The 288,358-nt window shown below is 42.0% G+C and overlaps 1 protein-coding gene across 1 annotated transcript; it reads right to left on the bottom strand.

Moving 5' to 3' along the window:
• Positions 1–84,477: 84,477 nt before the first annotated feature.
• On the bottom strand, positions 84,478–231,215 carry LOC124552405. Its single transcript, XM_047126669.1, has 8 exons — positions 231,097–231,215; positions 208,056–208,357; positions 195,261–195,462; positions 153,312–153,637; positions 148,397–148,588; positions 121,410–121,589; positions 95,544–95,768; positions 84,478–85,557 (listed from the first exon to the last, which is right to left on the bottom strand). Exons 2-8 carry the CDS (start codon positions 208,325–208,327, stop codon positions 85,455–85,457), a joined length of 1,500 nt encoding a protein of 499 aa, XP_046982625.1. The 5' UTR covers positions 208,328–208,357; positions 231,097–231,215; the 3' UTR covers positions 84,478–85,454.
• Between the last annotated feature and the right edge of the window lie 57,143 nt (positions 231,216–288,358).

Here is a 288,358-nt window from a genome sequence, read left to right as displayed (position 1 = left end):
TTAAGGGATCTGACATTCCACGCTCCGATACGTAGAACGCCAGTTTTCTCTCTCCTGATGTCCTCTTGAGAAGTCCCTGACCGGAGATCCAAATGGGGGACTATATTACCTCCGGAATATTTTACCCAAGAGGACGCCATCATCATTTAACCATACAGTAAATCTGCATGCCCTCGGAAAAAATTACGGCTGTAGTTTCCCCTTGCTTTCAGCTGTTCACAGTACCAGCAGAGCAAGGCCGTTTTGGATAGTATTACAAGGCCAGATCAGTCAATCACCCAGACTGTTGCCCCTGCAACTACTGAAAAGGATGCTGCCCCTCTTCAGGAACCACATGTTTGTCTGGCCTCACAACAGATACCCTTCTGTTGTGGTTGCACCTATGGTACGGCCATCTGTATCACTGAGGCATGCAAGCCTCCCCACCAACGGCAAGGTCTTTGGTTCATGGGTGTTGGGAAAAAAAATAAAAAAATAACACGACATAAAAATTCAATAATTTAAGAAAAAGAGCGTAAGGTCTTTCGGTAATTAACAGATTACGAAGCAGGTAAAGGGCCATGTGCCACTATTAAATCTTCTATAATTACACTACTAAATTTCTCAGTACCCAAGTTGCAATTAACACAATGGGAATTAAAGCATTTAAGTGATAATGTTACTTCAAAATAATAATAAAATCATTTCATACAGCAGAGGACCAAGAATGGCCCGATCAGTACTCCCCAGTGAAGCAGTTCACACAAATGGTACTCCACAGCTCCAAGCACACAGCCCCATACAAACTGCAACACAATCATACCGACCACGGGTTCTACCAGAACCACCAGGCAGTGAGCCAAAATAGTACTAAGCCCAAACAAGGACTGACTTTTAAAATAACGAGACCTAGCCTGGGCCAGACAACAGACCAAATGCCGGGAAATCCATAAGAAACCTCAGCCAACTTAATATCAAAACAACAATTTATGAACAATATGCAAAACACAAGACCTCTCAGTCCAAAGGCTTCCGTTTCGTCGCGAAGATGGCTCCGACCTGCCTGCTGAGGTACCAAGCGTCGTACGGAGTGCCGAATCGAGCTTAACCTTCGTTAACAGAAAGCGGAAGCACCACAAGACAAATAAACTCCAATCAAACTGAGCAAGGCAAACTCTAAAGATTTATCTTCAAGTGCATAGTTTCGAGTGGCAAACATAAAGTACCCAGACTAACGTGCCGCCGAATGACGCACTTCCATCACCAGCAGCTAGTAGAGTACGGACAGCAGCGCACCCCATCAATATACATCCGTGGGATGGTAAATGAGGATAGCAATCCCAGCTATGGAGAGACAGGAGGACAAAATGACATCCCGCCACACACGGAATGTATTTCAAACTCAGGCTCGACATACTACAACAGGCGAGATTTTGCTCCCCTAGCGAATCAGATTAAAATGCACACCACGCCGCTGTCCACACTATTAACCGTAAAATCACGGTCCGGTCTTCCCATCAGGCCCCACTCGGCGTCCTGGCACAAACAACCACTGCTGAGCAGAACTGTCTCCACGCCAAGGCAGCCACCTCACTCCTCCTCACACACCTCCAGCTAAGCTCCGGCCAGCGATCACACACGGAAACAACTGCCTAATGCCGAAGCGCCATCTGAGTGAAAACTCAGCACTAAGATTGATACGGACTTGGAAATAAGCAAGCACCAATCAAGTATGGTCTTGGTGGGCCATCAAAGGTGCAGACCCACTGCAGTCCTTTTAGAGATGGCCAGCAGCCGTCTGTTATAGCTGTGCAGGTGCACAATTACCATTGAAGAGTCTTGCGGACAATATAGCAATTCCATAAACCACTACTTATACACTAACAAAGTTTTTGGAATTGTCCTTAGAACCAGCAATGCTGTTAACCAGTCCCTTGCTGAATTATTAACACACGTGCAATTACTAACAGTACCAACTTCTCACATATTGTGCATATACTATGAACAACAGAAATGTGTGCACTGAAATGAATGCTTACAAGTTACTTAATTTGGTGAACTGGTGTCAATTACAATTTTATAACATCAGAATACAATTACAAAGGTACAGAAAATATCATTAAAAATATCATAATACATGTAACATCTGTAGTAATACAGGCTTTATAAAAGAATAGAAATAAACATACTTATCAGTGTTACAGGAATTATGACATAAGTAAATACATAAAAGATCAGAATAGCTTTCGAAAACAACATTCAACCATCTTTACAAAGTAAATAACGTAGAAAACTGTTATCCTCAAATATAATTTGCATAATAATACATCATAGTGAATGTAGCTTAGCATTAGAAAAATTCTACAACATAAACCTTGTTAGCTAAATACATAAAGACAGGAAAAACACAAATACCCAAGGGTACACAAACACATAGCGGAATAACACAAAAGGAAAGGACAGGGTTTGATTTCAGTGTAACATCTTGTACTGCAGTCCAAACCAAAACTTCATTCCATAGATTTTTCCTCATATTTCAACATTTGTTCACACACATAAAATATCCTATTAAAGCATTCATTCTGTATTTATATGTTCACATATTTCTTACCTCATAATTTATTTTCCATTATCTTACCTCATCATTTATTTCCAAGAAAATACTACCTAAGCCTGGCAATAGACACTCACATCTGCCATTGCTCCACCTCCTTGCGCCTTCTGCTTCCCTGGTCCAGGTGCAGCAATAGACACTAACATTGGCCACCACACTAATCTTCACTGCTGCCACCCTGGCCCAGGTCCTTGGAATAGGCGCTCACATCGGCTACTGTGCCACCTCCCCACACCGGCTGCCACCCTGGTTTAGGACCCGGCTAGAGAGACTCACATCAGCAAACCGCTACACCTCATCACACCTGCAGCTAACCTGGGCCAGGTCCTGGCAATAGACGCTCACATCACCCACCACACCACCTAATCTTCACTGCTGCCAGCCTGGCCCAGGTAATGGCAACAGACGTTCACATCGGACACAGCACCACCTCCTCTCACATACTGTCACCCTTGCCAGGTCTTGGCAGTAGACACTTCAACCAGCCACCACTCCACCTCCTATCACCTGCTGCCACCCTGGCCCATATCCTGGTAACAGATGCTCAAATTTGCCTCCACTCCAACTCTTCATGCCTGTTTCCATCCTTTTCCTGACAATAGACGATCATATCAACCACTGTGCCACCTCCTCATGTATGCTGCCACCTTGGCCCAGGTTCTGGCAATAGAGGCTTACATCGGCCTCTACATCACCTCCTCGTACCTGCTGCCACGCTGCCCCAAATACTGTTAATAGACGCTAACATTGGTCACCGCACCACCTCCTCCCGTCAGCTGCCACCCTGACCAAGGACATGGCGAGAGACTCACACATCGCCAACCACGGAACCTCCTAGCACCTCCTGCCATCCTGGCACAGGTCCTGCCGATAGACACTCACATCGGCCACCGCTCCACTGCTTCGCTCCTGCTGCCACACTGGCCCGGGTCCCGGCACTAGATGCTCATATCAGCCACTGCTACATCTCGTTGTGCCTGCTTCCTTCTTGGCACCGAGTCCTTGAAATAGATGCTCACAACAGCCACCGTGCCACCTCCTCGTGCCTTCTGCTGCCCTGGCCAAGATCCTGGCAATAGACGCTGACATTGGCCACTGCTCCACCTTCTACACTCCTGGAAATTGAAATAAGAACACCGTGAATTCATTGTCCCAGGAAGGGGAAACTTTATTGACACATTCCTGGGGTCAGATACATCACATGATCACACTGACAGAACCACAGGCACATAGACACAGGCAACAGAGCATGCACAATGTCGGCACTAGTACAGTGTATATCCACCTTTCGCAGCAATGCAGGCTGCTATTCTCCCATGGAGACGATCGTAGAGATGCTGGATGTAGTCCTGTGGAACGGCTTGCCATGCCATTTCCACCTAGCGCCTCAGTTGGACCAGCGTTCGTGCTGGACGTGCAGACCGCGTGAGACGACGCTTCATCCAGTCCCAAACATGCTCAATGGGGGACAGATCCGGAGATCTTGCTGGCCAGGGTAGTTGACTTACACCTTCAAGAGCACGTTGGGTGGCACGGGATACATGCGGACGTGCATTGTCCTGTTGGAACAGCAAGTTCCCTTGCCGGTCTAGGAATGGTAGAACGATGGGTTCGATGACGGTTTGGATGTACCGTGCACTATTCAGTGTCCCCTCGACGATCACCAGTGGTGTACGGCCAGTGTAGGAGATCGCTCCCCACACCATGATGCCGGGTGTTGGCCCTGTGTGCCTCGGTCGTATGCAGTCCTGATTGTGGCGCTCACCTGCACGGCGCCAAACACGCATACGACCATCATTGGCACCAAGGCAGAAGCGACTCTCATCGCTGAAGACGACACATCTCCATTCGTCCCTCCATTCACGCCTGTCGCGACACCACTGGAGGCGGGCTGCACGATGTTGGGGCGTGAGCGGAAGACAGCCTAACGGTGTGCGGGACAGTAGCCCAGCTTCATGGAGACGGTTGCGAATGGTCCTCGCCGATACCCCAGGAGCAACAGTGTCCCTAATTTGCTGGGAAGTGGCGGTGCGGTCCCCTACGGCACTGCGTAGGATCCTACGGTCTTGGCGTGCATCCGTGCGTCGCTGCGGTCCGGTCCCAGGTCGACGGGCACGTGCACCTTCCGCCGACCACTGGCGACAACATCGATGTACTGTGGAGACCTCACGCCCCACGTGTTGAGCAATTCGGCGGTACGTCCACCCGGCCTCCCGCATGCCCACTATACGCCCTCGCTCAAAGTCCGTCAACTGCACATACGGTTCACGTCCACGCTGTCGCGGCATGCTACCAGTGTTAAAGACTGCGATGCAGCTCCGTATGCCACGGCAAACTGGCTGACACTGACGGCGGCGGTGCACAAATGCTGCGCAGCTAGCGCCATTCGACGGCCAACACCGCGGTTCCTGGTGTGTCCGCTGTGCCGTGCGTGTGATCATTGCTTGTACAGCCCTCTCGCAGTGTCCGGAGCAAGTATGGTGGGTCTGACACACCGGTGTCAATGTGTTCTTTTTTCCATTTCCAGGAGTGTAATATGATAAAAAAATTAGGTGAAATATATTTCAATTCTTTCAATTTAAGTCTGGGAACACGACACTCTAGTATGAAACACAGTTTGCCACAGCTTCGCCACAGGAGACACGAAAGTGGTCGAAGTAGTCCATCTTCTGGTCGGCTCCTGATCGTTGTCAGAAGGAGGCTAGTTTTTGATTACGCAAAGACTTCTATTATTTGGAAAAGAAAAACCCGGATTTCTTTACATAATCAGTATGAATTTTATAATTAGTTAAGGGACCTTTAGCAATGAACAGTAAAAAAATTGCATTTGCAAATGAAATCATTAATAAATGGGGCAGCTATGAGTTGTATAGAAGACAAGGAGCGGCCATGTGTCTACGACCAGGATGCCGCAGTATTCTCTGCTGTAGTAAAGGCTATTTGACATTTATAAAAATAATATGGCATGGAGGTTAAAAAAGTATAAAGGAAAAGAACAGAATAAGAAATCTGGTAAATACTAAATATATTCAAACAATTCTCACTAGCAAATTAGGGCTTATTTATAAACAATATAACTTACGTAAGTACTTTTCTAACTGTATGGTGCGATCAGATTTCAGCCTGCCCTGTGCTGTCTCCTCGGTTTACGTTTTTGTCACAAATTACAGTCATTACTTTTCTTCTTCGTTAAAGACAATTCTTGCACTGTTCAACACCTTCATAACAATAACTTGCCGATTTACAGTTTCGAACATAAATTACTTGAATTTTATTAATTAATAATGTTGTCTGTACACAGGCAAGACCGCTCACTTTTCTAGCTTAAAGTCGACCTTCTTTAAGTTTTCACTTTACAAGCAGAAGTACATTAAAATCTGAAGAGCTATAAAAGTTTTTTACTGTCATCTTTTATTTAGATCGAAGCGGAACGTCAGTTCAGCTTCTGTTAAAATGTTTCTTTGACTGCGCAATCGATGTATTTGCGTCCGCGCTAGATGCGCATCTTTACAGTTACGTAAATTATATAAAACAAATGTCTTTCAAAGAATAGGTCTCATCTCATAAGTTGATCATTTAATATACAGATAGATGAATGCCTTTCCAAGGGTACTCACAGCTTTCATACTACGGAAATCCCAATAATATTACAACCTCACCACACCTGCTGCCACCCTGGACCAGGCCCTGGCAATTGACGCTCACATCGGCAGATCTGCCACCCTGCCCGTGTCCCCGGACACAGACGTTCACATCTGCCACCTTGCCTCCTCCCCAAACCTGCTGCTTCCATATCCCAGGTCTGGGAAACGGATGCTCACATCAGGCAATGCTCACAGAAGCCACCACTCCAGCTAATAATGACTGCTGCGACCCTGGCCAAGGTAATGGCAAAAGATCATCACATCGGACACAGCACCAGCTCCTCACAAATGCTGTTGCCCTATCCCAGGCCTTGGCAGTATACACTTAAATCAGCCACAGCTCCACCTTCTCTCACCTGCTGCCAGCCTGGCCTATGTCCTGGCATCGACGCTCAAATTGGCTTCCACTCCAACTCTTCGTGCCTGTTACCACCCTGGCCCAGGTCCTGGCTATAGACGATCATATCAACCACTGTGATACTTACTCACGCATGCTGCCACCTCGGACCAGTTTCTGTCAATAGACTACCACATCAGCCACTGCGCCAACTCCCCACAACAGCTGTCTCCAGGGCCCAGGCCTTGGCAATTGTCGCTCACATCTTCAATCGCGCAACCTCCCCACACCTGCTGTTGCCCTGCCCCAGGTTCTAGCAAGAAGCACTCACATCGGCTACTCCTTCACCGTGTCGCTCCTGCTGCCACACTGGCCCAGGTCCTGGCAATAGACGCTCACATCGGCCTCCACTCTAACTCCTCGTGCCTGATGCTACCCTGGCCCTGATCCTGGCAGTAGACACTCACATCAGCCACCCCTAGACCTCCCGACACCTGCTGCCTCCGTGGCCCACGTCCTGACAAAAGATGCTCACATCGGCCACTGCTTCAACTCTTCGAGCCTGCTGCCACCCGGGCCCAGGTTCTGGCAATAGACGATCAAATCGACCACTGTGCCACCTCATTGCACATGCTGCCACCCTGCCCAGGTCCTCGCAATAGACACCCACATCAGAAACCGCTACACATCATTTCGCTTACTGCTACCCTGGCACAGGTCCTGGCAATAGACCCTCACATTGGCCACTGTCCCACCTCCACACAACTTGAAACATACCCTTTGAAAAATTAATGAATTACTGTGCTGATAAACTTCTATGTTATTTGAGTATCAAACAGCTGAGCAAAACTGAACATACTCAGTCATTGCTATCTTTACTTAAGATGATCAACACTAAACTACACACAATATTTTTAGCGCAACGCAATCTGACTTTCAAAAATCCCTACAAAAGAATGGCCCTGACTATCAATAACCTATACCTTTCACGAATCACTTACCTCACAAAAATCTTCGTTACTCAAACTGCTGCAATACAGTGAGTGCCGCTACTGCCAGTTAAATAAAAGGTTCTAGCTACTGAAGGCACTAACTACTGATAGGCATAGTCAGCAAATGAAAGATTTTGATAGAGAACAATCAATGTATTTACCTTAATAATGTTCAAAAGTCATAATATATAGATCAGTTCATGTTATAAAGTATTACAAATTTACTCTTTCTGCCGGACACACGTCCAGATCGTCCGTTCTTAAAATTATGTCATCTCTATCCCCACATTCACCACAGCTGGCGGCTCACCTCCAACTGCGCAACACTACATACTGTTCACATTCTGCTGCCCAACACTACAACTGCAAATATTCCAACAATAGTAACCAGCCACAGGCTGCACACAGCACAGTCAGTCAGAGCGCTATGTGGTGTTACCAACATAAAAACCTAAACAGCGTACTTACATAGCCCCCATGCTCCCCACCAAAAATTTTACAATTTGTTTTGTGCAGTGGCCAATAATGGTTTGAAAACATTTTTCATAATTACAATAACAAGGATGTGGAATGCACACACTTATTGATGCACTGTTGGTCAAAAGCAAAACTTGTGCTCATAAAGACAGTCCTGATCATTCATCGCATTAGTAATTACAGTTTTCTTTTTTTTCTCAAAGTCTGAGCAGTAAAAGATAATGCACACAGAAGTAGTGGATTTCCATGTAGTCTGGAAGAAGTGGTGTTGTCCTTCCAACAGAAAGACAGTGCTGACTCTTGACATGCAGACAGGTAATGGGCCACAGCAGAGCAAACCCACAACAGACTCATTCGAATTTTTGAAAAATATTGGTAGGTAGGTCATCACAGAGCAGACCCACTGTAGTCCTGGTAGAGAGTATGGTATTGGTGGGCCATCAAAGGTGCAGATCCACTGCAGTCCTTGTAGAGACCATTTTTGATGGTGATTGAGAAACTGCACACCCGCAACAGAGTCTTGCAGACAATATAGCAATTCCATAAACCACTACTTATGCACTAACAAAGTTTTTGGAATTGTCCTTAGAACCAGCAATGCTGTTAACCAGTCCCTTGCTGAATTATTAACATATGTGCAAACCCGAACAGTACCAACTTCTCACATATTGAGCATATACTATGACCAACAGAAATGTGTGCACTGAAATGAATGCATACAGTTTACTTAATTTGATGAACTCGTGTCAATTACAGGTTTATAACATGAGAATACAATTACAAAGGTACAGAAAACATCATTAAAAGCATAATAATAAATATTACATTTGTAGTAATACAGGCTTTACAAAAGAATAGAAATAAACATACTTATCAGTGTTACAGGAATTATCACATAAGTAAGTACATAAAAGATCAGATTAGCTTTCGAAAATAATGTCTAACCATCTTTACAAAGTAAATAACATATTATTAATGCAAATTATATTTGAGGATAACAGTATTCCTCATCATTGTGAATGTAGCTTAGCATTAGAAAAATTCTACAACATAAACCTTGTTAGCTAAATACATAAAGACAGGAAAAACACAAATACCCAAGGGTACACAAACACATAGTGGAATAACACAAAAGGAAAGGACAGGGTTAGTTTTCAGTGTAAAATCTGGTACTCCAATCCAAACCAAAACTCCATTCCATAGATTTTTCCTCATATTTCAACATTTGTTCACACACAAAAAAATCCTATTAAAGCATGCTTTCTGTATTTATATTTCACATATTTCTTACCTCATAATTTATTTTCCATTATCTTACCTCATCATTTGTTTCCAAGAGAATCCTACCTAAGCCTGGCAATAGACACTCACATCTGGCACTCCTCCACCTCCTCGTGCATTCGGATACCCTGGCCCAGGTCCTGGCAATAGAGACTCACATCAGCCACTGCTCCACCTCGTTGCCCTTGCTGCCACACTGGTCCAGGTCCTGGCAGTAGACGCTCACATTGGCCACTGCTCCACCTGCTTTTTCCGGCTGTCACCCTAACCCAGGTCCTGGCAGTGGATGATCTCATCGGCCACCACAACACCTCTTCACATCTGCTGCCACCTCGGACCAGGACCTCGGCGATTGACGCTCACATCGGCCACCACGACACCTCCTCACACCTGCTGCCACCCTGGCCTAGATTCTGGCACTAGATGCTCACGTCAGCCACTGCTCCATCTCGTTGTGCCTGCTGCCGTCCTGGCCCCGAGTCCTGGCAATAGATCCTCACAACGGCCACTGTGCCACCTCCACACTACTTGAAACATATCCTTTGAAAATCAAATAACATAGTATTTTAGCAGCACAGTAATTCATTTATTTTTCAAACAGCTGAGCAAAACTGAATGTACTCTGTCATTACTCTCTTTACTTATTCTGATCATCACTAAACTGACACACAATATTTTTAGCGCAACGCAATCTGACTTTCAAAAACCCCTACAAAAGAATGGCGCTGACTAACAATAACCTATATCTCTCATGAAAGATGATGTGACTTACCAAACGAAAGCGCTGGCAGGTCGATAGACACACGAACAAACACAAACATACACACAAAATTCAAGCTTTCGCAACAAACTGTTGCGTCATCAGGAAAGAGGGAAGGAGAGGGAAAGACGAAAGGAAATGGGTTTTAAGGGAGAGGGTAAGGAGTCATTCCAATCCTGGGAGCGGAAAGACTTACCTTAGGGGGAAAAAAGGACGGGTATACACTCGCACACACACACATATCCATCCACACACATACAGACACAAGCAGACATATTTAAAGTATTTAAAGTATTTAAATATGTCTGCTTGTGTCTGTATATGTGTGGATGGATATGTGTGTGTGTGCGAGTGTATACCCGTCCTTTTTTCCCCCTAAGGTAAGTCTTTCCGCTCCCGGGATTGGAATGACTCCTTACCCTCTCCCTTAAAACCCACTTCCTTTCGTCTTTCCCTCTCCTTCCCTCTTTCCTGATGAGGCAACAGTTTGTTGCGAAAGCTTGAATTTTGTGTGTATGTATGTGTCTGTTTGTGTTTCTATCGACCTGTCAGCGCTTTCGTATGGTAAGTCACATCATCTTTGTTTTTAAATATATTTTTCTCGCGTGGAATGTTTCTGCTGTGGTTCCATCTGCTGTGGTTGTTCTGAAAATCAACATAAAATTCTACACACAACCTTGTACAGATAACCTTGTAGGTGGGGCAACCACTGCATGGGGGCTTAATTAGATGTAAGATTGAAAATATTTTTAGTTTTCGTAGCTGTATGTCCGATTACGCTGTGTCTCGTAAACGGTTGGCCCTGACTAATATTATTACGCTATCTGACTGCAAAGAACAACAACAAAGAATGAAATGAAAATTTTCATAAACACAGTTAATTAATTAAGTCCCCAGCAACTACAAAACCTACTAAACCAAAGCACAAGTATAACTGTTCTGTATGTGGGAGTGTGACTCAACGTACGTCTGGCACGGTTCTTCTTCAACAAGACAAGAATTTTTAAATACCAATTTTACTGACGTGATAAAAGAAAATTAGAAATACGATAATTGCGTAAGGAAAGCAGAATTACACTCTAATACAAGAACACACACCAGATGCTTTGTTGACTGAACCTGTAATGACGCATTATTTAGGATACTGAAATTTAAAAAAAACAAATGGAGTTAATTACCTCATTTATATTGATGAAAATCATTCTGATCCTTACATTATATCTCAACCAGAACTCTCCAATATCACATCTCAGCAAGCACTGCCTAATAGCACATCTCAACAAACACTCTGTGTTACAACATCTCAGCACAGACTACCACGAGACCTCGACAGGCACTGACTACTACAAGCTCTCTCCAAGCACTGACTTCTACGAGTTCTTAACAGGCACTGACTACTACGAGTTCTTAACAGGCACTGTGGAAACGGCTTAATAATACTCTTTGGCGCAATCTCTGGCGCAGTGGCTCAGTGTAGCCACCTTTCATATGCCCCTCCTCCACAGGCCAGAATTTGATGGTATTTTTGCCAGCATTGGTGGTGAAAATACCACCAAATTCGTCCAGAAAAATACAGACAAAAATAAAAGATAATATTAATACCTAAATATCACATAATTAGTTAAAATTTTGGCTTTGCACTGACCTTTCAATAACCTAATATATAAAATACAGTAGGCAATACAAATTCTTTTCATACATGTGGCTTTACATAATAGTTTACACAATACACAAAAATCAGTTTATACAAATGTTCACATAAAATGCTTTCAATGATTAGTTTATACAAAAAAAGACACCAACAGGTGACATCTTTTCAGTAGAAGCAGTCCATCAGTGGCACCCAGTAAAGTTTAGCAGGTACACCAAGCAACAAGTCACATTACTTCAGTAGAAGCAATCCATCAGTGGCACCCAGCAATGTTGAGTAGGTGCAGACAGCAACAAGTGACTTCATTTCAGTAGAAACAGTTCTAACAGTGGCACCTAGCAATGTTGAGTAGGTGCAGACACCGGCAAGTGACATCATTTCAGTAGAAGTAGTCCATCAGTTGCACCCAGCAATGTTGAGCAGGTGCAGACACCGACAAGTGCCATCATTTCAGTAGAAGCAGTCCATCAGTTGCACCCAGTAAAGTTGAGCAGGTGCAGACACCGGCAAGTGACATCATTTCCATACAAGTAGTCCATCAGTTGCACCTAGCAATGATGAGCAGGTCCAGAGAGCGGTCCATGATATTCACTATCACTAATCACACTGTTCATCAGCAGAAATTAATCATTCCTAAGTGTCACACATTATGTTGAAAAAGTGCAGGTAACAGTTCATAATATTTACCTTCACTAATCAGACAGTTCAGGCATGAACAATAGTTTGAATGCACATACAAATGCTTTTACACTAAACATACTAATCATAACAAACACACAAATGATGTCAGATAATTGTCATATTAACTATTACAAATACTCAATATCAGTAAACCTATAATATTTATGGGTGTCAGTGCAAGCCACTACAAACAAATAAAATAATATTTACGAGATAGGTGGGTAGGATTAGGAAAGGAAAACACACAAAACACACTCATTCATCTTTCATCCACATTAAGTACTACTGTGTAATTGAATGGTGTTACCTGTGTAAATGTAATTCTGTCAAAATCTGATGTTCATCATGTGTATCAAGTAGTAGTGGCAGCAATGTATAACAGTCAATAATAGTTAGGTCAACGTCATAGTCATCATGTCAAGACCAATGTTTGCCAAGCCAGATCAAATGTACTGTTGTTGAACAACTGTCAGTGTGCCAAGATATGCAAATACTTCCTCTCTTCAAAAAAAGTATATACCGCTTAGTCTATACACACACTTTGTTAAATCACTATCTTCGTTCTACTTTAGTGTTCTAGTCTGTTATCTTCATCCTCCTTGTTCCATAAGACCAACAAAAAAAATATGCATTTCACTTACTTTACCTCTTATCCACCAAAACTCCAATAATCATCAACTTCACACAATCTCAATAATACCTCAATAATACCTCTTCAATGCGTCGATACATATAAACCTTATTACCAATCTCATTTCACTTCCATAACAACTCTTTCCTCTAGTCAGTCTCCTCGAACAAGTACAGATAAAATCCTAATGCAAACTTCAGTTCATCATCCCATACAATCTGAAGACACATTGCCAACACACAACCTCTGTGTAATCCATCTGACCCAAATCTTCTGCTCATTATGAATTATAAACAAAGAAATGCATACATGACCTCTAACAGACTTAGTTCGAATAACTCTCAGTAATTAAGTACGATTACGGAATGTGAATGATCACAATATTTCACAGTGTGTACACCGCTTCAAGAATTATGGCAGAAGCAAACATGTGGAGTATTTCTTGTATCAAGTGTCACTTCCTATTTCAATTGCTCACGAAAAATGCAGTGTAATAACTGTCAATGGTCTAAACCTAGTAATGGTATGTCATGTCGTTAGCTTCCTTCCTATTAGAATAAAGTTATACAGCTTCCATAAAACCTCCAGCTCATGTGACTTCTATGAAGTTTCTTGTACTAATGTCGTTCGTCGAATTATAGCAGTTCATTTTCTTATCTTAAAAATATAAGGCACTTAGCGTAAGCAAAACAAGCAATAGCGAGTAAATATACCAGTAGAGAACAGAATGTTAAAAAGTGGATGCAGCACAATTCTTACAACGAGGCTCTGCCAAGCGAACAATCTATAATTAACACCATACTGTAACCTAAACTCTATGTTCGTACACTGTACAACAGCATTGCTATATACCAAATTAAAGAGTAGTTGTGACAACAAACAGAAATGTATAAATATGCAATCCATACGCATAGCAGCAAACAGGTCATTAGCATCATATCAGCATAAGCAAATAAGTGTTCATATGTCATCTTAATAAGTAAACATGAAGGCGCAAGCAGATAAATCACAAAGTATAACTTACATACATAATCACAGTCAGCACAATTAATCAGGTGACAATTATAATTTAAATAAATAAGCACAGCAGGCACATAATTAAAAAATATGACATCAGTGAAAAAGCAGTGCAGCTAAGCGATGCATAATATACACAAGTTACAACCCAGTTCATTAATAATCATTGTCAAAATCAGTTAACGTACGCAAGCACGTCGCTTCACAAGTAATTTCATAGAACATGAAATTTAGCACAAAGTATGAATCACGTAATCGCGAGCAGCAAATTACGTCTAAAGTACGTACCTAAGTGGAAATATGTTACCTGAAAAATAAACTCAATTAATAGTTACCTTTTTTAGTTTATTAGTTTCTTCTTCGAAATTACACTCTTCCTGAAAATTTCTCGATAGCAAGTCGTCTTAACATCGGACACGCACAGAATTTACCTGAAGTTCTTAAATATCTTATACAACCGTATCCTGAAAAATACTGAACGTTAATAACATAATTCATCAAGTCACTACAGCTTTATACTGAATTTAATCGGAGAAATTACACTGTGTATTTGTTTACTGCTGTCAGTGCATTCGCACTGAGCGCTCGATCAGCTGTAGGCGCGTGACGTAGGATGCTATTGTTAGCGGTCAACGACTGCCTTGTGCGGCGCGCAGACTTGACTGTTGCTTTGAGTATGTGCCGCCGCCAAAACACAGCGCGGTATCCTTGTACTCTCCGCATGTTTACATGTAGCTGTTAGTTTCTCACAAGTATGTCATTCCACAAAAATTTTTTTAAAAGTATATTATTCCACAAAAATTTTTACGTTAGATATATGATGTATTCCTTTAGAGCATCGTGATTTAAGAGTTTCTACTTCAACAGTGTTATCATGTATAATTTTGCGAATTCTATATGGACCGTTATAAAGCAGAAAAAATTTGCGACACAAGCCTTTTCCTTTGTGCGACAAACGATGAGACCTAATTAACACCTTCTGACAAGATTTTTGAACGACCAGGACGCTTAGCTGATTTCTCTCTTCTAGCAGCCGCAGATGCAATATTTTGCAGAGCCATGTTCACAACTTCAGAATGCCGCAGTTTCCGTGTAGGCGGAAAAGGAACGATTTCAGATATGCGATTTGTCGGTGCTTTATTTTTTAATGTCAATAAAGGCGGTAAAGAAGTTGAATCATTAGAGAGTTCATTCAGAATGTCTTGAAAAATATGAAGATACTGATCCCAAGTTCTGTGATTCTGGTGACAATAAAGACGACACAATTTATTGATTTCCTTCATCCATCTCTCTGAAGCGTTAGATTGAGGGTGAAAAAGTGAAATGAAAATTGGTTTACTTTTACGACGCTGTAGAGTACGAAGCCAAATTTTAGAACGAAACTGTGATCCATTATCTGATATAACCTTATCAACATGACCAACTTCTTTAAGAAAATGTTTAATGAAAGCGTTAGATACTGAACGAGCTGTTGCTTTGCGTAACGGTGTAAAACACACATATTTTGATGTCAACTCCACTGCTACGAAAATGTACGCAAAACCATTAGTAGATCGAACCACTGGACCGAACAAATCAACTGCAGCCATCTCCTTTAATTTCGCTGGAATGATAGGAAACAACGGTGCTCTGTGAGAAACTGTTGGCGGCTTAGCCTTTTGACATAATTTGCATTTGGCCAGAACAGATCGAATACGTTTTTCCATATTACTGAAATAACAATTTTCTCGTAATTTATGAAAGCATTTTCTGGGACCAAAGTGTGCATAACTGAAATGCGTATACCAAATCAATTTATTGACCCACTCATCAGGAATACAAACTAACCAAACGGAGTTGTCGACCGATTTTCGTTTAAAAAGAATGTCATTGCGGACTAAATAATGCTGTCTAATCGCTACGCTTTCCTTTCTCCTCCACTTCTCCTTAATGTCCTTCCAGATTGGATCCTTATTTTGCTCCTTAGCGATGTCCTGGAGCGAAGACGAAATAAAGTTCTCAAACGCAACACCTTGTATATACATCAAACTATAATTGTTTTCCTTGCAGTCCTCTTCAGCACTTTGTTTCAAACCCATAGGTGCACGTGATAAAGCATCAGCAACAATATTTGAAGAACCTTGTATGTAAACAATACTAAAATCAAATTCCTGTAGGTACAACGCCCATCGTGACAATCTGCCATGAGTTAATTTTGTCGACATAAGAAATTCCAGAGCTCGATGATCGGTGTAAACCTTAGTATGTCTGCCAAACAAAAATGTGCGAAATTTTGTGAAAGCCCAAACAACAGCCAAAGCTTCAAGTTCCGTAATCGAATAATTCTTTTCTGATTTAGAAAGAACACGACTTCCAAATGCAATAGTTTTCTGTACTACAACGCCGTTTTCTTCTATCTCTTGAAATAAATGTGCACCTAATTTTTGTATGATGAGTCCGTCGCCAAACAAAAATCTTTAGATAAATCCGGATGTGAAAGAAGTGGAGCAGCAACTAAAGCATCACGAAGCTGTTCAAATTCTGACTGAGCTTCCTCATCCCAACACCAATTAGATTTCTTTCCAGATAGTTCACATAAACGAGGTGTGGCCAAATCGTCCAATCTAACAAAGCGTCGAAGAAAATTACAGACACCAAGGAAACTACGAACATCACGTTTTGTAGTAGGAACAGCATAATTACGAATAGCGTCTAATTTTTCTGGATCAGGGAGAATACCTTCTGTAGAAATAATGTGACCGAGAAATTTCACCTGTGAACGACCAAATTCTGATTTTTCTAAGTTCACTGTAATGCCAACTTTTGCAAAAATACGTAATAATGAATCCAAAATTTTGTTATGCTCACTCCAAGAACGTTTAGCAATAAGAATGTCGTGAACATATGAAGTAATATTGTCACGAAGATAAACAGGTAAAATTTCGTTTAAACTAGGAATGAATGCTGCTGAAGGTACAGTAAGTCCAAACGGTAATTTCTGAAGTCACTTTTGGGTACAATTAGTCATATCAGGTTATTATTTACTTACTCACTAGATAGATTGATAGTCGAAGAGTTGGTTTGACAGATGCAAGGAATAGTGAAAGAGTAGGCAGCGGTGCAGAAAACTAAAAGAGAAATAGCACCACTACAGCTCGGGGCCCTATGCTCGCTACGTCACATATTCACTTAGAGTAGTGAATCCCCTGAGGACATTAATAGCCGCACATAATTTCAAGTTTGTGACTTAGTGGCAAATTTGGCGGAAGTGCGTACATAAATTGATCTAACCATGCACATGGATGTATGTCATTCTTAGAATTGCGGAAGATCTTAAATTTCCGGACAGTCAAAAAGTGTTTATAGTCAAAATTTTCGCCTCGTGGCGACAAAGACCTACCGCGTCTGTCCCAGTCCGAATGTCGATTATTGTCAAGTTCGCGCGCCTGGCGCTCTCTTGTTGCTTCTCGTAAATGAAATAAATTAGTTTCTTCAAACCCTTCTGCTATCTGTGATTCTAAATTTCTTCTACTGTCTTTTCCTACAATTTCGCCTTCGATTTGTTTGACTTGCTTTCGTAATGCCTCAACTTCCCTTTTAACGCGTTCATTAAATTTTCCCTGATTCTCAACATGCTTATTTATGTTATGATACTCTTCGGTTTCTGCAAATGGTAATGGAGCTGTATCATCCGAATCTCTGTCCCCATGTAAACTAAGATTTGTCAATTTATCTGAAATCTCCTCAACTCTTTCCGATAAGTCACCTATTTGTTCTTTCTGTTTATTTACGTCTTCCGTAAGTGTCGTGACTCGGGTTTCAGTATTGACACATTTGGTAGTTAACTGTTCATATTGTTGTGTTAGGTTATTTAATCTGTCATTTGGTACGGATTCCTCGATTCTCTCAAATATTTCTTTCTTATCGTGTGCACGTTGTAAATTTAACTCTGAAAATTTCAACTATCACGCGATCTCTTTCCTCCTGTTCTCTATCCTGTTCCCTTTGTCTAATCTCTACAGCAATTAATCTATTATTGTGAGAATTCAAAATCGGTTGTACTTCTTCTCTGATTTCTTTCTTTAATTCATCTTTCATATTTTTGAAACATGTCCCTATTCGTGAATCTAACCGTGTTTCCAAAGTTCCCATCTCTGTTTTAATTGTTCCTATCTCTGTTTTAAATTCAGATCGAAACTGCTCCATTGTTCCCCTATCTGTTTTTAATACAGATCTCAAAGTTCCCATTTCTGTTGTAATTGCTCCTATTTGTGAGTCTAACCGTGTTGCCAAAGTTCCCATCTCTGTTTTTAATTCAGATCGTAACTGTGATCCCAAATTTAATATTGCACTCATCAACTGCTCCATACTAACTTGTTCTAAATTCTTTTCGCCCCTAACATTTCCCGCAAAACCAGTTTCCTTCGTCATAGCTGTAAAGCTATCTGTGTTCGATACTATTCCAGAATCTTCTATCGTTAATCTCGTATTCTGTGAATTTTCTGATTGAGAAAAATTTTGAAATGGTTCCGGACTATTTTCCCGATTTATTAAATTGTTTTCAACTCCATTATTCATCATACTGTTGTCTTGTGTTGGCGAGTTCGCCATGTCAACAATTTCGTCATTCTCACTATTCATCATTTTCGCCTTTTTCATCGACCGCGTAATCATTTACAAAACATAAAAAAATTCGTCACTGTACGAAAATTACACACAATGACTCTTTATCTCCAACAATACCATTTACATAAAATGTTTCCCTCAAACACGATTAATCGAACAATTGAAATAATTGCACTAAATTGTCAAACGCGTATACAAGACAACCAATCAAATTCTGAGAAAAAATACCATTAGAAGAATGACAATTACCAAATCTACACATGCAAAATAGACTGCAATTACTAACTACAAATTACTACAACAATACTACCGTCTACTATTTTTACAATCAGAAGATTCCAAGGGACGATCCAAAGCAGCGGTCGCCACGTGCATGGGGGCTTAATTAAAAATAATGCAAATATTTTTAGTTTTTCGTAGCTGTATGTCCGATTACGCTGTGTCTCGTAAACGGTTGGCCATGACTAATATTATTACGCTATCTGACTGCAAAGAACAACAACAAAGAATGAAATGAAAATTTTCATAAACACAGTTAATTAATTAAGTCCCCAGCAACTATAAAACCTACTAAACCAAAGCACAAGTATAACTGTTCTGTATGTGGGAGTGTGACTCAACGTACATGTGGCACGGTTCTTCTTCAACAAGACAAGAATTTTTAAATACCAATTTTACTGACGTGATAAAAGAAAATTAGAAATACGATAATTGCGTAAGGAAAGCAGAATTACACTCTAATCCAAGAACACACGCCAGATGCTTTGTTGACTGAACCTGTAATGACGCATTATTTAGGATACTGAAATTAAAAAAAAACGGAGTTAATTACCTCATTTATATTGATGAAAATCATTCTAATCCTTACATTATATCTCAACCAGAACTCTCCAATATCACATCTCAGCAAGCACTGCCTAATAGCACATCTCAACAAACACTCTCTGCTACAACATCTCAGCACAGACTACCACGAGACCTCGACAGGCATTGACTACTACAAGCTCTCTCCAAGCACTGACTTCTACGAGTTCTTAACAGGCACTGACTACTACGAGTTCTTAACAGGCACTGTGGAGGCGGCTTAATAATACTCTTTGGCGCAATCTCTGGCGCAGTGGCTCAGTGTAGCCACCTTTCACCACATACATTCACCTGAAAATGTGGCTTTCAGTGCCACGAAACCGGCAGTGATCTAATAATAAAGGACTAAATACAGTTGAAGTAGTTATTAATACCCAATGTATCAAAGACAAAAAATTTTCTGTTATCTTTTTATAGCAAAATTATTTGGGTAAGATTAGTACTGTTTCATTGTTTTGGAAAGCACACTTACAAGTATTCTACTGTGCCCTACGGCCAGTGCGATTACTGCTCGCTTTTGTCTACACGTGTCTTTTCTATATTTTGGATATGAGTAAGTATGTGTTCTGTTGAATATTACCTCTCCTGAATCCAGCTCTTTCTTTGTTTCAGAATCCATGTTAAGCAAGCATGTCATTGTGCAGTTTCTTAGGATACACTAGTGCACTGATTATGAATGCTTTCATAAACAGTTTATAGTTGTGAGGTGGTTTTATCTTTGTTACATCTGCATCACTATCTTCAGAAAACAACACTCAGTTTCATTTCTTGAGTCGAATCTTCTTTCGGGTGGGACTGTTCACGATCATATTGGGGCAAAATAATCAGAGCACACTGTGCTCAAGGTAAGGGGTCACCGACTAGTTGACAGTTGGATGGCAGATGTTTTCAGAGGCACAAGCTAAGACCAGTAGATAGAATTGCATTTCTGCCTTGTGCTGGAAAAACAAGGTGGAAGTTTACCTCCACAGATTAATACAACTTTACTTCCTCCAACCACCCTTTCATACTCTGATCATACTAGTTAACGCCCATATTATATTGGCATTAGTTATGAGTAGGTCTAAAAGATTTGGGACTGGTGAGCTGTAAAGCAATATTAGGTGGTTTATGCAGGGAGGAGACTATTTCCATCACTATTGTTAGGAGCTAGACACTGAGGTGACAAAAGCTGTGGGATAGCAATATGCACATTGACAGCTGGCAGTAGTATTGTGTACATGAGGTACAAAAGAGCAGTTCGTGGTGGTTCTGGCATTTATACTCAAGTGATACGTGTAAAAAGGTTTCCTAAGTGATTATGGCTGCAGAGCGGGAATTAACAGGCACATTCAAATTTGGAAATCATTGGGACATCTACAGTGTCAAGACTGCGCAGAAAACACCAAATTTTCAGCACTACCTCTCACCACTGACAGTGCAGTGGCCGGCCTTCACTTAATGACCGAGAACAGGGACGTCAGCATCGAGTTGTCAGTGCTAATAGACACGCAACACTGCACGAAATAACTGCATATATAAATGTGGGACGTACGCCAAATGTATCTGTTAGGACAATGCGACAAAATTTGGTGTTAACGGGCTATGGCAGCAGATGACCGACACGAGTCCCTTTTTGCTAACTGTGACCGTATCGGTCGGACCCTAGATGACCAGAAAACTGTGGCCCGGTCAGACGAGTCCCAATTTCAGTCGGTAAGACCTGACGGTAGGGTTCGAGTGCGACACAGAGCCCGTGAAGCCGTGGACCCAGACTGTCAACGAGGCACCGTACGAGTAGTTGGTGCCTCCGTACCGGTGTTGGCTGTGTCTACACGGAATGGACTGGCTCCTCTGGTTCAAATGAACCAATCGTCGGTCATTTGCAGCCATTCACAGATTTCCACGTTCCCAAACAAAGATGGAATTTTTACGGATGACACTGTCCACGTCACCTGGCCACAACTGTTCGTGCCCAGTTCGAAGAACGTTCCGGACAATTCGAGCGAATGATGTAACTGCCCAGATCACCTGGAACGAATCGTGCAGAAAATTTGTGGTACATAATTGAGAGGTCAGTTTGTGCACAAAATCCTGTATTGCCAACTCTTTCACTATTATGGGCAGCTGTAGAGGCAGCACAGCTCAATATTTCTGCAGGGAACTTCCGAGAACTTGTCGAGTCCGTGCCCTGTCGAGTTGCTGCACTGTGCCGGGAAAAAGGAGGCCCGATGCGATACTGGGAGCTGTCCCGTGACTTTTGTCACCTCTGTGCGTAACTATATTCGTAAAATCAGCACTTACGTCACTGGTCTGGGAAATAAATCCCCGTACTCGTGTTGGTCTTCAAACGTGAACTTTATTCCTGCACTTGTGGGTAAGGTCTCAGATAGTTCTCTATACATCCCCTGTACATATATGAAGTGTGTGTCTGTACTTGGTAGGGTGACGGGAGGCCCAGTGGATATGTTGCTGACCAACTTTAACTATACACCACACCATTAACTCAGTGAGGCAAAACACGCCCCCCTCTGTTGACCCCGGCCGGCATTCACTCGAGGCCGGCCGCTCCTGTCTGACGAGGAGACGGTCACGTAGGCAACCCACAGTGTTGACGACAGACTGGAAGGCGGACTGCAGCGTCAGTAGACCACAGCTGTGATGTCAGTGCCTCTGCATGTCGAGCTATGACGGCATTCCTGTGGGAAATGGCCTCTCCTCACGACTCGGCCCCTCACACATTTACTGCTGTGGTACGTGGTGACTGCCGTGAGTGGGATGTGACCCACTACCTTCTGGCAGGGGTCGAACGGCAGCCGGTTCGGGCTGCAGGTCGGCAGTGCCGAGGCACGAGTCCCGCGAGGAACTCGGTGCTAGTGACAGGTGACCTGACCCGGACTCAAACCCACGGCTGCTGCTGGTAGTGCACAGCCTTCTCATCATCTGTCGTGGTCCTGGGTTTGTGGCGATGCTGTCAGAAACCCAAAGTGTCTCTGCCTCGAAATTCAGACTGTGGGACGCATTTGTTGCACCAAAAACTGGCAACCTATCGAGTAGCCCATAACGAGAGTCTCCGCACGATCGGTGGCGTCGACGCGTCCACTATTGCTATAACCAGTGCTTTTTTTCTGGAAATAAGTTTGAGGGTACTCTGACATTGGATGTAATGCAGGGAAAATTACTTACTACTGAAGCACTGCTTTTAGCCATAACGTATCGGACTCTTCAGTTGCTTCCAGCTCAAATGAAGCAGGAGATACCGAGAAACACCCAAACATACAAGAGAATGTGGTATCGAACACTTCAGTTTATATCACCTCAAATGAAGCTCGCAATTCCCAGCAACTCCTGAACAATAAAAGAAAATGGTATCGTACACTTCAATTGACCTTTAATACACCTCAGATGAAACATGTGAGTCCAATCGACCCTCCACTCAATGACACCGTATTTCCCACCAAAAACTACACTGGTACCGATCGTATTGCAATTACCGATGCGAAAAAATGAAATAAAAAATTTATGTCCGTGAAATAAATCTTTGGCACTCTTCCAAGTTGTCAACATCGTAAAAAAATTACTTTGTTGACGAAAAAGTTTTAGGGTACGCATCCCCCAGCGTTCCCCCAGAGAAACAGCACTGGCTATAACCAGTGTGCGGCACACTGCAGCTAGGCAGCCGTCTTCTGCGTGTGTGCTATTCTGACCCACACGTCACCAAGCCGCAATTACCAGCCTGTAGCTGCAACTGCAATACTCCACACTGGCTTTGATACCACATCTCATTAATTTCACTAGGAACTGGGTAGCGGGTGACACCCTCCACGGAGAAGACCCGGCCCGTAGGGCCAAGTTCAGACACGATTCTCCACTGTAACTAGTTCTACCCTTAATGTATATAATAAGCACACGTTACTCAACTGGCTACTCCTAAACACTACAAAATTACTACATTTACCTTAAAAACTAAACAAACTTACATATTCTCTCTTGCTCGGGATCTAACCTGTGGGAACTAGAACTACCCCGGATCGTGCTTGTGAATGGCTCGTCATGTCAAATAAATAAAAACTATGTGGAGCAAAATCAGAGTCACTATGGCACCAGGAATTGCGACAGTCCAGGTAATTGTTACCCGACGTCTGCCATCCTGATATTGTTCCACATGCCCCATTAACTGCTCCACAACGATATGCCCCTGCTGCGTGGCTATCGTCTGACTTTTTGCCTAATCGAATCCTTATTTTCCTGAACAATACCTCCGAGGCAACTCTATTCCTTTCACTATTTCCGGGGGCTTGTCTGGTCAGTATAGCTGCAGATGGGTTACACTTAACAGAGTTAGTCCTATCATTGTAGCTGGTAAATTCAATATTGGACCCATAATATCGTACATGCTTCTGTTTATCGACAACCAAATGCCTCTTAACTCCGAGTGGCTTGCATCCCGTGAGCTTTCTTTCCCCATAGTATATGACAACATAGTAATGGTTGCTAGCTGCTAAGTACAAACCCACTTTTGTTCCATCACCTCATTCTGGGACAGACAACCCCTGCCTCGCACCTGAACGACTGTATGATGCACAAGCTTCCACCCATCTGAATATCACGAGTCGGGCGTACGGTTACCACACCACACTGCCATTGCTGAATCTCGCCTCCAGTCGTCATCACGTGCCAGCCTCCGTCTTCTGCCACTGTAATACCCCTTCCTCTCTCACCTGCACCAACTTCCCAGCTGCCTCTAGCTTCACTGGACAGATGTGCATCGTGCAACACCTAAACAGCACGTGCTCGTCTGCCACCAGTGCGCTCGCCGACACGCACAACTGCGCACTATCTGTTACCTCCGCAGTTTCTCAAAAAATGGCTCTGAGCACTATAGCAGTATGGGACTTGACATCTGAGGTCATCAGTCCTCTAGAACTTAGAACTACTTAAACCTAACTAACCTAAGGACATTACACACATCCATCCCCGAGGCAGGATTCGAACCTGCGACTGTAGCGGTCGCGCGGTTCCAGACTGAAGCGCCTAGAACAGCTCGGCCACCACGGCCGGCTCCGCAGTTGCTCCACAGTAGTAGAAAGGCAAGTTCTGGCCGCTCAGCTCTGTCGTTAACTGCACCTTTCCCAATCCCTTCACGTATCGCTGAGGTGACAACGAGACTAGACTTAATTGCCAGTGCCCGATGAATGGCTTCCTGCAATTTCGTCAGCTACACTCTTTTGTACCAGATATTACCACTGGCGACTGTAACGGTCTTTCCAGTATTATTCTTGCATCCAGTTCTTAAGTCTGTGATTGAACTGCCTCTAAATCCCAGTTCAAAGTGTTAGCTGACGATGTGGAATAATCTATCACTTCTTTAGTAAGCTGCCGAAGCACGCGTGTACTGTTCGACGTACCACTCCCCTAACTCACAATCCGTGTGGAATGCTACTCCACAGCCACCGTCTTCCCTTGTGGCAACTGCTGTTTCGTTCAGATCGCTTATGTTGCTCGTGTCTGCTGTGCCAAATATGTTCTTCAGTTTTATATCTCCAGCGTCTGTCCATCCCCTTTTTACCCTCCTTAACTCGTTTGGCACTATTCGTGTCACTTTATGCATCTGCTCCTGCAATCGATCATATGCACTGACAAATTTTCTGTGTCCTTTTGACCAGTCCCTAAACACTCTGTTACTACTTACTAACTGCCGAAGACCCAAAAACACCTCCTCCAACCTCCTTATCTCATTCTGCAGCTCCCACACGGTGAATACTAAGCTCAATGGGCAAATGGGTGTCGCTCAACTCCACTGGCGGCTCTCTCGTGACTGAGAGCAGGCTGCCCCGTCCTGTGATCAAACAGCGGACCCCATACTGCACTCCATTGCTCTGGGTGTCACAGGTTCGTGGTGGAGGCTGTGATATGGAGACGAGAATGTTTTACTACACGAATGGCTGGGTACTTATGTGCTGTAGACTACATTCATTCAGGGCTTAAGGCACATTCTCTAAACACTTCTGTGTTGGCAGGTGAGGAAAGGCTCCTGTCCTTCTGTTAGCGTATTGCAGCGTCGCCTGTTCAAAAATGGTTCAAATGGCTCTGAGCACTATGGGACTCAACTGCTGAGGTCATTAGTCCTCTAGAACTTAGAACTACTTAAACCTAACTAACCTAAGGACATTACAAACATCCGTGCCCGAGGCAGGATTCGAACCTGCGACCGTAGCGCGCGTCGCCTGTTGCTATACTGTGCACAGCTGGCTCTGCTATACAACGCCTGTCAGATGTGTTTTGCTTCACAATGCATAACACTCTTGCCTGTTTGCGGCTGACTCTGTTGTAACTCTGTCCCACTCTGGCGTAGTTTTTGACCGAATACCGTCGATACGCTACACTAGCCCGTTCTTGAAACTTAGTAGACCTGCTCAGGATAGTTTATGTCTGACAATCTTCAACAGTTTGCCAGTTCATTTCTTTCAGCGTCTCAGACTCTCCCAAGGGTCAAATAAGCTTGCAATCATTCGTGCTGCTCTTGTCTGCGTACATTCAATATCCCCTGCCAGTCCTACTCTGTCCAGATCCCACATACTTGAGCAATATGCTAGGATGGGTCGCACTAGTTATTTACAAACAATCACCTTTGACAACCAATTGCATTTTCCTAGTATTCTACAATTAAGTGGAAGTTAAGCATCTATGTGATCAAATGGTTTAAATGGCTCTGAGCACTATGGGACTTAGGTTCTGAGGTCATCAGTCCCCTAGAACTTGTTGTTGTTGTGGTCTTCAGTCCTGAGACTGCTTTGATGCAGCTCTCCATGCTACTCTATCATGTGCAAGCTTTTTCATCTCCCAGTACCTACTGCAGCCTACATCCTTCTGAATCTGCTTAGTGTATTCATCTCTTGGTCTCCCTCTACGATTTTTAACCTCCACGCTGCCCTCCAGTACTAAACTGATGATCCCTTGATGCCTCTGAACATGTCTACCAACCGATCCCTTCTTCTAGTCAGGTTGTGCCACAAACTCCTCTTCTCCCCAATTCTATTCAATGTCTCCTCATTAGTTATGTGATCTACCCATCTAATCTACCCTATAACTTAGAACTGCTTAAACCTAACTAACCTAAGGACATCACACGCATCCATGCCTGATGCAGGATTCAAACCTGCGACCGCTATGTGATCAATCCACTTCATATACCTATGCAGTGTTACACGCAGGTATTTCTTTGAGTTCACAAATCCCAACTGTGACTCGCTGATATGTTCATAGAATATTATGTTTTTCGTTTTGTGACGTTGACAGTTTTACACTTCTGAACGCTTAAAGCAAATTTTATCAAGGTATGACTGAATATGAGTATAGCTTCTACACCTACATCTACATCTACATCGATACTCCAGAAGCCACCGTGCGGCGCCTGGTGGAGGGTGTCCTGTACCAGTGCTTGTCATTTCGTTTCCTGTTCCAGTCGCAAATAGAGCGACGGAAGAACGACTGTCTGTACCCCTCCGTATGAGCCCTAATTTCTCGATTCTTATCTTCGTGGCCCTTACGTGCAATTTTACAGGCGGCAGTAGACTCGTTCGGCTGTCAGCTTCCAATGCCGGTTTTCTAAATTTTGTCAATAGCATTTGTCGAAAAGAACGTTGCCTTCCCTCCAGGGAGCCCCATTTGAGTTCCCGAAGAATCTTCGTAGCACTTTCGTGCTGTTCGAACCTACTGGTACCAAATCTAGTACCCCGCCTCTGAATTTCTCCGACGTCTTCCTTCAATCCGACCTTGTACGGATCCCAAACACTCGAGCACTACTCGAGAACAGGTCGCACCAGCGTCCTATATGCGGTCTCTACAGGTGAACCTTTCCTAAAATTCTCACACTAAACCAGAATCGACCATTCGCCTCCCCTACGACAGCTCTCAGATGCTCGTTCCACCTCATAGCACTTTGCAGCCCCACGCCCAGACATTTAAACGACTTGACGGTTTTATTTTTATTTTTTATTTATCCAAGCAGGTCACTAGTAGTACTATATCCTAACATTACAGGTTTGATCTTCCTATTCATGTGCATTAACTTACACTTTTCCACATTGAGGGCTAGCTGGCATTCATCACACCAACTGGAAATTCTAAGTCGTCTCGTATCTTTCTACAGTCAGTCAACTTCGACACCTTACCGTACACCATGACATCATCAGCAAACAACAGTAGATTGCTGCCCACACTGTCCACCAAATTACTTATGTATACAGAAAACTTTCCCCTGGGGCACTCCTGATGATACCCTTGTCTCTGGTGAACACTCGCCGTTGAGGACAACATTCTGGTTTCTATTATTTAAGAATTCTTCGAGCCACTCACGTATCTGTGAACTTATTCCACATGCTTGTACCTCCATTAACATCATGCAATGGGGCGCCAAGCCAAACGCCTTCTAGAAATCTAGAAATATGGAATCTGTCTATTGTCCTTCAGCCATAGTTTCTAGTATATCATGTGAGAAAAGGGCAAGCTGAGTTTTTCAGCAGTGATGCTTTATAAAACCGTGCTGATTCGTGCACATAAGCTTCTCAGTATCAAGAAAGTTTATTATATTCGAGCTGAGAATGTGTTCAAGGATTCTGCAGCAAAAAGAAGTTGGGGATACTGGTCTGTAATTTTGTGGGTCCATCCATTTACCTTTCTTATATACTGGAGTCGCCTGCGCTTTTTTCCAGCAGCTTGGGACTTTGTGCTGCGCAAGAGATTCACGATAAATTCAAGGTAGATCTACATCTACATCTACATCTACATTGATACTCCGCAAGCCACCCAACGGTGTGTGGCGGAGGGCACTTTACGTGCCACTGTCATTACCTCCCTTTCCTGTTCCAGTCGCGTATGGTTCGCGGGAAGAACGACTGTCTGAAAGCCTCCGTGCGCGCTCTAATCTCTCTAATTTTACATTCGTGATCTCCTCGGGAGGTATAAGTAGGGGGAAGCAATATATTCGATACCTCATCCAGAAACGCACCCTCTCGAAACCTGGCGAGCAAGCTACACCGCGATGCAGAGCGCCTCTCTTGCAGAGTCTGCCACTTGAGTTTATTAAACATCTCCGTAACGCTATCACGGTTACCAAATAACCCTGTGACGAAACGCGCCGCTCTTCTTTGGATCTTCTCTATCTCCTCCGTCAGACCGATCTGGTACGGATCCCACACTGATGAGCAATACTCAAGTATAGGTCGAACGAGTGTTTTGTAAGCCACCTCCTTTGTTGATGGACTACGTTTTCTAAGCACTCTCCTAATGAATCTCAACCTGGTACCCGCCTTACCAACAATTAATTTTATATGATCATTCCACTTCAAATCGTTCCGCACGCATACTCCCAGATATTTTACAGAAGTAATTGCTACCAGTGTTTGTTCCGCTATAATCATACAATAAAGGATCCTTCTTTCTATGTATTCGCAATACATTACATTTGTCTATGTTAAGGGTCAGTTGCCACTCCCTGCACCAACTGCCTATCCGCTGCAGATCTTCCTGCATTTCGCTACAATTTTCTAATGCTGCAACTTCTCTGTATACTACAGCATCATCCGCGAAAAGCCGCATGGAACTTCCGACACTATCTACTAGGCCATTTATATATATTGTGAAAAGCAATGGTCCCATAACACTCCCCTGTGGCACGCCAGAGGTTACTTTAACGTCTGTAGACGTCTCTCCATTGATAACAACATGCTGTGTTCTGTTTGCTAAAAACTCTTCAATCCAGCCACACAGCTGGTCTGATATTCCGTAGGCTCTTACTTTGTTTATCAGGCGACAGTGCGGAACTGTATCGAACGCCTTCCGGAAGTCAAGAAAAATAGCATCTACCTGGGAGCCTGTATCTAATATTTTCTGGGTCTCATGAACAAATAAAGCGAGTTGGGTCTCACACGATCGCTGTTTCCGGAATCCATGTTGATTCCTACATAGTAGATTCTGGGTTTCCAGAAATGACATGATATGCGAGCAAAAAACATGTTCTAAAATTCTACAAGAGATCGACGTCAGAGATATAGGTCTATAGTTTTGCGCATCTGCTCGACGACCCTTCTTGAAGACTGGGACTATCTGTGCTCTTTTCCAATCATTTGGAAGCCTCCGTTCCTCTAGAGACTTGCGGTACACGGCTGCTAGAAGGGGGGCAAGTTCTTTCGCGTACTCTGTGTAGAATGCCGTAAAATCGAACTGGGATTCCACGTGGACCTGAGGATTTATTTACTTTCAAATCTGTCAGTTGTTTTTCTCCGCCAGGTATGCTTAGTGGGCTGGGCTAGCACCTGGATGGGTGACCATCCAGTCCACTGAGTGCTATTGGCAAGTGGGGTGCACTCAGCCCTTGTGAGTCAAACTAAGGAGCTACATGACTGAGAAGTAGCGGCTCTGGCCCATAATTGGCATACAGCTGGGAGAGCGGTGAGCTCACCACATGCCCCCCCTCCCCCCACTCATATCCGCATCCAATGACGTCTGTGGGCTGAGGATGACACAGTGGTCGGTCGGTAGCATTAGGCCTTCATGGCTTGTTCGAGCAAACTTTAGTTTTAGTTTTTTAGGTATGCTTACTACTATGTCGTCCATACAGGAGTCTGTCCCATGGCCAAATGACACTATGTTTGTATGATTCTCCTGTGTGAACGATTACTTGAAAGAGAAATTTAAAACATCAGCTTCTGTTTTGCTATTTTTAACTGCCGCACCAGACTGGTCAACAAGAGACTGAATGGAAACCTTACACCCGCTTAGCGATTTTACATAGGACCATAATTTTCTTGGGTTCTCTGCCAGATCTTTTGCTACATAAGAGTACGAGGTGGTGGACATCTCTTCCGAACAGCACGTTGTAAGCATCCCAGTTGCTCAATAATGTTCATGTCTGGGGAGTTTGGTGGCCATCAGAAGTGTTTAAACTCAGAAGAGTGTTCATGGAGCCACTCTGTAGCAATTCTGGATCTGTGATCGCATTGTCCTGTTGGAATTGCCCCGAGTCCATTGGCATGCACAATGGACGTGAATCGATGCACGTGATCAGACAAGATGCTTATGTATGTGCCATCTGTCACAGTCACATCTAGACGTACCAGGGGTCTTATATCACTCCAACTGCACATGCCCCACACTCTTACAGAGCCTCCACCAGCGTGAACAGTCCCCTGCTGACATGCACGGTCCACTGATTCATGAGGTAGTCTCCGTACCCATATATGTCCATCTGTTCGATACAATTTGAAAAGAGACTCATTGGACCAGGTGACATGTTTCCTGTCAGCAACAATCCAATGTCGATATTGACGGGCGCAGGCGAGGCATAAAGCTTTATGTCGTGCAGTCCATCAAGAGTACACAAATGGGCTTTTGACTGCGGAAGCCCATATCGATGATATTTCTTTCAATGGTTGTCACGCTGACACTTGTTGATAGCCCAGTATTGAAATCTGCAGCAATTTGCGGAAGGGTTGCAATTCTGTAGCGTTGAATGATTCTCTTCAGTCATCGTTGGTCCCATTCTTGCAGGATCTTTTTCCAACGGCAGCAATGTCGAAGTTTTGATATTTTACGCGATTCCCGATTGTGGTGTCACCGCCAGACACCACACTTGCTAGGTGGTAGCTTAAATCGGCCGCGGTCCCATTTAGTACATGTCGGACCCGCGTGTCGCCACTGTGTGATCGCAGACCGAGCGCCACCACAAGGCAGGTCTCGAGATACGGAATAGCACTCGGCCCAGTTGTACGACGACTTTGCTAGCGACTACACTGACGAAGCCTTCCTCTCATTTGCCGAGAGACAGTTAGAATAGCCTTCAGCTGAGTCAATGGCTACGACCTAGCAAGGCGCCATTAGCCTTACATAGTTTGATAGTTATCGTATGAGATGTCTCATCAAGAATGCTGTATTCACAACAAGGATAAATAAAAGTTAAGTATTCGAGGAACTGCATACTTTTCTTATTAGCATTCGATACTTATCCTGTTCCAGAATTCACGCCCGTCTGCGTTAGATAGCGTGCATTTTGGCCTCCTCTATCTACAAGGTGTTGGCACATTTACCAACACATCACCGATATTCACGGTACACTCGTGAAATGGTGATACGGGTAAATCTCCACTTCATCGCTACCTCGGACGTGCTGTGTCCCATCACTCGTGCGCCGACTATAACACCACGTTCAAACTCACTTAAATCCTGATAACCTGTCATTATAGCAGCCATAACCGACCGATCTAACAACTGCGCCAGACACTTGTTGTCTTATTTAGACGTTGCTGACCGCAGCGCCTTATTCTGCCTGCTTACGTATAATTGTGTTTGAAGACACTTGGCTATTATACTTTCTCTGGCGCTTCAGTATAGATCTTTTCACAGACTGTATTTCGTTGTAGATAACTGAATCATCTTTGGAAAATTTAAGTTTACTATTAATATTGTCTGCAAGATCAGTGGCATAAAACTTGAATGGCAAGGGACCCCGCACACTTCCCTGGGTTACACCAGATGTTACTTCTACATTTCCGTCATCTCAGGTTGTGTCCTTCCTACCGAGAAATCCTCAATCCAGTGGCAAATTTCGTCTGATAACTCGTATGACCGTACCTTTGGCAATAAACAGAGAAGTGATTTCGAGTCAAATTCTCTCTGGAAATCAAGAAATACTACATGTTCCTGAGTGCCTAGTTGGTTTCACATGATTGATGTTCTCGGAATCCATGCTGGTTGGTATGGAGGAGGTCATTCTGTTCGAGGTATCTCATTATGTTTCAGCTCAGAATATGTTCTACAACAAACAGATGTCAAGAATACTGGACGGTAGTTTCGTGGATCACTTCTACTATCCTTCTCGTAAACAAGTGTGACCTGTGCTTTCTTCCAACTACTGGGCACAGTTTTTTATTCGAGCGATCTACGAGGCATTGTACCTCGAAGAGTGGCTCCTGCGATGTTGAAACTTGCGTGCCTCAGTGGCAAATGTAAGCGAACTTTTATCTACATTTACGTCTACGTTTACATGATTACTCTGTAATTCACTATTAAGTGCCTGGCAGAGGCTTCATCGAACCACCTTCAAGCTATTCCTCTACTGTTCCACTCTCCAACATGCATGATTTATCGTGGAACTGAAATTTATCGTATTCCTTTTGGTACTGGTGTGGATGACTTTACACTTTTCATTATATGGAGTCAATAGCCACTTTTCGCAACACACAGATACCTTGTCTAAATCGTTTTGCATTTCGTTTTGATGACCTGCTGACTTTATAAGACGGTATATGACAGCTTCATCCGCAGACAATTTGAGTGCTACTCAGATTTTCTCCTAAATCCTTTTGTAGGTCAGGAACGGCAGAGGGCCTGTAATACTTCCTTAGCGAACGTCAGGTGTTATTTCTGTTTTACTCGATGGCCTTCTGTCAGTCACTACGGACTGTGAGCTTCCTGACATGAAGTAACGAGTCCAGTCACACAACTAGTCCGACAGTCCATAGGAACGCAGTTTGGTTAGAAGGTTCTTATCAAATACGGTGTCAGAAGCCTACTGGAAACAGAAAAAAAGAAAGGAATCAGTCTGACATCCCCTATTAATACATTGTGTTGCTTTTTCGTTCGCAGCACTTTAATTTTTTTCGGAAATAGTCGCGTGGGCGAGACTGCAAACTGTGGGATTGGTATCGCTGTATCAGACAGAGGAGTACCTCTGAAGTGTTGGCAGTAAGAAGTACAAGAACACTAACAACAAACAAAACTCACTGGCTAGTTTCAAAAGTAGCGTCGATTTTTTGCACAGTCTCACCCAAAAAAAAAAAAAAAAAAAAAAAAAAACGCGTTCGCTTATTGTCCACTGTTGAAGGGAGAAGCGAAAAGTGGAAACTAGCGAAAGACGGAGCATTTGAGCGGACACTATCCAAATCTACTTAGTTTGGTTCGCCACTCCTGCAGTTTCTCAATGACATTCATGAGCCAAAAGAAACTGCAGACTCCGTGGACAAAGAGACAGCTTGTTTATTTTTTATTTTATGCTGTGAAAGTAACATTCGTTTACAGATATTTTCCGACGGTCCACCTTCTTAGAAGACAAGTTAAGGAAAAACAAATCTACGTTTACAGCATTTGTAGACTTAGAGAAAACTTTTGACAGTGCTGACTCTTTGTATTTTACCCCTGCTGTCTTCAGAATTTCAGACTGCAAAAGGCTGTTTAAAACTTGTATAGAAACCAGACAGCAGTTATAAGGGAAGCAGTGTTTGATAACAGAGTGAGACAGGGCTCTAGCCTATCCAGTCGGATTTCCTATATTGCTTGCACAGTGTACAAAGAAAAATTTGGAGAAGAAATTCAAATTCAAGAAAAAAAAGTAAAAACTTTGCTGTCTCTGAGGTTTGCCAATGACACAACTGAAATGTGGCTTGTATTGTACCTGACCGAAGGAAATGAGAGGGTATCACTGAATCACTGAAATGGCTAAATAGCTTAAAGTCGTTTGGAACAGTAAGTACAGGAATGCCACAAGGTTCTGTGCTGAGCCCTTCGCTCTTTCTTATTTTTATTCCACTTTGTACAAAAGCTACTAGCAAATTTACTCTCTTTGCTGACAATACATCCCTTTTAGTTGAAAGCACACCTGACAGTGACATTACAACGTCTGCCAACTTTGTGTTCCATGATCTCCATAAGTGGTTCAGTTAAAATGGCATGGTTTTAAATTTTTAAAAAAGCTGGGTTCATTTCCATGGGTCTCAGAAAGTTCAGGAGGATATGTGTCTAAGCCATAGTGATCATTATATACTGCAAGTTCGTTCTTCAAAATTTTTAGGCCTTCACATCGACAAGAAACTAAATTGGTCTTGCCATATTCTGGACTTTTAGTTCAGCAAGTTATGCTTTACATATTGTAGCAGCAACTGCTAACACTGACACTGTTAAGGCTACTTATTTGGCTATTTTCATTCATTTTTGCCATATAGCGTAATATCTTGGGGTAACCAACCAATGGCAAATAAAGTATTTGCTTAGAATTCTGACTGCTCTTTTCTGAGTCACAGAGTTATCAGAAATCGTTCCTGCAGAAAACACTTTAAAATACATAAAATATTATCAGAGACCTTACATTACATCCCATATCTTATATGCTTTTTAATTAAAAACTTACCATGTACAAAATCAATAGTGCTTTCATGACTACAACACAAGGTCAAAACATGACTTGCATGTCGACAGAAAAAACTTGAGTCAACTAGAGAAGATGTAAACTGCTCAAACATAAAAAAATCTTAGCAATGTAATGACACAGTTTAAAAGTAAATTAAAGATTATCTTGTGGAAAACTTTTTTACTCTTTTAACGAAATCTTTAATGTAAACATATCTTCATCATAATTTAGATATGACACATTGTACTTGCAACATTTGCTGTTACCAATTGGTAATCACAACCTATGTTAGCATTGAAATTTTTTCTCAGGTTGATGATGTACTTAAATTCTCTCTACCTTTTAACTTGTAATGTATAATAATTGAAATTTATTATGTGATTGTTTTATACCTCTGTTCACTTTTGGAAATGCCTAAGCTTGTAATTATTAGCGTATTTTCTTCCTGTACAAATCACAATTTGTATCTTTTGGGATCTGAAAGTACTGTCTTCATGTTCCTTGTCCATGTAATTCTCTTGTACATTGGATCAACAGAACACGAACAAATAAATAAAATGATATAAAATTTAAACTCCTATTTTGCATATAAGAGTGGCACAGAGTGTATTTGTTCCTTATTTATGTAGAAAGCCATGTCACGAGAAGGAATTTTTGGCGTGATATCCATGGGTCTCTTAGTTTCGATAACCATATCTTAATACAACTGGCCTGCCATATCCTTGATACAGTCGGAAAATAATACGTGTAACACACTGTTAAATTACTGAAGCAGACCTTGTGAAGTTTTCTGTGGATGGTTTCTGCTGCAGGAGGAAGTCAAATGAAGTGGCGTACGTTGTCACATGAGGCATATTGTTAAGGGATCCTAGATGGGCACAAATTTTGCCGGCCGACCGATTGACCAATTTCGTGACGTTGTACACACGTCCGGAGCGATCGACGCAGTCTACACAGGTCCCAATCGATTGCACTCAAACAAATCACAACAGCGCTGCGCTGTTCACTGAGTTTTATATCCTACGAGATCCCGCTTGGTTTTGGGGTTTGCCGTTGTAATTTTAGAGGTAACAAGGTCAAAAAAAAAAAAAAAAAAAAAAAAAAGCCGAGAGAAAGCTGTGGGCAAAGAACTGCCTAATGCAAGGAAAGAAATTCACGCATGTTCTGTTACTTAAGCAGCTGGGAACCGATGGTTTTAGTAAATACCTAAGAATGAATGAATCATGCATTTCGGAGCTGCTGAACTCCGTCAAACCATTCTTAACGAAAAAGAATACAGACATGCGAGAGGCTTTCAGTGGCCAAAAATCGTAATGTAGGTAACAGCAACATACAGAGGTTAAGATGACCTCAAATTCAATAGTGTTGTATTCCCACAGTTATTACCTACAATGATGTCTGAAACTTCCACCGTGGTTTATAGTTCACTGAGGAAATGTGGTAAAGCAAATAAATAAAATAAAAGAAATTCATGTAAATGTTATCAATTTATTTATGCATGTAATTTTGAAGACAACTTGTAAAATTAAGAAACTGAATTCGAATTCCTGGAAGAAATACTACACATGATGGTGATCTAATAAATACAACAACAGATACATAATAAATGAAGCATTTAACAACTTCTATAACGAAAAAAAATTCCACACTTTGCTCCTCGTAGCAGAGGGCCTCAATATTTGCTGGGCCTTTCCAGCACTTGCAACGTCGAAGCTAAGAGTATTTTCTGAATTAACTTCCATTGAACATCTCGGTTTTTAGATTTCATTTCAGATAAGTATTGGAAATAAAACCATGAAAGAGAAATACAAACATGTAAATTAGTTAAAAAAATGAAAAAAGTCCTTCATTTCTTGCATTTGTATTGCTATAAGCCTCGCACAATATGTTCCACAAACATCTGCAGTCTTTATATTTCTACATAAACTCCATCCTTGAAGTAACGCCCTCCTCGCGCCATACCATGTATGTTAGAAGTTCGACTTTTGACACTGTGCACGAGACTAAATGCTGTTCTGTCAGGCAGTTGGCAAGCCTCTTAAGCAAATTCAGGAGGTTGTAAGTTGCAGTAGTTTCTTGGAGTTTAAGTATTCATTTCTTGGTCTCCCTCTACGATTTTTAACCTTACATCTTCCTGAATCTGGTTGGGTATTCAACTGTTAGTCTCCCTATACGATTTTTAACCACACACTCGCCTCCATTACTAAATTGGTGATCCCTTGACGTCTCAGAATGTATCCTGTCAACCAATCCCATCTTTTTGTCAGGTTGTGCCACAAATTTCTTTTCTCCCCAATTCTATTCAGTACTACTCGTTAGTTACCTGATCTGCACATCTAATCTACATCATTCTTCTGTAGCACCATGTTTCAAAAGCTTCTATTCTCTTCTTGTCTAAACTGTTTACCGTCCATCTTTCACTTCCAATCACAGCTACAATCCATACAAACACTTCCAGAAAAGCCTTCATTACAGTTAAATCTATATTCGATCTTAACAAATTTCTCTTCTTAATGAACGCTTTTCTTGCCATTGGCAGTTTACATTTTATATCCTCTCTGCTTCGGCCATCATCAGTTATTCTGTTGCCCAAATAACAAAACTTACCTTTACTCTAAGTGTCTCATTTCCCAATCCAATTCACTCTGCATCATCTGATTTAATTCCACTACATTCCATTATCCTTGTTTTGCTTTCGTTGATGTTCATCTTATATCCTCCTTTCAAGGTACTGTCCATTTCATTCAACTGCGCTTCTAAGTCCTTTGTAATTCTGTCAGAGACAGCAGTGTCACTGGCAAACCTCAAAGTTCTTATTTCTTCTCCCTGAACTTTAATTTCTCCTCCAATTTTTTCTTTCCTTTTCTTTCCTGTTTGCTCAACGCACAAACTGAATAACATTGTCTCACTCCCTTCTCAATGTTGTAGCCTGTCCTCTTGTAGCAGTAAGATACAGGGAGTGAAAAGCTAGTTACAACTTCCACTTCTTCAGAATTTGAAGGAGAGTATTCCAGTTAACATTGTCAAAAGCTTTCTCTAAATCTACACACGCTATAAACGCAGATTTGCTTTTCCGTAACCCATCTTCTAAGGTAAGTTGTAGAGTACTCAAGTGTTCCCACATTTTGCCGGAATCAAGTGTTCCCACATTTTGCCGGAATCCAAATTGTTCTTCCCCGAGGTTGGCTTCTATTAGTTTTTCCATTTTTATGTAAGGAATTCGTGTTATTATTTTGCAGTCGTGATGTATTAAAGTAATATTTCAGTAGTATTCGCACCTATCAGCAACTGCTTTCTTTGGAATTGGAATTATTATATTCTTCTGGAAGTCTGAGGGTATTTCGCCTGTCTCATACATCTTGCACACCAGATGGAAGACTTTTGTCATGGCTGGCTCTCCCAAGGCTATCAGCAGTCCTGATAGAATGTTGTAAGTGAAAACAAGGCTCCAGGGGTAGACGTCTTTCTATCAAATTCTTCTCGCAGTATCATGTCTCCTCTCTCATCTTTCTCTGTGTCGTCTTCCAATTCTATTACATTGGTTGTAAGTTCACCTCTCTTGTATAGACCCTTTATATACTCCTTCCACATTTCAACTTTCCCTTCTTTGCTTGTGACCGGTTGCCATTTGAGCTCTTGATATCATACAGGTGCTTCTCTTTCTCCATTGGCCTCTTTAATTTTCCTGTAGGCATTAGCTATCTTTCCTCTGGTTCCTTACATTTGTCCTCTAGCTGTTCTTGCTTAGTCATTTTGCTCTTCCTGTCAGTCTCATTTTTTAGACGATTGTATTCCCTCTCGCCTGCTTCATTTACTCTGCATTTTTATATTTTCTCCTTTCATCGATTAATCTCAGTATCTCCTGTGTCACCCAAGGATTTCTACTAGGCCTTGTCGTTTTATCTGTCTTATCCTCAGCTGCCTCCACTGTTTCATCTCTCAAAGCTACTCATTCATTTTCCACTGTATTCCTTTCCCCTGTCCACGTCAATCGTTCCCTAATGTTTCCAACTGACTACTCTTTTGCAATTTCTTTAGTTCAATCTACAATTCATAGCCAATAAATTATGGCCAGATTCCACATCTTCCACTCGAAAATGTTTTACAAATTAAAATCTGATTCCAAAATCTCTATCTTATGTAAAGGTTTCAGATTGATTGTGTACATCTATTAGTGATCATTAAATTATGCTCTACCAGGTGGTTTCCTTTTTCATTCCTTCCTGCCAGTCCACATTCACTTACTATTTTTCCTTATCTTCCTTTTCCTACTACTGAATTCTAGTCCTGCATCAAAATTAAATTTTCGTCTCCCTTAACTACCTGAGTAATTTCTTTCATCTGATCATACATTTCTTCAAATTCTGCATCATCTGTGGAGCTTGTTGGCATATAAACTTGTAAGACACAAAACCGATACCCACCACAGTCAATCTTGGCTACAATGATGTGTTCACTAAGCTGTTCACAGTAGCCTAACCCTATTCCTATTTTCTTATTCACTATTGAACCTATTCCTGCATTACCCCTATTCAGTCTTACATATATAACCCTGAGTTCGCCAGAGCAGAAATCCTGTTCCTCCTGTTACCGATCTTCACTAATTCCCCCTATATCTAACTTCAACCTATCCATTTTCCTTTTCAATTTTCGAACCTCCCTGCCTGATTAAGGGAACTAACATTCCTCACTCTGTTACATAGAACGCCAGTTTTGGTTTTCCTGATGACAGCATCGTCGTGAGTAGACCCGCCTAGAGATTTGAATAGAGGAATATTTTACCTCCGGAATATTTTACCCGAGAAGATGCCATCATCATTTAACCATACAATAGAGCTGCATGTCCTCGGGAAAAATTATGGCTGTAGTTTCCCCTCACTTTCAGTCGTTTGCAGTACCAGCACAGCAAGGCTGTTTTGATTCATGTTACAAGGCCAGATCAGTCAATCATGCAGACTGTTGTTCCTGCAACTGCTGAAAAGTCTGCTGCCCCTCTTCAGGAACCACACGCTTGTCTGGCCTCTCAACAGATACCCCTCCGTTGTGGTTGCACCTATGGTACGACTAACTGCATCGCTGAGGCACGCAAGTCACCCCACCAATGGCAAGGTCAATGGTTCATGGAGCGGTATGTGGAACGAAAAGCATTTAAGAAGCTCCCTCTTAGATAAATAACTGTGCCAGTCATGTGAAGTACCTTCTAACTTGTGCGAAAAATTACAATTCACTGCCTGAAATGTAAACTTCTTCCTTTGCTGTTGAAAGTAACTGAAACAACGGAAAAAAACACCGGCAAGAATATGTCTATACCAGTACCAGAATATATTTTGTCTGCATGTATATTGTTTCTTTGAAGGTGTTCTTGTTTGGAAGGGATGTCTCTTAATTTACAAGCTAGTTATTTTTTCTTTTATACGTTATAGGCGGCTGACAATGAGACTAAGTAACCTTTTGATTCTTTCTTACGTGTGCGTGTCTTTTATATATATTTTCTTCTGACGACGAGTGGTAGTTTGTTTTTACCAGATAATCAATGTGTTTTCAATATCCACTCGCATTTTCTGTGTTTCATGTTTATTTTGTAAATTTATTGATTATAACAATACCCAGAAGGTCTCAGAGACGTGAAGATGAATTTAAAAGTCTTACTATCACCAGGACTCGAACCAGAATTGTCACGTATGTTATCTTCGCCCTCTACTGGGACGAATAATATGGGATACCTTTATCTTTGTTCTGTGTCATAAGCCTCCTAAAATATTTAAACGCGCCGCTCACGCATTATGTGACATTTACCATCAATAACGTGTACGTTTTCGAGAGAATCTCATTGTACTAGTGTTTTGGAGTGACTGACGACGAGCTTTTGTCGGACGGTTGGCACGACAGTGCTGCACAAGGCATAATTTGTACGGCGAAACGAACGCCCAGGTGACGTTGGCGAAACGGAGTGGACAATCGAATCGATCGCTCAACTAACTGATGCGTATGACGGCCCTCTAAAAGCACAAAAGCTGCCAGGCAGAAACAACATCTAACATGCGAGTTTTTCAGTTCATATCAGGATTAGTGTCAACCACTTCCTTCTTTTCAAGTACATATATTGGCGATGTGACAGTTTCTTGTAGCCAATGGGAAGTAGGTTAAGATAAGGCCGGTATTACACTATCAAATTTCTTCGTCAAAGATTTGATCAAAGATGTGATCCAATATTCCGTCAAATATATTTGACAAAGATCTTTGATGACAATGTAATACCCCATCTAGCGCTACCTCAAAGTTCAAGACGTCTGACAAAAACAAATTGTTATTTACCGCAGCAGCTGCTTGTACCACAATTGCCGTGTGTGCGCATGTGATACAGAAGCGGGGGAAAAAAAGGAAACGTACGTGGGTGAAGCCATGCGTTTCACGATGAGACCAAAAAAGCATTCAACAAAACTTGTTATGTGAGCTAATAGTGGAAGACGTCAAGTCGTACATCAATTACTTGGGAATGGATGAGCATACTTTTCAGTATGTGCTCAGTGAAGTGATTCCTCATGTCTCAAAACACAATACTCACCTAAGAACTGCTATATCTGCAGAAGACAGGCTCACTGTAACACTTCGATTCCTTGCTAGTTACTCTAGCTTACAGTACAGCACTCGAATTCCACAGTGCACATTATAAATGGTTTCACACGTTTCAGGTATTATTTTACTTAAAGCACCAAAGGACCATTGTCTGAAGGTAAATAAATGTTCAATACAGTTTCTGTCCATTAAGATAAATTGTTATTTTATTTTATTCACATAGCAAATTTCAATTGATGTGTGAAACCACAAAATTAATAGAGATGTATGAGGCGGATGAGGCGCTTTACAATGTGAGGCACCCTGATTATAAAAATAGATTATAAAGATTAGAGAGATACAAAAATTATATACATATAAAATCGAGTCTTCTTCCTCTATTCCAGCCTGCTGCAAGGCAACCTGGATATACCCAGAGGCAGACGGTTGTGCTTGGGTTGTCACATGCAGCAAATCCCACCTGTCCATTGAATTCCGCTCCAGACAGTGCATTGTGGCATCGTGCAGATCTGCTGTGATGTGGGCGCCAAGGGTACTGTAGCGGTCTTCTTGGACAGGCGTGGTTCTGGCAGCATCAGCCATAGCCTGAAGTGTCCTGCTGGCCTCCACCATCACATCTGTTGCCACGTCTGGTGTGACTTCCCTCCTTTAAGTGGGAGGCCGCTCTTGACGCAGGGGCTGGGGCTGTGCCTCGCTACATGCGACAGGCTCTTGCATCTCATGCTAAAAAATAAGAGATAAAAGCTATTAGTTACGTACTTCCTTGCACATACATAAATCTTATTTATTTACAGGTACCCACAAGCAGAGGAGAGTGGGAGCAAATAGGATTTCAAGAAGAAGTGGAACTGTTATAACACTATAGGAGCAATAGACGGAAAGCACATTCATATTAAATGTCCACAAGCTAGTGGATCTCACTTTTGCAGTTACAAATCCTTCAACAGTATCATTTTATTTGGCACAGTAGATGCTTCCTACAAATTTTTGTATGTTGATGTAGGAACTAATGGGTGTGTCGGTGATGCTGGAGTGTTTTCAAAAAGCAAACTGACCGATCTATTCTCAACATTCCTGAAGGCAGGAAGCTTGGGAACACAAACATTACAACTCCAATGGTAGTACTCGCAGATGACACTTCTCCTCTGAGTTATAACATTATGGAGCCATACCCCTTAAAAGGAATCACAAAAGAAGAAAAGGTTTTCAATTACAGACTGTCACGAGGAAGAAGATTAGTGGAGAGCAGCTTTGGTATGCTTGCAAATCGTTTCAGGATTTTTCTTACTACCATTAATCTGCCTCCGGAAAAAGTTACCACAATTACACTGGCTGCCTGCACATTGCACAACTTGTTAACTGAGAGAAGAAAACACTTGTACACTCGTCAGGAAACATCTCCTACTACGGCAGACACTAAGTGCAAAGCACTGAGGACCTATAGCGAATGGAACCAATACCTTGCCAAGCTGCTTCTGGACGTCCAGTACACAGGAGAGTAGTTAGAGAATACTTTAAGACATTTTACAATGGCGCTGGAAAAGTGCCCTGGCAAGATAATCACATTTAGTTATGTAAAATCTAAACAAATGTACATACCTCAAACATTTCTTCGAACGTTGGTGTGGCACGTTCACTTTCACTTTCTGTGCTTTCTATGTTGCAAACACTCTCGTCCGCCTCTGTTGCCTGGTCCAGAAATTTTCGCATGTGGAACCAGTACCCTTGTGGAGTATACGCCGCCTGTGCATTGGCTCCACTTTTGCTTTTATGCATCTGCAATATTAGTAATAAAAAAAATGTAAACTACTTATAGGTTACGTAAACATTATTGTATGCTTCAAGTCGCTGCAGTGAACAAATGAATGCTAATCATTTGTATGACATGTAAACTTTACTTGCATAAATAAAAATAAATGAATATGTCAATACCTACTTTTGCTTTCTCATACGACTAACTTGTGCGGAGGCCATTAATCTTCATGTCCTCAGCCGTACATCCGGGCCGTATGTCACGGCTAATAATCTCCACAATACTTTTTTAACTCTCCAATCTTATTAATCTATTTTTATAATCAGGGTGCCTCACATTGTAAAGCGCCTCATCCGCTTCATAAATTTTTATTAATTTTGTGGTAGACGCCACACACCAACTGTACTTTGCTGCCATGTTCACAAACACTAAAGTGCGCGTCATATATCTTGGCGGCCGAGTTTAGGTTCGTTCTGCGTATCTGACGTCACAAAACACAGTCAGCCAATGAACAGAGAACGACGTTGCCAGATCTCGACAGCAGTGCAGAGCACGGACGAGTGTCTTGTTTTAGAAACGTTCAGTCATAAATAAAGTTGTTGTTGTGGTCTTCAGTCCTGAGACTGGTTTGATGCAGCTCTCCATGCTACTCTATCCTGTGCAAGCTTTTTCATCTCCCAGTACCTACTGCAACCTACATCCGTCTGAATCTGCTTAGTGTATTCATCCCTTGGTCTCCCTCTACGATTTTTACCCTCCACGCTGCCCTCCAATACTAAATTGGTGATCCCTTGATGCCTCAGAACATGTCCCACCAACCGATCCCTTCTTCTGGTCAAGTTGTGCCACAAACTTCTCTTCTCCCCAATCCTATTCAATACTTCCTCATTAGTTATGTGATCTACCCATCTAATCTTCAGCATTCTTCTGTAGCACCACATTTCGAAAGCTTCTATTCTCTTCTTGTCCAAACTATTTATCGTCCATGTTTCACTTCCATACATGGCTACACTCCATACGAATACTTTCAGAAATGACTTCCTGACACTTAAATCAATACTGGATGTTAACAAATTTCTCTTCTTCAGAAACGCTTTCCTTGCCATTGCCAGCCTACATTTTATATCCTCTCTACTTCGACCATCATCAGTTATTTTGCTCCCCAAATAGCAAAACTCCTTTACTACTTTAAGTGCCTCATTTCCTAATCTAATTCCCTCAGCATCACCCGACTTAATTAGACTACATTCCATTATCCTTGTTTTGCTTTTGTTGATGTTCATCTTATATCCTCCTTTCAAGACACTGTCCATTCCATTCAACTGCTCTTCCAAGTCCTTTGCTGTCTCTGACAGAATTACAATGTCATCGGCGAACCTCAAAGTTTTTATTTCTTCTCCATGAATTTTAATACCTACTCCGAATTTTTCTTTTGTTTCCTTTACTGCTTGCTCAATATACAGATTGAACAACATCGAGGAGAGGCTACAACCCTGTCTTACTCCCTTCCCAACCACTGCTTCCCTTTCATGTCCCTCAACTCTTATAACTGCCATCTGGTTTCTGTACAAATTGTAAATAGCCTTTCGCTCCCTGTATTTTGCCCCTGCCACCTTTAGAATTTGAAAGAGAGTATTCCAGTCAACATTGTCAAAAGCTTTCTCTAAGTCTACAAATGCTAGAAACGTAGGTTTGCCTTTCCTTAATCTTTCTTCTAAGATAAGTCGTAAGGTCAGTATTGCCTCACGTGTTCCAATGTTTTTACGGAATCCAAACTGATCTTCCCCGAGGTTGGCTTCTACTAGTTTTTCCATTCGTCTGTAAAGAATTCGTGTTAGTATTTTGCAGCTGTGACTTATTAAGCTGATAGTTCGGTAATTTTCACATCTGTCAACACCTGCTTTCTTTGGGATTGGAATTATTATATTCTTCCTGAAGTCTGAGGGTATTTCGCCTGTTTCATACATCTTGCTCACCAGATGGTAGAGTTTTGTCAGGACTGGCTCTCCCACGGCCGTCAGTACTTCCAATGGAATATTGTCTACTCCGGGGGCCTTGTTTCGACTCAGGTCTTTCAGTGCTCTGTCAAACTCTTCACGCAGTATCATATCTCCCATTTCATCTTCATCTACATCCTCTTCCATTTCCATAATATTGTCCTCAAGTACATCGCCCTTGTATAGACCCTCTATATACTCCTTCCACCTTTCTGCTTTCCTTTCTTTGCTTAGAACTGGGTTTCCATCTGAGCTCTTGATATTCATACAAGTCGTTCTCTTATCTCCAAAGGTCTCTTTAATTTTCCTGTAGGTGGTATCTATCTTACCCCTAGTGAGATAGGCCTCTACATCCTTACATTTGTCCTCTAGCCATCCCTGCTTAGCCATTTTGCACTTCTTGTCGATCCCATTTTTGAGACGTTTGTATTCCTTTTTGCCTGTTTCACTTACTGCATTTTTATATTTTCTCCTTTCATCAATTAAATTCAATATTTCTTCTGTTACCCAAGGATTTCTACTAGCCCTCGTCTTTTTACCTACTTGATCCTCTGCTGCCTTCACTATTTCATCCCTCAAAGCTACCCATTCTTCTTCTACTGTATTTATTTCCCCCATTCCTGTCAATTGCTCCCTTATGCTCTCCCTGAATCTCTGTACAACCTCTGGTTCTTTTAGTTTATCCAGGTCCCATCTCCTTAAATTCCCACCTTTTTGCAGTTTCTTCAGTTTTAATCTACAGGTCATAACCAATAGATTGTGGTCAGAGTCCACATCTGCCCCTGGAAATGTCTTACAATTTAAAACCTGGTTCCTAAATCTCTGTCTTACCATTATATAATCTATCTGATACCTTTTAGTATCTCCAGGGTTCTTCCATGTATACAACCTTCTTTCATGATTCTTAAACCAAGTGTTAGTTATGATTATGTTGTGCTCTGTGCAAAATTCGACCAGGCGGCTTCCTCTTTCATTTCTGTCCCCCAATCCATATTCACCTATGTTTCCTTCTCTCCCTTTTCCTACACTCGAATTCCAGTCACCCATGACTATTAAATTTTCGTCTCCCTTCACAATCTGAATAATTTCTTTTATTTCATCATACATTTCTTCAATTTCTTCGTCATCTGCAGAGCTAGTTGGCATATAAACTTGTACTACTGTAGTAGGCGTGGGCTTCGTATCTATCTTGGCCACAATAATGCGTTCACTCTGCTGTTTGTAGTAGCTTACCCGCATTCCTATTTTCCTATTCATTATTAAACCTACTACTGCATTACCCCTATTTGATTTTGTATTTATAACCCTGTAGTCACCTGACCAGAAGTCTTGTTCCTCCTGCCACCGAACTTCACTAATTCCCACTATATCTAACTTCAACCTATCCATTTCCCTTTTTAAATTTTCTAACCTACCTGCCTGATTAAGGGATCTGACATTCCACGCTCCGATCCGTAGAACGCCAGTTTTCTTTCTCCTGATAACGACATCCTCTTGAGTAGTCCCCGCCCGGAGATCCGAATGGGGGACTATTTTACCTCCGGAATATTTTACCCAAGAGGACGCCATCATCATTTAATCATACAGTAAAGCTGCATGCCCTCGGGAAAAATTACGGCTGTAGTTTCCCCTTGCTTTCAGCCGTTCGCAGTACCAGCACAGCAAGGCCGTTTTGGTTATTGTTACAAGGCCAGATCAGTCAATCATCCAGACTGTTGCCCTTGCAACTACTGAAAAGGCTGCTGCCCCTCTTCAGGAACCACACGTTTGTCTGGCCTCTCAACAGATACCCCTCCGTTGTGGTTGCACCTACGGTACGGCTATCTGTATCGCTGAGGCACGCAAGCCTCCCCACCAACGGCAAGGTCCATGGTTCATGGGGGGGATAAATAAAGTAATAGAACAAAAGCAATGTCTTGATAGCATACTTTCTTTTACAGAAAGTTTGGAAAAAGCGTTCTTTATACCAATTGCTTCATATTCTATTAATTAATTAAACCAAACAAGCAATAAGACTCCTAATTCAGGCGATACCAAGGAAAGATGTTTGTTTCAATCTCACGAACTGCTTTTTCGCAATAAAGAACAGCGGTAATTGTTTATTTCCTATAGTACTTCTACGAAGCGTGAGTAATTCATAGTCATACTAACAATGTTTATAAGTAGTTGCGTGAGATGTTAGAGTCCTTATAGAGTCACACTGTGCAATGAGCAGAGGTAGCGGAACGGGTAGTCGGCTCTCAGCCGTGGCAGCGTGCGGACGGCCCCGCGCGCCGGCCAGTGCTTCGCTGCAGGCGTTTGTTTACTTCCGCGTCGTAGCTTTGAGGCTTGTGCCCGTCCACCGTGAACAACATGTCGAGCGCTTACCGCCGTGCGACCCTTAAAGTTTCCTTCCCAGCTGAACATGCGCGACCTCGTGCACATGAAGTTGAAACGTTCATACGTGAAGAAGTTCGTTTAGATCCTAACCACGTTATCGGAATCCATTTTTCGATCACGAGTAGTGTCGTTCATATTAAAATGACAAACACCGAGGTGTGTGAAGATGTTATTCGCCGCCATGCGAATGGACTTAAGTTCAAATACTCTGATGGTCACGTCGGAGCTGTAACACTTGAACTCGCAGAGTACGGTCAATGCACGATTAGGGTGTTTGAACTACCTTTTGAAGTGCCGAAGGACGAAGTTGGCTCTGCGTTACAACCATACGGTAACGTCATCGGTTACGTAGAGGAAAAATGGCAAACCTTCACGACCTACCATGTCCTTAATGGTGTGCGTCAGGTCAAAATTGAACTGAAAAAACATATTCCATCATACCTGACCATTGGCAGGGTGCGAGCCATTGTCATGTACGACGGCCAACCCCGAACGTGTGCGGGTTGTGGACAAGAAGGCCACGTCAGATCCGCCTGCATGCGACGCCGCCTGATGCAGACGCCGGTCGGTGAGGAAGCGTCCCCAGCGGTGATGACTCAGATCCCTGTCACATACGCCAAGGTTGCCCAGGAAGGTAGCACATATACACAGAGTCTTCCTGCTCCGTTGACGTCGTCTGATCAGGTAGATGCAACCGCTCCTGAGATTCCTTCTGAGGTGCCCCAGACGCCAGATCCTAACCTGCCGAATCATCGCAGCACTGTGACTGAAAATGCTACTGAGATGGACGTTGATCCGGGAGTGGTACCTACTTCTGCTTTCCTTCAGACTGGTCCGGAGTCAGACGAAAGCCACCCGCAATCGGACTCTGAACGACTTGTTCGAAAACAAGGGTCGACACGAAAGAGAAAGAAACGTAGCCGTACACCCCCTGATGAATCCATTCTACGGATGGATACCGGGGATGCAGACCCGAAGATGGACGACAAACCGATCTTTGATGACCGAAAGGCTGATGCGAAAGACCCGCCACAGGCGACCACTGGCAACGAACACCCCTCCTTACTGACGCCGTCGCCCCCACAGGTCGACGTTGAAGAGAGCCTATCCGATGAGACGAAAACTACGTCTCCTCTCCACGTGGATGACGTGCACAGCCGATGCCCTACCGCAGTATCAGTCTCCTGGGCAGACGACGTGGAGATCAAAGGGACTGGGGTGGACGCTGCTGATGATGGGGCACCCCCATCGGTTGCGCCCGCGCCCGCAAACTCTCCACAATAGCAGCCTCTTCAGCGGACCGGCAAGATCGACGACCTCTCGCTCCTGAAGAAGAAGCCCCGCCAGTGCCTGTGGGACTCCAACACCAGCATTATCGTGTCGCAACGATTAACCTCGCGACCATTCGTGCACCCCACAAACTAGCGCTGCTCCGTGATATGATTTATGATGCGGACATAGATATTGCGCTTTTTCAGGAAGTGCATGTCGCCGATTTTTCACCACCACATGGCTTCACGGTGCATCTTTCTCCCGCTTCGGACACCGGTAGTGGTGTTGCCATCATCTTACGCGAAGGTCTTCCTGCCGAAGATGTCCTATACCTCCCCAGCGGCAGAGGTATGGCCCTTACTCTCTTTGGTGTACGCATCGTCAATATTTATGCGCCGTCGGGCTCCAGCTACCGTCGTGAACGCAATGCCTTCTTCGCGAATGAAGTCACACCCCTTTTTATGGGACCACACGATGACTGGATCATGGGTGGAGACTTCAACTGCACCCAGCGACCTCAGGATCAATTGCCGCGTCACTCACCATGCGCAGCTCTGTAAACAGTCGTCACGCGGCTACAATTTGTCGATACGTGGAGACATGTTCACGGTGATCTTTTGGGCTTTACGTACCACACTGCGCACTCCTCTAGCCGACTGGATCGCATCTACATCTCGCGATCCCTAATTCAACACACTCGACAGGCTGAAATCTGGCCTGTTGCTTTCTCAGACCATGAGGCTTACTTCTGTGATGTTGTTCTCACAAGACAGGCAGTATGGCACGGACGTGGTTTATGGAAACTGAACACGGCACTTCTTAATTCACCTGACTGTCGACTTCTAATAGAAGACACTTGGATCACATGTAATAGACGCCGACCCACGTATCCGTCTACCATATCCTGGTGGATCCAGTGTGCAAAACCTGCTCTTCGAAAAACTTTAATCCGGTATGGCAAAGATGTTGTCGCCTGGAGGAAGAGCACTATGGACTTTTACTACAGGATCCTACGAGAATGCTCCACGATGCCAGCCTCCCCTGAGCGCCATACAAGGATGAACCAAGCTAAGGCCCAAATCTCCAACCTCATGCGACGGCATTTGGAAGGGGCGATAGTACGATCTCGTACTGCTGATCGCATGCCTCATGAACATCCGTCGATGTACCATATCATCCAAGAACGACAAAATCGACGCCGAAAATTGATTCACGTCCTAACGGATCAAGAAGGTCGTCGCTACGTAACCCAATCTGCCATAGGGAATGTGCTTCACGCCCACTACCGGCAGCTCTACGCCGCAGTTCCACATTCCCCAGAGTTGATCGAGGAAGTCTCACAGCTCAACTTCGGTGGTATCCCAGGAGATGCGGCGATTGACTTGATGTCGGAGGTGACTGATGAGGAAGTCCGCGATGCGATCCGGGCAGGAACCATCAATCGCTCCCCGGGCCCCGACGGTCTTCCCCTCGAATTTTATCGCACCTTCCGTGATTTGTTGGAGTCCACCTTCACCTCCATCTGTCGGGAACTGATGTCTCCGGACGTACCTGTGCCGGACGCTTTCATGGAAGGAATTATTATTCCTGTACATAAACCGCACGGTGGCAACAATATCAGTGATTATCGGCCCCTCACCCTGCTTAACAGTGATATGAAAATCTTCACTCGCCTTTTGGCAGCACGACTTAAAAACGTAGCCCGCTATGTTGTGTCGCCAGACCAAGCATCTTTGGGAGGCGACAACAATATTCGCACGGCTTTATGCCGCTACAGGGATATGATCGCCGTTACCCAGGCACAACGCCTCTCTGGGGCACTTGCGTCTTTGGACTTTAGTCAAGCTTTTGATAGGGTTGACCATTCGTTCCTTACGGCCGTTCTCCACCATATGGGTTTCCCGGTCGCCGTTATCACGGTAGTGATGCGCCTTCTGCAGGGTGCCTCATCCAGGATTATGTACAATGGCAGACTCACTCCACCGATAATAATAGGTCGATCCGTACGTCAAGGTTGCCCTCTATCAGCAATTTTGTACGCCTTTTCCTTGGAATCCTTGCTATGTGGACTAAGACAACGTTTGGTAGGGTTGTCCATAGATCGCTACCGATTCTGTTGCATGGCCTATGCTGACGATGTCGTCATCTGTTTACGTAATGCCGACGAAGTTCGAGCTGTTTTGACGTGGGTAGCGACTTATGGTGAGGCGTCAGGTAGCTCTTTAAACGTACGTAAGTCACAAGTTACGTTCATTGACACGGGACTTCCCGTGGAGTGCGTTACACCTCTCACCACCGTTGATACCATTCGTTGTTTGGGAATAGATTTTTCATCTGATCTCCGGCGTTCAGCCACCATCAACTGCCGACGCCTCCTTTTAATGATCAGAGCAGGTCTTATGGACCATCGCCTTCGATCCCTAGATATTCTCCAACGAGCTCGATATGTCAATACATATGTCGCATCCCGAGTTCCCCATGTAGCGCAAGTTCTACCTTTCCCGCTTACTGTGGCACGTCGCATGTTGGCAGCGATGGCATCTTTCGTCAGCTCTGGGATGTTGTTCAAAGTTAAATATGCGACCCTTACTCTTCCCCGTGAACGAGGTGGGATACGTCTGTTTCACGTGCCGGATAGAGCTTGCGCCCTATTTGTCAGCTCCCAGATGACGGTATGGACACGTTGCCCAACGAGCCTCACTGGTCTCCTCCTGTCGGCATACTCGCCGGTCTCACTGTCAGCCCCAGTGATGATCTCGGATGTTCCGGCCCAGTTCCATTATATACGGTACTTCTTTCTGGAACTCAGTTACCTACGCCTCACCTTACCAAGACAGCTTTTACTCAAGACAAAGGCAGTATACAATGTCCTCCAATTAGGTCGTCCACCTAACCCGATTGAACAAAAGTTCCCTCAGGTTGACTGGCGTCATGTATGGCGCGCGGTGTTCGCCTGTTACCTTGACATGAATGTTCAATCTGTCTGGTACATAACTGTCAATGGTAAGCAAATCAACCAATTTCGCCTTCATCGTATCCACCTCGCCCAATCACCTCTATGCTCCACGTGTGGAGTGCCAGACAATGACGAACATCGGTTTGTTTGCGGACCGGCGGCGGAGGTTTGGCACTTGGTTCGACGTATTGTGGCTTTTCTAACGCGGGACATTGCGGATCGGATTACTCCCCTTTCATTATTATTTCCGGAACGTGACTATTTTCCTCGGACAAAGATCAATGCTGTGAATTGGATTCGCGGACATGCCATTCACTACTTATTTGGACAAACTGTAGACTCTGCACTCGATTTTTGGACATACCTCAATGACCATCATTATGTCGTTGTCCGTCACCCAAAATACAGACAATTTTTCTCGAACTTCCTTGGGAGTGCTTTCCACGAGCCGCCTCGCAGCTGGAATGTGTTAAGCCAAGAGAGACGAAGGTTTCCTGTTTGAACCAATGAACATTTCTGAACAATTGAACGGAACACATCAATTTCGAGAAGACGTGACTCAACATATTACCAGCGGGGCGCAGAAGGCCTCTGATCAATTACACAAAAACAAAAAAAAATAAAAAAAATTAAAAATAAATAAATAAATACAAAACAAACAAAAAATTAAAATAAAATTCAGAAAAAGGAAGATTTTGTTTTGTTTTTAAGGATAGCCCTAACCTTGATTTCCCATATTTCCCCTGGTATATAGGCAGCTCTCTGGGGTAGGTTTAGTCAGGAGCCAACGCCTGAAGTGGCCCAGATTTTTTTTTTTTTTTTTTTTTGGTTATAGGATGAAAAGTGGCGGAGGCACTTTTTTTTAGTTCCATCAAAAAAAAAAAAGAAAAAAAATAAAAAATAAAAAAAGAAGAAAAAAAACAAAAACAAAAGGGAAAAAAAGCGGTCCAAGGCGCTGGTTTAAGGCAAAAAAAAAAAAAAAAAAGTGAAAGATTGTGGGTTCAAACCTAGTCTGGTGCTTGATATTTTCTTTATTTAAAAACAATATTGGAGTGCCTTACTTCACGAATTTTATTCGTTTGAATGAAATTTCTAGTTCTTTGCCTCTTCATTAACTTTTTCGCTGCTGCAGACACGTGGTCCCCGCATTCCGCGCTGTGCGCGATTTTGTCATCACTGCACTTCTCGCCTGTGCAGACACATGGTGTTCCCACTGCTTTGACACACTTATCATTCGATTTCACAAAAACTATTTGGCCAAAAAATTTGATTTTTACACGTCTTCTTGCCTGATACCTTCCCCCCATAAATGACTTAATTTTGTTTTGATGTGCAGCATTAAATGTAGTAAACCATTGCACGAAATTTTGAAGAGTTTGCAGAGGTAAAAGTCCATAGCGTATACTTTCCGTATGGTCGATTTTAGTTGCCACAATGTTGAGAATGAAATGTGGACAAGATACCTAAATTTCATATAATATTTACTGTATAACAATATCTCATTTAATTTAAGAACCACATAGGTGTCGTATGTAATATTGAGAAATATTCCGTCTTTCGCGACTGTAATAAAAGTTTTATATACACACGGCGCGTTTGGCTTTATTTTAAAGCACTTCCATCGGTGAAAGGTATGGCACATACACAATGGTATTCATGTTCTATTTCTTGTTTTTGTTCCACAGTCGCAGTTTTACCAATGGTATTGAAATATATCCCTCTTCTGCAACTGTAATAAGCGACTTATTTAGACCAGACACGTTTCTCTCTTTTGAAGCATCATAAGAGGACTGTATTTTGTGTCCTCCATTGCCAAGTAACCTTTCGTAGTTTTGTGCTGCGGTAGCACAATATTCTACGTTTGTGTTGGCTCATCAGTGTTTTAGCAAATAAATGCTGTTTGTGTGTGCCACACACAAAATTATATTTGACATAGCTCTGAGCACTTCACTGACAGACGGTATATTCAAGTCCTAGTGTTTTTGTAAGTCCACAGTTTTGTTTAATGTATTTTGTCTACTTCCTTTTGATTGATTGAAGTGCTTTAAAATAAAGCCAAACGTGCCCAGTGTAAGTAAAACTTTTGTTACAGTCGCGAAAGGTGGAATATTTCTCAATATTACATACGACATTTATGTGGTACTTAAATTAAATGAAATATGTAGGTATCTTGTCCACATTTCATTCTCAACATTGTGGCAACTAAAATCGACCATACGGAAAGTATACTCTATGGACTTTTACCTCTGCAAACTCTTCAAAATTTCGTGCAAAGGTTTACTATATTTAGTGCTGCATTATAACTGCGTTGAACATCGAAACAAAATTAAGTCATTTATGGGGGGAAGGTATCAGTCAAGAAGATAGGTAAAAATCTAATTTTTGAGCCAAGTAGTTTTTGTGGAATCGAATGATAAAGAGTGTCAAAGCAGTCGGAACACAATGTGTGTGCACAGGAGAGCAATGCAGTGACAAAATCGCCCACAGCGCGGAATGCAGGGAGCACGTCTTCGTAGCAGCGAAAGGGTTAATGCGGCCTTGGTGGCTTTACTTTATGAACTGCGCGCTCCCCCCTACACGTAAGCTTGCGAACTATGCTATACTATGGCGCTGCTCCTATTGGCGCGTGCGTCGTGTGCAACTGGCAACGCAGCAATCTCCAGCTTCTGGGCGGGCATGCGCGAGCCGCCAAGATAAAAGAATTCAACTATAAAGATGACAGAACGCTGCAGTGATGCTAGCGCTCCGCGTGTTAACATATCGCATAGCAGTGAACAGAAGACAAGCGATTTCTTTGACAAATGTCGTCCAATATTTGATCAAATCTAGGGCCTCACCGTAGATTTGATCAAAGTTCCCTATTACACCATCAAATATCTTTGACAAAGATATTGGACAAAGAAATTTGATATTGTAATACCGGCCTAACCAATGAGAGACGAGGATCGAGGAAACTGTTCGGAGCGCTGGAACTGAAACTGATCGACAGAAGTTCGTCGTGGTTTCCTCGAATATTCAGCAACACGCATTCGACATTAATTACTACTTTGTAGTGGAGGCTGCGATGAAATATAGTGTTGTAATGTAGGTCAAGGTTCTTTTATTGAACTGCTTTTCAGCTTAGCTAAATTTGTAGCTTAGACGCAGCTGTTTAAAGTTTCGTAGTTACAGCAGTTGGATAGAGAGGAGTCCTCCATACGAGTAATTGGCTTTGGCGAGTGACGTAAAAAACATGGAACAAACGTCGTAAATATTATGTTCATTGTGACGTCACATAAATGTGGATTTCTTCAACGCGATAAAAACAGCGAGTTAAAAAAAAAAGTTACAACGTCGCAAATAAACACTTAGGACTGCGAATATTCTAGTGAAAGAAATAATTTTTAGAGCGAAAAAGGAATCGAGTAGGTCCCATCGTAAAAACACACTGTATCGCTATAACGGACGTCAGATCATAAAATTTGAAGTGGAAAGAAGTGAGATCATTTCATTATGAATTTACAAATACTGTAGATGAACTGTTAGTCACTAAATCGAATCATAACCAAGAACTGTAACTGCCGCTATCTGTTAAAAACGCCAGAAACTATCAAAATGAAAAATACACATTAATTTCCTGAAAATACAGCCCATGTAACAGAAAACAACATGCTACTAAACGAAAGAGCTATAACTATCATTCAAAAAAAGTAAACTAGAAATACACTTACAGGCTGCTTTTCCAAAGTCTGCTCTGTTGATAATCACTCCCATGACTTTCGGAAATAGTATTTGCTTCCCGAATAACCGTCGCTCATATTATACTCAGAAACTGCGAAATATTGATAATAAATAATTACTCGTGAATCGAATCATATTCAGAAATAAGCCAAACAAGCATCACAACGAACGAAGTGATAAAGTTAAATCGTTACTCTGTTATCAGCCAGTGACAATAGCAGTCATTCGTAAATAATATTAGCTGCAGTTTTCTATTAAATAATTCTTAATGAACCTCATAGTTAAAATATTTGACAAAGTCTTAAATACAAGTCGGATATTGCGAAGAGCATAATATATCACGACATACGATGCAGATAACCAAACGGCATTCGTTTCCTTCGACACCTCAACGAAATTTTCGCATTACACCTAACACACTACTCCTCCCACATATAGTTGTCTTGGCTTTAACGAGAAAACTGTTGAACTAAACTGACAGCAGAAAAGCTTTCTGTGATGACGTCTCATTCGTTGGCTTCGCCAATTCACAATTAAACTGCTGCATTCCAACCTAAACTACACCTCAGGCTCCAATGCAGATCAGTGCGTCACCACAAACTCTTTGTCCATTGACCGATTCGTTGGGTTCGCCACCTCACAACGAAACTGTTGCATTCCAACCTGATCTAGACCTCGAGTTACGCTACAGATCAGTGTGTCACCACAGAATCTTTTTTTCTCTCAGATTCGGTGGCTTCCTAAACTCACAACCAAACTGTTGCATTCCAACCTAACCTAGGCCTCGGTCTACGTTACAGATCAGTGGGTCCCCACCGAAATTTTTTCCGCTGTCAGATTCGTTGGCTTCACGAATTCCAACCTGACCTAGACCTCTGGCTAAGGTATAGATCAGATGTATCACCAAAGAAATCTTTTCCGCCGTCTGGCTTTTAGTTGGCAAAACCAACAAATCTAATTGTTGCGTTCCACGCTGCCCTCCAATACTAAATTGGTGATCCCTTGATGCCTCAGAACATGTCCCACCAACCGATCCCTTCTTCTGGTCAAGTTGTGCCACAACTAATGAGGAAGTATTGAATAGGATTGGGGAGAAGAGAAGTTTATGTGATCTACCCATCTAATCTTCAGCATTCTTCTGTAGCACCACATTTCGAAAGCTTCTATTCTCTTCTTGTCCAAACTATTTATCGTCCATGTTTCACTTCCATACATGGCTACACTCCATACGAATACTTTCAGAAATGACTTCCTGACACTTAAATCAATACTGGATGTTAACAAATTTCTCTTCTTCAGAAACGCTTTCCTTGCCATTGCCAGCCTACATTTTATATCCTCTCTACTTCGACCATCATCAGTTATTTTGCTCCCCAAATAGCAAAACTCCTTTACTACTTTAAGTGCCTCATTTCCTAATCTAATTCCCTCAGCATCACCCGACTTAATTAGACTACATTCCATTATCCTTGTTTTGCTTTTGTTGATGTTCATCTTATATCCTCCTTTCAAGACACTGTCCATTCCATTCAACTGCTCTTCCAAGTCCTTTGCTGTCTCTGACAGAATTACAATGTCATCGGCGAACCTCAAAGTTTTTATTTCTTCTCCATGAATTTTAATACCTACTCCGAATTTTTCTTTTGTTTCCTTTACTGCTTGCTCAATATACAGATTGAACAACATCGGGGAGAGGCTACAACCCTGTCTTACTCCCTTCCCAACCACTGCTTCCCTTTCACGTCCCTCAACTCTTATAACTGCCATCTGGTTTCTGTACAAATTGTAAATAGCCTTTCGCTCCCTGTATTTTACCCCTGCCACCTTTAGAATTTGAAAGAGAGTATTCCAGTCAACATTGTCAAAAGCTTTCTCTAAGTCTACAAATGCTAGAAACGTAGGTTTGCCTTTCCTTAATCTTTCTTCTAAGATAAGTCGTAAGGTCAGTATTGCCTCACGTGTTCCAATGTTTTTACGGAATCCAAACTGATCTTCCCCGAGGTTGGCTTCTACTAGTTTTTCCATTCGTCTGTAAAGAATTCGTGTTAGTATTTTGCAGCTGTGACTTATTAAGCTGATAGTTCGGTAATTTTCACATCTGTCAACACCTGCTTTCTTTGGGATTGGAATTATTATATTCTTCTTGAAGTCTGAGGGTATTTCGCCTGTTTCATACATCTTGCTCACCAGATGGTAGAGTTTTGTCAGGACTGGCTCTCCCACGGCCGTCAGTACTTCCAATGGAATATTGTCTACTCCGGGGGCCTTGTTTCGACTCAGGTCTTTCAGTGCTCTGTCAAACTCTTCACGCAGTATCATATCTCCCATTTCATCTTCATCTACATCCTCTTCCATTTCCATAATATTGTCCTCAAGTACATCGCCCTTGTATAGACCCTCTATATAGTCCTTCCACCTTTCTGCTTTCCTTTCTTTGCTTAGAACTGGGTTTCCATCTGAGCTCTTGATATTCATACAAGTCGTTCTCTTATCTCCAAAGGTCTCTTTAATTTTCCTGTAGGTGGTATCTATCTTACCCCTAGTGAGATAGGCCTCTACATCCTTACATTTGTCCTCTAGCCATCCCTGCTTAGCCATTTTGCACTTCTTGTTGATCCCATTTTTGAGACGTTTGTATTCCTTTTTGCCTGTTTCACTTACTGCATTTTTATATTTTCTCCTTTCATCAATTAAATTCAATATTTCTTCTGTTACCCAAGGATTTCTACTAGCCCTCATCTTTTTACCTACTTGATCCTCTGCTGCCTTCACTATTTCATCCCTCAAAGCTACCCATTCTTCTTCTACTGTATTTATTTCCCCCATTCCTGTCAATTGCTCCCTTATGCTCTCCCTGAATCTCTGTACAACCTCTGGTTCTTTTAGTTTATCCAGGTCCCATCTCCTTAAATTCCCACCTTTTTGCAGTTTCTTCAGTTTTAATCTACAGGTCATAACCAATAGATTGTGGTCAGAGTCCACATCTGCCCCTGGAAATGTCTTACAATTTAAAACCTGGTTCCTAAATCTCTGTCTTACCATTATATAATCTATCTGATACCTTTTAGTATCTCCAGGGTTCTTCCATGTATACAACCTTCTTTCATGATTCTTAAACCAAGTGTTAGTTATGATTATGTTGTGCTCTGTGCAAAATTCGACCAGGCGGCTTCCTCTTTCATTTCTGTCCCCCAATCCATATTCACCTATGTTTCCTTCTCTCCCTTTTCCTACACTCGAATTCCAGTCACCCATGACTATTAAATTTTCGTCTCCCTTCACAATCTGAATAATTTCTTTTATTTCATCATACATTTCTTCAATTTCTTCGTCATCTGCAGAGCTAGTTGGCATATAAACTTGTACTACTGTAGTAGGCGTGGGCTTCGTATCTATCTTGGCCACAATAATGCGTTCACTCTGCTGTTTGTAGTAGCTTACCCGCATTCCTATTTTCCTATTCATTATTAAACCTACTACTGCATTACCCCTATTTGATTTTGTATTTATAACCCTGTAGTCACCTGACCAGAAGTCTTGTTCCTCCTGCCACCGAACTTCACTAATTCCCACTATATCTAACTTCAACCTATCCATTTCCCTTTTTAAATTTTCTAACCTACCTGCCTGATTAAGGGATCTGACATTCCACGCTCCGATCCGTAGAACGCCAGTTTTCTTTCTCCTGATAACGACATCCTCTTGAGTAGTCCCCGCCCGGAGATCCGAATGGGGGACTATTTTACCTCCGGAATATTTTACCCAAGAGGACGCCATCATCATTTAATCATACAGTAAAGCTGCATGCCCTCGGGAAAAATTACGGCTGTAGTTTCCCCTTGCTTTCAGCCGTTCGCAGTACCAGCACAGCAAGGCCGTTTTGGTTATTGTTACAAGGCCAGATCAGTCAATCATCCAGACTGTTGCCCTTGCAACTACTGAAAAGGCTGCTGCCCCTCTTCAGGAACCACACGTTTGTCTGGCCTCTCAACAGATACCCCTCCGTTGTGGTTGCACCTACGGTACGGCTATCTGTATCGCTGAGGCACGCAAGCCTCCCCACCAACGGCAAGGTCCATGGTTCATGGGGGGGATAAATAAAGTAATAGAACAAAAGCAATGTCTTGATAGCATACTTTCTTTTACAGAAAGTTTGGAAAAAGCGTTCTTTATACCAATTGCTTCATATTCTATTAATTAATTAAACCAAACAAGCAATAAGACTACTAATTCAGGCGATACCAAGGAAAGATGTTTGTTTCAATCTCACGAACTGCTTTTTCGCAATAAAGAACAGCGGTAATTGTTTATTTCCTATAGTACTTCTACGAAGCGTGAGTAATTCATAGTCATACTAACAATGTTTATAAGTAGTTGCGTGAGATGTTAGAGTCCTTATAGAGTCACACTGTGCAATGAGCAGAGGTAGCGGAACGGGTAGTCGGCTCTCAGCCGTGGCAGCGTGCGGACGGCCCCGCGCGCCGGCCAGTGCTTCGCTGCAGGCGTTTGTTTACTTCCGCGTCGTAGCTTTGAGGCTTGTGCCCGTCCACCGTGAACAACATGTCGAGCGCTTACCGCCGTGCGACCCTTAAAGTTTCCTTCCCAGCTGAACATGCGCGACCTCGTGCACATGAAGTTGAAACGTTCATACGTGAAGAAGTTCGTTTAGATCCTAACCACGTTATCGGAATCCATTTTTCGATCACGAGTAGTGTCGTTCATATTAAAATGACAAACACCGAGGTGTGTGAAGATGTTATTCGCCGCCATGCGAATGGACTTAAGTTCAAATACTCTGATGGTCACGTCGGAGCTGTAACACTTGAACTCGCAGAGTACGGTCAATGCACGATTAGGGTGTTTGAACTACCTTTTGAAGTGCCGAAGGACGAAGTTGGCTCTGCGTTACAACCATACGGTAACGTCATCGGTTACGTAGAGGAAAAATGGCAAACCTTCACGACCTACCATGTCCTTAATGGTGTGCGTCAGGTCAAAATTGAACTGAAAAAACATATTCCATCATACCTGACCATTGGCAGGGTGCGAGCCATTGTCATGTACGACGGCCAACCCCGAACGTGTGCGGGTTGTGGACAAGAAGGCCACGTCAGATCCGCCTGCATGCGACGCCGCCTGATGCAGACGCCGGTCGGTGAGGAAGCGTCCCCAGCGGTGATGACTCAGATCCCTGTCACATACGCCAAGGTTGCCCAGGAAGGTAGCACATATACACAGAGTCTTCCTGCTCCGTTGACGTCGTCTGATCAGGTAGATGCAACCGCTCCTGAGATTCCTTCTGAGGTGCCCCAGACGCCAGATCCTAACCTGCCGAATCATCGCAGCACTGTGACTGAAAATGCTACTGAGATGGACGTTGATCCGGGAGTGGTACCTACTTCTGCTTTCCTTCAGACTGGTCCGGAGTCAGACGAAAGCCACCCGCAATCGGACTCTGAACGACTTGTTCGAAAACAAGGGTCGACACGAAAGAGAAAGAAACGTAGCCGTACACCCCCTGATGAATCCATTCTACGGATGGATACCGGGGATGCAGACCCGAAGATGGACGACAAACCGATCTTTGATGACCGAAAGGCTGATGCGAAAGACCCGCCACAGGCGACCACTGGCAACGAACACCCCTCCTTACTGACGCCGTCGCCCCCACAGGTCGACGTTGAAGAGAGCCTATCCGATGAGACGAAAACTACGTCTCCTCTCCACGTGGATGACGTGCACAGCCGATGCCCTACCGCAGTATCAGTCTCCTGGGCAGACGACGTGGAGATCAAAGGGACTGGGGTGGACGCTGCTGATGATGGGGCACCCCCATCGGTTGCGCCCGCGCCCGCAAACTCTCCACAATAGCAGCCTCTTCAGCGGACCGGCAAGATCGACGACCTCTCGCTCCTGAAGAAGAAGCCCCGCCAGTGCCTGTGGGACTCCAACACCAGCATTATCGTGTCGCAACGATTAACCTCGCGACCATTCGTGCACCCCACAAACTAGCGCTGCTCCGTGATATGATTTATGATGCGGACATAGATATTGCGCTTTTTCAGGAAGTGCATGTCGCCGATTTTTCACCACCACATGGCTTCACGGTGCATCTTTCTCCCGCTTCGGACACCGGTAGTGGTGTTGCCATCATCTTACGCGAAGGTCTTCCTGCCGAAGATGTCCTATACCTCCCCAGCGGCAGAGGTATGGCCCTTACTCTCTTTGGTGTACGCATCGTCAATATTTATGCGCCGTCGGGCTCCAGCTACCGTCGTGAACGCAATGCCTTCTTCGCGAATGAAGTCACACCCCTTTTTATGGGACCACACGATGACTGGATCATGGGTGGAGACTTCAACTGCACCCAGCGACCTCAGGATCAATTGCCGCGTCACTCACCATGCGCAGCTCTGTAAACAGTCGTCACGCGGCTACAATTTGTCGATACGTGGAGACATGTTCACGGTGATCTTTTGGGCTTTACGTACCACACTGCGCACTCCTCTAGCCGACTGGATCGCATCTACATCTCGCGATCCCTAATTCAACACACTCGACAGGCTGAAATCTGGCCTGTTGCTTTCTCAGACCATGAGGCTTACTTCTGTGATGTTGTTCTCACAAGACAGGCAGTATGGCACGGACGTGGTTTATGGAAACTGAACACGGCACTTCTTAATTCACCTGACTGTCGACTTCTAATAGAAGACACTTGGATCACATGTAATAGACGCCGACCCACGTATCCGTCTACCATATCCTGGTGGATCCAGTGTGCAAAACCTGCTCTTCGAAAAACTTTAATCCGGTATGGCAAAGATGTTGTCGCCTGGAGGAAGAGCACTATGGACTTTTACTACAGGATCCTACGAGAATGCTCCACGATGCCAGCCTCCCCTGAGCGCCATACAAGGATGAACCAAGCTAAGGCCCAAATCTCCAACCTCATGCGACGGCATTTGGAAGGGGCGATAGTACGATCTCGTACTGCTGATCGCATGCCTCATGAACATCCGTCGATGTACCATATCATCCAAGAACGACAAAATCGACGCCGAAAATTGATTCACGTCCTAACGGATCAAGAAGGTCGTCGCTACGTAACCCAATCTGCCATAGGGAATGTGCTTCACGCCCACTACCGGCAGCTCTACGCCGCAGTTCCACATTCCCCAGAGTTGATCGAGGAAGTCTCACAGCTCAACTTCGGTGGTATCCCAGGAGATGCGGCGATTGACTTGATGTCGGAGGTGACTGATGAGGAAGTCCGCGATGCGATCCGGGCAGGAACCATCAATCGCTCCCCGGGCCCCGACGGTCTTCCCCTCGAATTTTATCGCACCTTCCGTGATTTGTTGGAGTCCACCTTCACCTCCATCTGTCGGGAACTGATGTCTCCGGACGTACCTGTGCCGGACGCTTTCATGGAAGGAATTATTATTCCTGTACATAAACCGCACGGTGGCAACAATATCAGTGATTATCGGCCCCTCACCCTGCTTAACAGTGATATGAAAATCTTCACTCGCCTTTTGGCAGCACGACTTAAAAACGTAGCCCGCTATGTTGTGTCGCCAGACCAAGCATCTTTGGGAGGCGACAACAATATTCGCACGGCTTTATGCCGCTACAGGGATATGATCGCCGTTACCCAGGCACAACGCCTCTCTGGGGCACTTGCGTCTTTGGACTTTAGTCAAGCTTTTGATAGGGTTGACCATTCGTTCCTTACGGCCGTTCTCCACCATATGGGTTTCCCGGTCGCCGTTATCACGGTAGTGATGCGCCTTCTGCAGGGTGCCTCATCCAGGATTATGTACAATGGCAGACTCACTCCACCGATAATAATAGGTCGATCCGTACGTCAAGGTTGCCCTCTATCAGCAATTTTGTACGCCTTTTCCTTGGAATCCTTGCTATGTGGACTAAGACAACGTTTGGTAGGGTTGTCCATAGATCGCTACCGATTCTGTTGCATGGCCTATGCTGACGATGTCGTCATCTGTTTACGTAATGCCGACGAAGTTCGAGCTGTTTTGACGTGGGTAGCGACTTATGGTGAGGCGTCAGGTAGCTCTTTAAACGTACGTAAGTCACAAGTTACGTTCATTGACACGGGACTTCCCGTGGAGTGCGTTACACCTCTCACCACCGTTGATACCATTCGTTGTTTGGGAATAGATTTTTCATCTGATCTCCGGCGTTCAGCCACCATCAACTGCCGACGCCTCCTTTTAATGATCAGAGCAGGTCTTATGGACCATCGCCTTCGATCCCTAGATATTCTCCAACGAGCTCGATATGTCAATACATATGTCGCATCCCGAGTTCCCCATGTAGCGCAAGTTCTACCTTTCCCGCTTACTGTGGCACGTCGCATGTTGGCAGCGATGGCATCTTTCGTCAGCTCTGGGATGTTGTTCAAAGTTAAATATGCGACCCTTACTCTTCCCCGTGAACGAGGTGGGATACGTCTGTTTCACGTGCCGGATAGAGCTTGCGCCCTATTTGTCAGCTCCCAGATGACGGTATGGACACGTTGCCCAACGAGCCTCACTGGTCTCCTCCTGTCGGCATACTCGCCGGTCTCACTGTCAGCCCCAGTGATGATCTCGGATGTTCCGGCCCAGTTCCATTATATACGGTACTTCTTTCTGGAACTCAGTTACCTACGCCTCACCTTACCAAGACAGCTTTTGCTCAAGACAAAGGCAGTATACAATGTCCTCCAATTAGGTCGTCCACCTAACCCGATTGAACAAAAGTTCCCCCAGGTTGACTGGCGTCATGTATGGCGCGCGGTGTTCGCCTGTTACCTTGACACGAATGTTCAATCTGTCTGGTACATAACTGTCAATGGTAAGCAAATCAACCAATTTCGCCTTCATCGTATCCACCTCGCCCAATCACCTCTATGCTCCACGTGTGGAGTGCCAGACAATGACGAACATCGGTTTGTTTGCGGACCGGCGGCGGAGGTTTGGCACTTGGTTCGACGTATTGTGGCTTTTCTAACGCGGGACATTGCGGATCGGATTACTCCCCTTTCATTATTATTTCCGGAACGTGACTATTTTCCTCGGACAAAGACCAATGCTGTGAATTGGATTCGCGGACATGCCATTCACTACTTATTTGGACAAACTGTAGACTCTGCACTCGATTTTTGGACATACCTCAATGACCATCATTATGTCGTTGTCCGTCACCCAAAATACAGACAATTTTTCTCGAACTTCCTTGGGAGTGCTTTCCACGAGCCGCCTCGCAGCTGGAATGTGTTAAGCCAAGAGAGACGAAGGTTTCCTGTTTGAACCAATGAACATTTTTGAACAATTGAACGGAACACATCAATTTCGAGAAGACGTGACTCAACATATTACCAGCGGGGCGCAGAAGGCCTCTGATCAATTACACAAAAACAAAAAAAAATAAAAAAAAATTAAAAATAAATAAATAAATACAAAACAAACAAAAAATTAAAATAAAATTCAGAAAAGGAAGATTTTGTTTTGTTTTTAAGGATAGCCCTAACCTTGATTTCCCATATTTCCCCTGGTATATAGGCAGCTCTCTGGGGTAGGTTTAGTCAGGAGCCAACGCCTGAAGTGGCCCAGATTTTTTTTTTTTTTTTTTTTTGGTTATAGGATGAAAAGTGGCGGAGGCACTTTTTTTTAGTTCCATCAAAAAAAAAAAGAAAAAAATAAAAAATAAAAAAAGAAGAAAAAAAAACAAAAACAAAAGGGAAAAAAGCGGTCCAAGGCGCTGGTTTAAGGCAAAAAAAAAAAAAAAAAAAGTGAAAGATTGTGGGTTCAAACCTAGTCTGGTGCTTGATATTTTCTTTATTTAAAAACAATATTGGAGTGCCTTACTTCACGAATTTTATTCGTTTGAATGAAATTTCTAGTTCTTTGCCTCTTCATTAACTTTTTCGCTGCTGCAGACACGTGGTCCCCGCATTCCGCACTGTGCGCGATTTTGTCATCACTGCACTTCTCGCCTGTGCAGACACATGGTGTTCCCACTGCTTTGACACACTTATCATTCGATTTCACAAAAACTATTTGGCCAAAAAATTTGATTTTTACACGTCTTCTTGCCTGATACCTTCCCCCCATAAATGACTTAATTTTGTTTTGATGTGCAGCATTAAATGTAGTAAACCATTGCACGAAATTTTGAAGAGTTTGCAGAGGTAAAAGTCCATAGTGTATACTTTCCGTATGGTCGATTTTAGTTGCCACAATGTTGAGAATGAAATGTGGACAAGATACCTAAATTTCATATAATATTTACTGTATAACAATATCTCATTTAATTTAAGAACCACATAGGTGTCGTATGTAATATTGAGAAATATTCCGTCTTTCGCGACTGTAATAAAAGTTTTATATACACACGGCGCGTTTGGCTTTATTTTAAAGCACTTCCATCGGTGAAAGGTATGGCACATACACAATGGTATTCATGTTCTATTTCTTGTTTTTGTTCCACAGTCGCAGTTTTACCAATGGTATTGAAATATATCCCTCTTCTGCAACTGTAATAAGCGACTTATTTAGACCAGACACGTTTCTCTCTTTTGAAGCATCATAAGAGGACTGTATTTTGTGTCCTCCATTGCCAAGTAACCTTTCGTAGTTTTGTGCTGCGGTAGCACAATATTCTACGTTTGTGTTGGCTCATCAGTGTTTTAGCAAATAAATGCTGTTTGTGCGTGCCACACACAAAATTATATTTGACATAGCTCTGAGCACTTCACTGACAGACGGTATATTCAAGTCCTAGTGTTTTTGTAAGTCCACAGTTTTGTTTAATGTATTTTGTCTACTTCCTTTTGATTGATTGAAGTGCTTTAAAATAAAGCCAAACGTGCCCAGTGTAAGTAAAACTTTTGTTACAGTCGCGAAAGGTGGAATATTTCTCAATATTACATACGACATTTATGTGGTACTTAAATTAAATGAAATATGTAGGTATCTTGTCCACATTTCATTCTCAACATTGTGGCAACTAAAATCGACCATACGGAAAGTATACTCTATGGACTTTTACCTCTGCAAACTCTTCAAAATTTCGTGCAAAGGTTTACTATATTTAGTGCTGCATTATAACTGCGTTGAACATCGAAACAAAATTAAGTCATTTATGGGGGGAAGGTATCAGTCAAGAAGATAGGTAAAAATCTAATTTTTGAGCCAAGTAGTTTTTGTGGAATCGAATGATAAAGAGTGTCAAAGCAGTCGGAACACAATGTGTGTGCACAGGAGAGCAATGCAGTGACAAAATCGCCCACAGCGCGGAATGCAGGGAGCACGTCTTTGTAGCAGCGAAAGGGTTAATGCGGCCTTGGTGGCTTTACTTTATGAACTGCGCGCTCCCCCCTACACGTAAGCTTGCGAACTATGCTATACTATGGCGCTGCTCCTATTGGCGCGTGCGTCGTGTGCAACTGGCAACGCAGCAATCTCCAGCTTCTGGGCGGGCATGCGCGAGCCGCCAAGATAAAAGAATTCAACTATAAAGATGACAGAACGCTGCAGTGATGCTAGCGCTCCGCGTGTTAACATATCGCATAGCAGTGAACAGAAGACAAGCGATTTCTTTGACAAATGTCGTCCAATATTTGATCAAATCTAGGGCCTCACCGTAGATTTGATCAAAGTTCCCTATTACACCATCAAATATCTTTGACAAAGATATTGGACAAAGAAATTTGATATTGTAATACCGGCCTAACCAATGAGAGACGAGGATCGAGGAAACTGTTCGGAGCGCTGGAACTGAAACTGATCGACAGAAGTTCGTCGTGGTTTCCTCGAATATTCAGCAACACGCATTCGACATTAATTACTACTTTGTAGTGGAGGCTGCGATGAAATATAGTGTTGTAATGTAGGTCAAGGTTCTTTTATTGAACTGCTTTTCAGCTTAGCTAAATTTGTAGCTTAGACGCAGCTGTTTAAAGTTTCGTAGTTACAGCAGTTGGATAGAGAGGAGTCCTCCATACGAGTAATTGGCTTTGGCGAGTGACGTAAAAAACATGGAACAAACGTCGTAAATATTATGTTCATTGTGACGTCACATAAATGTGGATTTCTTCAACGCGATAAAAACAGCGAGTTAAAAAAAAAAGTTACAACGTCGCAAATAAACACTTAGGACTGCGAATATTCTAGTGAAAGAAATAATTTTTAGAGCGAAAAAGGAATCGAGTAGGTCCCATCGTAAAAACACACTGTATCGCTATAACGGACGTCAGATCATAAAATCTGAAGTGGAAAGAAGTGAGATCATTTCATTATGAATTTACAAATACTGTAGATGAACTGTTAGTCACTAAATCGAATCATAACCAAGAACTGTAACTGCCGCTATCTGTTAAAAACGCCAGAAACTATCAAAATGAAAAATACACATTAATTTCCTGAAAATACAGCCCATGTAACAGAAAACAACATGCTACTAAACGAAAGAGCTATAACTATCATTCAAAAAAAGTAAACTAGAAATACACTTACAGGCTGCTTTTCCAAAGTCTGCTCTGTTGATAATCACTCCCATGACTTTCGGAAATAGTATTTGCTTCCCGAATAACCGTCGCTCATATTATACTCAGAAACTGCGAAATATTGATAATAAATAATTACTCGTGAATCGAATCATATTCAGAAATAAGCCAAACAAGCATCACAACGAACGAAGTGATAAAGTTAAATCGTTACTCTGTTATCAGCCAGTGACAATAGCAGTCATTCGTAAATAATATTAGCTGCAGTTTTCTATTAAATAATTCTTAATGAACCTCATAGTTAAAATATTTGACAAAGTCTTAAATACAAGTCGGATATTGCGAAGAGCATAATATATCACGACATACGATGCAGATAACCAAACGGCATTCGTTTCCTTCGACACCTCAACGAAATTTTCGCATTACACCTAACACACTACTCCTCCCACATATAGTTGTCTTGGCTTTAACGAGAAAACTGTTGAACTAAACTGACAGCAGAAAAGCTTTCTGTGATGACGTCTCATTCGTTGGCTTCGCCAATTCACAATTAAACTGCTGCATTCCAACCTAAACTACACCTCAGGCTCCAATGCAGATCAGTGCGTCACCACAAACTCTTTGTCCATTGACCGATTCGTTGGGTTCGCCACCTCACAACGAAACTGTTGCATTCCAACCTGATCTAGACCTCGAGTTACGCTACAGATCAGTGTGTCACCACAGAATCTTTTTTTCTCTCAGATTCGGTGGCTTCCTAAACTCACAACCAAACTGTTGCATTCCAACCTAACCTAGGCCTCGGTCTACGTTACAGATCAGTGGGTCCCCACCGAAATTTTTTCCGCTGTCAGATTCGTTGGCTTCACGAATTCCAACCTGACCTAGACCTCTGGCTAAGGTATAGATCAGATGTATCACCAAAGAAATCTTTTCCGCTGTCTGGTTTTTAGTTGGCAAAACCAACAAATCTAATTGTTGCGTTCCAACCTAACTTAGACCTCAGGTTACGCTACAGATCAGTGTGTCACCACAGGTACCTTTTCGACTATATTATGCTTTGCCAACTCACATGCAAATCGTCACTTTCTTTGCTAACCTAGACCTCCAGCAAAAACCAGTCCATATTGTGACATTACGCTGGACTATTGACTCAGGAGGTAACTTCTCTCTCGGAAATTGCAGTTCGTCAATTTCTATAAAACCACCGGCCGACCAATTCTGTTCCTTCTCATAACAAAATGCAAATAAACTTCCAGGCAAAACGAACGCCAGTCTGTAACAGTTTTATACTCTGCTTCTGCCCCATGAGCAGCAAACCAAATAGGAGATCTGAAACAAAAATATAAGAAAGTAATAAAATACTTTTCGTAGGAAGCCTTCATACCTCAAATCTTGGTAGCGGTCTTGCGGTAGCGTTCTCGCTTCCCGCGCACGGGGTCCCAGGTTCGATTCCCGGCGGGGCCAGGGATTTTCTCTGCCTCGTGATGACTGGGTGTTGTGTGTCTTTCATCATCATTTCATCCCCATCGACACGCAAGTCGCCGAAGTGGCGTCAACTCGAAAGACTTGCACCAGGCGAACGGTCTACCTGACGGGAGGCCCTAGCCACACGGCATTTCCATTTACCTCAAATCATACCCTTCTAACAAACAGACCACCACACACCATCTTTTGGACAGTCCCATATAAACGAATAGCTCATGTGTTTCTCCGAAACCTTCGAAAATGTCACAAACACTACATTTACAATAACTAAACTAAACTCCTCCCTGACACGCCATGAAGGCCCAAAGGTACTGACCAGCCACCATGTCATCCTCAGCTCATAGGCATCATCACTGGATGCGGATATGGAGGGGCATATAGTCAGCACACGGCTCTCCCGGCCGTATGTCAGTTTCCGAGACCGGAGCCGCTACTTCTCAATAGAGTAGCTCCTTAGTTTGCCTCACAAGGGGTGAGTCCATCCCATTTGCCAACAGCACTCGGCAGACCGGATGGTCACCCATTCAAGTGCTAACCCAGCCCACACTTACAATAGCAAGCAATTAAATTGTACTGTCTGGCGAAGCTGTTTGGTGAACTGAGGCACCAATGAATGTCATCAATCTCACTATAGCGAAACAAAGTAGATGAATACGTTGCACCCCATTCTCGCTACTTTCCACATCTTCAAAATCAGCAGCAGAACTTGGCCCCACACTTGCCCCATATCTCGCAATGCTACCAATACTTGAAAAGCAATTTCAAATCCCACGCAAAGATTAACAAATTATTTTCTGAATAAACCAACGAGATTACACAGGAATTCAATTTTAAATACGCCCCAAAATGTGACGCCACAGCAGCCAGTACGTCACGGGTTAAAGTCGATCGGCTAGTATCGAACATTCCTCTAGAACTACTTTTGTTTTTCTCAAATTGTAATAACCTGATATGCCCAATGGCCTTGTAAAAGTAGTCCACAAATGAATAAAACAACATCAATTAGGCTACTACTACTAAAGTATCGTCAGGAATTGTAATTAAGTGTGATGAGAGTAAGCGTCATTTTCATGTGGGATATTGCAATGCAACCAACACGAGAAACAACAAAATTTAATAATTTCTGAAAATGCAATGATCGTCACTTTTGCTACACAGTATTTGAAAAAGACCAGCTTATCATGAAACTAGGTGCTGATTTGATAGTTGTACAAGTGGAGTTGGGAGTTTTAGGAGCTGCAGTCTGCAGTAGCAATGCGCTGAAGAGCTAAAGAAACTAGTACACCTACCTAATATTGTGTGGGGCCTCCGCAATCAAGCAGAAGTTCGGCAACACGACGTGGCATGGACCGGCTAATGTCTGAAGTAGTGCTGGAGGGAATTGACACCATGAATCCTGCAGGGCTGTCCATAAATCCGTAAGATCTCTTCTGAACAGCACTTCACAAGCCATCCCTCATATGCTCAATAACGTTCATGGCTGGGGAGTTTGGTGGCCAGTGGAAGTGTTTAAACTCAGAAGAGTGTTCCTGGAGCCACTCTGTAGCAATTCTGGACGTGTAGGGTGTCGCAGTGTCCTGCTGGAACCGCCCGAGTCTGTCGGAATGCACAATAGACATGAATGGATACAGGTGATCAGACAGGATGCTTACGTACATGTCACCTGTCAGAGTCGTATCTAGACGTATCAGGGTATCACTACAACTGCAGTCCTCTGCTGACATGCAGGGTCCAAGGAATCGTGATGTTGTATCGAGCGGATGGACGTGTATGGGAATGGAGACAATTTGAAAAGAGACTTGTCCGACCAGACATCATGTTTCCAGTCATCAACAGTCCAGTGTTGGTGTTGACGGGCCCAGGCGAGGCATAAAGTTTTGTGTCGTGCAGTTATCGAGGGTACACGACTGGGCCTTCAGCGTGGAAAGCCCATACTGATGATGTTCCATTGAATGGCTTGCATGCTGGTACTTCTTGATGGCCCAGCACTGAAATCTGCAGAAGGACACTGAACGATTCTCTTCAGTTGTTGTTGGTCCCATTCTTGCACGATCTTTTTCTGGCCACAGCAATGTCGGAGATTTGATGTTTTACCAGATTCCTGATATTTATAGGACACTCGTGAAATGGTCATATGGGAAAATCCTCGAACCATCGCTACCTCGGAGATGCAGTGTCCCATCGCTCATGCACCGAATGTAACACCACGTTCAAACTTACTTAAATCTTGACAACCTGCCATTGTAGCAGCACTAACCACTCTAACAACTGCGCCAGACACACGTTGTCTTACGAGGGGAGACCCAAAAATACCCTGAATTTCTTTCTAGAAAGCATATACTTTATTGTTTTCAAATACAACCTTAATCTCCTTCGAAGTACTCTCCATTAGCATTAATACACTTGTCCAAACGTTCATTCCTGTAGTCAAAGCACCTTTTAAATTCGTCCTCTTTGTACATGCTAGCACTTTGATGACATTGCGTTTTACGTCTTCCACATCCGCAAAACGCTTCCCTCTCAAGTCTCTTTTCATCCTCGGGAATAGGAAGAAGTCCGAGGGTCCTAAATCCGGCGAATAGGGCGCGTGGGTCAAGGTAGTCGTCTTCGTTGAGGCCAAAAACTGGCGAACGCTGAGAGCCGTGTGTGCGGGAGAGTTGTCGTGATGCAGGAACCATACGCCAGAATCCCACAAAGCTGGACATTTTCGCGACAAATGTCTGCGAAGCCACTTCATAGCTTCCAAATTGAATTTGTCCCTGAAAACCAGACAGAAAACCAACAATTCTGAGTGTACTATCCCTTTGATGTCAAGAAAACAGATCAACATAGTTTTCACATTCGATTTCACTTGTCGAGCTTTTTTTGGTCGAGGTGAGCCAGGTGACTTCCATTGTGATGACTGTTGTTTACTTTCTGGCTCGTACCATAGCACCATGATTCATCACCTGTAATGATTTTGTTGAAGGATGCGTTCAAAGATGATCCACATTTTTTCATTTCGAGACAGGCTTGATCGCGACGATGCCTTTGATCTTCGGTACGAAGGCTTCGGCACGAATTTTGCTGCCATTCTTCACATCCCCAAATCGATGGTCGAGATGCGCTGAATTGAGCTCCAGGACAACCCGGACAAGTTCTCGAGTAGATCAATTGTCCTGCTCCGATCTTCACTGACGAGATGACGGATTTTGTCAATGTTGTCTTCACTTCGAGCAGTTGAAGGTCGACCGGAACAGGGCTGATCTACAACTACCATTTCTCCCCTTCTAAAGTGAGAAAACCATTTGAATACTTGCGTTTTACTAAGAACACGGTCTTTGTAGGCCGTGTGAATCATCGCAACAGTTTCTTCTGCGTTCTTGCTGAGCAAGGAACGAAACTTCACTGCCGCTCATTGTTCGTAAGAACTAGCCATTTCCTCGTGTCATGTCTGCACTGTACGCACACTCCAAGAACTGCCAAAGAAACCACCCTTCTCACTGTTGTGTGACGCCACATGGCGGAATGACTCAGCAGAGCTCCTACTACAAACCTCTGGCGGCGCAACCTGCTACTACAAGTACACAATGTGCAGCATTACGATTCCAGTTACTTTTGGGTCCCCCCTCGTATATAAGCATTCCTGACCCCAGCTCCGTATTCTGCCTGTTTACATATCTCTGTATTTGAATGAATACGCACCTATACCAGTAGCCTTTTTTTTTTTTGCTTCAGTGTGTTAGTGCTAGACTAGTAGACAGGATTACAACCAAGCCTTCTATACAAGTGCAAAGGTCCAGGTGACACTGCAAGTCTGTTAGCTTCAGTCTAGATGTCTCAGGCAACTTCAGCACAGTGGAGACTGATAGTTGGTTCCGTGTTCCACGGGTCATTTGTACAACGGATGTCTACGATGTGGAACAAGTCATTTTACATTGTCATTACCCAATCATATTATGTAAAGAAACTTTCCCACTTTTTGCAAAATTAACTTATCTGTGCCTTGAGAATTTTATATCACAGTATAAATGACCAAACATTTTGTTGAGACCATTCTGCACCTCTTTCCGTGCTAAGGCCAAAACTTTAATGTGCAGCAATGAATGTCATTTTGGCTTCTGGTATCGTATTTGTGTGTCTCGTTGTTTCTTTTGAACTGCCATAGATTACTTACAACAAACTTCATGAGGGAATAAATAGACAGAGAGGCAGTAGTTAAAATGCCTAACTCCTTAAACAGATGTCTATAAGATGATCATGGGTGAGCACCACCCATTCTTACAGCACATTTTTTAAGCAATGAACAGTTTCTTTCTCAAAGATGAGTTATCTCAGAACATTATTGAATGGATAGATGTATAATATGTCAGATTACTGATTTCTCTCTCCCCAAGATTTGCAAACATTCAAAGTGCAAATGTGGATGGTCTAAGTTCTTGTAGGAGTTGCAGTTTTTTTTCAGTTTAAATCCTCATCAATATGGACACCTAAAAATTTTGAAGTTTCCACTGAAACTATTGTTTCCTCACCATGTGAGGACAAACGTATTCAAGAAACTCCAGAAATTTCCAAACAATCTGTGACAGTACAATCAAGCTCGTAAGGTGCAAGCTTAGTGTGGGAAGTGTGTGTGTGTTGTGTGTGTGTCCTGGCCTGCCACAAATTTCTCTCCTGTGCCAACCTCTTCATTCTTCATCTCGGAGCTGCCCTTGTAACTACATCCTAAATTATTTGCTTGATGTATTCCAGTCTCTGTCTTCCTCTTCAGACTTCAGCCCCTACAACTCCCTCTGGTAGCACAGAAGTTATTCCCCAATGGTCTTGAACAGATAGGGTGGACAGTAGGATATCTGTTTTCTTGTCACAGTTTTCCATATATTCCTTTCACTGCCGATTCTCCAGAGAATGTTCTCACTCGTACTCCTCCTAAATTTCAACATTCTTCTGTAGCATTTGTAGACTATAAAACATTGTATCAAGTGCAGCAGTATATAAATTCCTGTATACCCCCTGAACCAAAAATGTATCTGTAGAACCTGTTAAGACTGTCGCAGGAGAGTTAAGATGAAATTCCTATATGGGTAATGTCACTGATTGGGTTGAATGCCATTTAGACCCACACAAATGCTATTTTCCAAGTTTTGTGCTGCCACTGTGTGATGCAGAAGTAGCTAATGTGAATAAAGCTTAGTGTGTGTGTGTGTGTGTGTGTGTGTGTGTGTGTGTGAGAGAGAGAGAGAGAGAGAGAGAGAGAGAGAGAGAGAGAAATGTCAGAATAGTTTAAAACTCTTTCTTAAGTGACTACCAGGTTACTATATTTTCTATGTGAAGTTCAAGGTCCAGCGATATCATCTGTGATTTAAGCTCTTTAGGAACGTTCTTGGAAAAGAAGGTATAATAATAAGGGGTCACTAATTTCTCATATCCTTACAGGACAATTGACAAATGTAAATCCAGCAGGGTATAATTATTTCTTCATCAGACTGTATAGATCCCATCACGAAAGTAGTCTTCAGGGATGTGGAATGAGCCAAGCTATACAGTTCATTAACAAAAGACAAGGAAATTGGGACAACCTAATCCGTATGCTGCTTGAACTGACCTTTGGTTTATGAGTTTCAAGGGTTTAAAAATAAAAAAATAAAAACTTTTGTTTTTGATCAATCGATGATTGTTTTAAAATCCTGTAGCTCAAAAACTATACAACCTATAGAGGTCAAACTTGCACCATTGTTTTCCTCTAAAAATTACCTTCAACTTTATATGTAACATGACTATGCTACCTAAATCTGAAAATTTTAAACTATTCCAAAAAAAACATTTCTTAAAATTTCCAAAATACGTATCCTCGGATTTTTTTTATAAAAATTATATGTGTTGTCCAGTCTGACTGACTACTTGCATGCAAAATTTCAAGATTGGATCTCAATGGGTTCTTGTATAAAATAATATTTTACTACCGCAATACACACTAGTGAGTTGAAAAGCAGACTATTTCTAGGCTATGAATACTAAGGTAGGCCTATGTAATTCTAACAAACTTAAATTATTATGTTAGCCTTTTTATGCAACATTACCCTCTTTTTGTTTGTTAATTCATTAAATGATATGGTGTTGTTTTAATTTAATCTTCATGATTCTTTTAACTATGCATCAGAAGGAAGTGAACACATTTTAATTGGTAATATACATGCTACAAGTTAAAATTTTGAATAAAGCCACTCACCTTCATCCATAGTTGTAAATGGCAGAGATTATCTTTTTCTTGGTTTTCCAGTGTTATTTGTAATCATTTACAACAAGTTCCTTATATTAGAAATTGGCATATAAGTAATTTCAGTTGGGGAAAAGATTAGCTTGTTTATATTTGCATGGATAGAACTGTATTTGTAATACTAATTGGTATTTACAAAGTTAATACACATGGTATTTATACAACTTAGTGTTTAGTGAGGGTAGGTGTAACATAATTTAAACGTGCTTCTTTTATGATCTTTTAAGATATTTTTCCTAATCAAGAGAAGACAACTTCATTTCTTTAGCACTTAAAGTGTAGGTTGTTCCCGTAGCTGTTGTTGGATTTGCTGTTTGTAAAAGAGTATTTCCTAGGACATCTAATATATCTCTTGGTTGTGGATAGTAAAAAGACAGGGCTGGACCCTTTGGGTGAAAAAAATTTATTCAGTACATGCCCTGTATTTTTCTTCAATGGATCCTAGCCACCAAGAGTCATCGTAAGCTACTGTCACAAAACCAGCAGCAATATTTTCCATATGTGATGGTGTTATTTGGTTCAGTGTTGTCACATATTAAAGAGACTCGTCCAGGCTAAAATGATAGGGCTTGACGGTAATTTGACTCTCTGTGCAGGGTTTATACGAGTCAAAAGTGATTGAAACTTTTGTGTTTCCACAGTCACTAAACCGAGGAAGTAAGTATTCTTTGGTCAATTCATAGTCCTCTGTTAAGCAATATTCAAAGTCAATTTTTTTTATGTTTTCCATGGCAAAGACATAAAGTGATTTGGGTGTTAATATTTGTTGGTCATACAGTCTTTGTAAGCTGGCTTTAGCAGCTAGCCGCTTAACAGTTCCACCGAGGCCATCGCATGCACTCTTGCCGTGGGATGTTGCAAAGAACTCCCACTCTGCCTCAACTTCAAAATCAGTTTTGTGCAAACACAAATTAAAGAAGTTTTTCTTATTTTTATATTGTGCAGCACTGCCGTCAGAAAATTAAGTAATCTTTTTAAGTGCAAAAGACAAGGTTTGCTTCATGATTTCTAGCAGTTTTTTCTGGAATACGTAGAAAGCGACTGGATTATGATTCAGGCAATCTGATATGAAGACATACTGTAGATGTTTTAGTTTTCCCTCCCATTTATAATATATGATGAAAGAATGCAGTGAAGCTTGGGTGGTAGTCCAGTGGAATGATTGTATTTCATCTTGTACTACCAAAGAGTAGTTTTCTGCAAAATCACAGTTGACTACTATATGGCCTTCAGTTAAATTGTCCTTGATTTCGCTGTAGTATTCTTTCTGCTGACTAGCTATAAATGAATGAGTTTTTACCTTCATTAGAGTGTCCAGAAACTCATCCATAAAGTCATCAGTACTTTTTACTACAGTTTCCATCAAACACCTATCTACAGTTACCCACTTTTTGTAGTTAACTTCAATCATATTGTCAGTGAACTTTGCATTCAACAGATCTTTATGTCTAGAGACACCAGGACATTCTTTACAAATATCCATAAAACATTGTTACGATGGTGGATTGCACATCATCTTGGCTAGGCAGGAATGATAAAATTTCAAAGCAGTTCCATCTCCATCCAAAACAAAATTTTGCATCTTAGCACCATTCATCATTAGTTTAATGTTTTGGTGTAAGGTACACACACAAACAGTATGTGTGCCACTTCTTCCAGCCACGATACAGTTCCTTGGTCTTAATTTGCAAAACTTGGAAAACCCAATTTTGTTTGCAGGGATCTTTTCCTTAAGTAATTGGTATATTTCTTGCAAATTTGCCAACACTAGCCTCTTTTGAACCTGGATCTTTCCATCTTTATTTCTTATAGTCACACAATCTTTTTTCCCTGGCACCATTCTACTAACATAGTCAGAATTGTAGAAGTCTTTTACACAGTCAACAATATACTCATTTAGAGTTCTTCCAGGTTTAGGATTAGTAAAAGAAAAAGGAATTTTGTCAAATCCTAACAGTTTTACTGCACCAGCCATGTAGTTTGTCACTCCAAATTCTTCTTCTATTTTCTGACAGCTCCAACTCATAGGTAAGATAGACAAAATCATCATGTTTTCACTTCTTTTTGTTGTTTGAGCGAACTTTTCTTTTAACTGTTGAGTAATCTCTGATTCATCTTCGGAATGTTCGGTAATAACTTCTTCAGGGCTCGATTCTGGTAGTAAGTTCTTTTCTAAGCTAGACTTTATTTTATCAAGTGTTTTCTTTGTATAGGTAGGCACAGAAAAATTTTTCTTCTTTAGTGGTGACTCACCAATGAGTTCCAAAGACTTGTTCAAATAGTCTACGGAAGATTGAGGATCAATAAAAGAATCGTTTACATTTTCGCTACTCCAAGGTAAAACTACTTCTTCTGTTTTGTGTTTGTCACTAATCTTTTTCCTACATACATCACATATTTTCTTGCCACTAATGATTCCTAAGTCTAGAGAGCACATCCAGTCTCTTACAGTTCTTAGTGATTGTACACAGACTTTCTTATGTTGTTCTACTTTGGGCGATTATTGTTGCTAAATGTTGTAATCCTTTTAATTCTTCTGAGATGCCGTTTCTGTAACGTAACAAATTTTACTATCAAAAAGTATGTGTGTGTGTGTGTGTGTGTCTATATATATATATATATATATATATATATATATATATATATATATATATATATATATAGTTATAATAGAGGGAAACATTCCACGTAGGAAAAATATATCTAAAAACAAAGATGATGTGACTTACCAAATGAAAGTGCTGGCAGGTCGACAGACACACAAACAAACACAAACATACACACAAAATTCAAGCTTTCGCAACAAACTGTTGCCTCATCAGGAAAGAGGGAAGGAGAGGGAAAGACGAAAGGATGTGGGTTTTAAGGGAGAGGGTAAGGAGTCATTCCAATCACGGGAGCGGAAAGATTTACCTTAGGGGGAAAAAAGGACGGGTATACACTCGCACACACACACATATCCATCCACACATATACAGACACAAGCAGACATATTTAAACCAGAGGTTGTAGAGAGTTTCAGGGAGAGCATAAGGGAACAATTGACAGGAATGGGGGAAAGAAATACAGTAGAAGAAGAATGGGTAGCTCTAAGGGATGAAGTAGTGAAGGCAGCAGAGGATCAAGTAGGTAATAAGACGAGAGCTAGTAGAAATCTTTCTGTAACAGAAGAAGTATTGAATTTAATTGATAAGAGGAGGAAATATCAAAATGCAGTAAATGAAGCAGGCAAAAAGGAATACCAACGTCTCAAAAATGAGATCGACTGGAAGTGCAATATGGCTAAGCACGGATGGCTAGAGGATAAATGTAAGGATGTAGAGGCTTATCTCACTAGGGTAAGATAGATACTGCCTACATGAAAATTAAAGAGACCTTTGGAGAAAGGAGAAACACTTGTATGAATATCAAGAGCTCAGATGGCAACCCACTTCTAAGCAAAGAAATGAAGGCAGAAAGGTGGAAGGAGTATATAGAGGGTTTATACAAGGGCGATGTACTTGAGGACAATATTATGGAAATGGAAGAGGATGTAGATGAAGATGAAATGGGAGATAAGATACTGCGTGAAGAGTTTGACAGAGCACTGAAAGACCTGAGTCGAAACAAGGCCCCGGGAGTAGACAACATTCCATTAGAACTACTGATGGCCTAGGGAGAGCCAGTCATGACAAAACTCTACCATCTGGTGAGCAAGATGCATGAGACAGGCGAAATACCCACAGACTTCAAGAAGAATATAATAATTCCAATCCCAAAGAAAGCAGGTATTGACAGATGTGAAAATTACAGAACTATCAGTTTAATAAGTCACAGCTGCAAAATACTAACGCGAATTCTTTACAGACGAATGGAAAAACTGGTAGAAGCAGACCTCGGGGAGGACCAATTTGGATTCCGTAGAAATGTTGGAACACGTGAGGCAATACTAACCTTACGACTTATCTTAGAAGAAAGATTAAGAAAAGGCAAACCTACGTTTCTAGCATTTGTAGACTCAGAGAAAGCTTTTGACAACGTTGACTGGAATACTATCTTTCAAATTCGCAAGGTGGCAGGGGTAAAATACAGGGAGCGAAAGGCTATTTACAATTTGTACAGAAACCAGATGGCAGTTATAAGAGTCGAGGGGCATGAAAGGGAAGCAGTGGTTGGGAAAGGAGTGAGACAGGGTTGTAGCCTCTCTCTGATGTTATTCAATCTGTATATTGACCAAGCAGTAAAGGAAACATAAGAAAAATTCGGAGTAGGTATTAAAATTCATGGGGAAGAAGTAAAAACTTTTGAGGTTTGCCGATGACATTGTAATTCTGTCAGAGACAGCAAAGGACTTGGAAGAGCAGTTGAATGGAATGGACAGTGTCTTGAAAGGAGGATATAAGATGAACATCAACAAAAGCAAAACGAGGATAATGGAATGTAGTCAAATTAAATCGGGTGATGCTGAGGGGATTAGATTAGGAAATGAGACACTTAAAGTAGTAAAGGAGTTTTGCTATTTAGGGAGTAAAATAACTGACGATGGTCGAAGTAGAGAGGATATAAAATGTAGACTGGCAATGGCAAGGAAATCATTTCTGAAGAAGAGAAATTTGTTAACATCGAGTATAGATTTAAGTGTCAGGAGGTCGTTTCTGAAAGTATTTGTATGGAGTGTAGCCATGTATGGAAGTGAAACATGGACGATAACCAGTTTGGACAAGAAGAGAATAGAAGCTTCCGAAATGTGGTGCTACAGAAGAATGCTGAAGATAAGGTGGGTAGATCACGTAACTAATGAGGAGGTATTGAATAGGATTGGGGAGAAGAGAAGTTTGTGGCACAACTTGACAAGAAGAAGGGACCAGTTGGTAGGACATGTTTTGAGGCATCAAGGGATCACAAATTTAGCATTGGAGGGCAGCGTGGAGGGTAAAAATCGTAGAGGGAGACCAAGAGATGAATACACTAAGCAGGTTCAGAAGGATGTAGGCTGCAGTAGTTACTGGGAGATGAAGAAGCTTGAACAGGATAGAGTAGGATGGAGGGCTGCATCAAACCAGTCTCAGGACTGAAGACCACGACAACAACAACAACGTGTCTCTCAAAGACACTATCGCTTCAGATAGAAACGTAACAGTAATGTTATTGCAATTCGCAGCAAAATATATCCAGGGAACATTTTATCCATGTATATCTATAGCAACTAGCCAGCTTAACTCCGTCATGTGATATAAATACAATAACCGGGCGGCACTTAGACAAGGGGCAGACAAACTGTTTTCAATGGCGGTTAACACTGACAGTAGCAATCTACAAACAGAATGTATCAGCACTCCAGGCCCTAGTTAACGTTAATCATGACATCACATACAGCTCTCACTAGAACCTTGCGTACTAAGCAAGTTGAAATTAACACATTCAAGGACAGACTCAGTAGGAGTAGGAATGGCCGGCCAAGAAAATGAAGTCAACAGCACAGAACCAAGTAGTCTATTCCGGCCACAATTTACAGAACAAGCCCCTCCCTCCTCGATCGGCCCAGGAGGTGGCGCCACCGTGTGCTCTGCACACACCACCGGAAAGATGACCCGTACCGGCGGTGGGAATATCGCCGATCGAGCCACACGGCTCACCGTCGTCACAGATGCTGTCACGTCACTGATACCTTCCTCTATGTTAACTGATTCTGTATGTCCAGGTCTGTCTGTTGCCAGGAGGTCTAAGATGTTACCCTCATGAGTTGGTTCTCTAACTATCTGCTCGAGGTAATTTTTGGACAAGGCATCCAGAACAGTGCCATACAATTCCCTGTCTCTGGCACCAGTTTTGATGGCATAACACTCCCAAGTTGTAAAATTACCCTATTTACCCGTGCTAATATATCATCGGTAGAAGCACCTCCGTCGGATTTGGCTGAAAAGTGATTGTCAAAAATAGGCAGTGTCAAATGATACTGTCTGCGCCAGATTTACAATCCAAAACACTTTATTTGCACTTTGATATTAATTAACTTTTTGTTTATGGTCAGATCTGAGTCCCAGTCACTGTAATTTATGCACAGATAAAGGATAAGCCACATAGTACACTCTACTGATGTTACAATGACGACGGTTGTTCAAGTGTAGTAACCTAAACACTAAAGTGACAGAAGTTTATGTGTGGCTGACGTTCAATTAACACAGTCACCGATTAACATCCTTAAATTGTTATCCTTTCAAGAAACTAATCACATCAAAATGAAAATGATATGCACAGTAAATATCATTTGGAGATAACACAGGTCACAGTCCAATACTGTCGTTACAGTTTCCAGAAACCGTTGTCGAAGTTTGACAGAGTTCTCGAGATTAGTTGTTGCTTTTGAATGATTCACTGTGAATTTGCAATTAAACTACAGAATGATCTCCCAGATGTGAAATTCATATAAAACTCAGTACACAGTGCTAACTCTTCTGCCGACAGTGTGCAGCAATTTTTGGAACAGATCTCGCTCACATTATACACTTCTGGAGACTGACTCATGTGGCTCTTAGCAGCCTCTCTTTTATAAAGTACAAAAATCTGCAGTACATTCAGTTACTGTTATTTGCTGTCCTTTTACAAATTATAGCTAAAGATTTCTATTTGTGAATAATGGAAACGAGGAAGGAAGGTCGGATTTAACATCCTGTCAACATCGGGGTCATTAGATATGGAGCACGAGGTCAGATCGTGTCAAAGACAGGGAAGGAAATTGGCCGCACTCTCCGATAGGAACTGTCCCGGCATTTCCGTAGAGTGATGTAGGGAAATCGCAGAAAACCTAAATGTGTATGACACAGGATTGAACCGTCAACTTCCCAAATTCGAGTCCAGTGTGCTCACCGTGCACCACCTCGCTCGGTCAAATAGTGGAATAAGATTTGCGTGTGTTGTGTACATAGTTCCGCGTAGTTAGCGCGTACACGACTTTCCCACTAGAGTGCGCCCCGCTAAGCACAACAGCGCAGGCGCAGCGTTCGTCCGTCTCCGCACTACGAGATGACGCTGTCTTAAGAGATGGACCAAATTCTGCATCCGCCGATCCGCGTATTAATATGTAACGCAGCCAATGAGATTGCTGCTAACGTAGAACCTTTTGTCCTTGCGGATCACACTCGCGCAGTGATACCTGAACGCTCGAGGTATTATAACGAGTGTACAGACCTCCGATTAGTCAGTCTGCATTAGTCTGTACCAGTCTGCATTTGTCTGTACCAGTCAATAGTCAAGTTTCAGTTTGCGCCTAATAAGATTATTCATTTATCTTCACGGCTGTGTACAGGAATATGGCAGACACTTTGGTCTTGGTACGTTAATCTTATTGTCACATGTCTCTGATACTTGACAAAGGAACTTCAGAGCGTCAATTGTAAATAGCATCCAGAACCAAGTTAAGTAGTTTTTAGGCTTGTTATTATTTTAATAAATGTGTGTGAAAATTAATCAAGTTCTGTTTAAAGTTGTTCACCGTCAATCTGCTACTCTAAGCGTGCAAGTGGCATTTCTATCGTCTGACCAAACGGCAGAAGATAAACACGCCACGATAAGACCATGAGACATATTGTTGACACTCACCTACTTCGTTAGAGTGACAAGTCATATAATCTGATGGTGTGTGTACCGAAGGTCTTACAGTACACCCACCACAGTGTGACTGAGGAATTTTAAATAAAACAATAATTGCTATTGGATTATGCTGCTTAGTTTGCCAAAACATGATATTCTGTTTTTGGTAACAACACTTCAACTATAAATGCTAATTACTCTGGTGGTGAGTTTTGCTCACAACTAGTTTCAGTTTCCCGACATTAGCTGCATCTATAAATACTTTATCTGAAAGCCAGTAATGAGATAGATGTTTACACATGAACAATGATAACAATGTTTTATGTTACTGGTATTTGTAGTCAGCACAGTTTTTAGTAAACTAATTACACCAATGGCTTCTAGGTAACTAGACGAATGTAATGGATAATAAAATTAGCCTGAGCTAATATTTGAGACTTTTGATATTGTGCACACCTGCCATACAAATGATAAGCCAATGATGTTTACACACACACACACACCCACACACACACACAAAGGAAAGGAAAGGGGGCGGGGGGGGGCATGAGGGAGCTAGTGGCGGGGGAGAAAAATGTAACAGCGTGAAAGAATCCACCTGGTTTGTTACGAGACGTCTGTCGGCACGATATTGAGGGAGTTCTGCAAACAAAACAATCGCCAGTTTCGCCACTGATAGAAGATGCGTGAGACCAGTTCGGGCATCGAGCCTATCCGAGTGCCAGTACGCAGGGTACTGAGTGCCAGCTGGGGGCCGGCTCCCCTCAGGAGAGGATGCAGCCAGTGTACGACATCCTTCCCAGCCAAGTCAGTGCACGCATCCAGGCCAGAGTGGGGGCGACATTGTACTGGTTAAGTGGGCTCGTACTGCCAAGATTTTGTAAATTTGACTCCATTCTGTAATCATTCCTACATCACATACCCTCTCAACTTGTGAAGTTTCATTTCTTTTCCTCCTCCCCTTCTGGGTATTTCTTTCTATCCTTCCCCCCCCCCCCCTCCCCCCGCCCCCCCTCTCTCGGACATGAACTATGAACTCATTACTTTAAAGAAGATTTTCTGATGACACAGATGTACAGAGACATAAATTAAGCACAGTCGATCACATCTTATAACTCAAGGGGTACGTTGCTCTGAATGGAACGTGATATCGCCAAGTTTAAAAATGTTAATTAGTAGTAACCTGATAAATACCTGTATAATTGACACTTAAAATAATAGGGTATCTGGTGCTAATTTATTATTGTTTCACTAGTTCATAAAAACTGACAAAAGTTTCTAACTTCAGATTACCACAAAGAGAACATTTATTTTGATGAAACTTGCACATAATACAAATAAAAAGTGAATAAATAAGCAAGAAATTTTTTTTTGGATAAACAGATAACAAATATTTCATAACTATTTTAAATTAATTACTGTACACAATAATACATGCTAGTCCAGCCAGTGATATTTAAGAATGGCTACCTCATCAGTCTTGCCACTTTATCTCGTAAAGAAAAAGTCGTTTCAAATCCACTGTCATTACGACGAGAAACTGAGCGTCATTGCAGATCGTTAAAGCCAGAATTCAAACACTATTGCAGATGGTTAAACAATGGAAACTTCAGGCTGGAATATCAACAATTTTAAGAAAAGGATTGGCAGTCAGGCACAACTAAAAGACTGTTGCACATTACCGCTTTCTGTCAGAGCCTCCTTCGGCAAAGAAAATACGCGTACGTTCGCACGAGCGAACACGGCCAGAAGCTAGAATGTATAACAGTCTATTCGTTGTACATGTCTGCTAATCAGTGTAAAGATGACCCACTGAGTTGCACACTATCCTTTTCCTAATATTACTGTAAATAATTTATGTTCTTTCTACACACTTTCACAATTACTTGTAATTACCCTGTTTCAAAACAGTTTCCACCAATGTTAATGTGACGTTACACCCAAAATAAATATTTTCGACCTGACAGCCTGCAGCAGTCCACTACGACACACAGTCTAGTAACAAAAGTTGAGAAGTATTAAATTTTGGCCCAGTTACAATATTCCAGCTGAGATGCAATCAGTATTTAAAATTAGTTCCCTATAAATATCATATCAGTTTTATATATTCTCTAGAAAGAGAACAGATATACTGCTTTAATCCTAGACATTGTTATCACTCTTTAACTATCACTGCAACTCTCCAGTCATCCACTGCTTCCTCTGCACTGCGAAGCAACACATGCTCCTCCTCTCCAAGTTCTGCATCACTCTCGTTATCGGACACGTAGAAAGCCGGTTACAAAGGTCGAATGACGCCGTGGATTTTAAGACCGGGCATCCGCTTGGCCAGCCCTTCTATGGCCTTCGGGTCACCTTGACACTCTTTGACTCCCAGCTCCCTGTGATAAGAATGAAAACACTGCTTTTACTGTGACAACGTGGCCATCCAATGGAGTTACCTCTATATTGTGCATGTTTGAACAACAGAAAATTTAATTATATACATGGAGGCTCATATTTATCTCAGAGAAAACAATGAGAAAAGAATCTAAAAGGAAGTGACATACTGGGATACGAGGTAGGAAAGGGTGCAAAGGGGGGGGGGGGGGGGGGTAGGTAACAAGAGGAGAGTGGCAGTACGCACAGGGAAGGAGCAGTTCCAGAGCGAGAGGGGCTGAACGAGGCAAGGGGGTAAATGGCTGCAGGAAATACAAGTGTAACATTAGTTTGGCGAACAACTTCATAGCGTTTATGTTTTGCTTATCGGCAATCCAGTCGCTACGGGTTTATTTAGCGATTATCAGTTTTTCTTTGTAGTTTGCTGTTGCTACTTGCATTCACATATTGCCATTTTGTCATTTTGAGATAGTGAGTAGAGTAGAAAACTGAGGGCCGAGTGGAGAAATCTGAACTTTTCGGACAGCAGTGGAGGTGGCCAGAAACATCGGGATAATGCCAATGGACAGAGCGTAACAAGAAAATTGTTTTCTCATTTTAAGAAGTATTGTTTCGACATTAGTGACTGCCTGAAATTGGGAAGACCTTCGGGACTTGACGAAGATAGTTTAAATGCATTAATCCACACTCGTCCGTGTCAGTGTGCTTGAGAACTGGCAAATGTGATGAACTGTGATCGTTCCACCATTGTGCAACATTTGCACGCAATGGGAAAGGTTCAAAAATTGGGCAAATGGGTACCGCACACACTAAACCGAAATCATAAAAATGAACAGGTGGCCGTACTTGCACCTATTCTCGCTCGTCGTGAACTGACTCGTGAACACCTCCGACCGATCCTTACGGGTGACGAGAAATGGTGTCTTTATGCTAACATTAGGAAAAGAAAGGAATGGTTAAGGCCCAAACAAATTAGCAACTGTCCATACAAAGACTTGCACGTATTCACAAAAGATAACGTAATGCATCTGATGGAACAGTGATGGTGGGGCGTGCCTCGAATTGCTTCCCTTGGGTGTAACCGTCACTGCTGATATTTATTGTTACGAGCTGAGACATCTCACAGACACAGACTGAGAACAACGACCAGGAAGACTGCGTGAAGCGATGCTACTCCACGATAATGCTAGACTGCATTTTGCATCACTGACAAAAAGCACTACATAGGAGTTGGGTAGGGAAGTCAATCCACACCCACCTTATTCACCTGATCTTGTACCCTAAAATTTTCATCCTTCTGCTTTTCATCAAACAACCTTCAAGGAAATTCAATTCGACATGAAAATGTGCTCCGAAAGTGGCTAGACGAGTTCTTCGTCTCGAAAGAACGATTTCTAGTCGTAGAATCAAAAATTTACACCGGCATTGGCAGACTGTTGTAAACAGTGAAGGAGAATATATTACTGATGACTAAAGTCTCTGTTATGAGTATCTATTGTGTTTATTAAACTTATGGAAAAACACTATGAACTTATATACCAATCATTATGCACTAAAAAATAAGATTCAAGTGCTGGAAATGAGATTCCTATGAATGGTGAAAGGATACGCAAAAATAGACAAAATAAAAATGCATATTACAAAAACAGTTCAAAGTTGAATAAAAAAATGATAAGATATATGAATTTAGAATTAAATGGAAGGACCATCTGGAAAGAGTACCCGAGTGATGACGACCGTTACAAGCTGTGCAGTACGAACCACACACAAAAGTGGAAAAAGACGTAAGAAAATGGAGAGCATTGAGATTCTGCATCCAACTTGTTTTAAGCTGACAGGTATGGTGTAACAGTGTCTATTATAATAGGAGCCCAGAAGAAGGTCAATGTATCTCACGGCACTGGATTTCTAAGTGGAGCTTTCGATTTGCACAGACCGTGTTGTGGCGACAAAAATGTATGATATGTGCTTTATTGGAGGAAAACTGGGAGCCGTGCTACAGGTCCCAAGAATGGGCTCTCTGTACGACACCTTGAAGTTGACGTTCAGCTAAGGCCACGGACTCATAGCCGTACCACAAGCAAAAGTCGTCATATAAGGAGTCTATAATTTTCAGTGCAATTTTTTGAAAGATTTCTTGTAGCCTTTGGCTGTCATTCTTTTTATTTCCTGTACGATTGTACAATTTTGGCTTTAGGCCATTTTCAGGTATTATTAAAAAAGTGACGGATCAGATTGGTAAGATTTTACAGAAACATGACATCAGACCGGTCTTTACACCAACAAAGAAAATAAGTCAAGTGCTGCAATCTGCGAAGGATAAACACCCTCCTGTGTTGACATGTGGTGTATACAAAATTCTGTGTACGTGTGGTAAAGTTTATATTGGAACTACCAAGAGGAGTGTAAATACATGGCTAAAAGAGCACAAAAGTCTCTGCTATAGCTGATTTCTCTATTTTTCCTATCGGCAGAGCGTGCTCTTCAGTCAGGAAACCACGAAGTGAAGTTTTCTGAAACAGAAATTTTATTTACAACGTCAAATTATTATCCACAGTTATGTAGAGAAGCCATTGAAATTTATAAGCATCAGGATGATTTTAACAGAAAAGAGGAGGCAATGAAACTTAGTGACATATGGACAGTAGCTCTGCAGAATCGCTAGACAACTTTATCTTTGACAAGATGACAATCGATAGTTAAGTTTTATCTTTGACAAGGATTATCTCTGCTAATCACGTGTTACTTCGACCACGCCCCCTTTCCTACAGTATATATGTCGCTCTCGGACGTCCGACCAGTCAGTCGGCAAGACTCGGCAGAGGACTGCCTCTGAAGATGTCCAGCACAGTCCTGGACAAAACGTCAGGAACAGAAGAGTTTCTCAGACCACGACCTCACATCCCAAAAGGTTTACCAGCAGCCGTTTTCAAGTATTTAATGGATGATTTTTTAGTAGCAGATTATGTCATATGAGTCATTGCTTCTATGACATTACGTTATGTTCATAAAATAAATCCGAAGTGTTCACGCTATTTTAGGAGCGTGTTACTTTCAAGTAGTTGCAAAAGGAAACAAGACTATACAATAAGCTACCTACAAGCATTAAAACAATAAAAGACATTTCAAGATTTAAAACTGCTGTCCATAATATCTATTGCAAAAATGTTATTATAGTATAAATGAATATCTTGAAACATAAAAATTTATTGCCAAATACTTAAAAAGAAAAAAGAGAATTATTTGCGTTAAATATAATGTATGGAAGCTGAACCTTCAGTTGTAATAATATGAAGGCTAAAACAATTTAAATACTGCTATATGATTTAAAAACATGTATTGTAAATCACAATGATATGTCCAATATTGTACAGTATACCTTGTACAACAAATGATCAAAAGGACCAATAAAAATGTAATGTAATGTAACTGCTCAAAAGTAACATGCTCCTAAAATAGCATGAACACATTGGATTTATTTTATGAGCATAACATGATGTCACAGGAGCAACGATGTGAATGACATAATCTGCTACTAAAAAATCATGCATAAAAATACTTGAAAATGGCCTAAGGCCGAAACTGCACAATCGTACAGGAAATAAAGAGAATGGCAGCTGAAGGCCTCAAGACATCTCAAAAGAAAAAAAAAATAAGGAGTATGTGTAGCCACTGGACTCGCAGATTCCCGAAGCTTGAAATCAGAGGCATGGGATCGAGTTACAGTGACACCAGGTGGTATCATATGCTTCATGTGAGTGGAAAAAGATGCAGATAAAATGAAGGTGGTAGCAGCTGAGAAGGGAGTGAAACAGGGTTGCAGCTATCATAATATTATTCAGTGAAAATGTTGGGAAGCTGTGACAGATATGGACAAAAAATTTGGAAAGGGTTTTGAAGTTCTGCGATAAGAAATATTTTTTCTTGGAGGTACGTTTTGTCTTTGCAACTAAATGAAAGGCAGTTTGTTTTTTGCAATATGCGTTTCACTTCCTTCATTTATGAAGCATCTTTAGTGGCCTGAAATACATATTTGTTTTTATATCTATGATAAAAATGCATTAGGTAGTAGTCCAAATATGTTACTATGTTATGTTTTCTTATGTTTTTCTCTTGTTTTTCCGATTAGAAACAACATTTATAGCACTAGTTTCATGAGGTTAAATTATCATTTGGTGTTACTTATGATTTCCATTGATGCTAGTTCATATGTGTGGTCCTGGAGACGTGTTCGCTTGTTCCCCATAATCCCGATGGCGGATTTCTGTTATTTTTTCACCCACCTTTATTGCAACAACTCACTTGCACTTTCACTATGTGTTCACCATGTGGTGTTTACCACAGGTAATGTTGCCAATTGTCGCTGTGCGCTTATCTTTCGTCTTTTGTTTATGTTGTGTGTATGGCTTGATATTTTTCATTTGTTTGTGTGTGTGTGTGTGTGTGTGTGTGTGTGTGTGTGTGTGTGTGTGAGAGAGAGAGAGAGAGAGAGAGAGAGAGAGAGAGAGAGAGAGAGAGAGATGTTCCACATTTCTGTTATTGTTTTAATGACTGATCTGTGAGTAACTGCTTTTATTGATTTTCTCATTAAGTACTTCCTTATTTATTGCAAGGACTCTTTGTATATGAAAGTTTTCCTGTAATGTCTGGAGTTTTTTTGTTGTAGTTGTTCACCTTAATAATTTTCATGTCCTGTTCCATGTTGGATAGTTCATTCCCTTGTTTTATCAGGTATCCAGCAGAGGTAGAATTGCTATTCTTATATTTCCAACTTCTTACAAGTTCTTTATACCTTGTTTTGAGGGGGACTGATGACCTTAGCTGTTTAGTCCCCCTTAAACATCCCAACAACCACCACCACCACCTTGTTTTGAAATTCCCACCTGTCATCACCAGATATACTGGTTCATGTTCTTGGCATTCTAACTAGTATATTCCTGTGTTCAAAAAGATTTCGGGCTTGCAGCCAGTCGTCATAAACTTCACTGCACGATATTTCGACTGTACAACTGCCAACCATCTTCAGGTGAGCCGAACGAGGACTGACAAAGACGTTCTCCACTCCAGCTTATATAGTGCACTGATAGTAATGCTGCGCATGCGTTGCAGTCGCAGAGACAGATAGGGCCACACCTCCCAGTGGCAGCGCCCTCGCTGGTGGAATTGCAATACTCAGCTGCCGTGGGTATTGTCACTGGCCGCAGCTATCGAACTCTTCTGGGGTCTTCGTCTCGAGCAAATTTCGGAGACGATGGGATTCCATGCTTATTCAATTGGTAACCACTGTCACGGTTCATTAGATTTCCCGCAATGCGTATTTCCACTGATTCTTTGATAATGGAGTCCAAAAAGTTTTTGCAGTGGCCAAAATCGAAGTTTTGTAGTACTCCATTGAATGTCCATTAGAAATACAATGTTCCACAACTGCAGACTTAGTGGCTTGCAGTAGGTGAGTGCATCGTTGTTGTTCTGTACAACACTCTTCCACTGTACGCATTGTCTGTCCTATTTAGGCCATACCACATTAACATGGTATTATGTAAATTCCCGCCTTCCGCAGTGACAAATCATCCTTCATCCATCCCAGCAAATCCGAAATCATAGAAGGCGGACAAAAAACCACTTTCACATGAAAATGATTAAGAATCCTTGCTATCTTGAAGGAGATATTTCCGACAAAGGGAAGAAAAGCTAGGGACTTGGCTGGGACGTTCTCCTCTTTATCCACTTCCCGGTTCCTGGCTCTAGTTGAGAAGGCCCTGTTAATTTGCCGGGTCAAGCACCCATTGTCTCTGAACACCATCCTCAAATGTGCCAGTTCCATAGGCAAATTCTCTGCATCCGACACCGTGTGTGCCCTGTGTACAAGGGTTTTAAGTACACTCACAGTCTGGGATGGGTGATGGCAACTTGATGAATGCAAATACAAATCAGTGTGAGTGGGCTTCCGATAGACAGAATGTCCCACAGTGCCGTCACTCTTCTGTTTAACCAAAACATCCAGGAATGGAAGGCAGCCATCTTTCTCTAGTTCCATAGTAAATCGAATATTCTCACGGATGGAGTTAAGATGATGAAAAAACTCCATTAACTTTTCTTCTCTGTGGGGCCACACTATGAAAGTGTCATCGACATAGCTCCAAAAAACAGTTGGTTTACAGACCGCTGATTCAAGTGCTCTCTCCTCAAAATCCTCCATAAGGAGGTTAGCCATCAGAGGGGACAGAGGACTGCCCATGGTGACACCGTCAGACTGTTCATAATATTCCTGGTTAAACATAAAATAAGTTGAGGAAAGAGTACTGCTTTGTTTCAACATAATGTCTGACTCAAACTGTTGACCAATTAGAATCAAGGAATCTGCAAGAGGTACTTTTGTGAAAAGGGAAATTACATCAAAACTCACTAGAAGATCCGAACTTAAGGGGGGTAGGACAGCAGAAAATAAAATGTCCTGTGGTGCCTCTCCTGCTCCAAGTCGGCCCGTCTGACGTCCTACCCCGCCTTAAGTGGAGAGCCCCCAGTCTATTAATAAAATCAGCAGAGTTCCGTATATGGTGCGAACATTTGCCAACAAATGGTCTCAACAAAGAAGCTAGATGTTTGGCTAAATCATATGTGGGTGCGTCAATATTACTGACTATAGGCCGTAAAGGCAGACCACCTTTATGCACTTTAGGAAGAGCATACAGTCTCGGTGGTACACTCCTTGGTATATATCTGGTTTGTCTGTTGTTGTTTGTAAATGTGACAGGAATGGGTATCTCATTCCATAAGCAATGTGTAATCCCTGTTTCTCTAGCGTATTTGTTATTCTGGGTGTATATTAAATTGCGCCATTTCTTTCTGTTAGTTATGTCTGTTAGTTTGTGTTTCTGTGTGTGTTGTAGTGTCTATGGCATTTTTAGGTGTTTGTGTTCTCTGCTTGTTTTCATTTTTCTTTAGTTATATTTTGATTTTGGGGTTGAGTCTTTTGCACTATATGGATTTTATAAACATTGTTTGGCAATTAGTTGTACGGTTGTAATTCTTTTTCATGGTTTTCTTGGCTGAGTGGTATATGTCATAGGGCTGATAATTTTTTATTTTACTGATAGTTGGTTGAAGCATGTGTAATTGTATCTGTGGCTCTTCGCTTTCTGAGTATGTCAAATGTGTGCCTACTGCTGTCTCTCTTTATTGTTATGTCCACAAAATGTATTTGATTTTGTGTTTCTTTTTCCATGGTGAATGGAATTTATTTATTTATTTATTTTCATGCTGTTTATGTCTGTATGAAGTTTATCTATTTACTCTGTTGGTTCATTCACCCTACAGGTTATGACATCCACAGATTTGTTGCTGTTGTTGTGGTCTTCAGTCCAGACACTGGTTTGATGCAGCTCTCCATGCTACTCTATCCTGTGCAAGCTTCTTCATCTCCCAGTACCTACTGCAACCTACATCCTTCTGAATCTGCTAAGTGTGTTCATCTCTTGGTCTCCCTCTACGATTTTTACCCTCCACGCTGCCCTCCAATGCTAAATTTGTGATCCCTTGATGCCTCAGAACATGTCCTACTAATCGATCCCTTCTTCTGGTCAAGTTGTGCCACAAACTCCTCTTCTCCTTAATTCTGTTCAATACTTCATCATTAGTTATGTGATCTACCGATCTAATCTTCAGCATTCTTCTGTAGCACCACATTTCGAAAGCTTCTATTCTCTTCTTGTACAAACTATTTATAAACGACTTCCTGACACTTAAACCAATACTTGATGTTAACGAATTTCTCTTCTTCAGAAATGCTTTCCTTGCCATTGCCAGTCTACATTTTATATCTTCTCTACTTCGACCATCAGCAGTTATTTTGTCCCTCAAATAGCAAAACTCATTTACTACTTTAAGTGTCTCACTTCCTAATCTAATTCCTTCAACATAACCCGACTTAATTCAACTACATTCCATTATCCTCGTTTTGCTTTTGTTGATGTTCATCTTATATCCTCCTTTCAAGGCACTGTCCATTCCGTTCAACTGCTCTTCCAAGTCCTTTGCTGTCTCTGATAGAATTACAATGACATCGGCAAACCTCAAAGTTTTTATTTCTTCTCCGTGGATTTTAATACCTACTCCGAATTTTTCTTTTGTTTCCTTCACTGCTTGCTCAATATACAGATAGAACAACATCGGGGAGAGGCTACAATCCTGTCTTACTCCCTTCCCAACTACTGCTTCCCTTTCATGTCCCTCGACTCTTATAACTGCCATCTGGTTTCTGTACAAATTGTAAATAGCCTTTCGCTCCCTGTATTTTACCCCTGCCACCTGTACCAGTAAACAATTATGTGTCATTTCCTTATGATGTTTTTATCAAAGAATGTGTTTTCTATGTGGCTGATAAATATGTTTGCCAATGTTTCTGATACTGACGATCACACTGGAAGGCCATCTTTTTGTAAGTAGAATTCCTTTTCAAACTGGAAGTAATTTTTGGATGTGATTGCTTGAAGGGTTTTGGTCTTTTCATTTCTGCCGGTAGTTTGTTAAATGTCAGTAGATTTTCTTCAATTAGTTTTATTGTGTCTGCACTGGGTATCAAGTTGTACATATTCTCTTTGTTGAAAATTATGAGAGGTGCTGTTTGTGATATGTGTAAGTCTTTTATTTGTGTTATGCACTCATTTGTGTGTTTCACTGTTCTGATGCTCTTCATTTCATATTGCTGTGTTACAATTTTTTCATGTGTTTTGCCACATGGTAGGTAGTACATTCATCAAGTTGATAATGGCCCTCACTGGAATAACGGGTTTGTGAACCTCAGGTCGGCCTCTGAGTGTTGGAGATTTTGGGTTCTTCTGTGTGATGTGTTGTTTTTGTTTACCTGTGAGTATGTGTTTGATGTCTTTGAAATTGTTTGTAATGTGTGTCTGGAAATGTGCTGCTGGATTGGATTTCAGTTTTCTGATATTGTTCAAGGAGATGAAATCTTTGATTTTTTTTTCTATATATTGCTCTTCATTGATCAGTACTGTGCTGCTCCCTTTATGAGCTCTTCTGACGATGCTTTAATTTAATTTCATTTTATTATCTACCTGTCAATCATTTATACGAATATGATGTTATTAAGGTGTAGCTTTCCTGTTAATTTCTTAGTTGTGTTGTTTTCTGTTTGAAGTTTGTTGGCGACATTTTAATTCTGACAGAGAAAAGGTTTGCTGCTGACATTATAATCCTGTCAGAGGGACCATATGACTCGGAAAAGCAGTTTAATAGGATGGCTACTGTCTTGGAAAGAGATTATAAGATGAACATCAACAAAAGTAAAATGAGGGTAATGGCATGTAGTCAAATTAAATCAGGCAGTACTGAGAGAATCAGATTCAGAAATGAGATACTAAACGAGTGAATGAGTTTTGCTATTTGAGCAGCAAAATAAATGATGCTGGTTAAAGTAGAGAAGACGTGAAGCAGCAAGTGAAAATATGAAGAAAATCACTTCTGAAAAAGAGCTTAGGAAGTCTTTCCTGGCTGGAGTAAAGCCTCATATAGATGTGAAACATGTAAAATAAACAGTTCAGATAAGAAAAGAATAGAAGTTTTTGAAATAAGATGGTGCAAAAGAATGCTGTAGATTAGATGGGTAAATCGAATACCCAAGGAGAAAGTAGACAGAAACCGGGGAAGAAAAATATTTATGGCACAACTTGATTAAAAGAAAGGATTTGTCAGTAGGTCCCAACCTGGGACACAAACAAATTGTCAGTTTGTTATTGGAGGGAAGTACGGTGGGTAAAAACTGTAGAGGGATACGATGGCTCAAATATGTGGCTGGAAGACAGCCGTTTCCAACTGGAATGTGTCTTCAGGATGTCATACTGATAAGCAGTGGCATTAAAGCACTGTCCCATTCTGTACCACTTCTTGGTATGCTCTATATTTAGGAACCCATTGCCAAACACACAGTGTGAATTGCAGGGTAATCTAACAGGTGTAGATCTTTTGTTACCTGAGATTGACGAGCTTTTCTGGAAACTTTTCAAACGGCACTCCAGCGACAACGGAATAATCGAATGTCAGGCAGCGCACACCTGACAATTCGAGGATGCTGCTCACACCCGGTTGCAGCCTCGCAAAAGCCATATTTTCCATTCGAAGCGTGTGAAGTCGCGGCAGCCCGACGAGGTAGGGGAACAGGGCCCCGCCGAGTGTTCTGCAATCTGTCACGTCCAATCTGAAACAAACCACGAGTGTGCTGTCGTTTATTTGGGGACAAGCTGGTAGAGAAAATTGTAATGGATTTTACTTCCAGTTGTTGCCAGCAAAACAGAGAATCTTTGATGGAAATCAAAAAATTATGAATATCTTCAAGTAAAAGCAATTAAGCTCCAATACAATGTATCGGTTTAGTGCATAAGTTCGTAGCATTTTTCCATAAGTTTAATAAACACAAAAGACACACATAACAGTCTTTAGTCGTCAATAATATGTACTCCATCACTATTTACAACGTCTGACAACACTGGGGTAACATTTCAGTTCTGCAGCAGTAGAAATCATTTGGTTTTGAGGCAAAGAACTTGTTGAGCCATGTTTGAAGCACATTTTCATCCAGAAATGAATTTTCTTTAAGGTTGTTTGATAGAGAGTAGAAAAGGTGAAAACTGAGGGTGCAAGATCAGATGGGTGTGGTGTGACTTCCCAATCCAATTCCTGTCAGTCTAGCAGAATGCAGGCATGCATTATTGTGGAGCAGCATCACTTGACCCCATCTTCCTGGTCACTGTTCTCAGATTACATCTGCAAGATGTGTCAGTTTTTGACAGTTATCGTCAGCAGTGACTGTTACACCTCGGGGAAGTACACCCCTCCGTTGCCGTTCCACCAGATGCATAAAATTATTTTTTGTGGATGTGCACAGGTCTTTACGCAGGGAGTTGCTGCTTAATTTGGGCTCAGCCTCATTTCTTTTCCTTACGTTATCATAAAGGAACCATTTCTCACCACTAGTCACGATACAGGATAGGAATGGTCAGTGTTGTTCATGAGCCAGTGGACGATAAATAAGCAGAGACGCACATATGGCTACCCACTGATTTTTGTGATTTTGGCTTGGACCATGTGGTATCCATGCAGCCAATTTTTGAACCTTCCCCCCAGCATGCAAATATCATATGATGGTGAAATGATCATAGTTCATCACATTTGACAGTCCTCAAGAACACCAACCTGGATCATTGTGGATTCAAGCATCTGAATGATCATCATCAAACCCTGAAGGTCTTCCTGAATGTGGAGAGTACTAATAAGAAAATGATACTCTCTAAGGACAGGCATAGGGCAAAATGTCTTCTTGTACTTTAACATATGTATCTCCAACAATATGACAGCTAAAATACTAAAACTTGAGGCTATTATGTACAACATAATGCTTGATATTCTGTGCAGTTTTTGGTTGACAATGCATGATGACAAACATCTTATAAGGATTTTATTTTTCAATTACCATTGTTTAGCCGGCCGCAGTGGCCATGCGGTTCTAGGCGCTTCAGTCCGGAACCGCGTGACTGCTATGGTCGCAGGTTCGAATCCTGCCTCGGGCATGGATGTGTGTGATGTGCTTAGGTTAGTTAGGTTTAAGTAGTTCTAAGTTCTAGGGGACTGATGACCTCAGATGTTAAGTCCCATAGTGCTCAGAGCTATTTGAACCATTTTGAACCATTGTTTCTATAACCTTTTCTCGTAAACTACTCGAGCAATAAAAGTGGAATTTCACAGTTTACATCTACATAAGTGGCTAATAAAATGTATGGAACCGATTTTTGTTTAAGGTCGTAGTTGCTTTGAAATTAATTTTTCAGTTTTGCGTTACCAGGGACTGCTCTATATTTCTCAAATTTTAAAGGAGAACTTTTCTCAGAGAAAATATAATGGAAAACTGCTGAGCAGGATTATTCAGTAATCTTAAGAACTACAGCAAATATCAGAATGTTAGCTTTTACAGTTCCTGAGAAAAAGGTACATTATCGCTAAGAAAAGTCAGTTTATGGCAATTGACATTTAAACTTTTTATTTAAATTTTTGACAATATTGGTGTACATCTAGTGACTAATGATGTCCATGTCCTGAATCTTTTTTTTCTTCCTCGTCTTCCTGGAGTAGCAGGCACGTCTCATGCCCACATGACTACCGACTGCAGCATCTCGCTGTGTGTATGCGTGTGTGTGTGTGTGTGTGTGTGTGTGTGTGTGTGTGTGTGTGTGTGTGTGGGAGGGGGGGGGGAAGGGGGGGAGGGGGGGGGGGCGGCGGTTGGGTGGGCCTGTCTGCAACTTACGTGTCGTGTCTTCTTTACGGTTAATCGCAATCTGTCTTTTTCTACATTGTTGATACTTCAAATTTTGCATTTTTCTTTCTGCTGCCTGAGCTTTCTCCAGTAATGCTTCATCAATGCTTGTGTGCGTCTCGAGTGTGAATGCACCTGGATGGAAGGCCGGTCTCTGCATGCGCTTAACCTTACCTGCATTTCTACTATCGAATGCTAGACAGACGTCACATGCAGGGATGTTCACAACAATTGAGGATACAAATAGTGTTTTTGGACCACGCATCCAAACAAGGTGATTCTAGTTCTCATTTACATTCTGTGTTTTCCCATGTACACATTTTTTCAGCAGTTCAGGATTGGCTAGATACCTGAAAGTTAGTTTTATAGCATCTAAAACAGCAAGTGGCAAACGACGTTTGTTAGTGTATGGCTTTCCACTGGCTTCTGCCTGAAGATATTTGCATCACTATATGTCACAAAGGGAATGTTGAGGATCACCATCTGTGGAAAGTCTATGAAAGAATTTGCCCACACGACTTGCACATTGTTTCCACACTACGAAGTTACCCCTGATGGGTTTTTTGTAAGTGTGAACTTCCTTCTAATTTCTTGCCTTTCATTTCTTTCTTCAATTAGAGTAGTCTACCCCCCATTCACTTTTGAATATGCCACACACAGCCAGGTTTTCAAATTTAGTTTTTGTGAGCCATAACAATTGCTCTCTCAAACAGTCTTAAAAGCACTGGAAGGTCCATTACCTAGAAACTTCACATAACTAACACCATATTTTTCAACTGACCTCTGGAATATTTGTTTTGTCCCCGCTGCTTCCATTCCACCACTTAGCCCCAAGTTTCTTGCTGCATACTTTCTTGTGCTCCTGCTGCCACCTTTCTTCTTCACTGCCATCATTGTTCTTTCTTGTGTCACACTGAGAGCAATACTTGCTCATTACTTGGAAGACTAAGATTTTCCCTGTATCTACACTAATGACGTGTTACACCACGATGTAGTGCATTGCCCCTTTTCATCCAGGTTTCATCACAAGAGACTCACAATGTCTTTTTCCCCTTCATTGTTAATGTCTACAGCTTCCTCAATAGCTGCTTTCATATCCTTGCACTCAACTCCAAGAGTACTGAAAAGTGTTCTGTTGTAATCACTGATCCTAGATACTAGTGCAGGCAAGTTCAAAAATGGTTCAAATGGCTCTGAGCACTATGGGACTTAACAGCTGAGGTCATCAGTCGCCTAGAACTTAGAACTACTTAAGCCTAACTAACCTAAGGACATCACACACATCCATGCCCGAGGCAGGATTCGAACCTGCGACCGTAGCAGTTGCGCGGTTCCCGACTGAAGCGCCTAGAACTGCTCGGCCACACCGGCCGGCAGGCAAGTTCATCAAGCCACAAAACAGATTTGTGCCTTCTCTGCCTACACCTAAGCATCTCATGCCACAACTCAATCTTGTATTCACCTCATACATCTTCCCGTGGAGAGCAGAAGTCTTGAACTGAACAGCGTACTTACAAACTTTACACTTTATTATTATCAATTACTTAAAATGCTAATACGGTCACTGTCACCGTACAGTGCCCACAGTTACCATATGCACGTGAAACAATCATATAGGCAGGTATTTCTAAATCCACTGGGAAACTCATCTTTGGCACAGCATCATCATCCTCGATGAACTCGGTGACTCTGTCGAAAATTGTACTACATCCTTTGGAATAGCGTCTGCAGCACTGTTATTTAAATTTCCTGTACCTTTTACAGGTGAAATTTGACATTTCCTCACTTTATTGAATATGCATCCACTAATAGAATGTTGTCTACTCCCGGGGCCTTGTTTTGACTCAGGTCTTTCAGTGCTCTGTCAAATACTTCGTGCAGTATCGTATCTCCCATTTCATCTTCATCTACATCCTCTTCCATTTCCATAATATTGTCCTCACGAACATCGCCCCTGTATAGACCCTCTATATACTCCTTCCACCTTCCTGCTTTCCCTTCTTTGCTTAGAACTGGGTTTCCATCTGAGCTCTTGATATTCATACAAGTCGTTCTCTTTTCTCCAAAGGTATCTTTAATTTTCCTGTAGGCAGTATCTATCTTACCCCTCGTGAGCGAAGCCTCTACATCCTTACATTTGTCCTCTAGCCATCCCTGCTTAGCCATTTTGCACTTCCTGTCGATCTCATTTTTGAGACGTTTGTATTTCTTTTTGCCTGCTTCACTTACTGCATTTTTATATTTTCTCCTGTCATCAATTAAATTCAATATTTCTTCTGTTATCCAAGGATTTCTACTAGCCCTCGGCTTTTTACCTACTTGATCCCCTGCTGCCTTCTCTATGTCATCTCTCAAAGCTACCCATTCTTCTTCTACTGTATTTCTTTCCCCCATTCCTGTCAATTGTTCCCTTATGCTCTCCCTGAAACTCTGTACAACCTCTGGTTCTTTCAGTTTATCCAGGTCCCATCTCCTTAAATTCCCATCTTTTTTGCAGTTTCTTCAGTTTTAATCTACAGTTCATAACCAATAGATTGTGGTCAGAGTCCACATCTGCCCCTGGAAATGTCTTTGAGATTTAGGAACCAGGTTTTAAATTGTGTCTTACCATTATATAATCTATCTGAAACCTTTTAGTATCTCCAGGGTTCTTTCATGATTCTTGAACCAAGTGTTAGCTATGATTAAGTTATGCTCTGTGAAAAATTCTACCAGGTGGCTTCCTCTTTCATTTCTTAGCCCCAATCCATATTCACCTACTACGTGGAGGAGCACAAGGACAAATTATCGATTTTTCCTTTTTTGTAAGTGAAGTACTCACAGTGAAATGTATTCCTTGGTACTATTTGTGTATAGACATTCTGACAAACATTAATTATAAAGGGCAATCAAAAAGTTCCCATTCGAAGGTCGTACAGTCTGGGATTGCAATCGGGCAAAATGGCTGTGAGCACTGAGGCAATCCTCCCACCTACACACCAAGTCGAAGGCACCTGCTCGGAAGAACACCGTGTCCTGCTACGCAGAGAAGTCCGTAACTGCCTGCCGCACACCTTCGTCCGGCAGGAATTGTCGACCCTTCGGGGACTTTTTTAAGGGACCGCCGGCAGGATAATCGAACAGGGAGAAATTGGGACTGAAGGGCAGGTGCTCGAGTGTCTGCCACTTATCTCTAATGGGTGAAGCCAACCTCCTAGATCAGCTGGCGTCTCGTGTCAAACTGTCACAGGCACGGAAGTTGGTGTACGATTCCTGAACTGTGTTTTTCAACAGATGTGCTGCCCGAAACACATTCTCTGTTCTCTGACTGGTGTTTTTCCTTCAGCAGCTGAGAAAAGAACAGCAGCACATTGGTCCAGTTTGGACACATTTGGTACTAATATTGCCACGGCACACTTTTTCCGCACACGTGTCAGGAAGACACGAATGCCTCACTAAGCTGTCCCTACACATCAGAGCTCATATATCACCGTCGGACACGTGCTGTGTCGCATATACACTACAACAGTGCCCTCGAACAGAAACTTTTTGAGAACTTCTTCTGCAGTGACAGTGGTAGCGGAGGTACCTTCCACTGCAAACTATAAGGTGTCTTGCAGATTGCAGATGTAGAAATGACTTTACAGAGATCTGATTTGCTCGAATAGTTTGATTATCGTAAGAAATGTGAAAGTAAGACGAGCTTCTCACTTTGTATCTTCACTCGTCTGGGAAATTACACTGCTTTCCATTAAAACTGCAACATCAGGAATCTGGCCATTAAAACTGCAACATCAGGAATGAAAACAAATACCACTTTTCTTATTGTGGGTCTGCAGTATAGTAAGAACATACACTATTATATTTTAGGTGATTTGAGGGAATACATTTAGTAGGGAGGCGTCACCTCAGGTAGCATCAGCGGCTCGACTCTGACCTGGCCGTACATCGAGCTGTCTCAATGAGGAGAAAATGCCGAGTGCCGTAACTTAAACTTTGCACAGTGCACGAGGAGTCAAAATAAGCTAACACATGTCTAAGCTTATTCGGGAAAACAACAGTCAAAGTTTTTTAGCTACTTTACGTGTGTGTCTTTTAGAGCGCAGTAATCTCAGGTGAAATGGTGTCACAATGGCTAGTGATGCAGCCTCTCACTTTTGTGCCCCACGTTCAAAACCCAATTACTGCTTTTATTTATTTATTTTATTTATTTATTTATTTTACATTTATCTACCCATGTCCATAGAAGATTACTACATGAATGTTTCTTATCAAGTTAAGTATACAAGGGCATTATACTAATTGTAAAATTATGACTGTGTTTCACAATAAGTGTCATGCATTTATTATATAGTATATGTGTGTACAATATTTTCAGGCGTTACAATCCTTTTAAATGCCCACATTCTTATATTTCATTCTTATATCAGTCCTTATATTAATCCTTATATTTTATTCTTACATGTGCTCTGTGCCAGAGGTCATCAGTCACAGTGGTGGCACGATGCTCTCTCAGCAGCCTGTGGCCAAATTTATGAAACAGACAAGAGGTGCGGAGAACTCACTGGCCACGGCAACAGCTGACCGCCCTCTGGATTGAGGTGATTCGGTTTGCGCATTATGTTGTCAGAAGATGTTCCAGAGACCTCAAAAGTCATGTCACAGGTCAGAAAAGTAAGAAATTAACAGACGTGATCTTGTTACGTACTTGATGCCACCTCGTACTATTGCGCCAGGTGTCAGGCTCGAACGAGTACCACAAATGTTATCTCGCAATGCTTCTTCCTCCTCTCGACCTCCACATGTTGATGCGTGTATCTTCAAGTGTGCTCAGAATGGGGACTTTTATGGAAAAATGATGCGGTTTCACTCCTGTAACCACTGTCCTCGTCAGACACACTGCTACCGACACATCTCTCACCGCGTCCACATCGAGGGAAGCCGCGACGACAATTGCCGTGTCGTGACATTCCAGAGACCTCAAAAGTCGTGTCACAGATCAGAAAAGTAAGAAATTAACAGACGTGATCTTGTGCCCCCTACATTGTCCCACTATCCACGTCGTGTACTCGTCCTGCTGCAAATGACCCGTAAACCGACTCGGCAGACGTGATGTGGCTCTACGACCCTGCGAGGCTGAGGAAGCGACAAATCTGTCCTCTCGGACATTATCATTGCAGACATAGTGTAATGGTGCTTTGACTTCCGCGCCTCCGCCAATACAAAGATATAATTTACGATCGCGCACGCAGAAGAGCGCTGCGCCAGCGACCGATTTTTATAAATAATTTTGTTCGTCTTTTTAGTTTTGCGTAGGTTTTTGTTTTTAAGAACTAATTGAGGACTCTCTCTCTTGTCTTGATACGAAAGACGTGTATTTTTCGGCGATGTGTTGAATGTGCTTTTGGGTGGAAATTAAAATTAAAATTACATTACAAAGCGAGGTTGTTTCAATAGTGATTCGAGGGAGTTATCATCAAATTTGTAAACTGATCATGACAGTGGCAACTTGAAGAAGTTTTCAACAGACGGAGAAAAGTGAAAGACGGGTCGTCCTACAAGAGAAATTAGGAGGACAGCCATGAAGACTACATTGTAATTAATACTGCGTGTCTAACAAGATTATAAGGTAAATTTCAATTAGTTTCTGATGCTATTTCCGTACAGTCGCTTTTTGTAGTGTTGCCGACCCGGTCTGCCATGCACGGTCAAATTACAGCACGATCTCAATCAATAATACGGAGTTCGCCTTATCCGTAACTGAAACCACCAAAATTCCAAACCCAATCAGATTTTCTATTTTCTATTTTTCACGGCAGAACCCCGAGGAGAAGGGTACACTACAATTGGCGTCCTGGTGACAGGACTTGCAATCTTCGGATTTGATACAAGTGCAGTTATTATAAATTTTGGACATTTTATCTAATTTTAACCACATAATAGCATCAGAAAATGAATTTGGACTAAGTCCCGTTCATTTCAATTGTAATGTTACATGCATGAAATTTACAACAATATTGGTTTCCCTGTTATTAATTTGTGTTAATTTTCATTTTCATGCTGAGGAAATTAATTTGGTAAAAAAAAAAAAAAAAAAAAAGGATAACGTTCCATAAAATAATTTGCACGGACGCGAAAGAAAAATTTTGGATTGAAAACTGTATATTTGACGCTACATTTGCAACATAAGACTGAAGAAAAGAAAAAATTGGTGAGTACAGAAATTTACATTTTTTCCAGTTTCAAGCAGCCATCTGTACTCCCTTTATTCCGATCCATTTATTTCGAAATTATTTTTTCAAATTATAGTTAAAATTGATTTACTACTATTATTGCAAATGATAAGTGAAGAGCATATTCACAGTCATTTATTTGTGAGAGGGAAATTTCAGTACCAGTTTAATAATTTAATTTCTAATCAGAAATCACATAGAAATATCCATTTCCATAAGAGAAATTTCAGATTTCAACATATCATATTTAAAATTTTTTTTTTTTTTTTTTTTTTTTTGCCATTGGAAAATTTTATTTGCAATTAATTACGAAAATCGCAAGATGGACGCTAGACGCGTAGAAATTGTTTCCGCCGACGAGCTTAGTGAAAGTGACACATTGCAAAACATGTCCGACAGTCAAATGAAAATTGAACTTAATTGTGAGGATGTTCAAGACATAATTTTACCGGTTCGATTAAGACAACAACCCCTATATTTAAACAGATATACAGGCGAATGGAGAGTGAGTACTACACGACAAAACATGACATTCACAATGTCAACTTCAGAACCAGACATCAATCAGTCACGAAAAAATGACGAAACTAAGACACAGGACTCTGACATGCTCAACCAGATTCTGAAGTTACTTGGTGACCAAAACAGAAAATTTGACACTTTAGACAAAAGATTTGATGCTTTAGACGACAATTTAAAACGTGACATTGGGAAATTTGACACTAAATTCGATGAACTGACACGGGACATAAAACAAAATTTTGAAAAACAATCGAGACAAATTGCCGACTTGACAGAAACCAGCAGTAGTCTTGAAACGAAATTTACTGACTTATCAGACAAGGTTACGAGACAATAAAAGGTATTTGTGGAATTCAGTGACGAGACAAAAACAGACTTACAATGATGTAATGAGAAATTGTTAACAGTAGTTTTTGAACAACAGAAAACCAGTACCCAAGTTGACGAATTACGACAGTCACACAATTCCGTAAAAACAAACCAAGAACACTTAGACCTGACGATTACAGACCTTTCAGACAGATTAAATGATGTAACATTGGAGCAGAAATCCTTACAGGAAAATTTAGAAGAACTTGAAGACAGAGCAGATGTAGCATCTTTAAAGAATGACACAACTCTAGCAGAGAAACTTGTACATGAATGCAAATTATGTGATGATTATTTGGATGAGAAGTGTAAGACAATGACACAGATCATTTTAGATAAGACAAAGGAACAAGTAAAGGGAGAAACAGATAATATTCAGAAAGAGGTACATAAACTTAAAGAAAATGTAATACCAAGTTCGTCAGTGATACCAAAACCCATAACAGGCAACCAAAACATAAATGAGAATCATAATAATGCTAGACCCAGCACACAGCCGAAAATAGAATTACCAATGAGTGATACAAATCCCAATGAACCATTTTCAATGCTACCACAAGATCAAAATTACTATCAGACATCACCACATACTATGCACAGGTTGACACAAAATGCAGGACCCATAATACCATCGGGAGTAGCTGATGAAACATTAGTACGACATGGATACTTTCAGACATTTTCATGTGATGAGAAAGACAAAGTACATCCGATTGTTTTCATCCGCTCTTTTGATGGTATTTTCCCGAGACATTGGTTAGAAGCCAATAAAATTCGATATGTTACAAATTTGTTAGGTGGAAGAGCAGCTAAGTGGGGAGCAGCAATGAAAAGACGATGTTTAACATTTGAACAGTTTGAACAAGCATTTCTTGAGGAATTCTGGTCGATCACAGAACAGCAAAGTTTAAAACGAGAAGCATACAATCCAGAAATTTACAACCCGAAGAAAGAGACTTTACGTCAATACTTTGAACGCTACCTAGACAAAACATTATATTGGACAAAACCAGCAGATTTACCAGATGTAATTAGAACACTTAAAAGCCACTTACCATTTCCTTACCGTGATAAATTAATAGGAGTGTCCGAGGACAACATAAAGAATTTTTTTAGTTATGTTGATGAGATAGATGTTGTTTGCAGAGATGAGATCAGGAATTTCAATCAATTGTATCCGATCCATCCAAGCAATTCGCGTACGCACAACAGAAATGACAGAGGCTATTGGAATCCGCCTCTGACACCACAACAAAACACTCAAAGAAACAATTCGCACTACACTGGCACAAATCCATTCAATATTAGGAGAAACAACTCGCAGCATTGGCAAGGAAACAGTAATTATTATTCTAATGTTTATCCGAACAGTAATTACAATCAGAACAATAACAGTTATATTCAAAACAACAACAACAGAAGAAGGAACCAAAATCATAGAGATCAAAGAAGAGAGGATAACAGGTACCATCCAGGATATTTTCAGAGAAACAACATCCAAACATGTATTGCAGGAATAACAGTAATGACAATACCAGTTACAGTCATGGGCGAAATAATATATGGGGAAATCACAATGGACCACCGCCACGACACATGCAATACAGCAACCCTCAATTCCTACCTAACGGAACTCCCAATGCGACGCGAGGTAATGTCAACAACCAAACAGCTGATACTTGGGTGACCTGTGACAGAAATGTAAATATTATTGAGTTGGGCAATGAACCCAATCCGCAGCAACAACCGAATTTCCCGGAAAACGAATGACGACCGAGCTAAGCGCTCGAGTTACGGTCGATAGGGAGCAGAGCGCAACGGAACCGACGATTTGTTTTCTCCGATATGATGACAGTAAGAAAATAGAAAAAGAATTATATCAGGATGTAGATTTTAAAAGTACCAGTAAGACGAAGAAGATTATTCAGGCTATAACACGAGTTATGTAGTTGGTAGTTATGAAGTGGAAGTAATGTTAGATACAGGAGCAGCAGCAAGTGTTATTTCAATGTCCTTATATAATGAACTCAAACAAATAATAAACATACAAACATTGCCAGTACAGAATTGTCACATTATAAGTGCCACCGGTAACAAATCAAAGAATGTGAAATTTCAAGTGCTAATTAACTTCACATTTTCAAATATACCACTCAATTACAGTTTTCTGGAAGTAGACAAATTAGTTATGCATTGCATATTAGGAATTGACTTTTTGAATGAATATCAAGCAATCATAGATTTAGGAAAAGGGAAATGTCATTTAACCGTAAACCAACAACAACTGACAATAGAGTTAACACAGGGTAAAAACTTAAACAGTAAACAAGGTAAATTTGAACAGTTACATTTTATGTATCCAACAGCAACAAACATATGTGATTTAACTTTTAATGAAGCTGTATCTCAGGGAATTAAACCTAATGATTTATATGAGAAATGCACAGAATCTGAATATCTGACGAAGGAACAACAACTTGAATTACTTGAAGTTTTGCAGCAATTTGCTGAGGTATTTGTGGAGAAACCTGGAATTATTAGAGGCTATACTTATGAGATGGATGTTAAACCACACAAAACATACTGTAGAACATATTATAATATTCCTTGGTCAAAGAAACCCGCAGTTTTGAAAAAGATTGAAAAAATGCAAGCTTGGGGTATCATTGAAAGGTCACATTCACCATATTGCAGTCCGATACTAGCAGTTAATAAAGAGGATGGTAGTGTAAGGTTAGTGCTGGACACACGAGAAATTAACAAAGTTATAATCCCAATCAACACACGACCTATAAATTTGGAAGAACAACTTTTAAAATTTCATAATGTACAGTATTTAACCAATATCGACCTCCGCTCATCATTTTGGCAGGTGAACCTCCATAAAAGCAGTCGTAAATACACTGCATTTCTATGTGAGGGACGTAGTTATCAATTTTGTGTTCTACCCTTTGGTCTACGAGTGAGTGCTGGAGTATTTATTGAAGCCTTAGATGCTGTTCTTGGACCACAATTGTTATCGCAAATCACAGTTTATGTTGACGACATTGTCATTGCCACCACTACTTGGGAAGAACATGTAAATCTTTTGAAGCAACTTCTGACTAAATTTTCTGACGCAGGTGTCACTATCAATTTATCAAAGACGAAATTAGGGAGGAGAGAAATCAAATTCCTTGGTCACATCATATCAGCTGAAGGCATTTATCCAGACTCAAGAAAAATTGATGCAATAAAGAATTTTCCATCCCCACAGAATCGTAAACAACTCAAAGCCTTTCTTGGTCTATCTTCATTCTTCAGGAAATTTGTACCCTACCACCTTCTTAACAGTCCACATCTTCTATCTTTACTCAAAAGAAATAATATTTGGAAATGGACAGAGTTCTGTCAGACAGATTTTGAAGCGATTAAGAATGCTTTAGTTAATGCACCGTTGTTATGTCATCCTGACATGGTGTCAGACTTTTGCCTAGTAACAGATGCAAGTTCCTATGGGCTCGGAGCATTTTTATTCCAAATTCATGTAGAAGATGAACAAACAGTCATCAAACCTGTAAGTTTTGCTAGCCCCACGCTCACTGAATGCGAAAAGTCATATTCAGTGACCGAGCACGAAACACTTGCCATAGTATGGGCATTTCGCAAGTTTCGCTACTTTCTATGGGGAAAACGTACTAAGCTTTATACTGATCATCAAGCTCTTTCTTTCCTGCTATCATGCAAGTTATTACATTCACGTCTTGCACGCTGGTGCGCATCACTACAAGAATATGATTTTGATATTATATATATAAAAGGAGAATCCAACATTATAGCCGATGCTCTATCTTGTTTGCCACAAGGCCTAAAAGAATTTTCAGATGTGACAGAACAAACATCAGATTTCAAAATTTTACTCATGTATGACGGCACATTTGCACCTTACTACAAAAACATGTGCAGGAAGTTAGCCATATTGCAGGACAATGATACCAGGTGGATCCAGATAAAGAATAAATTACGTGCAGGAACAGACCCACATCTTGAAAAATATTACACATTACACAAAGAAGTATTATTTCACCGACGAAACCCTGAAACACAGCATTGGTGTGTTTGCTTACCTGAAGCTCATGTTGATGATTTTATTTTATTTACACACAGAACTTGGGGACACTATGGTGTAACGAAATGTACAGATAAGATTATACAATATTGCTATTTTCCAAATTTAAGGCGAAGAGTATTGAGTAATATTAGGAAATGCACCATATGTCAGAAAGCCAAATATTCTAATCGCACAAGCATGAATGAATTGCACCCAAATCATACCTAAGAGGCCATTACAGCTAATTTCTTTAGATATTGCAGGACCCTATCCACATGCACGTGGAGGAGTAAAATACATCCTTGCTGTGTTAGATGTTTTCACAAAGTATTTAAAATTATATGCTTTACGTTCAGTTTCTACCACTGCTATTACCAGACATCTATTAACAGATTATTTTGTAAGAATAGGAAAACCTGAAGTTATGATCACGGATAATGCAGCATATTTTACCAGTTTAAAATGGAAGACTTTTATTGAAGAACAGAATGTTAAACATATTTTAATTTCAAGATTTCACGCAGCAGGAAACCCAGTAGAAAGAACATTTCGAGAATTTGGAGAGTTTATGAGAACACGGACACCAGAGAAGCACACAAAATGGGTAGAATACCTAGCACCATTTGAACAAATAGTGAACAATTTAACTCACATTTCTACTGGATACACACCAACTGAATTAATTATGGATAAAACAGAAAGAAATTAATGGACAGACCCTCTACCTAAATTTACAGCAACAACAAATCATGTTAGTTTAGAAGAAAAGGTAAGACAAGCTTACACAACATTATGTGACAAAGCTAAGGAAAGAAAGCAGAAATATGACAGAGGTGTCAGGAAAGCACAAACATTTCAAGTTGATGAGTTAGTTTTACTAAGAACACATCCTAAACCCACAAAACTGAAACATTTAAACAGGAAATGGCAGATCTTATACTCTGGACCATACCGAATTGCAAATATTCCACACCCTGCCTGTTATTCATTAGAATATCCATTAACACATAAACCCAGAGGTCTACATCCACACAGACATTTGAAAAAATACATACAGTAAAATGTTAGCTAAAGAGGAGAAGATAATTAATATGATATACAGTTATGATGAGCCTACATTTAAGTTATACAGATACTTACAATCTAATGAATGCAGGTAAGTCTAGAAAGCAATGTGAGCCATCCAATAGCTAATAAGATATTTGGTTATAAGAGGAGTTGCTATTGAGGCATATACACATTAGAGGAGGCATATACACATTAGAGGAGGCAGAGGACTGAACAGAATTATTTTCTTTAGGAGGCATGTGATAATAGTAATGTTGATATGAGTGATGTGAGTGACTGAATGAGATGAGTGAATGTAATTTTAGTTTAGTAAGAGGATAAATAGTAATATGGAGAGAGGTAAATGGAATATAAGATGAGAAAAGGGCATTATTATTATTATTATTATTGTTGAAGTAAAAAAAGGAAATGATGATGAATAAGAGGAATATATATATATATATATAAACAAAGATGAGGTGACTTACCGAACAAAAGCGCTGGCAGGTCGATAGACACACAAACAAACACAAACACACACACAAAATTCAAGCTTTCGCAACAAACTGTTGCCTCATCAGGAAAGAGGGAAGGAGAGGGGAAGACGAAAGGAAGTGGGTTTTAAGGGAGAGGGTAAGGAGTCATTCCAATCCCGGGAGCGGAAAGACTTACCTTAGGGGGAAAAAAGGACAGGTATACACTCGCACACACGCACATATCCATCCACACATACAGACACAAGCAGACATATTTAAAGGTCTTTAAATATGTCTGCTTGTGTCTGTATGTGTGGACGGATATATGCGTGTGTGCGAGTGTATACCTGTCCTTTTTTCCCCCTAAGGTAAGTCTTTCCGCTCCTGGGATTGGAATGACTCCTTACCCTCTCCCTTAAAACCCACTTCCTTTCGTCTTCCCCTCTCCTTCCCTCTTTCCTGATGAGGCAACAGTTTGTTGCGAAAGCTTGAATTTTGTGTGTGTGTTTGTGTTTGTTTGTGTGTCTATCGACCTGCCAGCGCTTTTGTTCGGTAAGTCACCTCATCTTTGTTTTTATATATAATTTTTCCCACGTGGAATGTTTCCTTCCATTATATATATATAATGCTGAGGAATAAGTATATGTTATTTTGTGAAGAATGAATAATGGATAGGTGAGAATGTTATGAGTAATTGAGAATATGTTGAGCGGGGAGAAACTAGATTTGAACGCTATATCACATGTACTCATGGAATACAGAATGAAAGTAGTGGAAAGAATACTATTTATTGAAAGATTGGTATGCCTGAGATAATAACTTATGTGATGTCTTATATATTCTTATAACTAAAGGTGAAAGTATAGATTTATGTGGAAAGAATTATTTACAGCAGCCACTGTTGGAAATATACCAGTAGATTTAAATTTATAACACTTTAACACTAATCTAATGGGAACTTGTAATGAAATTTTTGGAGTTATGTAGGCTTGACACTTCAGATTGGAAGAATTATTTAAGAGAACATATTTAGCAGTCATCTAATGACATAATTAAAGCTCATCTACTGAACTGAACTAATGCACCATTACATAGAAAGAAGAATAAGGAGAAAACAAAACGTCAGTCCTCTGTTGCGGCTCATACTCTCATCCCTCCCTTAGAAAAATTTATACATGTTGATGAAATATTTGACATTATATAATTCGTGATTATCTGACAGTATGGAGAGACATACACACATATTTATTTATGAATAGAATTTTACAGGTACCACAAGGTAAATACAGAATGGATATACAGCATGGAACGCAGCAGCAATTATCTAAGAAGATTTATTTATTTATGAAGTAAAACATTTATTTATATTGGTTGATACTCATGAAAGGAAGGAGATGAACTACACAAACTTTATAGGAACATGAGTGAGTGACTTGAACTATATATACACACACACCACACTGATGTACATACTTTTAGGATCCTAAGATATTTAGAGGGGCACCGCTCTTAGAAATGGTAATAGAGGAATACCACTCTTAGAAACAGCAATAGTGGGGATACCACACTTAGAAACGGTATTAGGTATCGGAACTTTTACATTATATTAAGTTAACATGTATTTTATTTATCATATTTTATTTTGTGTAGTCCACTGTAGGAGATGACTTTACTAGTATTTATGAAGTAGTTAGCAATCATCCCATGAACCTATCCTCCTACAGAGGGCTGTCTTGAAGCTTGAAATATGTGAAAATTCATCTTGCCTCCTGGAATAAAATTTAAAGTTGAATATTCTAGCGAGTTGCCACAATTATCTTCAAATGTTGCAAGTGTAACGAAAGGGAAAAAAAAGGAAAGAAAAGAAAAAAAGAATGAGCTAACAAATAAAATAAATAAAATGTATATTTCAATCTGAATGTAATGTAATTCACATGTCAGCACAATGATATTGAATGTAACGTAAAAATTTACTATATTATTCATTTAATTCTGTATACGTGCTATATGACAACAATGTAACTATCTCATGTAATGATTAATTGTAAATATTTGTATATTTATGTACTTACTATATCAAGAAATGTATTTTAAGTAGATGTTAATGAGCTGCAAAGGACTTGTGCATGTAGCACATGATTCATATAAATGGAACTGAAAATGCAAAGAAGAAACCAACGTGATGGAACACTGGTCAAGCAATATTTACGTAGTGTCAATATACCTTGAAGTGTATGGTGTAGTGGAAGCCGGCAGGTCTTCAGGTTGGTGTAAAAGACAAGCTCATCACCTGTCTTAGGCAGTGAGGTGTTTCCTATGCCCTCAATGACCATTTATACCCCGGTAGACGCCACCAAAATTTGACTGCTGGAGATCACAATTTTTGTTGACACATTGAACAAACTTTGGATTTTCTTCAAGTCACACGCAAGAGATCCAGGCAGTACACACACACTCAGAATCTGATACTACGTTTAAAGACATTGGAGCAATATAATAGAAACATTTATTGTTCGAATTAATTCCATTGTAAACACGAATCATGTGAACTGAATTCAAACGCTGTGCTAAGCAACGATAATACACTGCAATTCAAAGACATTAATGTTACGACTCCTAAAGAAGATACACACCAAAAAGACTGTATACAAAGACTCATATGCAAAGAGCACTGTGCTCAGAAATATTTTTTGTAATATGTAAATTTCTTATTTTCTCATATATATGTATCTATGTAAATTTTCTATACTGCCACGCTCGCTTGCGGAGCGTGTCAGTAGAGGAGGCACTGTAATGGTACTTTGACTTCCGCGCCTCCGCTAATACAAAGATATAATTTACAATCGCACACGCAGAAGAGCGCTGCGCCAGCGACCGATTTTTATAAATAATTTTGTTCGTCTTTTTAGTTTTGCGTAGGTTTTTGTTTTTAAGAACTAATTGAGGACTCTCTCTCTTGTCTTGATACGAAAGACGTGTATTTTTCGGCGATGTGTTAAATGTGCTTTTGGGTGGAAATTAAAATTACATTACAAAGTGAGGTTGTTTCAAAAGTGATTCGAGGGGGTTATCATCAAATTTGTAGACTGATCATGACAGTGGCAACTTGAAGAAGTTTTCAACAGACGGAGAAAAGTGAAAGACAGGTCGTCCTACAAGTGAAATTAGGAGGACAGCATGATGACTACATTGTAATTAATACTGCGTGTCTAACAAGATTATAAGGTAAATTTCAATTAGTTTCTGATGCTATTTCCGTACAGTCGCTTTTTGTAGTGTTGCCGACCTGGTCTGCCATGCACGGTCAAATTACAGCACGATCTCAATCAATAATACGAAGTCCGCCTTATCCGTAACTGAAACCACCAAGATTCCAAACCCAATCAGATTTTTTATTTTATATTTTTCACGGCAGAACCCCGAGGAGAAGGGCACACTACAACAGCTTTAGCAAGTAGATTTGTCGCTTAAACGTGTGCCTGAAACATCAGTGCTAGAATTCCAAGAAATACTCTATCCTGGCAAGCGTGCCCGTATCCATTCGCTCACTGAAAACGCAGCACAAATCCCTGCACAGTTCACAGGCAGGCTCCCCGTGTTACGTCTCAGGTGCAGGCGATCAGCTGGTAGCAGTGTGTGAAGATAGACTGGACAAAAAATAATATGATTAAACTAATTGAAGAATTTCGTGAAAGACATTCGTTGTAGGATTCTACATTCTCTGATTACAAAAACCACATTGCCAAACGTGATGCAGTTCGCCAACTCGCACCTCCATTTGGTATTTTGGATAAAGAATTGGACAGCAGAATTCACAATCTGAGGTCACAATTGCTCCGTGAATTTAGCAGATGTCCCTTCTTGAAGATCAGGCAGAAAAGAGCTGAAAGTATTTAAGTGGCATGCCTATGACTCACTGCTATTCCTGCAGGATGTAAACAAACCAACACTTTCGGGTCTATTTCACTAATTTTAGATATTGAAATGCTATGCATGTACATTAAAGAGCTGTACGAATATTCAGTAGCTAAAAGTGTAATCTAACAGAAAGATATTCAGCAGGGGTTACAACTTCTCAAAAATTTGTAACCCTCAGTATGTCGTACTGAGCTTTCATATTTAGTAACATCTGGAAGTCCGTCTCAGACATACGAAAAAATTTTTTAGGTCACTCATCACTTAACTGTAACCTCCATAACTAAACCGTTTACAGAGAAGTTATGTACCAACCACCTATATTCCTTTCTCCGATTATTCTCCCTTTTTACAATTATACTCACAGTGTGGGTGCAAAGAAATAGAAGTTTTGCGTTGGATACCACGTTCTGTAAACCTGATTGGCTACATGTTGCCAGTGGAAATGGTCACACCGGTTACTGCTGCTGGATGAATGTCCCGAGAACAATCCCAAGTGTCAATAAACAACCTTGATGAAACTACGTGGGTGTGTAGAGGGGAAAAATAGTGTGATTCATATTTTTTTGTCTGTGCCCAGTTTCACTTTTAAGGGGTGATACATGCCCCGAAAGGTAATTTGGCTTATTATGTTTAGAACGAAGGAAAACTGGGAAAGCATCGCCACTCAAAAAATGTTAATAGCATGTACATGAGTTTTCAGAGCATCTTTCTATTTTAATGTAGCGTTTCCAAAAGTAGCAAAAACAGTAAAACCTTAGAATAATAAGCAACAGGTACCTAAAGGCATAAAAATTTCCAGTGAGAGAAACAGATTTCTGCACTACTGTTGTAAGAAATATAGAGTAAGCCAAGAATTCGCAGATTATTCAAAAGCCTACAAAAGAATCTATGGTATAGTAGTCAAAGAGGCAAAAATTATGTGGAATGACGATTTGATAAGAAACTCATCTAACAAAATGAGATCCCCGTGGAGAGTTACAAAGAAAGAAAGTTGTAGTTCAGCGCCAAAGAAAAAGAATGTATCACTAACACTAGAAGGCTCAAAAGTCACAGACCCATATTCAGTTGTGGAAAAATTCAATGAATACTTCACTTCACTAGCTGAAGACCTGATTCAAGTAAACTGTCAAGGACCGGTCCCAAGTTTCTCCAGCAAGTCAGTGATCTCAGCTGCTTCTACGTATGTTTATGTAATGAACCCCAATGAAATTATAAGCAAAATTAAATCATTAAGCAATAAAACGCCAAGTGGTCATGATAAAGTACCTGATTTCATATTAAAAGCATGTGCTCACAACATAGCAAACCCCTTGGCAAAAATTTTCAACCTCTCTTTAAAAACTGGTGTATTTCCAGGTATTTTTAAAATAGCAAAAGTTTCACCACTGCTAAAAAAGGTTCTTCTGATAAAATATCGAACTACCGACTCGTGTCACAGTTAAGTTCCTTCTCAAAAATTCTAGAAAAACTCTTCTATGACAGACTTTTAAGTTTTATAAATAAATATGCACCTTTTAAAATACAACAACATGGTTTTAGAAAGTCTAAATCTACACAGACAGCAATTTTCGAATTCTTAGATTGCATTTTAAAATCCCTTGATCAACATAAATTAGCTGCAGGTATTTTTCTAGATCTATCAAAAGCCTTTGACATCCTGGACCATAACATTCTGCTTGAAAAATTAGAAAGTCGAGGAGTAAGAGGTATAGCACATAGCTGGTTGTGTCCATACCTAAAAAACTACAGGTAGAAAGTATCACTTCAGTATGAATTCAACAAAATGAATAAAACAAGAAAGAACGCCTTTCTATCTAGCGAATTACCAATAAAATATGGTGTACCACAGGGCTCAATCTTAGGGCACTACTCTTCTCGATTTATGTGGATGACTTAGTCGAATATATGAGTTCCACAAAAACTATCCTGTTTGCCGATGACACCAGCATATTGCTCACTGGATCCAGTCCAGAAACTTTGCGGTCCACAGCAGAAAGTTCTATGAAAAGACTTTCTGAGTTGTTCACAAAAAAACAAACTCATTATAAATACTGAAAAAACTGTGTGTGTCGATTTTCATTTAATTCCTCGAAGTAATCAAATGTCTATTCAAGCCCAATTAAAAAATGATCCCCTAGAAAATGTAAGTGTCAAAAAATTCTTGGGTCTTAGGGTTCAGCAAGACTTAAAGTGGGACACACATATAAATAACTTGTGTAGAAATCTATCATCTGTATGCTATGGCCTAAGAATTTTAAAGGCTACAACAAGCAAAACAACAGTACTGCAGGGATACTATGCACAGTTCCGCTCACTAATCAGATATGGGACCATTTTCTGGGGATACTCAACTCACAGTGTAAAGGTTTTTAGAATGCAAAAAAGAGCTTTAAGAATAATTTGTGGTCTTAAAAAGATGGAGTCCTGTAAACCCCATTTTACAGAGCTTGGTGTTCTAAATGTTCCAAGTTTATTCATTTATGAAACTGCCTGTTTTCAGGTGGTAGTCCATAGTGAAAAAGATAAACTGCTACAGAACAAAAATGTACACAACCATAGAACCAGAGGGAAATCATATATACATCAAAAATATCACAGAACAACCACCTATCAGAGGAGCATAATTAACATTGGTGTAATACTACACAATAAGATACCAGAGGAAATAAAAAAATGCTACTCATCCAATATTTAAAGCTAAACTATAGGCATTTCTAATAAAGCACTGTTTCTATTCTGCCAGAGAATTTCTAAATATGTAACAAAATTAATTGTAATAAGTACTTATTTTTAATTTGCCTACTATTTTGCTAATACTATGTATTATTGTAACTTATCTTTGACCTGTCCAATATTAATTGCACAATTTGTGATGTAAGATAAAACTGGACCAATAATAAATCAAATCAAATCAAATTAATTTCGAGAAATGAAAATTTTTGCATAACATAAATTAAAGAAGCTTTCAAGCTTCCCTATGCAATAAAGCTGGTTTCTGAAATACAATTTTTTGAAAAGAAGCTGTACACAATGTGTGCTGTCAGAGTATTTTCAACGTAGATTAAGATATGTAAAAGTGTAGTTTCAGCTCTCTGAGACTGCAGACGTGTGTGCAAGTTGTGTTTGTGTGAGTGTTTGTTTGTGTGCGTGTGTGTATGTGTATGTGTGTCTATTGCTGACAAAGGCCTTCATGGCCAAAAGCTATGATGGTGTGAATCTTTTTACTGTGCCTATCGCGACTCTTCATCTCCGCAACTTTCCTTCTCTGGTATTGTTACATTCCATCCTGGATTTTACTTTGTAAGATATATAAACTTTCATTACAATTCAAATTATTCATTTCACTTATATTTTTTTTTATTTCTTCAGTTGTTATTTTACATTCTTGTTCCTTTTCTTTCTTCGTTTAGCATTTCACATGTGTGTATTTTGTTAATTGAAAATAATAAGTAACTACTTATTATTGTAGAAAATAATGATGATGATAATTTGTAAAGAAATTCTTGAAACATGTTTTCTCACAGCATGCACATAAAATGAATGAAATTTCTTCATGCAATATACGCAACAGAGAAGACAATATAAAACAAAATTCAGCAGGATTCCAAATTGTCACAGATGGTACTCAAAATATTCTGTTGTGGATCAGGCATATTTCAATATATCTATAAGTCTTGGCAAAGAGAATTGGTTGTGTAGTGCTAGTGACTGCAGCTCGATTTCATTATTTCACAAGTGAAGATTGACACCACTTCCAAAATAAAAAGCTGTATACGTCCCACGGCTGTACCTGTGCCATCGAGCCTATTGGGATCGCCTTACGAACAAGTTCCTTCTCCTCATGTACAATGCTCTAAATGGTTTTATCACATTTACCAGCTGCCTTTTCATAGTTGTAAGAGAAAACAATGGTGAGTTTGGTCCGAGAACTTGAGAATTTCTTTTTGAAGCCACAAATGTCCTTGTCATACCATCAAAATGTCACCAAACAAACACCCGACCAACTCAAAAGATATCTGAAAGCTGTTTTCTTTCCCAGTGAGGGAGAATATCTGTATTGTTGTTAGATTATTGCAGTGGTCAGTGTGAAAGAACCATATAGAGCATCGTACCTGAAGACAAAGAACTCGTTCACCCTCACCTAGTGATACCAAAGGGATCGACAGCACAGGTACAGCTGTGGGAAGTATACAGTTGGCGATGTTGGAAGTTTTTGTGAGAAGACTTTCTGATTTACATCTGCTGAATGATTATGATGTCAGTCTCCACCTGAGAAACAACACAATAGAACTGCAGTAGGCAGCATTTTGCAAAATTTCAAATTATTACAGAAGCTGATTACACAGTTTTCAAGAATATTAATTACACATGACCTTTCATACGAAAAACATTTTTTATATATTGTCTTGAAGATATTCCTTCTAAACCTAAACTGCCAAATTGTCTTTCAGGGTGTGTTTTATCCCTTAATAGTGAAATTAGGTACCAACAAAAAAATATATACTGTACTATTTGGCCCCTCAACACACCCGCCAAGTTTCATCGAGATCGTTTATTGACATTTGGGAATGTCGAAACTTCCTGGCAGATTAAAACTGTGTGCCAGACCGAGACTCGAACTCAGGACCTTAGCCTTTCGCGGGCAAGTGCTCTACCGACTGAGCTACCCAAGCACGACTCACACCCCGTCCTCACAGCTTTACTTCTGGTAGTACCTCGTCTTCCACCTTCCAAACTTTACAGAAGTTCTCCTGCAAACCTTACAGAGCTAGCACTCCTGAAAGAAAGGATATTGTGGAGACATGGCTTAGCCACAGCCTGGGGAATGTTTCCAGTGTGAGATTTTCACTCTTCAGTGGAGTGTGCGCTGATATGAAACTTCCTGGCAGATTAAAAATGTGTGCCAGACTGAGACCCGAACTCGGGACCTTTGCCTTTCGTGGGCAAGTGCTCTACCACCTGAGCTACCCAAGCACGACTCACGCCCCGTCCTCAAAGCTTTACTTCTGCCAGTACCTCGTCTCCTATCTTGATTTTGGAATGTTCTTTCGTAAGTCTGCCTGTTACAGCAGAGAACGCTATCGGCGCAACACTATTTCGCTACGCCTAGTCACGCTGCCTTGCAGCGCCATGCAAATACTCATCTGCTCCGACTATTTAAGCCATTACAAAACCATACAAAGTCATTTACATGCTATGGAGCGGACAGTACCAGCAGATCAGATGCAATGCCACCATTCGGCAGTACTGGCAGTTCCATCTCAGCACTCCACGCTGGCAACTCAGCCCAGTTTGTCCCGATCTTCACCGGCAGCACATCAGCTGTTGCATGCCAGCAGCAACAACAACGTCCCCACACTTCACGCCGCCTCCTACTGCAACTCTAGGATTCATCGTGTAGGAACATAAAACACGATGTCCACAGCAGAGACATTTCTGTTATACACACATCAAAGAAGAGTTTTGCAGCACTTCGGTTCCAAGACAGAAAATTGGAATAGAGGTCAACATAAAAAGGGCGGAAATGATGTTTATTGCTCGTGAAAACCACACATTGCACGTTGTACCACCATACAGCGAGACCTTCAGACGTAGTGGTCCGGACTGCTGTACATTCGGCATGTTGTTGGGCCCATCTGTACCACTCTGCATGGTGTCACGGTTGCAAAGATGGACCTCACCACGGGCATCAGGAGTGAAGTTGCACATCATGCAGACTACTGCGTGCAGTTGAGTCACAAAATGACGTCCGTGGCTGCACGAAAAGCATTATTCAACACGGTGGCAGTGCTATCAGGGTTCCTGTGAGGCTTAATCCGTAGATAGCGGTCATCCACTGGACGGCCTGAGCAAGGCGTGTCATCGACAGTTCCTGTCTCTCTGTATCTTGTCCACATCTGAACAACATCTCTTTGGTTCAATCCGTGATGCCTGGACACTTCCCTTGTTGAAAGCCCTTCCTGGCACAAAGTAACACTGGGGATGTGATCAAACTGCAACCATGACTGTCTAGGCACGATTGAAATACAGACAACACAAGCCGTGTACCTTTTACTTCCTGGTAGATGACTGGAACTGATTGGTTATCGGACCCCCTCGCATCTAATATGTGCTGCTCATGCAGGATTGTTTACACCTTTGGGCAGGTTTAGTGACATCTCTCAACAGTCAAAGGGACTGTGTCTGTGATACAATATCCACAGTCAATGTCTATCTTCAAGAGTTCTGGGAACCAGGTTGATGCAAAACTTTCTTTGACATGTGCATATAGTCGTGTGGATATTTGTCCAAGGACATTATAATTGAGTTTTGGTTTTATTAACAAACAGTACTTTTGATCATTCATGGTGCAAGTATACATCGGTTCCATATTTGCAGTAGAGTTGTCGGATCTCGACTGATGTAAGCAGTAACATCATTCATTGATAAACAACAGTCTCTACAGGCCACAACCGTGCTGCTCTCATATCCTGACATGTGCCGACAGACATTTCTCCATCTTACATGACGTATAATGCAACCTTTTCACGAACAACATCTAATGTGATTTCTGAATGTGAAATCCACTGTGTAATCTTTCCTCACATACAGAAGGTAGTGGATTTACTTCTACTTACTCTGTGGGGTTACACTGAAATGCCAGTTGTTTGCATATCCAAACATTCAGTACCCTTCAAGCAAATTTGATGTTCCTCATGTTCCAGTTGTGTACTGTTGCAATTTTAATGTCCCCCAATGTGTTTTCATTTAATGGCTGCACTTATGATTTTTAACACATTTTCAATCATCACATTTATGAATTACTCATACAGTTGTCAACTCCTTCACCAGTTACAGTTTCATCACCTAGCCAGTTATTTTGTTTGAACTACACTACAAAGTCAGTAGCAGTGCTTACATTTCAAGCTGTTCCAGGCGGTAGATCTCAGAGAAGGCAGCAACCGAGAGCATCTTTGCATCACAGACAGAGAGTTCCCGCAAAGCAGGGAGCCCACGGCTGATGGCAATTATTGTCTCATTGTCCAAGCCAGGTCCACACCATATGTCCAGCTTTCTCAATCTTTTCAGCCCTCGACCCCTTTAAAACACAATTAAATACATAGTTAAAGTTGTGTCAGATTATCTTGTCTTTATTAGAGAAAAAAATGAGAGAGACAAAATTTAAATGACCTGCTTGCAAACTGCTCACCAGTTTTGACGACTTTGATATTCTAACTGAGTGCCATGCGAAGATAAAATAGTTTTTAGGAAATATCCAAGTCACAGGTCACAATACACTAGCCAATTTGGGGCAGGTAGAATTTCAGAATACTTAAAAATAAGGGAATTGTAAGTATAATAGCTTCAAAGATATCAAAGACTGAATTTCAATTTGTTTCACATATACCTGACTCATCACCAACTGTGAACACTCAGATATTAATAGGATCAATAAACAGGGAGGCAAAAAAACTGAAGATAATGCCAGAGCAGCATAAGCAACATCAAACTGAGCAAAATTTTCGGAATAATCAGAGGTCAGAAGGGCACTTATGATAAGCTATGGCCACAAAATTAAGGAGTGTCAGCAATGAGCATACAAAACCTCCTCCAGGAGGGGAATCAGTCTGTGTGTGTCTACCAGTGTGCTTTTGTCAGAATAAGGTGCTACTCCACTTGTTACAATAACAGTTAATTCAGTGTCTTTCCACATTAGCTAGCCCTTAGATTTCACTGTTAACAACATCAAATCTTGTGGTACTACATGTCTACTATCTTAGTGTAGTTCCATTTCTCCAACATAAATTACCATCTTAATAAATTAATGACAGTATGCTATAATTAGCACAGTCGTGCATCACCCAGTAGACACCACAGAAAATTTGCAACAAACATAACTACCCACAGGCAGTAATTTAAAGTTTGCCTACATTTGACTGGTCAGCAGGAATCATAATCTTCAGGAACTTTTTTTTTAATTTTTTTATTTTAAGCAACTAGTTTTGTAGGACCAATTGAGGAACAAATCTCTAAGGTCATGGGACTGGTCAGTACATTAAATTACAGCATAAAAGTATTGACAGATAAAATAAAATGTTTATGAACCCAAAAAAGACAAGCCATAAGTTTATGTAAACAAAATCAACAATATAACACAGGAATCGGCTTATTTTTTCAAGGAACTACTTGACAGAACATGACAAGTGGCTCATGAGGAAGCTCTTCAGTTTCTATTTGAAACAGTGTGGATTACTGCTAAGACATTTGAATTCTTGTGGTAGCTTATTGAAAATGGATGCACCCCTTTCTGCACAAGAGCCAACGAAGTGCGACCCAAATGGAGATTGGACTTTTGTCTAGTATTAACTGAGTGAAAGCTGCTAATTCTTGGGAATAAGCTGATATTGTTAACAATAAATGACAGTAAAGAATACATATATTTATAGGCCAATTTCAGAATGTCCAGACTAATGAACAAGGGTCGACAGTAGATTCAGTTATTGCCCGAACTGCCTGTTTCTCAGCCACAAATACCCTTAGAGAATGGGAAGAAGTCCCCCATAATATAATACAAAATGTCATAAGAAAATAAAAATAAGCAAAGTAAATGACTTTTTGTATCAAACTATCACCTATTTCAGATACCATTTAAATAGCACAAATGGCACCATTAAGTCTTTAGACAAGATCCTGAATAGTTTACTATCTACCTAAACACCTAGAAATTTGATCTGTTCAATTTAAATAATCACATGCCCATTCAGTGAAATTAAAATGTCAGGTTTTGTTGAATTGTCTGTTAGATACTGTAAAGACCGAGCCTTACTGTAATTTAGCATTAGTTTCTTATCTACAAGCTGTGAACTTATGTCATGAACTGCATTATCTGAAACAGAGCCAATGTTGCACACATCTTTTACTACCAAGCTGGTGTCATCAGTGAACAGAAATATTTTAGAATCACCTGTAATACTTGGAGGCATATCATTTATATAAATAAGGAACAGGAGTGGCCCCAGCACTGATCGCTGGTGCACCCCCCCCCCCCCCCCCCCCTCAGACCCCACATTGTACACATTCTCAACACTGTGGATCATGATGTTTTGCTGTATTGTTAAAATGAGAGGTGAACCAATTGTGAGCTACCCCCTGTATTCCATAATGGTCAACTTCTGCAGCAATATTCTTTGAACAACACAATCAAATGCCTTAGTTAAATAAAAAAGGATGCCTACCATTTGAAACCTTTTGTTTAACCCATCCGTTCCGTAGAAATGTTGGAACACGTGAGGCAATAATGACCTTACGACTTATCTTAGAAGATAGATTAAGGAAAGGCAAACCTATGTTTCTAGCATTTGTAGACTTAGAGAAAGCTTTTGACAATGTTGACTGGAATACTCCCTTTCAAATTCTGAAGGTGGCAGGGTTAAAATACAGAGAGCGAAAGGCTATTTACAATTTGTACAGGAACCAGATGGCAGTTATAAGAGTCGAGGGACATGAAAGGGAAGCAGTGGTTGGGAAGGGAGTGAGACAGGGTTGTAGCCTCTTCCCGACTTTATTCAATCTGTATATTGAGCAAGCAGTGAAGGAAACAAAAGAAAAATTCGGAGTAGGTATTAAAATCCACGGAGAAGAAATAAAAACTTTGAGGTTCGCCGATGACATTGTAATACTGTCAGAGACAGCAAAGGACTTGGAAGAGCAGTTGAACGGAATGGATGGTGTCTTGAAAGGTGGATATAAGATGAACATCAACAAAAGCAAAACGAGGATAATGGAATGTAGTCGAATTATGTCGGGTGATGCTGAGGGTATTTGATTAGGAAATGAGACACTTAAAGTAGTAAAGGAATTTTGCTATTGGAGGAGCAAAATAACTGATGATGGTAGAAGTAGAGAGGATATAAAATGTAGACTGGCAATGGCAACGAAAGCGTTTCTGAAGAAGAAAAATTTGTTAACATCGAGTGTAGATTTAAGTGTTAGGAAGTCGTTTCTGAAAGTATTTGTATGGAGTGTAGCCATGTATAGAAGTGAAACATGGACAATAAATAGTTTGGACAAGAAGAGAATACAAGCTTTCGAAATATGGTGCTACAGAAGAATCCTGAAGATTAGATGGGTAGATCACATAACTAATGAGGAGGTATTGAACAGAATTCTGGAGAAGAGGAGCTTGTGGCACAACTTGACAAGAAGAAGGGATCGGTTGGAAGGGCATGTTCTGAGGCATCAAGGGATCACTAATTTAGTATTGGAGGGTAGCATGGAGGGTAAAAATCATAGAGGGAGACCAAGAGATGAATACACTAAGCAGATTCAGAAGGATGTAGGCTACAGTAAGTACTGGGAGATGAAGAGGCTTGCACAGGATAGTGTAGCATGGAGAGCTGCATCAAACCAGTCTCACGACTGAAGACCACAACAACAACAACACCTATCAGCTGACTTCAATCTAAAAAAGATGCAGCTCTAACACCAATTACTACAGGAATTTTTCCACGAGTGATCCCACCACCACCCACTACACTGTCACCTATAAGCTTTGGCAGCCTCCCCTCTCCATACCTATTGAGGTGCAGACCATGCCTAGTGACATCCGATCTACTGATGGATCACATTGCAGTGCTGCCAGTCGAGTCTGTGTCCTCCTCCATCAGTGCCTTCTCCAGCCCCACGTTAACACACCTAACGGCAACACTACGACGAGGCCAGTCGTGACGCTGAAACGGTTGCACGAAGTGCACGTTAGTGCCACCAGTTTGAATAGCTATCTCTACCAGGTCACCACCTGCATCACACTCCCTCACCCTATCGAGACTATTCCCAGCGCCACTCACAATCACGATGTGATCCTCTTTTGTAAAATTCCTACGTAACTCCTCTACATTAATGGTCACATGAGCCAATCCTGCACTAGGCTTCACAATGCCGGTGACCTGTTACTCTCCCCCCGACACTTCCTGCAACTGCGGGCTCATACCTCTGCCGTGTGAATTATCTAACAGGAAGAAGAAGGTTCTGCTGCTAGAATTTGCAACTGACTCAGGTTCTCTAACTGCTGAGGACTTCTGCATGTTTCCTACACCTACAGTTACAAGAGGCTGCAAGAGACACTCCACTAAACACAGACAGTTGGTATAATCTATCTGTTATACGACAACTGTCCGAATATCTACTCCTCCTAGCTGCCTTCTTACCAACTGCCATTTCCCATTCCTAGTGCCCTTTGTCCTCAACCTATCTAGTCCTTCCTTTGTGTTTTGTAACTATGCTCTTTAGCATAACAGGTAGCTATCTGGGGGCAAGTCAGTTTAAAATCACACACATTTCCGTGCACTCATACCAATCTGCTGTAGGTCCGCAATAGTCGAGTTATGGCCTACAGTTACTCTGAAAATTTTGGTCAAATGGACCCGTATCCCGCTCAGGACAGTTTTTTTATTTTTTTTCCTTTCTCTTATATTTGATCAAAGCTAGTCCTCAATCATTTATGTCATACACCTGAGACTGTGCAAATAACGAATTCTTAAAATGTATACAGCTGCGGTACCTGTCACAGTGAAATGTCATCCACTATCAGAGATACATTTCACGAGGAAAGCATCACCGACTGTGGCCGAACGGTACGAAACCCGTGTCTAAACAGTCAACTCCCGTCCGCAGGGCTTATAATTTCTGTTCTCGCAGTACTTTTTCCTCTCCAACTCGAAAATGAAAGTTACTGCAAAATTCACGTGTCCAAGAGAACAGACACCTTTTTTGATCGTGCAACCAGTACGAATCGAGACACAAAGGAATTGCTGACATTTAGCTGCTAGTGGGCATCGAGTTACATCAGTGGGGAAAATTAAAAGTTTGTGCTGGACCGGGATCCGAACCTGCACCTCCTGCTTGCTACACAGATGCTGGCTCACCTCCCTTTAAACTCAAATTCTCCATTTATCCACACACTACTGAGATAGTGTCCCTGCTCATTACACCCGTAAATTGAGAACTAGGTCTGACAGGAGGTGTGATGCGGCAGTCCGTGAAGCTGCAATGACTACCGTGTCCAGATGCCTCGGTGGTCAGAGCATTTGCCGAGTGAGCAGGAGACCCGGGTCAAATCCTGGTCTGGCACAAATTTTCAAATTTTCCCACTGATGTAAATAAAAGCCCTCTAGCAGCTAAATGTCATTAATTCATTTGTGTCCTCTTGCAGTCTTCAAGGGTTGCAGGAGGAAAAGCTTACGGGCACTTCTACAGTTGTAAAGGGGACTTAGAGTTTCGTCATCAAAACTTGAGTTACTGTCTGTGGAAATGTACCATTTTGATATAAGTTTAGTTTTAATATCAGATCACTTCCAAACCTTCCACTCCACGGCACACACACAAACCGAGGAGAGGGCAGTGCCGTCACTCTCTACTGTAATTATGATACTGCTTACCATTTCCCTCCAAACACAACAATGACTGTGAGAAACTGGTACGTTTTGCAACTGGAACGGTTGACTGCGTTTCTTCACAGATTTCTCCACACACTACTTTTCAGGAGGACATTTTTGTCACACAGAAGAGGACCCGACGGTGAGTGCCCGTATCTCCACTGTGTGCGTACCGTGAAGCGGGTTACTTCAAAGTGGTCTGAGCTTCACACTTATTTCACACTGAAACAGCAAATTTCTAGACTTAGCAGACAAAGTTTGGATGAAGAATCTAAGTCTCCTCCACAACCCTCAGAAGTCTGTAATAAGAATTAAGAAACCGTCATGTATACTTTTCCTTTTTCTTTCCTAATGAAATATGAATACAAACAGTCAAGCAAATGTGTTAACACAATTATTGCTGGAATCTCTCTCTCTCTCTCTCTCACACACACACACACACACACACACACACAACCACACACAAACTCACTATGTTCATTGAAGACTCACTAATTTCTTTCCTGCGATGTAAGCCTTCAAATTACGTTGGAAGAAATTCAGGATGGGAGTAGGGAAATCAGAGAAATCATCTGCGACAGGCACATTGGATGAAAGCTGCCAACTTATTTTTTCTTTACGAAAACGGTACTTGTGGTGATTACTTGTGGCATGTATCCTAAATACAACAATATGTTTGAAATATTGGGGCTGTCGACTGACTGTGTGCAGTGCTATAAGTGTAAAAAATATTGCAACAAGTTTGAGTCAGACAAACATAAGTGTAGAGACATTAACTGATTGGAATATTGTGTTAATTCCTGCAAATATTGTGCACTAATTTTTGGTCAAAAAATTGTTGTTTGTTTATAATTAGGAGTAAATGAGGCCACTCACCAAATACCAGGAGTGTTGAGTTTTCAACAGATCACACAAAAAGAGGAGGAAAATCTTGCTACTTCTGGGAAAACATCCTTCTGTGAGTTAGAGGACACTCTCACTCACACTGTGTGTCCAGCCTGCAGAGAGGAGAATGTGTGTGTGTGTGTGTGTGTGTGTGTGTGTGTGTGTGTGTGTACACTATAGCTCATGAAAGGATCTCTCCTCCAAACGGTTACAAAGTTTTACTATCTGTACTGACATAAAGGCTATTACTGTTTGCTGTTGTACTGACATAAAGGCTATTACTGTTTGTTCAGCCTCTCGAGCCTCCTGCAGGGCTTGATCTTTGTCACGCATAACACTATTTACGTGACTTTGTTGTGACTTCCATTGTCTTGCGCTAGCACCTAATCCGTGGATCTGACCCACTAATGTGTTAGGAAAGCCTAATGTTAAATGTCTAAAATCTGTCAGTTATTTACATTATATGAATATCTTTTCATTTACATTGACTGTAATGTTTGCATGAGTACATCCGAAAGCTTTATTATGTTTCTGTACTTTATGAGACAATATATTTAATACCAGCAAGATGACTTGAGCTGTGATTACTATTCATCCACAAACATCTATGTGGTGACCTACATTTTTAAATGCGTGCTATACTTTTCATATGATTTCGATATAATTACTTCACTTTAATGTAATGCTACTACTCATACCTGTATCTACCATCTACACCTATGTGCTATTCTACACTTTTGACTTTTTGCAATGGTTCTGATAGCTTACCAACTTTCGTCTTTCATTGACCTCTTGTACAACTGGCTTGTACTTTTACAGAAATTTTATTTATTGTTTTTATGTTTAGAGTGAATGTTTTGTTTAACACATTGCGGTAACTTTCAACACTCAAAGCATGAAGCAGCATTAGTGGTATCTTTGCCTCAATTTCACTTTGTAACAAACATCTATGGTCAGATTTTTTTTTTACAATTAGCAGATGATCGGTTATAATAGGACACACCAACTGTTGTGCAAAAATACCTGACTTTATACATTTTTGCCAGTGTTTTTTCCATGACTGTATTACTATCACAAAATAAAGAACAAAGATAGTTTGTGCATGTTCAGTAGTTCAGATGGGGCAGTATTTTCATGGATAGACACAGTGATGTGATATGTTGTTGTTGTGGTCTTCAGTCCTGAGACTGGTTTGGTGCTGCTCTCCATCCTGTGCAAGCTTCTTCATCTCCCAGTACCTACTACAACCTACATCCTTCTGAATCTGCTTAGAGTATTCATCTCTTGGTCACCCTCTACGATTTTTACCCTCCACACTTCCCTCCAATACTAAATTTGTGATCCACTGATGCCTCAGAATGTGTCCTACCAATCGATCCCTTGTTCTAGTCAAGTTGTGCCACAAATTCCTCTCCCAATTCTATTCAGTACCTCCTCATTAGTTATGTGATCTACCCATCTAATCTTCAGCATTCTTCTGTAGCACCACATTTCGAAAGCTTGTATTCTCTTCTTGTCTAAACTATTTATTGTCCATGTTTCACTTCCATACATGCCTATACTTCACACAAATACTTTCAGAAACGACTTTCTGACATTCAAATTTGTACTAGATGTTAAAAAATTTCTCTTAGTCAGAAACATTTTCCTTGTCATAGCCAATTTACATTTCACAAGTATATCTTCTTTACTCAAACCCTCCTCAGTTATTTTGCTCCCCAAATAACAAAACTCATTTACTATTTTAAATATCTCATTTCCTAATCTAATACCCTCAGCATCACCCAATTTAATTTGACTACATTCCATTAACCTCATTTTGCTTTTAGTATTGTTCATCTTATATTCTCCTTTCAAGACACTGTCCATTCCATTCAGTTGCTCTTCTAGGTCCTTTGCTGTCTCTGAGGGAATTACAATGCCATCAGCAAACCTCAAAGCTTTTATTTATTCTCCATGGATTATAATTCCTACTCCAAATTTTTCTTTTGTTTCCTTTACTGATTGCTCAAAATACAGATTGAATAACATGGGGGATGGGCCAGAACCCTGTCTCACTCCCTTCTCAACCACTCCCCTTGACTCTTATAACTGCAATCTGGTTTCTGTACAAATTGTAAATAGCCTTTTGCTCCCTGCCACCTTCAGAACCTGAAAGACAGTATTACAGTCAACATTGTCAAAAGCTTTCTGTAAGTCTCCAAATGCCAGAAATGTAGGTTTGCCTTTCCTTAATCTATATTCTAAGATAAGCCGTAGGATGAGTATTGTGTCACGTGTTCCAACATATCCACGGAATCATAATTGATCTTCCCAAAGGTTGGCTTCTACCAGTTTTTCCATTCGTCTGTAAAGAACTTGTGTTAGTATTTTGCAACCGTGACTCATTAAACTGATAGTTCAGTAATTTTCACATCTATCAACACCTCCTTTCATTAGGATTGGAATTATTATATTCTTCTTGAAGTCTGAGGGTATTTCACTTGTCTCATACATCTTGCTCACCAGGTGGTAGAGTTTTGTCAGGACTTGCTCTCCTAAGGCCGTCAGTAGTTCCAATGGAATGTTGTCTACTCCTGGGGCCTTGTTTTGACTCAGGTCTTTCAGTCCTCTGTCAAATTCTTCATGCAGTATCACATCTCCCATTTCATCTTCCTCTACATCCTGCTCCATTTCCATAATATTGCCCTGAAGTCCATTGTCCTTGTATAGACTCTCTATATATTCCTTCCACCTTTCTGCTTTCCATTCTTTGCATAGGATGGGTTTTTCACCTGAGCTCTTGATGTTCATACAGGTGGTTCACTTTTCTCCAAAGGTCTCTCTAATTTTCCTGTAGGCAGTATCTATCTTACCCCTACTCATATGTGCTTCTATGTCTTTACATCTGTCCTCTAGCCATCCTTGCTTCACCATTTTGCACTTCCTGCCATTCTCATTTTTGAGATGTTTGTATTCCTTTTTGCCTGCTTCATTTACTGCATTTCTGTATTTTTCCCTTTCATCAATTAAATTCAATCTCTCTTCTGTTACCCAAGGATTTCTACGAGCCCTCTTCTTTTTACCTACTTGATCCTCTGCTGCCTTCACTATTTCATCTCTCAGAGCTACCCATTCTTCTTCTACATTCCTTTCCCCTGTTCTTGTCAATTCTTCCCTAATGCTCCCCCTGAAACTCTCTACAACCTCTGGTTCTTTCAGTTTATCCAGGTTCCATCTCCTTAAATTTCTACCTTTTTGCAGTTTCTTCAGTTTCAATCTACAGTTCATAACCAATATATTGTGGTCACAGTTCACATCTGTCCCTGGAAATGTCTTACAATTTAAAACCTGGGTCCTAATTCTCTGTCTTACCATTATGTAATCTATATGAAACATTCAGTGTCTCCAGGCCTCTTCCATGAATACAACCTTCTTTCATGATTCTTAAACCAAGTTTTAGCTATGATTAAGTTATGACCTGTGCGAAATTCGTGTCTATCTTGGCTACAAATAGGCATTCAATATGCTGTTCATAGTACCTTACCTGTGTTCCCATTTTTTTATTCATCATGAAACCGACTCCTGCATTCGTCCTATATGATTCTGTATATATAACGCTGTATTCCCCCGACCAGAAGTCTTGTTCTTCCTGTCACCGAACTTAACTAATTCCCACTACATCTAACTTTAACCTATCCATTTCCCTTTTTAAGTTTTCTAGCCTACCTGCCCTATTAAGGGATCTGACATTCCACACTCCAATCAGCAGAACACCAGTTTTGTTTCTCCTTATGACGACATCCTCCTTAGTAGCCCCCACCCCAAGATCTGAACGGGGAACTATTTTACCTCCAGAATATTTTACCCAAGAGGATACCACCATCATTTAACCATACAGTAAAGCTGCATGCCCTCGGGAAAAATTACGGCTGTAGTTTCCCCTTGCTTTCAGCCATTCGCAGTACCAGCACAGCAAGGCCGTTTTGGTTATTGTTACAAGGCCAGATCAGTCAATCATTCAGACTGCTGCCCCTGCAACTACTGAAAAGACTGCTGCCCCTCTTCAGGAACCACACATTTGTCTGGCCTCTCAACAGATACCCCTCCGCTATGGTTGCAACTACTGTACGACACTCTATTTTGCTGAGGCACGCGAGCTTCCCCACCAATGACAAGGTCCATGGTTCTTGGGGAAGATGATATGTTATGTTATGTGAATAATATTTGGTCTTTTGTCAGTATTAGCTTATATCATCTCACATATAAGTGATTGTACTTTAAGCATTTCTGCCCGTTTCACACTTTCTTACATGTATACAAATACGGTGATGACGGTTTAAAGGACACCGATACTAATAATAGAAGATGCCTAAACACCTGTGTGTTGTATGCTTCATAAAAAGAAAAAAAGCCAGAAATTTCTCCCCATGTGAATCTATAACAAATTCCACCTGCTCACAAACAGATCTCACATTAAAATTACCATGTAAGCAACAACCAGTCGCAAAATCATGTTTTCTTTATTTACTTTTGCAAATCGACCTACATTTGTTCCTTTTTACTAATTTGTACAATCGCTTTTTGGCGTATATAACAGTACTATGTGGCTGACAAAATCTTTGTCAATATATCCCTTTTTTGTAAATATTTCAGTATTTTATCATTATATTTTACCTCACGTTGTATGTAATTTCTTCTTCTCATTTTTATTTTAACTGTATCTTTTTGCATAGAGGGTGGGTTTGCTTTGCAGCGCCCCCTTACAGTTCCTCGTTGTCACAGTCAGTTCTCGACGTACCACTTAATGTTTGGCCTCTGCTTAATACAGTGTTACTACTCAGGGAACATATTCGTTGAAAGGTAAATTTGTATGCGCATTTTAAATGGTTTAATGCATCTATATACATTTAATTGGTTTTACGTTGCTTTATGTACATTTATTCATTTGGTCACTGTTATTAATTATTTTTATTTTTATTCTCGTGTTTGTAGCTGTTAATCAGTTGAAATCGATTTGCAAAAGTAAATAAAGAAAACACGATTTTGTGACTGGTTGCTGCTTACTCCGTAAATTTTCAGTTTACAGCCGCTGCACAACTTGGGAACCACACGGAGCCCACCATTCACAAGATCTCGCACTGCAACATCACACCCAGATTATTTCTAAAAATGGAGCGACAGTCAACCACACCCTTTCATAGGAGCTACGTCAGAGTGGCTGTAAACTCCCACTTTTAAGTTCATCAGAATTACTGGGTCACAGTGTCTGTCCTTTGCTCGTGAGATTCTAAAAAGCAACGACGAATTTCGTCCATTGAAGTGCAACATTTAACTCGGATACATTATAGACAGTGACAGATACGCTCTAAAGTTCCATCCGAACGAGTTTCGTACCTTTTGAGAGCTGATTCGATAACATCAAAAAACCATTTATCATTAAACTAATAAAACTATTAAAATAAACTGTCAGATAGCACACTCGGTACTCGGACCACCTGTGTGTCAGCCACAGTCGAGCGACGGCCGTTCGTGTGGAGAAACAGCTCACCGGCAGTGATCACAGCTAAACTGGCAGACTGCACGGCTGCTTCCACAGGTGACCCTGCCTCTGATGTCTGTGACAGGACTGGAGTACGTTGCAGTGGGAGGAATTACGAGGCAGGTCTCGTGTCTAGGTCTATTAGAGGGATACCGGTGGACCTGTGTGAAACTTCCACACTTTTACAGTTCTAAATAATGACAGTATTTGGAATTAGTGTAATGGCTAGGATACGGATAGTTGTGGGAATGAAGTGAACACATCTTTAAAAATGAAGCAAATGACACGAAATAATAATCAGGAATTTATGACACATTTTTGTAAGAGGAAAAATCAGAAAGTAACACACAATAATTTTATCACCAAAATGTTTAATAGGTAACAAAACAAAACAAAAATCACAAATCCATTTGCATCTTTTACCTACTTTTTTACACAGTCACTGACATACTCGACACAATTCTTCCGTCGCGGTACCAGTTTCGATGTCCCCTGATCATAGAAGTCTGTTTGGTCGGAGTATAGCCACGTGTGTACTGCCGATTTCACTTTTGTATCTGTCCCAAAGCATTGCCTGGCCAGCAATTTCTTCACAGGACCAAACAGATGCAAGGTCCACATTATGTGGTAGTTTCTGGAGCACCTCCCACCCAAATTTGGCACAAACAGGAGCAGCAATGAGGGGGCGAGCATTGTCACGAAGAAGTCTGAACCATCAGCATTAATGTCGGGATGTCTGTCATGAAAGGGCACGGCGCAATTTAACCGAAGTTTTAATGTAGACTGAAGCATTCACCGTGATTCCGTGTTCAGTGTAGTCCACCGTACCACACTGAGCGTATCTCAGAACACTGTCACAAGCATTTTCCCAATAGACTGAGTCACTCTGAATTTTTTTCATACTAGGGAACCGGCACGTTTCAACACCGTCGAGGCGTGTTCGGTTTCGGGCACGTAGTGGTATGCCCAAGACTCGTCACCGGTGACGATTCCTTTCAGAAAGTTGTGCCGTTCTGCCGAATAATGCATTAAGTGGTTCGAGCCCATCACCATTCGCTGGCCCTCGCAGTCGTCTATCGTGTTCGTATGTGCTGAGTGAGAACTAACTTTACAAAATTTCGACGTGTCGCGAAAAATATTGTACACTGCACTATAGCAAATCTCGAATTGCTGCGATAAGGTTCGCAGTTGCGTGTGCCGGTCTTTCAAAATTGCTGCCTCAGTGGCTCGACATGTGGCGGGGTTGCAACTGTTACCGGTCACCCAGAGTTTGGCGAATCACTGAGGTCAACACGGTTCTCTCCGAAGAATGCACACCACCTGGAGACACTGCTACAGTCTGTACAGTCGTTGCACACGAGCCACGCATGTCACTGTCAGTTTCACTCAGTTTATGCCCTCTGGCCCACAAATATTGAACTACACTTCACTGCTCTTCACAGTAACACGTGTGCCGTGTTTTTGTGTAGTTTAGGCTTCTCTCACAAGAGCTGCACATGAAAACAAAATACCCTCTGTAGTGAAAACTTCAAATTATATAATCACGAAATTTCAACATTCTACCTGCAATACCGGGGGAGAAAGATTTTTTGTGCATTTCTTTCTGATCCTCTCTCGTATATATATATATATATATATATATATATATATATATATATATATATATATATATAGTGTTTGTATGTGCTGAGTGAATATATATATATATATATATATATATATATATATATATATATATATATATATATAATGGAAGGAAACATTTCACGTGGGAAAAATTATATATAAAAACAAAGATGAGGTGACTTACCGAACAAAAGCGCTGGCAGGTCGATAGACACACAAACAAACACAAACACACACACAAAATTCAAGCTTTCGCAACAAACTGTTGCCTCATCAGGAAAGAGGGAAGGAGAGGGGAAGACGAAAGGAAGTGGGTTTTAAGGGAGAGGGTAAGGAGTCATTCCAATCCCGGGAGCGGAAAGACTTACCTTAGGGGGAAAAAAGGACAGGTATACACTCGCACACACGCACATATCCATCCACACATACAGACACAAGCAAACATATTTAAAGACCATGGTCTTTAAATATGTTTGCTTGTGTCTGTATGTGTGGATGGATATGTGCGTGTGTGCGAGTGTATACCTGTCCTTTTTTCCCCCTAAGGTAAGTCTTTCCGCTCCCGGGATTGGAATGACTCCTTACCCTCTCCCTTAAAACCCACTTCCTTTCGTCTTCCCCTCTCCTTCCCTCTTTCCTGATGAGGCAACAGTTTGTTGCGAAAGCTTGAATTTTGTGTGTGTGTTTGTGTTTGTTTGTGTGTCTATCAACCTGCCAGCGCTTTTATATATATATAAAAAACAAAGATGAGGTGACTTACTGAACAAAAGCACTGGCAGGTCGATAGACACACAAACAAACACAAACATACACACAAAATTCAAGCTTTCGCAACAAACTGTACCTCCACCTGTCCAATGGCCAACTTCACACGTCCGTCCACATCAAGCCCACCAACAAGCAACAGTACCTCCATTATGACAGCTGCCACACACTCCACATCAAATGGTCCCTTCCCTACAGCCTAGGTCTTCGTGGCAAACAAATCTGCTCCAGTCCGGAATCCCTGAATCATTACACCAACAACCTGACAACAGCTTTCGCATCCCGCAACTACCCTCCCGACCTGGTACAGAAGCAAATAACCAGAGCCACTTCCTCATCCCCTCAAACCCCAAAAGTGCCCCACTTGTGACAGGATACTTTCCGGGACTGGACCAGACTCTGAATGTGGCTCTCCAGCAGGGATACAACTTCCTCAAATCCTGCCCTGAAATGAGATCCATCCTTCATGAAATCCTCCCCACTCCGCCAAGAGTGTCTTTCCGCCGTCCACCTAACCTTCGTAACCTGTTAGTTCATCCCTATGAAATCCCCAAACTACCTTCCCTACCCTCTGGTTCCTATCCTTGTAACCGCCCCCGATGCAAAACCTGTCCCATTCACCTTCCCACCACCACCTACTCCAGTCCTGTAACCCGGAAGGTGTACACGATCAAAGGCAGAGCCACGTGTGAAAGCACCCACATGATTTACCAACTGACCTGCCTACACTGTGATGCATTCTATGTGGGAATGACCAGCAACAAACTGTCCATTCGCATGAATGGACACAGGCAGACAGTGTTTGTTGGTAATGAGGATCACCCTGTGGCTAAACATGCCTTGGTGCACAGCCAGCACATCTTGGCACAGTGTTACACCGTCCGGGTTATCTGGATACTTCCCACCAACACCAACCTATCCGAACTCCGGAGATGGGAACTTACCCTTCAGTATATCCTCTCTTCTCGTTATCCGCCAGGCCTCAATCTCCGCTAATTTCAAGTTGCCGCCACTCATACCTCACCTGTCTTTCAACAACTTCTTTGCCTCTACACTTCTGCCTCGACTGACATCTCTGCCCAAACTCTTTGTCTTTAAATATGTCTGCTTGTGTCTGTATGTGTGGATGGATATGTGTGTGTGTGCGAGTGTATACCTGTCCTTTTTTCCCCCTAAGGTAAGTCTTTCCGCTCTCGGAATTGGAATGACTCCTTACCCTCTCCCTTAAAACCCACTTCCTTTCGCCTTTCCCTCTCCTTCCCTCTTTCCTGATGAGGCAACAGTTTGTTGCGAAAGCTTGAATTTTGTGTGTATGTTTGTGTTTGTTTGTGTGTCTATCGACCTGCCAGCGCTTTCGTTCGGTAAGTCACCTCATCTTTGTTTTTATATATAATTTTTCCCACGTGGAATGCTTCCCTCTATATACACACACACACACACACACACACACACACACAGATATATATATATATATATATATATATATATATATATTTCCTTGCACATAATTTCGAACAAAATTCTTTACAGAGCATTACAATGTCTCAGTGCAAATGACACTTCACATAAGAATGTAAGCTACGTGTACTTTTTGCCTATACGGGATACAAAAATAGTAGCGGATTTACCGGGTGATCAAAAAGTCAGCATAAATTTGATAACTTAATAAACCACGGAATATAGTAGATAGAGAGGTAAACATTAACACACATGCTTGGAATGACATGGGGTTTTATTAGAACAAAAAAAAAAACACCCCATATTGCTAGATGCGTGAAAGATCTGTTGCGCGCGTCATTGGGGGTGATGATCGTGTGCTCAGCCGCCACTTTCGTCATGCTTGGCCTCCCAGGTCCCCAGACCTCAGTCCGTGCGATTATTGGCTTTGGGGTTACCTGAAGTCGCAAGTGTATTGTGATCGACCGACATCTCTAGGGATGCTGAAAGACAACATCCGACGCCAATGCCTCACCATAACTCCGGACATGCTTTAAAGTGCTGTTCACAACATTATTCCTCGACTACAGCTATGTTGAGGAATGATGGTGGACATATTGAGCATTTCCTGTAAAGAGCATCATCTTTGCTTTGTCTTACTTTGTTATGCTAATTATTGCTATTCTGATCACATGAAGTGCCATCTGTCAGACATGTTTTGAACGTTTGTATTTTTTTGGTTCTAATAAAACCCTATGTCTTTTCAAATTTATACTGACTTTTTGATTACCCGGTAGCTGACCTCGAAAAGGCTACGAACAATTTTCCGCGCGTAAAGACGGCATTTAGTAAATACAGTTCTGCTCTTTGAACCATTTCTCCCTGCAACTCATTTATAATGATTCCAAATGCAATTTTAATAGGCAACTCTCTCTTGTTAATTGAAAAGGTATGCTCAGATGACATGTTATTAAGTTTATCTGTGGTATTGCAGTAGTTTTCCCAGTTTCAGTCAGCTGAGCATTAATTGCAAACAGGGGATGCATGTGAAACTTTCACCCTTTTATAATTTTAAATAATGACAGTATTTGGAATAAGTGTAGTTGTAGGCATAAGGATAGTTGTTGACAATGAAAACTAAGTTTGTCGTTTTGGAAACTATACTGGTTTAGAAAAGTCAGCTTGTACAATGGGCAGAGAGAATGGATCATTGCAGTGGTCCACGGTTATTGTCAATGACAATTCTGAATGCAAATTATCCAATTAATAAGTACTTTGAAACAAATAAAATGGTATTTGTAATAACATAATATGAAAAAGAAGTATCTTATTTGTGATAAATAAAGTAGCTTTGTAAAACAGAGGCACGAAGCTGGTCATCCACGATACCATTTTCTGTACGATAGGTAAAAGTCTCTTTTGTGTTACTTATTCACTTTACTTTACTTTACTTTACTTTAGTTTACGCGATCAGGCCCAGAGGACTGCGCGCTGCTACGAGGTTCCTCCTCCACCGGGTTCTGTTTTCTGCCTCCTGGCACCAATCATTCTCTATTCCAATCTGCAGCAAGTCCTTACGGATCCCATCCCCCCTTCTCTTCTTCGGTCTTCTTAGTGGACATCTTCCACAGGGAGTACAATCCGTAGCTTTCAACGGCCATCGGCATTTACCCGTCCGGCTGAGATGTCCCGCCCATACAAAGTGCTCGGTTCTCATCAGTCCTACAATGTTTGGTCTATTGTATATTTTGTCTAGCTCACAATTATATCTGATCCTCCATTCTCCAATGATCTCATCTCGTACCAGACCAAAGATCTACCTTAAGACTTTCCACTCAAAAACAAGAAGATTGTTCGAGACTTTTTTTCCAGACACTCCAAGTATGTGACTGGGGAGACAAGGTGTGGGAGATCTGTTTCTGGACATAATGAGGAGAGTAAATTCTATCTGTGAAGGCCTCACTGAGACCCTCAACATGTCTGGAGAGGAAGTACTCGTCTCTCCAGATAAAATGACCACAGGTGGCTCAGCTGTACAGAATGGACTCTGGCCGAGGAGCGGATGTCAGCTGTCGAGATAGGTAGGCAGGTCCGACGTGTAAGGAGGTGCCGACGGAGCCATCCGGAGGCAGTCGACCTCGAGGAAGGTGGCCTGTTCTGACGAGGAGGGGAAAAGGTGTTAAAATTCTGGAGGAATAAGGATAGTGTCCTCCCACTCACTACAGATCATGAAGATGCCACACAATGCCTCCCACCTGTGTGGTGAGAAGCAGTGCATCCAACTCCATACTGTTGTTACTTCGTACCCAGATTTCCCAGTCCTAGTGCTGTTTCCCATTGTTACCGTTCTCTATCGCATCACATTATACAGTGTGTCAATATCTTTCTCTGCTTTCCTGAATTTGCTCATCAGCTCCTAAACTACACACCATCCCACTCTCTTACCACGCACCTCGTGAACTACCGACAGCTGAGCCGCCGTGTGGCTTACAATGCACGGCAGTGTGCCCGAGTGTACCCTAGGTGCACAACCCTTACACATTCTCCCTGATGACGTAACTATTCCTGGACTGTCAAACTGATTGCACCCCTTCACTTCACTCCTGCATTTTCCACATTCCTCGTGGGCCTGCCCGCACTACACATTTTCTTACACCTCGTAGTTTACAGTTATTTGCCTCATCCGCTCAGGCACACACCGTTCTGACCTCGTCCGATCCATTTACACGTGCTGCTTTTCCTCTCTACACTCAGATATACCCACCAACCTGCACCACACATAATTACTATACTTTTTTTCTATTTTGTTTGTGACCTCATCCACCTTTCATTTTCACCTTGTTTTTTTGTTATATTTCATCTGATTTTTCGTTTCCTCACTATTCTTCATTTCGTTCTGTCTTTTTTGGGGTTTTAAGACAGTCCATCATATTTTTACTTTTTTTTTGTCCTCCACTACAGATCCTTGCTCCTTCCATATGCACCAACATGGAAAAGTTTCCCTTTTTCTAGCCAGAACACAGACCCACATACTGTTCCTGTGTTGTTGCTCAGCTTCTGACATCTCCCAAAAGGTCTGATCATCAAATTATCCATCTCCAGCTGCAACCCATTCCTCCATAATGACACCTACCTGTTCATATTCCACCAGTACATAGCTCTCACCGACAATCCTAAACTGAAACGAATGCCCTAACAAGTAAGCTTTCACGGCCGGTGTCTTCATCAATTAAAACTTCCGGGCTGAATTGCCGTGGTCCGTATATAAAACTTCTTCTCCTTCCTGACGTTTCGTTGCCTACTGCGGGCAACATCTTCTGAGGTGAGTCGGCGACCGGCTGCTAGGCGCTGGAGGTCCCGCTTATACAGAGCGCTTAGATGGTGCCACCACTCGTCACGTGCTTTCGACTTTAAAACTATCTCTGGCTAGAAGCTGTAATCGACAGAGATGGTACTAGCCAGAGATAGTTTTAAAGTCGAAAGCACGTGACGAGTTGTGGCACCATCTAAACGCTCTGTATAAGTGGGACCTCCGGCGCCTAGCAGCCGGTCGCCGACTCACCTCAGAAGATGTTGCCCGCAGTAGGCAACGAAATGTCAGGAAGGAGAAGAAGTTTTATACACGGACCATGGCAATTCAGCCCGGAAGTTTTAATTAATGAAACAAATGCCATCCAGGAATTAAAGCAGGTGGACAACACCACTTCAAAACACTCACCAATCAGTTAACCTCATAATCCCACATTTCACTACCAAATCCACAACAATCACAAGAGCCTCCATCAAACCCTCCCTTACAGACCTACTTCCACCACATGTTCGCATTTCTGGGATCCTATTCTGTAAGCTCGTACCTTCATTAAGAGACTGCAGTGGGGCACTGTGTCAAATGCTTTTCAGAAATCTGTGAATATGGAATCTGCATGTTGCCCTTCATCCACAGTCCACAGTATATCATGTAAGAAAAGGGCAAGCTGAGTCTCACGTGAGTGACGCTTCTTGAAAACCTGTCGATTTGTCGACATAAGCTTTTCAGTCTCTTGGAAACTTATTATATTTGAACCCAGAATACGTTCCAGAATTCTCCAGTTCCCCACAATGGAAACACCTCCTCAGCACCAACATTATTGATAAGACTTGACCCAAAACTAATGTTGGACTCTGCCTTGCTCAATTTCCTCTCCATTCAATCGTGATCAGCACCCCACTGCCCCCAATTATCCTCTGGTAACTTTCCTGAATTCCCTAATCTCAAACCTTTCGCCACCCTCATTCCCAAATCCCTAACACAGAAACTAACCCCACATCCACAGAAAGAACTGCAATCCAGCACCCAAATACTGATCCCAAGCTTATAAAGCTAGCTGCAACAAAGACTCCACGACTTTGATACCTGGTGTAAACCTTCAATTGGGCAATCCCATTAGTTCATAATCAGACAAGTGTGTCTCTGACAATAATATTATCTTTGAACTCTTCCACTTGGTCCGTGTTTGCATAGAAAAATAGTAACATCAGAAAATTGAGTTCGCCTTGATGCAAAACACCTTGTTACTTGTTTATTTCTTTATTATCCCAAACTAGTTTCGGCGAAAAATATCGTCGTCATCGGTGGTTTTTTTTTAATCTTATTTATTGTATGTTACAGCATGTTTTAAGCAATTATTGGCACTGTCTGTGATGTATTTTCTGTGCTCTTTTTTCTGTTGCTGTCTTTTTACTTGGCGTACATCATGTCATGTTTGTTGGATGGTATGTGGCTGCTTTTATACACAGAAAAACAAAACTTTTGCACTTTGTTTCTGAACCAGAATATTACACCATCTTCAACTGTGCGCAATTACACAATTAGTTACGATGCACCCTGAATTTGTCAGATGTTTGGCAGTCTCTGTCTTCCCCTATAGTTTTTAGCCACTAGTACTGTGGAAATCATTCTCTAATGTTTTTAAACGTCGTGTCATCCCGTCCTTTCTTCTTGTCAGTGTTTTCTGTATGTTATCTTCTTTACTTGTACTGTGGACAACTTCCTCACTCTTTATCAGCCACCTAATTTTCAACATCCTTCTATAGAGTCACATCTCAAACACTTTGGGCCTCTTCCCTTCCTGGTTTTTCCCACAGTCCACAATTCACTACCACCCAGTCCTGTATTCCAGACATATATTCCCAGAAATTTCTTTGCTAGTATCAACCATTGGCTAAAATACTACAGACTTCTTCTGATGATGAATACCCTCTATGTTAGTCTGCTCTTTATGTTTCCCAGACTTTGCCCATCACGTTTTTTTGTTCCAAGGTAGCACATTCTTTAATTTTGTCTACTTTGTGGTCACCAATTTTGATGTTCAGTTTATCACTAATATCATTTCTACTACTTCTCATCATTTTCATCTTTCTACAATTTACTCTTAAGCCGCATTTACCATTCATTAAACTGTTCATTCCTGTCAACAGCTCCTATAATTCCTCTTCACTTTCACCGAGGATAGTGATTCTGTCAGTGAATATTATCAATGGTATCCTTTCGACTTAAATTTTAACCCCACTCTGGCACCTTTTCTTTTATTTCAACTGTTGCCTCTTCAATGCTGAAGGTTGAAAAGTGGGGGCAAAGGAGTACATACCTCTCTTACACCCTTTTTAATTTGAGTGCTTCACTCTCGATCTTCCTTCTCACTGTTGCCTCTTTGTTCTTGTACATATTGTATATTATGTGTTTTGCTATTCCTTACTTCTATTGTGTTCCAAATTTAGAACATAACCATTTTGCATTGTCAAGCACTTTTTCCAGGTCAACAAATCCTACAAAAATTTGTTTATTTTTCTTATGTCTTGCTTCCATTATGTCACAACTGCCTATCTACTGCTTTTATCTTTCTGAAAGTCGAGCTGATTCTCATCCGACACATCCCCAATTTTCTTTTGCACTCTCCCGTATACTATTCTCGTCAGCCACTTTGACGTGTGAACTGTTCTACTGACTCTGCGATAGTTCTCGCAGTCGTCTGTCCTCGCTATATTTGCTACTGTGTGGGTGATATTTTTCCAGAGAGTTGGGTGGTTTGTCTCCAAACTCTTAGATTCTATGCACCAACTCGAATAATGGCTCAGTCGCCACTTCCAAAAATAATTTCAAAAACTTCAGAGAAGTATTATCTACCCCTTCTTCCTTATTTGACAGCAAGCAATCTGAAGTTCTAACTAATACTGGATCTGCTATGTCTTTCATACCAACTACCATTCTTCTTCACTCCCATCATCAGTGATACATGCTGTCACTGTACTCTTTCCACACATTCACTCTCTTCTCTACATACACTGCTGGCCACCGTAAATGCAACACCAAGAAAGACAAGAGGTAGCACAACAAGATTTATTTTTTAGATAACATGTTGACCAAGTATCAAATGATTACGTTTACAGACGTCTGTGACATGTGATTCCTGCCAGAATCAGTAGCCAGAGTAGCCGCCATTGTTGGAGATCACCGTTGCCACGCGTCTCGGCATTCAGTCAGAGAGACGTTGGATGTGTTTCTGGGGTACAGAAGCCCAAGCAGCTTCCACATGTTGCCAAACATCATCTGGTGTGGCAGCTGGGGATGTAATCTGGGTCACTCGTCGAGCAACCGTGGACCACATGTTTTCTATCGGCGAAAGATCCGGAGAGCGAGCCGGCCAGGGAAGCAATTCAATCTGGTTACTGACGAAGAACCTTTGGACAATGCGTGCCACGTGTGGTCGCGCATTATCCTGTAGAAATATGGCTGTGGCCAAGCCCTGAAGATAAGGAAGGACAACTGGCTCCAGCACCTCGGATATGTAGCGCCGGCTATTTAAAGTACCGGCAATGCGTACTAGAGGCATGTGAGAGTAATATCCAATACCGCCCCATACCATAATACCCAGTGCAAGACCAGTGTGGCGGTGCATAATGCAGCTGTCCAGCATCCTCTCTCCACGGTGTCTCCACACTCGAATCCGACCGTCGTGGTGCTGCAGACGGAAGCGTGCCTCGTCAGTAAAGACAACGTCATTCCATTCTGCCGTCCACATCCGTCTGTCATCACACCATTGGCGACGGAGACGTCTGTGGTTCTGCGTCAATGGTAGACGAAGCAATGGACGTCTTGCGGACAGACCACTCTGCTGTAAACGGCGTCGAATGGTATGCGCAGACACTGGATGATGCGTTACAGATGCAATGTGCTGTGGTACGGTTCGGGATGTCACTGAGCGATCCGTCACTGCCGTGCGCACAATTTGCCTATCAGCATGTGCAGTGGTGCACCGAGGTGAATGCGATCGACCACGTCAGTCCGTCGTACCCTCCTGCATCCAACGGTCACATATCCGCATTACAGGTGATTGGTTTCGTCCAACACAACTAGCGATTTCTCTGTTGATAATCCACAATCTCGGTAAGCCACTATCCTTCCTCTGTCGAACTCGGATACTCAATCAAAAGATGTTCGCTGTTGTCTACGAGGCACAACTGATCGTCTCGTGAAACAACCACAAGGTAAACACACGTGCCGAACGTACACTCGTCGAAATCGCCAAGCTTTAAATGGCGCTATGAGGTGGCGCCACAGGCGCGCGTGATGTGCGTCTGCGTTGAAATTCTAATCAGTTGCATATCTCATCGCTGCAAACCCGTGGTGTAAATTTCACTTGATTCGGATGCTTCCTTCAGGGTGTTGCATTTACGGTGGCCAGCAGTGTATAACAGTGGAATTCCTATTGTTGCCCTCTTAATATTGACAGCCTTGATTTTAATTTCATCAAAGATTGTTTTGACTTTTCTATCTGCAGAATCAGTCCTTCCAACATCCATTTCTTTTTTGATTTCTCCACATTTTTCCTGCAGCCATAATTCCTTGGCTTCCATGCCCTTCTTATTTATTTTGTTCTTAATGATTTTTATTGTTATATTCCTATATTCGCCTAGGTATTTTTGTATCACCTCCTTTTGTCAATTAATTTAAGTATTTCTTATGTTACACAAGGTTTCCCCAAAGTTATCTTCCTTATACCTGTCCAACTTCTGTCACTGACAGAATACTGTGGTATTCATGATCACAGTAACTAGAGCCTCGGAAAGATTTAAAGGTACATCATTCATCAGGATGTCGGTGTCCCACTTCTTTAGGCATTGATTCCGCTGTATGATCAAACTTCAGCTTGCTCTTCATTGTTACTTAACTGGGTTCTTAGTCTGTATGTGCTCCTGGGTGCACCCTACAATCTAATATCTGATTTCAGAATCTAACAATGGAAACACCAGTTTGGAATATCAACAATATATGGAAAAGGATAGATTGCTACTCACCATAAAGATGATACTTTCAGTTGCAGACAGGACTGTTACAATTTAGCTTTTGGCCAAAGCCTTCTTCAAAAAAGAAAAGAAAACACACACACAAAATTCATTCACACAAGCAAGCACACCTCACACACTCACTCACACACACACACACACACACACACACACACACACACACACACAAAACTGCCAGCTCTAGCAGCTTGGTTGGGAATGCATGTGAATGTGAATGTGAATGTGTGTGTGTGTGTGTGTGTGTGTGTGTGTGTTTCCTTTCCTTTTCTGAAGAAGATTTTGGCCTACAGCTAAACCTTAACAGTCTTTTCACTGTGCCTGTCTGCATCTTTATAGAGAGTAACAATCTATCCTTTCCATTATATTGTTAATTTCAGTAGGTGTAGTTCCATCTCAGCTACCTTCCTCAGTGACGACAAATGTCTCACGTACGGTTCCGTAAGTACCTCCGTCCACTTCAAACCTACCACCCGACGAAGAAGCTCTATTATGAAAGATGCCACCAATTCTATACTAAGAAATCCCTTACATATAGCCTAGCGTTCTGTGGCTTTACCACCTGCAGTGCCGAGCAGACTCTCTTTAAACGAGCTCAGAGTCTCACCGAAGCATTCACAGACCAAAATTGACCTGACCACCCAGTCCAGAAACAGATCCCTTGCACTCTCTCTCCCCAGTCACCTAGCAATCCCCTCGTACCCACCGACTGGCCACAAAGGAGCAGATCACTTTGCGACTAGTGCCATCCAGGATTGGAACAAGTGAATCACCACTAGGGTTAGGACTGCCTCTCGTGTCCTGAAATGAGGAATGTCCTCCTCACCACCTCCCCCGACCCCCCTACAGTAGTATCCCACCGCTCATCTGACGTACGCGATATCTCTGTCTGTTCCTACTCCACCCTCGATCCTGAACCCTACCCTCGTGCCGACATCCCAGTAATACACCTACGTGCGAGGCCTGTTCCGTACTTCCTATCACTGACGACTACTCCAGTTCTGTGACAGATGTTTCCCACCCCATCAAAATCTGGGCCACCTGTGGTAGCAGCCACGTCGGCTGTGTACTTACCTGCAACCACTGTGTGGCATTTCTGGTCGTACATAAACTCGCTAAGTGTATCTGAGGCTTTCGTCCGGTCACTCGATGTCCAGTCTGGTGTGGCAGTCGAAGACAGCAAATGAAAACGGAAGCTTTAAATTCCACGTGTACGAAATCGTTAACACGAGAGAATCGTACGAACGTACCGTCGTTTGAACACTGCACTGAGCCCGATACGGATGACGTAGTAATAAGCGTCTCTTGTGTAAAGAAACAACTGAAAGAGTTGCAAACAAATAAGTCACCAGGTTTGTATGAAATTGTAATTCAGTATTACAAAGAGTACTCTACGGCTCGGCATTTATTGCAAATCACCCAGCGCAAAGGCCTACTCAACTGTAAAACAATGCAGGTGACTCCCGTATACGAGAAGGGTAAAAGAATTGACTCACAAAATTAGACACCAATATCCTTAACACTGGTTTGCTACAGAATTCTTGATCATGTTCTGAGCTCTAATATAATAAATTTCCTAGGGACTGAAAATCTCATGTCCAGAAATCAAGTCAGTTTTAAAAAGCATCGCACGTGTGAATCTCGGCTCGTCCTTTTCTCACGTGATATACTGCAAACTATAGATGAGGGGCACCGGCACTGGGCAGATCCCATACTTCTAGATTTTCAGAAAGCATTCCACTGCAGGCTCTTAATGAAAGTACAAGTTCCCCGATACGTGAGTGGCTCAAAGACACTTTAAATTATAGAAATGGTGAGTGTTCGTCAGAGACGAGGGGATTGTCAGGAGTGCCCCAGGGAAACGCGACGGGACTTCTGTTATTATCTATATATATAATATATAATAATCTATATCTATAATATCTAAGACGGGGTGGGCAGCAACCTGCCGTCATTTGCCAGTGACGTTGAGGTGTACGGCAATGCGTCGTCACTGAGTGACTGCAGGAGAAGACGAAATGACTCGGACGGAATTTCTCGTTGGTGTGATGAATGGCAGCTAGCCCTAAATGTAGGAAAATGTAAGTTTATGTGGATGAGTAGCAAAAACTAATCCGTAATGTTCGGATGTAGCATTAGTAGTGTCCTGTGTGACACAGTCACATCATTTAAATATCTGTGTGTAACACTGCAAAGTGGTACGAAACGGAACGATCGGTTAAGAATTGTGGTAGGTAAGGTGAACGGTCGACTTTCATCTATTCGGAGAATTTTAGGAAAGTACGATTCATCTGTAAAGGAGACTGCATATAGGGCAGTAGTGCGACCTAGTCTCGAGTACTGCTCGAGCGTTTGGGATCTGCAGTAGGTCGTACATTTTTCCCTCAGACCATCTGCGAGTGGAGCAGGACAGGAAATGAGTAGTAGTGGTACAGGGTACGGTGGGTTGCGGAGTGCGAATGTAGAGGTAGCATCCCGCGTAGGCACGAAACTGACAAGTTGTCTGTCCACGCAAATGGCCACTGTCCGACTGTGGCCGAGAGACGGCGGCCACACGGCTGCCGAGAGTCACACCCGGTACAGTGTGCTCGACTTTGACGACCGCTTCGCGGCCCGTGCCGTCTGGATTTTTACGTGAACTGCATAGGTAAGAACTCAATTAGGAACGTATCTACCATTCCCGTAACTCCCCTAGCCCGACTTCTGCCAGTCCCCAGCCTCCACCGTCCCGTAACCTCTACGGTGCCCTCGCCCCGGCCTCTACGCACTTTCTATCCCTCCAGAGTACCTGCATATTCCTTTCTCCTTCTCTTTTTCTCTCCTATCCCATTTTAATAGACTCCATCCCCAATGCATTAAGCACTCACAAGAAATGTTTACGTTCACCACTTAACTTACTTAAATGCCAGAGGAGCAACTCCAGGCGGTAGTCGAATAGGGATCGATATCCTGAGTTCCTGCAAGTTCTTCAGCTTTCCCAGGGCAGTGAACGCCTCTCTCGGTATACTGTGGACCATCTCAAAGTCGTCATCCTCGCAGAGTTCCAGACGTTCCAACTCGGTGCAGGCCTCCAGCAACGGTGGGACACAGCTGTGTAACAACAGAAATGGGGTCTTTCAGAATTATTCGTCTCCCGTCACGTTTCAAAAGACCAAAGAAACAGAGTACTTTATATTATAACTCTAAATTAATAGTTCTTATACTGTATTTGCAACAACAACGTGTTCAACTGTCACTATCGCATCATTTGCTGCTGAGATCATTACTATTAGTGTCACAGAAAGTATACCCATCAGGGATGAATTATACTAATATTTGTCTGCTTGTGTCTGTATATGTGTGGATGGATATGTGTGTGTGTGTGTGCAAGTGTATACCCGTCCTTTTTTCTCCCTAAGGTAAGTCTTTCCGCTCCCGGGATTGGAATCACTCCTTACCCTCTCCCTTAAAACCCACATCCTTTCGTCTTTCCCTCTCCTTCCCTCTTTCCTGATGAGGCAACAGTTTGTTGCGAAAGCTTGAATTTTGTGTGTATGTTTGTGTTTGTTTGTGTGTCTTTTGACCTGCCAGCGCTTTCGTTTGGTAAGTCACATCATCTTTGTTTTTTGATAAATGTTAGACATAAATGTTAGACATAATGGTGAGAGTTAAGGCCCAACATATTAACACATTCAGTTGGTGATGAAATAGTGTTTCCGAAGTCAGCTTTTAATACTGCTAAGGCTTCAACATACAGTTTTTTCTCTTTTTTGTTTTTTGTCTTCAGAAACTGGGCATTTCATATTTATTTATTGTGTGTATATGATGACCAATAAGTCAGTGCTGCCAGCTGTTGCTTGCTCATGTAATTCAGTAAAATAAGTAAAACAAAAAGTTCTTTTACAACATTCTGCCTTTAAATGATTATTGACATATATAGGCACAATTGTTCATGAGAATATACTGCAGAAATGAAAATCTTTGTATGAGACATCTTCGTAAACAACACGTAGGTTCTCGAAGCTGGTGTTTAGTCCAGTTTAAACTTCTGAGCTGAGAAGCTGAGGTCAATATATAAAACTTTTCTCTGGATCTTTGTCTCCCATTTTGGGAGACATCTTCAGAAGTAAATGGTACGCTGCCGGTATTGCCCATTGATGAGTGCCCGTCAGTCGATCGGACACCCACGTGTATTTAGAGTCAGTGTGGAGCATCTCTTCTACTATTGCCCGTGAGTTGTCATCTCACGTGCAAAGACAGTCAAGTACAGGGCTTACGCAAAAGGGGGCAGCAGATATCTAGAACTAACGTTTGACAAACTACAAAAGATACAAACACAATTCCAGTGATCCTAGACAGAGAAAAGTTAAAAATTCTGAACAGTCTGTGCAGAAGTTTAGCTAAAGCCACAGTGGTACTGTTACATGTTTATAGGAATTACCATTTATGTGCTGAAATCAGGAAAATTTGAGTCCAGAGGATAACCTGAGTGTGGAAAATCTCCACATTAGTCTATTCACTGAGAGCTGGAATGAAACAGACACAGTTTCACGTGACTACGCACGACCTGTTCCAGCAAAAACAGAGTGTCGAAAATCCTTCGTGCACACTCTCCACGTGGCGGTCACACTGACATCGCAGTGAAGCATACGTCGCTTGTGAAAAACCTTATATTTCAATATTGGCTTATAGTATAATGCAAGAAGTCATAAAAACCCGACAGGTGGCATAGCAGATTCAAACACAAGTGATTTTGGTTACAATAATGTTAAAGGAAGAATAAAACTTATTCTGTTGAAGTTGAACTGCTTTGATTCAAGTTTATAACAAAACACTCTTTTCTCTCTTTTATAATGCAGTCTAATTTCCACATTTGAGGTCAAACTTTTTCCATCACATGGAAAACACATTTGTTTCACTCTTCTGCAGTCACTGCTTGTTTTAATAGTTCTTTAACTTCTGACATTTTGTGTGTTCTGTCTTTTTCTGCAACACAGTCTTCGATTTTGGCCCAAACTACCTCGATTATGTTTAATTCACCAGGTATGGAGGAATCAGAAGAAAAGTTTTCCCTGCTCCATCAGCCATTTCATCCACTGCATATTCTTTGTGCACTACTCTGTTCTTTTTTAACAATTTCCAGTAATTCTTTCTTCAATACTCCATTTTCCAATAACAATATTTTTAGATTTTAGTTATTCCGGTATATCTCGCTTATTGGCATTCAGATTAGGTACTACTTCTTTTCAACAAGAATAGCACGACACGTTATCGAGAACAGTAACTTCTTTTTGCTGAAGCCGAAGAAAAAGTCTTCAAACCACTTCTCGAATGTACTGTTGCACATCTCCTCACAGTAGCCTCCACTTTTCTTGGGCGCATCTTGGATTTGAAAGTTCACACACTGCCTCTGACAAAACCTGCTTTGCTCCCAATATGTGTGATAATCAGACATTTACCTTTACCTGTTTCCAGTGGATAATGCAGATAGAAATGCTTGTTTAGAGGATTTTATGGACTTATGCACCCAGACGTTACTTCAGGTATGTCGTGTATTTGGCCATGTCTCGTCCAAACAATAGACGGGTCTTCCTTCATCTCTCAACAATTTATCATTTGTAGGTGACACTGCCTCCCTGAAATCATCTCTGTCTATTAGCACGCTACTGCATCCACACCGAAAGTATTTAAAATTCATTTCTTTTAAAACTGTATGATAATAAAATGATATATGGAAGATGCTCAAATGTGGATTTTTAATCGTGGCCACAAGCACTTTGTCAGTTGTTAGTGACCTGTTACAAAAAATTTCCTTCGTATCGCAGTTCTATCGAAGTCACCAATACTTCCTGAAAGTTTGTCATGATTTTTCTTTCTTGGGAGACTTTGAAGAGTGTGACAACCAAGTTTTTTCAAAACAATATTGGTCACTGACTGCTCTGGATACAACAGCTCCATTTTACACAGATTAAGAGCCATGTGCTTCTCCACAGAAGTTAATGACTTCTTCTTTGATCACTTCTCAGTTAGAGTCAAATCTGACAAGTCGGCCTCGCTCACCGTCTCCGCAGAGGACAACATGACAAGTTTACTCCTATGTTATACAAATAGAAATAAAGGGGATAGCTACTAGGTGACCACAAAAATAATGAATGACGAATGTGATTACAATCACTGACACTGACACACGAATAATCAAAAACTGGGCTTTCAAACGAGACGAACTTTACAATCAGATTCTAAGATCACACACTAATGACTTACAATCGCAACAGACGTGGCCAAACTGAGTGAAGTGTGCCCCGTATTGCTCACCTCTCGGTGGCAGTGCTGCGGTCACGTGCCTCGTCGTGTCCGCAGGCTGTCTGTCATTTCAGTGAATGGAGTGTAGTACTGGAATACTTGCGAGACTAAATTGGAGGTGTCGGCAGCCGCTCCTATGGTACAGCTACGGTAACTTCCCGACCGACTGCTGTAATTCAGTCAGGGCCTGATCAGTTTATCAGTTCACCACTCAGTAGGTTCGTACACCAGTGATTGTAGTGAGCTCGAATTATGTGTTTCAGAGTGAAGCTTTTGTTACTGCTCGAAATCTGTTGTTCTGTCCTGGATGATAACAAAGATCGTGAGTTATTTTTTATAATTTTTTTTCCCAGTTGTTACATTTATTTCACTTAGATATTACCGCACTGTTTGAAAGTCAGCATCATCTACCAGCATTGCAAATACATGTGCTCACCGAGTATTTTTATGAACATTATTTTCACAATATTTACATTCTATCTGCACGTGTTGGAATGAATAATTTTTTTTTATAGTTTCTGTGTCTCTCTGTATGATGCTTACTAATGAAACAATGATAGTCCAGGTCACAATGATTCCTGATAACAGTTAATTGTCAACAGTCATTAATTTATCAGTGGAAATAAAATAAAAACTATGTCAAGGAACTGGAGTATACTGAATTTAAAGACACAACTGGCGGGACCAACTTGTGATATATTTGCTTTGTGGAATTTACCGTAGTATGTACACAGATATTTCCGGCAAACGTTTCACAACGAAGCTACGTAGTACCAGTAAATAACTAAGGTATCTGCTCCAGTACAAGCTCCCGTAATAACGTGAACAGTTCCTTCGTACACAAGTTGCTAAGTGCCTCATAATGTTGCTGCTTTCTACTTTGGGCGATAATAATGTACACCAACAAGTTGAAGAGAAAGAATTTATGGTAAAATATTATAGACATAAACAGAAGAAGTAATGGATCCAGAATGGTGCCCTGAGGGATACATGTTTCAAAAACTTCCTCATCCACAGGCTGTCTCTATGCAATGAATCATTATCAGCATTTCTTAAATCATAAGTGCTAATTTGGAAATGACACATTCTGCCTGTTAATTTCACTACGAAATGTGCAGAATAATTTTCACAACAAACTCGGAACCCAAAATGCGCGGGTGAGGCTGGCTTGCCAGGTATTGTTGTATTGCACAGAACTGAACTGGGTACAACTGTTAAATACGGAGGCATAAACAGTGGCACGGTCACTTACGAATGGAAGTAATTCCGTACCAAACTGACGAAAGCTGACCTGAAGCTTTTTTAAAGGAATCGTAGCAATATTTAGCTATCTACATAACAATCTGTATTTAATAGCCCTTTATATGTACGCGAGAAGAAATATGCCAAAAGTCCACTTACCGTAACGAGAAAGGCGCAGGTTATACCGTGTAGGGTGAAGATATCGAATACACGGGAAGCACACTCGTCAACCGAAAGTAATTTCGAGTAGAAGTTAGACAATCTTAGGAGGACAGGTAATAACACTCACCTCGTCCCACCCATCGCCCACTTTATGCGTATCGACCTGAGGGTGTTCCTCTTGGCTCTCAGAAAGTACCTCAGGTCTTCCATATTGATATACGTAAACCCAAAGTCGACCTCGGCTAGTTGCGGGCATCCGTTGACCAGAGGTCGCACCAAACAAGGTTCCTGGGTAGAGCTACGATCGAATTCCTTGTATTCCGGTTCCAGATTCAGCACACGGAGGTTGTGCAGCTGCGACAGGGCCTCCGAGCACCTTTCAGACTTCAGCAGTTTGTAGGGTGCCGACAGTGTGTGTATTCTGGTGCACTTCTCCACCAAGGTCTTCAGTACCTGCAACCGAACGATTCCCCTTCTGTACAAACACCTACAAATAAAGCAATGACAAACCTCAAGAAGAAAGAAACTTCGTTACCGGTCATTTAAACAGATGCTTTCTGTCTTTTCTGAGGCACATAATCAAATTCCAGTGACAGAAGATGCACAGCAGCAAGACAGATGGAGCAAAGGAAGTCAGTATTAGTGGTGAACAGAAGGACGAGGACGATGATGACGACGTGCGGTTTATCGGGAGCTCAATTGCACGGTCAATAGCATCCGCACAAAGTTTCAATTTTTTCACAAATCCAATGTAGTCACTGCCACGAATGATGACGACAGTAGTGAAATGACGAGGAAAGCACAAACACCCAGTCCCCGGGCAGAGAAAATCTCCAACCCAACCGGGAATCAAACCCGGGACCCCGCAATCCAGAGGCAGCGACGCTAGCCGCTAGACCACGAGCTGTGGACTGAACAGCTCCCACATCGTCCACACTGACTGGGCCAACTGGTTGTCAGCCAAGAGACGGCTGGTATTCACTGTGAACAGGTTACAATCTCATCTGGCAAATCCTCGAGGAGTCGGTTCGTACTGTCTGTGTCGCAGCTGCTTCCGACCGCCCCGGTTCTTTTCTAGTCCGACCAAATTCTCTGTTTTCATGACCTACATTGCACGACAACTGAATTTGCCTCGTTTTCTTGTTCTTAACTGACTGTGTACCCTCTCACTAATCGTAAACAAATCAGAACAAAATTTCTATTGGGAAAAAGTTCAAAGAAGGAGCAGAATCTATATGCATCCGCACTGACAGCAATAACTGGAAGAAATGCTTGTTGCGGTTGTTGTGGTCTTCAGTCCTGAGACTGGTTTGATGCAGCTCTCCATGCTACTCTATCCTGTGCAAGCTTTTTCATCTCCCAGTACCTACTGCAACCTACATCCTTCTGAATCTGCTTAGTGTATTCATCTCTTGGTCTCCCTCTACGATTTTTACCCTCCACGCTGCCCTCCAATACTAAATTGGTGATCCCTTGATGCCTCAGAACATGTCCTACCAACCGATCCCTTCTTCTGGTCAAGTTGTGCCACAAACCTCTCTTCTCCCCAATCCTATTCAATACTTCCTCATTAGTTGTGTGATCTACCCATCTAATCTTCAGTATTCTTCTGTAGCACCACATTTCGAAAGCTTCTATTCTCTTCTTGTCCAAACTATTTATCATCCATGTTTCACTTCCATACATGGTTACACTCCATACGAATACTTTCAGAAATGACATCCTGACACTTAAATCAATACTGGATGTTAACAAATTTCTCTTCTTCAGAAACGCTTTCCTTGCCATTGCCAGTCTACATTTTATATCCTCTCTACTTCGACCATCATCAGTTATTTTGCTCCCTAAATAGCAAAACTCCTTTACTAATTTAAGTGTCTCATTTCCTAATCTAATTCCCTCAGCTTCATCCGATTTAATTTGACTACATTCCATTATCCTCGTTTTGCTTTTGTTGATGTTCATCTTATATCCTCCTTTCCAGACACTGTCCATTCCATTCAACTGCTCTTCCAAGTCCTTTGCTGTCTCTGACAGAATTACAATGTCATCGGCGAACCTCAAAGTTTTTATTTCTTCTCCATGAATTTTAATACCTACTCCGAATTTTTCTTTTGTTTCCTTTACTGCTTGCTCAATATACAGATTGAACAACATCGGGGAGAGGCTACAACCCTGTCTTACTCCCTTCCCAACCACTGCTTCCCTTTCATGTCCCTCGACACTCATAACTGACATCTGGTTTCTGTACAAATTGTAAATAGCCTTTCGCTCCCTGTATTTTACCCTTGCCACCTTTAGAATTTGAAAGAGAGTATTCCAGTCAACATTGTCAAAAGCTTTCTCTAAGTCTACAAATGCTAGAAACGTAGGTTTGCCTTTCCTTAATCTTTCTTCTAAGATAAGTCGTAAGGTCAGTATTGTCTCACGTGTTCCAGTGTTTCTACGGAATCCAAACTGATCTTCCCCGAGGTTGGCTTCTACTAGTTTTTCCATTCGTCTGTAAAGAATTCGTGTTAGTATTTTGCAGCTGTGACTTATTAAACTGATAGTTCGGTAATTTTCACATCTGTCAACACCTGCTTTCTTTGGGATTGGAATTATTATATTCTTCTTGAAGTCTGAGGGTATTTCACCTGTTTCATACCTCTTGCTCACCAGATGGTAGAGTTTTGTCAGGACTGGCTCTCCCAAGGCCATCAGTAGTTCCAATGGAATGTTGTCTACTCTGAGGGCCTTGTTTCAACTCAGGTCTTTCAGTGCTCTGTCAAATTCTTCACGCAGTATCATATCTCCCATTTCATCTTCATCTACATCCTCTTCCATTTCCATAATATTGTCCTCAAGTACATCGCCCTTGTATAGACCTTCTATATACTCCTTCCACCTTTCTGCTTTCCCTTCTTTGCTTAGAACTGGGTTTCCATCTGAGCTCTTGATATTCATACAAGTGGTTCTCTTATCTCCAAAGGTCTCTTTAATTTTCCTGTAGGCATTATGTATCTTACCCCTAGTGAGATAGGCCTCTACATCCTTACATTTGTCCTCTAGCCATCCCTGCTTAGCCATTTTGCACTTCCTGTCGATCTCATTTTTTAGACGTTTGTATTCCTTTTTGCCTGCTTCATTTACTGCATTTTTATATTTTCTCCCTTCATCAATTAAATTCAATATTTCTTCTGTTACCCAAGGATTTCTACTAGCCCTCGTCTTTTTACCTACTCGATCCTCTGCTGCCTTCGCTACTTCATCCCTCAAAGCTACCCATTCTTCTTCTACTTTATTTCTTTCCCCCATTCCTGTCAATTGTTCCCTTATGCTCTCCCTGAAACTCTGTACAACCTCTGGTTCTTTCAGTTTATCCAGGTCCCATCTCCTTAAATTCCCACCTTTTTGCAGTTTCTTCAGTTTTAATCTACAGGTCATAACCAACAGATTGTGGTCAGAGTCCACATCTGCCCCTGGAAATATCTTACAATTTAAAACCTGGTTCCTAAATCTCTGTCTTACCTTTATATAATCTATCTGATACCTTTTAGTATCTCCAGGGTTCTTCCATGTATACAACCTTCTTTCATGATTCTTAAACCAAGTGTTAGTTATGATTATGTTGTGCTCTGTGCAAAATTCTACAAGTCGGCTTCCTCTTTTATTTCTTAGCCCCAATCCATATTCACCTACTATGTTTCCTTCTCTCCCTTTTCCTACACTCGAATTCCAGTCACCCATGACTATTAAATTTTCGTCTCCCTTCACAATCTGAATAATTTCTTTTATTTCATCATACATTTCTTCAATTTCTTCGTCATCTGCAGAGCCAGTTGGCACATAAACTTGTACTACTGTAGTAGGTGTGGGCTTCGTATCTATCTTAGCCACAATAATGCGTTCACTATGCTGTTTGTAGTAGCTTACCCGCATTCCTATTTTCCTATTCATTATTAAACCTACTCCTGCATTACCCCTATTTGATTTTGTGTTTATAACCCTGTAGTCACCTGACCAGAAGTCTTGTTCCTCCTGCCACCGAACTTCACTAATTCCCACTATATCTAACTTCAACCTATCCATTTCCCTTTTTAAATTTTCTAACATACCTGCCCGATTAAGGGATCTGACATTCCACGCTCCGATCCGTAGAACGCGAGTTTTCTTTCTCCTGATAACAACATCCTCTTGAGTAGTCCCCGCCCGGAGATCTGAATGGGGGACTATTTTATCTCCGGAATATTTTACCCAAGAGGATGCCATCATCATTTAATCATACAGTAAAGTTGCATGCCCTCGGGAAAAATTACGGCTGTAGTTTCCCCTTGCTTTCAGCCGTTCTCAGTACCAGCACAGCAAGGCCGTTTTGGTTATTGTTGCAAGGCCAGATCAGTCAATCATCCAGACTGTTGCCCTTGCAAATGCTTAGTGTATGAAAAGTTTATTTTGGCTCAATGACAGTTTACGTAATGGTTTTTAGCTTTAGTATCAAACCAATATAACTAGCCAAAATGAATCCGTTAAAGAAACAAACTTAAATATGTAAAACAGCTCCAGATGTCTGATTATTTTACAAAATGTGTTAATGTGTTAAATGTCAGACATTAAGGATGGAAGGAAGAAAAAGTTTTGGAAAAGTTTGAATTTATGTTTGAACTTTGTCAGAAGTTCTCGATTTCTGAAAAGCATTCGATTCAGTACCAGACTTATCCTTATTGTCAAAAGTTCAATCGTTGGGGGAATCGAGTGAAATTTGTACCTGGATTGAGGACTTTTTGGTGTGGAGGGAACAGCGAGTTATCTCGGATGGAGAATCATTGTCAGATGTAGAAGTAACTTCAGGTGTGTGCCAAGGAAGTGTGTTGGGAAACTTCCTCTTCATGTCGTGTACTAATAACCTTGTGGGCAATTTTAATAGTAACCTCATATTTTCTGTAGATAATGCAATTATCTATAATGAAGTATTACCTGCAAGTAGCTGCATAAATATTCAGTCAGATCTTGATAAGCTTTCAATGTGATGCAAAGATTGCCAGCTTGCTTTAAATGTTCAGAAATATAAAATTGTGCACACCTCAAAAAATGTAGTATCCTATGACTACAATATCAATCAGTCAAAGATGGAATCGACCAACTCATTTAAATATCTGGACATATCATTGTAGGGATGTTAAACGGAATGATCTCATAGATTTAGTACCAAATAGCACTAATACGGGATACTGAATGTATACAGAGAAGGGCAGCACAAATGGTCACAGATTTAATTTTGCACACGGAAAAGTGTTAAGGAGATGCAGAAGAAATTGAATTGTCAGACTCTTGAAGATAGATGTAAACTATCATGAGAAAGTCTACTAACAAAGTTTCAACAGCTGACTTTAAATGATTACTCTACAAATATACTACAAACGTCTACATATCTGTCACACGGAGATCACGAATTAAAATTAGAATAATTATAGCACACACAAAGGCATTCAATCAATCATTTTTCCGACGCTCCATACATAACTGCAACAGAAGAAACCCTAATAATTGGCACAACGTGACATACCCTCTGCCGCGCACTTCACGGTGGTTTGCAGAGTACGACTAGAGATTAGATGTAGATGCAGAATTAGAAGTAGAAGTTATTACGTGCTCTCATTATCAAACATAGGACGAGTACAGTCTGGGATGAGTTATTCTACCTCAACACATATACATAGTTTCTAAGTCTCGTACCGGTCTCACCCCCCCCCCCCCCAGGGTGCTTGCCACCACGGGGGCCCAGCTTTTGCAGCACCTTTTCCCTTTCGTTCCACGTGTCTGTCCTCTCGTTGAAGTGTGTTCCGAATTTTCAGTAGCCGATATCAGAAAGTCCAACATTTTTTGTTCCTTTTCGCTTTCTCCATTCCCGTTCTCCCGTCCTTCCTCCGCTCCAGTGTTTGAGGTTCCTCCTTTTCTTATTCCTCACTGTGCACTCCCGAAGGTCGACCCGTGCGTCCGACACGTAACGGGTGACGCGGTAACGCACAACTCGTAGCCCCACACCGACAGGTGAGGTTCGCACGTACCCCCCTCCGCCGGTACGGACCCGGCCAAGGAGGGGCGATTGCCCGTGCTGCTACCTTCCCAAACTGCCAATCGGTCCCTCCGTCAGGCGTTCGGGAGGTGCGAACGACCACCTGAGCCAGGAGCGCTCCCCTCCGAGGGAGGCTGACGGTCGGAAGGAGTGTGCCGTCAGAGGCGCCGACAACCGCGGGGGATTTTCTCGCCACGAACCGATCGTCTCTTCGTAGAAGACGTCTACCGAACGTAAGTGGAACGAGGCTAAGGATTCGGTGACCCTCTGCACCACAGTTCCTCACCATTTTACAGCTGAAGACGGTCTGTCCTTTAGCTACGGTAAATACATTTATTATTCGGAAAGGTGTCGACGCAATTGCCAGGCACGTGAAATCCTGTTCTCGTTTACACGACGGTACTTCAGTTTTGGAGACTACTACCGATTCTCGAGCACGAAGACAGCTCGCAGCTTCGCTCCTCCGCAACTATCCCGCCCATGTCGAGGCCCACCGAATGCCGTATGTGTCCCGCAGTGTTATTTACACTGAGTAGCTCGACGGTCCGATCGAGACAGAAATCCAAACGTACCTCTCCGAACAGGGTGCCGTTACGTGTAATCACTAGTGCTCGTGTGCACTCTTTTTCTCACTTTTGATAGAAAAATGTTTCTGTCAAAGATCAAAGCAGGCTACGTTCTTAACCCAATGCGCTGCTACTACTGTCACCGTTATAACCACACTCGAATGTCCTGTCGACACCTGGCCAAATGTGTAGCCTGCGACAGGGATGCTCGAGAGGGTGACATTCTGTTTCCTTCTCCCCGCCCTGCCGACTGCAGTGGCGACTGTGCCGTCTCCTCCCGAGACTGTCTGCGTATCTCGACGAGTGGGCCGTCCGGAAGATCTGGGCGAAGGAAAAAGTGCCTCACCCGGTCACTCGCAATTGTCGGCCAGTCGGAAACCACGTGTTCTACCGTCCGGCACTTAAAGTACCGTCATTGTTACATGTCGCTCCACGAAGTGTGCGGACATGCGACCTCAAATTCGGCACCGCGGTTGTGAAATCGCACGGTGTCCCCGTCTCCTGCTCCGGGTGTGCGACGAGCCACCGAACTTCTGCCTCGGGGCAGAGTCACCTGCTACACGACCGGCAGGCCGGAAAGGACAGGAGGAATACTCCCGTGAAGCCCTCTTACGTCTCTCCGGCCGACAAACGTCCGAGTCTTCCTCTGCCGACCAGAAAGGCTCCGAGAAATCAAACAGAGGCAAACGGTCGTCTCCTTAGCCAACTTAAGTTCGTTTTATTAGCTGTCTTTCCTTCTGTGAATTGGGCTTAATGTGTAGTCATTTTTACTCCCTTTCATCTTCGTGTCCTACAGTTCTGAAATGGGCACGTACGACTCTAGTTGTTCTTGTGCTCTAAAATAAAACAAAACAATACTGGTCTTTGTGGTGTCACCGCCAGACACCACACTTGCTAGGTGGTAGCTTTAAATCGGCCGCGGTCCATTAGTACATGTCGGACCCGCGTGTCGCCACTGTGTGATCGCAGACCGAGCGCCACCACAAGGCAGGTCTCGAGATACGGGAGAGCACTCGCCCAGTTGTACGGACGAGTTTGTTAGCGAATACACTGACGAAGCCTCGCTCCTTTGCCGAGCAGATAGTTAGAATAGCCTTTAGCTAAGTCAATGGCTACGACCTAGCAAGGCGCCATTAGTAACATTGCATGTATCTATGGAGTCTCACTTATATCGTCAATAGCGATGTATACAACAAGGATGGATTAAAGTTAAGTATTCCAGAAGCTACGTACTTTTCTTTATAGCATTCATTACTTATCCTGTTTCAGACCTCACGCCCATCTGCGTGAGCGTAGCACGTGCCTTTCGGCTTCCTCTCATTGTGTCTAGGCTGTCTTGTCTAGACACAACAGTCTTACTGTGTTAAACCTTTAACATAAGATCATACATCTCAGTGAGTATATTATGGCAGAATTTTAAATTTGATCAATAATTATATGAAAGGCCGAAAATCCAATTTTTGTTCTCCCTGAAGTTGTTAGTGTACAATCTCAGTTGCAAGTTCCAAATCTGTGTTAGCTATTTAGTGATACAGATCTCACAGCATAGGTGCCCCATTGGTATGCGTATGCAGTGTTACAGACCCCCATGGGCCATTTCACAAGACACTCAATATTTAATCAGCATAAGGGACTAACATTTTCACAATTACAGCAGGCTAAAAGCAATGCCACAGATACCTGTAGTAAGCCAACCATAAACCATGTTCCACTTACACCACCTGGCAAAACAGCAACCTATTTGTGCATATTCCATGGTCAGGTCATTATTTTGGCTACTAACATTAAGCGTGGGTATTTGTAAGCAGAGAAGAGGGAAGGAAAAGAACAGGCACAGTCCCCTGCGAACAAGACTCAGTGGCAGCAAGCTCACAGATCACTCCCCCCCCCTGTGTTACGGAGCTGGTCAGTGTCGTGTATTGTAGACTGTGTACACTCATTCAGTTCATGACACGATCCAATGAAATCGTGACTTTATATTGTACTTCTGATAACATAACAGTCTCATATTTTTCGAAAAAAGACACAACATACGTAAGCCTTATTTTAACACGAAATGTATTCGCAGCTGCAAATACGGACAACCGTCGGCTGTGTGATGGAATGATGACAATGAAAATTTGTGCCAGACACGGACTCGAACCAAGATTTCCCACTTATCGCGAGCAGTCGGTTTGCCGTTAGGCTATCTGACCGTACTTCCAGACGAGATGCAAACTTCAATATATTGTCAACCGTATGTCCACAACCTGCACTCGTACATTCGTTACATATTTTTCCATACAGGGGAGGCATTTTTAATTGAATGCTGCTTGCCTCGTGTTGATGGATAAATATGATATTTCAGTGCCTGTATTGTTCAGAAGTATGATGCAATATTCCTTCAGACATGCACGCTTTTTACTTCTGGACAACACAGGCACTACAATATCGTATTTATCCACCGACACTGGGCACGTGAATTTCGATTAGAAATGCCTCCCCTGTACATAATGAAGGCACCGGTGCAGGCTGTATACACACGGTTTTCGACACGTGGAAGTTTGGGTCTGGCCGTGAAGCGTGCAAACGGACAGGTGACCGCTCACGATAAGTGCAAAATCCGGGTTCACGTCTCAGTCCGGCACAAATTTTCGTTGTCACCATTCCATTATACAGCTGAGATTTGTCCGTATTTGCAACTGCAAATACATTTCACGTACATCATAATGGCTGCAGCTTACCACAGCCCGTGTTCCTTAGGACGTGCGTGCGTGCCCGAAGGAATATTACACTGCACTTCTGAATGACGTGCTCTGTACCTTATTGTAAGCCTTATTTTCAGAAAACTATTACTCTTTGTACTTCTAATTTAATTCAAAATTATATTTGTATCTGAAATTATCAATCTCATCGTATGAAATAATTTGACAATTTTATAAAAGAAGTATTTAACCACATACGAAGATCTCCGGATGTAAAATATCAACGTATTATAAGATAGCCGAACTGAAGCTTCTCCTATATTTGTTCTCGTCAATTTGTGTAACGAGCAGTTGTCGGTTAGTTACGGAGCAAATAGTTTCACTGTGAAGTCACGAGGTGAATGACGTGGGAGTTATCCCTTTCTTTTTGGGGTCACTGGCTGGCTGAGGTTTGTTTTGTACTGCAATGTGGAACTGCTATAAATTACTACATGAGAGATGGAAACAATAAACAGAGAGAAGGATAAAGTTTCATCGTGCAGCATTGTCCTTATCTTACAGTGAAGGTCAGTCATACTGCCTAGATCTAAAAATGCTAATTCCATAGAGCCACAAATTCAACAAGGAGCAATAAAAAGAAGGTACTGTGCGACCTTCCTTCTTGCCAATTTATTAGCTGCACACACGTAGCTAAAAAAGTGTGCTTTCTCTCAGCTTTTATTTTTCAGTTCTTTCTGGACAACAGTAGAGGAGAGAGTCAGCTCAATTTGGAAGCTCAGGTCTGGGATCTTACAGAATAAAAATTTGGATACTGTTGTGGACCTAAGTGTTTGCAGATTGAGGAGAAGGAATTTTATGTGGGTTTGTATGGAAAGCAGCAGTAATTATTTCTAAAATGCAAGAATGATGGTTGGACTAACACTCATTTAACAGAAAAAAGAGGTTTATGATAATTATGCTGAAGAATAAACACATTGTGAATGAGTCAATGGCATGTCAGTTTAGTGACTTTTATTTTGGTTTTCATTTTTTCACACTATGTACATGCAAAGGAACATTTAACAAAAGTAACTATTTTTAAGCAATGTTCAAATCAGGACAGGTGGGGGGACTAAGAAAGCATCAGACAGGCGCAATTAGACATAACAATTGAATATGAAGATGAATCATTTGAACCAGTAGAACTTCGCTTGAAGATGAGGGGTACGAAACCCTTCGAAACGTTGCGAGAAGACGACGCCTTTACTCGGCTGATCACCCGAGAAGATTTCACGAATGGAATACGCCGAGAAAGTCTCAAATCACATGGAATATCCTGAATTAAAAAGAATGATTTCAGCACTGGGTCAGTCAATGGACCATGTTTTAAAGAATATGCATGTTCAATTTAGCAATGCTTTTAAAGGTATTCAGGTTACAAATGAAGACAGGTTAAAAGCAATAGAATAATGAATTGTGATTAAAAGTGAAGAAAATTTAGAAGCTCTGAAACACCTCAACACAAAAGTTTCACATTTGAGTGAATATGTTAAATTTATGAAACTGTGAATAAAGTTGTAGCACCAAGAGTATTAATTGAAGAATACAGCAAAGCTGAAATTAGTGTTCATGGTGATGTAGTAAAGTTGCAAACTTTGAATGATAATGTTGTAGAAGATAATATTTTGAGGTAATGCTCTAAGCTCATTAGAGGATCCTGTTCTACAGACAAACTGTTTTCTGCTGTAAAAGTCTAATTGTAAGCATTACTCGAACTGGCTAGCGCAAATGAAGTTTCAGTATTAGTTGCTAAAAATCATTAGGAACCCGGCACTTGCATATATTTCATGTGGAGAAAAATATCTGTAATAGCTTTTCCAAAGTACAAAAACTTGAAAATTTCAATTTTGTAAACAGTTACAGCTCAATTGGTGGTTGGTTTAGAAACAGTGGCAGACTAGTTTGTGGTAGTGATGCAAACAACATAATATTTACTGTACGCAATTCTAATGTAAAAATGTAAAACTTAAACTCACAATCTCTAGCTCATATCAAAATTTTTTCAAAAATATGTGGCAACTGTCAATAAGGGAAATGTGTGTTTTATCTGTGAAAGACTTTCTTTGAGAAGTCTGATGCTGGGTTTTTCACATGATGTAACATTCATGTTTTCTGCTGTAATGTGTCTAGTTATTGAGTGTTTCATAAATGTATTTCCCTCAAAATGTGTGTCATTAGTAACATGCATTATCTTAACTGCATTAATAACCACAGTGGTGACTCCAACAACTGTTAGTTATGTTGAAAAACTGTGAGTGTGCATCGCCTTTTTTTTCTCGTGTTCCAGTTCCATTCACTACCGACACGGGTCATATTATTCCTTCGCATTTGGACTCCTCCGTGCCTACAGTGCCTCGTCACTCGTGGATAAGGCAGAAATATATGACTTCATTTCACGGGTTTCCGATGCCACCGAGCCAGCCTCACCCGGCACAATACGGCCAACAACGTCTGCTGCCCTGCACGCCTACCACCTCGTGGCGAGTAGCCCGCTCACCGGCCTCGTCGCCACGCCGTTCCACATCACACTGCCGGTCCGTGGCCGAGGTTGGAACTAAACGGCCCGTCCGGTGAGTCCAAAGCGTGCTGTCCCATTCTGCAGTGTTCTCACAATTTGCGACGACGACGACCGGCTCCTCTGCTGCGACGGGTTCCGGTCACACAGTTTCATTTTCGTACGCTTACTCGGTGACGCCAGTCACCTTTGCCGCACCGGTACGCCAGCACGCTCACCTCTCCGTGTCGGCTCTACCGCCCGCTTCAGCGGTGACGCGGGTCACCTCCGCCATGTCGGAGGACCGCATCTCCGCACGTCTCGCTTCCCACATGCACAGATTTTCGGTGATGCCGGTCACTTTTGCCGCACCAGTCACTTACGCTCTCGCACCTTCCACCCCAGCTCCTGCGGCACCGCCCTACGGCACCCGTACTCTGCTCGTGCCCGCTCCAAACATATCGGCCGACGGCGCCGCAGCAACCCTCCTTACGCACCTCACTCGCACCCGGTCCTGCCACTACAGACCACAGCATCCTTTTCTCGTCCACACCCGCACCGTTCGCACCTGCTGCCTCCGACTGTGGCGCCGCAGCCCCCTCCGGACCTACTCGGCTCGTCGCTGCTGCCCAGAGCCCGGCCCTCCACTACACCACCCCTGCTCTGCCTGCACCTGCTCCGGTTGTGCCGCCTTCCGATGGCCCCTTTCACCGACACACACGTTTTGACCATGCCCACTCTCAATATTAGCAGCCTCCGGCACGCGTCCGACTACGAGCCGGGCCGGGCTTCCGCTGCTTCGGGCACCGTTCCTATAACGGCCGTCCCACCACTCGGTCACGATTTGACACCGCAGGCCGGTACAGCTCCCCTGTCTCAGTGCACATCGGCTGCTTCCTCACCCACTCTTAATACTACCACTCCGAGCTTTCCTGAGGTGCGAAAGGACAACCCTAAGATGTGGTTTGCCCTAGTGGACTATATCCCCGATTTCCGTGCTATATCTGACGATATCGTGAGCAGAATTTACCAGCAAACTTCCGCCGCCTCTCTGCCGATACTGTTTCCCGAGCACGATCTCGACCCCACAGTTGCGACCCTGGCGGACGTGCCGCTCTCTCTGTCCACGGCAACAACACGGACGCCAATACACGAGGCCCGGCAACCGCATCTGCTTCCGTGTGACGTGCGTAGTGATTGCAACATCGTCCTCGCAGCTATCACTCACTGCCCACCGTCGCACCGCATCTCACCCGCGATCTCCCGATCTCAGCTGACACGTCACTCACACTGCCAGTGAACCTACTCCACCTGCCACGCGCCAACATTCCATCTCCCGCCAATGTTATATTTCATCTGCTACCGGCGACCTGCAGCTCACACGATCGAGCCTCCCCCCCCCCCCCCCCCCCCCCTGCCGTCTCACCTACTGCTTAGTTGCTATCAGCAGTGGCACCTGTCACGAGATAAATACTGCGGAGGGGACTCCGGTTCGACAAGGTTCGGCACCTTAACCCGATCGAGCTACACTGTGCTGAGGACACTGTCAAAGACGCGGATATCCTGTGGCCTCAACCGTCGACTGGCCCTCACCGATACACCTCGTGTTAAAGAAAGATGGTACATTCCGTATATACGGTGATTACTGAATGCTAAATTCTCGCTGGCCGCTGTGGCCGAGTGGTTCTAGGCACTTAAGTCTGGAACCACACGGCTGCTCCGGTCGCAGGTTCGAATCCTGCCCTGGGCACAGATGTGTGTGATGTCCTTACGTCAGTTACGTTTAAGTTCTTCTAAGTCTAGGGGACTGATGACCTCAGATGTTAAGTCCCATAGTGATTAGAGCCATTTGAGCTAAATGCTCACCGCATCCAGGACTACACACAACTGCAGCACGGTGTCCGAGTGTTTACAGTGCCCGACTGCTCTATGGCGTGTCACCGAGTTCCCGTGCACCCACCCAACATACCTCAGACTGCTATCGATACGCCATTTGTGCTCTCTGAATACCAATTCGTGCCTTACAGCCTTAAAAATACTGCACGAACGTAGCAACGTTTTATCGACTCAGTGGTGTTTGACTTTCCTTTTGCGTATGTGTGATATTCTCGTGTACTCATCATCTATCAGCGACCGTCAGGAGCACCTCGTCAAGTTTGCACGGTATCAGAATTGAACGGCATCGAGATGAATTGTGAAAAGTCGCAGCTTAGTAACACCACTGTCACTTTCCTGGGACACACTGTTTCATTTGCTGGCATGCGCCCCCCTTCAGATGGATCAACTCCAATCTTAGCTTGCCTCTCCCAGAAGATTATTCTGAACTAAGATGCCTTCTAGTCCGGGTCAGTTTTTATCGCCGACACCTCCCTCGTACAGCTTCCGTACAGATACCACTGACTGTCCGAGGGAGATGCTGTTTGCCCGATGTGTTCCTGGCCGATGGATCAAACGACACGATCGACACGTCCAACTGTCTGAGAATCACGCTTTCCGAGGCTGTTACCCTCACCCGCTCCAAGCTAGATCCACTTACGACCCTCACGGCAGATGCCAGCAACAGGGCGTGGGTGACACTACAGAACCACTCCGATCTGTCTCGAAAAAACTGACAATGTCTCTGTGTAAGTGGTCGGTGTTTGATTGAGAACTTTTACTGGTTCATAAGGTGATCAAACACTTCTGTACGATATCGAAGGGCTTCACCCACTATATTCACGGACCGTAAACCTCTTATTGACGCCATTTGCAACTCGTCTCAGGATCTCCCTCCCAGTCGGTTTCGCCACCCCAACCTCAATTCCACAGAGGCGTGATACATTCACGAGGCAGACAGTGGTGACGGACTATCTCTCACAGGTCAGCACCGTCTCTGTGCCTACCGACCTCGAAGACCTGGCACGCCGGCAGGCAGCCGACAGATCGATCCGACATCTACGTACCGACCGATCGAGTTCCCTCACTCTCAAAATGCGCCACCTTCCCGCAGTGACGACAGCGGCAGGGTCTGACGAGTCATCCGACCGAACTGTGACGTGACGTCTTCAGTGCCTTACACAACTCGTCCGACTCGGGCATAAGAGCAACCACCACACTGGTAACTGAACGTTAAATCTGGCCAGGAGTCAAGAATGACTGCTGCACGTGGGCAAGGGCGTGCACCCCGTGCCGACGTAGTGAGGTCGGCGGGCACGATTCGGCACCTTCACCGTCCTTCACCGGCAGGCCGGGGCACGTCCACGTCGATCTCGTGAGTTCTCTCCCTCTGTCTGAGGGTTTCAAATGCGTACTGTCTGTGACAGATCGGGCCACTCGGTAGGTTGAGGCGGTTCCTCTGGAGGACGTCACAGCCGACTCTATTGCCCACACATTCGTCAATGTGTGAGTCTACCGATTAGGCTGCCCCTTTTCCCTGATGACACACCAGGGCTGCCACTTCAAGTGTAACCTGTATGACCAGCTGTGTGCTCTGTGTGGCGTGTCGGAGATCCACACCGCACCCCGCCACTTGCAGAGCGACAGCCCGGTCGAGTGCCGGCACGGGACAGCCGAGGCTGCACTCGTGTGCCGTGGTAGACTCTAGTCTGAGGAACTTCCCCAGATACTTCTAGGCATACGTGTGGCACTCAAAGAGGGCCCAGACACATCATTTGCAAAAATTCTGTACGGCGAACCACTAATCCCGCCCGCCGAGCCGGCGGATGACGTCCCACCTCCCTCTCGAGGCTCACCGCTTGCCCCGGTCGAGCGCACCCGTGCGCACGTCTCTGACTTCGGACACCGCCACCTAAGTTTCACACCACTCCACACGTAAGGACTAGAAAACGTGTCACTCTGTTACGTTACGGGACAATTCTGCACCAGGCATTAAGATACTACGTCTTGCTGCTGCCAGTCTCCTACACACTGCCACAGGACTGTGGACAATCTCTCCACCGTGCTCCGCACATCTGGGATGGGGGTGGGGGGCCTCTGCGGTGACTATTAGTAAGTGAAAAAAGGTTTTATCTGTGAACGATTTTCTGTGAGGAGTCTGTTGCCAGGTTTCTTACGTGCTGTAATGCTCCTCCTTTCTGCTGTTTTGTGTCTAGTTATTCAGTGTTTAATAAATGTATTTCCTACATTACTTAACTGCATTAATATCCACAAATATGTCAAAGCAGCACTCTAATAATGCTGTCTACACAAACACTTGTCTGAGTCTAGCAACAATAATCATAATTTTTAGCAGAATACTGTTGAGTGAAGAGCTGTAATCTATGAAAGCAAAACTGTGCCAATTGATTCTCACAAGCTATGTAGCTTCTATGTGACAACAAATGTAAACAGATTAGCAGTAGGGTACAAAAATTAAGTATCACAATTTGTATTAATTAAAAAACAGAAAAAGCCCACTGACAAAATTACATTTCAGACCAACAACAGTGATCAATAAACAAATTTCTCTCTTACGGGCTTTGAAAATGGTAGGATCGGTGTTATATTGTGATTTCCTAACGCTTTTGTTCTTATTATGCTCCTTGTTTACAATTTGAACTACGTTGTGGAATGATTAGTACTGAGGATGAAACATACTGTATGAAGTAGTTAGTTATCTTGTGCTATATCATATTACTCTGCCTGGGTTGTGATAAAACTCTGACACACAAACTTTTTCATTATTTAAAACAATATTATCCTGACATTAAAGTGGAATGTGCAGTTTATTGATTTGGTTAGAAAGTTAAGAATTTGTCAGTAAATATCCTTTAAGCTTTTTCATAGTTTGTGGAACAGAAAAATATTTATAAATGAAATATAAGATTACTTGGAACATTATTACAGTATCTGTGTTGAAAATACTTTTGGGAAAGTAATGTCATTTCATGTTCTTCTAGGTTTCCTTGGTGTTCAGTTTCATGGAACTGTTTTTGCATGTTTTGCCTTACATTTAGCACAATATTTAAGAGTTGATCTTTTACTATTTACAGTCAGCATTTTAACAGAATTGTTACAACAAACTGAACAGACAAAAAAAGGGTTTAGCATTGAGTATATAATGCATTAAGCAGAGAAGTTATTTTATAACTTTTATCTTGTCCCAGTCATTAGAAGAGAAAATTGACTACGGAGAGATGATTTTTTTTTTTTTATTTATTTATTTATTTTTTTTTTTTTTTCCAGACCACATAGGTAGTATTTGAAAACTGTCATAAGATATAGGAGAGGAAAGCTATGGATAGGTATGGAATGACTATTTTGGATGATATGTATGTTATAATCATGATCAGAACTTTTTTATTTTTATTTTTGCAATGTGGAGAATATTTTTGTTGTCAGTTGACTACGTGTTTTGATAAATGAGGTGATTAAGGTGAGACTGACATGTTCTTGTATTGGAAGCTGATATGAAGCATATGATGTAGAAGATGATGAAGTTAAAGTTAAGGAACTGTATTGTGATTCACAGTATGCTATATTCAGCTGGAACATGAAGTATATGTTTGCAACAGAGAATGAGCTGAAAGTTTATAATGTACTTATTGTGGTAAAAGAAGGATACTGATTGCATTAAATAATCTTTGAGATAAAAGTACATGATGGGATTATAGATTATTGAAGTAATTAACCATGGAAAATAACTTTAGTTTAATGAAGTGTGCTGAGCAGTATATGCTCCCACGCATTTGATAAGATGAATCTGGTTATTAAAAAGGAAGGTTGTTGGGCTTAGCAACATTGTTTCTTTGAAACCGTATATTATTCCTGAAGAATTTAATATTGGAAAAAGCAGGTTTTTCATATGAAAAAGAATCGGATATTTTCTTCTATTAATCAAATATTAGATCCATTTGTGATTTCACAGATTTATGTATAGACATGTAACACTATTAATTTCAATATAAGTCTGCAATATGCCAATTTTGTACAGAGAGGTAAATGAATCCTTCAGAGAAATATACATTCATCAGTGTATTACAAGCTCAGTGGGCACACGGCTTCGAGCTGTTGTTGCACTGTTTTATTCTTAGTTCTTCTTTACCTTTAAATCTACCCATTTCATCTTTTTCTATCCATACTATCCCTCTTTCATTTTAAGGAACAATTTTGATGTTCTTTTTTGTCTCGAGTATTATTTCATTGCCTACTGGTCTTTGTTTGCAACATAACACATAGCTAATCAGTTTTCGTTACAGTCTTACGATCATTTGCTGAGCAGTTACTGTTTGCACATCTGTATCAAATTCTATATTCGTGTTACTATTGTTTGTAAATACACATATACACATACTAATGTTCTTTTTTACATTTTCTTTAACAGTCAGAAAAAAGTTTCGGACCAGTCTCTGTGATAAAGGGAACAACCACAATGGTCTGTTCAGCCAATCTGAATAGTGAATTTGTACTGGAGGGTGGTTGTTATGTGACACTACGTAGCTTCATTTTAGAGGCCACCCCTTTCATATTGTTACCCTATTGTCTTATCACTGTTACTGTTGTGACTCGCCGATCTTTCAAAGTGCCGCCGCACAGTTACGCGCGTCCTCTACATGCGGCGCTGTCTGCCAGCCGTGCAGCAGCAGCGCCATCTAAGCGGCCAGCCAGCCAGCGGCCGCTAAACTCAGACTCAGTTGTGATTTGACTGTTGAAGTGTACACGTGTCTTACTTTGTTTACTTGATCTGTGACTTACGTGTATTGCGTCATCCTTGAAATATATTTGTTCAACTTGAAGTTATAACAAGTGGCGACGAGGCAGTGAATTTTTCTTTTTCGTCGTTGACCCACATGTTTCCATGGCTACTTTAGAGCAACTATTGCAAGGTCTCATTGAACAGCAAATACTTTTCACAAATGCGATTCGTGATTTCGGCGCGGCATCAAAGGCGGGGCATCTCTCATCGTTGTCTCTACCTCCTTTTCCTCCTTACAACGAGACCGCGGAAGACTGGTCTGATTACGAAAAACGTCTTCGACAGCATTTCTTATCATTTCGTGTCGTGGATGACCAAACATGTAAGTCGCTGTTCCTTTCATGGATTTCACCTCAAATGTATCGATTGTTGTCGCAATTGGCTCCTTTGAAAGATCCTGCGTCTTTGTCCTTTGCCGAAATGTGTTCACTTCTGTCCGTCTATTTTCAAAAGCATACGCATGTGGTAGCCTCTCGTGTTGCCTTTTATTTGTCAAAAACAACCGAATCAATCCTATCGCGCTTGGGCTGCTGAACTTCATAGCCTCAGTCGAAAGTGTCAATTTGTTACTGAAGTTTACAAAGAATCCTACACCGATTCCACGGTACGGGATGCTATTATCCGGTCGGCGCCCGACAAAGAAGTTGGGCAACGTACCCTTCAGTTGGCAAATCCGACTCTAGATGAAGTCCTATCCATCGCTCAGTCTTTTGAAATTTCTCACGCCACTGGAGCGCAAATAGAGGCACGGGGTGACGTCGGGGAAATACAACCTCGGTGTGCTGTTGACGAAGCGTGTGGCGTGTCCCCGCCGGCCGATGTGGCCGCAGTACGTTCCCGAGCGCAGCCTCGGCTTAACTGTAAACAAACCTCTAAGAAACTGCAGCAAAACCCATGGCAACTTCCTTCATGTCCGCAGTGTTTTACGAAACATTCACGAGAGGATTGTCCACAACGTTGGGCCGTGTGTCACAAATGCCAAAAAGAAGGGTCATGTGTCATCCATATGCACATTCAAGCACATACATGATGTTCATGAACATGACGCTGATTCTGATTCTGTGTTGTCTGTCAATTGTACTTCTTCCCTTTCAGGGAAGTTATTCCTTACGGTCCAAATATTTGGTTGATATGTTCGCATGCAGATGGGTACTGGTTCTGCTGCCACTATCATCAATTCTCAGACGTATCTTCAGTTGGGTTCTCCAATCCTGTCACCTGTCATCACTAGGCAATTACGGACTTACAATAAACAGAAGATTTTTCTCTTGGGACAATTTGATGCTGAGGTATCTTACAGATGTGTCATTCGCACTGTTCCCATATTTGTGGTCGACCATAGTAATGCGGAGAATCTTTTTGGTTTCGATGCCTTTCGCATTTTTGGGTTCTCCATAGATGTCTCCGTCAATATCGTCTCTGATGCTATTCCTTATGCTCAATTGGATTCCTTGTCGACGACATTTTCGTCCCTTTTTTCTCCTGGGTTAAGCCGTGCAAATGATTCTGAAGCTCATATCACGCTCAAACCCACTGCTCGGCCTAAGTTTTTTCAGGCTCGGCCCATTCCTGTGGCCCTTTGTGATCAGGTCAAACGGGAGCTGGATTGTCTCACTGCTTCAGGGGTCTTGCTTCCTGTCACTTCCAGTGAGTGGTCCTCTCCTGTCGTTGTCGTTGCTAAGCCAAATGGTGATATTCGTCTCTGTGGCAATTTCAAAGCCACTGTAAATGCTCAATGCCTTATCGACACTTACCCTATGCCTCGACCTGAAGAATTGTTCACTAAACTTACTGAAGGCCAGTATTTTTCTAAACTTGACCTGTCAGAAGCTTACCATCAACTTCCTCTCGACACTGCTTCCCGGCAGTTTCTGGTCCTTCACACGCCTTTCGGCCTCTATCAATAACAATGATTGCCATTCGGGGTTGCCAGTGCCCCTGCTCTCTTTCAGCAATTCTTGGAACAATTATTGCTCCCTGTCCCTGGGTGTATAAATTACATGGACGACATTGTTGTCACCGGCTCCACCACTGACGAACATCTTCAAAACCTCCGCACACTTTTTCATGTCTTACAGACTGCCGGTCTTAAGTGTAATCTTCAGAAATAAAAATTTTTCTCAGGCATCTATCAATTACTTGGGGTTTCAACTCTCTCGGGATGGTATTTGTCCGCTTCAGCAAACTGCCGCTGCAATCGATGCCCTTCCTCGCCCTACATCTGTTAAGGAACTGCAGGCCTTCTTGGGGAAAATTGCATACTATCACAGGTTTTTACCGTCTGTTGCTTCGGTGGCTCAGCCGTTGCATCGCCTGTTGCACAAAAACGTGCCGTTTCACTGGTCTGCGTCATGTGATGCGGCTTTCCAGAAATTGAAGACTGGCTACTTATCGACCTGGCCAACATCTTGTTCTTGCCACGGACGCCTCTCAATACGGGGTTGGTGCAGTCCTTGCGCACCATTTTTCTGACAGTTCTGAACAACCCATTGCTTATGCATCTAAAACGCTCACGGATGCCCAACAGTAGTATTCTCAAATTGAAAAAGAAGCTTTGGGCATTATTTATGCTCTTCATAAGTTTGGTGTTTTTCTCTACGGATCCAAATTTCATCTTGTTACGGATCACAAACCACTTGTTTCCTTGTTCCATCCATCCACGTCACTTCCCGACAAGACTGCACACAGCCTCCAGCGTTGGGCTCTTTACTTGTCCCGTTTCAATTATGAGATTCATTTCCGGCCGACGGCTCAACACGCAAATGGCTGATGCACTGCCTCGCCTTCCCATGGGTCCCGATCTGGCATTCGATAGGGACGAACTTTTGTGTTTCCACCTGGATGTTGCCGAGCAGCGGGTTGTGGACGGGTTCCCCATCACCATCCGCTAAGACTTCTGATCCGTTGCGGAACTACTACGCTTTGCGTTACCACCTCACGGCTAGGGATGGTGTTATCCTCCTTTCCACCGACAATGCTTCGCCGCGTGTTGTGGTACCTGCGTCTTTGCGTGCTTCGGTCTTGCACCTGCTTCACCAACGGCACTGGGGTGTGTCTCGCACAAAATCTCTGGCGCACCGTCATGTGTACTGGCCCAGCATCGACTCGGAAATCGCACACACGGCCACTGCCTGCGGCCCTCGTGCGTCACAGGCCGCCGCCCCGACGTCATATTTGTCACCGTGGCCTTCACCTGAGAAGCCCTGGGATCATATTCGTGCTGACTTCGTGGGACCTTTTGTAGGTACTTATTGGCTTCTCGTTACTGACGCCTACTCTAACTTTCCTTTCATTGCCCGTTGCACGTCACCTGCCACCGCGGCAACCACCAATGCTCTAGCTCGCATTTTCTCTTTGGAAGGCCTTCCCTCTACTCTTGTTACTGATAATGGTCCGCATTTTGCCTCTTTCAATTTTGCGGCATTTTGTGCCCATCACGGATTCATGCATGTCACGGCCCCTCCGTTCCGTGCACAGTCAAAAGGTGAGGCTGAACGACTGGTCCGCACATTTAAGGCTCAGATGACGAACTCCTGACTTCTTCTGCTGCTGCTGATGCGCTTCTCCAGTTCTTGGCGTCTTACCGTTTCACCCCCACGGGCGACCACAGCCCGGCTGAGCTCTTACACGGCCGACAGTCCCGCACGCTACTTCATCTTCTGCGGCCTTCCACCTCTTGGCCACGGGTGCCTTCACTTGGCCGGTTCACCACCGGCGACCTCGTACGGGTACGAGGATACGGCAGCTGGCCAAAATGGAGTCCTGGCCGCATCTTACGACACCGTGGCCGACACCTGTACGAAATCCAGACTAACACGGGTGTTGCAGTGCGTCACTCGGACAAGCTTCAGCCTCGTGTGCCGGCAACGCCTGTTCCGGATGCCGCTACACCACTTTCAGCTCTACCTGACGCTCGGGATCCTGGAATCTGTCATTACTCACAACGCAGTCCTCTCACCATCATATCGGTGTCAGCACAAGAACTGATGCCAACAGGAGACGTGCCCATGCAGGAACCAGATGACCATCATCTGTCAGAGCAACTCTACTCGCCTCCTTCTCCTACGGACACGGACACATCAGCCATGTCTCCTGTTATAACAACCGGACTTGCCGCAACGGGCAGATTGGTGCACGGGTTCAAATGGCTCCGAGCACTATGGGACTTAACTTCTGAGGTCATCAGTCCCCTAGAACTTAGAACTACTTAAACCTAACTAACCTAAGGACATCACACACATCCGTGCCCGAGGCAGGATTCGAACCTACGACCGTAGTGGTCGCGCGGTTCCAGACTGTAGCGCCTAGAACCGCTCGGCCACCCCGGCCGGCTCGGTGCACGGGGCCCCAACAGATTTTACCCCCACGTCTCCTGTCATCTCGACCAGTTATCATTGGGGACACTTCCGTCTGTACGGGAAGCCTCCTCCTCGAGACTTTATGGCCAGTCAAACAACACCTATGGACGTTAGCAATCTACAGGCCACCTCCATCGAGATCTGTGCAAAAAATTCAAAGGGTGGAAAAGTGTTGTGACTCGCCGATCTTTCAAAGTGCCGCCGCACAGTTACGCGCGTCCTCTACATGCGGCGCTGTCTGCCAGCCGTGCAGCAGCAGCGCCATCTAAGCGGACAGCCAGCCAGCGGCCGCTGGACTCGGAGTAAGACGAGTACACACGTTAACAGTCAAATCACAACTGAGTCTGTTTACTTGATCTGTGACTTACATGTATTGCGTCGTCCTTGAAATATATTTGTTAAACTTGAAGTTATAACAAGTGGCGAAGAGGTAGTGAATTTTTCTTTTTCATCGTTGACCCACATGTTTCCACGGCTACTTTAGAGCAACTATTGCAAGGTCTCATTGAACAGCAAATACTTCTCACAAATTCAATTCGTGATTTCGTCTCTACCTCGACGAGACGGCGGAAGACTGGTCTGATTACGAAAAACATCTTCGACAGCACTTCTTGGCATTTCGTGTCGTGGACGACCAAACGTGTGTCTCTGTTCCTTTCATGGATTTCACCTCAATTGTATCGGTTGTTGTCGCAATTGGCTCCTTTGAAAGATCCTGCGTCTTTGTCCTTTGCTGAAATGTGCTCACTTTTGTCCGTCTATTTTCCAACGTGTACGCATCGTCCTTGAAATATATTTGTTCAACTTGAAGTTATAACAGTTACTATCCTTTCTTTATTCTTCTGATGAGCGGTAGTTTTAGTTAAACTTCTCCAGTAGTACCAGATTTCCATCTTTGTTTCCGTGCACTTATTTTTAAGCATCGCTCTTCCCTTGTTGCATTGTTCAGACTATACTTTTCTCTTCTTTCTTTTGCTAATGAGTACGATGTTCAGCAGCTGAATAAGCAGCCAGTCAATTGCAATAAATGGCAGTTTTCAATTAAGCTTAATCACATTTTCAACAGCTTTAAACCCGTCTTCTTCAGAAGGACACGAAACAAACTTTACTTTAGCAAACAGTTAGTGAAGCGATCTAACATCTCCATGTGAAATGTGTCGGCAATGATCTGTACATCCATTTGTATAAGTTAAGGCCCCTAAAATCGAGGGCTTTCCACATCAGTAAAATCAGTCACATAAAATGCCAGACCTTTCGAAGGCACAGTTCAACACACTCACATTTATTTGTGAAAACCTTTACCAATGTTTCACATGTAATCGAGTGCAGGTAATCGGTTATTATCGCTGTCTTCAGTTCATCTATTGCCTTGGGTGGTTTTGATACACAAACGTTTTAGCTGCATCCGAAAGGAAACGGTCAGGCAGAGAGAAGTCCAGTAAGTGTAGGAGCCAGAGACCTTTCGTAATTACTCTGTCTCCCAAGATTTCAGGTAAAAGTCACAGGGACGGGTGTGCCATATGATCAGTAGCACTGTCTTGTTGGAAATTTTTATCCGACAGGTCAATAAAGGGAAAAATTATCTGGGAACAATAGACATCAGAAGTGAACGTAGTACCAAAAAAAGCGGCCCTACAATTTGTGCACACATTCTGGCAACCCACACTGCAATTTTCTCTGGGTGCAATGGCTTTTCTCTAAAGACACGTGGATGTTCCGATGAACAAAGTCGTGAATTTTGGGAAGTAATGTAGCCAAATAGGTGAAACCGAGCCTCATCAGGGGAAAAGGTTCTATCTAAAACACCAACTCCATGGTGGTTCACAAATTTCTGTAACCATTCACAATAATGTATTCGTTTCGCACAGTCCGTAGAATGTCATTGTTGCACGGCAGTAATTTTATACAGTTACATCCCCAATCCTTTTGTTACAGCCATACAAGCTGTCGTACAAAAGAATTTAGCCACTCGCGATAATCTCCTCGCTCATTTTGTCGGATTCTGCCACAAGATTCCTGAAATGTCACCGAGTTCCCTTTCTGTTAAAATTGTGGGCTACCAGATCGCGGTGCATTACAAACTGAACCTGCCGACTGGAATTTGCGAACTAAATCACGTATCGTGTCAACGGTATGGACACCTCGAAGCAGGAAAAACCCAATCTAAATTACTGTCTCACATGTGCCGTAAAGTTTCCTCCCGCACAGAAAACCTCTTCCACTAAAAATGCTCTCTGTGCAGTAGTAAGCATTCTCACCACACAGCTTACATAAGAATTGGGCAACCACACAACTAACAGCTGCAATGCAAATGCAACACTACTACTCCCAGCCTACCACTGCAGGTCCACAGCACACTTAGTGTTCCACTGATCAATCTCACAGTGCAACATGTCAAGTGCGTAAAAAGGAACATGTCAAGTGCATAAAAAATGCATACATGAATGTAGGGATTCTTTTTAAAAAAACCTTACAATTTTTATTACCTATCCCATTCCCTTAAATGGTACAAAATGCATATATTGCATATGTTATACCTACAGACTTATTTATTCCTATTCAAGAATTCATATAGGGCATAGAAGGAGTTGTCAAGGAGATGTGACTTCAATTTATTTTTAAAACTGTTACTGCTTTCTGTCAGACATTTTATTTCATCTGGTAATTTATAGAAAAGTTTTATAGCAGCATATTTTACCTCTTTCTGTGCCAAAGATAGGTTAAGTAGAGGATAGCGTAAGTCCTTCTTTCTTCTGGTATTATAATCATGAATGTCACCGTTGTTTCCAAAGTGGTCCATGTTGTTGAGAACAAATTTCATTACTGAGTAAATGTACCGTGAGGCTTTTGTAAGAATTCCTAACCTTTTAAGAGATGCCTACAAGATGTGTGACTATGAGCCCCACACATTATTCTAACCACTTTCTTTTCAGCAGTGAATTACTTTTTGCCTAAGTGTTTAGTTACCCAAAAATGTTATTCCATATGATGTCAGAGAGCGGAAGTATGAAAAATATTTTAGCTAGCTATTTCTATATCCTCAAAATTAGAAATTATTCTGATTGCAAAAGTTGTTACTGAACTTAGTTGCTTTAGGAGATCCAAAATATGAACTGTCCAATTAAGATTCTCATCTACGAGGTCACTCCAAAAGAAGTGCACACTTTTTTTTTAATCCATCTGTTATTCTGCATGTTTGAAAGTTTTACAGTGTGTAGATACATCCTTTAGGAACAATATTTTCATTTCTCTACATAATTTCCATCCCTCTCAACTGCCTTACGCCATCTTGGAAACAGCGCCTGTATACCCGCACGGTAAAATTCTGGACCAACCTGTTGGAGCCACTGTTTGGCAGTGTTCACAAGGGAGTCATCATCTTCAAACCTTGTTCCACGAAGAGAGTCTTTCAGTTTCGCAAAGAGATGATAATCACATGGGGCCAGGTCAGGACTGTAAGGCGGGTGTTTCAGTATTGTCCATCTGAGTTTTGTGATCGCTTCCATGGTTTTTTGACTGACATGTGGCCGTGCATTGTCGTACAACAGCAAAACATCGGGCTGCTGCCGATGTGGTCGAATACGACTCAGTCGAGTGATAAGTTTCTTCAGTGTCATCACATATGCATCAGAATTTATGATGGTTACACTCGGCATGATGTCCACAAACAAGAGTCCTTGCCATGCCCACTTTCATCACGTAACCTGCTTGCCCACCGACTAACTGTACTGCAATCGACAGCAACATCTCCGTACACCTTTTTCAACCTCTTGTGGATGTTTCCCACTGTCTTGTTTTCACAGCACAGGAATTCTATGACAGCATGTTGCTCCTGATGAACGTCAAGTGTAGCAGCCATCTTGAAGACATGCAGAATGAAAACTTTATTTTTACAAAAAAAGTGTGCATTTCTTTTGGAGTGACCCTTGTATATGGACACCCAAGAACTTAGTATGTTTTACCCTGGCTACTGACTTCAGTTGATTTGTTATATTTATTGAAGAACTGTACTCCTTCCAGTAGAAAATTGGATGTACTGTATTTTTTCAAAGTTCAGAGCAAGCCCATTTGCAGAAAACCAATCAATAACTTTTCCACAAAGACATTATTTGTATCATTTTCTACTGGACTTTCTTTTACTGTATTAATAGTGATGCTTGTATCATCAGCAAACAGAGTTAGTTTAGCTTCCTGTTTCAAATAAGAAGGGACGTCATTCACATATATCAAGAAATAAATAATGGAAATGCAATCCGAAAACAAATTAAGTAGTAGGTTACAGTATGCTTGTTCGCCCACTGCTCGAATACTGCTCAGCAGTGTGGGATCCGTACCAGATAGGGTCGATAGAAGAGATAGAGAAGATCCAACGGAGAGCAGCGTGCTTCATTACAGGATCATTTAGTAATCGCGAAAGCGTTACGGAGATGACAGATAAACTCCAATGGAAGACTCTGCAGGAGAGACGCTCAGTAGCTCGGTACAGGCTTTTGTTAAAGTTTCGAGAACATACCTTCACCGAAGAGTCAAGCAGTATATTGCTCCCTCCTACGTATATCTCGCGAAGAGACCGTGAGGATAAAATCAGAGAGATTAGAGCCCGCACAGAGGCATACCGACAATCCTTTCCACGAACAATACGAGACTGGAATAGAAGGGAGAACCGATAGAGGTACCCTCCGTCACACACTTGTCAGGTGGCTTGCGGAGTATGGATGTAGATGTAGATGCAGATGAACAGAAGGGTACCCACAATCAGACCCCATAGAACGCCTAATCTAATTTCACCCCAGTTCAATAAGATGGAAAACTTCCTTAAATCACTTAAACCATACAAAGAGACTTTTTGCTTCCTGTTCTGTAGGTATGACTTAAACCACTCATATACTGTTCCATTTATCCCATAGAATTGTAATTTCTGTAACATAATGTCATGATCAAACACTTTGGATAAGTCACAGAAAATTCCTATGGGTGACATTTTACTATTTAAAGACACAATTATGTGTTCAGTGAAATTGTGTATTGCTGTCTCAGTGGACGAGCATTTTTGAAATCCAAACTGTGATTTACTAAATATCCCATTACTGCTGAGATGGCTAACCAGTCTCGAGTACATTACTTTCTCGACAATTTTTTAAAATGCTGTGAGCAAGGATCCTGGCCAGTAGTTATTGACATCTGTGCTGTCCCCTTTTCTGTAGAGAGGCTTGATGATGGCGTATTTTAACCTGTCTGGGAAAATACCTTGAGTTAGTGATGCATTACATATGTGACTCAGAACATCACCCGTAGCCATTCCACATTGTTTTAATATCTTTTTAGAGATGTCATCTACTCCAACAGAACATTTATTTTTCAAAGATTTAATGATTTTCCTTATTTCAGAAGATGTTGTTAGATTTAAAATTAGTCTGACTAGGATTTCTCAAAACTGACTCTTCCATGTACAGCTTGGCTTTTTCGTTTGAACTATTCTCACCAATTTTTTCACCTACACTTAAGAAATGATTGTTAAATACTGTATATTATATACTTGTGTACTGTTGGTTAGGATGGTCTCATTCTCTTTAATAGTAATACTACCTACCCCAGTGGTTATTTTTCCTGTCTCTCTTCTAACAACATTCCATACTGATTTGATTTTATTGCCCGAGTTGTTAATTTCATCTGTAATATACATATTTTTTTATTTTCTGAGAACTTTTCTCTGGAAGTTAGAATAATTTTTATAGTGTAAAATTAATTCTGGGTCTTTACTAATTCTTGCTGCCTCATACAATTTTATTATCCTCTCTGAAGACAATTTAATACCTGTAGTCATCCAAGGTTTCTTGGAAAACTGGTGTTACAGTTAGTAATTTTTTTGGGACAACAGTGTTCAAAATGGGATACACATTTATCAAGAAATATGTTGTTTGTAATGAGCCATATGCATCTCCTCAATTACCATTTCTTCAACTTTCTCTAAATAACAAATTGACCAGCATTACACCTTAATGGTTTCTGAAATATAACAAGCTGCTAAGTTTTTTTAAGTAAATCAGTTGTGCATCACGGTCTGATAATCCATTTATCACAGGGAACGTATGTGTTAGTTTTACATCCTCTTGCTGCACAAATACATTATATATTAGAGTGCTACTGTCTCGAGCTATACGTGTAGGGAAATTGATCACTGAATCTAAGTTATATGGCATTAATAACACTTCTAGTTCATTTTTATTTATCACCGATTCTAAGTTATATGGAATTAATAACACTTCTAGTTCATTTTTCCTATCAGAATTGCTTAAAAAGTTTACATTGAAATCACCCACAGATTAATAACTTCTTCTTTTTGCCTGTCAGACAGCATAGTAGGGAGTCAAAGTTTTTATGAATAGCTCCTAATCACCTAATGGGGACCTGTACACTGTTGCTAAAATTAACACTACGTTATCAAGCTGTAGTTCACATGCACAAACGTCGAAGTGCTGACCGACACAAAATTTGCTTACTTCTGCAGATTTGTACATACACCCTTGTTTTGTGTAAATGGCAACTCCTCCTTTATCCATGCCAGATCTGCAAGTGTAAGATGTTAAATTGTACACATTGATACTGACACTTTCCATCCCCACAGTTACATGGTGTTCAGACAGATAAAGTATATCAATCTCATTCTTATTTTTGAGATCATCTAAACACAGTAGTAGCTCACCTACTTTATTTTTTTATTCCATTGATATTTTGATAAAGTAAATTGATACCATCCTTATATAAGGGGGTAGTTTGTGTTGTTACCCCAGATGATAACTAGACGAAATATCTGTCAGTATCTGTAAGCGGTGGGTCCTTGAGGTACGGCAATACGCGAGCACGAGAAGTAAGTTTAAACAGTTTTATTAACAAAGGCGGATCATAAAACACGCACACCATGCGCACCCATCATCACTGTGTCTGACATCCTAGCACTGGCTAATTACGGTTGTATCGGAAGGCTCCGTGGTGAGCTAAGAAAAGAGACATATTTGCACCAGAGGCTGCGCTAGTTAATCGGCGTGCTGTGGACGGCAGCCGTGGCGTACTCTCGTTGCAGTACGGCCGGACACATGTCTACTGACCGAGCAAATTGTCAGCATTCCAGACAGGTCGGCTGGCGAGCGTGTATTACGTACCGTATGGCTGCGCGCAATCCGTAGACCCTTACATCACTCTCCCCAAAGAAAAAGAGCAACCGTAGGTGGCTCAGAACGACCTCCTGGGTGTTATGAATCTATTTTGCCATTTGTGGCATCAGAGGGCATTGCAACATGTATTTCATTTGCAGACACAGTAACATTCGGTACAGAGAAGCGTGCCGTCAGGATGACAATTTCGTACATGACAAATGCTGTTCACAAAAGACAAATTAATAAAAGCAGTAAAAACACAATACTGACAATCAAGTATGCATTAACATCACTGGATGAATCAAAGGACTTAATTCTATTTGCTGCTTCAGTGAAGTTTAACTCATTATTGGAAGAGATTACATTTTCATGGATGTGCTTAATTACTGTCTTCAGAAAAACTAGATAAGGAACGCTTTCCTTATGTTAATATGTATGAATCATTGTAATAAACAGATAACATTCTCATTAATGGCAACTGTCCAGTTGCATGAAATGTAGTTGGCAATATACTAGGCATATCAAATAGTTCACATGATAAACCACAATGTGTGGTATTCAAGATTAATCCACTATTACTCAATTTGAATGTAGCTCATGTGTATCATAATTTCTACATGTAAATGTGACATCAAGGGTGGAGTTAAATGAGAAAATTATACCTTCACAACATCGTTTAACAAATGGATGATAAAGATGCGTTAAAATTCTAGGGCAATCATCTCTTGGGGGATGATTCATACACAATTCTTTCTCACAGCTGTACACTCTACTATCTAAGAACACTGCCGATTCAGGGCAAATTAACTTATGACTACATTCACACATATGCAAATCATTTTCGTTTAGGGACACAAAATATCCTTGATCCTTGCTGATCAGTAGATATCATTCAGTATGTACTTTATATGAATACCTGCCTGTCTCCATTTCACAGGGTAAGTATAAATCTTATTGTTCTATACCCATTGCTAGATGAAAGTATAATTTTGAAATGTATAACAGTTAATTCATCTTCAATCATTAAAGAGTGTGTGGTGGTTAACTTACAGTAATCATATAAATTGTAAGAGTTAACAGGGTAAATTATAGTATAGGTCGCATCTAGCTTTCGCTCAATTGATGGTAGGATCTGTAAAACGAAACACCTGTACTCTGTGGTACTATTACTACAGCATTAGTAGAATAAGCTATCATAGCAAACATTAGAATAAAAATGAGCACGGTTAATTAGTTATAAATACTAGAGTTAACAATAACCATAAAATAAATGAGTTTCTCGTGGTAACCTGTGGAATAAAAGGTTTAGTTTCACTTGTGCACTTGTGTAATAGCTTCAATATTAAATTTTCACAACACATTCACAGAAGCACATGGCTGAAATAAACACACACATTGTACTCTCACCCACTACACATGTTAATGCAGATTGTAGGGGTGTCTGGAACAGGATCGCTCAGAAGGTGGCGATGCCACGGCCTCAAAGTTCGGACTGCGACCTCGCAGTTCTCACTTCCTGGGTTTGAGAACAGCAGGTCTGCCTCTTGGTCAGCCCTCGTCGTCTTGCGATACTACAGGAAATCTACCTACAAGTGGCTTTTACACGATTGACACGAACGACAATCGAACGAAAGGGCAGTTGGAGCTTATGAGAGACTGGTGACAACACCTCCAAGATTGGATATGGTCCTTTCGAAAACTTCTTAAACTTTTTGCCTTGACTCTTCTTTAACACCACGTTGCTCAGGTACACAAGATCTCCAACTTGACACTGTGGCACTGCTGCCTGGCGGTCGTGTTGTCCTGTTTTTGAAGAAAGGATTGACGATTTCGCTGTTTCACTCCCCACCGTGCTTCCTTTAGCTTGCGTGCTAGTCCCCTTACGTGTTCGTTGCCGATTCCGGCAGTCGATCGTGCAACGTCCGAGGGTGAACGCATTCTTCTTCCGTAAACGATCTCGTATGGACTTAGGCCAGTTGAGCTGTGCATTTTGACATTCTAACCACTTACCAAGTACGGTAAACAGACATCTCGACTGTCGTGTTTGCTGCTCACATAATGGCAAACCCTTTTAATAATTGTCTTGTGGATTCGCTCGACTCTTCCGTTTCCTGCAGAGTGTGCTGGTGTAGTCCTTAACAGAGTTATTTGCATGAGCTTACAAGTCTGTTTAAGTAATTCACTCATAAAATTCGTTCCTTGATCACTAACTATACTTAATGGTGATCCAAACTTAAAAATCCATTCTTTTACAAAAACTTTAGCTATAGTCTCAGTGCACTGATCAGGTATTAAAAAAATGTAAATGTTGTGTGACTAGGGCCTCCCGTTGTAGTGCCCCCAGAATTTTATGAAAGTCTGGAGACACTTGTGCTCCAGCCGTTTCGAAGACGCGTTATTTTAAAGCAGGGCGTAAGGATGAGCACGGGATACTGCACCCACTTATTGTTTGTGCAGGCGAAACTGGAAGGGAGATAATTCGTCGGCGCTGGCAAGTGTTCGGCGCGACCTGACAAGAATAAACAAATACGGCCCGGAAGCTCCGTGGCTGGCTGCAAAGAGTAATGTAGCATTATATTGTTAAAAAAACAAATGGAGAGACTCGAGATAGTGACTGTTTATTAGACGTGTAACTGCTGTCGAGAGTACGTGGACTGGACGTGGATAGTCAGCCACGATAAAAGCTTATGTATTAATTGTGTTCAAAAATGTGTAATTAACCGATTCTGGGTGTCCGGTAATGTGTGGGCTTACGTCATAAAGTTGTTGTTTTTTTGTACAAACTGGAAATAAATATGTTCTGGTACATTGAATTTTTTAAATAAGAAGAGAGAGAGCGAGAGAATGAAAATTTCCCCTTCCTAGCAGTGAAATCTTTGGAGAAGTGTCCGGTGCTAGCAGAAGACATCGGCGCTGCAAGAAAGCAGGACCAGCATTCTTCAACAAGTAAGTCCACGAAAACGCTTAAGCTGTACAGAGAGAGCTTAACATTACACCGGGCCACTGCACCGTCGGGTAGACCATTCGACGGGTGCAAATCTTTCGATTTGACTCCACTTGAGTGACTTGCGCGTCGATGGGGATGAAATGATGACGATTAGGACAACACAACACCCAGTCCTTGAGCAAAGAAAATCTCCGATCCAGCCAGTAATCGAACCCGGGCCCTTACGATTGACAGTCTGTCGCGTTAACCACTCAGCTACTGGGGGCGGACGTCAGGTATCGGTATCATGAGAAGGTATCTTGAGAAATGCTCTAACATTGGCAATATGTATTTGTTTCCATCTTTAGTCTTAGGCAACGGTCCTACGACATCTAGTCCTACTCGTTCAAATGGTTCGCTTGTCTCTGGCAGTTCTTGCAATGGTGTTCTACTTTTCCCTACGTTATTCTGTCTGTTACAGGAATCACATTGTGAAAGAAACTCGAAAATGTCAACTTTGTGGATCGGCAATTCTAATGTTTGTTGCTTTTTTACCGCAATGTCCTGATGATAAAGAACCATGTTGTTCTCTCATGATTTGCTCTTTCATGCTTTCTGGAATAACTAGGCAGTTTCTTTTACTAGTGATTTTGTACAATAATCCATCTATTTCGACAAAACGTTGATCATTTTTCGATTATTTTCATTGTGGATCTTCTTCTTGAGCTGCCTTTAACTCTTCTGCTTGACTTATTGTAAAACAAACATTGACTTTTCGACTCATTGCATCAGTAGTCACATGTTGTTTACCAGGTCGATGAATAACCTTAAATTGGTACTCACTCAGTCTTAATGCCCATCTTGTTAATCTGGAACTAGGATCCTTTAAGCTCAATAACCATTTAAGTGTGGCATGATCTGTAATAACTGTAAATTCTCTTCCTGTTAAGAAACATCTGTTATGTGTTATACTACTACTGAGAAGGAGCTTTGTGCTTTGGTTTTTGGTATAATTACATTCTGCTTTGTTTAATTGTCTGGAAAAGCAAATGAGATTGGATGTTCATGACCATCAACTTCTTGAGGCAAGATTGCACCTATGGCAAAATTGGATGCATCTGTTGAAAGAATAAAAGTTTACTGAAATCCAGATAGGCTAACACTGGGGCTGTGGTTAGAGCAGTTTTAAGTCCTTCCATTGCCTTTTTACATTCTGTTGACCAATTAATGTGGCTCCTTTCTTCAGTAGCTGTGTCCTTGGACGTGCTATATTCGCATAACTGGAAATAAATCATCTGTAGAAATTTGACAATCCCAAGAATGATTGTAGTTCTTTCAAATTCTGTGGTTCAGGAAAATTCTTTACATCTTCAATTAATTTTGGATCAGGTCGAACACCTTCACTGGTTATAACATGACCAAGATAGTTAACTTTACTTTGTGCAAAATGTCATTTATCTATTGATGAAGACAGGTTTGAGCTTCTTATATGCTCAAAACAGCTTGTAGTCTCTCAGTATGCTGCTTCATGTTTTCACCAAAAATTATTACATCATCAAGGTAAACAAGTGCTTGCGTTGGGGTGAGCCCTCGTAAAACTGAATCCATCAGGCATTGAAATAAAGCTGGAGCATTATGAAGTCCAAATGGCATACAAAGATACTTGTAGACTCCTGTTGCTGTTACAAATGAAGTTTTTGCTTGATCATCTGGATGCACTGTTAACTGGTGATAACCACTTGTTAAATCACATACTGGAAAAATTCGACATCTGCCCAAGTAATCCAAGTTTTCCACTAAATTTGGTAAGGGGTAAATGTCTTGTGTGGTCACAGCATTCAAAGATCGGTAATCAACACAAAAACAGAACTGTTGTTGTTGTTGTGGTCTTCAGTCCTAAGACTGGTTTAAAGCAGCTCTCCATGCTACTCTATCCTGTGCAAGCTTCTTCATCTCCCAGTACTGTCATTCTCCAAAATTTGGTTTCTTCTTTACAATTACAACAGGCGAACTCCACAGTGGGTCTGAAGGATCTCTTGGTTTTATAATTCTCGCTTCTAATTGTTCTTTAACCATGTCTTCTACCAACTCTCTTTGACTGAATGGTACACAGGAAGGTTTCTGTGCAATTCGGGCTGCATTCCCTGTATGAATACGATGCTGAACTAAATGAGTGACAGGTAAATTTGCACGTTCTCCGAATAAATCTGCATACTCCAACAAAACAGGAGCTAAAATCTTTTGTTCATCAGCTGTCAAATGTTCTATCTTCTTCCAAATCTTTCGCTTCAGTTCATTCTTAACTTCGTCTCCTCATTGTAATTTTGCGGTACTGTTACAAAAATCTGTGTTTATAACTGCAGCATTTGTTACCTCATCTGGAATCTGTATTACGTCACTGTTACTTACGCTCAACACTTCAGCAACTTTTGTTCCTCGGGGAAAAACAACATCCTCATTGCTCATATTTGTTATTGTAACCAGGACTTTTGCGACATTCTGTCTCACCATTGTAATGGCACCTACACTTCTAGAAACATAACAATTCATTGTATCCAGTAACTCACTTTTCTCAGATCACTCAATTAATAACAAAGTTCCTTCCTTGCATCGGGGTGACTTAACTTCACCGTAGATTGTCTTTCCTGCACCCTTGGGAATTTGCTGAGGCTGATCAATTTGAACATCGACTCAACGATTTGAACTGATGCATCATTTGGGCAGTCCATTCCCACAACGTCAGTATTGCTGCTCCTTCGAGTATGATCTGGAGAACGATTTCCTAGGTTGTAGTTGCTACGGCCTAGTCTGATCTTTCTTTCTGCGACAAATATGTCTGCTTCATTAGCAAACAAGAAATCAAATCCAAGTACAACGTCGTAATGTGTTTCGTTATTTGAAACTACTCGCAACCTTGCTGTGTATTTATCTTTATCTATATTTTCCCCTTCATCTTGGCCTTGGCCAAGAATTAATTTTACGTCGACTTCTCCATAGTTCCATAGCTTCCCTCCACTTAACCCTCACACTTTTAATAGCGGTTGTTTCAATTTATCCCATTTATGCATGCCACACCACATTAATGAGGTCTGTGCTCCTGTGTCAATAAGTAGTTTGATGTTTCTCCCACGATATAGAGCACCTATCAAGAAGTCATTTTCAGTCTGATTTTCACTGGAACTAACAAGAATCACTGCCTCTGGCAACGGGCAGAGGGAGGGGTAGCCCATACATCCCCGTACTTGTTTAAAGATCTGGCAGATTGTCTGTTATTTGCATTACCTTTCTTCTTGTTGCGACAATCTCTCAAAACGTGATCCTGCAACCTGCAATTGATAGCAGATTTGATTCGCTTTACAATTCTTATGCTTGTGACCCAGCTTACTGCATCTGTAGCATTGTACTGTGGTGTTGAAAACTCTGCGTTCTTGTTTCTGCATCTCATTCGGTCTTCTTAGTGCTTCAATAAAATCAACAGCTGATTCTACTGCTTCCTGAAACGTTTTATATCATGCCAATAGAACAGCTTTGCTTACTTCCTCTCTGTGCAACTCACGAATGAATGTGTCCAAGGCTCTCTGGTCGGCTTCGAACAACTGAATGTGATTTTCATTTTCATCTTCTACTAACTCGCATGTTTGAGCATTGATGTTTCGAATTCTGTCAGCAAACTGCTCGATAGATTCGTCTCGTCGCATTCGCAAACTGAGAAGCTGCTCTCTGTAAAATCTGATTTTTGTTCAGAGATTTAAACGTAAAAACACAATCACTCTAAACTTATTGTAATCTTCTGTTTGCACGCAAGTAGGCTCCACGCTAGTGAAATGTTGTGCTGCTCCCTGAATTCTTAATTTGGCGGCCACTAGCTTATTGGAATCTGTCCAGGATCCTAACTGTGTGGCACCTTCAAGTTTACGAAAAAACACCTTCACACATCATCTTTGGGTTTCCAGCTAAACACTGGTACTGATGGCAATAATGAAAAATTGTTTATTGTAGTTGTACCTGTACTGCACGAACTATCATTTGACAAGTCTTTCGGAATGTTACGCTCACGTCTTTCTGTTTTTAACTGCCGAATCTCTTCTCGCAATTCATTAATAACAGTTTGTAGGTTGACAATGTTACCCAGATCGGACTGCGACATTTCGTCTAATTTAACGCCAATGAGTGACTCGAATGTAAAATAAACATCCATCACTGCCTTTCGTATTCTAGCCAAACTGGAGTAGACCGACCTGAATTCCAGCACTGGATGTCCCCGTCTAGTCAGAAGATGTTCACGCTGCTGCCGATCGAAGTTCACGTTGTGCTGCACCTCTTCAGGACTGTAGATTTTCCATAATTATCCCCATGCTGACACCACTTCTATAAGGGGGTAGTTTGTATTGTTGCCACGAATGATAATTAGACAAAATATTTGTGAGGACTAGTAAGCGGCGGGTCCTCGAGGTACGGCAATACGCGAACACGAGAAGTAAGTTTAAACAGTTTTATTAACAAAGACAGATCATAAAAAATACGCACACGCACACCCACGACCACTGTGTCCGACGTCCTAACACTGGCTAATTACGGTCATATCAAAAGGTTCCGTGGTGAGCAAAGAAAGACATATTGGCGCCCGAGGCCTCACTAGTTAATTGGCGCGCTGCAGACGGCGGACAGGTGGTGGACCCTCATCGCAGTGCCGCCGGGCGGCATCTACTGACCGAGCAAATTGTCAGCATTTCAGACAGGTCGACTGGCAAGCGCGTGTTACGTACCGTACGTCTGCGCACAAACCGTAGACCCTCGCACTTAGCATTATCCCTATTTACTGTACATGAAACTTCTTTTATTCTATTTTTCTTGATTATTGTCTGTCTGGACTTTGACTTTAACTATAAAACCTGTCTGTCTGGTCCCATTAACCACAGGGGTCATCCCCTGTGTGACTGTGGCCCCCCTTACAGCTCTGCTAATAGAAACACTAACTTACCTTTTCCCTTCCTGTTGCAGGAGACACTCAAATGTGGTGCCCACGTTGTGTGCACCACAAGGCGAGACACGCGAGGCTCACCACTGTGGAGAGACTTTGCAGATACACGGTATTTAGTTAGGTGAAATAGTGTGTGTCGTTATTCGAAACTTGTATCATTTTGAAGATGGTTCAGACTTGTTACACTGCAGATTCACAGTCAGCATCTGATTTATTATGGTAAAAATCTAGAATTTCTACAAACTTTGTGAGTAAAAGCATTTGATACGAACCTTCATCTACGAGCACATTTGAGTATTGACTATGTAATGTACATAGATACATGTATTATACATTGATTATGTAATATGCAGGGTGACAATTATTGAACTACATGAAATACAATTGTCATAACTTCTGAACGGTTTGTGTTAGGACATTCAAACTGCACGGTTGGCCACAGAGCACGATGGGAATTATTACGCACACGTGCACGTGCATTGTTGTTGTCGGCCATTTGCATGTGAAAATGTCACAGTACAGTGTGGCCGAGCACTTTTGGAGGACTGAGAATCCACATTTCGCAATCGAGAAGTCTCTTCACCGTCGAAGGGTGACTGTGTGGTGTGCAATGTCCAGTCACGGATTAATCGGTGTGCTATTCCTCGGCGGCACGATGACTACCGAATGGTGTGTGAAGCTTCTAGAAGATGATTTCAGCCCCATTATCTGAAGTTACCCTGATTTCGACAAGAAGTGTTTCGTGCAAGATGGGGCTTGACCCCACTGAAGAAGGAGAGTGTTTGATGTCCTGGAGGAGCACTCTGGGGACTGCATTCCACTGACACGGGCCTCAATTGTCCGCCATATTCTCCAGATATGAACACGTGACTCCTTTTTGTGGGACTAAATTAAATACAAAGTGTACAACAATAACCCCAAAACCATTGCTGAGCTGAAAACGATCATTCAGGTGGTCATCGGCAGCATCAATGAACCGACACTTGAGCGGGTCGTGCAGAATTTCACTATTTGTCTGCAACATATCGTCGCCAATGACGGCAGGCAAATCGGACACGTTATAACCTAAATCCGAATGTCTGTAGTGATGTTAACATGTTAAATAAAGTGTGTGCATGCCATAGTTTGTAACTAATTTGCATTTTTTTTCATATAGTTCAATAATTGTCATGCTGTATAAATGCAATAAATGCTAATTAAGTAAGGAAACTGTTTTTCAGATCACATAGATGAAAACTGTTGATAATGATAGTAATATTCTTTAATGAAATAGTTGAGTGATACATGTGTACTGGAATTGATTGTAGTTTGACTATAAATGCGTAATATATAGGTTGATTTTAGAATATTAAATTGGTTGGTTGAGAATTATCAGGTGATGATACTATGATGAAATAGGGTCCTCGTGAAATGTTGAAAAGAGTGGAGAGTGGAGAGATGAGATGATGATGATGATGATGATGATGATGATGATGATGGTGATTATATTTTGGCACGAATGGAGAGAATGATATTAGGACTATGGAACTTTATATTATACTGTTATGTTTAACAATGGCAAAGAGTATGTAAGGTCATTATATGATACATATGCATCGTATGTTCCATGACTCAGTTTCCACAGTTTATATCACAGAACAACAAGCACAAATACACGTCTCAACAATTATGGTGTTATTGTAAACAATATTGTGTACTAAGCTTTCAACTGCAATCCATAAAGAGCATGAATCACTGTGATGAACACGCTGGCACAAAGTACCTCTCTGCAGTAATTTAAAAAAAGTATTGAGTAGTTGCAAGAAAATTCTCTGATACTTTATGAAATCCCCTGATATTTTGCAGTTGCATGAAATTCCCTAATAATTCCTTATATTCCCTGTTTACAGGCATCCTAAAATAGTTATTTCATGTGCGAGTTCCAAGTATTTCTACATGATCGTGAAATAAATGTACGAGCGGACTAATCTTACTGATTCAGTGACATAAACTACAACTTGTTCATGAAAAAATACTTTCACTTTCGGTTCACTCCACTGAAAGCAAGAGAATTTAAACATATATGTCATACACGAGAAGCATATATTTCTATTGTCAGTTCTATGAGAGGTTATCTGTTATTATGATACACACTTCCCTTAACATTACAGCTTTGTACGGAGTCTAACGATTCGCACAATCTTACATTTCAATCAACTTCCGAATACACAAATATTTTTGTAAATGTAATCACTTTTGCCTGAAAATCAAATGTGTTTAAGATTCTTTCTGTCTGTAGTTCTGGTATAACAACACTTACAGAATTTGTATCTTCTGTGTGGGTAAACAGTTTTATTGCTTTTGATGCCTGTGTGGTTCCCTCTTCAGCTAGGAGGCTTATTTCACTCATTCATGTGACTGGAAGGTTAGTAAAGCAGACGTCACAATGTTGAGTAGATGTACAACATCTTTCTACAAAAGGTCACGTCTTCTGCTGTTTACTAACAATTTTTTCTTCTTAAAAAAAAAGTTATTCTTCAAAAGATATCTGTAGCTTACAAGAAAATTGAAAATAAATTTTCCCATACTTAGAGGAAGCTTTTGACAAAGTTGATTGGAATACTCTCTTTCAAATTCGGAATGTGGCAGGGGTAAAAAACAGGGAGCGAAAGGCTATTTACAATTTGTATAGAAAAGATGGCAGTTATAAGAGTCGAGGGGCATCAAAGGGAAGCAGTGGTTGGGAAAGGAGTGAGACAGGGTTGTAGCCTCTCGCCAATGTTATTCAATCTGTATATTGAGCAAGCAGTGAAGGAAACAAAAGAAAAATTCGGAGTAGGAATTAAAATGCATGGAGAAGAAATAAAAACTTTGACGTTCGCCGATGACATTGTAATTCTCTCAGAGGCAGCAAAGGACCTGGAAGAGCAGCTGAACGGAATGGACAGTGTCTTGAAAGGAGGATATAAAATTGAACATCAACAAAAGCAAAACGAGGATAATGGAATGTAGTCTAATTAAATCGGGTGGTGCTGTGGGAATTAGATTAGGAAATGAGATGCTTAAAGTAGTAAATGAGTTTTGCTATTTGGGGAGCAAAATAACTGATGATGGTCGAAGTAGAGAGGATATAAAATGTAGACTGGCAATGGCAAGGAAAGAGTTTCTGAAGAAGAGAAATTTGTTAACATCGAGTATAGATTTAAGCGTGAGGAAGTCGTTTCTGAAAGTATTTGTATGGAAGTGAAACATGGACAATAAATAGTTTGGACAAGAAGAGAATAGAAGCTTTCGAAATGTGGTGCTACAGAAGAATGTTGAAGATTAGGTGGGTAGATCACGTAACTAATGAGGAGGTATTGAATAGAATTGGGGGGAAGAGAAGTTTGTGGCACAACTTGACTAGAAGAAGGGATCGGTTGGTAGGACATGTTCTGAGGCATCAAGGGATCACCAATTTAGCATTGGAGGGCAGCGTGGAGGGTAAAAATCGTAGAGGGAGACCAAGAGATGAATACACTAAGCAGATTTAGAAGGATGTAGGCTGCAGTAGGTACTGGGAGATGAAGAAGCTTGCACAGGATAGAGTAGCATGGAGAGCTGGATCAAACCAGTCTCACGACTGAAGACCACAACAACAACAACTGTTCCGTTTCGTACATTTCAGGCCCTTATGAAAGTAAGGCATTTAGTGACTGCCGATATTTATGGCACCACACACACTTCCTATTGCAAAAATTATAGTACAAGTCAGTACAAACTATTCTCATTCATCCGATACTGTATCCAGAGGCTCAGCTTTATGTCTGCTCGGAGTGCTGCTGGTGGCAGTGTATAACAGAAATGAGAAAGTGTGCTGTGACTGTAGTTTTGTTTCCAGCTGTGGCATTTACAGAGGCTACGGATACAGATACTGAAATTCTCTGACAGTTACCAATTTCAGAAATAAATATGCTGATACTTTACTAGTACAAACTGTAAAGTGGTCGATTTTGAACCGTAAACATCAGAAAATTTACACACCGTGTCCACTGCCTTTCCACGATGCCACTAATGATCTAATGAAGGCCCAGGGAAAATTTGTGTATCTCCTGAGATGTGAACAGCTGCCCTGCGTAACCACTGGCAGGTTTACTTACCTTACACTTTAAAAGACGTGGCACTTACCGAGTAGGTGAGCTGCTGACTGGGATGGAGGTGCAACTCCGCGAGCCTCGGGCAGTGATCGCAGAGCTCCTGGATGACGAGGGGGTTGACATTGAACCACATGCGCACTATACACAGGTTCGGGATGTTTCGGAAGATCTCTATTGCTTCCTGCTCGTTCCCACCACCTTTACGGTCATCCAGGTAGCACTGCCACAGGGCCCTGTGACATAGTAATGTGTCGATAGTTCATTTGCAAATAGTATCTCTGACAATTTGCAAACAGTGTGTAGTAACCTATTTTAGCACCTATAATTGAAGCTATGCTCTCATAAAACCAGAAGTAAACAGATAAAAAAATTAAATGGCAACAAACACAGACACAAAAATGGAAGAACAAGAACAACACTACCTTTCAGAGCTACCGGTTCCTTCACGTGGCAATAGAACGAAAAGATCATTTGAAGTACCTTTATCTTTACAGTTCTGTACCTCAATTGCTAAAAGCGGGAGCCCTTACTGTTTCACTCTATTGTCCAACTGTCTGTCTGTGTCAGACTGTTAAAAACCCTTTTTTTTTGCAATGCGTAGACATATCCACTTCAAATTTATCTCACATATTACCATCTACCGTCCCTCGGTGAAGAACAAAATTTAACCCTCGAAATGGCGTGCCTGCGCATAAAGTGCACCGACCGCAAATGATATTGTTTTGTTCTGTTCCCTAGTTTTACAATTTGAAGTCCATATTTATTCCTTCACTGTTTCTTCAGCTAACACAGTAACAAGTTGTGTTGTTGTACAGCCGAAAGAGCAGCACTAATATAAAATAAACAGCAACCTAGATGAAAAAAAAATTACGATTCAAGCAAGAAAATGCCCAGATTCTGAGCCAGCAGCACGATCCCACAATCGGGCAGTTACCTACGAGATAATCAGTAATCAAGTGTGGGGCGCTGGGACCTGACCCGACTGTGCCGTGTAGTGCTTCGAGTGGGCCATCACTTGTACGTGGCAACAGCATGACACGGAGAAAGGTTTTCTTTTATTATTGTTTAATTAAACAATGATTTAGCTCATATAATGTAAGTTTCCCCCCCATGAACCATGGACCTTGCCGTTGGTGGGGAGGCTTGCATGCCTCAGCGATACAGATAGCCGTACCGTAGGTGCAACCACAACGGAGGGGTATCTGTTGAGAGGCCAGACAAACGTGTGGTTCCTGAAGAGGGGCAGCAGCCTTTTCAGTAGTTGCAAGGGCAACAGTCTGGATGATTGACTGATCTGGCCTTGTAACAATAACCAAAACGGCCATGCTGTGCTGGTACTGCGAACGGCTGAAAGCAAGGGGAAACTACAGCCGTAATTTTTCCCGAGGGCATGCAGCTTTACTGTATGATTACATGATGATGGCGTCCTCTTGGGTAAAATATTCCGGAGGTAAAATAGTCCCCCATTCGGATCTCCGGGCGGGGACTACTCAAGAGGATGTCGTTATCAGGAGAAAGAAAACTGGCGTTCTACGGATCGGAGCGTGGAATGTCAGATCCCTTAATCGGGCAGGTAGGTTAGAAAATTTAAAAAGGGAAATGGATAGGTTGAAGTTAGATATAGTGGGAATTAGTGAAGTTCGGTGGCAGGAGGAACAAGACTTCTGGTCAGGTGACTACAGGGTTATAAACACAAAATCAAATAGGGGTAATGCAGGAGTAGGTTTAATAATGAATAGGAAAATAGGAATGCGGGTAAGCTACTACAAACAGCATAGTGAACGCATTATTGTGGCCAAGATAGATACGAAGCCCACACCTACTACAGTAGTACAAGTTTATATGCCAACTAGCTCTGCAGATGACGAAGAAATTGAAGAAATGTATGATGAAATAAAAGAAATTATTCAGATTGTGAAGGGAGACGAAAATTTAGTAGTCATGGGTGACTGGAATTCCAGTGTAGGAAAAGGGAGAGAAGGAAACATAGTAGGTGAATATGGATTGGGGGACAGAAATGAAAGAGGAAGCCGCCTGGTAGAATTTTGCACAGAGCACAACATAATCATAACTAACACTTGGTTTAAGAATCATGAAAGAAGGTTGTATACATGGAAGAACCCTGGAGATACTAAAAGGTATCAGATAGATTATATAATGGTAAGACAGAGATTTAGGAACCAGGTTTTAAATTGTAAGACATTTCCAGGGGCAGATGTGGACTCTGACCACAATCTATTGGTTATGACCTGTAGATTAAAACTGAAAAAACTGCAAAAAGGTGGGAATTTAAGGAGATGGGACCTGGATAAACTAAAAGAACCAGAGGTTGTACAGAGATTCAGGGAGAGCATAAGGGAGCAATTGACAGGAATGGGGGAAATAAATACAGTAGAAGAAGAATGGGTAGCTTTGAGGGATGAAGTAGTGACAGCAGCAGAGGATCAAGTAGGTAAAAAGACGAGGGCTAGTAGAAATCCTTGGGTAACAGAAGAAATATTGAATTTAATTGATGAAAGGAGAAAATATAAAAATGCAGTAAGTGAAACAGGCAAAAAGGAATACAAACGTCTCAAAAATGAGATCGACAGGAAGTGCAAAATGGCTAAGCAGGGATGGCTAGAGGACAAATGTAAGGATGTAGAGGCCTATCTCACTAGGGGTAAGATAGATACCGCGTACAGGAAAATTAAAGAGACCTTTGGAGATAAGAGAACGACTTGTATGAATATCAAGAGCTCAGATGGAAACCCAGTTCTGAGCAAAGAAGGGAAAGCAGAAAGGTGGAAGGAGTATATAGAGGGTCTATACAAGGGCGATGTACTTGAGGACAATATTATGGAAATGGAAGAGGATGTAGATGAAGATGAAATGGGAGATATGATACTGCGTGAAGAGTTTGACAGAGCAATGAAAGACCTGAGTCGAAACAAGGCCCCCGGAGTAGACAATATTCCATTGGAACTACTGACGGCCGTGGGAGAGCCAGTCCTGACAAAACTCTACCATCTGGTGAGCAAGATGTATGAAACAGGCGAAATACCCTCAGACTTCAAGAAGAATATAATAATTCCAATCCCAAAGAAAGCAGGTGTTGACAGATGTGAAAATTACCGAACTATCAGCTTAATAAGTCACAGCTGCAAAGTACTAACACGAATTCTTTACAGACGAATGGAAAAACTAGTAGAAGCCAACCTCGGGGAAGATCAGTTTGGATTCCGTAGAAACACTGGAACACGTGAGGCAATACTGACCTTACGACTTATCTTAGAAGAAAGATTAAGGAAAGGCAAACCTACGTTTCTAGCATTTGTAGACTTAGAGAAAGCTTTTGACAATCAAACTAGAATACTCTCTTTCAAATTCTAAAGGTGGCAGGGGTAAAATACAGGGAGCGAAAGGCTATTTACAATTTGTACAGAAACCAGATGGCAGTTATAAGAGTCGAGGGGCATGAAAGGGAAGCAGTGGTTGGGAAGGGAGTAAGACAGGGTTGTAGCCTCTCCCCTATGTTGTTCAATCTGTATATTGAGCAAGCAGTAAAGGAAACAAAAGAAAAATTCGGAGTAGGTATTAAAATTCATGGAGAAGAAATAAAAACTTTGAGGTTCGCTGATGATATTGTAATTCTGTCAGAGACAGCAAAGGACTTGGAAGTGCAGTTGAATGGAATGGACAGTGTCTTGAAAGGAGGATATAAGATGAACATCAACAAAAGCAAAACAAGGATAATGGAATGTAGTCTAATTAAGTCGGGTGATGCTGAGGGAATTAGATTAGGAAATGAGGCACTTAAAGTAGTAAAGGAGTTTTGCTATTTGGGGAGCAAAATAACTGATGATGGTCGAAGTAGAGAGGATATAAAATGTAGGCTGGCAATGGCAAGGAAAGCGTTTCTGAAGAAGAGAAATTTGTTAACATCGAGTATAGATTTAAGTGTCAGGAAGTCGTTTCTGAAAGTATTCGTATGGAGTGTAGCCATGTATGGAAGTGAAACATGGACGATAAATAGTTTGGATAAGAAGAGAATAGAAGCTTTCGAAATGTGGTGCTACAGAAGAATGCTGAAGATTAGATGGGTAGATCACATAACTAATGAGGAAGTATTGAATAGGATTGGGGAGAAGAGAAGTTTGTGGCACAACTTGACCAGTAGAAGGGATCGGTTGGTAGGACATGTTCTGAGGCATCAAGGGATCACCAATTTAGTATTGGAGGGCAGCGTGGAGGGTAAAAATCGTAGAGGGAGACCAAGAGATGAATACACTAAGCAGATTCAGAAGGATGTAGGTTGCAGTAGGTACTGGGAGATGAAAAAGCTTGCACAGGATAGAGTAGCATGGAGAGCTGCATCAAACCAGTCTCAGGACTGAAGACCACAACAACAACAACAATGTAAGTTTATTTTATCACTGTTTAAAAACACTAAGATTAAACTCTGATTTTGCACATACACGTTTACCTCAGTAACGTAAAGACAACTATTCGTCACATGTGTACATAGTGTGCTACACACCCACTGGAGCAATAAACTTCTATGTCAGTGCAATAAAAAGATATGGACATTTACATTGCAAGTTTGATACTCACAATCTTACTCATCGAAACCTATAGGATGCAGAATCATGGAATTTTGCATGAAGCAAGTTTTTACAGCACAACCAAAGGAAAAAATCCAAAAATTGTTAATTTGCAATTATATCACATGAAAAACATTTTATTTGTCTCTTGTTATCAGACTGACTGACTGTCCACAATCTGTTAAAATCCCTTTTTCTTAGATATGTGTACACATATCAAGTTGAAATTTGTCACACCTTAACGTCTACAGTCCCTCGGCAGTGTGAAGAATGTAAGCTTCTAAGTAAATGTAATCCAAAGATTTATAATTTATTACATATTATTACAGATTATTTACATCACAAATTTTGATACTCGCAAACTCGCTCATTAAAATTTAGGGTACTCCTCATTGACGTAGAGTTATGAAAGTTGGCAAAAAGCATGTTTTCACAGCATAAATAAAGGGAAAAAAAAGAAAATTATGAATTTGTAATTTTGTTATATGAAAAATATATTTCTTTTGCCATTTCAAACATGAAATTAAAACATTCCTGGAAGTCTTGGAATCTCTGGGACTCATACCTTGCAAGTATCAATGTCAATACCAGGCACAAGTCACTAATATTCTAGATTGATAAATGAATAAACTGCTTCATATACATAAATAAGTCTGTATGGAACCCTCAGTGTCCAAGTCCTACTCTCATCTGGTCAATTTATTCTTTCATTTCACCTTGCTGTGCCAATGCAATTTGTGATTTCATTTCACCTCGCTATGCCAATGCAATTTGTGCTTTCATTCCACCTCGCTATGCCAATGCAACGAGTCCCCCGTTTCGACTGTGGTAATATACACCACTCCAGAGGAGTTGTGTGCCCCTACGTTTTCCAACAAACAAATCATACTTGCAACCGAAAATTATAAAATAAGATGTCATAGGCAAGAGTACAGTTATCGTTTGGGGTTGTTAAGTTTTATTTGCACGTGACGAATTCTATCAAAGAGAGACATCTTCCGAGATGGGGTGGCAGTTGTAGCAGCTTTTTGAGAGAAAATATCTGCTCAGACACAGAAACATAAGATACACATACTGCCATCCTTACAGGCGCACCGAGTTCCAAAGCATAGGTAGAAACATTTTAAGGTTTTTAAGGAAAGAGATCCCCATTATCCTGTCTGAATCTCAGTTTGGGCATAATATATTGAATCCAGGAGGTTTAATTGTATATGAGTTGGCATGATTTGTGAAGGAAGTACATGTGTTATTAATGCCCAACATAGGTCTTACTTGTGAGCTTTCAAACCACAAAATTGCAATTTTGGGTGATGTATGACTAATTATAGATGGGCATAAGAAGAAACTTATTTTGGAAACTACATAATCCTTCAAGAAATGGCTAGGATTCTGTCTAGTTCGAGGATTGGGCTAACTATATTATCTCAACATTGTGAATGGAAAATACTTTCTAGGAACAGTAGAAAAGTGCATTGGATAATCAGATGTCGAATTGAATCAGGATCTGGGGTCACATCACGTGACGAGTGAAGAGCCCGAAGAGTTCTCAATCGGCGAAAGCGTCATCGTATAATTTGTCGTGATGTAATGTCATCAGAGACATTGCAGTACACTTTCACAGCTGAGTAGCCACTGCAGTGTCTTTGGTCCACTTTAGAAGCAGCCAGAGGTAGGGGGGACTCGTGGAGAGGGGAATAACAGCTCCAATAATGTGGCCGATAAATGCGCAATCGGTACGGCACTGATGGAGGGGCAATAGTGATGGGGGTTGCAGGCACGTACTGTACGGGGAATGCCGAGCAGTGGAGGGAAGCGCTGTTCTAAACTAAATTCTACACTCACATTTTTTGTAAGTATTAAGTGGAGCCTCTCGGTGCCCACACTTGTATAGTGAGCATTCAAAAAGATCTACTGTCACCTCTGCTTTGGTTAGTGTCTAGAAAGAATTCCGCTGAAAATGCAACAAAAGCAGTGATTTGGTTTTCAACAGTCTAAAAGCCATTTGTAACTTTTAGAGAAGCATCACATCTTGCAAGTTTTGAGTAAAACCTACACATTTATTCACCTCAGTTACATGCTGTGCACATGCAGCTGCAAGAGAATTCTGAAACTGTAGTTTTATTAATCGAGGAATTGAAGAAAAGTAAAGTCAAGTCAATAGCTTATGAAAAAGCACATTCTCACTACAAAAATAAATGTGTAATGTCTTCACTGATGCTGTTTCAAAACCCAACGGCATATCTCGTTTCAACCAGCTATCGGTGGCCCTTAAGAATTACACTCTTTCGTCAAAAAAGTCTGTAGTTAGTGGAAATAACAAGGTAGATAATGAAGTTTTGCACAATAACCATTTGGAAAAATATTCTCCTCTTTGTTCGCTATCATTTGCCAACAACATTTCAACAACTGAAACTGTTTGAAAAATATGAGGAATGTTGTGGGTTGCAAATGAGTGTGCTACACCAGATCAATTTTTTTCAGACTGGTTACAAGTAAAGACCTCCACCAAAGTCTAAAGAAAAATTCAATAAGTCAGCTAAATTTCATACACGGCTACATATTATGCAGTACGGACCATACGCAAAATCATAGCGACCCCCAGTTTTCATTACAAACTTTTTCGAAGTTTGTGCAATATCACAATAACAATGACCAATAATGAAATGATGGGCACATCATCACGAATCTGACATAAAAGATATATTTAACACAAAAATGCAAGTTTTTTACCAAACAGTCTCTGTAAAATCATTTGAGGAAGACTGCAGGATGTGCACCTCAGTTCTGTCATCAAAGCGTGTTGCCGACCGGACAAAATGGAGCAAACAACATTGGCCTTCCTTTGCAAACAGATGAATGAACTCACCCTACATATTGCATGAAAACTGATCATTAAGCATCAGCCACCATTCGACGATGACCAGGAAGTGGCAAATCACTAGAAAATGGTCACTGTCAGAAAGACTGTCACGTAGCAATCACTGTAGCAAGTCCATCAGTTTGGGGAAGAGAGCGCAAGGTCGACAGCTGAAAAAGTGCCACAGGCAACACTGATATGGTTAGGACAACTCTCTTTGGCAAGAGACAGATCAAGACTGGAGAGAACCTGGTCAATCAGAAGGCTCCTACCAGATGATTTAGTACGAGGGCTATCCACAAAGTACATTACGTTTTGGAATTAAAAATAAATAAAGTATTGGAAACCTTTTTTATTATATACAGATGAAAGCCACACTTAAATACTACTTTTCTACATAGTTGCCATTTAAATTAAGGCACTTATCGTAGCGATGGACGAGCTCGGAAATTCCTTCGTCGTAAAATTCGGCCGCCTGCGCCTTCAACCACGTGGTTACCTCTTCTTGAAGCCGTGCGTCGTCATCAAAATGCTGCATAGCCAACCACTTCTTCATTGCTGGGAATAAGTGGAAGTCGCTCGGTGCCAGGTCGGGACCGTACGGCGGATGAGGAAACAACTCCCACTTAAAAGATTCGAGAACTTCACGAGTGGCATTTGCCGTGTGGGCCCGGGCGTTGTCGTGAATCGGCAAGAGCTTTGAGCCCAACTTTCCCCTGCGCTCGTTTCGTATTGCTCTTCTGAGGTTGTGCAGAGTTTGGCAATACCTTTGAGAGTTTACTGTAGTGCCTCTTTCCAGGAAATCCACAAAAATCACACCTTTTCTGTCCCAAAAGACAGTCGCCATCACCTTCCTTGCCGACATTGTCTGCATGCATTTCTTGGGTTTTTGGGGGGAATTTGTGTGCCCCCACTGCATTGACCGCAATTTTGTCTCACAGTTCACACGCTTAACCCACGTTTCGTCACCAGTATCGATGCGATCGAGCAATGAGTCGCCATCTTTCTCGTAAGCGTCAAAAAACGTTAACGCTGCAGCCATTCGCTGATTTTTGTGAATCTCTGTCAAGATTTTTGGTATCCATCTTGCGAAAAACTTGTGGTAACCGAGCTTTTCGGTAATGATTTCGTGCAACAAACTTCGTGAAATTTGTGGAAAACTCATAGAGAGTTCCGTTACTGTGAAATTACGGTTTTCACGGACCGCGGCATCGACTTTTCCGACAAGTTCGGCAGTCACTATGCTGGGTCTTCCTCTTCGCTCTTCGTCGTGAACGTTAGTTCGGCCATTTTTAAATATTATGACCCATTGACGCACTTCACCTTCAGTGATTATGTTGTCCCCATACACTTCACAAAGCTGCCGATAGATTTCTATCGGTGTACAGTTTTTTGCAGTCAGAAACTTCACACTTCGCGGCATTTTTAATTAACGCTGAAATTTCAAACTGTCACAGTAACTCAACGGAGTACAGCACGAACCTCTAACTAGCACGGCAGGATGCCGACTGAGCGGCTGAATGCCATGACACCAAGATGGCCGCGCTAGCTCTGCCCCTAACGGACACAAACAAAAACGTAATGTTCTTTGTGGACAGCCCTCGTACTTTCCCACAGTGGGAGGTACACAGTGAAATCTCTATGAAGGAGGGAAAGGGCCAGGTGTGGGGAGTGGTTTCTGAAGATGTGTACAGGAGCAGAATGGGGAAGAAAATTAGCTATGCACATTCAAAGGAACTGTCTCATCGTTTGCCTCAGTAGATTTAATGAAATCGTGCAAAGCCTGAATATGGATGACTGGAAACAGTTTTGAATTGTCATTGTCCCAAGCATGAGTCCCGTGTATTGCCACTGGATCCTTTCATCCGTTGGTAGTGGTTCTGGTGATAGTGATGGTGGTAATAACAATTATCATCATCACCACCATCATCATTACTAACAATACAATATTAATAATAACAATATATGAAGCAACAGTATCATGAATATACATCGACAGCAATACTGAAGCAATTGGATTCTAAATAATACACGAAAAAATCTGTTCGTTCATGTTCTTCTACTTTGTATAGTTTAATATCAGCTGTTAGTCACATTTGGTTTGGGTCCCACACACTCGAGTAATGCTCTAAGATGGATCGAATGATGTATGTAAGCAATATTATTTGGAATTTGATTGCAATTTCCCAGTGAAATTGAATATACCATCTGCTTTACTTCCAATTGCCTATGTGGTCACCCAATTTCAGATTCCCACAAATGGTTAAAGAAGTGTTTGTACGAGTTGAACGATTCCAATAATAACTCAGGGATGTCGTACTCGTAGAATACCACATTCGTGTGTTTTGTTAAGTACATAATTTTACTTTTCTGTACATTTAAAGAAAGTTTCCAATATTATGAAATCTTGAATACAAATGAACGAACAGTACGGGTTGCAAAACTGGATTTTTTATTTTATTTCTCCTCCAATGATGCATTTAACCTTATACAAGGCATCTTCAGATTGATCTATGAGAAAAAATACAACCTTGCATACAAGTGGCATGACCGTGATTTAGCAAAAAAGCCAGTAACAGTCAATGCATTAAAAGCCCAAAAAATTTAAAAATATATAAAAAATAACTTACTGATACAGAAGATATTAAATACACGGGCAACTGGGCCTAAAACATACGAAAGACCCAGCAGGTAGCTGCCCACATTTTTTTGACAAGGCCTTGCGTGGTGTCCTATAAAACACATTACCGTAAGAATAGCTGAGATGTATTCAAAAACAAATGACCAGCTCAGTCTGACAAGAAGTTCGTACATCTTCATAAATATGCAGCAGATTGCCTTTTCAGATAAGCGGCACCGTCCACGTCTACTAGAATGGGCTCGAGCCTACACAGATGCATCACGCAGTAAATACGTAGCAGCCACAGTTGCTCACACTTCATGTACTACGAGAAAAGAAACGTACAAATAGAAACGGCTAGCACACACAGCCCACAGCAGGTGGATGGGATTATGATAGGTTTCCAGATTTATTCACAAAGAGAAACATGACAAACACTAAAGCCATACAAAAGATCTTGCTTACAATTGCAGGTAAAATGTTTATACAAATTGGTCATAGTAAACAAGGCTAAATATCTTTTTAAAAATCAGAAATTATAAAAGCCTATACTGCTGTAATGTAAACGAATAAAATCTGCACGAGGGTACCGAGAGAATTTATTTCTCAGTGCACCAGGCAGTATTATGGCTAAAAATTACTTCGTGCACTTTCTTCTCCCTCAGTCAAAACTAGGCCACAGGCATGCTAAATAGTGTCATATTACAGTGAGTAACCTCAGAAAGTAAGACAGAATCAAATACAGCCTATCTGGATGCTAATAACCGAGTCATAATACACTGACGGATAAAAAAATCTCGACGCCCGGTGGGAGTTGTCCTACATAAATAAAAGTTGGAAGGCGTGTTTGTATACCTGAAAGATGTCATCTGTCCAGACTTCACACCAGTCGCGTAGCAGTGGCACCAGTAATGCCACTGTGAGGATGTGAATCAGATTTGCTTCAGATACGCACTGTAACTGTTGTGAGCTCTAGGTACCTTCCAGATCGGACACGGCGAGTTGACGTCAGTCACGAAAGGCTTAAAGACGACAAGGATGTATCGACACCTCGGTGAATTTGAGTGAGGTCGTGTAATACGGCTACAAGGTACTGGACGTTCCTTCTGTGGTATTGCAGAAATACTCGGCAGGAATGTAGCCACTGTACACTGATCACTGGCAGTGGTGGTCGAGAGAATGTACGATTGGGAGAAGACCGCGCTTCAGACGACTGTCAGGCACTGCCGAGGGGAAGGCCGTCGTGTTCGGTACTACGTGCGTCTGCAGCACAATGCCGCGACCAACTGTTACAAATTGGTTAGTAGGAGGACAGCTGAGAGTCAGACACCGTGTCACGTGCACTTCACTTACCTCAAACCACCACCACCACCTGCGGCTTCAGTGTTGCCGAGTGAGAGCTCCGGTCCGTCGTGTTTTCTGATCGAGCTGATTCTGCCTCAGTGCTCGACCTGTTGTGCTGCCATTCGTGAACACCATTCCAGAAGGTGTTTTCCAAAAGGATAACACACACCCGTATACCGCTGTCGTAATCCTACAGGCTCCACACAGTGTCGACGTGTCGTCTCGGCCTGCTCGATCGCCACATCTTTCTCCGATCGAGCACGTACGGGACGTCACGAGATGACGACTCCAGCATCGGCCACAAACTAAATTAACCACCCCCGTGTTGGGCAGGCGAGTGCAACAGGCGAGGAACTCCATCTAACAAATTGGCATCTGGCACCTCTACAACACCACGCACGCACGTTTGCGTGATATAAATTATTCTGGTGGTTACACCGGTTATTAATGTGCCGGCATTTCACATTTGCAAAGGCTTCTCTCTTGCTAGGATTAATCTGTGATCTCGAAATGTTAATCAGTTAAATATGTTACCTAGACAGATGTATGGCCAAAATTTCATTACTCTACAGTAATTAACTTTCGGTGCTGCGATTTTTTTCCATCAGTGTATTTGTGACCCCAATGACAATCCTATTTTTCTCCACAACGGTCAAATATTTTCGAGTTTTCGATATATCTGAAGGTGTTAGGAATTAGAGTATCCCAGACGATGACACCGTATTCGTCCAAGGCACCTACACTGTGACAATCAGAAAGTACTTTTCGTACGTCACAGCCCTCAAACAGGTGGCCTCTGTCACTGGGCGCAATGGGTGGGTTCAGTTTTATTAAGTATTCCCAGATTTTTTACACATACCATATGCTTGTGGCAGAACTCACCTCAGTTGCTGTAAAACACGATTCCGATTGTAATTTTTTTTTTTTTGCGAGAAGTGGCATGTTTTGTTCCAGCTGAACTGGAGCTGAATTTAAACTGTCCCTCCAGACCAGATCGTTCACACTTTTCTAAAACTCCATCGGGATAAAAATGAGGGCGGGGATAAATGAACAGGTACACGCTCACATACAAACCTAAAGGAGCAAAATAGAAAAGTAAAGAGATTGCTATACACACTGGTTCATAGGTGGCAGAGGGAAAAAGATTAACGGGGAATTAATAGCACACACACATACCAAGTGCCTCTATCACATCTACCCAACACTCTCTCAATCTAACAAATACAAAAAAAGGAAAACAATATTCTAAAACTGGAATACATTTTCGGTTAAAACCAGATTACTCCAATGAGTTGACCTGACAGTATGTTTAAATGCAAAGTTTTCAACGTCAATGTTACAATATAATAAATAAAGGTATCACCCTAAAATATTTTTTAAAAGCAGAACAATTCGCATTTTATGTATTGGTAGGTTTCTTACCCAATATTGAATTCCCTGTCAGCCCACAACTTGGAATCTTGAGACAGCTTTTTCCAACGACGGCACACGTTCGGTACCACATCCAGTAGATCGGTGAAAGCCACGTGGGACAAGATCATTAGCAGCAGTTCGTCTGGTAAGTCATTGATGCCCGTATGCCACATCACGCTGCCTTCAGCGGGCACGTGGCGCCTGCCTCTGTAATTGCAGCCTGAAGCCATTCTGCTGTCGGGTGGGCCTTCAGCCCGCGGCGAGGTGGAAGGAGTTGTCATGTGGATGTCTGACAGGTATGCTCGCAAGCGCTGAAAGAAAAAAAAATGCGTTATAAACCTAGATTCATACGAATCTGTGGATTTCAGCTGCTGGCAACAATGTTAGTGAGCTGATGCTGTTATTCATTGCACTATCACTTGACAGTTTTTGTGAAAACATTTCTTACAAGTGAAAATCGTAAGGGGCGAGTTAACAGTGCGATACCATGCCGACAGAGCGTTGACGTCATTTATGTGACAGATACAAGGCTTAAAAACCAAGCGGGTGACGTTACTAGGGAAAAAAGGATAGCAAAATAAAATATCACGAATTAACACGTTCTCCACTAGATCATAGATAGTTTTGGGTAGAGAATGTTGTTCTTACTAATGCCTTAAACACAGTAAAAACTTACACGAAGAAATGCCACTGCCAATAGACCCACATGGATCCAGTAAACAGAAAACCTACGCCACCACCAACAAAAACGGAACAGCACACAGCATGCAGGAGAACGGATGTGGAGTATGGAAGATAGGAGACGAGTTACTAACGGACTTGAAGCTGCAATACGTACAGCACTTGCTCGTGAAACACAATTTAAGAGTCCCGATCCAGCAAACAGTTTTAGTCGGCCAGGAAGTTTCAGTTAACAACATTATGACATTATAGGCAAAACTTACGACCAAAGTCTAAAACAAATACCGCATTTATCCGGTTATAAAACGAGGTTTTTCCTAGATCGGTTGTCCGAGGAATACAGGGTCGCTTATATTCGCATATCGAGCAACTGCTGCTCAGGTCAACGTTTTTACATTGTTTAATAGATGAATGTAGGGTCGTCTTATATTTACAGATGAAGCTTTGTCCACTGAGGTCTCATATTCATAAAAATGTATTTTGAACGATCCCGAACGGTAGTGTGTAGAAAACAATGCTTGCGTTCAAACAGAAAGGGATTTATCGATATGCCGAAGCACTCGATACAATACTGACTTTCTCGATCAATCACGTGACATTAGACTCGTCGTGCGAGCGCTAGGGATACGCGAGAAGCTATGTACTAGAAACTACGACAATCAAATGATCTGCTTAAAACCTGACAATTCTGTGAAACGCCCGAGGAAATAACATTCAATTCTATCAACTTAAAAACTTCTATTGTATTTGAACAGGTTCGTAATAAAAGTTCTCATACATATCGATACTGTATACACTCATCTATGTTGCTTTTAAAGTAAAGGTAACATTCAAACGGGAAGATGTTCTCCTTCGAAAACCATTACTTGATTCTGAACCCAAGTCAATATTTTGTTTATGAGAAACTATAACGATTTGCCGCTTGGGTTGCAAATGAGAAATTCGCTCGATGTTCACGATGTGGCCACGTCATTTATCCACTGCGCCAAAAACAGCGGGTGAAAGCTGTAGCTGATAGATATTTATCTTTGCCGTAGTCGGCTTGGTTACGAGTTGTTTATTCTTGTAGTTTTTGATGTGTGCTTGAAAAAAAAATGTTATCTCATGAAAAAGCTGTTACTTCATAAAATATAAAGGCTCCCATAGTGGTGACCCCGAAAAATCGTAGCAGAAGCACAAAGAAAATATATGTACCGACGAGAATAATGAATTCAGAGACAAAAGCATGGGGCAGTGGAATCAAGATTGAAGACTACAGTCTGTTCGACCAAGGATCGCGGTCCACGCCCTTTGATTCGCCACAAAACGGAACGACAGATGTTAACGCAAAAGATGGGAGTACCTACGCGCGACACGGAAATGTTAAGCTTTCCGCGTTCTGGCCGACGCGCCCCCAGCTTTGGTTTACGCAGGCTGAATGCATATTTCGGCAGCGTGGGGTGTTTAACAACATTGACAAATTTAATATAGTGGTTTCACATCTAAATTTAGAAGTGATAGAGCAAGTAGAAGAAACCTTGTTGCAACAAAATTACTTTGTGCTAAAGGAAGCTCTCATACAGCATTATACGTTGTCACCAGATTTGCGACTACAAAAAATTTTCGCACACGAAGATTTGGGCGACAAGACTCCGTCACAAGTACTCAAAGCCTTACGTACATTAGCCGGCCAGGAACTCCTACCTGAAGAGTCTTTACGTCTAATATGGCTTCGTAAACTTCCTGCCAACATCCGTGCCGTCATTGCAGCAGAAACAGACTTACCATTGCAAGTCTTAGCAAAAAAGGCAGACACCATCGCAAACACCTTAACCGAAGTTTCTGCGTGTTCCGAATTCAACTACAGCCAGGATAGAGGCCCAAGAACGTGTAGTGTGATGGAATCTGACGTCAGTGAGCCAGGAACAAGCAATAATACTCCCCAACAGCAGTGCTCATCGACCGAACCCACCATACAGCAACTGGCAGCACAAGTGGCAAAACTCAACGTGCAAGTAACTTCACTCCACCAGCAGCTACGAAGTCGCAGTTGGAAAAGACGAAGAAATGCTATCCAACAGGATTTGATAGATCACACAGACGCTTCGGTAACACTGCCCGTCAATGTATTCAACCCTGCAGCTACCCAAACTTAAAAGGCGGGCGTTAAAGGGCGCTAACGTTCGTCAACAACAACATAGGCGCCCGAGTCATAGCGTGATTCAAAGAGGTGAAAACGCCACGGTATCTGCAGTCAACCAATCACACCGATTGTTCGTGTTGGACCTCTCTTCAGGTGAGAAGTTTCTGATTGACACAGGTTCAGAAGTCAGTGTTTATCCAAGAAAGAGAGGTGATATACTCACGACAACAACGCAACATGTGCTGACTGCGGCAAACAATTCCAGAATATCTACCTATGGTGAGAAACAGTTGGCATTACATCTAAATTCCAACTTCCATCCAAAATGGACTTTTGTGGTTGCTGATGTGCCGAGTCCTATAATTGGGGCGGACTTTTTACGGAACTACCGACTTATGCCCGACCTGCTTAACCGTCGTTTGGTGACAGTTCTCACAGAAGGGATATTGCCTACTGCGTCTTCCGCGTCGGTTCAAGTACAGTGCGATGTGCCCGTGTCTTTCCGCACGAAGATTTCCGGCTCCTCTACCGCGTCATCCGCATCGGGATATTGTGATACGATGTCGTATCCGCAACTAAGCGGGGCGCACACGTGTGAAGACACCCGACAGTCTTAACGATTCGTATACTGTAGGCAATATCAGAGCACTGTCGGAGGAATCACTTTTTCGTAAACTGCTTCAAGACTTTCCAGCACTTACCGAACCCGTCAACGCAACCAGGAAATGCAGACACAGTACTCAACACCACATCAGCACGACACGAGGTCAACCCGTTGCCTTCCGCCCGCGGCGTCTGCCTCCAGAGAAGCTGCTCGCGGCGCGAGCTGAGTTCAACAGACTTCTAAAAACAGGTATTGTAAGTAGGTCTGATAGTTCGTGGGCATCTCCAATTCACATGGTCCGTAAAAAAGACAATTCATGGAGAGTATGTGGAGACTACAGGGCGCTCAATGCCCGCACAATTCCCGACCGCTACCCACTACCCAATGTGACTGATTTTAACAGTACGATTAGCAATGCCAAAATATTTTGTGTGATTGATTGCGCCAAAGCATTTTCCCACATTCCCATGGCTCCATCTGACATTAAAAAAACAGCAGTTATCATACCATTCGGTTTGTTTGAGTACAATTTTATGCCATTTGGCCTCAGAAACGCTGCCCAAACATGGCAAAGATTCATGCATGAGGTGCTTCGAGAATTACCAGTCGTATTTTGTTATATGGACGACATTTTAGTATTCTCTGGTTCTGTATATCAGCATGTCGAACATCTGCGGCAGCTTTTCCGCCGTCTGACAGAGTATGGCATAATTATTAACGAAACAAAGTGCAGGTTTGGAAAACGCGAGGTTAAGTTCCTGGGATATTTGGTTTCAGCAGCAGGCCTGTCACCTTTGCCTGAGCGGGTTGAAGCAGTACAACAGATGCCCCTTCCCACAACTTACAAAGGACTTCGCAGATTTTTAGGCATGCTCAACTATTACAGACGTCACTTACCTAAATTAGCTGCCGCCCAAGAGCCACTCACAACGTTACTTGCAGGTAAAAATACAACAGGAAATCGTAAAATTCGATGGAGTCCAGATGCTGAAGCAGCTTTCCATGACTTAAAGAAATGTCTTTCTCGGGCAACACTACTGGGACATCCAAGATTGAGCGCTCCTTTAGCGCTCATGGTTGATGCGAGCCAAACAGCAGTGGGTGCAGCGCTACAGCAAGAAGTTGATGGCAGATGGCAGCCGCTCGCATTTTTCTCTAAAAGCCTGACTCGACAGCAGCAAAAATGGAGTGCTATTGACCGTGAGTTGCTTGATATTTACTTAGCCATAAAGCATTTTCACACATCTGTCGATGGGAGGCACTTTGCAATTTTTACCGATCACAAGCAGTTAGTAGCTATATTTGGACGAGACACAGAGCTCAAGTCACCACGTCAGTGCAGGCAAGTCGAGTACATTGCACAGTTCACAACTGACGTGCGTCACAACCTGGTCGCAGATTGCCTGTCTAGGAATTGTGCCAGTTTAAATTCAATTCGTTGGACCGAGTTAGCGTCTAAACAAGAAGAAGATCCTTTCTTGCGCCGTCTAATAGAGGAACAGAGAACTGCGCTGCAGCTCAGACGTGTGTCTGTCCCAAATGTTCCAGACGGAATTTGGTGTGATGTAGCAACAGGAAAGGAGCGACCTTACATACCAGAACAATATCGTCGCGAGATTTATAGTGCACTACATAACATATCACATCCAGGAGTACGAGCTACAGCCAAGTTAGTTTCCTGCAAAGTAGTGTGGCTGGAATACAAAAAGATTGTCGTGCATGGGCGCGTGCATGCCTAACATGCCAGCGTAATAAAATCAGCAGACATGTCTTTGCACCTATTGCTGACTTCCCGACGACATCTGCAAGATTTTCACATATACATGTGGACAATGTGGGCCCGCTATCATGCTCTTCAGAACAACGCTATTTGCTCACAATCATTGATCGTTTTACCAGGTGGCCAGAAGTAGTTGTAATACATTTCTGCGGAGTCGGTTGCAAAAGCACTGTTGCATTCATGGTTCTCCAGGTTTGGCGTTCCGCAAAACATAACAACAGATCGCGGAAGGCAGTTTGAAAGCCAACTTTTCCATGAACTTTTACTACTGTGCGGGTGCAACCACCACAAGCTATCATCCATCTAGTAATGGAATGGTGGAACGACTACACCGCACGCTCAAAGCTGCATTAATGTGTAGTTCCACTTCATCGGCTGAAGCACTACCGCTGGTCATACTCGGATTGAGAACGGCCGTGAAGGAGGACTTACAATGCTCTTCCGCAGAACTGGTTTATGGCGAGCAATTGAGGGTTCCTGGAGAATTTATCGTTACAGCATCTACACAGCCGTTCGCCCCTGAGCTATGCACGCAATTCGCGAGACAACTCAGCGTTAGAATGAGAAACATCAAACCCACTAACCCTGTCAGACATGGAGACCAGAGAGTGTTTGTACATAAAGACCTGCAAGCAACGTCCCACGTGTGGCTTAGGGATGATACGGTGCGCCCGCCGCTTGTTTCGCCTTACTCTGGACCATACAGGGTAATCACAAGAGGAAGCCACAGCTTCAAAGTCGATAAGGATGGTAAAGAAGAGACAGTCTCAATTGAGCGGCTTAAACCTGCTTACACCGAAGAGGGTACACTCCTTCCTCGGTCTGCAAAATCATCCTCAAACGTGGAGGCCAAGGAAACAGCAGAGAGTCGCGCCGGGCCCTCGGTTTCAGAAGAGGACAACGAAGCAGCAAGTGCAGAACAGGAGCAGCCATTGCCTGCACCAGATGTTTTCACGAGAGCTGGTAGAAAAGTCAAGTGCAAGTTTCCCCACATACCTGGTGCACCCGGCTTCAAAAGGAGGGGGGCTGATGTGGCAACGTCATTTATCCACTGCGCCGAAAACAGCGGGTGAAAGCTGCAGCTGATAGATATTTATCTTTGCCGTAGTCGGCTTGGTTACGAGTTGTTAGTTTTTGATCTGTGCTTGGAAAATAAAATGTTTTCTCATCTCATGAAAAAGCTGTTACTTCATAAAATATAAAGGCTCTCATAACGCATTACAATACCGCGGAAAAACGTTACCAGCATTTAATCAGTTTTGGAGCAAGCTGACGAAATTCAGGCGAAACGAGAAAGAAAATTAATCCGGAATTAAAAGTCTAAAGAACGAAATAAATCACATTAGACTGATTGCAGTTGTTATCGCAAGAATAAATTACAGAGGAAAGACGCGTTTTGGAGATAGTATCGAGAGAAATAAATACGTCGCGGGTCGAGAATTGGATTGAATCGTGATTGTGATCTTTTATTATGTACTGGTTGTTGTTTTGCACATGACCTGCACCGTGGAAGATTTTATCGTCCACGTTGCTCAAGAACAGCACTACGGAACGTTGGATGCGGCATAGTCAAACAAGTTTGGCTGTGAGCGAGCAGAAAGTACTTCGTGTTGCCAACCATGGTAATGTATACTGCATAGTTTGGTTTTTTATGAACATCTACCACATTTAAACTGCAGTTTGCCTAAATTCATTTGCATTCGAAATCGAATTGACTTTAAAATTGGACAAATACTCAACAATAGCATGTATTTCTGCAGGATATGCTAAAAACCTAGATTGGGGGCCAGTGGTGTACTTATGTGTTTCGTGCAACGATGTTGTCGACATGACGGGAATAATCGGGAGTGTATCAGCTGCTGGTTCTACACAACCAGCGAGAGAGCGGCGGGCACACGATATGTTTGGAAGCAAGAGTCATTGCAACATTCACACATCAGTATCATTTACGAAACACTGATGTTTATCATTTTTTTTAAAATTACGTTCTTTAGATGGCGTCCTCCTGTACGAATACATTCGTGAAATCTGCTGTTGAGATTCCTCATTGACCGCTGCAACATCTCTGCTGCGATACTGTGAATTGCATCCAGATTTCTCTGTTTTAACTTATCCAGGTTCTTGGTCGAATCGTGTAGACATTGCCCTTAAGGTAGCCCCACAAGAAAAAGTCACAAACGGATAAATCTGGCGATCTAGGGGGCCAGGGAATGTTACCGAATCGTGAGATCACTCACACGGTTGCCGAACAATTCCCGAACATACGCATGCCATCGATTGCCGTGCAGTGTGTGATGTCGCTCCGTCCTGTTGAAACCAGGCCTCTTGAACGTTTGAAAAGTCGTTCAATCCAGGTGTAACGAAAGTTCGTAACATCCTCACGTAACGATCGACATTGACAGTTATTGTGTTTCCCCGTTCATCTGCGGAAAAAAACGGTCGGATAATCCCATGTGATGAAACACCAAAACATACTGTCACTTTACTAGCGTGTGAGGGGCGCACGTGAACGTCATTAAAATTTGTGTTTTTTTGACCAGCAACGGTAGTTCTGTTTATTCACATAACCTGGGACATCAAAATGTGCCTCATCTGATACCCACAACTTTTTTAGAAACTGTAATGCCCCTACGTAATATAATATTATTGTAATATTCCCGCTGCGAGTACCAGCGATGATGCGCTGCCGTAATTGAGACGGCAACGCTCTTTGCTGTGGCGACAACGCTCTTTTCTGTGAAAAAAAAGCATTATGTTTTTTTTGTAATTGTTGGAGGTAAGGAATGCGGATTGGACGTTGTGATTTTTTGAGGTCAGGCAAGTATGCATATACAAGTAATTTTGAAGTGCAAGGGAGATACAACTTGTAATCGCAATTATAAAGAATAAAAAAATGTAATTTGTGAAAAAAAAGGTAAATATCGTCTACGAACTTTTATTCGGTGTTGGATCCCTGGGCCTTCATACAACTATTAGTGTGTTAAGTAATACAGTGCATAGTGATTTCTTCGCGAATTAATAATACTGGGAGAATCTGCTACTATCACGGTCCGAACGACGCGCAATATTTCGCCGTCTGCCTGTGTGTTCAAGACGCTCCCTAAGCGACCAGTTTGTTACTCAGAAGATATCATCATACCGCCACTGTTGTTATACCTTCCCATTCTGCAAGTGTTTCCAGAAAATCTTACGGCGACTGTGAGTATTGTAGCAGCCACGAGAGACGGAGTCTTCATCGCGAGTTGTAGCAGTTTTCTCCGACTCTCCCTGGTGTTCTCTGACAAGGCAACCTCCCCATCGCACCCCCCTCAGATTTAGTTATAAGCTGGCACAGTGGATAGGCCTTGAAAAACTGAACACAGATCAATCGAGAAAACAGGAAGAAGTTGTGTGGAACTACGAAAAAAATAAGCAAAATATACAAACTGAGTAGTCCATGGGAAGACAGGCAACATCAACGGAGCCAAGGAGCGCCGTGGTCCTGTGGTTAGCGTGAGCAGCTGTGGAATGACAGGTCCTTGGTTCAAGTCTTCCCTCGAGTGAAAAGTTTAATTTTTTATTTTCAGACAATTATTATCTGTCCGTCCGTCCGTCCGATGCGAAGTAACTGCGCCGTAGTATGGGGACGCTACACCTAAACAAACATCGAAACACACGACGTCAGTCGACTACAGTGCACGAAAGAGAGAGTATTCCTGCTAACGAGGCTCCTGGCTGGCAGTTGACTGTTCGCTACTTTTATTGGAGTTATTATCACATCCACAAGAAAACTTAAATCGGGCAAGGTAGAAGAATCTTTTTACCCATTCGCCAAGTGTACAAGTTGGGTGGGTCGACAACATATTCCTGTCATGTGACGCACATGCCGTCACCAGTGTCGTATAGAACATAACAGACGTGTTTTCCTGTGGAGGAATCGGTTGACCTATGACCTTGCGATCAAATGTTTTCGGTTCCCATGGGAGAGGCACGTCCTTTCGTCTACTAATCGCACGATTTTGCGGTGCGGTCGCAAAACACAGACACTAAACTTACTACAATGAACAGAGACGTCTATGAACGAACGGACAGATCTTAACTTTACGAAAATAAATAAAGTAACCTTTTCACTCGAACGAAGACTTGAACCAAGGACCTCTCATTCCGCAGCTGCTCACGCTAACCACGGGACCACACCGCTCCTGAGCTCTTGCTATCCTTGATGTTGCCTATCTTGCGTATGGACAACTCAGTTTGTATATTTTGCTTATTTTTTTCATAGTTCCACACAACTTGCTGTTTTCTCGATCGAGCTGAGTTCAGTTTTTCAAGGCCTATCCACTGTGCCAACTTATAACTAAATATGTGTGTGTGTGTGGGGGGGGGTTCGATGGGGAGGTTCCCTTGTGTGAGAAACGGAAACCTCCGACCGCCAACTCATCCTGTACCTAACCTCTCTCTCCTTACAGCAGCCACGAAGAAAACATATTCATCTATAGTCAAATGTTTTCACAGACTATTTGTATTAGACTGGTAAAAAATTTTAATATGTACGCATCTAGGCAAAAAAATCAAAAGAGAGTTTTAAATGCAGTACCTGCCTTATCTGTGTCAAAGTCAAAGGTCAAGTTAAGTATTTATTTTCTCTTTACGACGTAGCAGCTCATTTTAAAATTCATCGTCATTGTTTATTTTTGTTATTTGTTGACAGAATCCTAATCGTTGTCCTTCAGTTGTGGTTTGTACGGATGAAGTTTTAAATCAAGATGAATAATTCTGCGAAACACTCTGTCGGGACATTCAAACCACTGCTGCTCGCTTACGAATTGAAACCCGTGGGCTGCGTAAGACACACCTGCGTAGAACATCAGCGTTCGCTGGAGAAAGCACACTTCTCGGTCGTCCTGTTGGTTTCTTCTTTTGGCAGATCCAGTCTCTTCAAAGTTATTTATTTTATCGTGCGTTTTGACGGAACGGCATCATGACGGCCTAAATTATAAAAACGTCCAAATTCCCTCTGCGCCGCTACCAAACCATCACTGTTTTCATAAAACATTTTTATGGATAACGCACGCTGCTGTCCTTTCCACTGACCCCCGAGTACTGAAATGGCGGACTGTTTACTTGCTGTCACGCACACGCAGTGCTGCCACCTGCCCATGGCTGCCACTACTCATTTCAAACATACCCCGTTATTGTGTCACCCTGTATTTGTAACAATGAAGATATACAGGGTGGCAATTATTGAACTATATGAAAAAAATGTAAATTAGGTACAAACTACGGCGTTCACATACTTTATTCAACATCTCTACAGATATTCGGATTTAGATTATGACATGTTCGATATGCCTGCCATCGTTGGCGGTGATATGGCTGGAGCAGACAAACTGCGAAATTCTGCATGACCAACTGAAGCGTCGGAACATAAATGCTGTCGATGATCTCCTGAATGGCTGTTTTCGGCTGAGCAATCGTTTTAGGGCTATTTCTGTACTCCTTGTCTTTAATATATCCCCACAAAAACGAGTCGCATGTGTTCAGATCCGGAGAATATGCCGGCCATGGAGGCAGGAATTCGGTCTCCAAAGTGCGCCTCCAGAACATTAAACACTCTCCTGCTTCGATGGGGTCGAGATCCGTCTTGCATGAACCAGATCTTGTCGAAATCAGGGTCACTTTGGATAATGGGGATGAAATCGTCTTCCAAAACCATGTTCCATTCAATAATCTCTGTGCAATCAAGGAATATCTCACGGATTATTCCGTGACAGGACATTGCACAGAACACAGCCATCCGTTGAGGGTGAAAGACTTCTCGATTGCGAAATGCGGATTCTCAGTCCCACAAACGCACCAATTTTGCTTCTTGACGAACCCATCTAAGTGAAAGTGAACTCTGTCGATAAACCAAACCACTAATTCCCATCATGCCCCACTGCCAAAAGTGCAGCCTGAACGTCCTAACGCAAACCGTTCAGAAGTTTTGATGTTTTTATTTCGTGTAGTTCAATAATCATCACCCTGTAGGATCATGACGGCATGATGATGAAAAATATTGATACAACAGAAGAGCAGTCTAAGTAAACAAAAAAGGTAGTGAAGTAAAAATTAATGTAAACAGTTTCTTTTTTTTATTTCTCCTTATAAAACAATAAATGGCACGAGTGTAGCTTAGGTGTATGTTAGCTGTTTAGGCAGAAAAAGTTTGAAATTTTGATTAGTGAGAATATTTAAAAAAATAATTTTTCCTCAAGAAACTTCTCAAGAAAAAGGGGTGTCTTTTTAAGTTCAAGGTCATTGTATAATCGGGTACATACAATATAAACGAAAACATCCAAGTCACCATTTACGTAACAGATTTATAAGACATCATACTTTAAAGCATATAAGAAATACTAGGACTCTTCACAAGACCCAACATTTACTAATTAGGGCCAAGTCTCCAGTTCTGGCCACTATACCACTTATGGCCAATTTGATGTGATTACTGAACTGTAAAGCTTCTTTTGAACACCAACAGGTATGATCAATATGAACTGTTCGATTCCATTAGATATCGAAACATTTCTTTGTTCAAATGGTTCAAATGGCTCTGAGCACTATGGGACTCAACTGCTGAGGTCATTAGTCCCCTAGAACTTAGAACTAGTTAAACCTAACTAACCAAAGGACATCACAAACATCCATGCCCGAGGCAGGATTCGAACCTGCGACCGTAGCGGTCTTGCGGTTCCAGACTGCAGCGCCTTTAACCGCACGGCCACTTCGGCCGGCGCATTTCTTTGTCTGTTCATGTTTGGAGTCATAATTTTTTGAAAAAGTCTGTGTTGTAGAAGATGAGTTTTGTAGCGTTTCCTTTACGCAAAGCATAATCTGATTTTAGTTTTCTACACATTTAAATAAAACTGTGTCTTTTGGGAGGTAGGGCTAAGAATTATAGTTTCATTTCTTACACGTTAAATATGATACAACTCAAAAACCGTTTTCCATGTTTCTTTATTATTGACCTTGGGGCTTTTCTTCCCCCGGAGTTTTTCTTTTAGTGGTTAGAATGACTAATGTATGGTTTCACTGTGCTCTGTGTGTTTCTGAAACAAGGGACCGATGACCACTGCAGTTTGGTCCCTTTAATCTTTAAACCAACCAAACCACTGAATTTCTATGGCCATTACAAGATCTTGGTTCACTGTTACGGCACAAGTAGAGACATGTAACCTATTTTGGCCACTTCTAAAAATACGTACAATGCATCTATAATACAGTTTTGGTCTGCATTCTACGTAGACCAATTTTATTTAATTAGGCATATTTGAAATATTTCTGCTGTTTTTTATATCAAGATATACCTAATTAATTGTCTTGCCTGAACATCTCATATTAATTTATCTAACCTCATAATAGTGAAATATGCTACCCGTATTATGAAAAGTTTTGAAGTCAACGAATGAATAAGCAAAGTTAAAACGCACAAGAGACTATTGTTGATGGTATTATGGCTACTACTGCAAACAAGTTGTACAATGCTCCAAGAATATTAGTAAATAAAATTTCTGGTCGATCTCCACAAGAATGTACAGTGCACTGTGGCCTACATTCTGTTGAAAGATGGAAAATACGAAAATAAAATTAATTATATTGGTGGGTTTGGTTCTGGACTGTTTCAACATGCGATTTCCAGGTAAATCTCCACATATCTGCCTTTTCAATAGTTTTTGAGCAGATACATGAAGTTTGAAGGCTGCATTAGAAACAATCAACCTTGAGAAAAGTGATATCGTGGCTTTCTTAAGAGAGGTAAATTTTTGTCACAGAAACATGGTAAAGGTTAATGGGACTCTAAATTCTTCTACAGAGGACAGAAATAAGAAATTGATCCCAGAAAGCATCTGAAACGCTGAAACATAAGGATATGTTAAATGACCCTAACAGAGTTGTTTATGTGGATAAAACCTTTTTTCTGGCTCCTAAAAGGGAATTAAACATAGATTGTTTCTAGGCCCATCATTACAGTACTTTTTGTTTAATTGTTTTTCTATTTCACTCAATTGCTGTAACTTTTATCTCCTATTTTTCAAGTAATTTTAAACTTTTTGCTATAGTTAACATATAGCCTATATCGATCTGTTCTTCAGATGGTCATAAGTGGTTTCCCAGCACTACTCTATATGGAACAGATAATTTATCAACCCACAGCCCATCTTGTATTCATATGCCAGTTTACAGAACATCATTTAACTATTTATTATTGATGAGCATCCTACTTCCTGTAAGTAATTTTCCACGAGTAACCCACTGCTGTAACTCTTGTACTCGGCTTGCTTAATGTTCCTTGAGACACATAGGAGAGTTGAGCATTTTTAATCTTCACTTTATCTTAGTCACAGCACAAGCTCAACTGACAAAAATGTGCAATACTTCTTCAAGTTATCTCCCCTTTTCCCTGTAATCATAGATACCCCCACGATCATTTTTGAATCACATTAATTTAGATATATCATTTAAAGCATGGGTTCTAAAGGGTGGGACCTTGTGTTATGTACTTCCAAGTGTGGGAATATGTCTTTTTTTGTAACTGTGTACTCACACTATTTATTCAAATATTGTGCCACTTCAGTGTTACCTTGCATCACAGGCTTTCAATACTAATACCAATTTAGTAAAACAAGGCACCATGGCTGTTGAAAGATGTGCATACACGAAGTGAAAACACACACATGTAAACAAAAAAAAGACATATGTTTTGCAGAAGGAGTTTTTCTGTAGAAACTCCATACTTCACTCATAAACATGTAAAAATGTGTACAATATTATGTAATTTGTACAATGTTATGAAAAGTATGGACTGCTACCCACCATATAGCGGAGATGTTATGTTACAGACAGGCACAACAAGAAGACTGCTTCGTTTTGTTGTGCCTGTCTGGGACTCAGCATCTTCACTATGTCCTTTTCATAATGTTATGAATATTCTGTCCTGGATTTCCCACTGTTTAAAAATTTCTACAGTAGTTTCCAACTGAAGTCTCTACAGCTGGATTCTCTTTGATGGACCACTCATCAGCAATACAGATGTGTCCGATTCCGCCCATCTACTTTGATCTGTGTTGGTGTCAAGATGGAGGACACTCCTATTTCCAGTAGATACAATATGTCGTCCATAACGTCACTAAAATAAATTTTGTTGTAAAATCCATACCAACTAACATACTACCAAATAGCATCGAACTATTAACCATATGACGAACTAACAATTTCAAAACGGAAAAGAAATCAGTTGCCAATAACTAGCAACAACAACAAAAAAATAACTCACTGTCAAGTTAACACAAACTCCCAAAAGATCGAGTGACACACAGATTTAAGTCAATGCTGCACTAACAACACTCACAAACAATTCAGAAACACTAGAGTACAGATTAAGTACCATCACTTGTATAATTCCTGTAGATCATCCATTTTCCTGATTCTTAATTCTGGGACCAGTTCACCAATAACGATGTTAATAAAATTGAGATCAAAGATAAGTGTCTGAAATAGTAGTATGCACACAGACAACAGAGGGGCACCAGGTGTTAATGCAGATTTTCAAGTTTTTTTTTTTTCTCCAGAGCAAGTGAAAATGTTTCTCCACAAAACTTCTGACAACAATAACACAGCAGTGTATCCAGTATGTATAAAATTCTATTGGCTACCTTGGATACTCGCAAGAAGCAACAATTTGCATTAGACCTAGAACTAAGTTTGTTTTTTGAACAAATTTGTTTCTCTTAAGATTACAGAAAGAGGGAGAAGAAAACTTACTGCGGACCCACTGCTAGACATACACAACACACTTCATAGTTCCGCAATTTTTGCCTTGATCACAAGATTTATATGAGATGTCAAATGTTAAACTGAAATGTTCATCGAGGAACAGTTCCATTGCACCACGGGGCAGAAACTAAAATTATTTTCCTTCTTAATTTAAGTTCTTCCTTAGCTAAACTTCTTGCCTGCAGCATTCCTTCAACAGATGAATAAGATGTAAATTGGGGTGACTAGGAACTTAACAACAAAAATGGCAGCAGGGGAAGATGAAATATCAGTGGCTAGGATAGTGAAGACTGCAGTGCAGACTACAAAACCTTCAGCACTCATTGAAAATTTATCCTTTAGTGTTTCCTTTGCAGTTAAGGTACCAAAAGTGAGGCAGACGTAAAATATAAAACTGCCATCCCATATCACTTCTTTCTGCTTTCTCAAAAATATCACAGGAGCTGATGAAATTGAAAGTCACTATTTACCCAGCCAACAATGAACTTCAGAATTGCAGCCATCACGGTCTCTGTCCAAGACGCAGTACGGAAATTGCGCTCATAGACTACACACAAGACACAATTGAAAGTTCGGAGAAAAATAAAAAGTTTCGTAGGAATCAATTTAAATCGGTTGAAGTCATGATCCGGGTCAGCGGTAGTCACGGCGATGCTTTATCTAGTGCTCATAGGTTGCCAATGTGTCAGTTTCGCGTAGCCAATACCACGATTCTCTAACATAACCAATCACACGCAAGAGGAATGTCAATGTGTTTCTAGAGCCAAAACTGAAACCAGTGTCTCGTTTGCTGCTTTTCGGTGTATTAGCGAGTTCCGAGAGAAATATTATGCGATTATGGCAGCGAGTGCTATGAAGGGAACTGATTTAAATAATTTAGTTGTGCACGGCGACATCGTCCGTGGGTGCATGACGCTTGGATTAATTGCAGAGGCACGAAAATGCATCAAATGCGGTGGTGAAATGACTTTTAAAGAATCACAAACTTGTGTGGATGGAATCATCCGAAAGTGCAGCAAAAGCTGCTACTCTGAGCAAATGGAGTGGATCGATGTTTTTTAATTCAATCACGGGAGAAGGTAGAGGATCAATGTTTATTAATAATAGAATCGCATGTTCGATGTATTAATAAAGATTGATCCACCTACCTTCTCCCGTTATTTAATTAAAAAACATTGGTCCACTTACAAGCAGAGGTCCATCAACTTTTTGAACCTATCTATACGGTGACGCAGGCACCACACTGCAGCCATTCACTCTCGTGGGCCCTAGTTTGCGAGTAACTGACGGATAAATCATTCCGAAATTAGTATGATAACAGTGCTAAAAAAAGCTTGCATTACATCGTCCTTTTGTGTGGTATAATGGATAGGATAACAACTTCTCATCGGGTAGATTATTGATTTGATGCTTATCCCAAGCAAAAAATTTGTTTATTTTTAGATCTTTATCGAAATTGCTTCGACCATTATTTTTATTCCATTAACTGGTTTAAATGCAATTTATTTCTATTCCTTTGTCAAATTATTTTAATCACAGTATGAAAGTTTTTATTTATTTCAGCCGGCCGGAGTGGCCGTGCGGTTTTGGGCGCTACAGTCTTGAACCGCGCGACCTCTACGGTCGCAGGTTCGAATCCCACCTCGGGCATGGGTGTGTGTGATGTCCTTAGGTTAGTTAGGTTTAATTAGTTCTAAGTTCGAGTGGACCGATAACCTAAGAAGTTAAGTCCCGTAGTGCTCAGAGCCATTTGAACCATTTATTTCATTTTTTCTTTATATCATTCTTTTTCCAATTGAAATTTTTGTACATCTGAATTTAATTATATTTACCTACCGTAATATTCAATTATTTGAAAATTTCGATCAGCTAAAAAAAGATGGAATAATCTATTTATGTTTGTGCAGTAGTGTGAAAAATGTATTTCTGTTACCAGACGAGCAACTTTTTAGCACAATAATAGCCATACATTACCATGTAGATACTTCAAAAAGGCGATCACACCTCTCCTTGTTAGCATGCTCACGCAGGTCGATTGGGGACTACCGAAGAACGGGATACAACTCGTCGGCTTTGGCCAATGACGTCGTAATTTGCCAGAGATCATTTGTTACACAGATTTAACAGCTGAGACGAGTGTTCATAAACGCAGGAAAAAAACGGATTGCAGCCAGTAATATTTCGACCATAATGTTAAGGGTATCGCTTGTTTGAGTCCTAATACTTCTGTAAAAAATAAGGGATAGAAGTAGCTGTAGCATAGAATACCTCACCTGACATATTTATGAATTGTATCTCGAACTGCAGTCAAGCTGTGTACGGGACACAAATGTAATGTACGTGGATTTCTTCGGTTTAGTTTGTATTTGTATCCTATTGTTCAGATGAACTGCATAAGTCAACTGAAATACGATATACAAATTTTACAGGCGTTGTTTCTTTCACCTTCGCTACCACTAATACACTTCAACTACGCAAAGGCGGAAGAAGACGACACACACGGGATACAAATTTTACGTCTGTCGGTCTTTCCGCCTTTAGTAGTGCAGATTTTCTGGCTGACCAATAACCTTCTGAACTATTGGTACAAGCCCCAGTCGATGAAGATCTCAATTCAATATTATGATTGACAACAAGATGCTGAAAACCCCTGTTCCTCCTGTATGTAGAAAAACCAACAGAAATGACTACGGAATCCTCTGCAACTTGATCTTCAATTAATTTCACCAAAACTTTCTTCGTTCGATTAGGAACTACTTTAAAAACTACATCGTCATATTCTGGACCTGAAATTACAGCCCCCCAAATCCATAATCCTACCGCAGGTTCCCTCCTGTTGTACTTCGTTTATATATTATACAAAACGAGCACCAGTCTACAACGGTATGCTCAGATACACGACATTCACGCACACGCAGCCACACAGGATACCTCAAACACCACCACTACGTATTTTTTTTTTATATCCTTCAAGGCCAGGTTAGATTGCTCAAACCATGTTCCTCGTCTCATTGAGTGCCATAGCCGATCCTTGCTACACCTCCATACGAGTAAATCGTGAGTACGACGAGCAGACACACTTATCAGGCGCATATGGTCGCCGCACTCGCGACATCGAACGTAATCAGCAAGAAGACCAGACATTTGCAAAAATCGAATGGTTTCCATCATGTCTACGCCCACAGGCTCCTTTAAATCATCTATATTCATGGGAATAAATAAATCCATACCTACAAACGAAAATGAAAAACTAAAAATTTTTCTAAATTAAAAAACTATTCGTCCACATTATCTCAAACTTACTAAGAATGAAATTAAGTACCGACTGAATTGGAAAGAACCAATTATTTAAATCAACGCACACGAAAAAAATCTTATGCAAGTCTAGCGCTGTCTTTTAAAGCCACCTTTTTTTTTCAATGTACAATGATGGCGCTTATCCACAGCAGACAACCTATTTATTATCTATGGCTCGAAAGTAAACACATAATATCTATGAGTAATCTATGACATCATTGGTCAAAGTGGAAAGGTTGTATCCCGTTCTTCAGTAGACATTACCATGTAGATACACTACTGGCCATTAAAATTGCTACACCACGAAGATGTGCTAAGGACGCGAAATTTAACCGAAAGGAAGAAGATGCTGTGATATGCGAATGATTAGCTTTTCAGAGCATTCACACAAGGTTGGCACCGGTGGCGACACCTACAACGTACTGACATGAGCAAAGTTTCCAGCCGATTTCTCATACAGAAACAGCAGTTGATCGGCGTTGCCTGGTGAAACGTTGTTATGATGCCTCGTGTAAGAAGAAGAAATGCGTACCATCACGTTTCCGACTTTGATAAAGGTCGGATTGTAGCCTGTCGCGATTGCGGTTTATCGTATCGCGACGTTGCAGCTCACGTTGGTCGAGATCCAATGACTGTTAGCAGAATATGGAATCGGTGGGTTCAGAAGGGTAATACGGAACGCCGTGCTGGATCCCAACGGCCTCGTTTCACTAGCAGTCGAGATGACAGGCCATGGGCGTACCCAGCGAGGGGAAAGGGGGGGGGGGCAGCTGCCCCCCTCCCCTAGAAGATATTCGCAGTTTTTCACTAGTTTACTGTTTTATTTAATAAGAAATGCTGCATGTTTTCTCGGATTGCACAAGTGCATTTTTGTATTTAAAATGTTTATTAAAGCAGTTTTTCACTGGCTTACTGTTTTATTTAATAAGAAGTACTGTATGTTGTCTCGAGTCCTTGTTTCCTGAGACTAGTATGACCTGCCCCCCCCCCCCCCCCCCAGTTCAGATCCTGGGTATGCCCTTGTGACAGGCATCTTATCCGCATGGCTGTAACGGATCGTGCAGCCACGTCTCCATCCCTGAGTCAACAGATGGCGCCGTTTGCATGACAACAACCATCTGCACGAACAGTTCGACGATGTTTGTAGCAGCATGGACTAGGAAACCTCTACACACAATACTCACTCAATAGTCAACTATAAATTAACGTTTTACAAGATTTATAAAAGTTAATGTTTTGGGTATCTTATACTATACCCTGGGACTCAATGTCGATTTTGTACACGTCAGTGGAAGTGAGGTTATATTTGTTTTCCGCTTGATTCTCAGGTGTGACTGATGAAGAGATCACTGAGTTGGTCAACAGAATTGATCCAGATGAGTCTGACGTAGAGTCTGATTTCTTTGTATCAAAGCGTCATCTTCATCATCAAAGTGACGAAAGTTCATCAGATGAAGAATCTGTACCTCTTGCTAAAATCCGAGAAAGAAGCGAGTTTTGGAGGTATACAGATGTGTAAGGATGATTGTGTTATTAAAGAAATTACGGTCTCTTACTGGATGGTTTACTTAAAAAAAACTAATTTGCCTTTTTTTTAGTTTTCAGGTGCTTAGCACTTCCAAAAACCTCCGATGCAACATTGCTGCCAGCACATCAGTAGCCACAGATGAACTCAAGAAACCATTTGAATACTTTTGCAAATACTTCCATGGTTCATTTTTTACGGATATGTCTCAATTCACAAATTATAGGCATGTCAATAAAACAGGAAAATCACTAAAATGTACTGTAGAAGAAATGGACAAGTTTTGGGGAGTGAGCATTGTTGCAGCATCTAAGAATGTGCTGGGAGAGGAAAAGTAGGTACCCACTAGTTGCAGACAATGTTTCTAGAGACAGATTTTACCTACTGAGGAACAATATAAAATTAGTTGAGGACAATGCTGTTAGTGAACAGGAAAACATTACCACTTTTGGAAAATAAAACCAATATTGGTGACTGTTAGAAAGGGATGTTTAGAAAACCATCGGTCAACGGAAATATCTATCGATGAGCAGATGATTGTTTCATGGACAAGTGAAAATGAAGCAGTATGTAAAGCGAAAACCTAACCCAGAAGGTTTGAAGAATTTTGTCATGGCACACCCTCATGGCATACCCCTTTATTTCTGTATGTATGAAGGAAAAGGGAAAGAAATTCAGTCTGAAAAAGTGCCCCCTCCAGAGAAATTAGATGTAGGAGGCAGAGTAGTGGTGAAACTTAGTGGTACATTGACAGAGAAGTCATTAATTTATGTTGACATATTTTACTTCTGTTCCCCTCCTCGACAAGTTACTAAGAGACAGGAACATTACTGCCACTGGCACAATAATGCTGAGTCGCATCCCCAGACGTATACGGTTTGAGGAAGATACAAAAATGAGAAAAACAAGAGGCAGCCATGATCAGGTGGTAAGGAATGACGGGAACCTAGCAATTATCAAATGGTTTGACAACTGAGTGATTTATTTGGCTTCAACAGAACCAAGTGTTGAGCCAACTGAAAAATGCACTTGGTGGTCTAAAAAAGAGAAAAAGTACATTGAAGTTCCTCGCCCATGTGTAGTAAAGGCATACAATACTTACATGGGAGGTGTTGACCTGTTAGATAGGATGGTGGGAAAGTATGGCATGAGAGCCCGGACCCACAAATGGACCATCAGAGTGATTCATCACTTTATTGATTTTGCAATTGCTGCTGCATGGTTGGAATACAGAGAGACTGCAATGCAGAATGGTATTGCAAAGAACCATACAGTGCCATACTATCAGTTCAAGCTTGATATTGCAGAAAATTTGGTGGATTTTCACCAACAGTCAAGTTTACTGATCGAACCTGTGGAGCAAGAACTAGACTCCGAAGATGAAGGAAAAGACCATGACGTCCCATCCCACTACCACCAATGGAAAAAAGAAAAGCAAGCAAGCTTCATTTGCCTGAAAAGATGAATCATGTTCAGAAGAACAGGTCAAAATGCTGGGCAGAAGGCTGTGGAGGTCTTACTTTTGTACAATGTGAGCAGTGCAAAATGTTCCCTTGCTTCATTGCTGAGAGGAACTGTTTTAACAAATTCCACAAAAACTAAAATATATTTAGTGTAAGTGTTGTTAATTTATTGATACTTGTGATAATACCAAAAGAGGGACAATAATTTGACACATTTTGCTATGGTAATTTCGTTTATATATTTTTAATTGTTTACATAATATGGTTAAAAATTTTGATACCAAATTTCTTTTTTCACCTATCATGGTATCTACAGAAAATATGAACAGTGTGTGTAATATTTCTGACTGGAATTTTTTTGGAATAAATCAAAATGAAACTGCATAGTTGTGTGTATAAATGCGCTGCTCGAGTCCCAAGGTATCATACGTGATACCATCTATAAAAAATTGTGAATGGTTAAAAACTTTTTTGAGGTCATTCATAGTTAACTAGCATTAACAGATTGCAGTTAACACAAATTTAGCTCACTTGAAATTTTAATATATGCTCGGGACTGAAGAGGATATACGTAAATGACTTACAGCTACAATATGATACAGCCAAAATTGTATTACATGCAGATGACGAGTTTTTGAAGTCACTCAATTTTAGACTCATCACATTCCACTACTGATGAAGCAGCAAAAAAGTATTTAGACTCGGTTTAGTGCAAATAAACTTACAATGAATGCAATGCAAACAAATTGCACTCAGGATGAAGACATTAATCTATTACTGGATGACAGACTAACAGAGAGAGTGCAGTTTGTAGAACTTGTAGGGATTCTTATAGATGAGGCTATAAATTGGAAACATAATGTAAGATTTCTTCTACACAGACTTAACTGATTTCCACTGAGTGTTGTCGCAAGTGTTTCCACTTTAGAAGGCATCAGAATGGCAGACTTGGAATATTTTCATTCCGTTGCCTCATATGGAATAGCATTCTCGGCAAACTCAGAATCTGATTAAAAAGAAATTTTATCTTACAAAAATGAGTTGTTCGAATAATTACCCATAGCCGTACAAACCTATCTACAGGTCTCTTTTCAAGACATTAGGAATACTTACTCTGTCATCACTCTATATATTTAAAAGTGTACTCTTAACCAAAGCAAATCTAAGCACTCTCCACACAAATGCCGACTATAACAACTCTAACATATGGAATAGGAATAATCTGCACACCGAACAAATAAAAACAGCAGCAACTCAGAATCGTATAAGCTCTACAATGCATTAACGACTTAACGGATGATATAAATTTTAAGTTGGAACTTTGAAAATTTTGTAACTCATAAACGTTGCAATTCAGTATATGAATACCTCTCATATCAAGGAAATGATTTTATAAACTTATCTCCAATATAATGCAGTTCTTTGATAAGTCCTGTGAGTTTATACTATAGTATTTTGCTACCTTTATTACTCTTTATTCTATATGTAGTTATTACTGGGAAACAAACTATTATATACCATTCACATGCAAAGAAACTATAAATTTACTGGTAAAAGTTGTAAGCAGTTACATTTCGTACATTCCATATTTTTAATTTTTATGTCCAATACCATTTGTACGGTGGCTTTGATGCTAAATAAATAAATAAAACTCGTCGTCTAGCTGTATATACTGCACGGACACATTGCCGTAGTAAGGTCCGATAGTTCGCGAATTCGAAGCAAAAACTAAACAATACGAAGATTGAGTTAAACGTGTAAAGGAAATAAGCACAGAACTTACCGCGCTCCGCTTGCTTACGATGCGCGCAACATGTACACACCTACACACACTGTCTCGCAATCGATTCTGTGAGACGCTCTCCCGAATAGCGCCGAAGAGAGCCGAAGGGTAGCGGTCTAGCATCGATCGCGTAGCAGACGGAACGACGTCATCCTGGGTTTCCACGCTACATTCTAGATAATACGAAACTAAAATAGAAAGCACTTGATCATACTGTTTATGGCTGGCTTTATATTGTTCCAGCCTGCTTTATCACAACTTTATTATGCCCACTGTCCATTTTCTCACAAACTTGAGTCATTGTTGCAGTGTTTTGACACGACGAAACATCAGCTTCTTCATCCCGATCTTTCAGCAAAGACATCGCTATTTTATGGCTCTCCGCTGGGTCAGCCCTTCCAAACAGAATGCGCTGTACAGCTCTTTTCTTTTTCGTTGTAGATCGATTTTTCTCTTCTGCCATGAAGTGCTTATCATTGTGACTGCGAATTGCAGTTAACGTTGCCTTTTGTGGAAACGGTCTGTTTTTCGATAACACGTAATACACTAAAGTCTATTCACCGAGAGCTGGGACGAAACATAAACAGTGTCACGTGAGCGACTATGCTCGTTTCCAGAGAAAGCATTCGGTGTTCACGTGATACGTAGGGGTGTGGAAAATCCTTGGTGCACGCTTTGCAGCTGGTGGCGTTCGGCTGGCTGGCGAGCTGTCTCAGAGAACCGTGAGAAACCTGGGCAACAATGCGCGACACAAATTTAACAATAATGTTAAACTGAGTTCATTCTGTCGAAGCAGATATATTTTCATTCAGGTTGCTAACAAAACGCTCCATTCAAACACAATTAATTGTTAATTTTAATAACAATACCAGTAATAATAATGATAAAGGACGAAACAAGGTTCACTCTGTCGAACTTGAACTGTTTTCATTGAGGTTTATAACAAACCGCTCCTCTCTCTCCCCTAAAATGCAGTCTAATTTCCACATTTGAGTTTCCATTTTTTCTACGACATGGAGGACGCACTCGTTCCAGTCCTCTGCAGTCACTGTTCTTACTGCTTCTTCTAGCAGTACTTTAACTTCCGGCATTTTGTATGTTTTGTTTTTCGCTGCAACATAGTCTTTGATTCTGGCTCACACTAACTCGATGGCGTTTAATTCACAGTGGTACGGAGGAATTCTGAGAACAGTTTTCCCTGCATTCTTCGCCATTTCATCTATTGCGTATTCGTTGTGCGCTGTTCTGTGATTTTTAACTATATCTAAAAGTTCTTTCTTCAACATACCGTCTTCGAAATCGATGTTTTTAGATTTTAGCCACTTTGATATTTCGTGCTTATTGGAATTCGCATTGGGAACTTTTTCTTTTCTCCGAGAATGGTACAGCGCGTCATCAAGAACAATAACTGCATTTTCCTGAAGCCGATGAAGAACATCTTGAAACCACTTCTCGAAGGTTTCGGCGCACATCTCCTCATCATAATCTCCACTTTTCTTGGATTCGAAAGTCCACAAACATCCTTCAACGAACGCTGCTTTGCAGCCAAAGTGTGCGATAATCAGACGTTTCCCTTTCCTGGTGGGCCCTTGCTTCCGGTGGATAATCCGGGCAGAAACGCTTGTTTTGAGGAATTTATCATGTCATCTACCCAGACGTAACTTCGGGTATATCTTGCTTTCACCCACGTCTCGTCCAAATAGTAAATGGGTCTGCCTTCATCTCTCAACCGTTTAATGGTGCAAGATAACGCCCCCCCCCCCCCCCCATAAAATGATGTCATCCCTGTCTATTAGCATGCTATCGCGCCCACGCCGGACATATTTGAAATTCAATTCTCTCAATAACTTATAAAATGTAGTTCTCCGAAAATGGCCCAGATCTGCATCTTCGTTCACAACTGTAAGCACTTTGTCAATTGTTGGATATTCGTTACGAAAAAAAAATCCGTGTACTTCGTATCGCATTTATATCGAAGTCATCAACACTTTCAGAAAGTTTCTGTCGTAATTTTCCTTTCTTGGGAGACTTCAAAGAGTGTGTGGCCTTGGACGTTCTTCAGTGTATCGTGTGATAAGTGAGTACATCACCTGTAGCTGCAACTGATTTCGAAACAATGTCACTCATCGACTGCTCTGGATGTAACAGTTCCGTTTTATACACATTAAGCACCATGTGCTTCTCAGAAGAACTGAATGATTTCTTCTTTGCTCGCTTCTTTAGTGGACTCAGAACTGACACGTCGACCTCGCTCGCTGAATCCGTGGATGACATTATGTGACAGGACAGCCGTATGTGATGCTAATGAAATAAGTGAATATATAAAATAAGAAACCACGCGATGCTATTGGATGCGCACATAAACAGTGAATGCTCAGCGTGACTACAAACACATATACTTACTCTAATAATCAACGACTAGTCTTTCAAGCGTCTTTACAGACGAACTTGAGATATCCTGAAATCGCCGCTGTACAACACCCACCCCACTGACGAGCTCACACCTGCAACTGAGGCGGCCGCACTGACTCAGCGCCGCGCCTGCCAACCGCACAATGCATCGCCCGTAAAGGACAAACGGCTGCACCCATCGCATTCGAACAAACTACAAAACTAAATTCAAACCTTTCTGAAACTTTTCTCGCTTACACCCCCACAAAAGAATTTAAAGGGAAAAAGTTTGTCGCTTACTATATTTCGGATGATGATTTGGTAAAAGTTCTATATCAGACGTGAGATTTTAATTCATTGCTTCACTATTACTGACTCTATTGGGCAGAAAATTTGCAGATGTCATCAACATATAGCACTGAAGGCAATTATAAAATTATTTTGCTGTGCGACACACAGTTTAGGAGATATGGCGTGGTAAATATAGAGTAACGCGAAAAAACAAGTTTTCCTGAAAGCTTAAATATTTCTCTTTTTCAGTGACAATAAATTTTAATGTAATGTAAAGAAAGGTTTCGGAAGGTAGTTGTCGGATCACTTTATCATGTTCAGGTGCCAAATTATAAGAAACACGACTTTCATTTTTTAATTCTGACGCCCCTGCCTTGTACGCCCCTCGACGATGTTTACAGTGCGTCTCTTGTTTCGGTGAATGGAGTATAGCTGTAGAGATCTCGTTGATTAATCGTTCAGATCCGAATCTGTCCTTCTGCTGCTTCAGGACTACAGGCGCCTGACATGTGCTATATTTACTGACTTGCTGCGGTATTTTTTCTCGTTCGTTCAGAACGGAAAGACCGTCGCCATTTTTCGTGGCGGCCGGATGCTGAGAACAACTGGCAGTCATTTGGCATACGCAGCGTACGTGCTTGCACACTCGAATCGACACATCTGCAAGAATACCTATGGATGCAAGTTCTAGTGTCCGATTCCACCCGTCAGCCTTGAGCAAAGACGTCATACCTAACGCAAAGTTGCTGCTTAAGCTACCTTCACACCGAAAACCAACTCCAACAAACAAAATCATACTAGTTTGCCAAACTTACAACAGTTGTAACTGATGTGAGTTTGGCAACCTTACAACTGTTGACAACAATTTGAAACCCTTGGTTCAAATGTCTCTGAGCACTATGCGACTTTAACTTCTAAGGTCATCAGTCGCCTAGAACTTAGAACTAATTAAACCTAACTAACCTAAGGATATCACACACATCCATGCCCGAGGCAGGTTTCGAACCCGCGACCGTAGCGGTCGCTCGGTTCCAGTCTGTAGCGCCTAGAGCCGCGCGGCCACTACGGCCGGCTTGAAACCCTTGTAAACACACAGTCGGCGTTTTTACTTTTTGTTAAAGAAAAGCATTGGAAATTGATTCTGACTGAAGATTATCCATTTGTTACGGTGCGATATGATGCGTTTGCTCTTTCAGAGTACATGATGAAACCATATGCAGGATTGTAAGAGAAAGGCAGCCAGGAAAGACTGTTTAATTACCGAATATCTCGCGCTAGAAGAATTATGGATAATTTTTTTGGGATATTGTCTTAGGACAACTATGCACTTAAGTTCTGAAAAAGCAACATTAGTGACTCCTGCAACTGCGCCTTGCACAGTTTTCTTAGAAGAAATAAAGAAAGTTTACTCACCACCCGGCAGTTTTGATCTGAAAGATCCAGAAACAGGCAGGGCTCCGGATGGCAGATGGAGGATGTCTCCGCAAAATAAATGTCTTCAGAGAAATGGAGGCAACGTAGGAACAACCGCAATGAACATATGGGATGAATTTGCAAACTACTTTGCACCAGGTGTTGTTAAAGTGAAATGGCAAGAAATATGAATAAATAAATATCGAGTGAAAAGACAAATGTAATTAAAGACTTAGAGAGGTACTCAAAGTACCCTCCGCCACACACCTTCAGGTGGCTTGCGGAGTATGGATGTAGATGTAGACTTCTGAACAAAATCCTTATAGCTTTAGTTATTAACAATGTAAGCCATTAATTTGCAAACTTCTTTGTACCACATGATGACAAAAGATATGACAAGAGAAATAAATAAATTTCCACTGAAATTATTTTTATTTATTTATTTAACCTGATCAGATTAGGGCCATCAGGCCCTCTCTTACATCGGACCAGTGTTCCACACATGCAGCATTTCACACATCAGAGTTACATCATGAACATAGTTTAAATGAGGGAATTACATTACTCTAGTGACAATATGAATAAAGAGTAGTGACTAAGACCTAATAAAGTAAATGCGGAAGTATTTTTACAACAGTTGCTATACATACAGATTATGATAAAAGCAATAATAATAACAGTAAAAAAATTAAATAATAATGATAAACATGACTAAGACCTAATAAAGTAAATGCTGGCAGTATTTTTACATCAGGTGCTATACATACAGATTATGGTGAAAGCAATAATAATAATAATAACAGTAAAAAAAATCAAATAATAATGACAAACATGAGAAAGATTGGCAATAGTAATGAAGGTTTATGCAGATGTACATTAATATCTTGGTGTGTAAAGTAGATGTTTACTAGTATAGCGAGTTTTGGGTAAGGGAGGTTTAAGGAGGGGGAAAGAGGGAACTAATGAGGTGAAGTGCACTCATATACAGAGGAAGGCATTACTGTTGCTTAAGTAGATACGTCATTAACTGGTTTTTGTAGCCGGTCATGTTTTTGAGTTCTCTAATATAACGAGGGAGGTTATTCCAGAGTCGGGTTCCCGCTACTGTAAAGGACTTGGAGAAGGTGACTAAGCGATGCGGTGGAACAGAGAGGACTTTATTGTGATGGGAACGTGTGTTTCTGTCATGTAGTTCCGACATGAGTGTTAGGGACGAGGAGCGATATGAGGGACAGTGTACATTTATAAGGCAGTAGATGAGACAGATTGTACGGAAATCTCTGCGTTTGTCTGCACGCAGCCAGGACAATTTTGCATATGCTGGTGAAATGTGATCAAAAAGTCGAACGTCACAGATATATCGGGCGCAGGCATTCGTGACCAGTTCTAGACGTCGGAAATTTTCCTGAGAGAGGTCTTGTAGGATAATATCGCTGTAGTGAATGATTGGGAGTATAAGCGTCTGTACTAATTTCTTTCTCAGATCGAAAGGGAAGAGTTTTTTATATTTTTGTAGGACATGAAGGGATGCTGATGCTTTTTTGCACACTGCAGTTACGTGCTCTGTCCAATTTAGATTTTCATCTATTATTACTCCCAAACTCTTTGCTGAGGGCGAGAAGTTAATAATTGTTCCATTTAGGATAAGAGGTGGTACGGATTCCCGATGTTTTGGGCTAATGAGCTCAGAGTGACCAACAAGTACCGCTTGGGTTTTAGATGGGTTTAGTTTTAGACCTATGTCCTGTGCCCATTTTGACAGTGCGTCGAGGTCAGTATTGAAATTTTCAATAGCTTTCTTGAGATGGCTTGGTTTCGCACTTAGATACAACTGAATGTCATCAGCATACATATGGTATTTGCAACAGGTCAGGACCGATGACACATCATTGACATAAAGAGAGAAGAGTATAGGACCTAATACTGAGCCTAGGGGAACGCTTGACACTACCTGCCGCCATTGTGATTTTATATTCCCAGGCAGGACGCGTTGCTGACGAGACGTTATGTATGAGCGAAACCATTGCACTGCGCTTGGTGAGAAATTTAGACCGCTAAGTTTGGCTAGTAAGATGTCGAAGTCGACAGTATCAAATGCTTTGCTGAAATCTAAGAAGCAAATGATAGTCGCTTCTTGTCTGTCCATGGCAAGTTTCAGGTCATCTGTCACCTTTATCAGAGCGGATGTTGTGCTTCGATGTTTACGGAAACCTGATTGGTATTCGTCTAGTAGGTTGTTAGTAGTTAGGTAGTTGGTGAGCTGGTCATGAACTATATATTCTAAGGCCTTTGATAGTGCAGGAAGAAGGCAGATGGGGCGGTAGTCAGAGGGTGCTGTGGCGATGTCCTTTTTAGGCAGTGGCTTAATTTGTCCCAGTTTCCAAACCTCAGGGAAAACACTTGTGATTAATGAATCGTTGAAAATGTCTGTTATAGAGGGCAGTAGTTGGTCAATAATAAGTTTTACCATCTGGATAGTGATACCATCATGTCCAGTAGATGCTGATCTAATCCGCATTATGGCTTTCTTGACAGTACTGCAAGTGACGTGCTGTAGATAGAATTTTTCTTTGCTACAGTCGTTCATCCCCATGAAGTAATCAATGATCCTCTGTTTTTTTTTTTGCGGATCAATTTTGGTTGCAGGTAGTGTGAAGAATCGGTTTAGTTCTTCAGCTGGGACCATGGGATTTTCTGCATTGTAATTACAAAATTTCCGACCAAAAGTCTTACAAGCGTAAGTAAAATGTCTTCACTTGCGTAACTGAAGCTGTAAGTATTTTTCGCTCTGGCTTGTTCACACCTTCCAAAGACTTTATTATGCTAGTAAAATATCCATTTCGGAAAGTAGATCTCAGTTTTCCCAGACCCACTTTTAGTTTTGATCATTTGACAATGCTCAGGATTGTACTGTGTTTTCATATTTGTCCATTTCCTTTCACATTCCACAAGCGGTACACCAATTTTATCAGAGACTTCATTCAACAAATCTTTCGTTTTATATGTCTTTATATGCAGAATGGAAAAAAAGTGGTAGAAGCCGACCTCGGGGAAGATCAGTTTGGATTCCGTATAAATATTGGAACACGTGACGCAATACTGACCTTACGACTTATCTTAGAAGAAAGATTAAGGAAAGGCAAACCTACGTTTCTAGCATTTGTAGACCTAGAGAAAGCTTTTGACAATGTTGACTGGAATACTCTTTCAAATTCTAAAGGTGGCGGGAGTAAAATACAGGGAGCGAAAGGCTATTTACAATTTGTACAGGAACCAGATGGCAGTTATAAGAGTCGAGGGGCTTGAAAGGGAAGCAGTGGTTGGGAAGGGAGTGAGACAGGGTTGTAGCCTCTCCCCGATGTTATTGAATCTGTATATTGAGCAAGCAGTAAAGGAAACAAAAGAAAAATTCGAAGTAGGTATTAAAATCCATGGAAAAGAAATAAAAACTTTGAGGTTTGCCAATGACATTGTAATTATGTCAGAAACAGCAAAGGACTTGGAAGAGCAGTTGAACGGAATGGACAGTGTCTTGAAAGGAGGATATAAGATGAACATCAACAAAAGCAAAACGAGGATAATGGTATGTAGTCGAATTAAGTCGAGTGATGCTGAGGGAACTAGATTAGGAAATGAGACACTCAAAGTAGTAAAGGAGTTTTGCTATTTGGGGAGCAAAATAACTGATGACGGTCGAAGTTGAGAAGATATAAAATGTAGACTGGCAATGGCAAGGAAAGCGTTTCTGAAGAAGAGAAATTTCTTACCATCGAGTATAGATTTAAGTGTCAGGAAGTCGTTTCTGAAAGTATTTGTATGGAGTGTAGCCATGTATGGAAGTGAAACATGCACAATAAATAGTTTGGACAAGAAGAGAATAGAAGCTTTTGAAATGTGGTGCTACAGAAGAATGCTGAAGATTAGATGGGTAGATCACATAACTAATGACGAGGTGTTGAATAGAATTGGGGAGGAGTTTGTGGCACAACTTGACAAGAAGAAGGGACCGGTTGGTAGGACATGTTCTGAGGCATCAAGGGATCACAAATTTAGCATTGGAGGGGATCGTGGAGGGTAAAAATCGTAGAGGGAGACCAAGAGATGAATACACTAAGCAGATTCAGAACGATGTACGTTGCAGTAGGTACTGGGAGATGAAGAAACTTGCACAGGATAGGGTAGCATGGAGAGCTTCATCAAACCAGTCTCAGGACTGAAGACAACAACAACATATGCAGAATCAGAAGGATCCTACAGAGGTTTCCTCATTTAAATTTCTAACAAAAACAGAATTGGTGGATCTGTTGACGGCTCGCGCGTTGCCACTGTCGAAAGAAACACAGCAGACGAAGAAAGAAACACAGCAGACGACACGACAAATGCACATGCGCAACTCAGACAACTCTGCCGTGTTTTTGAAAACCGACCATAAACTACAAACTTGAGACAAAACTTCCCTGAACTAGTTGTTCAGATTCGAGACTTCAAACAACTGTTGACAACAGTTGAAAACTAAGTCAAACTTCGAGTTGAGAACAGTTGACAATCGAGTTTGTTGGAGTTGGTTTTCAGTGCGGAGGTTAGACTTGTTCTGTGCACCTACGTCACGCATACTCCTACAACCAATGAACATTCAGAAGTGTTCTGAGCACTCTGCTGTGAATGCCGTAGCTAATGCGAGCATTAAACATGATCATAACGAGATGTTTATTGAATTTCTATTCCATTGTTTTTGTCTTTATTAACCCTGTATTCACCTGACCAGAAGTCTTGTTCCTCCTGCCACCGAACTTCACTAATTCCCACTATATCTAACTTTAACCTGTCCATTTCCCTTTTTACATTTTCTAACCTACCTGCCCGATGAAGGGATCTGACATTCCACGCTCCGACCCGTAGAACGCCAGTTTTCTTTCTCCTGATAACGACGTCCTCTTGAGTAGTCCCCAACCGGAGATCCGAATGGGGGACTATTTTACCTCCGGAATATTTTACCCAAGAGGACGCCATCATCATTTAACGATACAGTAAAGCTGCATGCTCTCGGGAAAAATTGCGGCTGTAGTTTCCCCTTGCTTTCAGCCGTTCGCAGTACCAGCGCAGCAAGGCCGTTCTAGGAGAATTGAGAGAAGACCGAGACATCGTCACCTTACCTGCTGACAAAGGAAATGCTACTGTGCTTCTCTCACGCACAGAATATAACAGCAAGATACACAAACTGTTCGACGATCCTGCATATAGTAAATTAAAAAGTGTTCCGACTGGTAGGGTCCAGAGAAAGACTGTGGAACTCGTCAGGAAGAGCTCAATTACAGCGGAAGTCTCGAAGAGTTTGCGTCAACAGGCTGCACTTCCCCCTAGACTCTACGGCCTACCCGAGACCCACAAGAGTGGGGTGCCTCTCCGTCCCATTGCAAGTAACACAGGAGCACCTACTTATTTTGTTGCCAAATACCTGACATCACTATTGGGACTTCCCGTAGGCGAGTGCGACCACCACATTCGAAACTCTGAAGATTTCGTTAGGGCTCCTGAAAACTTTTAGATTGCAATCATTGGACCTCTTAGAAAGTTTCGATGTTGTGTCTTTATTTACAAACGCGTCTTTGCAGGACTCTTTGGAGCTCATTAGCAACAAGTCTGAGGAGGCCATAGTAGCATTATTTAAACACGTGCTTACTTCAACATACTTCTTATTTCATGACCAATATTTTGAAGAATTGGATGGTGTCGCCATGGGAAGCCCTCTGTCTCCTGTGGGGCCAATTATTTTACGGAGGACTTTGAAGAAAAAGCACCAAGCCACTCTGAAGCCCTCTTGTTTTCTGCGATATGTGAATGCTGCTACATTTGTGGTGTGGCCACATCGACTTGATACTCTACCTACGTTTCTTCAGCATCTGAATTCGCTGCATCCGAATATAAGCTTCACAATGGAGGTGGAAAAAGACGGTACTTTACCTTTTCTTGGTGTTTTGGTACGAAGGAAAGCAGATGGAACCTTGCGACACAGCATCTACCGCAAGCCAACGCATACGGATCTGTATCTGCAGGCCACAAGCTGCCATCATCCTGCACAATGCGGTAGTGCATTACGTACGTTAGTTCATAGAGCACATGTGACATCTGATCCTCAAAGCCTGTCGAGTGAAATACAACATTTGCCGTATTTTGGTGCCATGACGTCAAGAATTGGAAGAGCCCTCGGAAGATACGGAATTAAGTGTGTTTTTCAACCGGCTGCAAAACTGAGAAACCTGTTGGGTTCGGTTGAGGATGACCTTGGCCTGAGGAAACGTGGTGTGTACAAGACTCCTTGTCAATGTGGGGCAGCTTATATAGGCCGTACATGCCGCACAGTACAAGAACGTTGCGGTGAATACACGCCTTCGTCAACCGGAAAAGTCGGCAATGGCGGAACACTGCCTGAATACAGGACATCGGATGACTTATGAAAAGACGGAAGTTTCATCCCCGGCATCATCTTTCTGGGATCGCTTCATTAACGAAGCAGTACATATCCGTACAGCCGATAATCTCATCAACAAGGATGCGGGATTTCAACTGAGCACAGCCTGGAACCTTGCACTGGCTGCTATTAAGAGGACCACACCCTGCCTATCTAACCCGTGTTAATTTAGGCAAGTATTTGACCCATTTCTGAAAAAAACTATTTGATGCAGGACCTTAACATTTTTACTTTATGTTACATGATGCTAATAGAGTCAACTTTACTAAAATCTACTGTATCCATTGTATAGTCTTTAAGAAATACTTTTTTAACTTTATCAACAAAAAATATTAAGTTTTTACTGCAGAAAATATTTTTTTGTGAACTTCCTAATGGGGGAATATTAATGAATGTAGTACCAGAGGTGGCTTTTTATGTCATGCAGCGTATCTGAAAATTTCATTCATTTACTTATGATAGTTTCTGATATAATGGGGCATATCTACTGAAAATTTTAGTTTGTGGGAAATTAAAGAAAAAAACTTTTTAAATTTGTTAAAGTCACTTACAGTTAATTAAAACTGCCCTGCTGCATATGATGGCCATTCTTTGGCCGCTAGCAGGTGTTCCAGCTTCTTTTTCACCTTCCTGGATGTTTGTCTTGCTTTCTTGGCCATATTAGACGCAGACCTGTCTGCATCGGCTATCCTCATTTTATCGCAGTGTTGCAGCCCAGTGACCATATTTTCACCAGGATTAATTCCCAGCTTTTTCAGTACCCAACACTTTCCATTATTACCACAACTGAATGTAATAACAGCATCATGCACTCCTAGTTTCATTGTATGCATGCCCACAAATACAGTTTTAGGAAGGCGGTTCCAAATTATGCTGTTGAAACAGACATTTGGGTTCTGTGTCTGCCCATGAAGACATTTCCTTAGAAGGTCAGGATGAGCCAAGTGTCAGAAAATAGATTTAATTGCTGTAATAACAGCACCAGGAAGAGAATGCTGGTGAGAATAATATTCTCCAGTTGCCTGAGCCCTATTGTATTTACGCCACGAATTTTCTCCTGATGGACACAATCCATGACTTTATTTCTCCTAATTGCCCGTCCAAGTTTTCTAGTTCAGTTTTAGTTAACCGACCCTATCCGGTCAACAATTTTCCTTCTAATTTTTTTCTTTCATATCAACAGTTAGTTTTCTCAGCCTTGTTCCCAAACGTTTTTGAACATGGCCTACACATTCTGTTTTGCTAATAATGGCATCGCCATATGGCTGAGAGTTCACCACATTGTTGTATGCCTGTCACTATCGCCTAAATATTTGGTATAACGTACGCCTCTTGTTTCTACGGAGTGATGAAATATTTCTTGTAATCCATGAACTTCCATACCACCACTTGTTCCTCTAAAATTAGCCACACAGGTGTGTTCTTTATGTTCATTGACTTCACAACATTTGCAATATTTAGACATTATCTCCACATCTAACACTTTACCGGTGCCTACACTCGTGGCAGTCACTACTCCATTCAGAGAAGTATGTCCTCTTTTCTGCCAACTTCCATCAAGTGCAACTGGAATATGCGAACACCCATCATTTTCTTCCACTGCTTCTCTAGCAGCCAGTTTCATGCTTTTCTCACTGACCTCACATACAGCTTTCTCTAATATTGCAGTCAGTTTTTCAGATTTATTTGGTGGTTGATAAGGCCATCACTGAACAAAATGTCCTCCCTGCAGCCATGCCCTTGCCAATGGACCGTAAGGCATAGACTATCCAATGGATCGTAAGGCATAAACTAATCTAGAACTGATTTCATAAGGGCCAGTTGCATCTGGTTTTGAAGAACTCATAATTGAAATCACAGCTGAGCATTTAGTGCAAATTAAATCCAAAGCAATTGCTAGGCCTTTTCTCCCACTGGCATTCTCACAAATTTTCACAGACTGTGACTCATCACACCGTGTATATTGTACAAATTTAGAAATTACATCTGATAATATTCTCAAATTTATAATAATTTTACTGCACACCTTGTCACTTACAGTAAATTCGTTGTAACTCTCTTGAAACGGTGAGAGCTTCTTTGATGATGCGCTTGTTGAAGAATTACAATTAGAAACATCGTTGCCAGGCGACGTAAACTCTTGTACAGAAAGCTTTCTAAACTTGTTTCCTCTAAATTGTCGTTTCTTGAAAACGCCTTTACGTTTCGTCATCTTCAATAAACACAACAATACACAGTCGGCCGAGGTGGCCGAGCGGTTCTAGGCGCTACAGTCTGGAACCGCGCGACCGCTACAGTCGCAGGCAGGCCTCGGGCATGGATGTGTGTGATGTCCTTAGGTTGGTTAGGTTTAAGTAGTTCTCAGTTCTAGGGGACTGATGACCACAGATGTTAAGTCCCATAGTGCTCAGAGCCATTTGAACCATTTTGAACAACAAAACACAAGTCATCAATCACCGCAAACGTAAGTATAACAACTACTCGCAATCACACTTGAACAAAACTAACTGCGTGTTTCAAAGCGTGTTGTTTACAAACAGCAGATACAAAAGAATACCGACCGTTGCATTCCAAGGATAGCCAAAACACAACCCGGGAGTAAAAAAAAAAACTAAATCCTACAAAGATCTAAAATATATGCAGAAAAGTGGGTGACAGAAAAGTGAGCGTGGCACATAAACACACCTGGTAGGCAAATCCTCTTTAAATGCTTGAAAAAGATTTTGCTGAAAATTTTTTTTCGGAGTACTTACATAAAACTTTAATCTATCGAAATATGATGAAAACCACGGTGTGGTCCCCTTAAATCCAGATTCTTCGATAACAGGCCCGTCATAACACTGGTCTAGTGCGGCCGTTGGTGAGTAACGTCTGGCCTGACTGCTGGCAAACGCAGCGTACAGCGCACGCGCAGGGAGAGCCGGTCTGCGATTTTCGGCAGAGGGAGTTTGAATATGGCACCATCCATCTATCTGCAAATCATAGCGCATGCGCGATTTCCGGCAGTCGTACCTAGCCACCAGCAGTTGCTCCGAGGAAATTGTGGAATTTGCACAACGTGATCCGGCGGCAAACCCGTGGAAACTGTTTACAACGCATCCGCCGGGAAAGCTTGAACAGTCACAAAATCAAAAGATTCTCGAAAATCTTCTAACCCGTGGCCCGAATATGTTGCCAGTGTCAATGTCAATAACAGGCAAAAATGGTCGTGATTCTCGATTCCTGGAATGGAGTAACTCTCTACGTACGTAACTGCGTTCGGACCCGCAGTGCGCGATTGCTTCTCGCGCCTGGCCGGCCAACACTACCATTAACGTGAGGCAGACTGTGGTGGAGGTTACAGCCTGTAAAACGAACCTATCCATTACCTTCCTCACATAGCCCACTCGCTACACACACACACACACACACACACACACACACACACACACGATCTACTTTGTGCCGATCACCCGGTAATTGGCACACTGGAGGACGACGGTTTAAATCCGCGTCCGGTCACCTTGATTTAGCTTTCCCGTGATTTCCCTAAGTCGTTTCAGGCAAATTCTGGGATGGTTCCTTTGAAAGGGCACGGCCGACTTCCTTCCCCATCCTTCCCTAATCTTGAGAGACCGTTGACCCCGCAGTCTGGTCTCCTCCCCACAAATCCGCCCAGCCCAGCCAGCCAAAGAAACTAGTATAGGCATGCGTATTCAAATACAGAGAGATGTAAACAGGCACAATACGGTGCTGCGATTGGCAACGCTTATGTAAGACGACAAGTGGCTGTCGCAGTTGTTAAATCTCGATAATCTGCCACTGTAGCAGTAGTAACCGACCTAAGTGAGTTTGAACATGGGTGTTATAGTCGGCGCACGAACAACGGGACAGTAGCTCGAGGTAGCGATGACGTGCGGATTTTCCCGTACGAACATTTTGCGAGTGTACTGTTGCGGCCACATGCAGTAAGCGTTGCTTCACACAGTGGAGAATGGCAAAACAGAGGCAGCCGGCGATCGCGGCATTGCGAAGTAGGCGCGGCACAGATACCCTTGCTGACAGCAGCAGTCTACCAACCGGCTGACGCAAGGACCCACGCAGACCGAACGAAGCCTGGAGAGTGATGAGTAAGGGAAGTGAGGCCAGCACGCTAAGTTACGCTGCAATATACTGCGGGAGTAATAACAAGAAGCTGCCACCGAGGGTAAAAAACCTCCTCCTGCCGGATATAAATAGTAGAGCGCAGACAGCAACGGACAGAAGCCATTAGGAAGCAGTTCGGACCTGAGGACGGACGTGGTCCGTGTCCGAATGTTCAATCTGCGTAGGTGACGATTCCGGACGTCTGTTCCAGCTCGCAGGAGTCATCTGTTCGCTGCCAGATGTCAACGTCAGCTCTGGAGGTCGGCTCGAGTCCGGTCGGCACCGTGGCTGACTGACTACAGCGAGAACTTCCAGCAGGACCGGCCGCAGCGCGGTCTCGGGCACAGGCGCCGCCGGGGACTGACGCCCGGACTCCACGGCAACCCGGACCCGCGGCGCGTGGTCCGCCCATGACGGGGCATCGCGACTGACGGCTTCCCAGCCGCAGGTGCGGCAGGCGGCAGCAGCTGACCTCACGGCGACGAGTTCACCTCCACCACAGGGCATCCTGACCTCAGCGGAGCACTGGTGGCGCGCGCTGCGCGCATTGTCGGAGGATCTTACGCAGCAGCAGCCGGGAGGAAGGATCCGCAGGGATGGGCGGCGACGACGAGGGAGAAATTGTAAAGAAAGCTCAATAAACAACTGTAAAACTCCACGCCGTCTCAGTCTTTGGCGCAGCCACTGTGTCTGCTGCTTACGAGTACTGCAGAAGTCGTAACAAGTAGCAAACGGCCATAACAAGTACTGCAGAAGCCGTAACAAGTGGCCATCTGACATAACAGTACTGTGAATTTCAGGAATCCGGTAAAGCATCAAACCTCCAACATCGCTGCGGCCGGAAAAACGGGATCAATGACTGAAGAGAATCGTTCAACGTCACAGAGCCATTCCGAAAATTGCTGCAGATTCCAATGCTGCGCCATGAACAAGTGTTAGTGTGCGAACCATTCGACGACACATCATCGATACGGGCTTACGGAGCCGAAGGCCCCCTCCACGTCAGCAGGGGACTGTTGAAGCTGGTGCACGTTCTGTAATGGTGTGGGGCGTGTGCAATTGGAGTGATGTGGGACCCCTGATACGTGTAGATACCACTGTGACAGGTAACAAGTACGTACGCATCCTGTCTGATCACCTGCATCCACTCGTGTCCATTGTGCATCCCGACCGACTCGGGCAATTCCAGCAGGACAATGCGAGACCCCGTACGTCCAGAATTGCTAGACAGTGGCTCCAGGAACAATCTTCTGAGTACGCTGGCCAACCGATCCCCCAGACGCGAACATTGTAGAGCATATCGGGGATGCCTTGCAACGTTCTGACAAGAAGAGATCTGCAGCCCGCGTACTCTTGCGGATTTACAGACAGCCCCGCAGGATTCGTGGTGTCAGTTCCCTGCAGACGCTAGTCTGGTCCACGCCGCGTCGTGTTGCTGCACTTCTGCGTGTTCGCGGGGACCCTACGTGATATTGGACAGGTGTACCAGTTTCTTTGTGCTCTTCAGTGTACGTCATACATGCTTAAATATCTCAGGAAAATACTTTCTCTCAGTCGCGAGTAGTTCCCACAATTACCCAGGAATTGTTTCATTGCCGGCCGGAGTGGCCGTGCGGTTCTAGGCGCTGCAGTCTGGAGCCGAGCGACCGCTACGGTCGCAGGTTCGAATCCTGCCTCGGGCATGGATGTGTGTGATGTCCTTAGGTTAGTTAGGTTTAAGTAGTTCTAAGTCCTAGGCGACTGATGACCTCAGAAGTTAAGTCGCATAGTGCTCAGAGCCATTTGAACCAATTGTTTCATTATTCACTTCACAATAAACAAACGAACTAACTGGCAGCACAATACAACAGTAATTATGTAATGACAGCTCTATTGTTGTAGTGCTGAAACACTATTATTATTGTTATTATTATTATTGTAAGTGGTATCAGTGAGACACAAAGCATTGCCAGCATGAAGTCTTCCAATTTCTTCAAACCTCCCTACCGCTAATTTTTATTTTTATTTTTCGTTTTATTCAGATTTGAGTCTGTGTCGTGGTGTAACGTCCGTTTGCAACAGCGAGGTGTAAGGTAGGGACGTGTAATGACACTCGACTGTGCGCAGCTACTCTGTTATAGTTCAGTTCTTTTATCTTGGCGGCTCGCGCTTGCCCGCCCAGACGCGGGAGATTGCTGCGTTGCCAGTTGTACGCGCCAAGAGAAGCAGCGCCATAGTATAGTGTAGTTCGCAAACGTAACGTTTAAGGGGGAGCGCGCAGTTTATGAAGTAAAGCCACCACGGCCACATTAACCCTTTCGCTGCTACAGAGACGTGCTCCCCGCATTCCGCGCTGTGCGCGATTTTGTCACTGCACTGCTCGCCTGTGCAGACACACGGTGTTCCGACTGCTTTGTCACACTTATCATTCGATTTCACAAAAACTATTTGGCCCAAAAATTTGATTTTTACACATCTAGACTGATACCTTCCCCCCATAAATGACTTAATTTTGTTTCGACGTTCAACGCAGTTGTGCAGCATTATAGATGTAGTAAACCATTACAGGAAATTTTGAAGAGTTTGTAGAGGTAAAAGTCCACAGCGTATACTTTCCGTATGGTCGATTTTGGTTGCCACTAGAAATTTCCAAAAATTACATTCAAACGAATAAAGTTCATGAAGTAAGACACAAAGAAAATACTACGCACCGAACAAGATTTGAACTCAGAACCTTTTGCTTAGCAGCCAAACACATTAACCCCTACGCTAACGCCGCTCGTCGTTTACACCCATCCTGGGATACTTTAATGAATCGCGCAAAATACCGACAAACGCTGTTCGTATGACTATGAATTACTCACGTTTCGTCGAAGTACAATAGGAAATAAACAATTACCACTGTTCTTTATTGTGAAAAAGCGGTTAGTGAGAATGAATTTCCTTGCTATCGCCTGAATTAGGAGGCTTATTTAGTTGTTTGGTTTAATTAATTAATAGAATATGAAGCAGTTAAGAAGGAAGAGGCTCTCGAATGGGAACTGCTAACGTTTAATGACGAGTCAGCGGAATATTCCACTGTGAAACACGTCTGGTGTGTCATACACGGAATCGGTGTCATATGGTAGGAATCTGTTACCCACGAACCTAATTTGAATGATCGGTGAGTGAGATTTGCCTCCTTGCCCGATTTAGGTGTTCGTATGAATGTAAATGTGATGACTCCCAAGGAAATGGTGAAAAAATAATAGTCTGTCACATAACCTGCAACAAACGAAGTCGACAGTTTCACAATCGCACAGTTTCTTTGTGCTCTGTCAAGACATACGTTTTTGAAGTTGCGTTCCATTTTGCAAGTCTTGGCTCCTGAATTCCTTTGCTGTAACATATGCCACACCCGTTTATTCATTGTTTTCACTTCTGTGAGACGTCTGTGTGGTATCTCGCCAGCTCTCACTATTCATCACATGTACTTGCGACAGTAATGTATTCTCACCACATGACTCATGTTCTATGACCAGTGTATAGTATGCCAACTGCCAAGGCTACAGAAAGAGAACAAACATTTCAATGACCGGACGCACAGTTTATAATGTTGTGGGGAAAAAAAAAAATAGCACGAGGGAGTTTTGAATACGACGCGCCCCCTCGGCAGTCCAACACCGTCACCACTTATCCTGCTGCTTGTTGCGCTTCTCATTCTTCGACCGTTCGCTGTTTATTTTGCTTTTTTTTCACAGTTCAAATGGTTCAAATGGCTCTGAGCACTATGGGACTTAACATCTGTGGTCATCAGTCCCCTAGAACTTAGAACTACTTAAACCTAACTGACCTAAGGACATCACACACATCCATGCCCGAGGCAGGATTCGAACCTGCGACCGTAGCAGTCCTGCGGTTCCGGACTGCGCGCCTAGAACCACTAGACCACCGCGGCCGTCTTTTCCACAGTTCAGTACATCTGTTTCCATGTTCTCATGCTTCATCAGTGTTCAGTTTGTAACGGATTGTCCACTGGGCCATCTTACCACTAAATCATTCATCTTTCGTCATTTTAAAAATACAACCTCTGAAACAAAAACTATTTTTGTTTTAAAGTTTAGTTAGGCACTAATGTTAATGATGGGACTCGAGAAGGAGGGAGGCGGCAGTACTAGCTGAGATCTGATTGCACTCTGGAGCAATGGTCTCAGAAAGGCTCGAAACCACTCCCTCAGCAGCTGTGACCACTTGCACGACTTCGCCACTGTGAAATAAATCTCTTCCATTGAACAAGTGCTCATAGCACTTAAACCAAAATAATAAAACATATCTAACAAAAATGGGCTCTAAAATGCATACTTTAAGTAATTTCTCCTTGAAGACTGTAAAGGGAATTTAGTTACATCCTGTATGAGGCGTGTTCGAAAATACCCACTAAAAACTTCTAGGACTTGTAGAGGAGAGTTGTTGTTGTTGTTGTTGTCTTCAGTCCTGAGACTGGTTTGATGCAGCTCTCCATGCTACTCTATCCTGTGCAAGCTTCTTCATCTCCCAGTACCTACTGCAACCTACATCCTTCTGAATCTGCTTAGTGTATTCATCTCTTGGTCTCCCTCTACGATTTTTACCCTCCACGCTGCCCTCCAACGCCAAATTTGTAATCCCTTGATGCCTCAGAACATGTCCTATCAATCAGTCCCTTCTTCTTGTCAAGTTGTGCCACAAACTCTTCTCCCCAATTCTATTCAATACCTCCTCATTAGTTATGCGTTCTACCCATGTAATCTTCAGCATTCTTCTGTAGCAACACATTTCGAAAGCTTCTATTCTCTTCTTGTCTAAACTATTTATCGTCCATGTTTCACTTCCATACATGGCTACACTTCATAGAAATGCTTTCAGAAACGACTTCCTGACACTTAAATCTATACTTGATGTTAACAAATTTCTCTTCTTCAGAAACACTTTCCATGCCATTGCCAGTCTACATTTTACATCCTCTCTACTTCGACCATCTTCAGTTATTTTGCTCCCCAAACAGCAAAACTCCTTTACTACTTTAAGTGTCTCATTTCCTAATCTAATTCCCTCAGCATCACCCGACTTAATTCGACTACATTCCATTACCCTCGTTTTGCTTTTGTTGATGTTCATCTTATATGGTCCTTTCAAGACACTGTCCATTCCGTTCAACTGCTCTTCCAAGTCCTTTGCTGTCTCAGACAGAATTACAATGTCATCGGCGAACCTCAAAGTTTTTATTTCTTCTCCATGTACTTTAATACCTACTCCGAATTTTTCTTTTGTTTCCTTCACTGCTTGCTCAATATACAGATTGAGTAACATCGGGGAGAGGCTACAACCCTGTTTCACTCCCTTCCCAGCCGCTGCTTCCCTTTCATGCCCCTCGACTCTTATAACTGCCATCTGGTTTCTGTACAAATTGTAAATAGCCTTTCACTCCCTGTATTTTACCCCTGCCACCTTCAGAATTTGAAAGAGGGTATTCCAATCAACATTGTCAAAAGCTTTCTCTAAGTCTACAAATGCTAGAAACGTTGGTTTGCCTTTCCTTAATATAGCTTCTAAGATAAGTCGTAGGGTCAGTATTGCCTCATGTGTTCCAACATTTTTACGGAATCCAAACTGATCTTCCCCGAGGTCCGCTTCTACCAGTTTCCCCATTCGTCTGTAAAGAATTCGCGTTAGTATTTTGCAGCTGTGACTTATTAAACTGATAGTTCGGTAATTTTCACATCTGTTAACACCTCCTTTCTTTGGGATTGGAATTATTATATTCTTCTTGAGGTCTGAGGGAATTTCGCCTGTTTCATACATCTTGCTCACCAGACTGTAGAGTTTTGTCAAGACTTGCTCTCCCAAGGCTGTCAGTAGTTCTAATGGAATGTTGTCTACTCCCGGGGCACAACCACCCGCTACCGTGACCACCCTGCTGCATGCACACATGTTTTCAAACGGCTGTAACATGGAAATGACACATTTCCGAAATTGGTTCTCATTCAAAATGCAGGGTGTCCGAAAAGACTTTCCCTCATTACATAAATTGATAACTCAGGCTAGAAGTAAGATACAAATATGTAACATGTGTCGAATTGTTTACAACTATCAAGGTTTTTTTCTGTTTTAGGTTCGCAGTACGTAAGTAGTGGATGAGGTGCAGTGCCCAAGAAGCCGTGTTAACCAATCAGCAGAAGGCACAGTGTGTCCTGTGGCACCATGAGACACGATCACCAACCACAGTGCAGAGACACTTCCAGACAACATTTGGAAGGAATCCACCTGACGTCGAGAGCATTAAAGCCTGGTATGAGAGGTTCAAGAACACAGGATCGGTTGCTGACCTTCCAAGGTCTGGTCAACCGAGAACCTCAGCAGACAGGGTGGAAGCTGTAAGGCAGTCTTTTCTGCCAAGTCCCAAGAAATCGGTGCGGTGCGCAGTGCCTCACGTGAATTACAGGTGCCAAAAAGCCTTCTCCATGACATTTTACACGAACGTTTATTGTTTCGTGCATACAAAGTGCAAATCGTTCAGGCCTTGTTGCCGAATGACAGTACACGTCGATATCACTTTGCGGACGAAATGCTGTCACGTATTGAGGACGATGATGGTTATCTCACACGAATTGCCTTTTCCGAAGCAGCGACCTTTTTTTGTCAGTGGAGCAGTGAATCGCCATAATGTGCGCATTTGGGGTTCACAACACCCTGGCGAGGTCACGGAGTGCACCAGAGGCAGTCCAAAGGTGAACGTTTGGTGCGCGCTATTGCACGATGGAATTATCGAGCCATTCTCCTTCGCTGAGGCTAGCGTCACACCTGCAGTGTATCTGGACATGTTGCAACTGTATGCTGTTGCTCAGCTGCTTCAGTATCACCTCGATGTCTTGTTTCAGCAAGACGGTGCACCGCCTCATTGGGGTTTGGACGTCCGTGCCTATCTCGATATGAACTATCCTGGGCGACGGATTGGTCGTGGTGGGCCAACGGTTTGGCCTCCACGCTCTCCTGACGTAACCCCATTAGACTTCTTTTTATGGGGTTATGTCACGGACGAGGTCTACCGAACACGCGTACCAGATCTCGAAACCCTGCGGCAATGGATAACCACAGTCGTTGAATCGATCCCTCCAGTGTTGGCTAATGTGTGGACGGAAATTGAATATAGCCTAGATGTGCTACGTGCTACCGAGGGTGCTCATGTGGAGGTTTACTGATGTGTGAAAAAAACTTTGATAGTTTGTAAACAATTAGACACCAGTTTCATATTTGTATCTTACTTCTAGCCTGAGTTATCAATTTATGTAATCAGGGAAAGACTTTTCGGACACTCTGTATTACGTACTCACTCCTCTCTTGATGTCCAAGAAGTTTGTAATGGGAATTCCAAACACCCTGTACAGAGGGCGTAACGTGTGCCAGTGCTGATATTTTTACACGGCGGTACTTTGAAGCGGACACACATCAGTGTGCCGACTGCCTTTTTCCCTGCATCAAACAGTCTTCCCACAGACACGCCACCTGACTTACTACCTAATGTTTTCTGCACAGTCGTAACTACACCGCTACCTAGGCTGCGCCTATCAGTATAGACTTACCATTCTGCATCCACGTGTCCACGCTTCGACACCTGACTTGCTGCCCAGGAGAAAATAAGCGTTAATGACTGGCTTCAGTCTGGAACCGCGTGACCACTACGGTCGCAGGTTCGAATCCTGCCTCGGGCATGGATGTGTGTGATGTCCTTAGGTTAGTTAGGTTTCAGTAGTTCTAAGTTCTAGGGGACTGATGACCTCAGAAGTTAAGTCCCATAGTGCTCAGAGCCATTTGAACCATTTGACTGGCTGTTGTCACATGTACTTGGAGGTACTATTCAACCTAAAAGGATACTACTCCTAATAGTTATAATTAATGGTCTGCAAATAACGTAAATACTGAGGTAATGTTGTAGACTTCCCTCAGTCACCAACAGCAATGCCTCCTTTATGTCTCTATGCTCGTCATCGAATATGAACAGTCTGGGAATCCTATGTACTCATTTCACTAGACAAACATTTCAAACAAATAGTATTCATGAGTTTTTTTACAACATGAAAAGATACAATGATTAACTTTGCGATTACACAGATGAGTCGCAAGCAGAGGGCGACATATATTACGAGGTCAAAAGTATCTGGACGCCTCGCTGAAAATGACTTACAAGTTCGTGGTGCCCTCCATCTGTAATGCTGGAATTCAATGCGGTGTGGGCTCACCCTTAGCCTTGATGACAGATTCCCCTGTCGCAAGCATACGTTCAATCAGGTGCTTGAAGGTTTCTTGGGGAATGGCAGCCCACTCTTCAGGGAGCGCCCCACTGAGGATAGGTATCGATGTCGGTCGGTGAGGCCTGGCACGAAGTCGGCGTTCCAAAACATATCAAAGGTGTTCTGCATTCAGGTCAGGACTGTGTGCAGGACAGTCCATTACAGGGATGCTACAGTCGTGTAACTACTCCACCACATGCCATGCATTATGAACAGGCACTCGATTGTGTTGAAATATGCAATCGCCATCCCAGAATTCCTCTCCAACAGTGGGAAGCAAGAAGATGCTTAAAACATCAATGTAGGCCTGTGCTGTCATAGTGCCACACAAAACAACCAGCGGTGTAAGCCCCCTCCATGAAAAACACGACTGAAACATAGCACCACCGCGTCCGTATTTTACTGTTAGCACTACACACGCTGGCAGATGACGTTCACCGGGCATTCGCCATACCCACACCCTGCCAGATCGCTGCATTTTGTACCGTGTTTCATCACTCCACACAACGTTTTTCCATAGTTCAATCGTCCAATGTTTTCTGTCCTTACACCAAAAGATGCGTCGTCTGGCATTTGCCGGCGGTGTGTGTGACTTATGAGCAGCCGCTCGACAGCGAAATCCAAGTTTTCCCACATTCCGCCTAACTGTCGTAGTACTTGCAGTGGATCCTGATGCAGTCTGGAATTCCTGTGTGATGGTATGGATAGATGTCTGCCCTATCACACATTACGACCCTCTTCAACTGTCGGCGGTCTCCGTCAGTAGACAGACGAGGTCGGCCTGTACGCTTTTGTGCTGTACGTGTCACTTCCCATTTCAACTTCACTATCAGAAACAGTGGACCTAGGGATGTTTAGGAGTGTGGAAGTATCGCGTACAAATGTATGGCACAAGTGACACCCAATCACCTGACCACATTCGAAGTCCGTTGAGTTCCACAGAGCGCCCCATTCTGCTCCCTCACGATGTCTGATGACTACTGAGGTCGCTGATACGGAGTACCTGGCAGCAGGTGGCAGCACAATGCACCTAACATTTAAAACAAAAGTTTTTGGGGTGTCTGGGTACTTTTGATCAGAGAGTGTACGAAATAATCCAGTTTCTTCAGTACAGACAACCCTAAGTCGCTGGTATTCAAGTCACTAGTCTTGAAACTACTACTAAGCTGGGCCGCGACCAGTCGGGCGCGGCGCTTATGTCCTCTTCACCTAGAGGCCGCTGCCGTCGTGTTGTCGTCCTGGAGAGAGGTCGGCCAGAGTGCGATCGCCTGACTTCTTCTCACAGCCATCTCTCCTCTATCGTTCCCCACTTGACTTTACGCTGTAGCATTTGCACTTGTACCTGTTACACTCCGTGTACACGAGGTGATGAGTTGTATGCAACCCGCAATGCCTTCAAAAACCGCGTGCGTGATTTTCATATTCTCTCGCTCGCTATGCACAAACTATTAGTCCTACAGAATGAATGAACATATCCTATTTGCAGGAAATTAAATGAAGTTAAATAGTCATCTAGGATATGTTTCCGCTGGAGGACTGGTTTTCGAGTTACTCAAGAAAAGTGGCTTTGATGGTCACTTTTGTAGGTTTTCTCGAATAATTCGGAAACTATGCCAATAGTGAAAGCGTAGCTCATTACAGAATTTTCCTACAAGAGAGAATATTAAAAGCTTATGTGTGTGGCCGGCCGCGGTGGTCTTGCGGTTCTAGGCGCTGCAGTCCGGAACCGCGGGACTGCTACGGTCGCAGGTTCGAATCCTGCCTCGGGCATGGATGTGTGTGATGTCCTTAGGTTAGTTAGGTTTAAGTAGTTCTAAGTTCTAGGGGACTGACGACCTACGATGTTAAGTCCCATAGTGCTCAGAGCCATTTGAACCAAGCTTATGTGTGGCATTTGAAGTCATTGCAGGTTGCATAAAACCCACTGGCAGAGCAGCCGAGTCACCCTATACAAACATATATGCTGTAATTACACTGAAGCGCCAAAGAAACTGGTATAGGCATGAGCGTTCAAACACAGAAAGATGTAAACAGTCAGAATATGGCGCTGCAGTCGGCAACGCCTATATAAGACAAGAAGTGTCTGGCGCAGTTGTTAGATGGGTTACTGCTGCTACAATGGCAGGTTATCAAGATTTAAGTGAATTTCAAGGTGGTGTTGTAGACGGATGTGACACGGCATCTTCAAGATAGCGATGAAGTGAGGATTTTTCCCATACGACCATTTCACTACTGTACCGTGAATATCAAGAATCCGGTAAAATAGCAAATCTCCGACATCGCTGCAGCCAGAAAAAGAGCCTGCAACAATTGGGTCAACAACGGCTGGACAGAACCGTTCAACGTGACAGAACGGCAAATTGTTGCAGATTTCAATGCTGGGCCATCAACAAGTGTCAGCATGCGAACCATTCAAAGAAACATCATAGATATTGGATTCTGCAGCCACAGGGCCACTCGTGTACCCTTTGATGGCTGCACGATACAAAGCATCACCGACATTGGACTGTTGATGGCTGGAAACATGTTGCCTGGTCGAACGAGTCTCGTGTCAAATTCTATCGAGCAGATGGACATGTAAAGTTATGGAGACAACTTCATGAATCGGCGGAGCCTGCATGTCCGCAAGGGCCTGTTCAGTCTGGTGGCGGGTCTGTGTCACTCCAACTGCACATGCTCCACACCATTATAGTCTAGATATGACTCGGCCAGGTGACACGTACGTAAGCATCCTGTCTGATTCATATCCGTTGTGCATTCCGACAGACTTGCGCAATTCCAGCAGGACAATGCGAAACCCCACAGGTCCAGAACTGCTACAGAGTTGCTTCAGGAAAACTCTCCCGAGTTTAAACACTTACGCTGGCCACCAGACTCCCCATGCATGAACATTACTGAGCAGATCTGCAATGGCTTGCAACGTGTCATTCAGAAGAGATCTCCACCCACTCGTCCTCTTACGGATTTACGGACAGCCCTCCGGCACTTCTTCAGACATTAGCCGAATCTATGCCACATCTTGTTGCTGCACTTCTGCGTGGTCGAGGGGGCCCTCCGAGATATTAGGCAGGTGTACCAGTTTCTTTGGCTCCTCAGAGGATTTTGCGTGAAGCGAGTCAGAGAATATTAACATCTTGTGTGTTGTATTTGAAGGCAGTGCAGGTTGCATAAAATCCATCGGCAGGGGCAGCTGAATGACCCTGTATATATATACAGGGTGTTACAAAAAGGTACGGCCAAACTTTCAGGAAACATTCCTCACACACAAATAAAGAAAAGATGTTATGTGGACATGTGTCGGGAAACGCTTAATTTCCATGTTAGAGCTCATTTTAGTTTCGTCAGTATGTACTGTACTTCCTCGATTCACCGCCAGTTGGCCCAATTGAAGGAAGGTAATGTTGACTTCGGTGCTTGTGTTGACATGCGACTCACTGCTCTACAGTACTAGCATCAACAGGTTAGTGTTCATCACGAACGTGGTTTCATAGTCAGTACAATGTTTACAAATGTGGAGTTGGCAGATGCCCATTTGATGTATGGATTAGCACGGTGCAATAGCCGTGGCGCGGTACGTTTGTATCGAGACAGATTTCCAGAACGAAGGTGTCCCGACAGAAAGACGTTCGAAACAATTGATCGGCGTCTTAGGGAGCACGGAACATTCCAGCCTATGACTCGCGACTGGGGAAGACCTAGAACGACGAGAACACGTGCAGTGGACGAGGCAATTCTTCGTGCAGTTGACTATAACCCTAATGTCAGCGTCAGAGAAGTTGCTGCTGTACAAGGCAACATTGATCACGTCACTGTATGGAGAGTGCTACGGGAGAACCGGTTGTTTCCGTACCGTGTACAGCGTGTGCAGGCATTATCGGCAGCTGATTGGCCTCCACGGGTACACTTCTGCGAATGGTTGATCCAACAATGTGTCAATCCTCATTTCAGTGAAAATGTTCTCTTTACGGATGAGGCTTCATTCCAATGTGATCAAATTGTAAATTTTCACAATCGACATGTGTGGTCTGACGAGAATCCGCAACCAATTGTGCAATCACGTCATCAACACAGATTTTCTGTGAACGTTTGGGCAGGCATTGTTGGTGATGTCTTGATTGGGCCCCATGTTCTTCCACCTACGCTCAATGGAGCACGTTATTACGATTTCATACGGGATACTCTACCTGTGCCGCTAGAACATGTGCCTTTACAAGTACGACACAACATGTGGTTCGTGCACGATGGAGCTCCTCCACATTTCAGTCGAAGTGTTCCTACGCTTCTCAACAATAGATTCGGTGACCGACGGATTGGTAGAGGCGGACCAATTCCGTGGCCTCCACGCTCTCCTGACCTCAACCCTCTTGCCTTTCATTTATGGGGGCATTTGAAAGCTCTCGTCTACGCAACCCCGGTACCAAATGTAGAGACTCTTCGTCCTCGTACTGTGGACGGCTGTGATACAATACGCAATTCTTCAAGGCTGTATCAGCGCATCAGGGATTCCGTGCGACGGAGGGTGGGTCCATGAATCCTCGTTAACGGAGGACATTTTGAACATTTCCTGTAACAAAGTGTTAGAAGTCACGCTGGTACGTTCTGTTGGTCTGTGTTTCCATTCCATGATTAATGTGATTTGAAGAGAAGTAATAAAATGAGCTCTAACATGGAAAGTAAGCGTTTCTGGACACATGTCCACATAACATATTTTCTTTCTTTGTGTGTGAGGAATGTTTCCTGAACGTTTGGCCGTACCTTCTTGTAACATATATATATATATATATATATATATATATATATATATATATATATATATATATATCCCCCATGAACCATGGACCTTGCCGTTGGTGGGGAGGCTTGCGTGCCTCAGCGATACAGATAGCCGTACCGTAGGTGCAACCACAACGGAGGGGTATCTGTTGAGAGGCCAGACAAACGTGTGGTTCCTGAAGAGGGCCAGCAGCCTTTTCAGTAGTTGCAAGGGCAACAGTCTGGATGATTGACTGATCTGGCCTTGTAACAATAACCAAAACGGCCTTGCTGTGCTGGTACTGCGAACGGCTGAAAGCAAGGGGAAACTACAGCCGTAATTTTTCCCGAGGGAATGCAGCTTTACTGTATGATTAAATGATGATGGCGTCCTCTTGGGTAAAATATTCCGGAGGTAAAATAGTCCCCCATTCGGATCTCCGGGCGGGGACTACACAAGAGGAAGTCGTTATCAGGAGAAAGAAAACTGGCGTTCTACGGATCGGAGCGTGGAATGTCAGATCCCTTAATTGGGCAGGTAGGTTAGAAAATTTAAAAAGGGAAATGGATAGGTTGAAGTTAGATATAGTGGGAATTAGTGAAGTTCGGTGGCAGGAGGAACAAGACTTCTGGTCAGGTGACTACAGGGTTATAAACACAAAATCAAATAGGGGTAATGCAGGAGTAGGTTTAATAATGAATAGGAAAATAGGAATGCGGGTAAGCTACTACAAACAGCATAGTGAACGCATTACTGTGGCCAAGATAGATACGAAGCCCACACCTACTACAGTAGTACAAGTTTATATGCCAACTGGCTCTGCAGATGACGAAGAAATTGAATAAATGTATGATGAAATAAAAGAAATTATTCCGATTGTGAAGGGAGACGAAAATTTAATAGTCATGGGTGACTGGAATTCGAGTGTAGGAAAAAGGAGGGAAGGAAACATAGTAGGTGAATATGGATTGGGGCTAAGAAATGAAAGAGGAAGCCGCCTGGTAGAATTTTGCACAGAGCACAACATAATCATAACTAACACTTGGTTTAAGAATCATGAAAGAAGGTTGTATACCTGAAAGAACCCTGGAGATACTAAAAGGTATCAGATAGATTATATAATGGTAAGACAGAGATTTAGGAACCAGGTTTTAAATTGTAAGACATTTCCAGGGGCAGATGTGGACTCTGACCACAATCTATTGGTTATGACCTGTAGATTAAAACTGAAGAAACTGCAAAAAGGTGGGAATTTAAGGAGATGGGACCTGGATAAACTGTAAGAACCAGAGGTTGTACAGAGTTTCAGGGAGAGCATAAGGGAACAATTGACAGGAATAGGGGAAAGAAATACAGTAGAAGAAGAATGGGTAGCTTTGAGGGATGAAGTAGCGAAGGCAGCAGAGGATCAAGTAGGTAAAAAGACGAGGGCTAGTAGAAATCCTTGGGTAACAGAACAAATATTGAATTTAATTGATGAAAGGAGAAAATATAAAAATGCAGTAAATGAAGCAGGCAAAAAGGAATACAAACGTCTCAAAAATGAGATCGACAGGAAGTGCAAAATGGCTAAGCAGGGATGGCTAGAGGACAAATGTAAGGATGTAGAGGCCTATCTCACTAGGGGTAAGATAGATACTGCGTACAGGAAAATTAAAGAGACCTTTGGAGATAAGAGAACGACTTGTATGAATATCACGAGCTCAGATGGAAACCCAGTTCTAAGCCAAGAAGGGAAAGCAGAAAGGTGGAAGGAGTATATAGAGGGTCTATACAAGGGCGATGTACTTGAGGACAATATTATGGAAATGGAAGAGGATGTAGATGAAGAGGAAATGGGAGATATGATACTGCGTGAAGAGTTTGACAGAGCACTGAAAGACCTGAGTCGAAACAAGGCCCCCGGAGTAGACAACATTCCATTGGAACTACTGACGGCCTTGGGAGAGCCAGTCCTGACAAAACTCTACCATCTGGTGAGCAAGATGTATGAAACAGGCGAAATACCCTCAGACTTCAAGAAGAATATAATAATTCCAATCCCAAAGAAAGCAGGTGTTGACAGATGTGAAAATTACCGAACTATCAGTTTAATAAGTCACAGCTGCAAAATACTAACGCGAATTCTTTACAGACGAATGGAAAAACTAGTAGAAGCCAACCTCGGGGAAGATCAGTTTGGATTCCGTAGAAACACTGGAACACGTGAGGCAATACTGACCTTACGACTTATCTTAGAAGAAAGATTAAGAAAAGGCAAACCTACGTTTCTAGCATTTGTAGACTTAGAGAAAGCTTTTGACAATGTTGACTGGAATACTCTCTTTCAAATTCTAAAGGTGGCAGGGGTAAAATACAGGGAGCGAAAGACTATTTACAATTTGTACAGAAACCAGATGGCAGTTATAAGAATTGGAAGCAGTGGTTGGGAAGGTAGTAAGACAGGGTTGTAGCCTCTCCCCGATGTAGTTCAATCTGTATATTGAGGAAGCAGTAAAGGAAACAAAAGAAAAATTCGGAGTAGGTATTAAAATTCATGGAGAAGAAATAAAAACTTTGAGGTTCGCCGATGACATTGTCATTCTGTCAGAGACAGCAAAGGACTTGGAAGAGCAGTTGAACGGAATGGACAGTGTCTTGAAAGGAGGATATAAGATGAACATCAACAAAAGCAAAACAAGGATAATGGAATGTAGCCTAATTAAGTCGGCTGATTCTGAGGGAATTAGACTAGGAAATGAGGCACTTAAAGTAGTAAAGGAGTTTTGCTATTTGGGGAGCAAAATAACTGATGATGGTCGAAGTAGAGAGAATATAAAATGTAGACTGGCAATGGCAGGGAAAGCGTTTCTGAAGAAGAGAAATTTGTTAACATCCAGTATTGATTTAAGTGCCAGGAAGTCATTTCTGAAAGTATTCGTACGGAGTGTAGCCATGTATGGAAGTGAAACATGGACGATAAATAGTTTGGACAAGAAGAGAATAGAAGCTTTCGAAATGTGGTGCTACAGAAGAATGCTGAAGATTAGATGGGTAGATGACATAACTAATGAGGAAGTATTGAATAGGATTGGGGAGAAGAGAAGTTTGTGGCACAACTTGACCAGAAGAAGGGATCGGTTGGTAGGACATGTTCTGAGGCATCAAGGGATCACCAATTTAGTATTGGAGGGCAGCGTGGAGGGTAAACATCGTAGAGGGAGACCAAGAGATGAATACAGTAAGCAGATTCAGAAGGATGTAGGTTGCAGTAGGTACTGGGAGATAAAGAGGCTGGCACAGGATAGAGTAGAACGGAGAGCTGCATCAAACCAGTCTCAGGACTGAAGACCACAACAACAACATATATACCTGACCGACCGCCATGTCACCCTGTGCCAGTGGCGTCATCAGTAAGGAGGGGCATGTGGTCAGTATATCACTCCCCCAATCGTTGTCGGGTTTCTTGACTTTGGAACTGCTGGTAATCGGAAGAGCAGTTCCTTTGTTGGCCTCACGAGGCTGATTGCACCCCGTACCAATCCTCCCACTGAGAGAAAATCCCTGGCACTACCAGGAATCGAAGCCAGATCCTGCAAGTGGGAGTCAGCCACAATGGAAACTCAGCTAAAGTGCGGACGTCTCCCCTGTAATTGTTGATAAATTTCTTTCTTTGGACTCCAAACATTGTCAGACTCAGATACATTAAGGATAGCAGTTTAGGAATGTTGCGTCGTGTGGGATAAATTTCTGCACACACCCGCGGGGAGCGCATTAATTCGCTTCGCTCGATATGAGTCCGTCGTTTGTGGCTCTCCCTTGTAGGAGCCTCGAGGAAACTCAGGGGGTCTGAATAACACTCATAGCGATCAGACTACCCGTGAGAGCAATCGGTCACAGGGCCAAAAGTATGAGTGAACTAAATGTGAAATCTGTATTGTTTGGTGTCTTCTGTGCAGACATTGAGTTCTGTAGCAACGCCTGAGGAACTAGTGTTTGTTAGGCATTTGGTGCGCCTCTACGAACACAGAAATGAAGTAGAAACCACACAGGAGGTTACCAGTATGTTTAGCACTATTTACGAAAATTCACACATGGTAGCAATAAATGTAAGCCACTTGTTATCACTGGTGACGAGTTCTCTACAAGCGGGAGGAACGGTGTTCTTATGTTTACTCAATGTGTGCCGAGCTGCCTTCAAGCTTTAAATCACGGCTTCAAATTGTCGTTCACGAATACCAATTGTTTGAAACATTTATATCTGGCCATTCGAAATGCGTTCCCAAGAAGCAAAAATTAAAGAGAAGCTTTTAAACGGCTTCTGGAAATGACAAGTCACTAACTTGCAATTCTGAGACATGTACTTGTGGTAAGCACTTGAAGGAAATTACACTACTGGCCATTAAAATTGCTACGCCACGAAGATGACGTGCTACAGACGCGAAATTTAACCGACAGGAAGAAGATGCTGTGATATGCAAATGATTAGCTTTCCAGAGCATTCACACAAGGTTGGCGCCGGTGGCGACACCTACAACGTTCTGACATGAGGAAAGTTTCCAACTCACACACAAACAGCAGTTGACCGGCGTTGTCTGGTGAAACGTTGTTGTGATGCCTCGTGTAAGGAGGAGAAATGCGTACCATCACGTTTCCTACTTTGATAAAGGTCGGATTGTAGCCTATCGCTATTGCAGTTTATCGTATCGCGACATTGCTGCTCGCGTTGGTCGAGATCCAGTGACTGTTAGCTCAATATAGAAGCGCCTGCGATGCTGTACTCAACGACGAACGTGGGTGCACGAATGGCAAAACGTCATTTTTTCGGATGAATGCAGGTTCTGTTTACAGCATCATGATGGTCGCATCCGTGTTTGGCGACATCACGGGAACGCACATTGGAAGCGTGTATTCGTCATCGCCATACTGGCGTATCACCCTGCGTGATGGTATGGGGTGCCATCGGTTACACGTCTCGGTCACCTCTTGTTCGCATTGACGGCACTTTGAACAGTGGACGTTACATTTCAGATGTGTTAAGACCCGTGGCTCTACCATTCATTCGATCCCTGCGAAACCCTACATTTCAGGAGGATAATGCACGACCGCATGTTGCAGGTCCTGTACGGGCCTTTCTGGATACAGAAAATGTTCGACAGCTGCCCTGGCCAGCACATTCTTCAGATCTCTCAGCAAATGAAAACGTCTGGTCAGTGATGGCCGAGCAACTGGCTCGTCACAACACGCCAGTCACTAGTCTTGATTAACTTTGGTATCGTGCTGAAGCTGCATGGGCAGCTGTACCCGTACACGCCAACCGAGCTCTGTTTGACTCAATGCCCTGGCGTATCGAGGCCGTTACTACGGCCAGAGGTGGTTGTTCTGGTTACTGATTTCTCAGATCTATGTACCCAAATTGCATGAAAATGTAATCAAGTGTCAGTTCTAGTATAATAAATTTGTCCAATGAATAACCGTTTATCATCTGCATAACTTCTTGATGTAGCAGTTTTAATGGCCAGTAGTGTACTTCAAAGATATGTCAAATTTTGGGAAATGTTTTCATAAACACTTATTTTAAATTAAGGATCTACTTCCTTGTAAACTACATTGGACAAAAGAAAATTTCAGTTTGAAAATAAATGCTAGTTTGTGTGTAGTGCTGTGATTTTGCCTCCGCCCTTTTCTGAGGTGCCTTTCTTTTTTATACCACATGCAACTGATCCGCTGGATGGTAGTAGTGTTTTACTGAAGAGAGTTTACAGGCTTTACACCGCCCAGGAACTGACAAGGGGAATAAAGGTACCTGCGTGAGATGTTCTGTATATGACGGTATACGCATCCTCGCCACAATTTCCTACTGGGGACGGCGCCACGACTGCTAGCACCAGCGTCCGTGCGTAGCACTCTCAAGGGGAGGCCGCGACCTTTGGAACGTGGATCTACTGCAGACTTTGTACACTCGTAGTACTCCATGAGGACAACAACATGTGTAAGCAGTAGCGCGTACTTCTCAAGCGTTACTCAGAAAATCGCAACATAATTTCAATCGTCAAATATATACAGCTGCGCGTGGTCATTTTAACCATGAAGAGGCTGCAGTCAAGTGGTGCCGGCATGGTAGCTCAGCGTGTTCGGTCAGAGCGCTAGCTACCCTTTCTAATAAAAGAACTGAGCAAACGGATCAACGATGAACTTGAACAAGCATCATGGGACGTCCGCCCCGAACAAATACAACGAACAGTTACGAACAAAATGATATATACAAAAAAAAAGCGTGTTAGGGCAGAGCGTTAGCTTCCCTTTCTAAGAAAAAAAACTGAGAGAACGAGGGAACGAACAAACTGAACGGGTGTCATCGGACGTCCGCCCTGAACAAATTCGGCGAACAATATAGATCAAAACTTTCTTTTTAATACGCTATTAAAATACACTCGATACTGCATAACCAATTATCAGCGCCGATTATTAAGGAAATACTGACTTATGCATGGTTTGCTTCCCAACTATCGTCTGAAAGAGAGGTTTTTGAAAATGTAAACGAGGTTTGTTTTTCCACAGAAAACGTCAAAAGACCTCGCGTATGCGGAAACATGGCATTTATTCAATGGAGCTAGTGCCGTTTAACTTTATGTTTTCCATGTTTTTACGAAAAATACCATCCTGCAGCTTGTACAATTAATCGTCGCTTTCGACATTACATCTTTCGAAAGCAGTCTGTGCCGTAACAAGTCGTTTCGGGCTCCTTCCAGGTATAAGGGATTTCTCAAATCACGGACAAGCATACATTTTTAGTATGACTATGCATTTGGTCGTTTACTAGTCGATAGTTATGAATATTAAATTATTTGTGATAATAAAAATTACTAGACTGCCAAATAACATTGTAAATTTAATAATACTTCATCCGATTACACGTACTTTCACCATTATAATAAAGAAAATGACAGTGTTGAAAATAAAAAAAAAACTGACGAACGCAACTCGATCCAGCGGCTTGAACGCAAAATACTTTTAAAAAAATTGCTAGTTTGTCTAAAACTGACATGGTGAAACCGTGGCTGTGTACAATTAATGTAGGTTAATTCTTACAGAGAAGAAAACAGCAACCAGCCACTATTAATACTGCTATTTATTTAGGTAAATAGCGCCGTTACCGGTTTCGAACTGGAAAGTTCATCATCAGACGGCTGTTCACATGATTTTCAAGATACTCTTTACATTATCGTCCGTTTTCGATTTTTATTATTCCACTGTGGCAAAGTATTTTTGGTGTGTTGTTACCGTCGAAAATTCCGCGCAATTTTGTTGCGAAGTTGCGGGATTGCATTTTTCGCATAAATATACCCAGCATTTACGTAACTTGTACAGCACCATATTGTGCAAAGCACCCCCCACCCCCCCCCCCCACACACACACACACCAAAAAGAAATTGCCACATGTGAAGTTATCACAGAGATTACAAATATTGTTCTATATTATTCGTTTATTTTGTTCAGGGCGGACGTCCAATGACACCCATTCAGCTTGTCGATGATCCGTTCACTCAGTTTTTTATTAGAAAGGGTAGCTAACGCTCTGACCGAACGCGCTGGGCTACCGTGCCGTCACCACTCGGCTGCCGCCGCTTCGTGGTTGAAATGGCCACGCATATATATATATATATATATATATATATATATATATATATATATATATATATATATATATATATTCGACGACCGAAATTATGTTGCGATTTTCTGAGTAACGCTTGAGAAGTACGCGCTACTGCTTACACATTTTGTTGTCCTCATGGAGTATATTGTACGAAGTCTGCAGTAGATCCACGTTCCAAACGTCGTGGCCTCCCCTTGTGAGTCTGTGACGCCACTATGCGGAGTCAGTGTTAGGCGGACCTCCTGCGACCCTCCATTTGCCAGGCAGGTCCCCTGCGGAACACAGTTCTTATGGAGCGCTCCGCAAATTGCGCCCCTCCCCCCCTCTCTCAGTCATTCCGTCTCTCTTCTGCGTGCCGCCCCCGCCCCCCCTACCGCTCACGAGACCACTGGGCGGGGGTGGGTGCCCGTGCCCCGTTTCACACGAGCGACTTCCCGCTCAACATCGACTACTACTTGTCCCTGGGAGTCGCGTATTGGACAACACGTAAAGTGGAAAAAATCTTACAGAAGATGTGGTAAGATGGTTAGGTTCGGCTGCTTGTGCCATAAGAGTAATTTCCAGCTGTCGGGATAAATGGGGTGTATTCAAAAAGCAGGTTACAGGTTTCTTGCTTGCGCAAATATTAGGTTGTGTGTAAGTTTGTAGCGTTATTGTTTTGCATTTTGGTATTCGGGTTGCTCCAAAGAAAGCAGGTGTTGACAGATATGAAAATTACCGAACTATCAAATGGTTCAAATGGCTCTGAGCACTATGCGACTTAACATCTGAGGTCATCAGTCCCCTAGAACTTAGAACTACTTGAACCCAACTAACCTAAGGACATCACACACATCCATGCCCGAGGCAGGATTCGAACCTGCGACCGTAGTGGTCTCGCGGTTCCAGACTGAAGCGCCTACAACCGCACGGCCACACGGGCCGGCCCGAACTAACAGTTTATAAGTCACAGCTGCAAAATACTCACGCGAATTCTTTACAGACGAATGGAAAAACTGGTAGAAGCCGACCTCGGGGAAGATCAGTTTGGATTCCGTAGAAATGTTGGTACACGTGAGGCAATACTGACCCTACGACTTATCTTAGAAGAAAGATTAAGGAAAGGCAAACCTATGTTTCTAGCATTCGTAGACGGTCGCAGTCGAATCCTGCCTCGGGCATGGATGTGTGTGATGTCCTTAGGTTAGTTAGGTTCAGGTAGTTCTAAAGAACTGATGACCTCAGAAGTTAAGTCCCATAGTGCTCAGAGCCATTTGAGCCATCCACAACAGATAATGTAATGCATCTGGTGGAAGAGCAGCTGCGTGGTGTACTACGCACTGCTTCCCCGGAGAGTGGCCATCGCCGCTGACATTTACTGTCAACAGCCGAGAGATCCGAGAACGAGACCAGGAAGATTGCGTTAAGAGATGCTGCTCCACAGTAACGCCCGCCCGACAGAAAACACTATACAGGACGCGATTTCTACAGTTCGGAATCGAGAAGTTTCCCCAGCGTTGAAGGGGAATATATAATTGATGAGTAAAGTCTCTATTATGTGTATCTGTTGCGTTTACTAAACGTACAGAAAAACTCAACTTTCTTATGGAGCAACCTTCTAGTTTTTCCTGAATGCTTCCCTTCACTTCATATTGATACAGATACGTGACACTATTTTCCAACACGGTCTCCTAAGTCTTTGCCAACACCAATCGGAACGTTCTACCAATCGGTCAGCACCGAGCTCTTCGGTCACGGAGCCATTCCACAACCTCTGTGTGAATAGCGTGACCAGATGCAGTTGTTTAAAAAGAAGGACAAACAGCTTCAAAACGGAGGACAAAGGAAGAAAAAAGAGGACACATCGAACGGGTCGTGATTTCCCTAAATCACTCCAGGCGAATGCCGGGATGGTTCCTCTGAAAGGGCACGGCCGACATCCTTCCCTAATCCGATGAGACCGATGACCACGCTGTCTGGTCTCCTTCCCCAAACAACCAACCAATCGAACGGGTCAACTGCAGATAAGGATACCACCGTCAGCTTTGGGCAAGTCACGTGACTGCCGAGAATTACCAGTATAACTAGTCGTTAATTGTTACTGGTGGTCAGGTGGTGATTCCCAGAGGAATATTTTTCTTTATTTTAAATTAAAAAATTGGTTGTGGTGTCAGTGTGGTATCAATTGTTTTTATATATACGCGTAGTCTTAAGATTTAACAAAGACGGCTGCCTAAAGGTACGTTGTCCAAGACGCGACGCACACTAGCGACTGCGACGGGTCGCTACGTGACGTCAGAAGTTGTCCGCTGGCGCATGCGCAGTTCGAGTTTGGGATGCGACGCGCGACTGTTGCGGCAGCTGTCGCAGCACTGCACCAGTGAGCAGTGTTGCGACGGAAGTCGCACGACACAAAGACGTACGGGTGCGAGAAAGATGTCGAGCCAGTCAAGGAAAACTGAAATGAGCCACTCACAGGATGTGATGCTCTGTGAACTGGTCTCGCAACAGCCTTGCCTTTACGATTTGAAGAACCCTAAATATAGAGACACTATGTTCAGAGACAGAATTTGGGAAGAAATTGGTGCACAGTTGAAACTGGCAGGTGAGTGAAATATATAATATTTTCTCATTAATGCAAATTTTTCAGGCCTGTTATGAAAATCAGTATAATCCATGCAGATGTAGAATTAGAATGATGAAAATGAACTTGAGACGATAAAAATTGAAAACGGCAAATACATTATAAAATGAACAATCTAAAGTACAACGAGAAAGTTACATTTTACAATACCTTCACTTTGAAAGTAAACGGTAGATTGGTGTCTTGATGATACCTTCTAGTTGTGAAAAACCACCACCAGATTGTTGTACAGCTTTCTGTAATCAATAGATGTTCGTTTTTGAGGAAGGCGTTTCTCAACAGATTGCGCAGTCACATTCACTTCAATTCATTGGTAGAAGATGGTGCTCACAAAACTTGTGCCAAAAGTGCACTACTGTTTTACAAGGCCCTTCTGGTCTGACAGTTCACAATTTAAATTCGTCTTTTGTAAATCCTGGAGTCATCTTTTGAGTGCAGCTTGGCAAGATTAAATGTTGATGTCATCCATAACGATGTATACTGTCAGAATACAAGAATATGGAACTTCATTTCGATGGGAATAAAGATTCAGTCGGCTATGAAAGTTGCCTTAGCTTGTTTAAAAAGTTTCTGCATGGGAGAAACTGACAAGTATAATTTGGGGAAATTTTGTGAACAAGCATGGACATTATTTCTTCCACATTTCTGCCAGTGTATACTGTAGACGTTCAGAATCAAAATTCTAGAGATGTTTAAGGTGTAACCCTATCTTGTTGTCAAGAACTTGAAACAATGCAATGAAGCTAGCGTGCGCTTATTATTAATAAACTTATCTTTCATTGGAATTTTAGGTGAAATGTGCAAAAACAGATGGAGGAATATTCGGGACTCGTATCAGAGAAATAAACGAGAAAGAAAGCTTGGAACAGGTTCAGATGCCTCAGCAAAACCAAGAAAATGGGTTCTGCTTGATCACTTGGCTTTAAGAAACCTACGTTTCGTGGCATTTTAAATGAAATTGTCAAGAGCATATGGAGAAATATTAGTAACTCATACCGGAGGAATATGACATAAAATGGTTTCATTAGGTCCAAATGTGTCAGCGAAACAAAACAAATGCATTCTCTATCGTGTGATGACCACACGATTCTCGTTGCGCGTCGACAGAACTGGCGGCTAGTCGCGACGCTCCCGGAGATATATGAGCCCAAATCTCGGAAACGGAGATCGATATTAATCTGATCTCAACTTAAAAAATAATTTCGATATGTTAGCTTCTTTTCATCGGCAACGATGTATGACCTAACGTGAACCATACGTAAAGTAGCCAGCGACCACATTTTTCACTGTACACAATTCAAATTTTATGCAGTAGGTTACTTGTAAATTAAGTATCGGGATAACTGTGACGAATATCGGAAAAATAGACACCTCATTATCAAGCTGTGATGTGAAACTGTAAGATACGCAAACATCAATTTTTTGTGCCTTTTACTTTCCTCACAATTGATTGAGAAGTAATATACAGCGAAAAAAAACACGCAAAACCGGAAGAGATACTTTTCAATTTTTTAAAGTAAAAGGAGAATCTATATCGAAAAACTAACTCTGGGAGCCGATGTAACATTGTTGCATTAACATACAGTATTTTTTACAGCAAGAAAATCGGAATTCTTATTTTTCTTATGTATTTGAATCCGCCGCCGCCGACCGGAGCTTGGGAAACGGCGACGACTCCAGTCGTGTTGCGGCCGTGTCGCCGTCTGCCAGGGTGGGGAAAGAGGAGGGGGCAGCGTCGCAGTCGCAGCCAACTGTCGCGTCTTGCACAACGTAACTTAAACGCCACTCCTGATTGGCTACTTACATGTGACTTGGCCAAAGCTGACGGGTGGTATTCTCATCTGCAGTATTCCCCATAAAACATACGTTCAATTTTAATAAATGACTTTATTATTTATAGACATTACATACATACATTCCGTAACAATTATTGATACTTCTCGAGGGAAGCAATTTTTTGCAGAATTTTAGGCTTACTTAACAGATAATTGTAAGACGGCACACACAAAGATTCTTTGAAATTATATTGGACCATCAAGGTTTAATCTATTCCACTCATCAGTCCACAATGTGGTAATTAGAGAAGATATTCTTTTGGAATTATGTCCTGAAATACTGAAAAAGTATTCAGCAACTCTAAGTGACACTCATCTGACTTACTTTCACAAAAAAATCTTTGCCCGTTTTTTTACTACAAGATAAAGTCCTAAATTATGCATGAAATAAAACCGTGACAGTTAATCTGTCGAGTTATTTCTTGACTTTATTGGCCACTGAGTCGTACGTTCCAGCTCCACATATCTTACATTCCGCTTCAAATTCATTTCTCCCTTTTTTGAAAGCAGGATATTTGCAGGAAAGGCAATCAGAAAATGTACACTTTCGTTTAGGCGTAGCCAAATATTTTACGTAACTCAGTGGGTTAAACATTACACTCACAAATCACACGTGCACCACAGGAAGCCAAGCGAAGATGCGAGACGAAAATTTTAAATAATCGATATTTGCATTCGCTTATAGGTCGAGCAACGATAACATCGACGATCCTGGTGCCACCTACTAACACCGCCTTGGTGCGTGTTTATCACGAAGGTTGTGCCAAGAGTTAAAGTATTTAAGAAAAGAGCAATAGAACGGGACGAGTTGTAGATTTAACTGTATTACGCTGAACTTTGCGAAAAAGCCGGACGCTGTAAAAATCCGCCCGGACCCCGGACAAACATCTAAAAAGGAGGACATGTCCGGATTAATCCGGACCTCTGGTCACCCTTTGTGCGAACGTCGTCACTGACAGAAAATCTGCGATTGCTGCCAATCGGCCGCCGATTGTTCGCACATTGTCGTCTGCAGCCGAATCGCTGGCACAGTTCCAGCACGGCTGGAATCCGCGTGCTCTGCAGACGTTTTGCCCGCCAGAACCGCACTGCCCCGGAGTACGCTTCCAGCTGTCGCGCGACTTCGCTCGCCCACCGGGGAGCACCTGTTGTTCTTGTACCGCGGCAGAACTGTGTGTGCAGGAAAGTTGTAACCTAGACCCTCCTCCCCACAACGTGCCGCCACTCTCGTTGCACAGCGGTCTTACAATGGGACCGCGCCAACTCGTCATCGCCGATTTCGTCCGAATTTGTGGTATACGCAGAAATCAAGAGAAATGTCAGCTACAAATGGCCAATTGCTGAGGGAAAGACAGCATTTTTGGCGTGGGTTGGGCGAAACGCGAGCCGTTACGTTAGTGCGGGCCCAGGCGGTGGCGGAACTGTGATCCCGAGATCGTGGGGACCGGTCCTTCTGCAGAATACTTGTTTATTTTTAATTTTTGCGTTACTTACACTGCGAATGAACCGAAAGAAGAGCGTGCAAGCGGACGAGCCCCGCAGCCGTAACTAGTCACTGGCCTCCCCAGCGGCCGATTTTATCTCCGTGGAGAAACTATTGCTCGCATACGGCAGCCGAGGACTGCTCGCAGGTCAAAATGAAACAAACGGAATAGGAAGTCCTGTATGCATTAATTCCAGTCCCTTCCTAAAGTGTTATTTCTAGAGTCCAACACTGCACACAGAGTCCCTCCGTGGAACTTGTTTCCAGTTCCAAATTTTCTTCTTTGTTTCTTCATGTGTTTTATGAATATACACTACTGGCCATTAAAATTGCTACACCACGAAGATGACGTGCTAAAGACGCGAAATTTAACCGACAGGAAGAAGATGCTGTGATATGAAAAAGATTAGCTTTACAGAGCATTCACACAAGGCTGGCGCCGGTGGCGACACCTACAACGTGCTGACACGAGGAAAGTTTCCAACCGATTTCTCACGCACAAGCAGCAATTGACCGGCGTTGCCTGGTGAAGCGTTGTTGTGATGCCTCGGGTAAGGAGGAGAAATGCGTACCATCACGTTTCCGACATTGGTAAAGGTCGAATTGTAGCCTATCGCCATTGCGGATTATCGTATCGCGACATTGCTTTTCGCGTTGGTCGAGATCCAATGACTGTTAGCAGAATATGGAATCGGTGGGCTCAGGAGGGTAATGCGGAACGCCGTGCTGGATCCCAACGGCCCCGTATCACTAGCAGCGGACATGACAGGCTTGTTATCCACACGGCTGTAACAGATCGTGCAGCCACGTCTCGATCCCTGCGTCAAGAGATGGGGACGTTTGCAAGACAACCACCATCTGCACGAACAGTTCGATGATGTTTGCAGCAGCATGGACTATCAGCTCGGAGACCACGTCTGCGGTTACCCTTGACGCCGCATCACAGACAGGAGCGCCTGCGACGGTGTACTCAACGACGATCCTGGGTGCACGAATGGGGGATGAATCCAGGTCCTGTTTACAGCATCATGATGGTCGCATCCGTGTTTGGCGACATCGCTCTGAACGCACATTGGAATCGTGTATTCGTCATCGCCATACTGGCGTATCACCTGACGTGATGGTATGAGGTGCCATTGGTTACGTCTCGATCGCCTCTTGTTCGCATTGACTGCACTTTGAGCAGGGGACGTTACATTTCAGATGTGTTACGACCCGTGGCTCTATCCTTAATTCGATCCCTGCGAAACCCTACATTCCAGCAGGATAATGCACGACCGCATGTTGCAGGTCCTGTACGGGCCTTTTTGGATACAGAAAATGTTCGGCTGCTGCCCTGGCCAGCACATTCTCCAGATCTCTCACCAATTGGATACGTCCGGTCAATGGTGGCCGAGCAACTGGCTCGTCATACACGCCAGTCTCTCCTCTTGATGAACTGTGGTATCGTGCTGAAGCTGCATGGGCAGCTGTACCCGTACACGCCATCCAAGCTCTGTTCGACTCAATGCCCAGGCGTATCAAGGCCGTTATTAGGGCCAGGGGTTGTCGTTCTGGGTATTGATTTCTCAGGATCTATGCACCCAAATGTGTTATAAATGTAATCACATGTCAGTTCTAGTGTAGTACATTTGTCCAATGAACACCCATTTATCATCTGCATTTCTTCTTGGTGTAGCAATTTTAATGGCCAGTAGTGTAGTAATAAATAATGTAAATTAACAATCATTTCGGTTTATTTGCAACGTAAGTAACGAAAAAATTAAAGTTCGGAAGTGTGCACACAGGCACGTGATTCCGTGACCCTTCCGGCTGCAGCAGCTGCTCCTGCCACCTGAAGTGGCTGAGTCGAGCCCAACTCTTTTTGCCCTCCCCCTAAACTGTTGATCACCTGTGGCCCTCAGTTCTGTCACTCTCATATCTCGCCAAGCCCTGCATACACGATGAGTCTGGACCAAATCAGTGATGACGAGCAGGCGCAATCCCCTTGTTAACATTCAACAACATGTTTAACTTACTGTTTCACTGATCGATATCGGTCCCGTCAGATTACGGAAAGATGCGGAATGAAATCGGCTGTGCCCTTTCAAAGGAACCGTCCCGGCATTTTCCTGGCGCGATTTAGGGGAATCTCGAAAACCTAACTCAAAATGGCCGAAGGCAGGTTTAAACCGTTCTCCTTAAGAAAGCGAATCAAGTGTGCTGACCAGTGCGCCACCTCGCTCGGTAACTTACGGTTTCGAGTTGCCTCGTGAAAGTCGGTAAGTTAACTTTGCATATTGTTGTTCACTGGTACGTTATGGTATATTACAGGGTCAGTCAAAAAGGACTTTTACAATTCGTGGTGGTTATGGTCCGTCTGTGCAACTAATTGAAGGCTATTTGTTTATTGCCATGCGCGTTTCCCTTCTTTTATTTGCGAAGCATCTTCAAACTTCAGTGGCCTGTAATACATGTTTCTCTTTATACATACAATAAACGTATTGTTACAATCTACCACAGGGCTTCCCAACATTTTCAGCTAGCGGACCCTTACTTCAGTCGAAAATCCATGGCGGAACCCTAGTCAGTCAAGAGCACAGTAACTTTAAATTTCAGAGCGAAAGCCATGGGAACTGAAAGGTTCTTAGTGCAAGTGTCATGTTCGCAATGACCCCCCCCCCCTCCCCCCACCCGAAAGTATCAATAGTCTTTGGTTTAGAGATGAATGAAAACAACTTGAAGGTCAAAAATCGAGTCATGAAATAGGTAGTGCACTGACAAAGCAAGTTTAACATTTAACGATGCCTGGGGCCGCATACGTGCCAGCTAGCGCTGTGATTGGTCGAGAAAGCTCGTTCTGCGCATGCGCATAAGGTTTCAGCGCGTCTAGCGCCGTGGCCTGGCTCACAAACAGTCGATCAGAGAAGCCGCGTTCTCCGGCACTAAACTGTGTATGCGGTCTCACTTAGGAACCGCAAAGGCTGCTTAGGAATACGACATGAAGTAAAAAAAGTACACGTTTTTCGCACGAAAAAAGTGATGAATTTGATTTTCACATTTTTATTCAATAAATTTACTCATTATTTTACACGATTGGGTGAAAGGTGGCCGCGGATTCCCTAGAAAGAGCCGGTGGACCCCTAAGGGGTCCGCAGACCACAAGTTGGGAAGCCCTGATCTACCACATAATAAGTTTATTGTATGTATAAAAAGAAACATACATTACAGGCCACTGAAGATGCATCCCAAATAAAAGAAGAAAAATGCGTATGGCAGTAAACAAACAGCCTTCAGTTGTTTGCGTGGCCCTCCTCCGCTGGAAGTACAGAAATATTTGTTTTGTAAATGAAACCGCCTTTTCCTGCTGCCACTTAATTTATTTTTCCCAGACGCGTTTCGCCTTTTTCATGTTTAAAAGCATCATCAGTGCGCTCATTTGCTCTGATCTGTGTTTTCTCTCAACTGGTGTGGGGGTCGCACTACCACTTTTTACCGGCATGTAGGCACAATTTTGAGTTTCGACATTTTTCACACTGTTCGCCATGTTTCAACCACTCGCTAACCGTGGTTAACAAGTAAGTCGGAAATAAAGTGGTAGTGCGACCTCCAGACCTGTTGAGAGGAAACACAAACCATCCCACTGAGGATGCTTTAGAATACGAAAAAGGCGAAACGCAACTGGGGAAAATAAATTAAGTGGCAGCAGGAAAAGGCAGTTCCATTTACAAAACAAGTATTTATGCCTTCAATTAGTGTATTTATAGCAATGAAGGGAAAGACGGAAAACAGAAAAAAATGAAGACTTTACAAATGTTGAATGGTATAGAATTTTATTGTGGTAACTTTCACAATCGGTAGACGCGTCGTTTTGTAGCAAACCACCTCACGTAGTGCATCAGTACCCCCTTCCGCCACCAGGAGCGCCAACGCATTGCACATTTAAAGTGGCTACTTTCACTGGTGTGGAGCATGCTCTCGGAGTGTTCTGATTTCGTGAAACAAAGTGTCCAGCGTCAATTTCGCACTGAATACGCTAAACAACCTCTAAGCAGACTTGGGCATACAATTTCGTCGAATCCACGTTGACGTAGCACATACGCTAGTCTCTCGCTAATCCGGCCTCTCAGTAACCTGGCGCACATCCAAAAACACGTGCACGGTGAATTATCGTGCGCAACAATGCTTTATATACTGTATTTGAAATTGTAGCTTTCCTTACAGTTCGAAATAATGTCTTCTAAAAGGAAACACGTTATGCTAGACCTCAAGCAAAAACTAGAAATTTTAGACAAGTTAAATCGAGGTTCTTCGCAGAAAGCCATTGCTGCTGAGTTCCATGTTGGACGAGCAACTATTCGCGACATCAAAAAGAAAGAAGATGTTATTCGACAGTACTCGACACAAATCGATAGTGAGTTGGGAAATCGGAAGGTTACGCAAAAGAGTGAGCATGAAGAACTGGATGTTGCTAGCTGTTTATAGACTGTTCGTACAACAATGCAGTAAAGGAATCCCAGTCAGTGGGCTGATTGTAAAGGAAAGAGCAGCTGCATTTAACAAACGACTTGACGGTAGTAGCCGGCCAGTGTGGCCGAGCGGTTCTAGGCGCTTCAGTCTGGAACCGCGCGACCGCTACGGTCGCAGGTTCGAATCGTGCCTCGGGCATGCATGTGTGTGATGTCCTTAGGTTAGTTAGGTTTAAGTACTTCTAAGTTCTAGGGGACATGACGTCCGATGTTAAGTCCCATTGTGCTCAGAGCCATTTGAACCATTTGGAGGTAGTAGCTCGTTTGCAGCGAGCGATGGTTGGCTGTCAAACTGGAAAAAACGACACAGCATTCGGCAGCTAACAGTCACCGTGGAAATTCGCTCAGCTAACGATAAGGATGTTGATTAGTTTGTAAATTCAAATAGCTCTGAGCACTATGGGACTTAACATCTGAGGTCATCAGTCCCCTAGCACTTAGAACTACTTAAACCTATCTAACCTAAGGACATCACACACATCCATGCCCGAGGCAGGATTCGAACCTACGACCGTAGCGTTTGCACAGTTCCAGACCGAAGCATCTAGAACCGCTCGGCCACTAAGGCAAGATACAGAAGATAATAGAGGAACAAGATTTAACTGCTGATGAAATGGGACTCTTTTACAAGATACTTCATTCAAAAACGTTACCTGCCAATAAGGAGAGGAAACCCGTGGTTACGAGCAACAGAAACAGTGTGTATCATTAATGGTGTGTTGTAATGCAAATGGGAGTCATAAACAACCGCTTATGGTGATTGGAAAATCTCAACATCCACGTTGTTTTCAACACACTGACATAAATACTCTACCAGTGTAGTATAGCGCTCAGAAGAAAGCGTGGATGGACAGACAAATATTCTCTTGGTGGTTCCATGAAACTTTTGTACCAGCAGTGAGAAAAGAGCTAAAGAAGGAAAAGCTTCCACTGAAAGCTATCCTTATAATTGACAATGCTCCCAGTCGTCCTTCAGTCCGATGGTATGGCGTGTAAGGGTGAGAAACGCCATCCTCACCTGCTGTAAATTGACGAGACTCTGGTGACCGAGTGACTCCCGGGATAAGGAGTCGCCCTCTTCCATGCCAACGTCCTCCTCGCAGGGCGGATGAGCGGTTAGAGATTAGGGCATTAAGACATCCTATGTTCTTGGGTTGAGAAATCGTCCCTAAAGGCGGAAGATCCAAAGATGGGCAACGACAAAGGTTACCAAGGGTAGGCAATTCACCTATGAGAAAGCAGCTGTGATCACAGACTGGGTGGCTCAGAACCGTGTCCGATGTACAAGCACTCTTTCTCCCACCCGATGTGACAGCCTAATTCAGCCCACGGACCAGAGACCAGGGAATTTTGGAATTAATTAAACGTCATTATCGAAATTCACTTCTCGTCTCCTTGATGAACGAAAGTGAAAACGACTCTATTGAGACTATGCTGAAGGCGTGGAAAGCGATTAACATACTTGATATAGTTTTCCAAGCAGCCAAAGCATGGGCTAAAGAGGAGAGCGCTACCATAATGCAGAGCTGGAGAAAATTGTGGCCATCCGTTGATGCAGAGTTAGATCCAGTAGTGAGTGACAGCGATGAGCCAGTCAGTTCGGAATTATCAGTTACTTTGTACATTGACATGTTCTACAACCTTCCAGGAGGAGAAGAAATTGATGATGAAGATGCTACTAAGTGACTGAATGAGGAAAATTGTAATATGGACCAAACTTTAACAGATGAAGAAATAATCAAAAGTATGGAAGAAAGTAATGATGAAAGTAATGAAGAAGAGGACACAGGAGGAGAGAGCATGAAGATTTCTCGTATTGCTGGTGCTGAGCTGCCGAGGTCTTCCTGGAGTACATTATGCAACAAGCACCACCGATGTAATGCTTGTAAAGCGGTTGCGTGATAAAGCATGCCACCGTTGCGTATCGTAATCGCAACAGTTAAAAATTAGGGACATGTTTCGTAGTGAGTGACACGACTGTATAATTACGTACAGTATACACTCGAGGACTAAGTTTTCACTGAAAATTAATGTATTTTTGGATTTAAAGTATATCCTCTATGTACAGTATACTATATCCCCTATGTTTTCAAAATAAATAAGAAACAAAATGAATGAATAAAATAAATTTCAGACACTTCCGGTAATCCGGCACCCATACGTGCCAGGAATGGCGGGATTAGCGAGAGTCTAGTGTATCACATCCGATTTTTTGCAATGAGTGTGGAAAGAAATTTATTACTGGTGTGGGTGACACATCTCAAATGTTATTTGCTACTAAATGACACATCTACCGATTCTGTAAGTTACGTCAATACATTCCTATATAATTCCAGAGTTGTAATGTCCTTTTTGACTCACCCTGCATTCTGCAGTAACTCCTCACTCAGCCCAAAAGCGTTCATTTCTCAAAAGAAAGTAATCAGAAATATGTGTGGGTCTCACACACGTACATCTTGCAGGTATCTCTTGAAGCAGTTACGAAGATTAATTACGTCCACCTCCGTAGCTGAGTAGTGAGTGGGGCTGACTGTCAACAGGCGGCCGCGGTTCAAAAATGGTTCAAATGGCTCTGAGCACTATGGGACTTAACATCTTAGGTCATCAGTCCCCTAGAACTTAGAACTACTTAAACCTAACTAACCTAAGGACATCACACACATCCATGCCCGAGGCAGGATTCGAACCTGCGACCGTAGCGGTCGCGCGGTACCAGACAGTAGCGCCTAGAAAGGCTCGGCCACTCCGGCCGGCCTGCGCTCAGAAGAAAACGTGGATGGACAGACAAACATTCTCTTGTTGGTTCCATGAAACGTTTGTACCAGCAGTGAGAAAAGAGGTAATTCCAAAATTCCCTGGTCTCTGGTCCGTGGGCTGAATTAGGCTGTCACATCGGGTGGGAGAAAGAGTGCTTGTACATCGGACACGGTTCTGAGCCACCCAGTCTGTGATCACAGCTGCTTTCTCATAGGTGAATTGCCTACCCTTGGTGTCCTTTGTCGTTGCCCATCTTTGGATCTTCCGCCTTTAGGGATGATTTCTCAACCTAACAACATAGGATGTCTTAATGCCCTAATCTCTAACCGCTCATCCGCCATGCAAGGAGGACGTTGGCATGGAAGAGGGCGACTCCTTATCCCGGGAGTCACTCGGTCACCAGAGCCTCGTCAATTTACAGCAGGTGAGGATGGCGTTTCTCACCCTTACACGCCATACCATCGGACTGAAGGACGACTGGAAGCATTGTCAATTATAAGGATAGCTTTCAGTGGAAGCTTTTCCTTCTTTAGCTCTTTTCTCACTGCTGGTACAAAAGTTTCATGGAACCACCAAGAGAATATTTGTCTGTCCATCCACGCTTTCATCTGCGCGCAGGCCGGCCGAAGTGGCCGAGCGGTTCTAGACGCTACAGTCTGGAACCGCGGGACCGCTGCGGTGGCAGGTTCGAATCCTGCCTCGGGCATGGATGTGTGTGATGTCCTTAGGTTAGATAGGTTTAAGTAGTTCTAAGTTTTAGGGGTCTGAAGACCTCAGAAGTTAAGTCCCATAGTGCTCAGAGCCACTTGACTGTCATACGGGGGACCAGGGCCCGATTTCCGGTAATACCTGGGCGGTTTCCCCCCGGTGGGGGGACTGGAACGGAGGGTGTTACACCTCGCAATTCCGACTGGGGAGGTAGTCGAGTGTGTAGCAGCGGCTCCGGAGTCACGAAAGGCGACGAGGGCCGGGGGAGCGGTGTGCTCACCAGACGCCCTGCACGCCGCGTCTGATGGCACGGCGCACGGTCGGGCCAGAGTGACCAGTCAGGGCCAGAACGCGGAACTTGGGCATTAGACCAGTCTTTGGACTTAAGGGGAGTAGGGCGGCAAACGGGACGAGGAGAGGCACCACAGGACATTTCAATTTCCACTGACTATACTTTTACAAATAAATTCATAAAACTTTGTCAACACGACCAGGAAGCATTCAGGATTCACACTCGTAGCAGTGAAAGTTCAAAAACATAAAAAATACGTTTTTTTACATGTTAAACTTCATCTTTTTTTACTTACTATTGGCTGCATTTGTTGCTATAGGTACACTTTCCTTCATAAGTAAGAGAGATTTTTGAACGAATTTTGCACAGCATACAAACCACGCTTACAGATGTATGAAACTCTAGAATTTATTCAATTTATGAAAAAATGAATGAGCTGTTACATTTTAAACTTCGTGTTTGGAAAAAAACTTAAATTTTATAGCTAGTTTTTAATAGATTTGGAAAATTCTAGTGTTTTGAATTAATTAGTTTGTGTTTAATGAGCATACCAAGTTTGAAAGCACTAGGATATTTATTTTGGATGTTACATGTACCTAAGTACAGAAATTTGTGTATTGCGGAAAATGGCCGTTACAGTTTCTGCTTGTATTTGGCATTCTTTTAGAACTGTCCAGTATCATAAGCAGGTTCTTTTCCATTTTCTAAATAAGTTTTCTTCCTTTTCACACTCTTATGATGCACTCTTCCTGGTTTTATTACCTCCAAAAATGATTTATCTGCTTTCACTACACGCTCTCTGTCTATGGCATACAAAGCTTTGGCCTTCATTCCCATTTTCTTCAAATGTTTAAATGTGTGTGAAAACTGCTAAGGTCAGCAGTCCCTAAGCTAACACACTGCTTAACCTAAATTATCCTAAGGACAAACACACACACACCCATGCCCGAGGGAGGACTCGAACCTCCCATTTTCTCTAAAACATATTTCCTGCTTTGCACACCATCATTGAAACATGAAACTGCATTATAAACACCAATGGCAAGTGCATTTCTTCCCACAAAAATAGTTTTTGGCAATCTTTTCCCATACACATTTGTTAGAACTTTCATTTGGGTTTTGGGTACCGCCACAAAGACATTTCTCCAGAGAAAGTATCGATATCAATAGTCTTTTCTTTCACGTATGACAATCTCTGGCGCAAATATAAGCAATCGAATTCTACAGAGCGAAATACACTTACGTATGACATAAGAATGGTGTGCAAAGGGGTGTGGCGCTGCATCTCGGTACCAAATAATGTGCCTTATAATCTCGCAAATATACAGGGTGATTATAATTAAAGTTAAACTTTCAAAACGCTTTAGAAATAACACCACTTGTCAGAATGACGTCAAATTGCAACGGAATATTATCGGAGAAGGGGGAAAACGTATGGCATAAGAAAAAGAACAGTGGTGAAGTTGGTGTGAACACGCCGGGTACACGGCTTTTCCTCCTCTCGCGTCTGCGACGTTCGCCATAAATAAATCAAAGCAGGATCGCTATCTGCTTGTACAGCTGCATTACAAGAATCATGATCAATTTGCTGCCCACGTCGCTCTGCATAAGTTCAAGGCATTGAAGGGTTTGAAAGAAGGCGTTGATCGGATGACTGCCGTGGGTCTGGAGAAAATGATTCTGAAATTCGAAAAGACAGCTTCTTTTGGTGTGGAACCTGGTGGAGGGAGGAAACGAATTGATTCGACGTCAGTGGAAGCAGTGGCCACAGCAGTGCAGGAGAAGGCGAGTGTGCAAACGTGTAGTGCACGGAGAATTGCCCGAACATGGGACATACCCGTGAGCACGATGCTTAAAATCCTACGAAACATCCTTCTTTGCTATCCATTCAAAATTACCCATGAGCACGAGCTGCTTCCTGTTGACTTGTCAATAAGGGAGACATTTGCTTTAGAATTTCTTGCTCGCATGGAAGTGGACAACGATTGGCGTGGAAGATTTTGTGGACAGACGAAGCCCTCTCCCTTCTGACAGGATATGTCAATACACAGAATTGTCCAATATGGGCAACGAGAAATCCAACACGCACATCAATCATCCTGTGAAGGTCACTGCGTGATGCGGGTTTACGGCATCATTTATCACAGGGCCGTATTTTATCGAAGAGACAGGTGCTTCCGGTCCTGTTACCTGTGCCGTCACTGGCAAGCACTACGACTGTCTGGTGCGCAACCACGTCATTCCAGCTCTCCAACAGCGTGGATGTGATCATTTTTATGCAAGATGGCGCACTTCCGCAGATCGCAAATCTAGTTAAGCGGCTGCTGAAGCGCCATTTCTGAAAAGCTAGAATTATCGGCTGCTATTTCCCTACAGCCTGACCGCCCCGACCACCTGGTCTTAATCCGTGTGACTTCTGGGGCTATCTGACAGATGTGCTCAGTGTTCCGACTGCAAACTTACCAGCTGTACTGAAGGCACGCATTGCGCAACACATTATGAACGTGACCCAGGAAACATGCTGTTTCTCGACTTCAACTCGTTGCAGGAAACTGTAGGCAGCAAATTGAATATGTTTTGCGCCAGTCACACGGAAACTAATAATCCGATTTGATTTTGATTGGTGCGTTTTATGCGGTTTTTGGCCTCAGAACAGCTAAAAACCGATTTTTCCCATCCGATGTGATTTGTTCCCATAGGAACTTACCACAAATTTCCAAATTTCTATAAATACGAAAGGAAATCCCCCGACTGAATGGTGACTCGTCATCAACCAGCCCAAACCGCCAATCTTTGGAGGTGTTGATCTTATACGGAAGACATCGTTTAAGAAAGGATTTTTCGGAATAGGGGATGGAATGCTTCCTGACAACATATCGCTATTAAGGCAATTTTGAAGCTAGAACTACGAAAATTGGTAGGCCTATTTGGTTTCTCGGCCAGAAATAAAAAGATGATGTTTCAACATTTTTCGAAATTCAACTCCCAAAAGGGTGAAATAGTGGGTGAATTTTTTAAAAAAACTAAATAATTAAAGAACTGGTAAAACATTTTAAAGCTACGTCTATGAAACTGTATTTAGCTTCTTGGTTGGAGATAAAAAAAATACTTGTTTTACCAATTTTAGAGATTCAACTCCTAAGTTTGGAAATGGGGGAAGAAAGTTTCTATGAAAATATTTCGTTACATCAAAACATTTTTAAAGCCAAATCTAGGAAAATTGGTATTTCATTTAGCTATTAGAAATTTGTGTTAGGAGATGTCATTTTCCAAGAGCATGTTAAAACAATGCAGGATTAACAAAAACCTCCTACTCCAGCTATCCGAATCGCTTTTTGTAGTGTTTAAATGGCAAAAGAAAGCCATACGGTGCATAGCAGGGCTTAACCCATACAAATCACGAAGAGATTATTTTAAGAAACTAAATATAATTACAGTGTCCGGCCTGTATATTCACAACTCCCTCGTCTTCGTTAATGAGAATTTGAGTAAATTTGACTTAAGGAGGGCATTTCATGACCATAACATAAGTGGACATACAATTGATTTGCCATGTGTTAGGCTTGCAAAGACACACAACAGGTACAAAAATCTTGGTCCTGTCTGCTTCAGCAAATTACCTAAAAATGCCTACACAGCGCCAGTAAATAAGGTGGATCAAAAGTAAATTAATTTATGCTGCTCAAGAGTTCCTCGAGTATGTGAAAAATTACCCACTTTCCTTATAAGAAAGAATAAATTAACTGCAAACTGTACATATGTTAAAATTTTTGGATGTGAGGTCCGCCAGTTACGCAAAACACCGTTTTTCTCAGTACTCAAACATGTTTCGGTACCATCAGTGGGTTTTCGTTTTTATTTATTCTGCAATGCATACCAGCGAAGCGAAAATCTGTGCCCAAGTGAAATATTTGTCTCCAAGAATAAATAATCAATCTTCACGAAATCTCACTGAGTTAAATATCTACTCAGATAGCCACGGACGCGGACTGGCGGAAGTACTACGAGACCATTACGATCTGAAAGTATGCAGTCTTGTGAAACCAGGAGCACCAATGCGGGAAATTATTAGGGACGTTTTATTAGACAAACAAGACAACAAAAATCGTCATGTTGTATTAATTGGAGGAGCAAATGACGTGTATTGTAACGAGTTAGCTAACGCTATTATCAGTCTCAAAAGTGCCCTCAGTTCGATAAAAAACCAAAAAGTAACTGTTATTGGTATACCACATAGGCATGACCTCATATCTACTTCATGTGTGAACGCCGAAATTAAGGAAGCAAATAAACAGATACAAACAGCGTGTAAAGTGTACCCAAACATAAGATTTCTATCAATCGATTTCCTGGATAGATGCAGCTTTACAAAACATGGCATGCACCTGAATAGAAGAGGCAAGTCATCTCTGTGCAAAGCAATTTACGAAACGTTAGAACCATATAAAAAACAAAGTATCTATGAGTCAGTACCAGCCATTGTAATGAACTACCAATACATTACTGGAAGCAACCATGGAGGAAGTGAATCTGTCTTGGAGACAACAACTAAAGCAGCTGCAGAACCACAAATTGCTACAGCAGCACGATCAAATTCAGTAACAACTGCAGCACCAGCAAAACCAGCAACATCTGAACCAGCTCAAGCAACAAGACCAATAACAGCAGCAGCACAAGCAACAGAAGCAGAAATGGTGTCAACAACTGTAGCAGTTCCACTACAGTCACTGGCAGAAAAGAGGAAGGAAACCACAGGCATCAGTAATTACAGGGCAAAACCAACAGATACTACAACAACAGATCCACCACCAACAGAAACAGTGCCAATAAAAGAATCAAAGGCAGCAACAGCACGAAGAATCCTGTCAGCACCACCACCACATCCACTACCACTACTACCACCACCACCACCACCACCACCACCACCTCCGGCCACAGAAGCTCCAGCAGCAACAACAGCAGCAGCAACTGAACCAACAACAACAGTAGCAGCAGCAACAAAACCATCAACAACAGTTGCAGCAACACAACACTGCCTAAGGAGGAGTCAAAGACAAGGTACATCTACATCATTAAATAAGGATTTTTTATGGCTTCAGACAAAGAAATGGAAAAGATTGTGACAAATCAGCAAGAAAATTTGCAGATAAGTCACAAATACTATGGAAAAAGCAGAACATTACCAGGCAATGACAAAAGAAAAAATACTTGCAAAACAGTCAGGATAATGAGTCAGAATATTCAATGCCTCAGAAACAAAGTACTAGATCTAGAAGTAGCTTTAAATAATCTTGCTGATGTCTCTTGTATTTGTTTATCTGAACACTGGTGCAAGGCTAGTGAATTAAGTCTCATAAATATAAGAAAGTTTAATTTAGCAACACATTATTGCCGAAGTGTTTTTAAAAATGGTGGGGTATGCAGTTACTTTAGAGCAGGACTGCAGTTCAAAGTGAAAACAGAATTGGACCATCTAAATATAGAAAAACATTTTGAATCATGTGCCATAGAGTTAAAAACTGAGGAGAAGAGTGAAAAACTAGTTGTCATTACAGTATATAGATCTCCACTGGGTGACAAAAAAATATTCTTCAAAAAAATAGAAGCAGCATTAAACACTTTTTATAGTAATGAAGTGAAATTATTTTTATGTGGAGATTTTAATATTAACCTGTTAATTGAAAGTGATGAAAAAAGACAGCTTTTGAGTACACTCAGCAGCTTCCACATGAAACCACTCTTTACAGATGCCACCAGAATAACAGAACTGTCATCTTCTCTTTTAGACAATATTTTCTCAAATATGGAGAATGGTATCACTGAGCCACTAAACGTAAACTTAGGTCTTTCGGATCACAATACACTATTAACATACATAAATTACTCTATCCCCAAGGCAGTAAATTATAAGTGGGGATACAAAAGGCACTTCTATACAGAAAAAGTAAATAGCTTCATCCAGTTGTTAACTAATGAAACCTGGGAAGATGTCTTTGCACAAACAACAACCGAGGAATCTTTCAATGCTTTTTCTAGTACATTCATGTCCCTATTTGAGATGTGTTTCCCAAAAAAGCTCACAAAGATCAATGTCATGCCTAGGAACACAAGCCAGTGGATAACACCTGCTATTAGAGTATCTAGTCAAACACTAAAACATATCAGTCAACTCAAAAAAGATAACAAAGATGAACACTTCACAGATTATGTTAAGACATACAAGAAAATTTACAGGAAGGTGATCAAAAAAGCCAAGACAATGCACAATGACAGTGTAATTGCTGGGTCAGCAAACAAATCAAAAGCTGTATGGAATGTAGTAAAAAAAGAAATAGGCACAAGCAAAAATATTAGAAATCCAGAGGACTTTGTTTTAAAAGATGATCAAGGTGTGCTAGTCAGAAATCGTACTTTAGCAAATTACATTAATGACTACTTCATAAATAGTCTAATCAATCTGCATAAAAATTGTTCTAAGATTAGTAGAACATCAATCGCAGAAGAACAAAGTGTTAATTCATTATTGTTACCTCCCACAAACAAATTGGAAGTTAATCGAATAATAAAAACAATGAAGAATAAAATGTCCTCAGGGATTGACGAGATACCTTGCTCAGTCATGATGAGATGTGCTAGTGTCATATCAGACGCACTCTCACACATCATAAACATATCATTTTCAGAAGGTATCTTTCCACAATGATTAAAAATTGCAAAAGTAAAACCATTGTATAAAAAGGGCAACATACATCAAGTGGGAAACTATAGACCAATAGCTTTATTATTGGTATTTTCAAAAGTAATAGAGACAGTCATGAAAAACAGAATTACAAATTACCTCGAGAAATTCAATCTATTGTCTGTAAACCAACACGGCTTTCGCAGAGGAATGAGTACAGAGTCAGCCATCACCCAATTCATTGAAAATATTGTAACGGGGGTATATAAGAACAACAGTACAATAGGAATAAATTTGGACCTCTCAAAGGCATTCGATACTGTCCAACATAATATCCTGCTAGACAAATTAGAATATGTCGGTATACGAGGAGTACCTAAAAATTGGTTTCAGTCATATCTCCATAATAGGAAACAGGTAGTAGAAATTGCAACAACAAACAGAAAAAACCAAAGTATTGTTTACAGATCGGATATTCAGACTGTGCCAATAGGGGTACCGCAGGGGAGTATTCTAGGACCTCTCCTATTTCTTCTTTACATAAATGATATCAAGATTCCAGTAAATGGTACTCATATAACCCTGTTTGCGGATGACACAAACATTGTAGTAACTGACATAAACCGGGTATTGCCAACATCTGCAACCAGAGTTATAGAATATTTGCAAAATTGGTTTGAAGTGAACAAATTAACCATAAATATCTCTAAAACTAATTATATCCATTACAGGAAAGCAAAGTCACACTCTGATCTAGATCTTAGAATACAAAATAAAGACATTGTGAGAGTTGCTACCACAAAATTCTTACGTGTACATATAGATGAAAATTTAGACTGGAAATCCCATATCCTGTATCTCTCTCCATAAGTTAAGCTCTGCTTGCTTTGCTTTACGCGTTGTTCGCTTTGTATGTAGTAGGGAATGTAGCAGAGCTGTTTACTTTGCTTATATACATTCTGCTATTACCTATGGCCTCATCTTCTGGGGTCATAGTAAGAAAAATCTCAA

The sequence above is a fragment of the Schistocerca americana genome, chromosome 10 (assembly GCF_021461395.2).
Source record: "Schistocerca americana isolate TAMUIC-IGC-003095 chromosome 10, iqSchAmer2.1, whole genome shotgun sequence".
NCBI classification, from domain to species: Eukaryota; Metazoa; Arthropoda; class Insecta; order Orthoptera; family Acrididae; genus Schistocerca; species Schistocerca americana.
The sequence above is the reverse complement of the archived record's forward strand: the minus strand, read 5'-3'. Positions and strand labels throughout refer to the sequence as shown.

Coding starts and splice junctions, on each gene's coding strand:
- LOC124552405 (XM_047126669.1), bottom strand. CDS start 208,327: ATGACAACTCCTTCCACCTCGCCGCGGGCTGAAGGCCCACCCGACAGC. Junction 195,463..208,055: donor GACAGGGAATTCAATATTGG/GTAAGAAACCTA, acceptor ACTATGTCACAG/GGCCCTGTGGCAGTGCTACC. Junction 95,769..121,409: donor CGCCTGGAACAGCTTGAAAT/GTAAGCACTGCT, acceptor GGTTTGTTTCAG/ATTGGACGTGACAGATTGCA.